General features: G+C 43.1%; 1 protein-coding gene and 1 pseudogene across 3 annotated transcripts; one reads left to right on the forward strand and one right to left on the reverse strand.

Moving 5' to 3' along the window:
* The first annotated feature begins 8788 nt into the window (after positions 1–8788).
* Positions 8789–183377, forward strand: Cdk19 (cyclin dependent kinase 19). 3 transcript variants are annotated; one of them, XR_006638124.1, is made up of 14 exons: positions 8789–9019; positions 50230–50305; positions 97965–98075; positions 100076–100216; positions 126097–126154; positions 139891–140022; positions 148060–148203; positions 149800–149869; positions 164263–164335; positions 164665–164762; positions 170928–171006; positions 171640–171885; positions 179084–180504; positions 181043–183377. XR_006638124.1 is itself a non-coding variant. In XM_004660632.2 (13 exons), the coding sequence occupies exons 1-13, from the start codon at positions 8892–8894 to the stop codon at positions 179213–179215; spliced, it is 1488 nt and encodes a 495-aa protein (XP_004660689.1). In that variant the 5' UTR covers positions 8789–8891; the 3' UTR covers positions 179216–183377. The 3 variants fall into 3 exon arrangements, 2 of the variants coding, with proteins under 2 accessions (XP_004660689.1, XP_045010387.1); XM_004660632.2 differs by having other exon boundaries at positions 179084–183377; XM_045154452.1 differs by lacking the exons at positions 8789–9019; positions 50230–50305; positions 97965–98075; positions 126097–126154 and having other exon boundaries at positions 100085–100216; positions 179084–183377.
* A 6050-nt stretch (positions 183378–189427) lies between these two features.
* LOC123462297 lies at positions 189428–190167 on the reverse strand (annotated as a pseudogene).
* Positions 190168–288358: the final 98191 nt, after the last annotated feature.

Genomic DNA, 288358 nt, shown 5'->3' on the forward strand with positions numbered 1-288358 from the left:
TCGAATCTGGTGTTTAAGCACCTTAACGCTGAGCCTTCTCTTCAGCCCTCCCCTTGCCCCTTTTATTCCATCTGGGACCTTAGCCCATGGATGGTGTACTGTCCACACTCAGGGCAGGTCTTCCTGTCCCCACCCATAATCCTTCAAACACACACATCACAAGGCATGCTTCATTAATGTAGCCCCTGCTGACCCAGAACTCACTCTTTTGCTCAGGCTGGCTTTGCACGCACAGAGATCTTCCTCAGTGTCAGTCTCCAGAATGCTGGGAATAAAGGCATAAACTACTACCTGCTTTAGGTGTTTTTTTTTAGTTTTTTTTTTTTTTTTTATTGAAGGTAGGGTCTCACTCTAACCCAGGCTGATGGAATTAAAGGCCAGTTATAGTTTAGGTGTTTAATTCAATCAAGTTGATAATAAAAATCAATTACCATGAGTCAGGTGTGGTGGTGCACACCTTTAGTCCCAGCACTCAGGAGGCAGAGGTAGGAGGATCGCTGTGAGTTCAAGGCTACCCTGAGACTACGGAGTGAATTCCAGATCAGCCTAAGCTAGAGTGAGACCCTACCTTGAAAAACAAAAATAAAAACAAAATTAATCATCACAACAACCAATCAAAGATATTTTTGGCTCAGTGATTAAAGGCACTTGCTTGTAAAACCTGTTGGCCTGGGTTTGATTCACCAGTACCCACATAAAGTCGGATGCAAAAAGTGATGCATGTGTTTGGTGTTTATTTGCAGCAGCAAGAGATCCTTGCAATCTTCCACTCCTTCTCCCAAAATATAAAAATAAGTAAATGAATAAAAACATTCTTACAGATGGGGATGTAGCTCAATGGTAGAATGTTTGCCTAAAATGTACAAGACCCTGGTTTTAATCCAGTGTGTTGGTGACAAAAAGTACTCTAATCCCAGTACTCGGGAGGCAGAGGTAGGAGGATCACTGAAAGTTCGAGGCCACCTTGAGACTACATAGTGAATTCCAGGTCAACCTGAGCCAGAGTGAGACTCTACCTTGAAAAACCAAAAAAAAACCACAAAACCCCAAAACAAAAAAAAATTATTTGCATGTGTGTATGCACACATGTGTGCGTGCATGTGTATTGGCATGCTAAGTTCTCTTGTCACAGCAAACACCAGACACTTGCATCACTTTTTGCATCTGGCTTATGTAGATGGTTGGGGAAATGAGTCTGGGACAGCAGGTTTTAGAAGAAAGTTCCTTTAACCACTAAGCCATCTTTGTAGCTCCAGGAAAAAATATTCTTTTCTTAAAATTTAAAAATTTTTTTTTCTCAATTGTTATTAACATTTTCCATGATTATAAAAAATATCCCATGGTAATACCCTCCCTTCTCCCCCACTTTCCCCTTTGAAATTCCATTCTCCATCATTTTACCTCCCCATCTCAATCATTGTACTTACATATATACAATACCAAACTATTAAGTACCCTCCTTCCTTCTTTTCTCTTCCCTTCATATCTCCTTTTTAAACTTACTGGCCTCTGCTACTGAGTTTTTTCCTTCTCACACAGAAGCCCAAACATCTGTAGCTAGGATCCACATATGAGAGAACATGTGATGTTTGGCTTTCTGGGCCTGGGTTACCTCACTTAGTATAATCCTTTCCAGATCCATCCATTCTCCTGCAAATTTCATAACTTCATTTTTCTTTACCGCTGAGTAGAACTCCATTGTATAAATGTGCCATATCTTCATTATCCACTCATCAGTTGAGGGACATCTAGGCTGGTTCTATTTCCCAGCTATTATAAATTGAACAGCAATAAACATGGTTGAGCACATACTTCCAAGGAAATGAGATGAATCCTTAGGATATATGCCTAGGAGTTGCTATAGCTGGGTCATATGGTAGATCAATCTTTAGCTGTTTTAGGAACCTCCACACTGATTTCCACAATGGCTGGACCAGATTGCATTCCCACCAATAGTGTAGAAGGGTTCCTTTTTTTCCAAATCCCTGTCAGCATTTATGATCATTTGTTTTCATGATGGTAGCCAATCTGACAGGAGTGAGATGGAATCTCAATGTAGTTTTTTTAAAAATATAATTTTAATTTTTATTTATTTATTTTACAGAGACAGAGAGAGAAAGAGAGAGAGAGAGAGAGAACGGGCACGCCAGGGCCTCCAGCCACTGCAAATGAACTCCAGATGCGTGTGCCCCCTTGTGCATCTGGCTAACGTGGGTCCTGGGGAATTGAGCCTCGAACCGGGGTCCTTAGGCTTCACAGGCAAGCGTTTAGCCACTAAGCCATCTCTCCAGCCCTCAATGTAGTTTTAATCTGCATTTCCCTGATGACTAGTGACGTAGAACATTTTTTTTAGATGCTTATATGCCATTCGTATTTCTTCCTTTGAGAACTCTCTATTTAGCTCCATAGCCCATTTTTTGTTTGGCTTGTTTGATTCCTTATTATTTAACTTTTTGAGTTCTTTGTATATCTTAGATATTAATCCTCTATCAGATATATAGCTAGCGAAGATTTTTTTCCCATTCTGTAGGTTGCCTCTTTGCTTTATTCACAGTGTCCTTTGCAGTTCAAAATCTTTTTAATTTCATGAGGTCCCAGTGATTAATCTGTGGTTTTATTGCCTGAGCAATTGGGGTTGTATTCAGAAAGTCTGGAAAAAATATTCTTAATACTCTATCATTATAAATTACACAATTTCCAAATCTGATTATTTAGGCCAGTCTTCTTACTGAAAAGCAAATACATTTATCTATTTATTTGTCATTTTAGTTCTTTGTTAAATATTTATTTATTTGCATGTGTATGCGCACACCAGGGTCTCTTGCTGTATACAAATGCCAGATGCTTGTACCATTTAAATTTATTTTTTAATTTATTTGCAAGCAGAAAGAGAAGAGAAACAGAGAGAATGAGCATACCACAGCCTCCACTGCAAATAGGCTCTAGATGATTGTGCTGGCTTTACGTGGGTACTGAGGAACTGAACCTGGCTTGTCAGGCTTTGCAAGCAAGTACTTGTAACTGCTGAGTCACCAGGACTCCAGCCCCCAAAGAAGTATTTTTTGTTGTTGTTTGTTTTGTTTTTTTCTTTTTTTGTTTTTCTGAGGTAATGTCTTGCTTTAGTCCAGGCTGACCTGGAATTCACTATAGTCTCAGGGTGGCCTCGAACTCTTGGCAATCCTCCTACCTCTACCTTCCAAGGGCTGGGACTAAAGGCATGCACCACCATGCATACACCTGGCTAGGAGTTTTTGTTTTTAAAATATTTATTTGAGAAAGAGGGAGAGAGTGTGAGTGAGTGAGTGAGTGAGTGACAGAGAGAGAGAGAGAGAAAGAGAGAAATGGGTGGACCATGCCTCAAGCCACTGCAAACAAACTCCAGACGTATGTGCCACCTTGTGCATCTAGCTTATGTGGATCCTGGGGAATCAAACCTGGGTGTCCTTTGGCTTTGAAGGCAAGTGCCTTAACTACTAAGCCATTTCTCCAGCCTCCCCCCCATCAAAGGAGTTTTGAAACACATGACTGATTATATTTCTTCTTAGCTCTAAGTCTTTAAGAATCTGGGTGCAGTGGTGCACACCTGTAATTTCTGCACTTAGGAGGCTGAGGCAGGAAGATTCTGAGTTTGAAATCAGCCTGGGCTACACAGTGCAACCCTGTCACAGACAGGCAGACAAGGCTTTAATGGCTCCCTGTTGTTTACACAATAATGAGTCTAAACTGTTGACTATAGAGCTATTTACAATCTGACTTCTGCTTGTCATCCAGTTTTATTCATTCCCTTTTCTTGGCTTAATCTGTAACAGTCTTAAACAATACACTGGCTTGGATCAGATGTCCTCCGTAAACTCATGTGTTCTGAATCTTGATCCCCAACTGCTGGTAGTTTGGGAGATGGAGACTAACTGGAGGAGGTGTGCTGTTGAGGGTGGGCTTTGGTGTGTTCTAGCCAGTTCCTCTTTGTCAGACTTCAGCTCACTCTCCTGCTGCTGTTTTCTATCTGTTATGGCAGAGATCATGTTCAGCCTCTGCTCATGCCATGCTTTCTCCTGCCATCATGGTGCTTCCCCTTGAGAGTATAAAACAAAATAAATACTTTCATCAGGTGCTTTTAAAAAAGTTATTTGACAGAGACAGAAAGAAAAACACAGATAGTGAATGGGTGTGCCAGGGACCCCAGCCACTGCAAGCAAACTCCAGATACGTGTGCCACCTTGTGCTTCTGGCCTATGTGGGTCCTGGGGAATTGAACCTGGTACTTTGGCTTTACAGGTAAATGTCTTAACTGCTAAGCCATCTCTCCAGTCCCATCAGCTGCTTTTGATTGGATGCTTTGTGCAGCAATGAGGTCACTGAAACAGACTATATGTTTGGTATGAGTACATGCTGTCCTGTCTGAAAGAGCTTCTTGCTCCATTCCTTCCCTTGTCCTTCAAGTAATGTTCTACTCATTCTTTACATTTTGCTCACAACACACCTCCATGGATGCTACCTTATTTTCCAGTGTTTGTTTATTTATTTTGGCTTTTTGAGGTAGGGTTTTGTTCTGGCCCAGACTGACGTGGAATTTACTCTGTAGTCTCAGGGTAGTCTCGAACTCATGGCCATTCTCTAACCTCAAGTGCTGGGATTAAAGGCATGTACCACCATGCCCGGCTTCATTGTTTGTTTATTTGTTTTCTGTTTATTTTTATTTATTTATTTGAGAGTGACTGAGAGAGAAAGAGGCAGATAGAGAATGGGCACACCAGGGCTTCCAGCCACTGCAAATGAAGTCCAGATGCATGCACCCCTTTTTGCATCTGGCTTATGTGAGTCCTGGGGAATCAAGTCTTGAACTGGGGTCCTTAGGCTTCACGGGCAAGCATTTAATCATTAAGCCATCTCTCCAGCCCCTGTTTATTTATTTATTGTTCTTTTGATTTTTTGAGGTAGGGTCTCACTCTAGCCCAGGCTGACCTGGAATTCACTATGGAGTCTCAGGGTGGCCTTGAACTCATGGCAATCCTCCTACCTCTGCCTCCCGAGTGCTGGGATTAAAGGCGTGTGCCACCATGCCCAGCTTGTTTATTTATTTATTTTTATTTGTTTTTTAAATTTTATTTTGGAGGTAGGGTCTTGTTCTAGTCCAGGCTACCTGGAATGCACTCTGTAGTCTCAGGGTGGCCTCGAATTCATGGCGATCCTCCTACCTCTGCCTTGCAGGTGCTGGGACTAAAGGTGTGAGCCACCATGCCCGGCTGTTTATTTGGTTTCAAAGATTTACTTTTACTTATTATTTATTAGAGACAGAAGAGTGGGAGAGAGAGAGAATGGATGCACCAGGGCCTCTAGCCACTGCCAAAAGAACTCCAGATGCATGTGCCACCTTGTGCACCTGGCTTACCTGGGACCTGGAGAATCGAACCTGGGTCCTTATGCTTCACAGGCATGTGCCTTAACTGCTAACCATCTCTCCAGCCCCATTGTTTATTTTTAAATTTTATTAATTTATTTATTTTAAAACATATTTTACTTATTGAGAGAGAGAGAGAGAGAGGGAGAAGAGGGGGAGAGAGAATGGGCATACCGGGGCCTCTAGCCACTGGAAATAAATTTCAGATGCATGCATCACCTTGTGCATCTGGCTTATGTGAGTTTTGGCGAATTGAACCTGGGTCCTTTGGCTTTGTGGGTAAGTGTCTTAATTGCTAAGCCATCTCTCTAGCCCACCATTGTTTATTTTTAATTTGTGTAAATGTTGGTTGATTCAGAAGATTTAGTTCCCTGATGGAAAAAAAAGTCCCATTTTCATTTGTTATCTATAGCACTTATTGTGGTGCCTGGCAATAAAAGAAACCTAATTCTTCGTTTTTTTTTTTTTTAACCCTTCTGTTCTTTATTTCTTTTTCTTTTTGTAGATTTTTCCAGGCAGGGTCTCACTCTAGCCCAGGCTGACCTGGAATTCACTATGTTGTCTCAGGGTGGCCTCGAACTCACAGCGATACTCCTACCTCTGCCTCCTGAGTGCTGGAATTAAAGGTGTGTGCCACTACACCTGGCTGGAACCCCACTTCTTTTTTTTTTCCAAATTTTTATTAGCATTTTCCATGATTATAAAAAAAATCCCATGTTAGTTCCCTCCCCCTCACTTTCTCCTTTGAAATTCCATTCTCCATCATATTACCTCCCCATCACAATCATTGTACTTACATATATACAATATCAACCTATTAAGTACCCTCCTCCCTTCCTTTCTCTTCCCTTTATGTCTCCTTTTTAACTTACTGGCCTCTGCTACTAAGTATTTTCATTCTCACGCAGAAGCCCAGTCATCTGTAGCTAGGTGGAACCCCACTTCTTGACTGAAGATACTTTCAAGATTTGAGCAAGTTTCCCAGGAAGGAATGTTGTAGAAGCAAGGGATTAAGGCTCTTGCTTGCAAAGTCTGAGAAGCTGGATACTATTCCCCAGTACCCACGTAAAGCCAGATGCATAGAGTAGCACATGCATCTGGAGCCTGTTTGCTGCAGCTAGAGGCTAGCCCATTCTGTCAGTCTCTCTTCTATCTCTGTGAGCAAATAAACGAATGGATGAATGGATAAATAAGCAAGAGATTCTCCTCAGGCTGGAGAGCTGGCCAAGCAGTTAAAAGCACTTGCCTAGGGCTGAAGAGATGGTTTAGCAGTTACTAAGTACCCTGGTTCGAGGCTCGATTCCCCAGGACCCATGTTAGCCAGATGTACAATGGGGCACACACGTCTGGAGTTCGTTTATAGTGGCTGGAAGCCCTGGCGCACCTATTCTCTCTCTCTCTCTGTCTCTTTCTCTCTTTGTCGCTCTCAAATAAATAAAAATAAACAAAAAAATTTAAAAAAAGCACTTGCCTGACGGCCTGGGATCTGTTCCCTAGTACCTACATAAATCCAGATGTACAAAGTAGCACATGCACCTCAAATTCATTTGCAGTGGCGAAAGGCCCTGACTGATATATCCATTCTCTCTCTCTCTCGCTGCTTGCAAACACATAAATTTAGTAAGAGATTCTCCTTGCTTTAGTTCTCGCTATACACCCACCAGTAGCCAGCAGCAGGGACTACTAGTGTGTGACTCCTTAACCCCAGTAGTAGCCTAGTCCATAGGTGTGTGCCACTATGTCTACCCTAAGAGAATTTAAAGATGTATGCACCAGTGTGCCACAAAATGAGGCTCAGAGGGCCAGATGCTTAAAGCATCAAATTCATAGCATCCTGAATACAGAAAGGACTTGCCGTTTCAGGGGGCAATGGAGACAAATATAGAGAGGGTAAAATAGTAAATAAAAAGCGAATTAAAAGTGAATAAAAATTGTCTGTAGTGTCACTAATGACAAGGTTGTCTAGGAATAGCCGCCTTCCCGGTACAGACATTACTATTGATAAATTTCTTGATAAATTTAAATTTTTCTTAACAAAAGAGTTGCTTTTTGCTTTTTTTAGGCAGTAGAAGGGAGCTAACGAGTTTTTCTTGTGTTGGATGGTTCTCAATTTCTTTTCGTCTTCGTGTAATCAATATGCCAGAGGGGCATATTTTTAGCGTAGTACACTCCAGGCTCTTAAAATGCGTATTTAGGGATGGTATGTCCTGAGCCTCAACACCATAAAAATCAATGTTCGTCCTGAAATTAAAAGAAATTTCTTAGACATTCTAGGTGAACTTCGCCATTATGCACAGACTGTACATACCCTTTACAATCCAGCAAAGATGATTGCCTTTACAGCGCTGCATGTTCCAGGCACTTTAATTGTCCTCAGACAGATGGTTAAAGCTTGGCTTGTGCAGCCGCATATGCCCGGAGAAAACCGACTTAGAGCGCCAAGAAAAAGATGATTGGCTGAGGCGCCCAGAAGTTACCCGGCGCCCCCTCGACAGAGCTAGGAAACCGCTGAATGTTCACGTTTTTGAAATACGGTTTTTGCATCGTAAAGGAAAAAGATGAACCTATCAGGAAGAACCGAGCACATCCAATTACCAATAAAGAGCGGGAAACTAGCCAAAGCCGGTGTATACCCACGCACCGAAGGGGGACGTCATTCTTCAGTCTGCACCAATCAGCGCTGGCAAGGGGCGGAGCCACAGGCGGATCAGTGGCCGAAGAAAACAAACAACACTGTAGTACAACTGTCTGTGCCACCCTCCTCGACTCCCCATTCGCTGGAGCGAACTCGTGGGCAAGGCTTTTTTTTCTCCCCCTCTCCTTCTCCCCCGGAACTTTATTATTATTAATTTGCCCAGCTTTTATTCCCTTCACTTCCCACAGACTCGCGGAAAGCGCGCTCTAACTTTGCGCTCTCTTTACGAGGAACTGGGAGTCGCGCTCTACCTGAGGTTGTGATGGTGGGAGGGGGAGAAAGAGGGCGGGCCGTCAGTGCGCAGGCGTACACGCCTTGTGGAGGCGGGGACCGAAGCGGCCCAAGGCGTTCTGGGAATTGTATTTCTCTTGACCGAGAAGCATGCCCAGCTTCTGGGGACTGCTGGACTACATTTCCCAGGGGGCCCCGCGGCTTCGAGGCGGGCGGGTTGGTTTGTTAATGAGTTCGAGCAAGCCGCGGTGCGGCCCACCAGGTTCCAAAACAAGGAAATGAAGGGGGGGAGGCGGGACTGTGGGTGCCTGCGGGAGCCGCCGTCGCGGAGGAGGTGGTGGTGGAGCAGGAGGAGGAGGAGGAGGAGGAGGAGGAGGAGGAGGTGGTGACTGCCGCGGCCGCCGAGGAGTCCCTAGCTGAAGGCGGGCGGCGCGCGCGCACGCACCCGAGAGGCGGCTGCTGGAGAAGTGGAGCGGCGGCCGCGGGGGGAGGAGGAGGAGGAGGAGGACGAGGAGGGACTGTGGCGGCGGCCCCCGCGTCCCGGTGCCTCTATGGGGGAAGCAGACAATGGATTATGATTTCAAGGCGAAGCTGGCGGCGGAGCGGGAGCGGGTGGAGGATCTGTTTGAGTACGAAGGGTGCAAAGTGGGACGCGGCACCTACGGGCACGTCTACAAGGCGAGGCGCAAAGATGGGTAAGAGCCGGGGCGGGGGCCGTGGGCCAGTCCGGTCCTCGCCCCGAGGCGGCCCGGCGGGCGGGATGGGTTGGGTGGGAGCGGGCTCGCGCGTGGCGCCGCGCCGTGGAAGGGGGCCCGGGCGTCCTGGGAGGATGCCGTCCGGGGTTCCTCCGGAGTCCCGCCGTGCTGCCCGGGCCGGGGCGTCGGTGCCGCCCGCTTGGGCTGTCACCTTCCCTCTCACCGTCCTGCCCCCACGCGTGCCGAGGAGTCGCACGGACACCTCGCTGGCCCCGGAGTTCGCGAGGGTCTCGTGTCCTTCCCGGGGAGACGCGCGGGGCCGGGAGGGAGGGAGGGCTCCGCCGCCGCCGACTCGCCGCTTTGGCCCGGGGCTAGTGACGGTCGTCGGGGAACTTCCAATCGGCGCGGCGCCTCCCCGGGGGCGGCGCTTTGGAAGCTGCTCGCGGGGAGCTGAGGGCCTCGGGCTCTGCCTCCACGGGGACCACTCTGCGCCCGTCCTGCCCCCCTGCCCGTCGGCGCTTAGCCCGTGCACACGTCCATCCTTTCCCCACCTGCCCCCCCTTCCACTTTTTGGCGTTCTGAGTTCGTCACCTTTTCCTTCGGAGGTGGCACTTCAGCGTAGGTTAGCCGTGTTTTACAAGCGTTAACTTGAGTCTGCTCACTTCTCTAGTGCCTACCTTGGATGTTGTGGGTATTCCTTCATTTAAAAAAAAAAATCTTGGGTGTGTACATGTCCTCCACTCCCCATCCTCTAAATGGCTGCTTGCTAGGGATTATGGAGGACTTTCCTAGAGTATTGAAAGACAGAATATGGAGTGGCACAGAGCTGGAGTTGAGGAGAGCCAGGCTGGACAATGTTTTGAGGACGCCTATCCTTCTGTCTTGGAGGGTTAAGGAGCTTGCACTGCGGGACTGGTGGAGCCAGCTCCCAAGCCAGTCCTCACCTCTACCCCATCCTGGCAGGGATTCTCTTTGCCCAACATTCTGGAACCCAGAGCGACCTGACAGCCCATCTTGGGACTTCAGAGATAGTCAAAACTAGGAAAGGGAGTTTCTAGGATTGTTGTCGAACATTACTGAAAGACGAGTTGTCGGCCACGACATCAGTGCTGCTTGCCTTTTGCACACTCTTGTCATCTGATTTGGATGATGGAAGAACTTTAGGATCAAAGTAGGTAGGTGGTGCATATGCGAACAATGTAAAGGTAACAGTAACATAACTTTACAAGTTTTATGTAAAAATACGCTGAAACCGTACTGCCCATGTTTGAAAGATAATTACTACTATAGCAGGTAATTATTTTTTCTTGTAATAACTGTACAGGGTCAGGGCCCTCAGCTGCCTCAGTTGTTTTCTTCTGGTTAATTACCAGTTGTCCTTGCCCATCCTGGAGTGTGAGGTGCTATAATTGACTAGTACATGTTTTTGAGCATCCACTCTACTTGTTACACTGGCACTCCTGTGGGAATCTTATCAGATCTGTTTGCGGAAAGCACATCCAATGTAACTATTTAGGCAGTTAGAAAATATTTGTGAGCTCTGGTGGGTTTTTGTTTTGAACTCATGCTAACTGTAACTTATTTAATCTAGAATATTTTCTTTTCTTTTTTTTTCTTTTCTTTTCTTCCCCCCCCCTCTTTCTTTCTTTCTCTCTTTCTTTCTTTCTTTCTTTCTTTCTTTCTTTCTTTCTTTCTTTCTTTCTTTCTTTCTTTCTTTCTTTCTTTCTTTCTTTCTTTCTTTCTTTCTTTCTTTCTTTCTTTCTTTTTGCTGCTGCTAAAGTGGCTTTCTTCTGTCAGGCAACTTTCCAGAAGAGTAGAAAATTCTGCATCTGAATTGCATTTGGATAGTCTCGGTTTACCATGTGAAATTCCTGCTTCTATTTGTTCCTTTTGAGATTGTTTCTCTGCAGTAAAGTTCTTAACTTGAATACCTTGAGTGAAATTTGTTAATTAGAATAAAGCTTCCTTAGTAAAATGAAATCAGTTTGTGTATCTTCAAAGTAAAATTAAAAAAAAACTTCGAATATGAAAGTATTCTAATCAATATTATTTGTACAAACACTGTAATAAAGGTTTTCTTTTTTCTTGGTTCAAGTGTGAGACTTGAGGATTTGTGGTAGTAAACCCCCACATCTCTTGTGGCTAGTAGTGGGATTAATTTTATATTCATGACTAATCAACAATTTGGGAAGAAGAAAAGATTTTAGTGATGGTTCTCAAATGTGATAAAAATTTGCACAGGAAAGTATTTTACAACTTGAACATGGCAAATTACAGTTCACCCTTATTCGGATTATATTTTGGTATGCTTAGAGAAATAAATAAGGGTAAAAAAAAAGACTCAGGCTATTTTAGGGAGCATATGAGCACGTTAAAGAGTAATGGGTTCTATTGCATGTAAAGCATATAACCAGATTGTTAGGTCTCCCTAGTAAACATTGGAAGAAATAACTATTAGTAGAAAAGCTTTGCTTATGGTTTAATGCTAGCTTATAAAACTCTGGACTGTTACTTCTCTTGAAATACAATTTGAATTCAGGCTATATCATGTACATAAATTTACAATGGGCTGAAAATTTAAGATATATCTGAGTTTTTCACCTTTTTTTTAATTTTTATTTTTAGTTTTTCAAGGTAGGATCTCCTTGCTGTAGCCCAGGCTGACCTGGAATTCATTATGTAGTTTCAGGCTGATAGCAACTTCACAGCAATCCTCCTACCTATGGCTCCTGAGTGCTGGGATTAAAGGTGTAAGCCACCATGCCCGGCCTTTTTATTTATTATTGTTTGGTTTTCTGAGGTAGGATCTCACTCTAGCTCAGACTGACCTGGAATTCACTATGTAGTCTCAGGGTGGCCTCAAACTCATGGCGATCCTCCTGCCTCTGCCTCCTGAGTGCTGGGATTAAAAGTGTGCGCTGCCACGCTTGGCTTCTTTATATTTAAAATTAAACTTATTTGAGGAGGGCTGGAGAGATGCCTTAAGGGTTAAGGGACTTGCCTTGTGAAGCCTAAGGACCCATGTTCTATTTCCCAGAACATACATAAGCCAGATGCACATAGTGGTGCATCCATCTGGAGTTCCTTTACAGTGGCTAGAGGCCCTGGGATGTCCATTTTCTCCCTCCCTCTTCCCCCCATCTGCCTCTATCTCATGAATAAATAAATAAAAATAAAAAAGAATTTGAAGAAAGAATTATTTGAGGGAAAAGGAAAGGTAAGGTGAGGAAAGGGAGGGAGGGTGAATAGGCAAGCCAGGGCCTCCTGCCACCCCAGATGCATGCACACTTTGTACTCTTGGTTTTATGTGGGTACTGAGGAATTGAACCTGTGTAGGCAAGTTTTGCAAGCAAGTGCCTTTAACTGCTGAACCATCTTCCTAGCCTCTGCCTTCTTTTGGGGGAGGGGGTGTTCCGAGGTATGGTGACCTGGATTTCACTATGTAATCTCAGGCTGGCCTTGAACTCACAGTGATCCTACCTCTGCCTTCCAAGTGCTGGGGTTAAAGGTGTGGGCCACCATGGCCAATGTCTTTGTATTTTTATTTTTTTGTTTTCTTTTTTTTCAAGGGAGGGTCTCGCTCTAGGCCAGGCTAAACTGGAGCTATGTAGTCCCAAGCTAGTCTCTAACTCACAGCAACCTTTCCACCTCTGCATCCAGAGTGCCAGGACTAAAGGCATGTACCACCTTGCAAGAGGAACTTAAAATTTTTAAAAAAATATTCTTATTTTAGAGAGAGAGAGAGAGAGAGGGAATTGGCCTGTTAGGGCCTCAGCCACTGAAATCAAACTCCTGCTTCTTGCACCACCTAGTGGGCATGTGCAACCTTGCACTTGCCTCATTGCGCATCTGGCTAAATGGGATCTGCAGATTAATGTAGGCAAGCCCCTTAATCACTAAGCCATCTCCAGTGCCCCCCCCCCTTTTTGATGTAGGGCTTCAGAGTGTGGGAGCTGGAGATGTACTGCAGTGGTGGATTGGGGAATTGAACCTGTGTCTTTAGGCATTGCAGGCAAGTACCTTAACTGCTAAGCCATCTCTCCAGCCCCTGAAATTATTTTTAAAAATGGTTGTTGTGGGCTGGAGAGATGGCTTAGCGGTTAAGGACTTGCCTGTGAAGCCTAAGGACCCTGGTTCGAGGCTCGGTTCCCCATGTCCCATGTTAGCCAGATGCACAAGGGGGCACATGCGTCTGGAGTTCGTTTGCAGAGGCTGGAAGCCCTGGCGCGCCCATTCTCTCTCTCTCTATCTGTCTTTCTCTCTGTGTCTGTCGCTCTCAAATAAATAAATAAAAATTAAAAAAAAAAGTTAAAAAAAATGGTGGTTGTTTTAAAGATTATTCTAGCCTCCAGAAATGCATCACAGACACACTCAGAGGCATTACTTTCTCTCCCTCTCTCTTTGTGTCAGGGTCTCACTATAGTGCAGGCTAGCCTTGAACTTACAGCAACATCCTGCCTGAGCTTCCCATATTATGAGATTACAGTCTTGTGCCACCACATCCAGCTCCAGAGACCTTTTTTTTTTATGACAGCTTCCATAATTATAGACAATCAACCATGATAATTTCTTCCTCATCCCCACTTTCCTCCTCCCAAATCTACCTTCCATTATATCCCCTCCCCCTCTTAATTATCATTTATTTTGATGTCATCATTATTTTTCTCTTATTATGATGGTTTGTGTAGATAGTGCCAGGAATTGCAGGGTCATGGATATCCAGGCCATTTTGTGTCTGGAAGAGCAGGGTGTAAGGAGTCCTACCCTTCCTTTGTCTTTTTCATACTTTCCACCACTTCTTCCACAATGGACTTGGACCTTTGGAAGGTGTGATAGATGTCTCAGTGCTGAATACTCCACTGTCACTTCTCAGCATGATGGTGACTTTTTTTTTTTTTCCAAGTAGGGTCTTGCTCTATCTAGCCCAGGCTGACTTGGAATTTACTATATAGTTTCAGGGTGGCCTCAAACTCATGGTGATCATCCTACTTCTGCCCCCCAAGTGCTGGGATTACAGGTGTGCACCACCATGCCCAACTCTGGTGACTTTTGAGTCATCCCAGTAGTCACTGCAATTTGAAAAGAGAAGCTTCTTTAACCAAAAGTGAGAGTAGCATTTAGTATGTGGGTATAAACATTAAGAAAATTGCATATAGGGCAGTTTGGTGGGTATAATTTATGCATTTAGCCAGACAGCAGCAGGCATTACACCCCTTGGGCTCATGACTTTCCCTGCCATAGGCTTTTCACTAAGTTTTCAGCATAGGGCATATATTCCCTCCTGTGGAGTGGGCCTCCAGTTAAGTTAGAGAGCCATTGGTTTCTCCTATAACAGATATGTCATTATTGCACCAGTTGGCATATTTGACCTGGGTGGCCTATTTTAAGGCTTGTAATGTCCACTGCTGTTCACCACTGTTGATGACTTTTCTATCCCATAGAGCTGCATGCAGTGTAGCTTTAAGTAGCTTTCTGTCAGGTGGTCCACAGGGAGGAGGTTTTTAACTCAGCGCCAGCTTGATTTCTCAGTGAGCTGCAGCCCAAGCATGTGAAGTCTTCAGCAATAGGGTCTTACCATCTAGTTCTGGTGGGAAACCAAGAGCCTTGGTGTGGTGGTTTGATTCAAGTGTCCCCCATAAACTTAGATATTCCGAATGCTAGTCTCCCCAGCTGATAGCAATTGGAAATTAAAGCCTCCTAGAGGCAGTGTGTTGTTGGGGGTGGACTTAGGGTTGTTATAGCCAATTTCCCCTTGCCAGTGTTTAGCACACTCTCCTGTTGGCTATTGTCTACCAGATATTGGAGAGGAGGTGATGTCCACCCTCTGCTCATGCCATCGTATTTTCCCCCCTTGCCATCATGGAGATTCCTCTCAAGTCCATAAGCCAAAATGAACCCTTTCTCTCTCTCTTTCTCTCTTTCTCTCTTTCTCTTTCTTTCTCTCTCTCTCTCTCTCTCTCTCTCTCTCTCTCTCTCACACACACACACACACACACTCTTTCTCTCTCTCACTCACTCACTCACTCACTCACTCACTCTCTATTTGGGGCTGAGTGTAATGGTACACACCTTTAATCCCAGCACTTGGGTGGAGAGGTAGAAGATCCCTGTAAGTTTGAGGCTGGCCTGACACTACATAGTGAATTCCAGGTCAGGCTGAGCTAGAGCTGGGCCCTACCTCGAAAAACCCAAACAAATAAATAAAATATAAAAAATTAAAAAACAAATTTATTTGGGGCTGGAGAGATGGGATGGCTTAGCTGTTAAAGGCATTTGCTTGCCAGGTTAGATTTCCCAGTGCCCATATAAAGCCAGATGCACAAAGTTAGTTACACATGCATCTGGAGTTTGTTTGCAGTGGCAAGAGACCCTGATGTGCACATTCTCTCTCTCACTCCTTCTCTTTTTCTCTTATCAGATAAAGAAATTAAAAAAGTATTTTATTTATTTGCAAGCGGGTGGGGGGAGAGAGGGAGAGAGAATGAATATGAGAATGAGAATGGTCAGGCCAGGGCCTCCAGCTGTTTCAAGTGAACAGATGAATGTACCACTTTGTGCATCTGGCTCTCCATGGGTACTGGGGAATCCAACTCAGGCAAGTAAGTGTTTTAACTGCTGGGTCATCTCTCCAGCTCCTAAATTTTTTTTTACACTTTTATTTAAAAAATTATTTATTTATTTGAGAGCAACAAAGAGGCAGGGAGAGAGAGAGACAGAATGGGTGCTCCAGGGCCTCTAGCCACTGTAAATGAACTCCAGATGCATGTGTACCACCTTGTGCATCTGGCTTACGTTAGTACTGGGGAATCGAGCCTTGAACTGGGGTCCTTATGCTTTACAGGCAAGCGCTTAACCGCTAAGCTATATCTCCAGCCCTGGTTTTTACCCTTTTAAAAAGTAATGCTTTGCTGGATGTGGTGGCACACACCTTTAATCCCAGCACTTGGGAGGCAGAGATAGGAAGATCACAGTGAGTTCCAGATCAGCCTGAGTTAGAGCTAGAGAGGGACCTGAAAAACAAAAAGAACAACAACAAAAGTAACATTTTCACTAATTGGTTTGAAATCATGAAATAGTGATGTCAGGTGAGCTGGGTGGTTAGAGGTATTGCTGTAGCACTAATTAAGTCTGGTGTATTATTATTATTGTTATTATTATTTTTGGTTTTTCAAGGTAGGGTCTCATTCTAGCCCAGGTTGGCCTTGAATTCACTATGTAGTCTCAGGGTTGCCTTGAACTCATGGAAATCTTGCTGCCTCTGCCTCCTGAGTGCTGGGATTAAAGGTGTGTTTCCATGCCCAACTCCACTTACAACTTCTTTTAATACATAATAAGGAATATAGACTGGTGTGAAATATTAAGCATTTTTTCCCTTAAGGCAGCTCTTTGAGCATTGCTAAACTGTAGAATTCTGTCTTCTGTGCTTGTTGTTAATAACTATTTTATAGAACTGTTTAGAAAATGTCAGCACTCATATATCTTGGGAAATTTTTTGAGAATGGATTTGTATAGTAAAAACAAATGTCTTTAGCACTTAGTAAATTAAATGACATTAGTTTATAGCTCATTAATTTTGCAATATAAGTGTTCCAAAGCTTTATTTAATTTTTTATTGAAAAGTTTCATAATTATGGACAATAAACCATGATAATTCCCTTCCCCTCACCTTCCCCTTCATAACTCCACTCTCCATAATATCCCCTCCTGCTCCCAATCAGTTTGTCTTTTATTTTGATGTCATCATCTTTTCTTCCTATTATGATGGTCCTGTGTAGGTAATGTCAGGCATTGTGAGGTCATAGATATCCAGACCATCTTGTGTCTGGAAGAGTGCATTATAAGAAGTCTTACCCTTCCTTTGGCTCTCACATTCTTTTGTTAAAAATTGCTAGCTTAATATATTTATTGAGGGAAGTACAGAGCCAAGGAAAGGCACCCTCATGGCCAAAGATCCCATGTGGAGGGCCTGGAAAAAGTGGGGGGGGGGGAAGAAAGTTCAAGGAGTTCTTGCCATGTGGGGGAGCTGGAGGGGATCAAGGAACACATGTGGAGAGTAAGGGCTAGGAAGCCCTCCTGGCTGGCCTACGACTGGGCCAAGCCAGCCTAGACTCAGCTGAGAGAAAAACTCACCCACTTCTGGAAGTTCCCAAGTGGTCAGCTGGCTCTTATATTCTTTCTGCCACCTTTTTCATAATGGACCCTGAGCCTTGGAAGGTGTGATAGAGATGTTTTAGTGCTGAGCACTGTGTCACTTCTCAGCACTATGGTGCCTTTTGAATCATCCCAGAGGTCACTGCCCTTTGAAAAAAGAAGCTTCTCTAACCAGAAGTGAGAGTAGCATTAATATATGGGTATGAACATTAAGAGAAGTGATTTTAGGGCAGTTTGCTGAGCATAATATATGCATTTAGCCAGATACCAGCAGAAGTTACACACCTAGGCCTCATGACTTCCCCCATCATAGGTTTTTCAATATCAGGGATGTATTCCCTATTGTGGAGGGCCTCCAGTCCAATTAGAGAGCAGTTGGTTTCCTCTATAACAGGCAAGCTGCTGTTGCACCCATTGGCTCATTTTGCCTGGCTGGGAAAACTTAAGGCTTGCAGTGTCCACTGTTAATTTTCGCTGATGGCTTCTCTCTCTCCAATGGTGCTGAATGCAGTGTCAGTTTTTCCAGCTTTCTGTCAGCTGGTCTACATGGAGGAGGTTTTCATATCAGCTCCAGCAGGATTTCTTAGTGACTTTGCAGCCCAAGCATGTGGAGTCTACAGCAATAGGATGTTACCATCTATCCCTGGTGGGAAACCAAGACCCTCAGCAGTGGCCTGTAATGTTTTGTGGGCATAAGGGAACTCCTGGCCTACACTCACTGGAAGGTTTCCCATCCCTGATACTAAAATTTTTCTTGTAACAATGTGTGGCTCTGGGTGCACCATTGTCCAAAAAAGTAGATTTCCATATGACTTATTCATACCCTCTTAAGATTTTGATTAGCCCTCCCTCCACCTTTCCTTTATTCAATCTCTTCCCCTGACCTCACATTTTTTTTGTCTTTTTTTTCAAGGGAGGGTCTCACTCTAGGCCAGGCTGAACTGGAACTGTGTAGTCTCAGGCTAGTCTCTTACTCACAGCAACCTTTCCACCTCTGCATCCAGAGTGCCGGGACTAAAGGCATGTACCACCTGGCAAGAGGAACTTAAATTTTTTTTATTTTTTATCTCAATTTTTATTAACATTTTCCATGATTATAAAAAATATCCCATGGTAATACTCTTCCCCCTCCCCCTGCTTTCCCCTTTGAAAATATATTTAATTATTTGCAATCAGAGAGAAGCAGAAGAAGGACAGACAGAGACAGTGGGCACACTAGGGCCTCTAGCCACTGCAAAAACTCCAGATGCATGCACTTTGTACATCTGGATTTATATGGGTACAGGGGAATTAATCTCTGGTCCTTAGGTTCTGAAGGCAAGCACTTTAACTGCTGAGCTATCTCAAACCCTTGCTTTTTTTTTTTTTTTAAATTGTTGCATTGTTGCCTTTTTACTTTTTAAATATTTTTATTTTCAAGGGGGAGGAGAGAATATGAATGGGCATACTGAGATCTCTTGCCACTGTCCATGAACTCCAGAGGCATGTCCTGCTCTGTGCATCTGGCTTTATGTGGGTACTTAGGGACCATCAAACTTGGCAAGCAAGCACGTTTAAGTGCTGAGCCCTCTTTCCAGCCAACTAGTTTTACCTTTTAAAAAATATTTTTACATATTTACTTGAGAAAGAAAGGCCAGATGGGGGGGGTGAGTAAGGAGGGAGGGATGAACGAAGGAAAGAGGAGAGAGTGTACGGGTGTGCCAGGGCCTCCTGCCACTGCAAACAAACCCCACATGCATGTGCTTTGTGAGTCTGGCTTTATGTAGGCACTGAAAAATTTTATTTTTTTATTTTGTTTTTTTGAGATAGGGTCTCACTCTAGCTCAGGCTGACCTGGAATTCACTATGTAGTCTCAAAGTGGCCTTGAACTCACAGCAATTCTCCTACCTCTGCCTCCCAAGTACTGGGATTAAAGGCGTGCACCAACATGCCTGGTGTCACTGGGAAATTTAACCCAGGCTGTAAGTCTTTGCAAGGAGGTGCCCTTAACTGCTGAGCCATCTCTCTGGCCAGTATTTTTACTTTTTTTTTAAAATGTATTTTATTTATTTTTGAGAGAGAGAGAGAGAGAGAGAGATAAATAGGCGGGGGTGGGGGGGGGAGAGAAAGAGGCGCACCAGGCCCTCCAGCCTTTGCAAACGAACTCCAGATGCATGTGCTGCCTTGTGCATCTGGCTTACATGGGTCCTGGGGAATCGAACCTGGGTCCTTTGGCATTGTAGGCAAGTGCCTTAACTGCTATGCCATCTCTCCAGCTCAGTATTTCTACTTCTATGTAATATATTTTTAGATTTAATCTGCTGGAACAATTAAGATAATAACTGATAGTAAGGGGTGAATTTGTTTTCAGAAATGTTCAGCATAGTACCTTGAAGGTAGATGTCAGAGAACATTTCAAGGTCTGTTAATATTTGAAATTTTCTTTTTGTTTTGGTTTTTTGAGGTAGGGTCTTACTCTAGCCCAGGCTGACCTGGCATTCACTATGTCGTCTCAGGGTGGCCTTGAACTCACAGTGATCCTCCTACTTCTGCCTCCCAAGTGCTGGGATTAAAGGCATGTGCTGCCATGTTCTGCTCATTTTTGGAAATTTTCTTGGTGATAATCACTTAAGTATTTGGAGTTCACCAAATGGATTTGTTTCAAATGGTCACCTCATTACCTTGAAATGTGGTGCCTATATATTGTGAGTTTTACCTTTTGATTCTAAAACAAAGGGATAAGAAATATATTTTTAGTGCACATTTTAGTATTTTGAGTAACTAACATGACCATTTTTTAAAAATAGATAATGTTTTTGTTCTAAGACCGTACAGAGGGAGCAGACAAGGCTATTTAAAGACTTTTGTCCATTTATAAATAGCTGATAGTCCAGCACTTCCTGTAATAGCTGTTTTGAGCATGCACTGTTCAGGGTAAGAGTCTCCAGAGAGAAGACAGGATGCAATTCAGGATGCGAGTTGCTGCAGGGTTTGTGTTCTTATCAGAAATGAGTGATGCATCAGAGAGGTGGAAACCTTTGAAGCCCGCGGACAATTGATGTCTACATAAAATATCTTCATTTGCTAATATATAAGTCCCTTTTTGTGGTGCTGGGAATAAACCAATATGACAAGTCTTTGTTCAGGAAAAATATACCTTCATTGCAGGGACTTAAACCTGTTCTGTGATTTCCACTTAAAAATAAAACAGAGGGCTGGATAGATGGCTTAGCTGTTAAGTTGCTTGCCTATTAAGTCTAAGGACCTAAGTTTGATTCCCCAGAACCCACGTAAGCCAGATACACCTGGTGGCACATGCATCTGAGTTCGTTTGAGGTGGCTGCAGACCTTGGCATGCTTATTCTCTATCTCTCTCTCTTTCTCTCTCTCTCTCTCATAAATAAATAAAGTAAAAACAAAAGAGGGCTGGAGAGATGGCTCACCGGCCAAGGCTTTTGTCTGCAAAGCCTAATGACCTGGTTTTGATTCCCCAGTACCTATGTAAAGCCAGATGCACAAAATGGCATATGCATCTGGAACTCCTTTGCAGCGGCTGAAGGCCCTGGCATGCCTGTTCTCTGTCTCTCTGCTTGCAAACAAATAAATAAAAAATATTTAGAAAATATGCTCTTTTAGAGCTGGAGAGATGGTACAGTGGTAAAAGACCTTTGTTTGCAAAGCCCTACACCTGGGTTCTCTTCCCCAGTACCCACAGAAAGCCAGGTGCACAAAGTAGAGCATGTGTCTAGAGTCACTTGCACTGGCTAGTAGCCTGGGGACATTCTCTCTCTACTTGCAAATAGATAAAAATAAAAATGCTTTTGGGGCTGGAGAGATGGCTTAGCAGTTAAGGTACCTGTCCACAAAGCCTAAGGACCCAGGTTTGATTTCCCAGGCCCTACATAAGCCAGATGCACAAGGTGCCACATGTGTCTTAAGTTTGTTTGCAGTTGCTAGAGGCCCTCGTGTGCCCATTCATTCTCTCTCTCTCTCTCTCTCTCTCTCGATGCCTGTTTCTTTCTCAAATAAATAAATAGAAATAAAAGTTAAAAAAAAGACAATGCTATTGGGTTGAAAAGATGGCTCAGCAGTTAGAGGTTGCTTACAAAGCCAGATGGCCTGGGTTTGATTCCCCAGTACCCACATAAACCAAATCCACAAAGTGGCACATGTGTCTAGAGTTCATTTGCAATGGCAGGAGGCCCTGGTGTGTCCATTCCTCTCTCTGATTTCCACTCTCTACACCTCTCTCTGCTTGACCTATCCTAGCTGGATTTGTGCAAGTGTACTTTAAGATGTTTGTGTAACCTCAAGATACCTTTGCTGAAAATCCTATTTAAAAGCATTGGTTTTAGTCAGTATTTTGCCACTTTACAAAATAGAGTAGTGTCTACTGGCTGAAAATGGAAGCTTCTCTCATCAAAGGAGAGAGCAGCACTAATCTATGGGCTATATGCCCCCCCCCCCCCACGAGTTAGGGTTTCTCTAGCTCAGGCTGATCTAGAATTTACTGTGTAGTCTTAGGCTGGTCTTGAATTCACAGCAATTCTCCTACTTCTGCCTCTCGAGTGCTTGAATTAAAGGTGTGTGCCACCACACCTGCCTCTCTTAATTTTTTTTGATAAAGTACATTTCTTTTTTTTTTTTAGGCAAGGTTTCACTCTAGCCCAGGCTGACCTGGAATTCACTATGTAGTCTCAGGGTGAACACGAGCTCACAATGATCTTCTTACCCCTGCTTCCCAAGTGCTGGGATTAAAGGCATTCACCACCTTACTCGACTTTTCTTGTTTTTTTTTTTTAATTATTGGTCTTTTTGAGACAGTCTCTCATTGGCCTGGAGCTCACTGATTGGACTACACAGGCTAGCCAGCGAGCTCCAGGCTTCCACATGCAAGCATATAGACTTGCACACACACCATGTCCAGTCTGATAAAATACTAAAAAAAAAAAAAATTTTTATTGGCTGGAGAGATGGCTTAGTGGTTAAGGCGCTTGCCTGCAAAGCCAAAGGACCCAGGTTCAATTCTCCAGAACTCATTTACAGCAGCTTCAAACGGTGACACATACATATATTTGGAGTGGCTAGAGGCCCTGGCATGCTCCTCTTTCTCCCTTCTTCCTCCCCATAAATAATAATAAAACATTTTATTTTTATTTATTTGAGAGAGAGAGAAAGAGGCAGAGAGCAAATGAATTCCAGACACATGTGCCATCATGTGCATCTGGCTTATGTGGGTTCTGGGGAATCAAACCTGGGTCCTTAGGCTTCTTAGGCAAGTGTCTTAACCTCTAAGCCATCTCTCCAGCCCCCAATAAAATACTTTTATTAGATTAATTTATAAGGCTTGTTTCTCATATGAGTGTATATGCACACAGCTCATACGCACATATGCAGAAGCCAGACCTGGAATTAACTCTGTCATCTCAGGGTGGCCTTGAACTCATGGCAATCCTCCTACCTCTGCCTCCCGAGTGCTGGGATTAAAGGCATGCGCCACGCCCGGCTCTCCAGCCCTTTTAAAATTGTTTTAAAAATATTTTATTTATTTATTTATTTGAGAGAGAGAGAGAAGATAGAAAACGGGCATGCTAGGGCTTCTAGCCACTGCAGACTCCAGACACATGTGCCACCTTGAGCATCTAGCTTACATGGGTACTAGGGAATCAAACCTGGGTTCTCAGGCTTTACAGACAAGTCCCTTAACTACTAAGTCTTCTTTCTAGTCCCCACCCCCTTAAAATATATATGAGAGAATATGGGAGTACCAGGGTCTCCAGCCACTGCAAATGAACTCCAGACGCATGCATCTCTTGTGTATCTGGCTTATGTGGGTCCTGGGGAATCCAGCTTCATTCTGGGGTCCTTAGGATTGGTCGGCAAATGCTTAACCACTAAGCCATCTCTCCAGCTCCCCACCTTTTTTGTTTTTTTTTTTTTTTTAAGGTAGGGTCTTGCTCTAGGCCAGGCTGATCTGGAATTCCTGAACTCATGATGATCCTGCTACCTCTGCCTCCCAAGGGCTAGGATTAAAGGCATGTGCTACCATACCAGGCTTATTTTAAAAAATATTTTATTTTTATGTATTTATGAGTGCACGAGAGAGAAAATGGGCACTCCAAGGCCTCTAGGCACTGTAAACAAACTCCAGACACATGAGTTGCCATGTGCATCTGGTTACTTGTGTTCTGGGAAATTGAACCATTTTATTTTAATTTTTGTAAGAGAGAGTGCATGTGCATGAGAGAGAGTAGGCGCATGCCAGGGCTTCTACCCATTGCAATCAAACTGCAGATGCATGTGCCACCTTGTGCGTCTGGCTTACATGGGTTCTGGAGAGTTGAACCTGGCTCCTTAGGCTTCACGGGCAAGTACGTTAACCACTGTCATCTTTCCTGCCCCTGTTTTTGTTTTTTAAAGCAGGATCTCACTCTAGCCCAGGCTAACCTGGAACTTATTCTGTAGCCCCAGGCTGGCCTTGAACTCCTCCTACCTCTGCCTCCCAAATGCTGGGATTAAAGGCGTGTGCCACCATGACCGGGGTTTAACATTAGTTTAAGTCACATGCTCTACCAACTGAGCTAGCTGGGTATGCTTAACATTATTTTAAATAAAGCTGTCCACTTTGAAAATTGTGTTGTGAAGTTGAAGGTCCTTTTTTCATGTTTTTTCCTGTTCTTTCTGCCCCTCCCCAGGGTAGAACCCCTCTACCCACAGTCTCAGGCTGTGCCTGCACCATGCCATGTTACCATTACATAAACATCGGTTTTCTGGATGTTGGGTGTATACCTCTAATTTTAGAGTTTAGGAGTCAGAGGTAGGAGGGTCATTGTGAGTTGGAGGCCAGCCTGAGATTACATAGTAAATTCAAGGTAATCCTGGGATAGAACAAGACTCTACCTTGAGAAACTTAAACACAAAAACAAAACAAAACACACCCCCCACCCACCCCACACTGTTTCAAAGGTAAGAATTTAGTGTGTTGCTATAATAGTGGGATTGTAAACCACTGTTGGAGAAAATCGTGCTGTAAGATGAGACAAAAATTTATTCTTAGATTAATGTTTTGTGGTAGCTGTTAGTGGGTTGTAACTAACCTATTTGAACAGACTCAAGATTCTTACTACAGGTTGCGAGCATGTATAATCCAGTGCTGGGGAGGCAGAGACAGGTGGATCCCTGGAGCTTGTTGGCTAGCCATGCTAGCCTAATTGGTAAGCTCTGGGCCAGTGAGAGACCCTGTCTCAAAGGTGGTGGATGGTCTTCCTGCGGATGACACCTGAGGTTGTCCTCTGGCCTCCATGGAAGAGTATACCCATGCACACACTAACGTGTACGCACAATAAAACAAACATTACATCTTCGTAATATATGCCAAGGAAGTAGAACACACCACTGTGAAGAAAAGAAACACAGCAGGTGGATCACCTGCTAAGTAAGTTCTCAGGGTGGAGGCGGAGGTGGGAGAGAACAGAAGAGCACGCTCATGTGTATGTGGCTGGCTAAAGAACTTGGCCTTTAACCTGGGGGAGAATAGGAGCAGTATATTCAAATGCAGTAGATTCCAATAATTTAGAATGAAATAAGTATTGTTAAAAATGTAAATAGTTTTTTAAATTTTTTGTTTATTTTTATTTATTTGAGAGAGGCAGAGAGACAGAATGGGCGTGCCAGGGCCTCCAGCCACTGCAAAAAAACTCCAGATGGGGCTGGAGAGATGGCTTAGCGGTTAAGCGCTTGCCTGTGAAGCCTAAGGACCCCGGTTCGAGGCTCGGTTCCCCAGGTCCCACGTTAGCCAGATGCATAAGGGGGCGCACGCGTCTGGAGTTCATTTGCAGAGGCTGGAAGCCCTGGCGCGCCCATTCTCTCTCTCCCTCTATCTGTCTTTCTCTCTGTGTCTGTCGCTCTCAAATAAATAAAAATAATAAAAAAAAAACAACTCCAGATGCATTCACCACTTTGTGCATATGGTTTCCGTGGGTACTGGGGAATTGAGCCTTGAACCAGGGTCCTTAGGCTTCACAAGCAAGCACTTAACCGTTAAGCCATCTCTCCAGCCTCTAAAAATGTAAATAGTTTTTTAAAGAAAGGTTGCTTAAAAAATTTTCAAAAAATTAGATAAAGAATGCATGTGACAAGACTTCATGCTATTGCACATAAACTTCAGGCACTTGTGCCACTTTGTTCACCTGGCTTAACATACATTGGGTACTGGGGAATTGAATCCGTGCCATTAGGCTTTGCAAGCAAGTGCCTTTAACGCTGAGCCATTTCTCCAGTTCCCGGTTTCTTTTAAGGTGGTATAAGATCTTATAGTCACATCTAATGGAGAGAGCCACTGCCCAGTAATAAAAAGTTTCCATACAGTATGGCTGGCAAAGGGCAAAAGATCATGTATGAAAGCAGGGGGACTATTAGAGAAGTCAGATGAGAAATAATAATAATGAGGTGTGTACCCACTGGTAGCTGTGGGCGTGGATGGGGCAGGGCAAGCGCAAAGGTTCAAGTTAGGGGGTAGGGTTCAGTGACCAATTGGAGGGTTCAGGTGAAGACAGACAAGTGTTCTGGGTGGTGTTTGACTGGACTCTGTAGAAGCGGGGTCCAAATGTGATATCGTTTAAATGTGAGTAAATAGGGAATTATGGCAGTTTTTACTAATGACATAATCTAGGCTGGAAAACCGGCCTTTTGGTCCTGTTTTCTCCTTGTGTCCAGGCTTATGTGGAAGGGGAGGGTGAAAGTATGGGTTTAATTATGTTTTGACAGATAGGAGCTATTATGGCATGCCCTTTTCTCCTTCTAATTACATTTTCCCCTTGTGCTAGTGAAGGACAGTAGTGTCCTTTGAGAAGTCACTCTGGCTTTGGTATAGTGTGTGTTTTTATACTTCACAAGCTTCTAGCTGGGAACTTCACATATTTATTCTGGGGCATTCCTTTCAGGTGGTCTAAGGGAGTCGTTTGGCTAAGTCCTGAGTTCAGATAGATTAAATAAACAGGAACTTTAATATAGATTGAAATTTCTGGGGTTGAGGATATAGCTAAGGTGCTTACCTGCCAAGCCTTATGACCCAAGTTCAATTCTCCAGTATCTACATAAAGCCAGATACCCAAAATGGGAAATGCCTCTGGAGGTTTTTACAGTTTTATTTTGCTGGGTGTGGTGGTGCACACCTTTAATTCCAGCATTTGGGAGGCAGAGGTAGGAGGATTGCCATGAGTTTGAGGCCAGCCTGAGATTACATAGTGAATTCCAGGTCAGCCTGGGCTAGAGTGAGACCCTACCTCAAAAAGCCAAAAAGCAAAAAATGTTAAAAAGTTTTATTTTTATTTATTTATTTATTTGACAGACACAGAGAGAGGGAGAGAGAGAGAGAATGAGAATGAGAATGGGTGTGCCAGGGCCTCTAACCACTGCAAACGAACTCCAGACATGTGCATCTCTGGCTAACATGGCTCTTGGGGGAATTGAGCCTGGGTCCTTTGGCTTTGCAGGCAAATGCCTTACCTGCTAAGCTGTCCCTCCATACTGCCTCTATAGTTTTTGCGTAGTAGCTAGAGGCCCTGGTGTGACCATTCTCTCTCTCCTCCCCCTTTGCTTGCAAATAAAAAAAATTCTGCCTAGGTGTGGTGGTGCACGTCTTTAATCCTAGCACTTGGGAGGCAGAGGTAGGAGTGCCATGAGTTTGAGGCCAGCCTGAGAGACTACATAGTGAATTCCAGGTAAGCCTGGGCTACAGCTAGACCCGACCTTGAAAAACCAAAACAACAACAAAATTTTGGATTTAACAATAGTTGCATGGCAGGAGGTTTCATGTTCTCTTTTTGGTTGTTCATTTTAATGTTTGTGTATGTGTACATGCATGTGGTGTGAGCAAGTGTGCTCATAAATGCATGCGCCTCATGTGCATGCCTACGAAGTTGGGTGTTCCCTCCCATCACTCTTGTGTCTTATTTCCCTGAGACAGCATCTCTCATTGACTCTAGAGCTCCCTATTTTTCAGGTAGACTGACAGACTTGGGAACCACAGCAATCCTGTCTACACTCCTCTCAGTGCTGGGCAGGCATGTGCAGTCGTGTTTTGCTTTTTACATGGGTGCTGGGGATTGAACTGAAGTCCTCATGCTCACACAGCAAGTGCTCAGTGCGTAGCCACTGAGCCAGCTCCTCAACACCTGGTGGCTTATCTTGCATTGAGCATTTCTCAGCATTGGGGCATTTTAATGGTATCTAGCTGGACATAGTGGCGCATGCCTTTAATCCCAGCACTTGGGAGGTATATGTAGGAGGGATTGCCATGAGTTCAAGGCCACCCTGAGACTACACACAGTGAATTCCAGGTCAGTCTGGAAAACAAAAAACAAAAACAAAAACAAAAAAATAAGGTATCTTAAGGTGTGCCACCATGCCCAGCTACTTATTTATTTGTTTATATTTTTTTATGAAGGAGACAGAGTGATTGAGTGAGAGAGAGAGAGAGAAGAAAGAATTGGTATGCCAGAGTCTCCAGCTATTGCAGTTAACCTCCAGACGTGTATACCACTATTGTACATGTATCACCTTGTGCATCTGGCTTAATGTGGGATCTGTGCATGTGGCTTATGTGGGATGTCGAGCATAAGTCCTTAGGCTTTGCAGGCAAGCACCTTAACTGCCAAGCCATCACTCCAGCCCCTATTTATTTGTTTTTAAAAATATTTATTTATTTATTTTGGTTTTTCAAGGTAGGGTCTCATTCTAGTCCACGCTGACCTGGAGTTCACTGTGTAGTCTCAGGGTGGCCTAGAACTCATGGCGATCCTCCTACCTCTGCCTCCTGAGCGCTGGGATTAAAGGCGTGTACCACTACACCTAGCTCCAGAAAAATGTTTATTTGAGAGGAAGAGAGGGAGGGAGAGAGAGAGAGAGAGAGACAGAGAGAAAGAGAAAGAAAATGGTGCATCTGGACCTCTAGCCACTGCAAATGAACACCAGATGTCATGTACCACCTTGCGCATCTAGTTTATGTGGGTACTGGGGAATCCTACCTGTGTCTTTAGGCTTCACAGGCAAGTGCCTTAACCACTAAGCAATCCTCCAGCCCTATTTATTTATTTATTTGAGAGAGAGAAAGAGGCAGAAAAAGAGAGAGAGAATGGGCGCTACAGGGCCTCTAGCTACTGAAAACAAATTCCAGACGCATACATCACCCTGTGCATCTGGCTTAATGTGGGTCCTGGGGAACTGAACTTTGGTCCTTTTGCTTTGCAGGCAAGTGCCTTAACTGCTAAGCCATCTCTCTAGCCCCCTAGTTATTTTTAATATATTTATTTATTTGCAAGCAGAGAGACTGAGATAGGAGAGAGAGAGAATGGGTGTGCCAGGGCCTGTAGATGCTGCACATGAACTCTAGACACATGTACCACTTTGTGCTCTGGCTTTATGTGGGTACTGGGGAATTCAACCCAGGTCATTAGGCTTTGCAGGCAAGTGCCTTAACTGCTGAGCCATCTCTCCAACCCCTCCCCCTGTTTATTTTAGTATGATGAATTCATATGTTATTGTTCTTTTAGTTTTTCCAGTAGATTAGATCACTTCTTTAGTAAGCCATATGTATTAGTTGAGGCTTAACCTTTGGTCTTCTTGCATAACTAGCTGCATAATATATAATGACCTATAATTATTGGCAATCCATTGTTGATTTTTCTCATTGTTCAAACTAAAATCTGATTTCCTTGGCAGACATGTAGACTTATAGTGTAATTTTAAGTCTACATAAATGCCTCTTCGGTGTTTGTAGATTCTTGTGGACCTCGAGTTGGAGGGAGCCAACTTGTCAGCAGAAGGGAAAAGCAAAGTGTCTCCTTCTAGTGTCACTGTGTGTGAGTTGGGGTGGGCACAAGGCAGGTAATGTTTGTTGCAGGTTTCACCACAAAATAATTTACAGTGGAGCAGTTTATGATTCACTCTCACCAAATTGAAAATCACCAACACTTTTCTTCAGTATTACTAAAATCTACCAGTTAGAAAACTTGAGCTAGAACTGAGGACTGACTTTCATATTCCCTGGTATGAAGGCAGGTAGGAGTGGTTACGGGAAGACAGAATCAGTGTCATGTGTGTAGTCACTCTGTCATTTTCTCAGACTCGGCTGTGTGATATGTTCTTCCTGGGAACTTGTCCAAACTGTTACTCATACACTGTATTCTTCCCTGATGCTCCTTTCACCGAGCCTGCTTCAAAAGAAATAGAGGCGGCTTGATCCATGACTCATGACTGCAGGAAAGACATTCTTACGCTAGGCTCTGTGTGCCAGTAATGCTACTTCCAATATGTGGATTACCTTTCTCTTCTGAACTTGTTAATATGCGTTTCTCTCAAGTTTGTTCTTGTTTCAGCAGAGAAGCAAACATCCCACATGCTTGTAAAATACGTCTCTATGGGGACTTTTTTGTTCTGGCTTCTTCGAGGTAGAGTCTCACTCTAGCTCAGGATGACCTGGCACTTACACTGTAGTCAGTCCCAGGCTGTCCTTGAGCCTATAGCGATTCTCCTCCTACCTCTGCCTTTCAAGTGCTGGGATTAAGGATATGTGCCACTATGCCCAGTCAAAAGATGCCTTTTCAGCTGGACATGGTGGCAATATGCCTTTAATCCCAGCACTCGGGAGGTGGGGTTAGATGGATCGCCGTGAGTTTGAGGCCACCCTGAGACTATGTAATGAATTCCAGGTCAGTCTGGGCTAGAGTGAGACCCTACCTAAAAAACAAACATACAAACTAAATGTGTGTGTGTGTGTGTGTGTGTGTGTGTGTGTGTGTGTATGTATGAAGTGTGGGTTTTGATAATTTGACTTAATTATGTTTCTGGGTATTTGGTTTTCATTGAAATTTCTGATTTGAGATGATTTTGTCAAGACTGAAATAAAACAGTGAATCTAGGGTTTGGCCTGGTATGTATTTCAGTGGCAAGGTATAGGCTTAGCATCCATAAAGCCATGGGTTCAAGCAGGCACCTTGAACAACAATCTCCCAGTCCTGCAAGTCCTGGGTTCAGTCTTCAGTACCTCAGAACAAAATGAGGCAGTTCTGCCTGATCTAATTCTGTTTGGTCTGACAGTGCGAGATTTGAGAATGACAAAATATTTATAATTTTCTTCTTCCCTCCAGAAGGAAGTAGTTGCTTTCTGGTGAATTTTTAGGCATGTGATTACTTTTCCAGTGAAAATATTGATGTAAGATTATCACTCATTTTGATTTATTTTTCAAAATGTGTAATTTTTTTAATTTGAAGTTTTGCAGCATAGTGGATCAAACCCAGGATCTTATGTAGGCTAGCCTGCAAGCACTCTATCACTGAGGTACATCCTCAGCTCTTCTCCCTTTTTTCCTTGATAGGTTGCCAGCCTGGTCTTGAACTCCTGTGTGCAAGTAATCCTCCCTTTTCAGCCTCCCAAGTAGCTATGACTATACATGTTCTTCATCTTGCTCTGCGGCGTAATTTTGCAAGGAACCTCTCTAAGTTTTTTTGTTACTATGGAAACATTTTCTAGGTTGATCAAGACTAATAAAACAGCGACTCATTCTTACTATTCATAGGGTTGCTTGTTAGCTCCTGTAGACTATACGGAAAGGAGAAACATGGGGTGAGGGACATAAATCATTTCAAAGTAATTTTAAGAGAAGACTATGATAAGGTCTTTATAGAGTTCACCCAAGTGCTTGTTGGTGACATTCTTGCAAAGTGCCATCAACTGTCACATTTCCTGAGCTCTTGTCCTTTCTCTCTTTGGTTTCTCAGCTCCTTTGGATGCTTTGCCCATCAGCCCTTGAGTGTCTGTGCCTTGGCAACTGTATGCTAGTGACTTACTTGTTTTCTCTTTAATTCCTTAGTTGTTACTTATTGGTTGCTTCTCTTCTCAATTTTTTTATTAAGCGTTTTATAAAAGCAGAAAATTAATAAATTTTAGACAGTGAATACCCACATATCCTCTGCATAGGTTCCACTACTGTTGTCTTTCTATGTTTGCTTTGTATTCCTCTGAATTGAAATAAATTTTTTTCTTTCTTTCCTTATTATTATTATTATTTTGGTTTTTCGAGGTAAGGTCTCACTCTAGCTCAGGCTGACCTGGATTCCACTATGTAGTCTCAGGATGGTCTCGAACTCATGGTGGTCCTCCTACCTCTGCCTCCCGAGTGCTGAGATTAAAGGCGTGCACCACCACGCCCGGCTTCAATCTTTTGTTTTGTTTTGTTTTATTTTTCTTTATTTTGGTGTGTGTGCAGATACATGGGCACTGTGCACACAGCTGTGTAGGCTAGAGGAGGTCATATGTCCTTCTGTGTTGAATTTCTACTTTCTTTGCTTGAGATGGAGTCTCCCTACACTTTGAGGCTCTGATGTTCTGATGAGTGAGCCCAGCTATTCTCCAGTCTCCTCTGTCCCGCATCTGGGGTTTAGGCATGCATGGGAACTGGGGATTGAACTCCGGTGCTCATGTTTGAGCAACAGGTGCTCTGCCCTGTGAACTGCCTTCCCAGCTCATGGAATAGGTTTTTTTAAAATTGATTTTGTTGTTGTTATTTAACTGTTTGATAGTAAGTTGTAGATGTTTTGCCCAAATATTTGAACCTACATCTCATGAGACAACTATATTTAAGACAGGAAAGAAAAATAAAAACAAAATTAACTGTGGTATAATAATATCTAGTCCATATTTAAATTTTCCTAGATGCCTTACAAGTATAATTTCACAACTTTTTAAAAATTCTTGATGGCTGGAGAGATGGCTCAGTGGTTAAAGACACTTACAAATCCTGAAAGCCTGATGGTCTACTCCTACTCTCTGCCTGTTTCTTTTCTATCTCTTTATCAAATACTAATAGAAATATTTGTATATCTTTATTTTTGAGAGAGAACATGAATTTGAGCCAGGGCCTCTTGCCATTGCAAACTCCAGATGCATGCACCACTTTTGTGTCTGACTTTATGTGGCATGGGGGCATGGGGCCCAGGGTAGCAGGCTCAGTAATCAAGTGCCTTTAGCCTCTGAGCCATCTCTTCTGCCCTTATAACTGTTTTTATTTGAACAAGATTTGGATGCTCTGGGCTGGGGCGTGGTGGCGCACGCCTTTAATCCCAGCACTTGAGAGGCAGGAGGATTGCTGTGCGTTCGGGGCAACCATGAGACTACAGAGTGAATTCCAGGCCAGACCCTACCTCGAAAAACAAAAATAAAATTAAATAAAATAAATATAAAAAATTTGGATACATAGTATTGTGTTTGTATTTATCATCTATCATCTATTTATCTATCTACTTGTCTATCAATTTTTAATGAGAAAGAGAATGGCACACCAGGGCCTCCATCCACTGCACGCGAACTCCAGATGCATGCTCCACCATGTACATCTGACTGGGATTAAAGGCAGGAGCTGCTATGCTAGGCTCTGATTTTAGTTTTTTGAGATAGTCTTGCTATCTAGCCACCAAGCTGGCCATGAACTTGTGGTGATCCTCCTGCCTCAGCCTACCAAGTGCTGCAATTATAGGCCTACACTTCCACACTTGCTTGAGACTTGAAGTAAAAAAAATGAAAATACATAAAAAGTTCAAAAGGGAGATGTCCTCAAGATGAGTATGTACTATATGAGCTGCCAGAGGAGAGTAGCAGTTTGAAAGATTGGAGTCTATGGGTATGAATGTGCTGTATTGGAAGAAGTGTGTAGAAAAGGTAAGTTGGGCTGGAGAGATGCTTAGCAGTTCAGGCGCTTGCCTGTGAAGCCAAAGGACCCAGGTTCAGTTGCCCGGGAAACCCACGTAAGCCAGATGTACAATGTGGCACATGCATCTGGAGTTCATTTGCAGCAGCTGGAGGCCCTGGCCTGCCTGTTCTCTCTCTATCTGCCTCTCTCTCACTCTGTTTCTTTTTGTCTCTCAAATAAATACATAAATAAATAGATAAAAATATTTTAAGAAAAGATGAAGTCTGTATGGCCCAGGAAAGAACTTGAAGTAAGAAAGCAAGAAGGAGAGAGCCAAGAAACAGCAGAGCCACTTCTGTCTCTCACATTCCTTAGAAGATAGACAATTCTGTGAATTTATCTTTAAGATAGATTTACCAAACCTTTAAAAATTTGCATAATGAAAAAATAATTCAATTATCAAAAATAAGCCAGGCATGGTGGCACATACCTTTATTCTCAGCATTCAGGGGACAGAGGTAGGAGGATCACTGTAAGTTCAAGGTCAGCTTGGAACTTGAGTGAGTTCCAGGTCAGCCTGGGTTAGGATGAGGCCCTACCTCCTAAAAAAAAAGAAAAAAAAATTTTTCAAAAATACAGCCTAGATTAAGAAAGCCTCAAAGGTGGGTATGGTGGCTCATGCTTATAATGCCTGACTGAGGTAAGAGGGCCACTGTGAGTTCAAGGCCAGCCTGGAGCTACAGAGTGAGTTACAGGTCAGCTTGGGTTAGAGTGAAGACATTACCTTAAAAAAAAAAAAAAAAAAAAAGGCTGGTGAGATGGTTTAGGACCTAAAATGCTTGCCTGTGAAGCCTACGGACCCAGGTTCATTCCCTACTACATAAGCCAGATGTACAAGGTGGCACATGCATCTGGAGTTTTTTTCACAGTGGCTAGAGGCCCTGGCATACCCATTCTCTCTTTTTGTCTCTTCCCATCTCAAATAAATTAGCCAGGTGTGGTGGCATATGTCTTTAATCCCAGCATTTGGGAGGCAGAAGTAGAAGGATTACCAGGAGTTCGAGGCCACCCTGAGACTTTGGAGTGAATTCCAGATCAGCCTGGGCTAGAGCAAGACCCCAACACAAAACAAAACAAAACAAACAAACAAACAAAAATCAAATAAAGATAAATTTTAAAAAATTTAGCTGGGGGTGGTGACATATGCCTTTAATCCCAGCACTCAGAAGACAAAGGTAGGAGGATTGCGTGAGTTCAATGCCACCCTGAGCTAGAAGTGAGACCCTACCTTGAAAAACCAAAAAAACAAACAAGTTTTAAAAACATTTTTAAAAATTTAATTTAACTTAGTTTTTTTTTTTTTTTTTTTTTTTTTTTTTTTTTTTTTTACTTTAAAGAGACTCAAAACACAATACTGGGCTAGAAAGATGGCTTAGCAGTTAAGGCACTTGCATGTGAAACCCAAAGACCCAGGTTCAGCTCCCCAGGGTAGACCTAGAATTCACTATGTAGTCTCAGGGTGGCCTCAAATTCATGGCAATCCTCTTACCTCTGCCTCCTGAGTGCTGGGATTAAAGGCGTGTGCCACGGCACCCAGCTTCTATTTTGATGCCATCATTTTTTTCCTCCAATTATGTAGATTTTATGTAGGTAGCATCAGCCACTTTGAGGTCATGAATATCAAGATCATTTTGTGTCTGGATGATAGTATTGCAAGCAGTACTATTCTTCCTTTGGCTCTTACATTCTTTCTGACACCTGTTCCACAGTCCTTGAGCCTTGGAGAGTATGATAGAGACGTTTCAGTGCTGAACACTCCCCTGTCAGAATCTCTCGAATTTTGTGTGCTATCTCAGTGGTCACTGCCATTTGAAAAGAGAAGATTCTCCATTAGTTATCTTTATTTTTTATTCATATTTATTAGAGAGGGGGAGAGAGACTGGGTGTACCAGGGCCTCCAGCCTCTGATAATGAACCCCAGATGCATGTGCCACTATGTGCGTCTGGCTTATGTGGTTACTGGGGAGTTGAACCTGGGTCCTTAGGCTTTGCAGTCAAATGCCTTAACCACTAAGCCATCTCTCCAGCCATTGTTTTTTTTTTTTTTTTAAATTTATGAGGTGGGGCGGGGGGAGAGAATGGGTATGCCCAGGGCCTTTAGCCACTGCAAATGAACTCCAAATGCATGTGCCATCTTTTGTATCTGGCTTGTGTGGGTCCTTGGGAATCAAACCTGGGTCCTTTGGCTTTGCAGGTGAGTGCCTTTACTGCTAAGCTATCGCTTTAGCTCTCTCTTCCTTAATTTTTTTTTTTTTAGATTATTCTTCCATATCTATTCCTTTGGTCCCACCAGTCCTTTGTTTGAAAATGCTGTCACAGTGTTCCTTTTTTAATGTTACTGTTAACTCTGTTACAGGAATGCTAGACTTAGAGTGGAAGCATCTGTCTCACATGACCTCTAGTTACTGGCCTTCTTTCTTTTTAAAGTGTGGAGAGTGGAAGATTCTCTGAAGTTCTTCAGAGCTGGCATTCTGGTTTACTAATACGGTTCATTCCACATATTCCCTGAACTAAGCTATATAATTATTGTGCATACCTTTAATTTTAGTCCTTCCTAATAACCTTCCTTTATAACTTCCATTGCCTTTAGAGTGAAATACTAGCTCCATAGCTGCATTAGGTCGTGCCATCACTCTGGTTAATTTGTTACCTTTCACACATTTTCAGTCTTCTCCTTCCCAAGCAGAATCAAACTGTTCACTAATGTGTCAGTTCGGACTCAGATTCTTTGTTCCATTCTCCTCTGCCCTGTTTGCATTTAGTCTTTCAGTGTGCATGTTTAATGCAACTTACTAAATGTTCCTTCTGCCCTCAGTTTCCTCCATGGCTATCACTGTTACCTGAGCAAGATTCTGTGGATGTATCTTCTGTTGTAAAAACCTTTTATTTTTTTAAAATATGTTTTAGATTCAAAAAGTTTTTTTCTTTTTTTTCCCCAGTATCTGTAAGCAGAGAGATAAAGAGAGAGGGATGCCATGCAAATGAACTCCAGATGCATGCAGTGCACCACTGTGCATCTGGATTTACATGGGTACTGGGGAATTGAGCCCAGGTCATTAGGCTTTACAGGCAAGTACCTTAACCACTGAGCCATTTCTCTAGCCTGTTGTAAAACCGTTGATTCTCTTTATTTATCTATTGTTTTTTGTTTTTCGAGGTAGGGACTCGCTCTAGCCCAGGCTGACCTGGAATTCACTATGGAGTTTCAGGGTGGCTTCGAACTCATGGTGATCCTCCTACCTCTGCCTCCCGAGTGCTGGGATTAAAGGCGTGTGCCACCATGCCCATCTTGACTCTCTTTATTTACATAAGCAATATAGACTTCTTTGTAGGACTCACACGGTCTCTTTCCTTCTTTATTTTTCTGACCTCATCTCTTGCTTCTTGTGTATGAAGACATACTTAGCTCATAGCCATACTTCAGTACCAACTGTTTGCTGAATGTGCCATGTGTCTGCCTGCGATTCCCTGCCATCCTCCTCCCTGTCTCTTTTTTTGGGGGGGGGGGCCTGGGGAACTCGTTACAGAAAGGTGTGAATGGTTGTGTCGCAGTCCTTAAAGCTCAAAGCCTCTTTGTTACATTCTGTCTGTGCCTGCATATGCCTTCTCGTCAGGAGTTCCTGAGCCCCCTGATATCTAGGGTGTTCAGTGAAGATTTTGGCAGTGTTGGGGGGACATAATTTGAACTCAGTGGCCTGTTAGTTGCTATAAAATAATAAAGCTCTTCTGTTTTCATTAGAAACAAACAACAATAACAAAAAGGAGCCGGGTGTGGTGATGCACGCCTTTAATCCCAGCACTTGGGAGGCAGAGGTAGGAGGATTGCAGTGAGTTCAAGGCCACCCTGAGAATACAGAGTGAATTCAATGTCAGCCTGGACTAGAGTGAAACCCTACCTTGAAAAACAAACAAACAAAAAAAGGCTGTGCTTTAGTTTGGACTCAGATGTTTTCCTTAGGTTTGCTTAATGTTTAATTACTTCATCTTTGTCAAGTTCAGGATCAAGGGAAACTAGAGATAAATTGTTTCTAGCCCCTAAGAATTTTTATTTAACACCAGGTGAAACTGGCTGGATTCGAAGCCATAAGTTTGGGAACACTGAGGCCGGATGGGAGGAGGGGCGTTCTGGAACTCAGGGTTAAGTAAAGGAAGGGAGAGGAGAGGGAAGCTTCCCTGAGAGAAAGGGCCTTGCATGACATAACTGAGGTAGGGATGGGAGGATGTGGCCTGCCCTCTTCTCAGCCCACATGTGCTTAGTTGCCCAAGCCAAAATCCTATAGCTAGTCTGAGTATGGTCATGTGGGAGGAAGGAGAAATGGAGCAGGGAAGAGGAGACAGCTCTTGGACTCAAAATAACAATAAATCACTAAGATTAACAAAAGTGTTTAGCCTTTTTAGCTTGACATACTTTTATTAATTCTAAGTCTAAAATCCTTTCCTTTCAAAACCATTCATTTATTGCTATGCCATCTAAGTACTGAATATACTATACAGAATTAAGTAGGGGCTGGGAAGATAGCTCAGCAGATGAAGCTACTTGCTGTCAAAGCCTCCTGTCCCAGATTCAATTCCCCAGTGCCCAGGAAAGGCCAGATGCACAAAGTGGCACATGTGTCTGGAGTTTGTTTGCAGTGGCTGGAGGCACTGACATACTCATTCTTTCTGTCTTCTCTCTATCTTTCTTTGCTTTTAAACAAATAAATGAAGAATATTTTAAAAATTAAATAAGTAAAAACTATGAGCCATCTCTGTTAAAGACTCTTAAAGGGCCTTTTAAATCTGAGAACTAAAAACTCCATAATTGGTTAATTTCTTAAATTATTTTATGTTTAAGTAATTTTTAAAAGTATTTCATTTATTTATTTTAGAGTGAGTGAAAGAGGGAGAGATGGGGAGGGGGAGAAGGAGAGAGAGGGAGAGAGAATGAGCACACCAGTTGCTGCAAATGACCTCCACATGCATGCACTACTTTGTGCATATGGCTTATGTGGGTCCTGGGGAATTGAACCTGGGTCCTTAGGCTTCGCAGGCAAGTGCCTTAACTGCTAAGCTATCCCTCCAGCTCTGTTTAAATAATTTTAAACTGTCCAAAATACTTCAAATGTCTAAGTGATGTGTCACATACAAAGTTATGCTAGATACGGAAAAATATCCATGCAAAACCGAGATCATAATGGCTAAGAAAGCAATGTGATCAGAGAATTGCTTTCATAGTAGCTCTGTAAGTTGCAGCTTTCTCCTAAAGAGCTGCCTTCCTGCCTGGCCAGCCTCAGACAGGCAGACCTGGCAGACCCTTAGGAGTAGTCCTCCTAGCAACGTGGGACAATGACAGTCTTTGCCAAGTGCACAGAATGTGACATGATGGTTGGCCAAAAGGGAATCAGAAGCTAAGGCTCACAGAAGAAGCTACACCTGTATTTTTAGAACTTCAATGACTGACTCCAGCAATTGTGGCAAGTTCAGTGTTACACGTCTAGAGCCAAAATGATCTGGGGCTATATTAACCTTTTTAAAAAATAGCCAACTTGTGAGCTTGGTGTGGTGGCACATGCCTTTAATCCCAGAACTCAAGAAGCAGAGGTAGAAGGATCACCTTGAGTTCAAGGCCAGCCTTGGGACTACAGAGTGAGTTCCAGGTCAGCCTGAGCTAAGTGAGACTCTTACACACACACACACACACACACCCCAATTTGGGCTGTAGAGATAGCTCAGTGATTTGCTTACAGAGTTTGTTTGCAGTGACTGGAGGCTCTGGTATCCTCATTCTCTTATTTCTTTCATAAACAAATAATATAAGTAAAATATTTTAAAAAGTGCTTGCTTACAAAGCCTGCTGACCTGGGTTAGGTTCCCCATTAATCACAATGCCAGATGTATCTAGAATTCGTTTGAGGTGGTAACAGGCCTTTTGTACCCATTCTTTCTCTCTCCCTCTCTTTTTCTGTCTCCTTCTTTTTCTCTCAAATACATAAAGTAAAAAGGAAAAATAGCCAACTTTTATTTTTCTCTGACTTGACATCTCTATGACCAGCTGAGATACCCCTTGTTCTGGGTTACAGTTCCAGACATGTAACTTTTTTTTAAAGAGAGAGAGAGAGAGAGAGAGAGAGAGAGAGAGAGAGAGAAAAGAAGAAGAAGAAGGAGGAGGAGGAGGAGGAGGAGGAGGAGGAGGAGGAGGAGGAGGAAGGAAGGGAGGGAGGGAGGAGAGGAGAGGAGGAGGAGAGGAGGAGGAGAGGAGGAGGAGAGGAGAAGGAAAGGAGAAGGAGAAGGAGAAGGAGAAGGAGGAAGAGAAACAAAGAATTGGCATGCTAGTGCCTCTAGCCACTGTAATCAAACTCCAGACCTAGTGTGCTTGCATCATCTTGTGTGACTGGCTAATGTGGGACCTGGAGAGTTGAACATGAGTCCTTAGCTTTGCAGGTGTGGTAGTTTGAATAAATGCTCCCCCCCCCCCCAGTAGATTTAGGAGTTTATTAAAACTTCTTGAATTTCCAGCCATCTGGTTGGAGGAGGTGACACGGGCAGATCTTGGGGTCCAGCCCTAAGTGGATTTGAAATTCCAATCTAAAGATATGCAAAATGCCTGGAGTTCTTGAAGTATGCTTACTTGTGGTGTGGTTTTAGGGATTTGGTTTGTGGCTTTTCTCTCTGTGTTTGGTCCTGTAAAAGCAGGCCAACTTCTTCTGCCTTTATGGAACTTTCCCTGAATCTGTAAGCTTCAATAAATCTCTTCCTCTATAACTGTGCCTGGTCTGGAAGTTCATCTTGGTGAACTGAGGCTGTCTACTACAGCAGGCAATTGCCTTAATCCTGTTAGCCATCTCTCCAACCTTAGACATACAACTTTTTATGCTAGACCCATGCATGAAACCTTACCTTCCTCTGAGGCAGCATCATTCTCTGTTGTGTCAGAGCTCACGGTTACGGAGAGTTTAATACTTTTAAATGTCATGAGTATGGACACTTCTCTGATGGTGTCAGTTCTGTCTTTAATTGTCCCACTCACATAATTCTGTTTTTAGTTTTTTTAAAAAAAATTATGAGAGAGCAAGAGGGAGAGAATTGTCATGCCAGGGCCTCCAGCCACTGCAATCCAACTTCAGATGCATATGTCACCTTGTGTGCACGTGCAACTTTGCACATGTGTCAGCTTGAGCATCTGGCCTATGTGGGATCTGGGGGTTGAACATAGGTCTGTAGGCTTCACAGGCAAGTGCCTTAACTGCTAAGCCATCTCTTTAGCCCACAATTTTTGTTTTCATTTTTTGTTTATTTATCTGATTTTTCAAGGTAGGGTTTCACTGCAGCTCAGGCTGACCTGGACTTCACTATGTAGTCTCAGGGTAGCCTTGAACTCAGCGATCCTCCTACCTCTGCCTCCCAAGTGCTAGGATTAAAGGCGTGCACCACCATGCTCAGCTTCTTCTTTCTTTCTTTATTTATTTAAGGGGGGAAGGAGAGAGAGAGGAACAGGTAGATATAGAATTAATTGGTGCTCCAGGGCCTCCAGCCAGTGCAAATGAATTCCAGATGCCACTTAGTGCATTTGATGGCTTACATAGGTACTGGGTAATCGAACCTATGTCCTTTGGCTTCACAGGTAAGTGCCTTAACTGCTAAGCCTTCTCTCCAGTCCCTCGCCCCCCCATCATTCTTTTCAGATCCAATTCCAAATGGTTTTATTTATTCATTTAAAAATTTATTTATTTATTTATTTGTGAGCAACAGACAGATAAAGAGGCAGATAGATATAGAGAGAATGTGTACACCAGGGCCTTAGCCACTGCAGACAAACTCTAGTCACATGCACCACCTTGTGCATCTGGCTAACATGGGTCCTGGGGAATCGAGCCTTGAACTGGGTTCCTTAGGCTTCACAGGCAAGCGCTTAACCACTAAGCCATCTCTCCAGCCCCCAAATGGTTTTAAAATTATCTGGTGTTACCTTCTCAATGACCACTTTGATTCTTACATGTACAGGCACTGCTCTAGCCAGACTACCTCCCAGCATACTGTGAGGATTTTCTTATCATCATGATGCAAGAGTACAGATATCATCTCTGATTCAGATACCCTGACATGGTGAGGCCTCCTGACTCCATGGTGCCCCAGTTCAGCACAAAGCAGTTGGAGATACCATCATGGTGCTCCGTGACCATAAGGTTTTGCTGCAGTGTCCCCTTTCCTATGGAAGCTGTCTGTCCTAAAACATCTTTATTTATTATGTGTGTGTACACAAGTATACATGTGCTCCCAGGGCTTCTTGCTGCTGCAAAACCAGATGCTTCTCCAGTTTTTGCATCTGGCTTATGTGGGCAGCTTGGGAATTGAATCTGGGTGGGCAGGCTTTGTAAGTAAGTGCCTTTAACCTCTGAACCATCTTCCCAGCCCTTCTCTAGTTACTTATTTATTCATTTATCTTATTTTATGGAAACAAAAAGGCTGTTCAGGATAGCTGATCCCTGTTCTGATTCCCTTCTCTTCCTACTGCCCTGGGAGTTTAGCAGTACCTCCTGTTCCTGTAATTGTGTACACGTGGGCTGAGAAGAGAGCGTGTCACCTTTCTCTCATACCTCAGCACATCATGCAAGGCTTGTTCCTTACAGGGCAGTTTCCCTCCTCCTCTTCCCATGACCCTGAAAACCCTTTTCTCCTTACTGAGGGTTCTAGTGCTCCTCCCTTCTTTGCCTTACTCCCCATCATCTGTGTGACTTATCCATTTATTTATTTATTAAAAATTTTTTTGTGGCATGCCTAACAGACTGGCTTTTTTTTTTTTTTTTTAATGTGAGAAAGAGGGGGAGAGAGAGAGAAAGAGAGATTTGGTGTTCCAGGGCCTACAGACACCTGTGCCACCTTGTGCCCTTGCATCACCTTGTGCATATGGCTTATGTGGGATCTGATTAGTCAAACATGGGTCCTTAGGCTTTGCAGGTAAGTGCCTTAACTGCTGAGCCATCTCTCCAACTCTCTTTTTTCTTCTTCTGTTTTTGTTTTTTTGAGGTAGGTTTTGCTCTAGCCTGGGGTGGCCTTGACAGCATGAGAATTCTCCTACCTTTGCATCTTGAGTGCTGGTATTAAAAGCATGCACCACCAGTGTGGCTTTTTTTTTTTTTTTCAAGGTAGGGTTTCTCTCTAGTTCAGGCTGACCTGGAGTCTCATGGTGGCTCGAACTCACAGCAGTCCTTCTACCTCTGCCTCCCAAGGGCTGGGATTAAAGGCATGTACCACCACACCTGGCTCTGTGGCTTTATTTTTGTATTTTCTTTTTTGTTTTTGTTTTTGTTTTGAGGTAGGGTCTCAATCTGGTCCAGGCTGACCTGGAATTCACTATGTAGTCTCAGGGTGGCTTCGAACTCATGGTGATTCTCCTACCTCTGCCTCCTGAGTGCTGGGATTAAAGGCGTGCACCACCACACCTGGCTTATTTTTATATTTTCTTGTTATATCATGCTCCCATTGAAACATTGTTACTCATTGTGACTACTGGGGGTGAAGTTTGCATGGTGTCAGTCAATATATATGATTCACAAATAGAATATACTTATATTTAAAAAATCTGTAGGGGGTTGGAGAGATGGCTTAGTGGTTGAGGTGTTTGCCTGTGAAGCCTTAAGGACCCAGGTTCAATTCTCCAGGTCCCACGTAAGCCAGATGCACAAGGTGCTACGTGCATCTGGAGTTCGTTTTCAGTGGCTGGAGGCCCTGGCACACCCATTCTCTCTCTCCCTCTCTGTCTCAAATAAAAAAATAAAAATTAAAAAAAAAATCTATAGGGTTTGGAAGATGGCTCATTGGGGGTAAAGTGCTTGCCAAACAAGTGTGAAGACCTACCTTTGGATACCTGAGACCCATGAAAATGTTGGGCGTAAGGCTGTATTCTGGTCATCCCAGCACTGGGGAGAGGGTTGTGGGGCCTGCCTGGGAATCACTGTCCAGGTAGTGTAGCCAGATCAATTAGTTCTAGGGTTAGTGAGAGACCCTGCTTCAAAGGGTAAGGTGGGCAGGAATTGAGGGAGACCTCTGACATTGACCTGGTCTCTATGTGCGTGTGCATACATGTGCACACATACCCTCACATTACATCCACACATAAGAGCACACACACCCTCATGCACACCACACACAGATGCAGAAACCATGTCTATATAGTATATATCTATGTTGTATCATATATTGACCTGGAACTCATTTTGTAGTCTCAGGCTGTCCTCACACTCACAGCAATCCTCCTACCTCACCTACCTCAGCCTTATGAGTGCTGGGATTAAAGGCATGCATTGCCTTTATTTTTTTTTTGGGGGGGGGTTCAAGGTTGAGTTTCACTATAGTTCAGGCTGATCTGGAATTTACTATATACTATCAGGGTGGGCTCAGACTCACAGCAGTCCTCCTGCCTCTGCCTCCCAAGTGTTGGGATTAAAGGTGTGAGCCACCATGCCCAGCCTATTTTTTTTTTCTTAGTAGAGTTACTTTGTAGTCTAGGTTAGCCTTGAACTTGTAATCCTCCTGCCTTAGCCTCTTCTGTGGAGGTGTTACAGGTATGTGCACTACCACACTACCAAACTCAGCTCATGTAAGTGTGTATATGTATATAGTCATACAAAATTATACACACATTATATATATTTCTATAATACATACATAAATATATATAAATATATTTATATAATATATGTATAAGAGAGACAGAGAAGATCTTGCTGTGTAGCCTTGGCTGGCCTGGAACTTGTGTAGCTGTGGCTGGCTTGGAACTTACAGCAATTTTATTCCCCGTGCCTCTCCAGTGCTACAATTATAGGAGTGAGTTCCCACACCTGGCTTAATATATGTATTAACCTCTGTTTTATTCATGCTATGTACCTTAAAATGTAGAAAGTAATTGTTTTGGAACTGGAATTGCTTTGCATCTTAATTTGAAATAAAAATAATTTAGAAATGAACTAGTTTTAAGGAAGATCTAAGTTGCCCCTAAGAACCACATTGTCAGTGTAGGCTAGGTTCTCCTGCTTTTCTACATTGACACATAACAAAGCATATTTTCATGACCCTTGATACTGCGTATACTTCAGGTGTCCAGGCTGTGAGGTAGGAATTGTTAGTACTACTTGGAGGAACTGCTGATAAGGGTCACTCATGGAATGAGAGCCCCAAGCTTCTCTGCTTCATGTGGCTTGTCTCTGAATCCTCTTTGGACCTTGTGATCAAGGGCACATCTTTAGTCTTTGTAGATGTATTGGCATTTGCCCAAAGATTGGCATTGCTAGGGAATCTCATGCCGTATGGCTCCTTGCCCCTTTTGTACGGTGACTCTCAGAGGCGCTTCGTTACCATCACCATTTGATAGCATAGAAAAGAAACTTGTCATGATTTATGTACTTTCTTCTCAATCTAAAAACTGCAAGTCTTAAAGTGCAAATTAAAAAATCTATATTTATTTGAGAGAAAGAGAAAGAGGCAGAGAAACAAAGAAAGTATGGGTACTCCAGGGCCTCCTTTCACTGCAAATGAACACCAGATGTATGCACCACCTTGTGTATCTGGCTCTATGTGGGCACTGGGGAATCGAACCTGGCCCATCAAGCAAGTGCTTTCAACTGCTGAGCCATTTCTCCTGCACATTAAAGTACAGATTTTTAAGTATTTATTAGTTTAACACATGAACACTATGTTTAAACTTTTTAAATTACTTGATTGCTGCTGTTCCTTGTACTATGTGTATAATTTGCAATGAGTAGCCTGGGCTCCAATCTCTTCTGCTCAAGCTTTCAAATTCCTTTGACGGCCTGGATGTGAAATCCAAAAGCCATTAATGTGATGTGTTAATTTTGCACTTTTTGACTTACTGCAAAAATCTTATAGTTTCTATAGCAACGATAACCTATCCAGATTGTATAATATTCTTTACAGTATTAAAAATAAAACTGCAGTTACACGAGCTTCTGGAACACTTCTGTTAGGAGACTTGGGAGATGAAAAATCTCTAGAGAAAAATAAGTTAGGAAGTTAGGATTGTATTTACCATTTTGTCAAAAAGCTTTTGTAACTTTGTTTTTTGTAATTTTTTTGATTTTTTAAAGCTATTTATTGAAAAGTCTTATATATAAGCAATATACCATGATCATAATCCTCTCTCCACCACTCTGTAATATTTTTAAATAATATTTTATTTAGTTACTTGAGAAAGAGACACATAGATAAAGAATGGGCATGCCAGACCCTCTCATGTTAGGCTCCTTAGGCTCACCTTAGGTCCTTAGGCTTTGCAGGCAAGCACCTTAACTGCTTAGCCATCTTTCCAGCCTTGTAACTTTGTTTTAAATGATTAATAGATTTAATTGTCTCGCTGGGCATGGTAGTACTTTAATCCCAGAAATTGCAAGGCAGAGGTAAGAGAGTTGCTGTGAATTCGAGGTTAGCCTGGAACTACAGAGAAGTTCCAGGTCATCAGCCTGGACTAGAATGAGACCATACCTCAAAAAGAAGCAGAAACATAAACAAGGGCTGGAGAGATGGCTTAGCATAAGGCACTTACCTATGAAGCCTAACAACCTGGTTTGATTCCCCAGTGCCCACATAAAGCTCGATACACAAAGTGGCACATGCATCTGGAGTTCCTTTGCAATGGTTAGAGGACCTGATATGCATTTTCTCTCTCTCTTTTTCTCTGTCTTTGCTTGCAAGTAAATAAATAAACTAGTAAGAAAAGGTAAAGATCTTTAATAATTTCCTAAATGCTATATCATGGGTAAAATGAATATAATTTTCAGAATGATTGTGGTAGAAACCAAACAACTCACTTGCTTACCCAAAATAGATGATTGTGAAAAATCTTCTAAAGGCACAAAAGGTTTTATTCATTTTCTTTCTCTTCTCCCTTCCTACCTTTTCTACCCCTTATTTTTTTTTTTTTGGTTTTTTCGAGGTAGGGTCTCACTCTGGTCCAGGCTGACCTGGAATTAACTCTGTCATCTCAGGGTGGCCTTGAACTCATGGCAATCCTTCTACCTCTGCCTCCCGAGTGCTGGGATTAAAGGCGTGCGCCACCACGCCCAGCTCTACCCCTTATTTTTTTTAAAACTATTTTATTTATTTATTTGAGAGAGAGAGAGAGAGACGCAGATAGAGAGAATGGGTGTGCCAGGGCCTTTAGCCACTGCAAACGAATTCCAGACACATGGGTCCCCTTGTGCATCTGGCTCACGTGGGTCCTGGGGAATTGAACTGAGGTCCTTAGGCTTCGCAGATAAACGCCTTAACTGCTAAGTCATTTCACCAGCCCATTTTTATTTATTATTTACTATTTTAGGGACTGACTCGAGGTCATTGGGTATTCTAGGCAAATGCTCTACCACTGAGCTATATCCTCAATACCAAAATATTTTATTTTTAAAAATTTAAAAATTATTAATTACTTTAAAAATATTTTATTTTATTTATTTGCAAACAGGGAGACACAGAGAAAGGCACACACACACACAGAGTGAGAGAGAGAGAGAGAATGTGTGAGTATGAGTAGTGGGTATGCCAGGGCCTCCAGCCACTGCAAATGAACTCTGGTCACATGCTCTGCTCTGTGCATCTGGCTTATGTGGGTACTAGGGAGTTGAATTCTAGTCGTTAGGTTGGTAGACAAGCACTTTAACTGCTGAGCCATCTCTCCAACCCTAATTAATTAGTTTTTAAATGTAAATTGTAATTTGTCCCCTCCTTGGTCCCCATTTCCCTGCAGGCCCTCCATTGGTGTTCGTTCACTGTGGGGGTAATTGAGGCCTCTGTCTGGGGGCAGTTGTGTTTCTACCTGCCTTGTGGCTCTTCTCCAACAGTTCCTGAGCCTTGGCAGGTGTTGACTTCTTGGTAGCCTCTACATTTATGTTACGATGTGTTTCAGTTTACTATAGTGCTTGATGCTACTTTCCTGGATGTGGGCTAGCATTGGGAGCAGTACTCAGGTTGCTGCTTTTTCCTGTACCCCGGTAAATGTGGTAGATGTGGCACATTTCATTGTTGTGTGTGTGTGTGTGTGTGTGTGTGTGTGTGTGTGTGTGTGTGTGTGTGTTGATGTTCATATGTCTCAGATCTTCCCTGTATTCTCTGGCCATCTGTAAGATAAAATAGATTCTCTGACCAAGGGTGAGAGCAAGTTTGATTAAAGGGTATATGCTTAGGATGTGGCTGCCTACTCGATCTATACAGGGAACACTGGGGGCTTCTCTGTGGGCAATGTGATTTTCCTGATCATGGGGTGCTGACTTGGTACCACTTATGAGTTCCCTCCACTGAGTGAGCCTCATGTCCAATTGGAGGACAGTTGGTTACTCACAAGGGCTCTGTGCCACTATTGCACAAGTGTGCATTTCTTGTCTAGCGGGTAGATTTCGTGACTTGCAGGGTCTCCTGCTTATTCCTGCTGTTGGTGACCTTTGTCACCCAGTAGCTCCCATAGCACTTTCTCAGTGCCCTAAGGGTTTGCCAGGTGAGGAATGACTTTCCTCTTTGTTCCCATATTGTCTCGGCATTCTGAGATGGCAGCCTACGGTGTCTTTAGCTATAGGGCCTTACCTTTTATTTTTATTTTTGTTATTATCCATTTATTTTTTCTGAGGCAGGTTCTTATTCCAGCCTACACTGACCTAGAACTCACTCTGTAGCTCTAGGCTGGCCTTGAACTCAATGTTGATCCTCCTACCACTGCCTCCCAAGTGCTGGGATTAAAGGTGAATGCTACCAGGCCTGGCCCAGTCCCTCTACCTCAAGGTACAGTCTCAGTTTAGCTCAGGTTGACTTGTAACTCATTCTGTAGTCCCAGGCTGTCCTCTAACTCATGGTGATCCTCCTACCTCTGCTTCCCAAGTACTAGAATTAAAGGTGTGTACCACCATTAAACCACACATACACACGCACATGCACACACGCACACACATGTATGTTTTTCAAGGTAGGGTCTTGCTGTAGCCCTGGCTGACCTGGGATTTCCCATGTAGTGTTAGCCTAGCCTGAAACTCACAGCAGTTTGAGTGCTGGGATTAAAAGTATACGCCATGGGCTGGAGAGATGGCTTAGCGGTTAAGCGCTTGCCTGTGAAGCCTAAGGACCCCGGTTCGAGGATCGGTTCCCCAGGTCCCACGTTAGCCAGATGCACAAGGGGGCGCACGCGTCTGGAGTTTGTTTGCAGAGGCTGGAAGCCCTGGCGCGCCCATTCTCTCTCTCTCCCCCTCTATCTGTCTTTCTCTCTGTATCTGTCTCTCTCAAATAAATAAATAAATAAATAAATAAATAAAAAATTAAAAAAAAAAAGAAAGCTTTGTTTAAAAGTATACGCCATCACACCCAGCCTAAAGTGCTATTTTATTTTATTTTTTTAAGGTAGGGAGGGTTTCATTCTAGCTCAGAGTCTCATTCTAGCTCAGGCTGACCTGAAATTCACTATGTAGTCTCAGGTGGCCTCGAACTCAAGGCATTCCTCCTACCTCTGCCTCCCAAGTGCTGGGTATAAAGGCATGCACCACTATGCCCAGCCTAAAATGATATTTTAATATTTTATTTATTTATTGGAGAGGAATAAAGAAAGAGGCAGGTAGAGAAATTGGGCATGCCAGGACCTCTAACCACTGCACACTAACTCTGGTCGCATGCGCCACCTTGTGCATCTGGCTTATGTGGGTCCTGGGGAATCAAACCTGGGTCCTTATACTTTGCAGGCAAGTGCCTTAATCTCTAAGCCATATCTCCAGCCCTAAAATGATATTTTAAAAGACTTATTATGAATAACTTCTTCAACTGCTTTACCTGTTAGTAAACAGAATGGTGAAAATGAGGATTATATGGCAGTCTTTCATTTAACACAGCCATCAGTCACAACAGCTGTTGGGCCTTGAGAGGCCTGGACGCGAGGCCTAGTGGAACTTCCTGAGCCTAGCTAAAGTGTGGCAACCTGTCTCTGACCAGCCAGGACTCAGCAAGATACCTAATGGCTTCTTGCCTGCTACTTCCACGCAGGAGTTGGAATTATCATTTCATTAGTCACAGTTTACTATTGGCCCTTACCTCTCCCCCCATCCTAGAATCCCCGTCTTTGTTCCCAACATTATATAGGCAACTGCTTGTAACAATACAGCGAGTTCCTGCTTCGACAAGACTCCCGACTCAGTGTGGTTTTTCTCCAGTGACCAGGAGAGGTTCTGAGTCGTCGGACGCTCATCCTCCTCCTCAACCCCTTGGGAGGAACCAGCGGGCCTGGTCCCTCCTCAGCACTACCTACCCACTGGGGAGGAGCCTGGCAAACAGCATGTACCTTTCTGAGATGCTGATGTAATCAATAGGCAAAAGTTAGAGGACATGGATTATGCCCCTGCTCAGAATACTGTGATATAATTGTGGTCACCACATAAATCCACAGCTGGGCCTTCACAGGGCTTTCCTGCTGCTCTTCTGGTGTATGCTCACTGTTGATAAAACAGAAAAAAAAGCTGATAACTTTTCTCCTCCCTGGTGAAAGAAACACTGTCACTAAAACACTGTCTTTCATAGGTTGAATGCTGCCATAACTGTTAGGCTTCCCTGGATTCCTGTCCTGATTCCTGTTTGTACAATCCACTGTATGGGTTTCTTCTGAGTTTTTTTTTCTTTAATTTAAATTTTAATTTATTTATTTTTGTGTGAGAGAGACAGAAGGACAGATAGACAGACAGAATGGGCATATCAGGGCCTCTAGCCACTGTAAACGAAGTCCAGACACATGCACCATCATGTATATCTAGCTTATGTGGGTTCTGGACAATTGAGCCTGGGTCCTTAGGCTTCTCAGGCAAATGCCTTAACTGCTAAGCCATCTCTCCAGCCCTCTTGTCAGGTTTTTGAGAATGTGCTAGCGGTGGCTGTTTTAATACCTTAAAGGCTTTTGCTTGGGGCTTTGGAACTTGGAGCTAATTGAGTCAAGAACTTAATAATGTCTGTCAGTTGTTTTGTAGTGACTGCTTATAACAGAATGCTTTCATAGACTAGATAATTAAAACAGGAATGATGTTATGTTGCAGTATGATTCAACTTATATTTATGCTTGCTTGCTGTTTGAAACTAGTGCTGTTTAGTACCCTCTTCTGCTCATTTTGAGTTGTATCTTTTAGCTCTGTTTGGTATTTTATTATGACTTGAATTTCTTTTGGTATTTCGTATTTCTGTAGTTGAAATGTTACCAAAAAGAATGAGCTATGCACTGCATAGTGAGCACTTCCATATTGAGAGACTAAGTGTATTCCTGTTGTTTTTATAGCCAGATTTTGAATCTGAACGTAATATGTGGGAAAGTAAACAAGAATTTTGTTCTCATGCAGAAAAGACGAGAAGGAGTATGCGCTGAAGCAAATCGAAGGCACAGGGATATCCATGTCGGCCTGCAGAGAGATCGCAGTAAGTTCACCCCTGTGGCCTGGCAGTGATCAGTTTTAATATAAAGTTTCATGAATGTGTGCAGGGTATGGTCATCTCACATGTTTAATTTAGGGAGATATTGTGAAGACGGGAATAGCTATACAAGCTCTTAAAATTACTTAAAAGTTACCTTTGAACATGTTTTTAAAATTTAGGGTTCTTATAAATACTGTAAAGATGATGACTTAATTAAAGTTATGGGGAATAATTCTTTTTCCTTTTTCTTTTTTGAGGTAGGGTCTCTAGCCCAGACTGACCTGGAATTTACTATGTAGTCTCAGGCTGGCCTTGAACTCACAGTGATCCTTCTACCTCTGACTCCCAAGTCCTGGGATTAAAGGCATGTGTCACATGCCCTGCTATTTCATTATTTTAATTAATTTAATCAATGTGGGAGAGATGGCTCAGTGGTTAAAGGAGCTTGTGTGCAAAACCTGATGCCCACATAGAGCCAGATGCAAAAAGTGGTGTGTGTGTCTGGAGTTCATTCACAGTGGTATAAGGCCTGGCACACCCCTTCTCATCACCTTTCTTCAAATAAATAAATAAAAATATTTAAAAAATATTTAGTTTCTTGTAATTTTAAGACTATTTCTTTACTTTTTATTTTTTTCTCAATTTTTAAAAAAATCTATTTTTTTATTTTTATTTTTTTTTAATTTTTGTTAACATTTTCCATGATTATAAAAAATATCCCATGGTAATACCCTCCCTCCCTGCCACTTTCCCCTTTGAAATTCCATTCTCCATCATATCCCCTCCCCATCTCAATCATTGTACTTACATATATACAATACCAACCTATTAAGTACCCTCCTGCCTTCCTTTCTCTTCCCTTTATATCTCCTTTTTAACTTACTGGCCTCTGCTACTGAGTTTTTTCCTTCTCATGCAGAAGCCCCAATCATCTGTAGCTAGGATCCACATATGAGGGAGAACATGTGGCGCTTGGCTTTCTGGGCCTGGGTTACCTCACTTAGTATAATCCTTTTCAGATCCATCCATTTTCCTGCAAATTTCATAACTTCATTTTTCTTTACTGCTGAGTAGAACTCCATTGTATAAATGTGCCACATCTTCATTATCCACTCATCAGTTGAGGGACATCTAGGCTGGTTCCATTTCCCAGCTATTATAAATTGAGCAGCAATAAACATGGTTCATGGTTGACCATATACTTCTAAGGAAATGAGATGAGTCTTTAGGATATATGCCTAGGAGTGCTATAGCTGGGTCATATGGTAGATCAATCTTTAGCTGTTTTAGGAACCTCCACACTGATTTCCACAATGGCTGGACCAGATTGCATTCCCACCAACAGTGTAGAAGGGTTCCTCTTTTTCCACATCCCCGCCAACATTTATGATCATTTGATGGTAGCTAATCTGACAGGAGTGAGATGGAATCTCAATGTAGTTTTAATCTGCATTTCCCTTATGACTAGTGATGTAGAACTTTTTTTAAGATGCTTATATGCCATTCGTATTTCTTCCTTTGAGAACTCTTTGTTTAGCTCCATAGCCCATTTTTTGATTGGCTTGTTTAATTCCTTATTAGTTAACTGTTTGAGTTCTTTGTATATCCTAGATATTAATCCTCTATCAGATATAGAGCTGGCAAAGATTTTTTCCCATTCTGTAGGTTGCCTCTTTGCTTTATTCACAATGTCCTGTGCAGTGCATTTTTATCTTTTATCTTTATTTATTTATTTGAGAGCAACAGGTAGAGAAAGAGGCAGAGAGAGAGGGAGAGAGAGAGAGAGAGAGAGAGAGAGGGAGAGAGAGAATGGGCACACCAGGGCTTCCAGCCACTGCAAATGAACTCCAGATGCTTGCGCCCCCTTGTGCATCTGGCTAATTGGGGCCTGGGGAATCAAGCCTTGAACTGGGGTCCTCAGGCTTCACAGGCAAGCGCTTAACCGCTAAGCCATCTCTCCAGCCCATGTTTGATCTTTTCATAGTGTCCCAAATATCTTGAAATTCATATTCATACTTTTCTATTAGTTTGTCTTTCACTAGGTTGGACTGTATTAGATCTGCCACCTGGTCTTCTAGCTTAGATATTCTGTCCTCTCCTTCATCCATTCTACTGGTGAGATTTTCTACAGAGTTTTTTTTATTTCATTAGCTGTGTTCTTCATTGCTAGCAATTCTGACTGGTTTTTCTTTATTATTTCTATTTCCTTATTATGTCTTGTATTGCTGCCTTTATTTCATGAAATTTGGTGTCCTGCATCTTCTTTGATTCCTTTGATTGCCTCTTTGATTCCTTTGATTTGTTCTTTGACTTCTTTGAACATATTTACCATCATTCTTTTGAAATGTTTTTCAGGCATTTCTTCCGACTCGTTTTCACTGGAGGTCATCTCTGATGCATTAATATTTTTTGGATTTATATTGTCTTGATTTTTGGTGTTTCTTGTGCTATAATGTATATATTTTTGCATCTTGGATTAAGTTAATGCTTGGATTTTCTAGTTAGCTGGGTATTCTTAGCTGTATCAATTGATCTGATGTTATATATCTTCAGTGTAGGAGATTAAGATGTTTGGTGTGGCTCTTAACATTCTCAGAGTATCTAGAAAAGTGTTCCTTGGGGTTGAGTTTGCCTGCTATAGGAATATTCAAGTAGGCTGAGTGGAACAAAATACAAGTAGATCCTAAAATTTAACTAATCACTGTACACATTCAATCCACAACAGCACTGAGTATTTATGCAAGAGTAGGTGTTATAGCAACCAGATCCTCTAAAAAGAGGTTAAGATTTCTGTTCTCTTGAGGGTTCTAAGTCAGATTGTGACCATGTGAGACCCTTTCCTGGTGCAATCCCAGTTACTTTTTTGGATGATTTTGGTCTCAGTCAAGTAGGCTGGCTGGATCTCTGGACCACTGTTCTGTTTTCTGGAGCTGGGCACTGGCTTTTCCTGTGGGGCAAACCGTGCCTGGCACCTGTGGCCCTCCAGATGGGTACCCCCACTGCTGGAACCGCTTCTGCTGCTGCTTAAGCTGCCACTGCTGGGTCCGCCACTGCTGCTGCTATAGCCACAGCTGCTGGAGCTGCTGTTGCCGTTGCCGGTGCCAGAGCCGCTGCTGTTGCTGCCGGAGCTGGAGCCATGGCTTCCGCTGCCGGAGCCGGGGCGCAGCTGCCGGAACTGCTTTGGACTTCCTGTGTGGACTCTGGATGCTCTGGGACTCTCCTGTTTCTCTGCTGCCGTTTTAATTTCTCACACACCTCACTTTTTAGTAAAAGTACATATTTTGCTGGGTTTTCTTTGGCTTTTTCTCCCCTAGGCTGCTTTGGCATCTGTCCTATGGTACCATCTTAACCGGAAGAAGACTATTTCTTTATAGAAAATGGAGTTATTTACATTTTAAAATTTCCCAAAATATATAGTGATAGATTTTACTAGTTGTCAGACAAATAAGATTATCATGATATGATAGTAGCATAATCTTTTAATCTTCTATTAGTCTTTTATTATCTTACTGTGACATACATGTGCAAGTTAGAAGTAAGTGAATGTCTATAAAAGCACTTAGCTTTCACAGGGGTTAGTTAAGTACAAGGCTTACTAAGTGTTGCCATGTGTTAAGTCATTTAATTTTCACAACAATTTAGTAAATTAGTAGTTTAAAAATGTTTTATTTTTATTTACTTGAGAGAGAAAGAGGGGGAGAAAGATGAGAGAGAGAGAGAAAGAGAATATATGGGTGGGTCAGGGCCTCTAGCAATTGGAAATGATCTGTAGATGCATGTGCCACCTTGTGCATCTGGCTTATATGGGTCCTGGGGAATCAAACTTGGGTCCTTCAGCTTTGCAGGCAAGTGCCTTAACCACTAAGGCATCTCTCCTGCCCTCAAATAAATACTTTAAAAATATTTTTAAATACATTTTATTCCATTTATTTATCTATTTATTTGAGAGAGAGAAAGGATGCTCCAGGGCCTTTGGCCCCTGCAGATGAACTCCAACACATGCACCACCTTGTGCATCTGGCTTATGTGGTAATTGAGCAATTGCACTTGGGTCCTTAGATTTCACAGGCAAACGCCTTAACCACTAAGCCATTTCTGTAGCCCTTCAAAATTTATTTATTTATTTGAGAGAGAGGGAGGGAAGAGAGAGAGAGAGAGAGAGAATGAATGAATGAATGAATGAATATGGGCATGCCAGGGCCTCCAGCCACTGCCAATAAACTCCATATGCATGTGCCACCTTGTGCATCTGGCTTAATGTGAGTCCTGGGGAATTGAGCTCCTATTCTTAGGCTTTGAAGGCAAGTGCCTTAACTGCTAAGCCATCTCTTTAGTCCTCAATCTAAAACTTAAAAAAAATATTTTATTCATTAGAGAGACAGAGAGAGAGAGAGAGAGGGAGGGAGGGAGGGAGGAAGGAGAATATGACTGTGAGGATGCCAGGGCCTCTCGCTACTGCAAACAAATGCCAGATACGTGTGTGTTGCTTTTTGCTTCTGACTGATATGGGTGGCTGGGTAATCAAACCCAGGCCTGAAAGCTTTGTATGTAAGTACCTTTAACCACACAGCCAGCTCCCTAGCCCCCAGAAACTTTTTTTTTTTTTTTTTTTTTTCCGAGGTAGGGTCTCACTCTAGCCCAGGCTGACTTGGAATTCACAGTGGAGTCTCAGGGTGGCCTCGAACTCATGGCAATCCTCCTACCTCTGCCTCCCAAGTGCTGGGATTAAAGGCGTGTGCCACCACGCCCGGCTTACTTTTTGAACAGTAATAGGATGCCACTATAATCCCAGCACTTGGGAGGCAGAAGTAGGTAGATCACAGTGAGTTCAAGGCCAGCCTGAGACTACATGGTGAATTCCAGGTCAGTCTGGGCTAGAGTGAAACCTTACCCCGAACAAACAAACAGAAAATGTACATTATACAAAAATATAAAATTAGAGCTGGAGAATATGGCTTAATGGTTTAGGCGTTTGCCTGCAAAGCCAAAGGACCCTGGTTCAATTCCCTAGGACTCACGTAAGCCAGATGCACAAGGAGGTGCATGCATCTCGAGTTTGTTTGCAGTGGCTGGAGGCCCTGACATGCCCATTTTCTCTCTCTCTCAAATAAAAAAATAAATAAAATATATTTAAAAATATATACAGTTACCTTCAAGTTATAAGTTGTTTATGAAGCACAGATGAATTGAGCTCAGACTTGGGTCCCATCTCAAGGATATGCAAATATTCCAAAACCCCAAAGTATTTGAAGCTGTAATATTTTTTGATCTCATAGATTTCAGATGAGGAACACACAACCTATAATATTAAATCTACAAGGGCTGGAGAGATGGCTTAGCAGTTCAGGTGCTTGCCTGCAAAGCCCAAGGACTCATGTTCCATTCCCATGGTCTCATGTAAGCCAGACACGCAATGTGATGCAAATGTGCAAGGTTGATGTGCTTAAGAATGGTGCATTGTGGCTGGAGTTCAGTTGCAGTGGCAGGAGGCTCTGGTGTGCCAATTCTCTCTCTCCTTCTGTCTGATGAAAAACTGTTAAAAAACATACAAGATAAAAACTAGAGAGCTTGGTGTAATTAAAGAATGAAAGAAATCTGACATGGTTGTCAGGAAGGGTTAAAGGCAGAAAGGATGTTATATTCATGTCATCTTGTCGTAAATATGTATGTATTAATTACAGAGGGTTGTCCTAACAGCATTAGGAAGCATTGAAAGTTTGTGAGCGAATTCCAGGCTAGAGAAGATGGAAAGATAGAAACTGAATTGGATAGCAAGGGGAAGAGGTAGCATTGTTTTCTGGATTGCTCTGTTTTTAGCAGCATCTCAACAGATGGCAGTGCCCGTGTGCACGCATGTGTGTATGTGTATCATGCTTGAGACTGAACCCCAGGGTCTTGCGCATGCTAGGTAAGCACTCTAAGGTCTGTCTTTTGGAATTCTGGAAGAGACCTAAACTGAGGGAGGGGTTTCTGTTTTTTTTTGTTTTTGTTTGTTCATCATTAAGGACTTGTTGAGTAATGACCTTCCTGCTGAAATAAATGTACAAGAGCATTCTATGACATGGTTATTTCTTCTGTGGTCTGGAAGATGTAGCAGGTTTCAGGTATAATCAGCACTGCAAGGCAACCAATCCATACATTTTGAAAGAGCAGTCTAGTGAGCTGAGTGAGGCTGCTTTGGGCATGGTGACATGTCACAGTTGCATAGATAAATAATTTTGTTCTTCAAAGAATAAATCATGTGGGAGGGAAGGAGAAACATTTTAACAGTAAGGTAGAAAGACAGATACTCAGTGGAAGGGGCCTGCTGGGGTCCTGGGTAGTCAGTTACTAGCTGTAGAACAAGCTTGTCTGTGAAACTTAGTCAGACTTTTTTTTTTTTTTAATTTTTATTAGCATTTTCCATGATCTTTTTTCTTTTTTTGAGGTAGGGTCTCACTGTAGCCCAGGCTTACCTGGAACTCAGTATATAGTCTCTGGGTGGCCTCGAATTTGTGGCGATCCTCCTACCTCTGCCTCCCGAGTGCTGGGATTAAAGGTATACACCACCACACCTGGCCAGGCTCTTTTGAACATAAAATACTGAGCGTGGTGGTACAGGCTTGTAATCTTGTCTACTCAGGAGACTGAAGCAGGAAGATTGAAAGCTCAAGGCTTGCTTGGGCTACTGAGTGAATTCAGGGCCAGCCTGGGCAACTTAGTGAGACCTTTCCTCAAAATAAAAAGTAAAAGAAAAAGGTTGCCAGCCTGATTTGGTAGTAGAGTGCTTTCTTCCAGGTGGGAGGTCCTGGGTTCAATAACTAGTACCATTAAAAGCAAATAGTAGACTAAGAGTCTTTTGCACATAAAATGACCTTTATAATGACCTTTATAGTATATTTTGATAGTTCCTACTAGAAAGTATATAATTTTATTTCATGTTTCTTTTTTTTAATTTTAATTTTATTTATTTATCTGACAGAACAAGAGGGAGAGGAAGAGAAAGAGAGAATGAGTGGGCACACCAGGGCCTCCAGCCATTGCAAATGAACTCCAGACATGTGTGCCCCCTTGTGCATCTGGCTAACGTGGGTCCTGGGAATCAAACCTGGGTCCTTTGGCTTTGCAGGCAAACACCTTAACCGCTAAGCCATCCCTCCAGCCCTATTTCATGTTTCTCTCTCTCCTTGTTTGGGTATGTGTGCAGATATGTGCATATACATGCAGAGGTCATAAAAAGAAATCCTGTGTCCTTTTATCACTCTTCCATTGTACTTCTGAGGCAGGTTCACTGAATCTGGAGTTCCCCCCTTTTTCTGTTTGGCTGGCTGACCAGGGTGTCTCAGCAAGATTCTGTCTCTGCCATCTCAGCTCTGTGGTTTCATATGTGGGTGCTGGGGATTGAACTCAGGTCTTCATGCTTGCACTTACTGTACTTTGGCCTGCTGAGCTATCTTCTTGGCCCCACCCTTTATTTAAAGCTAGGGTGGTTGTCTTCAAACTTGTTTTGTAGTTGGGACTGGCCTTGGAATCCTGAGCCTTCTGCCTCTGCTTCCTGAGTGCTTGGATTACATGCTTGCGCTACCTTACTGCTGTAGTTTAGTTACCTTCTTGTTGCTGGAACAAAGTACCGGACCTGGAGCGGATGGGAGGAAAGGGTTTAATCCTAGCACTTGGGAGGCTGAGGTAGTAGGATCGTTATGAGTTTGTTGTCAGCCTGAAACTACAGAATAAGTTCTAGGTCAGCTCTAGGCTAGAGTGTGACCCTACCTTGAATAAAGAATGCTGTTAGCATACTGTCATTTTAGAACTTAATTCAAGGGCTAGAGAGATGGTTTAGCACTTAAGGTGCTTGCCTGGGAAGCCTAAGGACCAAGGTTTGATTGCCCAGTACCCACATCAGCCACATGCACAAGGCGGTGCATGCATCTGGAGTTTGTTTGCAGTGACTAGAGACCCTGACACACTTATTCTCTCTCTATCTTCCCTTCTCTCTCTATCTCAAACCAATCAACCAATAAAAATATTTTAAAAAGGGCTGGAGAGATGGCTTAGCGGTTAAACGCTTGCCTGTGAAGCCTAAGGACCCCGGTTCGAGGCTCGGTTCCCCAGGTCCCACGTTAGCCAGATGCACAAGGGGGCGCACGCATCTGGAGTTCATTTGCAGAAGCTGGAAGCCCTGGCGTGCCCATTCTCTCTCTCTCTATCTGTCTTTCTCTCTGTTTCTGTCGCTCTCAAATAAATAAATAAATAATTTGAAAAAATATTAAAAAAAGAAATTTAATTCAGGTACAGAAACAAACAAAAAAGATCCTATCTGACTGCTATCTTTGTAATCAAGTTAGAAGAAATCTGGTATGTTTGTTTTCTTCTACTTAGTTACTGGGTCCTAATTTTTCATTCAGAATATTTTTCAGCTTTTTACTTTTTCCGTTTTAATTTGTCCTCCTCTTTTTAAAAAATCTTTTTATTTTATTTTATTTTTTGGTTTTTCGAGGAAGGGTTTCTCTCTAGCTCAGGCTGACCTGGATGAAATTCACTATGTAGTCTCAGGGTGGCCTCGAATTCACAGTGATCCTCCTACCTCTGCCTCCCAAGTGCTAGGATTAAAGGTATGCGCCACCACGCCTGGCTCCCCCTCTTTAAAAAAATGTTTATTTATTTTCAAGCAGAGACAGAATGAGAGGGGGATTGGCAGGGCCTCTAGCCACTGCAAATTAACTGCAGATGCATGCATTACTTTGTGCATCTGGCTTTACGTGGGTACTGGGGAATCGAACCTAGGTGGTCAGGCTTTGGCTTTTCCCACAAGAGCCATCTCTCCAGCCCCTCCTTTTTTTTTTTTTATTGAAACAAAATACTACTATGTAGCCCAGGCTTACCTTAAACTCACTATGTAACCCAAAGTAGCTCTGAATTTGCAAACAGCCTCATAGTAAATCTGCCAAGGCATCATGAGCAGGTATGTGCTATTATGCTTGGCTGGTTCATTTTTTCTTTCCTTGCCTTTGTCTAAGCCCTTACTCTTTTTTTTTTTTTTTCCGTTTAGCATTTGTCTCTGACATCGGTCCTTTTTTCTTTTTTAACAATAACGATTTTTTAAAATTTTTATTTATTTATTTATTTATTTATTTATTTATTTATTTATTTGAGAGAGACAGACACAGAGAGAAAGACAGATAGAGGGAGAGAGAGAGAGAGTGGGCACGCCAGGGCCTCCAGCCTCTGCAAACGAACTCCAGACGCTTGCGCCCCCTTGTGCATCTGGCTAACGTGGGACGTGGGGAACCGAGCCTCGAACCGGGGTCCTTAGGCTTCACAGGCAAGCACTTAACTGCTAAGCCATCTCTCCAGCCCATGACATCTGTCCTAAATGAAGCCACTGGGTTGATCTCCTAACTGCAGACATAATTAGGTCTCCCCTTGGTTCCAGAATTCCACCTAGGTAGATTTTGAACCAGTTTTTTTATTTAACTTTTTAAATTCATTTTTATTTATTTATTTGCGAGTGACAGACAGAGAGAAAGAGGCAGAGAGAGAGAGAGAGAGAGAGAGAGAATGGGCGTGCCAGGGCTTCCAGCCACTGCAAACAAATTCCAGATGCATGTGCCCCCTTGTGCATCTGGCTAACTTGGGTCCTGGGTGATCGAGCCTCGAACCGGGGTCCTTAGGCTTTACATGCAAGCGCTTAACCGCTAAGCCATCTCTCCAGCCCCCTGAACTAGTTTTGATTCTGAACCAGTTTTATAGCCAGTTCTCCCTCTAGCCCAGGGTGATTTGGAATTCACTTTGTAGTTTCAGGATGGCCTCAAATTCATGGCCATCCTCCTACTTCTGCCTCCCGAGTGCTGGGTTTAAAAGTGTGCACCACCATGCCCAGCTCTTCTAACTAGTTCTTAATGAGTGCTTGTTGCGTGGCCTTCTAGAGTGACAAGTTGTAGACTTGCCCAGTACTAGATTGACATGTACAGGATATACTGGGTTTTGTTTGACTTTGGGAAGGGAATAGTTTAATACTCTAGAAGAGATAAAATATCCCAATTCATGTAAGCAAGTTAAGGAGCTATCACTTGGGCCAGTATGCATGGCCCTAAGCATATAATTTCTGTGGGACTTATTTGTAATTGTTCACATTTTCCCCCCTTGAAATTTGTGGGATGCATGCATGTTTACATGTTATGTAGGCACATGTATGTGTGTGGGTATATATGCATGTGTGTGCTCATGTGTGTGTAGACCAGAACTTGGCACCAGGCATCTTCTTTTGCTGTCTGAGACAGAGTCTCTCATTGAACCTGAGCTTGCTGATTATCCTAGTTGTGGTGGTTTGACTCAGGCGTCCCCCATAAACTCAGGTGTTCTGGATGCCTGGTTCCCAGCTGATGGAGGTTTGGGAATTAATGCCTCCTGGAGGCAGTGTATTGTTGGGGGTGGGCTTATGGGTATTGTAGCCAGTTTCCCCATGCCAGTGTTTTGCACACTCTTCTGTTGCTATTGTCCACCTTATGTGGGCCAGGGGGTGATGTCCACCCTCTGCTCATGCCATCGGTTCCCCCTGCCATCCTGGAGCTTCCCCTCGAGCCTATAAGCCAAAATAAATCTCTTTTTTCCCCAGAAGCTGCTCTTGGTTGGGTGATTTCTCCTAGCAATGTGAACCCGACTGCAACACTAGTCTAGCTCACTGGCTTGCCCCAAGGATTCCTTGGCTCTGCCTCTTAAGCACTGAGGTTATAGGTGTGGACTGCTGAGCCCACCAATGTCTACATGGGAACTGGCGATCTGCAATCTTGTGGCAAGTGCTTCATCCACTGAGCCATCTCCTCAGCACCTTGCAATGTTTAGAAATCCTTTATTTGTTAGAGAGAGAGAGAGAGAGAGGGAGGGAGGGAGGGAGGGAGAGAGAGGAGGGGGAAAGGGGGAGGGGGAGAAAGAGAATGGGCATGCCAGGGCCTCTAACCATTGCAAATGAACTCCAGAATCATACGCCACCTTGTGCATCTGTCTTACATGGATATTGGGGAATTGAACCTGGCTCTTTAGGCTTTGCAGGCAACCACCTTAAACACTAAGTCATTTCTTCAGCCTGCCTTGAGATTTCTTACATGAAGGTTTTAAAGGAATTGTCATACTAACACTGGAGTCAGTTCCCTTCAGTGTGTTACCAAGTGAAATTCTGACACTTTTAGTGAAGCCAGCTTCTTTCTTGTATTCTTTTAAGAGCATACCAGCACCATCAGAAACTCCTTGTTTTGTGAGCCCATTTATCTATAAAGCATTGAGAAGTGTCTTCCCAGCATACCTGATCCAGGCCCACCCAGCACTGGGGAAGAAGCTCTGCAGGCTGCGGTGAAGCACTGCTTTCACATTGCATCAAAGACAGCAGGGACGTGAGAGATGTCTTGTCTATGGGCTTGAAAGTCACACTGGACACAAGACAAGGATGTCTCTTGAGAAATGCGAGTGGAAGATTTTCTGTTGCAGAGGAGCCTGTTTATTTTCCAAAATAAAAGTCTTAGAGCCCTGGGCATTCTGGTTTCTTGTCTGTCTCCACTTGAGTCAGGGTTTTCAGAGCACTTGTGAGTCCTGTGAGATTGATAAAACCACTGCCTGGAAAGCCAAGTTACTTACTGTTTTCTTCATGCATGAGAAAAACCAGTAACTGAAGTAGGTTTCTGTGAAATTTATTTTCTTTATTTTTAAAAATACTATTTATTTATGAGAAAGAGAAAGAGAGACACAGAGAGAGAATGGGTGCACCAGGGCCTCTAGTCACTGTAAATGAATTCCAGGCATATGTACCACCTTGTACGTCTGGGTTTATGTGGGTACTGGGGAATTGAACCTGGATCCTTTTGCTTTGCTGGCAAGCACCTTAAACACCAAGCCATTCTGTCTAGGCCAGAATCTATTTTCTTTCTTTTATTTAAAAATTTTTTTGTTTATTTTTATTTATTTATTTGAGAGCGATGGACAGAGAGAGAAAGAGGCAGGTACAGTGAATGGGCGCACCAGGGCCTCTAGCCACTGCATACGAACTCCAGATGCATGTGTAACCTTGTGCATATGGCTTTACATGGGTCCTGGGGAATTGAACCTGGATCTTTTGGCTTTGCAGGCAAATGCCTTAATCACTAAGCAATCTTTCCAGCCTAGAATTTATTTTCTTTAAATCTGTTTTAAAAATATTTTTATTTATTTGTTAGAGAGGAGTGGGGGGGGATGGGTCCACCAGGTCCTCTTGTCTCTACAAACAGACTGTAGATATGTGTACTACTTTGTGGGCTTTATGTGAGTACTGAGGAATTGAACCAGGGCAAGTAAGTACCTTTAACTGCTGAGCTATAGCCCCAGCCCTGGAATTTCTTTTCTTTTCTTTTAAATATATTAGCTGATCTAAATATATTTTTCAAGTTGGGAGACTTTAATTTTTTCACACCATTTATTCATGTGTAGATTTATTTCTGTCTTCTTCAGGTGTTTTTCTGTGTCTCACATCTTACTTTCCTCCCCTTTTCTGATTTCTGAAGTATTCCACAAGTCTTTCCTTTTCCCTTCAAGTTTGGTTTAAAAATATCTTTTCCTAGTTTAGTAATTCCTTTTGCATTGTTAATGCTATTTGCCTGTAAATTCATCCTTATTCTGCCAAGTACAAGGACTTAGAACTGTGCGTGTCTGTGTGTGCGCGTGAACGCACATAGGAGTTCATGTGTGGAGGCCAGAGGACACCCTTGAGTGTTGTACAAGGTGCCTTTTCTGAGACTGGGTCTCTCACTGGCTTGGAACTCACCAACTATTCTAGACCTTCTGTAGCAAGTCTCAGGCCTATTCTTTTTCCCTGGTGCTGGGACTGCAAGTGTGTGATTTTTTTCCTCTTTTGCATACATTCTTTGCTTCATAAATATGTATGTATATGTTTTAGTGTCAACAAAGACCTGTAAAGTACAGCTTTCTTTAGTCATTGAATGAATATATCTTTTGTTTTGAGGGCATTTAAAAACAGTGTAATGGTTGGGCAGTCATAACAGGGTTCATGACCTATAATTATTGCTGCTTAGAAGGCTGGGCAGGAGGGCTGTGGATTTGAGGACAGCCTGAGAAGTTCAGCAAGACCCTGTCTCAGAACATTAACAAGACAAACAAGGGGTTGGAAATGTAGCTGAGTGGTAGCATTGCAAGCTAAATGAATACTATGAGCATTTAATCGGGTTGGCTGGATATAAAATTGAAGTGTGCCCGCTCCAGGACCCTGACCCTGAGGCTATTACACATCCACTCACTGCATTCTTTTGGCTCTGATTTGATTTCTCTTTGTTCCTGGCACCTGGTGTCTTAGTCCATTTGGCTGTTCTTAGACTAGATAATTAATAAACAGTACACATGTATTGCTTACAGTTTTGGAAGCTGAGTGGTTCAAGGTCAGAACACCAGCAGACCATGTGCCTGGAGAGGATTTGCTCTCCGTCTCATAAATGGAGGCTTTGCATGGAGCCCTTACATGCTGGAAGGAGCAAAGAAGCCTTGTGGCTCTGCTTTGTCAGGACATTATCACTGTTGCTAAGGCTTTGTGCTCTTAAAGGCACCACCTCTGCTAGGATTGCATTTGGGATTAAATTTCAGCATTGGTTTCAAGGTGGCAAACATTCCCACCGTAGCCGTTTTTCTTTTTCTTTTTTTGAGGTAGGATCTCGCTCTAGCCCAGGCTGATCTGGAATTCACTGTGTAGTCTCAGGATGGCCTTAAACTCATGGCAATCATCCTATCTCTGCCTCCTGAGTGCTGGGATCAGAGGTCTGCATCACCATGCCCGGCTCACATTTTCTTTTCAGACTTACCATCCAGAGCATGTAGTATATAGAGCAAAGAAATACTCTTCAAAAATTTTCCCACTTTTAATTTTTTATTGTTTTAGAGAGAACAAGAGAGAGAGAGAGAGATAGAGAGAGAGAGAGAGAGAGAGAATGAATTGGTGTGCCAGGGTCTTAGTCACTGAAATGGAACTCCAGACGCTTGCATGCCTAGTGGGCATGTGTGATCTTGTCTTGCCTTACCTTTGTGTGTCTGGCTAATGTGGGATCTGGAGAGTCAAACATGGGTCCTTAGACTTGACAGGCAAGTGCCTTAATCACTAAGCCATCCCTCTAGTCCTAAAATATATATGTATTTTTTTTATTTGAGAGATAAAGAGAGAGGGAGAGGAAAGAGAGAAAGAATAAATATGCAGGGCCTCTTGCCACTGGAAATGAACTCCAGATGCATGTGCCACTTCATATCTGGCTTTATGTGGGTACTGGGGAATCAAACCCAGGCCTTCAAACTTTGCAAGTGCCTTTAACTGCTGAGCCATCTCTTCACCTTCTGCCTTTTTTTTTGTTCATTTTTAATTTTATTTATTTTATGAGAGAGGGAATTGGTGCACCAGAGTCTCTGGCCACTGCAGTTGAACTCCAGATGCAAGTGCCACCTTGGTCACATATGTGACCTTGTGCGCATGTGTCACCTTGTGCGTCTAGCTTACATGGGTTCTGCGATTGGGATGTTGAACCTGGTTCCTTAGGCTTTGCAGGCAAGCACCTTAACTGCTAAGCTATCTCTAGCCTACTCCTGCCTTTTTTTTAAAAAAAGTAACAATCTTTTATTTATTTTGATTTTTTGAGGTAGGGTCTCAGTTTAGCTCAGGCTGACCTGGAATTCACTGTGTAGTCTCAGGGTGGCCTTGAACTCTTGGCAGTCCTCCTATCTCTGCCTCCTGAGTGCTGGGATTAAAGGTATGCACCACTATACCCGGCTACAATCTTTTTTAAAAATTATTATATATTGCCTTGTGTTTTTTTCCAAGGCAGAGTCTCACTCTAGCCCAGGTTGACCTGGAATTCACTCTGTAGTCTCAGGGTAGCCTTGAACTCATGGTGATTTACCTACCTCTGCCTCCTGAGTGCTGTGATTAAAAGCGCCTGCCAACATGCCCAGCCTGCTCCCCCCCCAATGAAACAGTTGTACTCTTAGGCACCCTCTTTCCCTCCCCAATTCTACTAAGGGTCTTTGGCAGGGTTATTGGTACTCATTGTGAGGACCAAGAGGCCTGTCAGTCAGTCTCTGCATGGGTGGGGGCAAACATGGTGACTCAGGCTATTCCAACCCATCCTGAGGCTCTTAATATCTTTCTGCCTCCTCTTCTGCAATGTTCCCCGAGCCTTAGCATGCAAGATTGGGGTCTGACTTAGTGTTACTTTCTCTGTAGCCTCTGGATCTGTTTTGGTGGGGTTTGAGTGACTGTGGTGTCTGTTGCAGTTTCCTTCAGACTGGTTTTCATGCTAGCTCTGAGGCAGTATTTGTGTCACCACTTTCTCTGTAATGACTGCTGGGCCTGTGCAGATGAGATGGAGGGGACCCATCTCTTTTTGATGTGTTGATGTACTCTTGTTCTCCCAAGTACTCTCCTTCTTCCCACACTTACCTAGATCTACCTCTTAAAGAATCATAAGAAGACAAATTATTATAGAAACAGAGATCTTTGAAAGAAGAATTTATTGCCATTTTACTTTTTCAGTGTCATGGTAAATACCAGTTGAAGTATGTAATATGCCCCAAGCTCTGTGTTCATACTGACCAATCGATTACTTTAGTGTATAAAGTTCCTTAATATGCTCTTTGGTATATATGTAGCTCTTGTGGAGCAATACACTTGAGCTTCTGTTTCATGTTTAACCTGAAGAGTTGGTTGGTGCCTAAGACCACTCTGGGTATGTTCAGGTAATGTTTGACTGACTAGTCTAGAAAGATTCCTTCCTTCCTTCCTTCCTTCCTTCCTTCCTTCCTTCCTTCCTTCCTTCCTTCCTTCCTTCCTTCCTTCCTTCCTTCCTTCCTTCCTTCCTCCCTCCCTCCCTCCCTCCCTCCCTCTCTCTCTCTCTCTCTCTCTCTCTCTCTCTCTCTTTCTTTCTTTCTTCCTCTCTCTCTCTCCTCCCTCCCCCTCTTTCTTTCTTTTCTTCCAAGGTACAGTCTTGCTCTAGAATTCACTGTGTAGTCTCAGGCTGGCCTTAAACTCATGGCAATCCTTCTACCTATCTCTGCCTTCTAAGTGCTGGGAATGAAGGAGTGTGCCACTACACCTGGTTCTAGGAAGATTTCTTTTTTTTTTTTTTTTTAATTTTTAATTATTTATTTATTTATTTGAGAGCGACAGACACAGAGAGAAAGACAGATAGAGGGAGAGAGATAGAATGGGCACGCCAGGGCTTCCAGCCTCTGCAAACGAACTCCAGACGCGTGCGCCCCCTTGTGCATCTGGCTAACGTGGGACCTGGGGAACTGAGCCTTGAACCAGGGTCCTTAGGCTTCATAGGCAAGCGCTTAACTGCTAAGCCATCTCTTCAGCCCTAGGAAGATTTCTTAAAAGCTCTTTATTCTTTCTGTAGAAAGTTTTTTTTTTCCCTGTTGTTTTAAAGCAAAGCCTCACTCTATCCCAGGCTGGCCTCCAACTCGTAGTGGTCCTCCTTCCTCAGCCTTCTGAGTGCTGGGATTAAAGGCATGTACCACCACACTGTGCTCCAAGGCAGTGGCCTTTTAAGTATGCTCCTGAGTCTTCAGACGAACATCACCTGGGCTCACACAGCACATGCCGTTTCCACATGACTCATCACACATTATTGCTTGTCTTTTTCATTTTGTTTTTGTTTCTTTTTTTTTTTTTAAATTTTTTTTGTTATTTATTTTAGAGCGACAGAGAGAGAGAAAGAGACAGAGATAGAGAGAAAGGGCGCGCCAGGGCCTCCAGCCACTGCAAACGAACTCCAGACGCGTGCGCCCCCTTGTGCATCTGGCTAACATGGGTCCTGGGGAATTGAGCCTCGAACCGGGGTCCTTAGGCTTCACAGGCATGTGCTTAACCAGTAAGCCATCTCTCCAGCACTGTTTTTGTTTCTTTTGACCACTTCAGGGGATCATACTCAGGCCTTTGAGCATGTTTCCTACAACCAAAGTTACTCTGTCCTTCTGAAGGTGTGATCATTTCAGTCTGTGAAGTAAAGTGATGATAGGCAGATGACAGAAAAAGAACACACAAGGCGGGAGCAGCTGAGACTCCATGGGTCAAGAGAGCGAATTCCACAGAGAGCTTAACAGGTGGCCGTCTCCCCAGCTTTATGACAGAAGTTTGTTTTGCTGTTTGTTTGTAGTCCATTGTTTTTATTGTAAGAGATCATCGACATTTTTTTGTGATAAACTTAAAAGATATATACCCATTTGATTAGATTTATTTGCAATTAAATTTGAGGACAATTTTGATTCTCAATCATTAATAATATACCCATTATACTTGAGATTTTTTTTTTTTTTTAGTTTTTCTCATGTAGATAAAGAAATTGGGCATCAGCCTTTATATTATCCATTACTATGCAGTAATTTTACTCATCCTTGGGAAATTTCAGTTAAGTGGATAGAAAGATAACAGGCGGGGCTGGAGAGATGGCTTAGTGGTTAAACGCTTGCCTGTGAAGCCTAAGGACCCCAATTTGAGGCTCGATTCTCCAGGACCCACGTTAGCCAGATGCACAAGGGGGCGCACGCATCTGGAGTTCGTTTGCAGTGGCTGGAGGCCCTGGCGCGCCCATTCTCTCTCTCTCTCGCTCTATCTGCCTCTTTCTCTCCCTATCGCTCTCAAATAAATAAGTAAAAATGAACAAAAAAAATTAAGAAAAAAAGATAACAGGCAAGACTGTCATATGGCCAGTTTTATAGGTCAAGAGATCTTTGACCCACTGCTCAACCCATTTCAACATCTGACTTCTGTGATCCTCTCACCCTTCTGGTGTAGTGCTGGTGCAGTTTCTTAACTCCAGACACATGTGACACTTTGTGCATCTGGCTTATATGGCTACTGGGGAATTGAACCTGGGTCCTTAGGCTTTGCAGGCAAGTACCTTAACAGCTAAGCCGTCTCTCCAGAATCCCCCCTCCCACTTTTTTCTTTAACATATATAATGTTTAGCTAGAGAAGAAGTACTTTTCTATTTTTTTTAATTTTTATTAACATTTTCCATGATTATAAAATATATCCCATGGTAATTCCCTCCCTCCCCACCCCCACACTTTCCCATTTGAAATTCCATTCTCCATCATATTACCTCCCCATTACAATCATTGTAATTATATATATACAATATCAACCTATTAAGTGTCCTCCTCCCTTCCTTTCTCTACCCTTTATGTCTCCTTTTTAACTTACTGGCCTCTGTTACTAAGTATTTTCATTCTTACACAGAAGCCCAATCATCTGGAGCTAGGATCCACATATGAGAGAGAACATGTGGTGCTTGGCTTTCTGGGCCTGGGTTACCTCACTTAGTATAATCCTTTCCAGGTCCATCCATTTTTCTGCAAATTTCATAACTTCATTTTTCTTTACCGCTGAGTAGAACTCCATTGTATAAATGTACCACATCTTCATTATCCACTCATCAGTTGAGGGACATCTAGGCTGGTTCCATTTCCCAACTATTTATTATAAATTGTGCAGCAATAAACATGGTTGAGCATGTACTTCTAAGGAAATGAGATGAATCCTTTGGATATATGCCTAGGAGTGCTATAGCTGGGGAGAAGAAGTACTTTTCCATATGGCTTATTCATAACATTTTTAATTTTTTAAAATTTTTTTTGCTTATTTTTATTTATTTGAGAACGACAGACAGAGAGAGGAGAGGCAGAGAGAGAGAGAGAGACTGGGCATGCCAGCCACTGCAAGCAAACTCCAGACACCTGCGCCCCCTTGTGCATCTGGCTGACGTGGGTCCTGGGGAATCGAGCCTTGAGCTGGGGTCCTTAGGCTTCATAGGCAAGCACTTAACCGCTAAGCCATCTCTCCAGCCCACATTTTTAATTTTGATTAACCTTCTTTCTACCCATCCTCTTCTCCAACTTATTTTAGCCCAATTAACCTATTGCTATAATGTTGTCTTTTTTATTTAATGATTAAACTACCACTAGATATGCTAGACATTGATTGTGAGCTGGTCCTGGAATTACCAGCCTTCAGAACTGAGAAATTAATTTCTTTTGTTTATGGACCACCTTTTTTTGGGGGGTGTTTTGAGGTAAGGTCTCTCACTCTAGCCCAGGCTGACCTGGAATTTACCATGTAGTTTCAGGGTGCCCTCAAACTCACAGCTATCCTCCTGCTTCTGCCTCCTTAGTGCTGGGATTAAGGTGTGTGCTACCACACCTGGCTTCCACTCAGTTTTTGATAATTTGTTACAGCAGCCCAAATGAGACTTGCTCTGGTTTTAGACAGATGCTCCGGGCTATGTCCCGAGTTGCTTCAGTGAGGTTGGCTCTACCAGTAAGAGGACACAATGGGTTTGGAGCTTTGCCTGGGTGCCTTGCTGGCAAGCCAGAACAGAGCTCTTATAAGACAGTCTTGGCACTTAGTAAAGCATGTAGCAAATGCTCATGTAATAAAACTGTTCGGTTGAGTTGGCTTCAAAATTGGTTTTTCTTTTAAATTATCTTTTTTTTTTTTATAGTCTTTTAGTTACTTTCTTGTTACTGTGACCCTGACCAGAAGCAAAGGAAGAAGGGAGGGAGGAGAGGAGAAAGGGTGGCTTTAGTTCTGCTTGCAGTCCGAGGTCACAATGCATCATGGTGGGGAAGGCATAGCGGCAGGAGCTCACAACAACTGGTCATGTTGCGTGCACAGTTAGGAACAGATGGAGATGAATGCTAAACTCAGCTTTCTCCTTTTCCTCCAGCTTGGGTCCCAGCTTATGGGGTGGTGCTACCCACAGATAAGGTGGGTCATCCCACTTCAGCTAAGCTAATCTAGATAACCCTTCACCAGCACCCGAGGCTAGTTTTCTGGGTGAATCTAATAATAAGTTCTGTCAAGAAAATAAATTCTGGGCTGGGGAGATGGCTTAGCAGTTAAGGTGCTTGCCTGCAAAGCCAAAGGAACCCCAATACTCACTTGAAGCCAGATGCACAAGGTAGGCACATGTGTCTGGAGTTCATTTGCAGTGGCTAGAGGGCCCTGGCATGCCTATTCTCTCTATCTATCTGTCCTTTTCTCTCTCCTTTTCAAATAAATAATTTTAAAAAATAACACATATTATCCAAATGTTTCCAGGCCTCATGTGGTCATCAAGTCAACAATGAGCTATCAGATTTTACAAGTGTGTAATAGAAATATGTGGGTACAGTAGCATACTGAGGAAGACTGGTCAGTTGTGTTTTTTTTTTTCATGTTTCCATTTTTTTAATTAATTAATTTATTTATTTGAGAGCGACAGACACAGAGAGAAAGACAGATAGAGGGAGAGAGAGAGAATGGGCGTGCCAGGGCTTCCAGCCTCTGCAAACGAACTCCAGATGCGTGCGCCCCCTTGTGCATCTGGCTAACGTGGGACCTGGGGAACCGAGCCTCGAACCGGGGTCCTTAGGCTTCACAGGCAAGCGCTTAACCACTAAGCCATCTCTCCAGCCCTCATGTTTCCATTTTTATTTGATGTTTCCAAAGGTAAAAAAGTCAAGATTCTTACATCAGTTAGAATGAGACCATCTCAAATGAGACCATGCAAAGCAATTCAGTGTTCACAACAATCATTTTCAGTTGTGTTTTTTGAGAGGGCAGGTGATGGGCTGTAGGTAAAGCCTTCCAGAACACCTGCACAGCCTGGAGGTATTAGCAAGTTGGCATGAAAGCCTTTCTGGCAGGAGATGGCTCTTGTGTGAGGCAGCATGGTGCCGGACAGAGAGCACAGGGCCAGGCAGTGAGCAGGCTGCCACTCAGGTCAAGGAGCTTCAGCGCTGACACTTTCAGAAATATTTTTAGGTTAGGAGAAATCGCTGAAGCAGTATCCTTTTTTTGTTTGATCAAAGTGCTCACATGCAGTAGAGTCTATAGATTTTCAGTTGAGGTATTCTGAGTCAGGAGTGTCTATGTGAGATTGTTCTCTCTCTCTCTCTCTCTCTCTCTCTGTGTGTGTGTGTGTATGTACATGTGCATGCACACACACCTGCCATTGTGTATGTGGAAGCTGAGGTAACCTTTGGTGTCATCCTTAATCGCTCTCTACATTATTTTACTTTTTAAAAAAATATTTTATGGGCTGGAGAGATGGCTTAGCAGTTAAGGTGCTTGCCTGTGAAGCCTAAGGATCCAGCTTTGATTCCCCAGGACCATGTAAGCCAGCTACACATGGTGGTGCATGCATCTGGAGTTCATTTGCAGTGGCTGGAGGCCCTGACACACCCATTCTCTCTCTCTCTTTTCTCTCTCTCAAATAAAATAAAAAATAAAAATTATTAAAAAAATATTTATCTGTTGATTTTGAGAAAGAATGAGAGAGATAGAGGTGGATAGAAATAGAAAACAGTGCATCAGGGCCTCAAGCCACTGCAAACAAGCTCCAGATGAGTGTGCCACCTGGTGCATCTGGCTTAAGTGGGTACTGGGGAGATGCAGCCTGGGTTCTTAGGCTTCTCAGACAAGCACTTTAACCGCTAAGACATCTCTCCAGCCGCACATTATTTTTTGAACAGGCTCTCTCACTGAACTTAAGGCTCATTGATTTGGCTAGACAAGCTAGCCAGCAAGTCCCAGGGATCATCTTGTCTCTAACTTCCTAGCACTAGTGTTAAAACATGTGCCCTCCATTTTGTATGGGTGCTGGGACCCAACTCTGGTCCTCATGCTGTGTGATGTGTGAGTTATGCTGGGATCCAACTCAGGTCCTCATGCTGTGTGATGTGTGAGTTATGCTGGGACCCAACTCAGGTCCTCATGCTGTGTGATGTGTGAGTTATGCTGGGATCCAACTCAGGTCCTCATGCTGTATGAGTGTGTTATGCTGGGATCCACCTCAGGTCCTCATGCTGTGTGATGTGTGAGTTATGCTGGGACCCAACTCAGGTCCTCATGCTGTGTGATGTGTGAGTTATGCTGGGACCCAACTCAGGTCCTCATGCTGTGTGATGTGTGAGTTATGCTGGGACCCAACTCAGGTCCTTATGCTGTGTGATGTGTGAGTTATGCTGGGACCCAACTCAGGTCCTCATGCTGTGTGATGTGTGAGTTATGCTGGGACCCAACTCAGGTCCTTATGCTGTGTGATGTGTGAGTTATGCTGGGATCCACCTCAGGTCCTCATGCTGTGTGATGTGTGAGTTATGCTGGGATCCACCTCAGGTCCTCATATTGTGTGATGTGTGAGTTATGCTGGGATCCATCTCAGGTCCTCATGCTGTGTGATGTGTGAGTTATGCTGGGATCCATCTCAGGTCCTCATGCTGTGTGATGTGTGAGTTATGCTGGGACCAACTCAGGTCCTCATGCTGTGTGATGTGTGAGTTAGGCTGGGATCCAATTCAGTTTTCATGCTCATGTGATGGATGACATATGCTGGGATCCAACTCACCTCCTCATGCTTCTGCAATGTTTGAGTCACTTTTCTTCCTGCTGGGACAAAAGCAACCTAAGTAAGGGAGGGTTTATTTCTGCTTAGTTTGGAAGGATTCAGTCCATTATGAGAGGGAATGTGGCAGGAGCAGTTGGTTATATCATGTCCACAGCCAGGAAATAGAGACACGAATGTGTGTGCTCAGCTAGTGTTCTCTCTCTCTTTTCACCTCCAGAAGCATGTGTCACCTTGTGCATGTGGCTTGACGTGAAAGTACCTTAACTGCTGAGCCATTTCTTCAGCCATAGCTATCTCTCTTTATGTACTGAGGACCTCAGCTCATGGAATTGTTCTTCCCACATTAGGATGGGTCTTCCCTCTTCAGTTAAGGGAATTTGGAAAATCTCTCACAGACATGCCCAGAGATTTTTTTATAGTAATTCATTAAAAAATATTTTTATTTATTTATTTATTTGACAGAGAACGAGGGAGAGAGAGTGAGAGAATAGGTGCCCCAGGGCCTCCAGCCACTGCCAATGAACTCCAGATGCATGTGCCCCTTGTGTATCTGGCTAACATGGGTCCTGGGGAATTGAACCTGGGTCCTTTGGCTTTGCAGGCAAACGCCTTAACTGCTGAGCTCCACCCTGTGATTCTCTCTTTAAATTAAATTTACTTTTATATTGACAATTTTCATACTTATACACAATAATAATCCATGTTAATTCCCTCTCTCCTCCACTTTCCCTTTGAAACTCCACTCTTCATCATACACCTTCACTCTTCTTTTATTTTGATGTCATCATCTTTTTTCCCTATTAAGATGGTCTTATATGTAGGTAACATTAGGATTGAGAGGTCATGGATACCCAGGCCATTTTATGTCAGGAGGAGAACGTTGTAAGGAGTCCTACCCTTCCTTTGGCTCTTACATTCTTTCCACCACCTCTTCCACAATGGACCCTGAGCCTAGGAAGGTGTGATAGAGATACTGCAGTGCTGAGTACTCCTCTGTCATTTCTTCTCAGCACCAACGTGCCTTCTGAGTCATCCTAAGGTCACTGTCATCTGAGAAGAGAAGTTTCTCTAGCCAAAAGTGAGAGTAGCATTAATATATGAGTGGAAACATTAAGAGACGTGCGTAATGGGGCAATTTGGTGAGCATAATATATACATTTAGCTAGACAGCAGCAGACATACACCTGGGTCTCATGACTACCCCTGTTGTAGGTTTTCAGTATCAGGCATGTTTTCCCTCCCATGGAGTGGGCTTCCAGTCCAATTAGAGAGTGGTTGGTTTTCCCCATAACAGCTACGACACTACTGCACCCATTGGCTACTGTTGCATCCGTTGGCTCATTTGGCCTGGGTGGCCAAGTTTAAAGCTTGCAATGTCCACTGTGGAATATCTTTACTGGTGACTTCTTTCCCGTTGATCTGCATGCAATGTAGCTTTTTCCAGCTTTCTGTCAGCTGGTCTATATGAAGGAGGTTTTCAGCTCAGCTCCAGAAGTATTCCTCAGTGACCTTGTAGCCCAAGTATGTGGAGACTTCAGCAATAGGGTCTTACCATCTATTCCTGGTGGGAAACCAAGAGCCTCGGCAATGACCTGTAATGTTTTGGGGCTGTCAGGGATCTATCTCCCTGGCACTGAAAATTTTCTAGTAAGTATCTATGGCTTCTGAATGTTCCATTGTTCAAAAAAGTAGGTTTCTATATGACTTACTCATACCCTGTTAGATTTTGATTAGCCTTTCCCTCCACCTTTCCTTTACTCAGTCAATTCCTTGACCTCACTTAGGCCTTTCCGCCCCCATTAATCTGTTCTTCTACTTATGTATACATTATACAGTGTTATCTTATTAAGTCCTCCCTCCCTCCCTTTCTATTGCCTTTATATCCTCTTTCTAACTTACTAGTTTCTGCTACTGAATTTTATTCCTATTCACAAAGAAGTCCAATCATTTGTAGTTTGGATCCACATATGAGAGAGAACATGTAACGTTGCTTTCTGGGCCTTGGTTACCTCATTAAGTAGAATCCTTTCCAGATCCATCCATGTTCCTGCAAATTTCGTAATTTCAGTTTCCTTTACCACCAAGTAGAACTCCATTGTATAAATGTAACACATCTTCATTATCCACTCATCAGTTGAGGGACATCTAGGCTGGTTCCATTTCCTGGATATTGTGAATAGAGCAGCAATAAATATGGTTGAGTAAGTATCTCTAAGGTAGTGAGATGATTCCTTAGGATCTATGCCTAGGAGTGCTATAACTGGGTCATATGGTAGATCTATTTTTAGCTGTCTAAGGAACCTCCATAATGATTTCCACAATGGCTGGACCAGATTGTATTCCCACCAACAGTGTAGAAGGGTTCCTCTTTTTCCGCATCCTCACCAGCATTTATGGTCATTTGTTTCCATGACAGTAGACAGTCTGACAGGAGTGAGATGGAATCTCAACATAGTTTTTAATCTGCATTTTCCTGATGACTGGGGTTGCAGAACATTTTTTTATATGTTTATATGCCATCTGTATTTCTTCTGTTGAGAACTCTATTTAGTTCCATAACCCCCCCTTTTTTTTTGAGGTAGGGTCTCATTCTAACACAGGCTGACCTGTAATTCACTAAGGAGTCTCAGGGTGGCCTCAAACTCACGGCAGTCCTCCTATCTCTGTCTCCCTAGTGCTGGGATTAAAGGCATGCGCCACCACGCCCAGCTTCCATTGCCCATTTTTAATTGGGTTGTTTTATTTCTTTTTTTTTAATGTTTTTAAATTTTTATTAGCATTTTCCATGATTATAAAAAAAAATCCCATGGTAATTCCCTCCCCCCCGCACACTTTCCCCTTTGAATTGATTTCTTATTATTTAAATTTTTTGAGCTCTTTGTACATCCTGGATATTAAGCCTCTGTCATATGTACAGCTGGCAAAGATTTTCTCCCATTCCATAGGTTGTCTCTTTGCTCTATTCACAGTGTCCTTTGCTGTATAAAAGCTTTGTAATTTCACGAGGTACCAGCAGTTGATCTGTGGTTTTATTTCCTGAGCAATTGGGGTTATATTCAGAAAGTCTTATTCAATACCAATATGTTGAAGGTTTTCCCCTACTTTTTCCTCTAGCAGTTTCAGAGTTTCAGGTCTGATATTAAGGTCTTTGATTCATTTGGACTTAATTCTTATGCATGGAGAGAGATAAGGATCTATTGTCATCCTTCTACAGATACATATCCAGTTTTCCCAGCACTGTTTGCTGAAGAGGCTGTCTTTTCTGCAATGAGAATTTTTGGCATTTTTGTCAAAGATCAGGTGGCTGTTGCTACCTGGACTTACATCTGGGTCCTCTATTTTGTTCCATTGATCTACATGTCTGCTTTTTGTGCCAGCTTTATTTTTGTTGCTTGAAATTGTTTTAGCTATTTGAGGTTTTTTTTGTGCTTCCAAATGAATTTTTGGATTGTTTTTTCTATTTCCGTGAAGAATGCCATTGGAATTTTGATGGGGATTGCATTGAATGTGTAGATTGCTTTTGGTAAAATTGCCATTTTCACAATTTTGATTCTTCTGATCCAAGAAGAAGGGATGTCTTTCCATTTCCTAGTGTTTTCTGCAATTTCTCACTTGAATGCTTTAAAGTTTTCATTGTAGAGATCCTTTACTTCCTTGGTTAGGCTTATTCCAAGGTACTTTATTTATTTATTTATTTAAATTTATTTATTTATTTGAGAGCGACAGACACAGAGAGAAAGACAGATAGAGGGAGAGAGAGAATGGGCGCGCCAGGGCTTCCAGCCTCTGCAAACGAACTCCAGACGTGTGCGCCCCCTTGTGCATCTGGCTAACGTGGGACCTGGGGAACCGAGCCTCGAACCGGGGTCCTTAGGCTTCACAGGCAAGCACTTAACCGCTAAGCCATCTCTCCAGCCCTATTTATTTATTTTTGATGCAGTTGTAAATGGGAGTGATTATCTGATTTCATCCTCTGTATATGTGTTGTTAGCATATAGGAAGGCTTCTGATTTCTTTGTATTTATTTTGTATTCTGCTACATGGCCATAAGTGTTGTCAGCTCTAACAGTTTGCTAGTAGAGTCTTTAGGGTCCTTTATGTATAGAATCATATCATCTGCAAACAACAATAACTTGATCTCTTCCTTTCCAATTTGTATCCCTTTTATGAGTATCTCTCGCCTTTTTGCTATGGCTAAGACTTTTATTGATATGAATATGTTGAACCATCTCTGCACTTCTGGGATAAAGCCTATTTGGTCTGGGTGAATGATCTTTCTGATATATTCTTATATTCTGTTTGCCAATATTTTGTTGAGAATTTTTGCATCTGTGTTCATGAGGGAGATTGGACTGTAATTTTCTTTTCTTTTTTTTTTTTTTTTTGTCTTTGGGTATTAGGGTAAGGCTGGCTTTGTTGAAGGAGTTTGGTAGGATTCCTTCCTTTTCTATTTTATAGAAAAGTTTGAGAAGTACTGGTGTTAGTTCTTCCCTGAAGGTCTGGTAAAATTCACCAGTGAATCCCTCTGGACCTAGACTTTTTTTAGTTGGGAGATTTTTTTTTTTTCTTTCAAGGTACGGTCTCACTCTATCCCAGGCTGACCTAAAATTCACTATCTACTCTCAGGGTGGCCTTGGACTCATGGCAATCCTCCTCCATCTGTCTCCTGAGTTCTGGGATTAAAGGCATGTACCACCACGTCCAGTGCCATCTTACCTTTTTATAGTAATTCTAAATCCTATCAAATTGACAACTTAGATTAATATGGCAAGCACATTACTGATTATGTCATCTGTTTAAGTTCCTGGGGTTTTTAAAAACAATTTTTTAATTTATTTGCAGAAAGAGAGAAAGAGAAGGGATACAGAAAGTATTGGTACACAAGGGCCTGTAGCCACTGCAAATGAACTCCAGATGCATGCACCCCCTTGTGCATCTGGCTTATGTGGGTACTGGGGAATTGAACCTGGGTCCTTTGGCTTCATAGGCAAGTGCCTTAACCATTAAGCCATCTCTCCAGCCCCCCCCTTTTAAGATAATGTAATCTGTATTAGTAACTTTCTGGGACATAATACCTGACTAGAAGCAATTTAGGGAAGGAATGAGCTTATTTCAGTTGGCAGTTCCAGAGAGTAAGATCTATTATTGTGGAGAATGTATGGCAGGAGCAGGTAGCCAGCATTGCATCATCACATCATCAGGGAGGATGAGGGGGGAGGGAGAGATAGGGAAGGGGTGGAGGAAGATAGTTAAAAATGCTGCTCTCCAGCTGTTGCAGTCAGGTTTGCATTGCTGGTAGAAATCACCCAAGAACAGCTTGTGGGAAAAAGAGGCTTATTTTGGCTTACATGCTTGAGGGGGGAGATCCACGATGGCAGGGGGAAATGATGGCATGAGCAGAGAGTGGATATCACCTGCTGGCCCACATAAGGTGGACAATAGGAACAGGTGAGTGTGCCAAACACTGGCAAAGGGAAACTATATAACACCCATAAGCCTGTCCCCAATAATACACTCCCTCCAGGAAGCTTGAATTCCCAAATGTCCATCAGCTGGGAATCTAGCATTCAGAACACCTAAGTTTATGGAGAACACCTGAATCAAACCAGCACACTGGCCATCTCTGTCTTTTTTTAGTTCAAGACCCCAGCCCATGAAATAGTACTGGCCACAGTTAAGGTGAGTCTTCCAAACTTAATTAACATAATCAAGAGAATCTTTCACAGGCGGTTCTAAGTCCTATCTTGTTGTCAGCCACAGAGTAACCATCACATAATCTAACCAGGTCATTATTTGGATGACTGAGGTTGTGTCAGTGGCCCTTGATTTCACAACACCCTCGTGAAGGGTCCTTCAGCTCCACTCCACCACTTAGCACTTGTCCATTTTAGTGTTCCACTGGAGTTTGTGGGTTTATTTTTATTTTAGTGTTTTGGTGTGTATGTGTGTGAGCACAGAGGCACTTATGCTGATGCATGTGGAAGCTGGAGGACAACTTCCAGGTGTCAGTCCTTGCTCCTTGGAGGCAGTTGCTCCCTGTTCACCACTGCGTTCTGTAGGCTATAAGTTTCCAGAAATCCTCCTTTCTCCACCCCCTTCTCGCTGTAGCCATGCTGGGATTCTAGCTTCAGGTTTCTTTTGGTGGGGGGTGATGTAGGGTCTTGCTCTAGCCCAGGCTGACCTGGGATTCACTATGTAGTCTCAGGGTGGCCTGGAACTCGCAGTGATCCTTCTCCCTCTAACTCCCAAGTGCTGGGTTTAAAGGTGTGTGCCACCACTTCTGGCTCAGCTGCTTTTATATAGTGCTAGGGATCTGAACTGAGATAGTTAGCCTTGCATAGCAAGCACTTTATCCACTGAGCCATTTACCCAGTGTGTGTGAGTTTAGAAGTGAAGGTTAGGAGTCAGCAGGGGAGACATTGCATGGCTTAGTACTTGACCACAGTCATAATTCTTTTTTAAAAAATATGTTTGTTTATTTGCAAGGAGAGAGAGAGAGAATGAATATTTTTATTTCTTTGAGAGAAAGAGTATGGATGTACCAGGGCCTCTTGCCATTGCAAACAAACTCCAGATGTGTGTATCAGTGTGTCTGGCTTTCTGTGGGAACTGGGGAATCAAACCTGAGCAGTTAGGTTTTGCAAGCAAGTGCTTTCAACAGTTGAGTTCTCTCTCCAGTCTGCTGTGCCATAATTCTGTGTTGGTTCACTTTTTAAAAATCAACCCTTTAACCAATTAGATAATCATTTGGGCTAAAATAGCAAATAATTCTCAGAGTCATATGTAAATTTGAGTGCATGTTCATTCTCCAGAGTCTTCTGTTTCCATATTTAAAAAGTGGTGCAACAGCTGGGGTATAGCTCAGTGGTACGGCACTGTAGCTTGTCCAGATCTTGAGTTTGATCCTCAGCAATGGGAAAAACGTTGAGGGTTTAACCTCTCATAACAAAGCAAAATAATGCACGACCATTTATTTGAGCCTTTAATACTCTTAGATGCTTAGCTGGTGGTTTTTCCTCACTACTAACAAAAAAAAAAAAAGAAAGTTGGAAAATTGTTTCATTGTGGAAATGTATCCCCCTGTGGGTTTCTTTTTCTTTCTTTTTCTCCTTGAGGTCGTGTCTCACTGTAGCACACGCTGACCTACTCACTGTTTTGTCACAAGTTGGACCTCAAACTCACAGTGATCCTTCTACTTCTGCCTCCCAAGTGCTGGGATTAAAGGAGTAAACCACCATGCCCAGCCTTAGGTTTTTTTTTTTTTAAACTTAAAAAAAATATTTATTTATGAGGGGGAGATGGGGGGAGGGGGGAAATGGGTGCGCCAGGGCTTCTAGCCACTATAGACAAACTCTAGACGCTTGTGCCCCCTTGTGCATCTGGCTAACGTGGGTCCTGGGGAATTGAACCTGGGTCTTTTGGCTTTACAGGCAAATGCCTTAACCGCTAAGCCATCCCTCCATCCCAGCCTTAGGTATTTAACAGTTGAATGGAAGTGGAGATTTTCTTTAATGTAAACAATACAGTAGATGTTTCCTGGATGGTATTTAGTTCAGATCAATTAGTTGTCTTTTAAAATACTATTGTTAAAATTCCTGTGAGGTATTCAGAAATGATAAGTGATTGATTTATTAGAGCATGATTTCACTATGTTTGCTTTCTTTCAAAACATAGTGATCTGAAATATATTGAATCATTGTACTGGTAATTTGGTCATCAGACCCTTAGTTATACTTTGTAAATGGAAGCACAATTTCTCATAGTACTACCAGATGTTCTAACAAGTGGAATATCCAGCATGTATTAGCTAGGCTCCATGAAAAAGCAGAACCTATGTTCTAGGTCAGCCTGTGCTAGCATGAGACCCTCCCTCAAAAGAAAAAGTGCAGACTTATATTTTAGAAGTGTAAGTTATAATGGTATAAATTAAGCATAAGACAAGACTGAATTACAGTGAGCTAAAAATAAAGTGTTCTGTGACCACATAGGATAAAATTACTTTATTTTGCCTAATCAAATCCCAGCTTGGGGATGTGAGGATGATCTGGCTGCGACATCTGTCATCCTGTTCACCACCAGGGTTCATTCGGCTGATCTGGCTGGCTAGGCAGGTGTCCCCTTCCTCTCTCACCATTTCATGTGTGTCCCTCCCGAAGCTGCAGTTGAAGAGGGCGACCTTCGCAGAATAGCGAGGACCAGTCTTCGGTCAAGGATGTATGAGTAACTGTGCTTCCCTGCTAGTCCAAACAAGCGCTCAAGTCCTAGCCTTGTTCTTTTCAGATTTATGATTAATTTCCTGAGAAACTTTAGTTATTTTTGTTCGAAAGTTTCTCATATTACCGGTTTTGAGAAAAACATTTTCTCCATGTAGAATAAATGTCATTTAACCAGTATATTTTCAAAGCAATTTCACATACTTTTCCTTTCATTCACTCACTCAGCAAAACTTACTGGGTATCTAAACTTTGTGCTAAGTCCAATGTTTGGTGGTTTTATATATATTCATGGAGACAAAAGAGATGTATCCTAAAAAGAAAGATCCTGTCACATAGTGATGGATGTCTTCCATAGCAGGCTCAGATAACAGCAGTGGTTCCACTTGATATTTTGTTCCAGAAGGTGAGTAGTGCAGAAGTTCTTAGAATCTCTGATGATAACATGCCGGAACATACCGTTCTGCACATTTGCTGGCTGACATCCTCTGTGACTCCATTCTCTGCTCTCTACAAGGCGCACGTTGTTAGGAGACTTCTCCAGCTTTGTAGGTTGGACACTAGGTGAGGTTTTTCTGTGTGTGCTGCTTCACATTTTTCTCATAATTGTAATTTACAAATTATTTGTTTAAGGGACTGGAAAGAGAGAGCTCAGAGGTTAAAGGAGCTGATTTGCAAAGCCCGATGGCCTGGGTTTGATTCTTAGTACACTCACATAGAGCCAGATGCACAAAGTAGTGTGTGCATCTGGAATTTGTTTGTAGTGGCAGGAGGCCTGACACACCATACTAAATCTCTTTCTGTCTCCCTTCCAAATAAATAAATACAAATATTTAAAAAATTATTTGTTTACTGTGTATCTCCTCTTTATACTCTGTTAGGCAATACCTCTTTGCCTAAAAAATGCCAGGCACCAAAATGTTTGCAAATGAATTTAGACTTCTAGATTGATTTTCACTGCTATCTGCTGTGTATTTTCCATCATGTTTTCTTATCCACGTGTTCCAGGGCAGAATTCCATGTAGTAGAACCTTGGAGCCCATCATCATGATTGCATGGGGACATCCTGATGACCATACCAATGCCAGCCAGTCATGGTCCTTCCCTTAGCAGGGCAGAGCTCCAGTACTCCTTAACTTGGTTACCCACTTATTTTTGGTGGCTTTGTATTTGTTTTTTTTTTTTTTTAATTTTTTTGTTCATTTTTTATTTATTTATTTGAGAGCGACAGACACAGAGAGAAAGACAGGTAGAGGGAGAGAGAGAGAATGGGCGCACCAGGGCCTCCAGCCACTGCAAACGAACTCCAGACGCGTGCGCCCCCTTGTGCATCTGGCTAACGTGGGACCTGGGGAACCGAGCCTCGAACTGGGGTCCTTAGGCTTCACAGGCAAGCGCTTAACCGCTAAGCCATCTCTCCAGCCCTGTATTTGGTTTTTTGAGGTAGGGTCTCACTCTAGCTCAGACTGACCTGGAATTCACTATGTAGTCTCAGGGTGGTCTTGAAATCACGGCAATCCTCCTACCTCTGCCTCCTGAGTACTGGGATTAAAGGTGTGTGCCACCATGCCCGGCTGGTTTTGTATTTTATAGTCCCATGTCAAGAGTTTATAATGAGGTCACAGTATGTCATTGGTACTGTGTATTTGGAACATCCCATATATGTTTCAGTATTTCTTTATTTTTAATTTAATTTATTTGAGAGAGACAGAAGTGTGTGTGCATGTACACACACACACACACACACACACACACACACAGTGAGTATGGGTGTGCCAGGACCTCCTGCCGCTGTAAACAAACTCCAGACACATATGTCATTTTGTGAATCTGGCTTTATGTGGGCACTGGGGAATTGAACCTGGGCCATCAGATTTTGCAAGCAAGTACCTTTAGCCTCTGAGCCATCTCCCTACCCTTGTTTCAGTATTTAAAACAGAGTCTCCTGTATTGATGCCTAAGGTATACCCAGTACTGCCTCATCAGTGAATCCCTTTTTAAAATGCTCTTTCTGATATGCTGTACACATTCTGGGTTGTCAGTTTGGAGTTGCTACTAGGGTTGGGTAGGAGATCTTTGACTCTTCATAGACTTAGCTCAACGACCCTGCTCAAGAGGTCAGGAAAAATCAGGTAACAGACAGAAAAGAGAAATAGGGACAGAATTGCAGCAAATAAGCCAATAGATTTATTTTTCTTTTAAACTGAGATCTAAGTATGGACTCTTAAGGGTCTATTTATTTAAGCTTAGCTTTCTTCCTCACTGTACTTCACATGAAAGAAGAGGAGGAAGAGGAATATGCATCTGTTTACTTGCCAAGACCCCAGGCTCTAGAAGAATGTCTCAACCCAACGACAAATGTAGTTTTGTGGAATTGTGAAGTTTTCAGCAGGGGTACTGCAAGGAAAGGTTTTCCGGTTACTTCTCAATCAGAAAACATGTTAGAATGCCCTGGAGAAGTCTAGGTTATTAAGTTTTACTCTGTAAACTCTTATTTTGGTTTGAGTCTCTTCATTTTTCATATTTTAACTTTGTATATTTAGTGCCATTGATTTTTTAAAAAAGTTTTTATTTATTAGAGACAGATGAGGGGAGAGAGAGAGATGGAGGGGTGGGAATGAATATAGACACAGTAGGGTCTGTAGCCTCTGCAAATGAACTCCAGACTCATGTGTCACCCTGTGCATCTGGCTCACGTAGGACCTGGAGAATTGAACCTGGGTCTTTAGGCTTCACAGGCAAGCTCCTTAACCTCTAAGCCATCTTTACAGCCCACCATTGATTTTTTAACAAGTATTCCGAATTTCTTATATGTTAAGTATTACATTAAAGTGTACTTATACACTTTTAAAAATACAGGCTTTGGGTTGGAGAGATGGCTCAGTGGTTAAAATAACTTGCTTACAAGACCTGACATTCTGGGTTCAGTTCCCCAATACCCACATAAAGCCATATGCACAGAGTTGCACATGCATTTGGAATTCATTTGCAGTGGCAAGAGGCCCTGGCATGCCCATTCTTCCCTCTCTCCCTCCCTCCCTCCCTGTGCTTGCAAATATATAAAAAATATATTTTTTTAAATATAGGCTATTGGCTGGAGAGATGGCTTAGCAGTTAAGCGCTTGCCTGTGAAGCCTAAGGACCCCGGTTCAAGGCCCAATTCCCCAGGACCCACGTTAGCCAGATGCATAAGAGGGTGCATGCGTCTGGAGTTTGTTTGCAGTGGCTGGAAGCCCTGGCATGCCCATTCCCTCTCTATCTGTCTCTTTCTCTCCCTCTCTCTCTGTTACTCTCAAATAAATAAAAATGAACAAAAATATTTTTTAAAAAACATAGGCTATTGCAGTCCAGGGGATGCAATTTATTATAGACCTCACTTATCTGAGATATTCCTCTCAGACCAAGCATGTATAGAATTTGAAGTCTGAAAGAAAAAGAAAGCAGATTGTTTATTAAGTAGAAAGGGAAGTAAATTTCATAAAACCATAATGTCATTATAGAGCCTATCAAAGGAGTGTTTGGGGCACTTCATAAGGAAATACTATGCCATTTTCTTTTTTAAAAAATATTTATTTTTTATTTATTTGAGAGAGCATGAGAGCGTGCGAGAGAGAGTGTGTGAGTGGGTGCACCAGGGCCTCCGGCCACCACCAAAGAACTCCAGATGCATGCACCCCCTTGTGCATCTGGCTTGTGTGGGCCCTAGGGAATCTAACCTGGGTCCTTTGGCTTTGCAGGCAAGCCCCATTTTCCATCATATCCTGTTTCTCTCTGATGTGTCTGACTGCCTTGAGTGGTTAGCTTTTTTCAATAGCTCTTATTTATTAAGAACTTAAATAAATAGACCCTTGTTTTAGACTGAGAAGACAAATATATTTATTCAGTGAAAAAAAAAATTTACTCAGTGTGGTAGCACACATCTTTAGTCTTAGCACTTGAGAGGCTGAGGTAGGAGGATCACTGTGAGTTTGAGGCTAACTTGGGCTAGAGATTGAGTTCCAGGTCAGCCTGGGCTAGATTGAGACTCTGCTTAAAAAAATTACTTTATGTACCTGCTTTAATCCCAACACTTGGGAGGCAAAAGTAGGAGGATCTCTGGGAGGTCGAGGCCAGTTTGGAACTGCTTATTGGATTCTAGGTCAGCCTGGGTTTGAGTGAGACCCTACCTCAAAAAAAACAAAGGCAAAACAAAAAGATGGATTTACCCTATGCCAGGCATTCTATATAGATTATCTCATTTCATTCACTCTTAACATTCTTGCAAATAATGGTAGTTGTAAGCACTGTGATTTGCCAATCCTTAATCTAAGTATTGTGTTTTGTACTTAATCTTCTTATACTTATTTATTCCTTACAGAAACTACATGTGTTTGTGAATAGATAGCTTTGTTCTTCCTTGGGACTCTTATCAGAGTTAGGTAACTTCATTTATATCATACTGCTAGTAAGTCAGGCTGTCTCATCAGTTTTGCATTATGTGCTACTGCAAGATGATTTCTGCTGTGTGTACTCCTTGGAATGCATGACTGATTGGTACCTAATAAAGCAGATACATACGCACCACGTACACACACACCACACACAGGCCTGTTCCCGTGTTTATTAACCCCTGTCAGAGTGTGAGTGCCACCTGCTGGAAGATGATCATACATCTATTAAGCTTGTGCAGACAGCTGAAAGTCCTGTCTTAAATGTGAGAGTCAAGTTTTAAAATATAATCTGAATTTACTAATGTTAGATAACAATAATTTAAAAGGTAGAAAAATAGCTCATATTACAGGAGTTGAAGAAATTGACTATATGATAAACTATGAAAACCACGCATCATGCAACTTCCCTGTTTGAGGTCCCCAGACATGCAGGCAGCTCAGTCAACTCTTGTCAACTTAGATTTCAGCTGAAAGTAATATCTGAACAGAACACATAGAGATAGCTCCCAAGTACTAGTTTTCTGTGGAAAGTTAAGAATCCATTGGTGAAGCAGGGCATGGTGGCACATGTCTGTAATCCAGGACTAGGGAGACAGAGGCATATTTTGAGGCCAGTTTGATCTACATAGTGAGTGTCAGGCCAGCTAGGGCAACATAGTAAGACCATGTCTCAAAAAAAAAAAAAAATTAAAGTCAAAAGAAATAAAAAAGAAAATCACCAGGTGACACTTATTTAGGCAAATATTAGAATTTATAGCAAGTAGTGATTACTACAAAATGCTAATTCTTTTTTTTGCCTTTAATACAGTTTTGTATTTTATTGTTTCAGTTGCCAAAATAATTGAGCACTTGTTTCAAAACACCAAATTTAAAATTGTGCTGAACAACAATATAGGGGCTGGGGGCTGGCACTTGCTTTGCAAGCCTAAGCACCTGAGTTCAGATCCTGGGAACCGATGTAGAAGCTGGTGGCTGTGGCGCTAGCATCTGTAATCCCAGCTAGCCTACAGCCAGAGGGAGGTTGAGACAGGAGAATCTTGAGGACCAACCCTGGCGACAACAGCGTGAGCCCCACAGTACACAGTGAGACACTCGCTTCAAGCTAGGTGGAAAGCGAGGACCCACACGGGAAGTTGTCCTCTGACTGGCCACGCTTGTGCTACCATACGTGAATGCACACAGCCAAATTTACATAAACTGATTTTGTTACCTATGGACACAAAATGCCGATTCTTTGTTTTTGTGTATGTTTTTTGGGGTAGGACCTCACTGTAGTCCAGGTGATCTGGAATTCACTATATAGTCTCAGGGTGGCCTTGAATTAATGGTGATACTCCTACGTCTGCCTCTCCTCTCCAGTGCTGGGATTAAAGGTGTGCGCCACCACACCCAGCTTAAAATGCTAATTCTTAATTCTACAAACACTGGGGCATTTTGGAATTATGCAGATCTCCCAGTTTACTATGAAATATATAATTTCACTTATTCAGTTCTTTGGGAGGGTGAGAGGTTCTTACATATAAAAAATGATATACTCAGTGCTTTCTATAATAAGCCACTGACACTGTTTTTACCCAAGGAAAAGACTGATGGTCTTATGAATCATACTGTTATTTTTAAGATCAGATGTATTTTGAGATGAGTGAGTTATTGAAGTACAAGAGGATTTTAGAGGCCTCCTGAAAAAGGAATTTGGAACCCAAGGGGGTAACATAGACATGGACAACAGAAAATGAGGAATGAAAAGGGAAGAAAGATGTGAGGATAAAAATACGCATGGATTCTGGAATTTTTAGTTTAGCATAAGAATCCTAAATAGTGTTTAAGAGAAAATATTGGGGCTATAAATAGCTTTTTATGTGTTTAGGACAGTGGAAAGTGGATACTTTTTCTAGTCACGTGTCTGGAATGTGGATCGGATCAGATCCTGGCCTGTCCATTTAACCTGGCTCCAGTGGGGTCGTTTCTATACTGGAGTATCTGGCACAGAAGTGAGTTCAGTGTGGGTCAAAGGAAAATTGTAGTCTATTTAACTGACGTTTAAATACAAATAAAGCATATTTGTTGTTTCCTGATGACATGTTGAATAAATATTTGTGGAACAAGAGAGTAAAGTTCACTGCATAGATAAGATTTTGCCAAGAGTTAGGGAGTTACTATCCCTTTCATTGTGTTCCTTCTTGGATAACTGTGCCCACAGGAAGCTGAGGTAGTATTCCACTTTGGCAGGTGCGTTTTTGGAGAGAGTTCTTCAATTTAGGTATGTGTATATTTTTAAAAAAACTTACCAGTAGTGTTCATTATTAGAAAATTTTAAAATTTCTATTTCACATCCAGCAACAAGTACTGTTAATGATTTGGTATATTTTCCATTTTTCAAACAAATAATTTTGTATTGTGTAACCTTTTTGTATTATATAACAATAGCTTGTTCACGTAATTGAAAATTTGTGGAGGGCATGGTGACATGTGCCTTTAATCTCAGCACTAGGGAGGTAGAGGTAGGAAATTGCCATGAGTACAAGGCCAACTTGAGAATACATAGTGAATTCCAGGTCAGCCTGGGCTAGAGTGAGCCCCTACTGCAAAAATAAAACAAAAAAACTTTCAGTCTGTATATCTGAGACTATACTATGTGGGTAGGCCATATTTATCTTTAAGCTGGGTGTGGTGGTACATGCCTTTAATCCCAGCACTCAGGAGGCAGAGGTAGGAGGATCATTGTGAGTTTGAGGCCAGTTTGAGACTACATAGTGAATTCCAGGTCAGCCTGGACTAGAGTGAGACCCTACCTCAAAATATATATATATTTTGATAGTTAACAGTTTTAATTATAAGACTCATTTATTTGCGTGGGATTTAAATCATGAGCTTATAGTGAGTAGATGAAATATCATTAATAGTATATTGATGTTAAGTATATTACAGGTTTATAGTCATCATTGTCTAATAGTAAAATTGATTCTTTAAAGACCTACAGATAACGGTGCCACGCTTCTCTGTCATCCTGAGATAATCATCATTAGCAGTCTAGCATATATGCAGCAGACATATCCCCTTGCATTAATGTTGGTGTTTTAAGTATAAATAAGAAGATATCTATAGAAAATGTGACCTTCCTCATGTAGGGCATATGAATTTGGAACTTGAGTAGTCTGTCTGCAGACCTGAGCTGTGTGCTGTGTACCCCTCTCTTTCATAAAGCAACAGCTCTGTTCCTATGTTGGGGAAAATGAGAAGGACTTCAGTCCTAATCAGAAATGATGCTATAGCTCCTCTGCTGTGCTGGCGGAATAAATAAATTTATTTATTTATTAGAGACAGAGAAAGTGAGAGAGTGTGTGTGTATGGGCATGTCATGGCCTCTTGCCATTGCAAGCGAACCCTAGACACATGCCACTCTTTGTTTCCGGTTTTACATGGGTACTGGGGAATTGAACCCAGGCCGGCAAACTTACCAAGCAGCACATTTAACCACTGAGTCATCTCCCCACCCCCTATTATCAGTTTTTTTTTTTTATTGAACATTTAGTTTGTTCATTTCTTTAGTAAATAATGGTAGAAAAGTTTATTTTTTTGTTTTAGTAAGTCAGGGTAGTGAATACATTCTTTGTGTGATCTTTAGTGCTAACCTTTATTAGTAAGCTAGCATTAAAAGTAACCACTGAAGGGGTGGAGAAATGGCTCAGCAGTTAAAAGCATTTGCTTGCAAAGCATGACAGCCTGGGTTTGATTCTCCAGTACCCAGGTAAAGCCAGATACACAAAGTGGCATGTGTGTCTGGATTTTGTTTGCAGTGGCAAGAGGCCTTGGCATGCCCATCCCTCCCCTACTCTGCTTGCAAATATAATTTAAAAAAAAGGTATTTTTGAAAAGTAATTGCCAAGTCAGGTGTGGTATCACATACTTGTAACTCCAGTATTCCTCAGATTGAGGCAGGATTGCAAGATTGAGGCCAGCCAGGAGTGCATAGTGAAATCCTGTCTCCAAGAACAACTCATCACCTCCCACACATACACAAAACCCCTTGCTGACTTGGGGAACCCCTGCTTTCATTGGTCAGGTCTTGTCCTGTACCTAGGACTTTGTAGCACCGATGTCTCCACAGCCCTTTGTGAAAATCTCCCATAGTACCTCTTTGTGTTGTGGGTTATGTGCCAGGTCAGATCTTTCATCTTGAGATACTGAGAGCTGTTTACAGCTCATTGCCTTAAGGCTGTGCTTTTGTATTTCTAATAGAGTAGGTGTTAATTGAAATACACAAAAACATTCTAAATACCTTTCCATAGGGTATAATTGTGAAAAGGTAAGAACATTTTATAAGACTATTTGTTGATTTATTATTTATTTATTTATTGGTTTGTCTAGGTAGGGTCTCATTCTAGCTTAGGCTGACCTGGAACTCACTATGTAGTCTCAGCATGGCCTCAAACTCATAGCAATCCTCCTACCTCTGCTTCCCGAGTGCTGGGATTAAAGGTGTGTGCCACCACGCCTGTCTGCTGGTTTATTTTGTAAGAACCATGTAGTTTCAGTCAATTTAGTTCTTATGAAAAATGCTTACTAAACACAAGGTGCCATTGGAAGCACTGGGAATATAAAATAAGCAGAACCTTTGTCCTTAAGGAGCTTATATGTTGATAAATAGGCAATACACAACTTATAACCATGTCCATTACGTGACTATTTCTGTACAGTGAATATTAATAATTTCTCAAAGGTTTTAAAAATGATATTTACTTGGGAGGAAGAGGAACACAGAGAAAGAGAGAGTGAATGAGCATGCAAGGGCCTCATGCTTGCAAAGCCTGATGGCCAGGTTCAGTTCCCCAGTACCCATGTAAAACCAGATACACAGGTGGTACATGAGCCTGGAGTTCATTTGTAGCAGCAAGAATCCCTGACCCACCCATCCTCTGTTTTTCCTTTACTCAAATATATGCATACGTCACACACACACACACACACACACACACACACACACACACACACACAAACACACACACACGTTTTTAAGGATTTGTCTTTGTCTCAAGAAGCTCATGTTTAGTAGGGAGCAGATACAGTCAAAGTCATATTACTTCTATTAATTTAACCTTCATAATAGAGATAATTCATGATGCCAAAGTCAAAGTCATCCTAACCTCTGACTGTTCAGCCGTTATCCATGAGCATGTACAGGAAGTGGTCAGAATGTGGTGCTTTTCTTAACCACTGGAATCTCTAGACTAGAATATTCCCAGCTATCCTAGAGCCTTGCACAAATGACATTCCTATATGGCTTATAGGGCTATTCAGGTTTGGTGTTTTCCTTGTCGCTTTCTTTACCCCCTTAGACCTGTTCCTAGTGGGGGACTGAGCAGTTTGTGTTTATAAAGTAACACAGTGGCTATAGAGTGAAAGATGAATTAGAAGAGGAAACAAAACAGAGATAGGTAACTTACATAAGCTTGCTTTTCTTTTTCAAAAATATCTATTTGTATCTGTGTGTGAGAAAGGGGGAGGGAGAGGAAAAATGGGCACACCAGGGCCTCTAATTGCTGCATACAAACTCCAGACTTATGTACCACCTTGTACATCTGGCTTTATATGGGAATAGAACCCAGGCCAGCATATTTTGTGAGTAAGTGCCCTTAACCGCTGAGCTATCCCTCCAGCCTAAACTTGCTTTTCTTTGCTTCAGTTTTTCTTCACATTGATACCCAGTAACTTTTGGAGACTTGTAGCATAGAAAAAGCCTAACAGATTTGCAGAAATGGAAAATGTGTACTTGTTTTATTAAAAAATATAAATTTGGGGATTAGAGACAAATCCTAGCAAGTGCATACTTAGAAACTTTATGCCTTTCTTTCATGTATGTAATATTAAAAGTTCCTCAAAAAATTAAATAGAATGCCAAGCATGGTGGTGCACTGGGACTTTGGACTCCTGGTACTCAGGAGACAGAGACAGAGACAGGAGGATTGCTGTGAGTTTGAGGCCAGCATGGGATTATACAGTAAGGTCCAAATCAGCCTGGGCTAGAGTGAGACCATACCTTAAAAAAAAAAAAAATCATGAAATCTAGCAGCCCACATTTGGGGACATATATGCAAAAAAGAACTGGAAGTGAGAATTCAAGCAGATATTTGTGCATTAGTGTTGAAGGCAGCAAGCATCATTCATAGTAGCCCAGGGGTGGGAGAAGCCTAACTGTCCATCTGGAACACAGAAAGGAAACTATGGTGTGTGTGTGTATACAATGGAGACATGATATATACATATGATACAGATATTATATATACATATGATGGAGTAGGTTTTTTTGCTTTAAAGAAATGAATTTTTAAAACATTTTTCATATATTTTTTTATTTCATTTTTTTCACAATTTTTATTAATATTTTCCATGATTATAAAAAATATCCCATGGTAATACCCTTCCTTCCCCCCCCACACTTTCCCCTTTGAAATTCCATTCTCCATCATATTACCTCCCCATCTCAATCATTGTACTTACATATATACAATACCAACCTATTAAGTACCCTCCTCTCTTCCTTTCTCTTCCCTTTATATCTCCTTTTTAACTTACTGACTTCTGCTACTAAGTATTTTCCTTCTCATGCAGAAGCCCAATCATCTGTAGCTAGGATCTACATATGAGGGAGAACATGTGGCGCTTGGCTTTCTGGGCCTGGGTACCTCACTTAGTATAATCCTTTCCAGATCCATCCATTTTCCTGCAAATTTCATAACTTCATTTTTCTTTACCACTGAGTAGAACTCCATTGTATAAATTTGCCATATCTTCATTATCCACTCATCAGTTGAGGGACATCTAGGCTGGTTCCATTTCCCAGCTAATATAAATTGAGCAGCAATAAACATGGTTGAGCACGTACTTCTAAGGAAATGAGATGAGTCCTTTGGATATATGCCTAGGAGTGCTATAGCTGGGTCATATGGTAGATCAATCTTTAGCTGTTTTAGGAACCTCCACACTGATTTCCACAATGGCTGGACCAGATTGCATTCCCACCAGCAGTGTAGAAGGGTTCCTCTTTTTCCACATCCCCGCCAACATTTATGATCATTTGTTTTCATGATGGTAGCCAATCTGACAGGAGTGAGATGGAATCTCAATGTAGTTTTAATCTGCATTTCCCTGATGACTAGTGATGTAGAACATTTTTTTAGATGCTTATATGCCATTCGTATTTCTTCCTTTGAGAACTCTCTATTTAGCTCCATAGCCCATTTTTTGATTGGCTTGTTTGATTCCTTATTAGTTAACTTTTTAAGTTCTTTGTATATCCTAGATATTAATCCTCTATCAGATATAGAGCTGGCAAAGATTTTTTCCCATTCTGTAGGTTGTCTCTTTGCTTTATTCACAATGTCCTTTGCAGTGCAAAATCTTTGTAATTTCATGAGGTCCCAGTGATTAATCTGTGGTTTTATTGCCTGAGCAACTGGGGTTGTATTCAGAAAGTCTTTGCCAATACCAATATGCTGAAGGGTTTCCCCTATTTTTTCCTCTAGCAGTTTTAGAGTTTCCAATCTGATTAAGGTCTTTAATCCATTTGGATTTAATTCTTGTGCATGGAGAGAGAAGAATCTATTTTCATCCTTCTACAGATACATATCCAGTTTTCCCAACACCATTTGCTGAAGAGGCTCTTTTCTCCAATGAGTATTTTTGGCATGTTTATCGAATATCAGGTGGTTATAGGTACCTGGACTTAACATCTGGGTCCTCTTTTCTGTTCAATTGATCTACATGTCTGTTTTTGTGCCAGTACCACACTGATTTTGTTACTATGGCTCTGTAGTATAGGTTAAAATCAGGTATGGTGATACCACCAGCCTTATTTTTGTTGCTCAGTATTATTTTAGATATTCGAGGTTTTTTGTGATTCCAAATGAATTTTTGGATTGTTTTTTCTCTTTCCACGAAGAATGCCTTTGGAATTTTGATAGGAATTGCTTTAAATGTGTAGATTGCTTTTGGTAAGATTGCCATTTTCACAATATTGATTCTTCCAATCCAGGAGCAAGGGATGTTTCTCCACTTTCTAGTGTCTTCTGTAATTTCTTGCTTGAGTGCTTTAAAGTTCTCATTGTAGAGATTCTTTACTTCCTTGGTTAGGTTTATTCCAAGGTACTTTATTTTTTTTTTTTTTTGATGCAATTGTGAAAGGGCGTGATTCTCTGATTTCATCCTCTGTGTGTTTGTTGTTAGAGAAATGAAATTTTTATATGTGAACCTTGACATTGTGTTAAGTGTAAGAAGGTAGACACAAAAGCAAATGCTGTGATTGTTCTCATACCTAGAATAGCCAGATTCATAGAGATGTAAAGTAGAATGGTGGCTCCTGGGGGCACTGAAAACAGTGAGATGATGTTTAATAGTGCACGCTGGCCTTGAGTTCACTGTATAGCCTGGGTAAGCCTGGAACATGTAGTCCTCCTGCCTCAGCTGCCCAAGTAGCTGGAATTACAGGCCTATTCTAACAGGTCTAATGAGACCTTATCTTAAAACAAAACAAAATAAACAAACAAATAAAAGAGGGCTGGAGAAATGGTTCAGTGGTTAAGGTGCTTGGCTGCAAAGCCTAATGACCTGAGTTCCATTTCCCAGTACTCATGTAAAGCCAGATGCACAAAGCACATGCATCTGGATTTTTGTTTGCAGTGGCTAGAGGCCCTGGCTACTTGGGAAGCAGAGGTAGAAGGACCACTGTGAGTTCAAGGCCACCCTGAGACTACATAGTGAATTCCAGGTCAGTCTCAGCTAGAGGAAGATCCTACCTCAAAAATAAATAAATAAATATGTGTGTGTGTGTGTGTGTGTGTGTGTATATGTGTGTGTATATGTGTATGTATGTATATATATATATATATAAAGCCAGGCATGATGGCCCATGCCTTTAATCCCAGCACTCAGGAATACCTGCTGACCCAACCCAGTTTCAAGTTTCAATTCTCTGGCACCTGCATAAAGCCAGATACACAAAGTGATGCATACATCTGGAGTTCATCTACAGTGACTGGAGACCTGTCTTGCCCATTCTCTCTCTCTCACTCTGTCCCTGCCCTTGCAAATAAATAGATAAATATTAATAACAAGCAACTCTGGCTGGAGGGATGGCTTAGCAATTAAGGCATTTGCCTGCAAAGCCAAAGGACCCAGGTTTGATTCCCAGGATCACATTAACCAGATGCACAAGGGAGCACATGTGCCTGGAGTTCATTTACAGTGGCTGGAGGCCCTGGGGCACCCATTCTCTCTCCTCTCTCTCTCTCTCTCTCTCTCTCTCTCCTCTCCCCTCTTTCTCTGTCAAATAAATAAAAATTAAAAAAAAAGAAACAACTGAAATCAAGAATGCTTTTCTCTGCCTATTAAATCTGAACACTGGTTAAGTGTTGCTGACGGCAGCTGTGTTTATAAAGCTTTTTACCTTCAGCAGCTAATGACATCATTACTAAATATTTAGTCATATGTTGCATGCTAAGTGCTATATTTTTTTTTAATTATTTATTTATTTATTTGAGAGCGACAGACACAGAGAGAAAGACAAATAGAGGGAGAGAGAGAGAATGGGCGCGCCAGGGCTTCCAGCCTCTGCAAACGAACTCCAGACGCGTGCGCCCCCTTGTGCATCTGGCTAACGTGGGACCTGGGGAACTGAGCCTCAAACTGGGGTCCTTAGGCTTCACAGGCGAGCGCTTAACCGCTAAGCCATCTCTCCAGCCCTGAGTGCTATGTTTTTATTTGCTGATCTGGTCTATCTTTACTCCTTATTGTCAAAGTAGAGCTTGAAGCCTGTGTATTAGGAAAGGGTGTTCCTTCTACTTACACAATCTTTTCTATGAGAGTCAACTTTTCAGCAGTGTTGCAAGTCCCTGAGATAATCAAATTGTTAATAGAAAAGGTTTATTGTGGGTTATGGTTTCAGAGCTTTTGTTTTGTTTTGTTTTTTCAAGGTAGGGTCTCACTCTGGTCCAGGCTGACCTGGAATTAACTCTGTCATCTCAGGGTGGCCTTGAACTCATTGCGATCCTCCTACCTCTGCCTCCTGAGTGCTGGGATTAAAGGCGTGCGCCACCACGCCTGGCAGGTTTCAGAGCTTTAAGGCCATGTTTCTTGGTTCTGTTGCTTTGGGCCTATGGTGGCACAGAATATCCTGGCCAAGGCCTGTGGCTCGGGAGGGCTATTGCCTCATTGCTGCCAGGAAGCCAAGAGAGCCAGCGAGAGGAGAATCCAAAGTCCCAGTATAACCTTCAAGGGCACTCCCCCAACAACAGCACTTTGTTCCACTAGGCTGTGTATCTTACTAAAGGTTCTGCCACCTCCCAATGTCAACATAGCAGGGGACTATGGGGACATTCAAGATTCAAACTGTAGCTGGGCGTGGTGGCGCACACCTTTAATCCCAGCAATCAGGAGGCAGAAGGTAGGAGGATCGCTATGATTTCAAGGCCACTCTGAGACTACATAGTGAATTCCAGGTCAGCCTGGGCTAGAGCGAGATCCTACCTCAGGAAGAAACAAAGATCCAAATTGAAGTAACATAACCACTCCGATTTTTATCAGTGTGGGTGAGAGTGAGTGGTTCTCTAATACTGCTTGTCTGAGAAGCCCCATGTGCTTATAGGCACGAATAATTGAGAGACGCTTAACTCTCCCTTTCTTTTGTGGGGTCATTGTTTGAGAAGCCCTGTATGCCATAGGCATGGGTAAGTGTAAGTGTGAGATGGCTCACTTTTCCTTTTGTGGAACCCTTACTGAGCAGTGCTGTGCTGGGTGGAGATAAATAGTTCATTTCATCATTGTTGTTTTCCAGGAAGCTAGTCCTTCAGTAAAAATACACATGTGCCAGGCGTGGTGGCGCACGCCTTTAATCCCAGCACTCGGGAGGCAGAGGTAGGAGAATCACCGTGAGTTCAAGGCCACCCTGAGGCTACAGAGTTAAATTCCAGGTCAGCCTGGACCAGAGTGAGAGCCCACCTCAAAACCCCCCACCCCCCAAAAAAAAACCACATGCTGAAAAATAAGTAATTCATTATTGGTGCATACGTTACTTTAGTTTACCACCTTACCTTTACCATTTAAAATAACCACTTTTCAAAAAATGCATGCGCGCACATACACACACACACAGAGAAAAAGCATCCAAAAGATATGTACTAAAATGCTGACAAAGCTTATCTTTGAGTTTCTTACATGGCTTTTCTGAATTTTCACAAAGTTTATTTATTTATTTTTGTGTTTTAAAAAGTTTTTATAATTAACAACTTCCATGATTATAAACAATATCCCATGGTAACTCCCTCCCTTCCCCCACTTTCCCCTTTAAAACTCTACTCCCCATCATATCCCCTCCCCCTTTCAATCAGTCTCTCTTTTATTTTGATGCCATCATCTTTTCCACCTATTATGAGGGTCTTGTGTAGGCATAAGTATCAGGCACTGTGAGGTCATGGGTATCCAGGCCATTTTCTGTCTGGAGGAGCACGTTGTAAGGAGTTCTTTCCTTCCTTTGGCTCTTACATTCTTTTTTTTTTTTTTTTTTTTTTTTTGGTTTTGCGAGGTAGGGTCTCACTCTGGTCCAGGCTGACCTGGAATTAACTCTGTAGTCTCAGGGTGGCCTCGAACTCTTGGTGATCCTCCTACCTCTGCCTCCCGAGTGCTGGGATTAAAGGCGTGCGCCACCACGCCCGGCTGCTCTTACATTCTTTCCACCACCGCTTCTGCAATGGACCCTGAGCCTTGAAAGGTGTGATAGAGATATTTCAGTACTGAGCACTCCTCTTTCACTTCTTCTCAGCACCATGCTGCTGTCTGAGTCATCCCAAGGTCACTGCCATCTGAAAAGAGAAAGTTCTCTAATGAAAAAGTGAAAGTAGCATTAATATAAGGGTATGAACATTAAGAGAAATGCTTACTGGGAAGTTTGATGAGCATAGTATATATATGTAGCCAGACAGCAGCAGACGTTATACCCCTAGGGCTCATGACTACCCCTGTTGTAAGTTTTTCGTATCAGGGATGTATTCCCTCCCATGGAGCGGGCCTCCAGTCAAATTAGAGGGCAGTTGATTTCCCTCATAACAGATGTGCCACTATTGCACCTGTTGGCTCATTGGCCTGGTTGGCCAAATATAAGGCTTGCAGTGTCTACTGTGGCATATCTTCACTAGTGCTTTCTCTCTCGCCCATTGAGCTGCATGCAGCATGGCTTTTCCCAGCCTTCTGTCAGCTGGTCTACATGGAAGAGGTTTTCAGCTCAGTTCCAGAGTGATTTCTCAGTAACCTTGAAGCCCAAGTCTTCAGCAGTAGGGTCTTACCATCTATTCCTGGTGGGAAACCAAGGGCCTCGTCAATGGCCTGTAATGTTTTGGGGGCATCAGGGACCTCCCTGGCCAACAACTCACTGGACACAAAGTTTATTTTGAAGCCAGGCATGGTGGTACACGCTTGTAAGTCCACCACTGGAGTGACTGAAACAAGATGGCAAGTTCGAGGCTGGCCTGGACGCTGTAGCGAGACCCTGTTTCAAACAACTGAGCAATCATTTTGAAATCATCAGAAGTACATGGCTCTTGCTCACAGTAACAGGCACTCTCCGCTTTCTCTCTCTTACCTTCAGCTTTTGCGAGAATTGAAGCACCCTAATGTGATCGCATTGCAGAAGGTGTTCCTTTCTCACAGTGACAGGAAGGTGTGGTTGCTGTTTGACTATGCGGAACATGACCTGTGGGTAAGTCGAAACTTATTGTATAACAAGAATGATTTTATATAAACCTGGAGCATAAGTGTAAGTGATATGTACTGCTTATATACAGAAAAGAAAGCTTGCTGTCATCTACAGTTCAAAATAAATACAGTAAATAAACATAGTAAACATAAATGTTGACTTTAAAGAAATTGAGCAATAACCAGTTTTTTGAGATTTAGGGCCAGGGCCAACCAAAACTAAGAAAATATGAAAAAGCTGTAAGGAAACTTGCTACGTTTTGTAAGCCAATTAAAAAGTAAAAGAATGCCGGGTGTCGTGCACACGCCTTTAATCCCAGCACTCTGGAGGCAGAGGTAGGAGGACCACAAGTTTGAGACTACCTGTAGACTACATAGTGAATTCTAGGCCAGCCTGAGCTAGAGTGAAATCCTACCTTGAAACACCAAAAAAAGAAAAACAAAATAAGGTAAAAGAAGGGGGAAATGGCTGAGCAGTTAAGGTGTTTGCCTGCAAAGCCTTAAGAACCCCAGTTCGATTCCCCAGGACCCATGTAAGCCAGATGCATAAGGAGGTACATGTATCTGGAGTTTGTTTGCAGTGGTTAGAGTTCCTGGTATGCCTGTTCTCTCTTTCTCTCTATCTGCCTCTCTCTCAGATAAATAAAATAAAGTAAAAGAAGGGCTGGAGAGATTACTCAGCAGTTAAGGTGCTTGTTTGCAAAGCCTAAAGACCCAGGTTCAATTCCTAAGTACCCATGCAAAGCCAGATGCACAAAGTAGCATATGAATCTGATGTTTGTTTACAGCAGCTAGAGGCCCTAGAGTGACATTTTTATCCTTCCCCGCTCCCCACTTATTACAATAAAGAAATGTAAAAATAGCCATGCATGGTGGTGTCCACCTTTAATCCCAGCATTTGGGATGGAGAAGTAGGAGGATCACTGTGAGTTCAAGGCCAGTGTGAGACTACAGAGTGATTTTCAGGTCAGCCTGGGCTAGAGGAAGACCCTACCTTGAAAAACCAAAATGACAACAACAAAAACATGTATTTTCTTGGTCATGGTGACCCACACCCATAATCCCAGTGCATGGGATGTGGAGGCAGAATGATCAGATATGGAAGGTCATCTTGACTACATAATGAGTTTGAGGCCAGCTTGGTTTAGAGTGATACCCTATCTCAAAAAAAGTATCTTCCACATTTATCGTTATTCTCCTGTACTCCTACCACAGCTCATATGCTAATGTGTATAGTTCACTTTGAAACATCAGGGATATGAAAGATAGATGGCATAGTGGTTAAAAGTTCTTACTTGCAAAGCCTGATGACACAGGTTCAATTCCCCAGTACCCATGTAAAGCCAAATACACAAAATGATGCATGTGTCCAGAGTGTATAGTTATAAGTCCTGGCTCTTTCATTCTTCTCTCTCTCTTTCATAAATAAATAAATAAATATTTACTGATACAAAATTGAAAAAATAAGTTGAAAGCATATTTATTTTCCTTTATTTTTGTTGAAAGCCATTACTTTAGTATAAACCCATTTTTAGTTTGTAAAATCAAGTGACTGTTTTGAGTATTTTATAAAAAGTGAGAAAGCAACACAAACAACAATGAGGTTTGCATACCATCTGTCCATTTTCAAGTCAGGGGACATTTGACAACGTTATCAGCATGACCATAGTCACCCCCCACAGAGATTCATTTTGGCTCAGTATTTTCTTTTTGTCATTGTTAGTTTTGAAAAGTAATTTCAAGCCATGTATGGTGGTGCATGCCTTAAATCTCAGCACTTGGGAGACAGGTAAGAGGATCAGTATGAGTTTGAGGCCCCTCTGAGACTACATAGTGAATTCCAGGTCAGCCTGGGCAGAGTGAAACCATACCTTGAAAAATATGCCCTCCCCCCCCCAAAAAAAAATAATTTCAAATGTAGAACATTTATTAGTCTTGAGTATTTTATTGGCATAGATGTGAACAATGACCATATTATTGGCATGTTTATTTTTTACTTTTTAGCATATCATTAAGTTTCACCGTGCATCAAAAGCAAATAAAAAGCCCATGCAGCTGCCAAGGTCTATGGTGAAATCACTTCTTTACCAGATTCTTGATGGCATCCATTACCTCCACGCCAACTGGGTGCTGCACAGAGACCTGGTAAGTTGTGTTTCATTAAAATTCATTAATTCGTCTTCTTTGCCTAGAACGTGTTTTCTTCTTGGTACATTTATAATGAAACATAGAGAAAATTTTGTAAAAACACATAAAAGAAGGAATAAAGACTATCCCATAAAGACTATCATTAGCTGGGTGAAGTAACACAAACTATAATCCTTCCACTCAGGGTGAGGTTTGTGAGTTTGAGACCAGTCTGGGCTACCTGGCAAGACTTTGTTTCAGAAACAAAAACGAAACAAGAAACAACTCTCTACCTTTATTAACATTTGGTACTTTTTTCTTTTGAGGTGGTGTGTCACTCTAGCCCAGGCTTGACCTGGAATTCACTATGTAGTCTCAGGCTGGCCTCAAACTAATGGTGATCCTGCTACCGCTGTCTCCCAACCGCTGGGATTAAAGGAATGTGCCACCATACCCAGCTAACATTTGGTATTTTATTCCATTGCATTTATGCATAGCTGTAAAATGTCAATGTCATTTGTCACATAAGATTAGTATTTCATTTTAATGGTGTAGTTAACATGTAAAGCAAGATGTTTCTGTCTCTCTGCTTCTCCTTTCTTTGTTCCTTTTTTTTTTTGCAGTAGGGGTTTGCTTTAGCATCACCACGCCAGCTTGTTGGTTCTTTATATCATGCTTACCATCAGTGAAAATATTAATAATTAATTAAAGGACTAAGTTCTCATTTTTCCCTTTAACACCTAAGCTGTGAAATGATATTTTATCTGGTTAAAAGAATGTTGTGGTATGGGAAGATGGCTCAGCGGTTAAAGATGTTTGCTTGCAAAACCTGCCAACCTGGGTTCTATTCCCCAGTACCGAAGTAAAGTCAGATGCACAAAGTGGCACATGTGTGTGGAGTTTGTTTGCAGCAACTAGAGACTCTGTTGTGCCCACTCTCTTTCTCTCAAATAAGAAGTGCTGGGATTACAGGCACATGACCATCACCCAGCTGTTATGTGGGTCTTCATACTTATGTGGTAAACACTTTGCTGACTGAGCTATCTTTCTAGCATAGGAAAATCATTTGTTTCAGCAAAAGAAATAATATGAAAAATAATAATATAAACATAAAGAATGAGGCTGAAGACATAGTTTAGTGGTTAAGGTGCTTGCCTATGAAGCCTAAGGGCCCAGATTTGATTCTCCAGTATCCACTTAAGCCAGATGTGCAAGGTGATGCACGTGTCTAGAGTTAGTTTGCAGTGACTGGAAGCCCTGGCCTGCCCATTGTCTCTCTCTCCTCTGCCTTTTCCCAACCTTTCCCTCCCCCTGTCTCAAACAAACAAACAAAAAGAGTCTAGTGAGCATTGCTTGGTTTCTTGTCAGGCTAGACTCTGCCTTGGCAACCTCCTACTTGGCATTGAGTTAAATTGGAGCCAAATGAGTGACTCCAATGTTGGATTTCCCAACTTAGCACTATATTGTAATGTTCTTAGTCTTAATTATCTACTTTAGTATTTACTATGATCACCATGTCTTAAAATAATTCTTAGATACATGTGGTTGTTCTAGAGCAATCTAATCTGTGGCATTTAGATTTCATATTTTCAAGGTTATAGTCAACTTTTCATTACTAGTGAGTGTCTTTTATTCAGGATTATGTGATTTTGGTTTCACAAAATTATTTTGTTCTAACAGCGTAGTTTAATAGTTTATTTGTGATACCAGAATGTCCACAGATAAAATTTAGGGTGATATAGACCCAGTTTTTTCCATTCAAACCTGCTGTACTGTCGCACCGCCCTCCTCCTCCTGCCGCGCTGCCCTCCTCCTCCTGCCGCACCGCCCTCCTCCTCCTGCCCCGCCGCCCTCCTCCTCCTGCCGCGCCGCCCTCCTCCTCCTGCCCCGCCCTCCTCCTCCCGCGCCGCCCTCCTCCTCCTGCCGCGCCGCCCTCCTCCTCCTGCCGCGCCGCCCTCCTCCTCCTGCCGCGCCGCCCTCCTCCTCCCGCGCCACCCTCCTCCAGACTGGAAACTTCTTTTTCCTCTGTGCTGACCCTTTGCATCCCACCTCTAGAACTTCCAAGTTCTTAGTGTCATCCCTAACATACTTCTTCCATGCACGGTTTTCTCCCCAAGGACTCTTCTTTGTTCACCTCTTTATTGGCTCTTCTCTTTTATTATAGTTCTGGTCTCATTTGCATCCTTCTTAATCTCTTTCATCTCCAGCCCATTGGAGAGCTACTGTCCATTTCTCAGACCCTGCTCAAGAAAGTTGAACTAAGTTCTTATTGACAGACTAACGTTCTGTTTTTTTTGGTTTTTTTTTTTTTTTTTTTTTTTTGGTTTTTCAAGGTAGGGTCTTGCTCTAGCCCAGGCTGGCCTCAAACTCACAGTGGTCCTCCTTTCTCCATTTCCTGAGTACCAATAGTAAAGGTGTATGCCACTATGCCTGGCCTTAAAGTTCTGGTTTCTTATTTGACTTTCAGGGTCTTGCCATATATTACTCCAAATGTCTGTAATTTTTTTCTCTGTCCTTGTTACTGTGCACATACTTGGATTGGGTGGTTCTTGGATCCCCTGGAGGTTTCCTGCTTCCATGGCCTATACATCCCCGTCTTCCTGTTCTTTGTCTCTTATTTCCTCAAACACTACCTGTCCTTTAGGGTTCAGCACAGATGTCCACACTTACCCTCATGTCTGTCTCTAAGATAGGTTTCCATTTGTTAGGAGTTCATATAGTTTACCTTTGTTCTCTGATGGCATTTAATTATTGCATTATCCCAATTTGTGTAGATACCCTGGATAATCTACATTGCAAACATCTTGAGGGGCAGTATGTCCACTCATACAAGAAGTATTGAGGAATATTTCCTCAGAGGATGAGGAATGGCGAGAATATTGATTATTGTTTCTTTTTTTAGATCAGGCATTTGAAAATTCTGTCCTTACTGAATATTTACTATTTTCATTTGAGAGCACAGTAGAGAGAGAGAGAGGACTGATACAAATATGACTGCATCAAAGACCTTCTCAATGAAGTTCTAGTCCAAGAGCAGGAATACAACATAAACACAACCAATCATGTTATGGGACCAGCGAGAAAGGAGGAGATCGTGGTCACTTGTCAGGTGCAGGCTAAACGCGCTCAGGTCAGGTCAGAAGAGGTCCTGAGCAGGGAGGGTAAGAGGGCGAGAGGAGGCAGTTTGAATTGGACTTCGAAGAGTGCAGGGAATGGGCAGACTTAATCTAAAGCTGTGTTAAATATCACAGAAGTTCTGAGGTAAGAAAGAACCTAGATTATCTCAGACAAAGGGTGTTATTCTGCCTGGTTCAATAATCGGTGTAGTGTGAATGAAGACAAAAAGATAGCATTGGAGCTTGCTTGAAGCAGGCCCTGCATACTGGGCCCTGTTGTTTGGAGGCTCTGTCTCTTCATTTGTTTTGAGATTTTGAAAGTTTGTGAGCAACAGGATGGCTAAAAAGCTATCACTGAAGACGATATTAATTGTTGCCTTTTGTCCATGGTTTGAACAGTGTTGTAACATGTTCTGAATATAATTCTGACCTCAATGAACACTTATTGAATGCCTCTACTCATCAAGTAATTCTAATTAATACTTGAAACCTTTTAAGGCATCTTGTTTGGGAAGTCCCCTTTTTCTTTTCCCTGATCAGGAAGACTAATATCTGTATCATATTGTCATGTTTTGGTAAGACTATCTTTAAGAATAGAAGAGTTGACCTGTATGCTTACATTGTAGTAGAGAAATATAAACTACATACATTAGGCATATGGTGTTAAAAGGAGATGATGATGGCTGGAGAGATGGATCAGCAGTTAAGGCACTTGCTTGCAAAAGGTTTGATTTCCCAGTATCCATGTCAAGCCAGATGCACAAAGTGGCACAATTGGAGTTCATTTGCATGGCAGGAGGCCCTCACATACTCATTCTCTCTCCCCCTCTCTCTGTGTCTCTGTCTCAAAGAAATAAATAAAATGTTTTCTTCCTTTCTTTTTAAGATATCAGGTGTGGTGGCGCATGCCTTTAATCTCAGCACTCAGGAGGTAGAGGTAGTAGGATCTTTGCGGGTTTGAAGCCAACCTAAGACCAATAGCGAATTCCAGATCAGCCTGGTCTAGAGGGAGACCTTATCTTGAATAAAACAACAAAAAAAGGAGATAACAATGGAGACATTTGACAAAGCATTTTTAGTGATCTTGAGTAGAGTTATTAGGCCAGGTATAGTGGTTTACACCTTTAATCCCAGCACTTGGAGGCAGGAGGATTGCTGTGGGTTTGAGGCCAACCTAGAACTACAGAATGAATTCCAGGTCAGCCTGGGCTAGAGTAGACCCTACCTTGAAGGAAAGAACAAAAAACAATGAAGTAGAGTTACTGGCCTGAGGTGATTGTTCAGTGGATAAAGGTACTTTTGCAAAGCCTCCAGGTCCATGTTTGATTCCTCAGTACCCACGAAAAGCCAGATGTACAAACTGGTGCATACATCTGGAGCTGGTGTGCAGCATTAGGAGGCCCTGGTGTGCTCACACACACACTTTTTGTTCACAAATAAAAACAAAGTAAAAAGAGTAGAGTAGGGTCCAGCATTTGGGAGGCAGAGGTAGGAGGATCGCCATGAGTTCAAAACCAACCTGGGATTACAGAGTTGAGTTCCAGGTCAGTCTGGTCTGGAGTGAGAGCCTACCTTGGAAAAACAATAACAAAAGAAGTTGAGTTGTTTTTTTAATCGGTGGATAGCTTTTTTCTTTTTATTTATTTGAGAGAGAAAAAGAGGCAGAAAATGAGGGGGGTGATGGCAGAGAATGGGCACGCCAGGGTCTACAGCCATTTCAAACAAACTCTGGGTACATGTGCTACCTTGTATATCTGGGTTATGTGGGTGCTGGGGAACTAAGTCTGGGTCCTTAGGCTTTGCATACAAGTGCCTTAACCACTAAGCCATCTCTCCAACCCTAGAGAGGCTTCGTTTCCTATTGCTGTAATGTTTCTGGCTTCATACTGTCAGCCACAACCATTTCCCTATGCTCATCATCTTTGCCTTTTCATTTCATATGAAAAACCCGGAGAATCCATGAAAGAAACAATACAAATTTGCAGCTTAATAATATCACTAAGACAATTTTGAAACTAAGTAAAAGCTGAGGTTTTGGGCTTTATACACATGACATCATCAAAAAGGCTAGTATTTCTTACTGTGTTGATTTTATATATCTGGAACAGGGCAGTAGTTTAATTATGTAATTTGGGTTCTAGAAGTTAATTAATACAAAAGTAAGAAATTTAAAGTCACCAAATTTATTACTTAAATTAGAGAAATTTCTTTAAAAGAAAAGGAGACAAAAAGCTGAATATATTCATCTTGGCTGAGAGACAGTGAAGAAGAAACACAAGTCTATAAATACTTGGAACTTGTAAACACTAAGGGAGAAAAGCTGTATTTTAATTTTCCAGCAGGCTGTAGCTCAGAGTAAGATGAAATATAGGTTGACTCATTTTTTATGGGATGACTATTCTGGTAGTTGGAGGAAAGCCAAGATACAGTTTATCTCCCTTTTAGAATTATGAGCTGCTTGGGCGCAGGTTCCTGTCTGCTGACTTTGGTAGTTCTCGTGCTGGCACATTGTGTGTGCTCGGAAGTTCTTTGAGTAGACTTTCAGCAAAGCATCTGACAGTTTCACATTATTCTTCAGTAAAGAGTCAGAACTTGCAGCTAAAGGATGGTGTAATTAACGAGATTTATGGTTCCTTTGTTTCAGAGCATTGCTACTGAATCAGAGGCTTAATATGAGCCCCAGTTAAAACATGTCTCTTTCACTGTCATATCCCAGAATCTAACACATGATAAACAGTAGATTTTTATTGAATGAAGAATCCGAATGGGTTGGAGAGATGGCTCAACGGTTAAGAAATTTGCCTGCAAAGCATAATGACCTGAGTTTGATTCCCTAGTACCCACATTGAGCCAGATGACCTGAATGGTGTATGCATCTGGAGGTCATTTGAAATGGCTGAAGACCCTGGCGTTGCCAATCCCCCCCCCACCCCGTGTGTGTGTGTGTGTGTGTGTGTGTGTGTGTGTGTGTGTGTATTTGTCTGTCTTCTCTTTGTCTTTCTCTGCTTTCAAGTAAATACAAATTTTTTTTTGTTTTTGCTTTTTTGAGGTAGGGTCTCACTTTAGCCCAGGCTGACCTGGAATTCACTATGGAGTCTCAGGCTGGCTTTGAATTCATGGAGATCCTCCCACCTCTGCCTCTGGAGAGTTGGGATTAAAGGCATGCACAATCATGCCTAGCTTAAATATTTTATTTTATTATTATTAATTTTGATTTTTCAAGGTAGGGGTCTTGCTCTAGCCCAGGATGACCTGGAATTCACTCTATAGTTTCAGGTTGGCCCCGAACTCATAGTGATTCTCCTACCTCTGCCTTCTAAGTGCTGGGATTAAAGATAAGAGCCATCATGCTAGGCTGAATAAAAATATTTTAAACTAGAAAAAAAAAGATATAAATGATTGCTCTGGTACCCTGTCCTCCCTCCCTCCCCCTACCACTCTTTTCTTTTTAGAGGTTATGTTGCACTCTTGTGGAATTTACTTATGTAATCTTAGGCTGGCCTTCTTCTGCCTCCTGAGTGCTGGCTTTAAAGGCATGTGCCACCATGCCTGGCCTTGTCTTAAAAAAAAATGTATAAGTCCTATCCAAAACATTAGCTTGGGTTTTGAATAATTGTTTCTCAGATTAGTGGGTGAATTTTCAGTCTTTCAAAAGTGTCTAGGCATAAATAACTACATAAGCAAGAAAGAAAAATAAGTAGAAATTTTATACAATTCATATGAGAAAGAAACAATTGCATATCCAGGAATTTTTTGGGTTTTGTTGTTAATTAACATCTGCTAAACATTTTGTATTGTCGAAGTGTATCTCTGTCTTAGGCTACACATTTATTTCATTAGAGGTCTATTCTGGTAACAACAAAGTGTACCAGTACTTTGAGGTACAATCAGTTGATTAAATAAATTGATGCAGTGAGCCCTGGGGAGGTGGCTCAGCAGGCAAGAAAGAAAGATCTGAGCTGGACCCCCAGAACCCATACAAAAGATTGAGCATGGGCACATAGGCCTATAACAGGGTGCTGAGGAGGCAGGAGCATTGCTGAAGCTTGCCACGGCTCTCTGGTTAGCCAGTCTAACAAAAAAAGTGGGGAGCTCCAGGTTCAGTGAGATGCTGTCACCTGGAAATAAGGCAAAAGAGTGAGAGAGGGAATTACCATGGGGAATTACCTCCCCCAATTTCCCCATTTGAAACTCCACTCTTCATCATATCCCCTCCCCCTCTCAATCAGTCTCTTTTATTTTGATGTCAGCATCTTTTCCTCCTACTATGATGGTCTTGTGTAGGTAGTGTCAGGCACTGTGAGGTCATGGATGTCCAGACCATTTTGTGGAGCATGGAGGAACACGTTGTAAGGAGTCCTATCCTTCCTTTGGCTCTTACATTCTTTCAGCCACCTCTTCCTCAATGGACCCTGAGCCTTGGAAGATATGATAGAGATATTTCAGTGCTGAGCACTCCTCTGTCACTTCTTCTCATCACCATGGTGCTTTCTGAGTCACCCCAAGGTCAACACATTAATATAAGGGTATGAACATTAAGAGAAGTGCTTACTGGGCAGTTTGGTGAGCATAGTATATACATTTAGCCAGACACCAGGAGACGTTACAACCTTAGGGTTCATGACTACCCCTGTTGGAGGTTTTCAGTATCAGTATGTATTCCCTCCTATAGAGTGGACCTCCAATTCAATTAAAGTGGTTGGCTTCGCCCATAACAGATGTGCCACTATTGCACCCATTGGCTCATTTGGCCTGGCTGGCCAAATTTAAGGCTTGTAGTGTCCACTGTTGAGTATCTTCACTAGTGATTTCTTTCCCTCCCATTGAACTGTATGCAGTGTAGCTTTGTAGCTTTCTGTCAGCTGGTCTACACAGAGGAGGTTTTCAGCTCAGCTCCAGCAGGATTTCTCAGTGACCTTGCAGCCCAAGTATGTGGAATCTTGAGCATCTATTCCTGGTGGGAAACGAAGAACCACAGCATTGGCCTGTAATATTTTGGAGATATCAGTGACCTCCCTGGACAAGAACTCATTGGAAGGCATCCTATCACTGGCACTGAAAATCTTCTAGTAACAATCTATGGTTTCTGAGTGTTCCATTGTCCAAAAAAGTAGGTTTCTCTTTTTTTTTTTTTAACGTTTTTTATTTATTTGAAAGTGACAGAGAAAGAGGCAGAGAGAGAGACAGAATGGGCATGCCAGAGCCTCCAGCCACTGCAAATGAACTCCTGACGAGTGTGCTCCCTTGTGCGTCTGGATAACGTGGGTCCTGGGGAATGGAGCCTCGAACCAGGGTCCTTAGGCTTCACAGGCAAGAACTTAACCGCTAAGCCATCTCTCCAGCCCAAAAGTAGGTTTCCCTATGACTTACTTATATCTTCTTAGATTTTGATTAGCCCTCCCTCTACCTTTTTTACTTAATTTCTTTCCTTGACCTCACTTAGGCCTTTTCACCCCCATTTATCTTGTTTTTCTACTTACATATATACGGTATATCCTATTAAGGCCTCCCTCCCTTTCTATTCCATTTATAGCCCTTTTCTAGATTACTGCCCTCTGCTACTGAGTTTTATTTCCACTCACATACAGTCCAATTATTTGTAGCTAGGATCAACATATGAGAGAGAACGTGTGACATTTGGCTCATTTTTGTAGGGGTTAATCTTGATATTTATTTTGGGCATGCTCACGTGTGTGTGTGTGTGTGTGTGTGTGTGTGTGTGTGTGTGCACGCGCGCGCGTGCGTGTGCGCTTGCGCATGTGCATGCGTGCGTGCATGTGCAGGTGTACATGGTTACATTTGGAAGCCAGAGAACAACATCAGCGATCATACCTTGGGAACTCTCCACTTTTCACATTTGTGTATGCATGTATATATTTTGGGGTTTTTTTGTTGTTGGTCTTTTTAAAATTTACTTTTATTGTTTTTTTTTTAAATTATTTATTTATTTATTTGAGAGCGACAGACACAGAGAGAAAGACAGATAGAGGGAGAGAGAGAATGGGCGCGCCAGGGCTTCCAGCCTCTGCAAACGAACTCCAGACGCGTGCGCCCCCTTGTACATCTGGCTAACGTGGGACCTGGGGAACCGAGCCTCGAACCGGGGTCCTTAGGCTTCACAGGCAAGCGCTTAACCTCTAAGCCATCTCTCCAGCCCATATTGTTTTTTTTTTTTTTTTTTTTTTCTTCAAGGTAGTTTCACTTTAGCCCAGGCTGAGCTGGAATTCACTATGTAGTCTCAGGGTGGCCTCAAACTCACAGCGATCCTCCTACCTCTGCCTCACAAGTGCTGGGATTAAAGGTGTGCACCATCACACCCAACTTATTTTATTTTTAGTATTATTATTTTTTTATTGTTGGTCTTTTTGAGACAGTCTCTCATTGGCCTGGAGCTTACTGATTGGATTACACCGGCTAGCCAGCGAGCTCCAGGCTTCCACATGCAAGCATACATACTTGCATACACACAGAAACACATGCATATTCCAAATCGAAAAGAGAGAAAAATTTCCAAAACAAAAGCATTGTTTGCCAGGGTTGGCAGTTCTCACGGCTGTCATGGCTGCTGGCATGCATGAAATTCAGTCCTTTCATGGACAGAGCGCCTGGACAGCACTGTGACGGGCTGGCAGGTGACAAGCCAACATTGTTCTTGATCCTCACCCGGCTGGGAAACTCATACTGTACTGTTTAACCCCTGGGAAAATGTGGCTGACTGAAAGGCCAGGTTGATGTCTTCATACCTGGTGTGGCAAGGTGATACCTTAATTCTTTTATCTCTGCTAAAAAGGTTCTGATAGACAAATATACTGTAATCCTTAGAACTTTAATGTAACTAACATGCTAGCCATATAGAGGCATTTTCTTATTACTCTGTTAGCATTTTACCTTTACTGAGTTCTTTTGATACTGAAGTTTTGAGATACTGCACTTATAAATGATTCTAATCTAGCTAATCTTGATCCTTCCACTTGAGTTACAACTCACTAAACTGCGACTGTTGGCTTCTGGTCTTGATGTGGGAGTTTCTGACCTCCTCCCAGTTATCCCTTCTGTAGCTGCTTCTGTGCAGTCTTTATTGAGCTTGTTGACATTCCCAGAACACCCCTCTTTAATTCCTTGAACTTAATAAACTACCTTGTACAGAACAGAGACCAAGCATAACCATGTGAAACACCCTTAGTATTACAAACAATTAAAAAGTAGCTTATGTTACATTAAACTTATATTTGAATATTACAAATATTTCTGCCAGGCCTTCATATTTAAAATATGGAAGTTGGGGTTGGAGAGATGGGTCAACAGTTAAAGGCACTTACTTGTAAACCCTGACAGCACAGGTTCGGGTACCCAGAGAAAGCTAGATTCATAAAGTGGCACATGTATCTATCGGCAGGAGGCCCTGGCATACCCACTTTCTCCCTCCCTGCCCTCTCTCTCTCCTTGAAAGTAAATAAGTAAGTCTTTAAATATGGAAGTTAGAGCCAGGCATGGTGGTGCACGCCTTTAATCCCACCACTTGGGAGACAGAAGAAGGAAGATTGCTGTGAGCTCAAGGCCAGCCTGAGACCACATGGTGAATTCTAGGTCAGCTTGGGCTAGAGTGAGACCCTACCTTGAAAAAAACAAACAAAAAACGGAAGTTAAAAACACTTGGTTAAACTGGCATGGAAATTAGTAAATGTTTCAGATAACTTACTTTCCATTTTTCCTCCTTAAATGGGATACTAGGAGAGACTCTGAAGGTAAAAATTTCATGCTGCTCATTCTTTTTCATTTGACTTACTAACAGTCTGCTTGAAGAAGGCTCTTACAGGAAGTAGAATTTATATACGACCCAGTCATGCTTTTGACAGAGTCCTGTACATCTGTCAGTGTGAATTAGAGCGGCACTGCTCTGCCATCTGTTCATGGGAAGCTGGAGAGAACTCCTAAGTACCTGGGAGCTGAGGGGGGGAGGATCTCTTTAGCCCCAAAATTGAAGACCAGCCTGGAAAACAAATGAGACTTTCCTCCCATCTCAAAAAATAATATTAAAAAATATGATAAAATAAAAAGACTGTTTACCAAACTATCTTGGAGGTCATTTTTTTAAAATCTATTTTCTGCTGCTAGTGCAGAGTATCACAAACAGGGTGATTTATAAACAATGGAGTTTTCCTGGTTCATGGTGCTGGTGTCTGGTAAAAGACTTGTTGTGTCACCCATGGTACAAAGAAAGGAGAGAGACAGTTGAGTTCCAAACCACTCCCACACCTTGTGATCACACGTGTGGATTCACTGATGAGGGCAGAACCTTCATGGTCTCAGCCCTCTCAAGAGTTCCATCTGGTAATTTTCTTGGGTTGGGTCTGTGTTTCTAATACATGTCTTTTCAGGGGCATAGTTAAACTATACCAAGCACTGCGAGGACATAAGTGAGATGTAGTTAAGCTGGGGAGATGGCTCAGCAGTTATAGGCACTTGCTTGCAAAGTCTGCTGACATGGGCTGAATTCCCAAGCCACCCACACAAGTCGGATGCAAAAAGTGGCACAATTTACTGTCTACAACTATGGAAGTTCTCAATAAAAAAACTTAAAAAAGTGATACAAGTGTCTGGTGCTTGTCTACAGTGGCAGGGCGTTGTGGCATGTATGTACACACACATGCACACAAACACACATGCAAATAAATAAGTTAAACTTAAAACATGTATATGTATAGACACACACACATTCAGCAGTGCCACTAATAGCAGGAAGTGGCTAAGAACCAAAGGCCACAGACAGGCACCTCAGTACCTTGAGGGCTGTGGTTAAAAGTGAAGAATTCATTTCAGGCATGTTATTTTATTAAATTAATTAATTAAAGGTAAAATTGTAAATAACACAATGTTCCCATTTTATTTAAAAAATATTTTACTATTTATTTATTTATTTATTTGATAGAGAGAGAGGGAGAGAGAATGGGTACGCCAAGGCCTCTAGCTACTGCAAACGAACTCCAGACGTGTGCACACCCTTGTACATCTGGCTAATGTGGGTCCTGGGAAAACGAACCTGGGTCCTTTGGTTTAGCAGGCAAACGCTTTAACCAATAAACCATCCCTTCAGCCCCCCCACAATATTAATTATTAATTATTATTATTATTTATTTTGGTTTTTTTGAGGTAGGGTCTCGCTCTAGCTCAGAACTGACCTGGAATTCACTCTGTAGTTTCAGGGTGGCCTACCTCAGCTTCCTGAGTGCTGAGATTAAAGGTGTGTGCCACCATACCCAGTTCCTATTTTAATTACACATTAAAGTTGTGATAAATGGTTACCCAGGTAGTCACCACCCCCATTATTAAGCAAGATCTCTTACTGAGAATGAGGGATCCTAAAAATATTTATTTATTTGTAAGCAGAGAGATAGAGATAGAGGGAGAATGTGTATGGGTGTGCCAGTGTTTCTAGCCACTTTGTGCATCTGGCTTACATAGGTACTGGGGAAAGAAACTCAGGTTCTTAGGCTTTGCAGTTAAGTGCCTTAACTGCTGAGCCATCTCTCCAGCCCAGAATAAGGGATTTTTGCGTGTAATGCTTAATGCTCCATTTTTACAGATTGCATGCAGCGGTTGCTTGGTGGGAACACGGTCACCTAGGTACGCAGTTGGGCAGACCCTTCCAAGGTGAGGCCATGAGCCTGGGAGACTTGTGCTCCTGTTCAGGCCTGTAGCTCTGTGGAGAACTTGGTTGAGGTTGTGGGTCTTCCCCCCCCCCCCCCCGCCCTGGCCTAAAATTCTCCATCAGTAAGATATGGGAACTGAGTTTGGTCATTTCTTTTGATAAGAAGATTAGGCTGTATCATTGGCACATGAGTGTCACAGATGTAAATAGAAAACTGTTCCTTATCACTGTTGCTTCTCTGAGGGTGGGCTGTACTCACTCAGGATGAACTTAAATGCCTACACCGCCATAGTCCTTCCTGCCATCAATATCAGTGGGGAGTGTATTTTGATTATCTTCTCTTCTCAACCTGTTACTTAGGTAGATATGTTTCCAGAAACATGTACTTGTCTTGGGCTGAGCTTTTCTTTTATAATGCTTGCTTTTGGGGGGGGGGGGTCTCTTGTTGGAGAAAAGCTTATCTCTGTGCCCAGGCCTGCAGCACTTGGGAAAGGCGGACAAGAGGAACATTGTTGACTGCTGGCAGCGCTCAGTGGCAGGCTTTGTTTACAGTACCACTTTGCTGAGCCTAAGTGGTGTATTATAGACACTGTCAGCCTGATGTAAGGGAAAGTGAAATCAGTCACACATTTAATATCATTGGCTGCTTCTGATGTACAGCTAGTTCATATCTAGCTCTAAATATGAAACTTCCAACTCAGAAGACAGTCTCTTAAACCCTCAACCTACCTTAGGTATGAGACTAATGGCAATACTGAATGTAGCTGTCATTTAAAACTAGAGCATTTATAGTTGGATTTCTATGGGGGGGGTTACTAGTTTAGACTTAAAATTCTTGCTTTGCAAACTTACTTTGTCTTCCTAATGTATGCCAGACTCAAGGATGAGCTAAGCACAAGACACTGAGAACAGAAGTAAAACTAACTCATTGGGATAGGGGCTTTCTTGGAGCTCTGTGGATGAGTAGAAGTTAATGAGGTGAAATTTATGGGTCTGAGACATTCCAGGCTAAGGAGACCATGTGAATAGGGGCACAGGGTAACTGTGGGACCTCTGGAACAAAATAAGAGATAGTAAAAAGAAAGGTAGGAGAGTGAGGTACAGACTGAAAGAGGGGTTAGATGATGGTGGGTCTGAATCATCCTCTTTGAAAGTGTGAGTTTTTCTGAGTTGGCCACAGAGAGACTCCTCAGGCAGAGTCATGGTTGGTTTAAAGAGTCAAGGTCAGGGCTGGAGAGATAGCTTAGCAGTTAAGACGCTTGCCTGCAAAGCCAAAGAATCTAGGTTCAATTCCCCAGGACCTACATAAAGCTAGTTGCACAAGGTGGGACATGTGTCTGGAGTTTGTGTACAGTGGTTGGAGGCCCTGGCATACCCATTTTCTCTCTATCTGCCTCTCTCTGCTTCTTTCTCTCCCTCTCAACTTGATAAATAATAATTTTTTTTAAAAAAGACTCAAAGACAACGAACTGCTTTACCTGGTTGGTGTAGTCAGCTGGGTTAGAGACCACAACAATGTGGGGCAGAGGTGATCAAAATAAAGAGGAGGGAGGATAGTAGGTAAATATTTGGGACATAAGCTGGTCTAGCCTGAAGATTAATGATTAGATTGAAGGTCTGAAGGACAGGGCAGAGTTCAGACTTCTTTTGTTGACTGAGAAGGAACTACAAGGAAAAGTCAAGCTTCAGCGTGGATGGGTTGAGTTTTGTAATAACTGCAGAACTGATTTACAAATCAATTGATGTATCTGTAAGATACATGCAAGTTAGATACCTAGTAGTCTGGATTTGGAAGGCATTAGCCTATAGGTAATTTTGAGATCCTGTAATAAGATCAGAATTTTAAAACTTTATATTCAGGATTGAGTTTGTATATTTTAGGGTCATTTCCTGATTCCTCATTTAAGATGTGGAAGCCAGCAAAGGACACACATGCCTTACCCTCATCTGGATGGACTGTGAGTGCTCACTGTTGGCAGTTTAGTTCATTTACTCAATCAACATTAAATATTAGTATGTGGCAAGATTCTAGTAGATGTGTAGGTGACAGACCTCTCCTGCCTTCTAGGAAGTTGCAGTCATGCAGGCTAACATTCCTTTCTCTCTGCCTCTGTCTTGTTTTTAGATATGGTTATCCCTGTTTCTACTTGCCTAGGAACTTAGGTAGTAGGGATGACCTGGAATCCCTAATACTCTTGCTCATCTTCCAAAGTGCTAAGATTCCAGGCATGTGCCACGTGCCACCATTCCAAGCTGTATTTTTTTTTTAATTTTTATTTTTTTATTTATTTGAGAGCAACAGACACAGAGAGAAAGACAGATAGAGGGAGAGAGAATGGGCGCGCCAGGGCTTCCAGCCTCTGCAAACGAACTCCAGACGCGTGTGCCCCCTTGTGCATCTGGCTAACATGGGACCTGGGGAACCGAGCCTCGAACTGGAGTCCTTAGGCTTCACAGGCGAGTGCTTAACCACTAAGCCATCTCTCCAGCCCCAAGCTGTATTTTATAATGACCTATTCTCCAGTTAATGAGCTGGTTTTAAGGGGTTAATAGATGAGGCAGACTAATGCGTCCACAGGTGTTTGCCGTGTTTCTGAACCTGGGGAACAAGGAAGAACATGGTGCAGAAAGAGCGTGAACTGAGGGGTTTCCCCTGAATGTGCCTCTGTGTCATGCGTGGGAATTGTACCACCTCTATATTTAAATAACAGCATGGTTGTGGCCATCAATATCGACCCACACATACCTGATCCCCACCTCACTGCCCCTAAGCACTTTGCTATGTTTGTGTTCATATATTATTGTCACTCTTACTTTTGGTTAGAGGAGCTTTTCTTTTCAGATGGCAGTGGCAACTGGGGTGATTGAAAAGTCACCATAGTGAGGAGGAGTGACAGTGGAGTGTTCAATACTAAGTGAGACATCTCTATCACACCCTCCAAGGCTCTTAGGGTCCATTGTGGAAAAAGTGACAATGCAAGAGCCAAAGGAAGGGAAGGACTGTTTACAGAGCTGCCTTCCAGACACAAAGTGGCCTTGATATCCATGACCTCACAGTGCCTGACACTACCTACACAAGACCTTCATAATAGGAGAAAATAATGATGACATCAAAATAGAAGAAAAAATGACTGGAAAGAAGAAGGGATTCATTGGAGGGTGGATTTGGGAGTGGAAGTGAGGGTGGCAGTTTATTCTCTATACTTGTGGAAGCTGTCAATAAAAAGTTTAAAAACATACTCAGCCTGCACTGTTGAATGTCCCAGAGACTAGTCCAGTGGATGTTATGACTGTCTGTACCTGTTCCTCAGGACTGTACTCTTGTGTTGATGTTTTTCTGTCTTCTTCCATGCTGATAAGAGTCATATTGTGAGTTCTGTATTTTTTGTCCCAAGTGTCTTGAGATGGGGAATGCAGCGCAAATGTAGTAGAATAATTGCGTATCTCTGAGGCTGCTCTACTTATGATGTGCCAATTAACTGAAATAAATATAACCCTGTGGATAAGTGTGATCCTATAAAAGGAAGCAAATCTGGAGGACAGCAAAAGGATCATGAATATACAATCAAGAATTAACTAAATTCTACAGAAATACAGATATTTCAAGAATAGCCTCTGTAATCACATTATTTAGTACACTGTTTCCCAGACCTTTGCCTTTACAGTGCAATTTAATGGAAACAAACCCTGTAGCATTGATTTGTCTGTTTGATTTTATTGCTGGTAGCTTACATGTGAGGCATCCAGCTCCCGCCATATCTCCTGTTTCCATGGCAACCAAAGTGTGCAAACCCAGCAGTATCACTTGCTCTCACAGCTGGCACTTTGTGTTAACAGTAAGAGCAGGAGTTTTGGTGAAGTGTGGCCCGTGTGAATTGGGACGTAACTGGGTCAACAAGTCTAGCATCTTCTTTATCCTTTTAAATTTGTGTGGCTATGTGTGCACGAGCTGTACTGTCCTTTGTTTTCCTTTGTGACACATGTACTTTCACTGATGGTAATCACTAGTGAAGGTAGTTGTAGCAGACAGATTCAGGTTCGCTGAGATAAACTTCCAGACCAGGCACAGTTATGGAGGAAGGGATTTATTGAAGCTTACAGATCCAGGGGAAGTTCCATAATGGCAGAAGAAGCTGGCCTGCCTTCACAGGCCCAAACAGAGTGAAGCACAAGCCTAAAGGTCAAAAGCCACAGCACACTTCAGGAACTCCAGCTAGGCATACTTTGCATATCTTTAGATTGAAATCAGAAACCCACCACCACACCTTAAGATCACCCAGTGACATTACCTCCAGCCAGGTAGCCAGCAGATGCAAACTACAAACAATAAAGAACTGAATATATTGGGGGCCATCTATTCAAACCACCACATTCTGCCCCTGGCCCACAATACATTTATAACCATTACACATTGTAAATTGTACTCAGTTCAATTTCAAAGGTCTCCACAATCTTCACCAATTTAAGATATTAAGACCTGTAAAATCAAACAAGTTAAACACTTGTAACATATAAAGTCACAGACAGAGTAAACATTTTCAATTGGTATTGTTGTGCCATGACCCCTGACCAGGAGCCAAGACCCCCGGTCACCCAGGAGTCACCTAGAGGACCGCCACAGAAGCCGAGACACTCGAATGTAAAAGCAACAGGTTTCTTTTAATGTCAAGCTTAAGCAGGGACTCAATCCACACAGACCGACGCAGCGGGAGTGGGAGAGAGCCTTGACCTTCTAAAAGTAGGGGTTTATAAAGGAAAAGAGTGGGAAGGGGGCAAAAGGGTTACATCACATAGCATCTTTTAAAATGATTGGTTCCAAGAAGGCGCGCGCGGGAACATTTCTAGTTGCGCATCTCTGGTCAGCAGACTGCTTGCAGATCCTATCTTTTGCAAGGGGCCGGAGGCCCCCAGAGCTAAGTATTTCTGGAATGTCCTGTTGAGCAAGCGAGCATGAGTTTCAGAAGCAAAGGTCGGCACTTTAATCAGTTAGTTCCTTATCTGAGCCGAGCCCGGGATCCTCCTTTGTTCACAATGGTTTGTCCTACAATGGCAGTGTCATTGTTTAATTAGTTACGTGTTATTTCTTTCTGGTCTCTCAGTATAAGGCATAGCAAGGAGAGACTAAAACAATGCAAACTCAGCCACCATCAAACAAACATCAAACTTCTGCAGTTCAAGTTCAAGACTGACAGTCTCCAGATTTTCCAATTCTGCCCCTCCAGCTGGGCAGAGTAGCCAGGGAACATTTCCATCCCAGGTCAACAATACACTCTATGGTAGCCCTTGCACAGTCCTGGTATATCCAAAACATCTTCAGGTCTTCATGCAAACCACAGTCCATCTTCCAAAGGCTCTTTCAGCCTATCAGGGCATCATGGCCTGCCTCATACTGCGTCTCAGCAGCAGCTCCTGGAACCGTGTGCAATTCATGATCACTCCTCACATTTTCCAAAGTCTCTTTTAGCCTATCAGGCTCTACCTCATGCCGCATCTCAGCGGCAGCTCCTAGAAGCATGTGCAATTCACAACCACTCCTTGTATTTTTCATGCTTCTGAAACCAATACCAGGTGTGCAGGACACAGCCATATTCTTAATTCACAGACAAAATAAATCATAACCTTGCAAAGCAGGTTCCTTCTCTAGTCAACTCTTTCCAAAAGTGTTTGCATTTCTATGATAGTCTTTCCTCAGGCATCCTTTCCATGGTAAAGCAATTGGACCATCTTCCTTTAAGATTGCTAAAGTGTTTGACAATAGCAGATTCAGTAACCTAAAACCAGTCTCAGCGCCTATAATTTTAACTTATTTGAGGTTTTCCAGCTTAAAATCTTAAATCTCTTAGTCCAATATCTTTAGCCAAGCACATCATTACAAATTTAACCTTGATTAAACTCTCTGGGCCTGGGCAGCAGGATGCAGCCAGCCCTTATGCCAATAGCCCAGTTCCAACAAAGTTCTCTGCAGTCTTTCCTTCTACTTAGAAAGCTCATAAACCAAGCCTCGAAGTTCAATGCTGTCTGCACTTAGCATTCTCAGACTCTCAGCAGAATAGGCTGTAAAACTTGGCTTACCACTCCAGAAGACATCTTCAGTTGCAAGCACCAAGTCTGTGCCTATTCCTCCAAAACAAAGGTTCCAAAAGATCAACATCCACATGGTCAGGTTCATCTCACCCCACTCCTGGTACCAAATTCTGTAGCAGACAGATTCAGGTTCACTGAGATAAACTTCCAGACCAGGCACAGTTATGGAGGAAGGGATTTATTGAAGCTTACAGATCCAGGGGGAGTTCCATAATGGCAGAAGAAGCTGGCCTGCATTCACAGGCCCAAGCAGACAAAGAGAAAAGCACAAGCCAAAAGCCAAAAGCCACACACTTTGCATATCTTTAGATTGAAATCGGAATCCTACCACCACACCTTAAGATCACTCAGTGACATTGCCTCCAGCCAGGTAGCCAATAGATGCAAACTACATAAAGAACTGAATATATTGGGGGCCGTCTATTCAAACCACCACAGTAGTCTTTTGAAAAAAATCTACATAACGTCTATGATACAATTCCATATTGACTCTTGAGAATTATGGTTATTCTCAGACTAGCTTCTTGGTCCGGTAGACCCTTGACTATGCCTATCAAAAGAATGAAATGATTGGTGAGAAAATACTTTGAAAATGGAAGCACATTTTATTATTTTTATTTATTTATTTATTTTGGGTTTTCAAGGTAGGGTCTCACTCTAGGTCAGGCTGACCTGGAATTCACTCTGTAGTCTCAGGGTGGCCTTCAACTCATGGTGATTCTCTTACCTCTGCCTCCCTCCACCTTCCCCACCCCCAAGTGCTGGGATTAAAGGTGTGTGCCACCACGCCTGGCAGAAGCACATTTTAATGATGGCTATATAATTTGTTGTTACTTTTAAGGAAGGGCACAGGTAATAACATTTAAAGGACACACATTTGAAAATGACACCTGGGATGAAGAGATGGCTTAGCGGTTAAGGCACTTGTTTGGAAAGCCTAAGGACCTAGGTTCAATTCTCCAGAACCCATATAAGTCAGAGACACAAGGCAGTACATGCGTCTGGCGTTTGTTTGTAGTGGCTAGAGACCTTGGTGTGCCCATTTTCTTTCTCTCTGTCTGTCTTCCTTTCCTCCCTAGAAATAAATCAACAAACAAACAAAAATTTAAAAAGCCATGCCTTTAATTCCAGCATTTGCGAGGCAGAGGTAAGAAGATCACTGTGAGTTCCAGGCCAGCCTGGGACTACAGAGTGAATTCCAGGTCAGCCTGGGCTATAGTGACACCCTACCTTGAAAAAAAAAAAACAAAAATAAATACATAAATAAAAATCATGACACTAAAGATTCCATTCTTACTAAGGCCTTCGAAGTTACACTGTAAACCCATCTTTGCCTTCTCCCCACTTAAGCTTTACTGTGTCTGGCTTCTGTGAAGGCATAAAAATTGTGTGTGTGTGTGTATGTGTGTGTGTGTGTATGTGTGTGTGTATGCGTGTGTGCATGCGCGTGTGCTCATGTGTCTGCATGTGCACATGCGATAAGATCTCTTGCGCCTGCAATTGAATACCTGTCTGGCTTTATATGGGTGGCTGGGGAATTGAACCGAGGCCTGCAAAGCTTTGCAAGAATGAGCCTTAAACCACAGAACCATCTCCCCAGATCCACAAAACTATTTTTAATATGTATATTTTTTTATTTGAGAGAAAAAGATGGGGGTGGGGAGTGAGAGAGAGCGTGCATGCCAGGGCCTCCAGCCACTGCAAATGAACCCCAGACACATGCGCCCCCTTGTGCATCTGGCTTACATGGGTCCTGGGGAATCGAACCAGGATCCTTTGGCTTTGCAAGCAAATGCCTTAACTGCTAAGCCATTTCTCCAGCCCACAAAAACTATTTTTATTTAGTCACGAGTAACCCAATAACCTTCTCGTTCATTTCAGTTGCATGTCCTCAGCTTCCATTCAGTTGCACCTGACAACCTCTTTCTTTTTAAACTCCTAGCTTCTAGAGCCTGTGCTATCCTTTCCTCCCCTCTCTTTCATCCTTCCTTTCCTCCTCACCCTCTCCTAAACACCTTCATATCTACAATTCTTGTGGCACTTCTCACCAGCTCTCAGAATATGGGTGCAGAGCTTAGTGGACTCTGGTTACTAAGATGGCTTATCTTCAAAGTGGAACTGCTTGGAAAGGAAGCAGGCCTCCCTTGGCTTCCTCTCTGATTGTCACTGTTGCATTATTCCTGCTTCCCAGAGTCCCAGGGGCCCCCCAGCCTGGGTCTTCTCGGCCGTGTTTCTGCCTTGGGTTCTGCAGCCTGTTCTCTCTCTGTCTTGGCTGCTGTTCCCTATACCCCCTCCTCACTGCTGCTCTTCCTTCACATCTTATCCCAAATGCTCGCTTCTCCACGAGCTTTTCTCTGAAGAATTTAAACAGTGCTTCAGTACTAGAAGATAACCCATTCCAGGCCCCTTGTCATAGTACCTGTCTAAATTCCTTCCCTTATTTTTGGTCTCTGTTGTTATCCTAACATATACATGTAGAAATGTGTGTGTGTGTGTATGTATGTATGTATGTTGTCAAGTATAAATGTAAAAATGTAGTATGCTGCCAAGTATAAAAATGCAGAAAATGGGTTGGAGAGATGGCTCAGTGGTTAAAGGCACTTGCTTGCAATGCCTGATGTCCCAGGTTCAATTCTCCAGTATCGACATAAGGCCAGATCCATGAAGGGGCACATATGTCTTGATGTTTGCTTGCAGTAGCAGGAAGCCCTGGCATACCCATACTTACCTTTTCTCTGCCTGCCTGTCTCTCTTAAGTAAATAAATAAGATTTTTTTAAATGCATGGACTGGGCATGGCTTCATGTGGGTCCTGGGAAATCAAACCCAGGTCATTAGACTTTGCAAGCAAGCTTCTTGTCTTGTGAGCCTTCTTTCCAGCCCCTAAATGAATTGTATTAGTTCTCAGGTCAACAATGGGGAATTTTTCTAGGATCACATCCCTTGAGGGTCTTGGTTACCTTGCCTAATGTTCGTGTCCCCACTGGATTACATCTGCTCTCGGGCTCATTCTACCTTTCCTAACTCTTCAGCAACCAGGGTGCATTATTTCAAGCCAAGCAAAGTTGTTGTAGCTGTTTCTCAGCTCTTGTAAGGTGTGCAAGGTGGTTTGAGAATTGATTCTTTTTAAAAAAAAATTTATTTTTTATTTATTTGACAGAGAGAAGGGTGGGGAGAGACAGAGGTAGAATGGGTGTGCCAGGGCCTCCAGCCACTGCAAATGAACTCTAGATGCATGCGCTACCTTGTGCATCTGGCTAACATGGGTCCTGGGGAATCAAACCTGGGTCCTTTGGCTTTGCAGGCAAATGCCTTAACTGCTAAGCCATCCCTCCAGCCAGAGAATTGGTTCTTTTGCAGCACATAGTTGTTCTATAAACTGTAGCACCAGACATAGGAATCTTTCTCTCTCTTTTTTACACAATACTGATCTATATCTATTTATATCTATATCTAATCTATATCTATCTATATATTAATTTACTGTTTTTATCTTTTTAACAAAATGTAAGCTCTACAAGAGTGAGACAATTTCCTATCATTTTCTCTTTCCTTCTCTTCATCATAACCTTTGACTTAGTGTGATGAATAAGGGTGGAGATGTTGTTTTAATTTCTTTTTGAAGCCAAGTCTTGAACCTTTACGTTGAAATGCATTTCTATTGGTCTGTGACTAGTGCCATAAGATAGACCACACTTACAAACATGGAGGCGAACTGAAACACATAACGGAACTACAGAGAACTCCATACTAAAAATAATCTGCCAACACACTCAAGGCTCAGGGATTCTTCTTGCATGAAAGGGGGTGGGAAGATTGTAAGAGCTATAGTGTGGGTAGAAACATCCTGAGGTTTAGCCCCCCCCCCACCAAGAAACTTAACACAAGCCCTAATTATCACATAGTCAACAGCAAGGGCTCTACTGTGGAGGGCCTCCAGGGAATTGGGGACTGGGTTTGGGGGGTATAAGACTATAGCCTATGTAAAAAAAATTATATTTATAAATTTCAAAAAAAAAAAAAAAAGACTGCGCTTTTCCTAGACTATTGTCGTGTACTGCCAACTGGTTTCCAGCACTCGTCTCTGTGGTCTCTCCGTTCCAGGCTATCCTTCAAATTGCTACTGAATGCTGCTTAAAGATACATCTGATTATCTCATTATTCTGCCTTGGCTCTGTCTGCAGAATAAATTCCAGTTTCTGTAACATGGCATCTGTTTGCAGCACGGTTTCCCACTGGTCACATGGTGCTCATAGACTGTCAGTATGCCATGTCTGTGTTTTTATATGATCCTGCCGTTACATAGGCTTCCATGGACCTAAAAAGTTGCTCTTACTGTTTGTGCTTGTCAGAATCTCAGTCTTCAAGCCATCTTCCTAATGCCCATCCTGGTGTTCACTGAAAGTCATTACTGACCGGGCATGGTGGGGTACACCTTTAATACCAGCATTCGGGAGGCTGAGGTAGGAGGATTGCTGTGAGTTCGAGGTCAGCTGAGACTACATAGTGAATTCTAGGTCAGCCTGGGCTAGTGTGAAACTCTGCCCTGAAAAAAGAAAGAACCCCACAAAGTCATTGATTTGTAATGATTCTCCCTCTCCCTTTCTCTCTCTGTCTACCTCTCTGCACTTTGATAATGGTCCTGATACTCTGTCCATCTTTCCTTATTACACTTAAGCCCCTTGAAGAGTCAGGGCCTTCAGGTGTTCATTGTTTCCTGAAAGTCTGCAGTATAACATTTTTAATGGCTCTTTAATAGATATTTGCCAAACTTGAATTTTGAAGGCTTTTTAAAATTAATTAACTAATCATTTTGTCTGTTGCTGTTTGCCACACTCTGCTCTGAGACCTTATCCTGTCTCTAGTTGTCACATTCAACTGCAGTTAACGTTCAGATCTGCAAATTTCTATTTCTATTCTCTCTAGCATGGCTTAGACCTCTCATGGTACTCAAACTTGGCGTTATCTCCTGTTCTTTGTTCCCCATCCCAAGCCAGTACCTCTCCTAACTTTCAAATTTCTATAAAAGGCTCCATAATTCTTACAGTCACACAAAGTCAGGGTCTTGATGGCATTCTCTTAATTGTTTGTTACCAACACAAAGGATTATAAATGGCCTCTAAAATGTTTCTCAGCTCCATACCTGCAACTTTGTTCCCTTATCACTTCATACCCAGTTTCTGGTATCTTTCCCTCTCCACTGTTCTCATTGCCTATAGTCCTAGGGTCAGATTATTCCACCCAATGTTTAAAAGTATACAGTGTTGGCTGAGTGTGGTAGTGCATGTCTTTAATCCCAGCACTCGGGAGGCAGAGGTAGGAAGATCACCATGAGTTCAAGGCCACTCTGAGACTACATAGTAAACTCCAGATCAGCCTGGACTGGAGTGAGACCCTACCTTGAAAAACCAAAAAGCCAAGAATCCTTCCCGCTTTTTGTGTCCTGGGCATGCTTGTCCTAGGCCTTTCCCCTTCTCAGTGCCTTTGCTGTGCTGGCCACTCTGCTATTTCTGCTCTGTTCAGAATCTGTCTGTCCTCGGTGAGTATTTCCTTCAATAGTGAAATCACTAGCTACTTCTTGGAGTTACTTGTGTGTGTATGCATGTGCTTATTGTTTTCATTGAAATGATTTTTTAAAAAAATTTTAATTTTTATTAACATTTTCCATGGTTATAAAAAAATATCCCATGGTAATTCCCTCCCTCCCCCCGACACTTTCCCCTTTGAAATTCCATTCTCCATCATTTTATGAAATGATTTTTTTTTTAAACCAGCAAGTTGAAAGAGATTGTAAAAGTAAACCAGTTTAATCACTAATTGAAGACTCTTAGGCCTCTCTATAACTTATACATAGCAGTAGCTTCTAATATTATACAAAGCTTCCAGTTTTTTAATCTACTTGGTCAGTATCTGAGGTTAGGAACTTGATTTAGTATGTTTTTATTTTCTGTCTTCTTAATGCTTGGTTTGGATTTTTGTCCTGGAGACATTAAAAATATATTCATGGCTATTCATGGCTGTGGCAGGAGAGGATCCTAGTAAGTTCAAGACCAGCCCAAGCTACATAATGAGTTTGAAGCCAACCTAGACTATAGAGAGAAAAGAAAGAGCTGGGCGTAGTGGCACATGCCTTTAATCCTAACACTTGGGAGGCAGAGGTAGGAGGATCATCATGAGTTCAAGGCCACTCTGAGACTACATAGTGAATTCCAGGTCAGTCTGGACTAGAGTGAGACCCTACCTGAGGAGGGGGGGCAGAAAATAAATGAATCCAATAATTAAAAATACACACACTTTACCCCCAAAGAGTACATAAAGAAGACTCACCTGCTACCCCCAGCCCTAAGCCATTGCAGCAGCTTCTGTGTCTCCGCTGCCACTGAGGGTGACTGAGGAGGCCAGTCAGTACTTGGATATTTCTGTAGCTTGCCCTTTTTCTTTTCATAGTTCTCTATTAATTTTGGTTTGTAGTTTTCAACATCTTAAAATTATATCTGGAATTTCTTATTTTTGCATGTCCCATAGTTGACATGAATTTGAATAGTGTCTATTTCAATGTTGATGCTTTCCTGTGGTAGTTTAGAGATCTTTATCAGGGACTGTTTGACTTGACTTACTTTAGTGAAGGTAAATTGTGGTCTGAAATTTTTATGCAAAAAAATTTCCACCATATAGTTCTATTGTGGGCAATAAGTACTGTATATATATATATATATATATATATATATATATATATATATATATATAATTTGTGCAAGTTTTAAAATTATGGGATGAATGGAAATTATAGCTTTAATTACTTTGTAATTATTTAAGTAATTTTGGAGATAAATTATGCTTCCCTAGCAAGGATATTTATATAAAATTAGTGGTAACTTCAGTATAGCAAATGCTTTAACTATAAAAGGCACTTAATATTTGATTAGTTTAGATTGGATGGAAATACATAAAAATACAGAAATGATATTTTCATATTATAAGAATTTTTCCATTTTAGAGCATGTCAAAAGAATAAATGTAGTAATTTGAATGCTCTATTTTTATTTCTAGAAACCAGCAAATATCCTAGTAATGGGAGAAGGTCCTGAGAGGGGGAGAGTCAAAATAGGTAGGTAATTATTCCTAAAATAATTTATTAAACTGAAGCGACTACCCTTTTTAATACTCTTATTTAAGTTGTTAATTTTTAAATTATTTCCTCATCGGGTTTTTAGAAAATCTGTTGGAAAATGTAGGTAGTCTATTAGGCTGCCAGGACTTTTTCCCCAAAATACAATCCTGTCATTCTAAGGTGAGGCATCACTTGGAATCAACAAGCCCACAAGGCCATTCGCTCTCATATGACACCCTGTGTGTGTGTGCATGTGAGTGCGTGTACACGTGTGCATATGCAGCTACCACTGCTATCAAGTATAACTCCGAATTTGCATGGGTTTGTCTTTAGTTTCCCCAGTGTTCTTTCCTTGAATATACTCCTCCAACCCTGGCCTCATACTTAAAGACCCTCACAGGTCTCCCCCAGGTGTCTCCCTGACCTATATGTCATGTGCCAGGAGCGGACACATCTGTTCAAGTGGAAAATATACATTTACAGCCTCTACACTTGCCTGTCTTGGATAAGCAGGCAGGGTTTGGAAAGAAATTTGGTATCCTCTGCCTTTCTTTGCCATTAGAATATAGATGCTAGAGGCAATGCAAAACGGTGCAAAGGGTGCACTGCAGACATACTGCTTTCCTTCCTGTGAGGCTGTCCTGCTGCTGGTTTCTACCCAGTTCTGAGCACACTGTTCTGAATGGGTTCCTTTGCACAATAACTCTTCTTTGAGTTTGATGAGATTCACCTTCAGTCCAAGTGTGCAGATGTTAAGTAAGTTCCTGAGAGCTGCTTGTCTTTTGTTCCCTCCTCCCTCCCTTTCTTTATGTTCTGTTTTGGATTTTTTTTCAAGGTAGGGTCTCACTGTAGCCTAGGCTGACCTGGAACTCACTTAGTACCACCAGGCTGGCCTTAAACCTCCTACCTCTTGTTTCTGGACTGCTGGGAATAAAGGTGTATGCTACCATACCTGGCCCCTTTCTTTTTAAAGACATGAAAAACATTTTTGGTTTTTTTTTTTGAGCCCAGTATGGTGGTGCACACCTTTAATCCCAGCACTCAGGAGGCAAAAGTAGAAGGATCGCTGTAAGTTCAAGGCCAGCCTAAAACTACATAGTAAATACCAGGTCAGCGTAGGCCTAAGCAAGACCCTACCTTGAAAAACCAAAATAAAATAAATAAACAAATAAAGAAATTTATTAGAGAGGGAGTGAGTGAGTAAGCATGGGTGTACCAGGCCTCATGCCACTGCAAATGAACTCCAGATACATGTGTCCCCTTTATACTTCCGGCTTTACATGGTCACTGAGGAATCAAACCTAGCCCTGCAGGTTTTGAAAGCAGGTGCCTTAACAGCTGAGTCATCTCCCCTAGTCCTCTCCTCTTTCCATTGCTCTCATTTGTTTCTAGTTTATTTATTTTTAAAACATTTTAAAAAGATTTTATTTATTTATTTATTATAGTCGGGGGGGGGGAAGGAACGGGCATGCCAGGGCTTCTAGCGACTGCAAACGAACTCCAGACACATGTGCCACTATGTGCATCTGGCTTACATGGGACCTGGAAAATTGAACCTGGGTCCTTAGGCTTTGCAGGCATGCGCCTTAACTGCTAAGCCATCTCTCCAGCCCTAAAATATTTTTATTTATTTACTTAATAGGGAGAGAGAATGGGAATGGTTGTGCCTCCAGCCACTGCAAACAGCTTCCAGATGCATGTGCCACCTTGTGCATCTGGCGTATATGGGTCCTGGGGAAGCAAACCAGGATCCTTTGGTTTTGCAGGCAAGCACCTTAATTGCTAAGCCATCTCTTCAGCCCTCTATTTTTACTTTATGCCACCCTTTCCCTTGGTATTTATTGTCCACCGTTTGCTAGAAACAGATGAAAGGGAGATAAAAGCTACACCCTCCCCAGGAGAGATGGCAACATGAAATGTGGTATGGGCAGAGCTTGTGTACGTTGTCTCACTTAGCTAACTCTGAAGGTAGATATCCCAGAAAGGGAAAGCTGGGCAGAGCTTGTATCCTACTTACTCTTTCAAGCTTCTGCTTGGGTTCCCTGCAAACAGGGCTGCCTGCTGATACCAGAGCTGTGGGCTATGACTTCCCTGATCTCTGTTGACATAGTCTCAGGGAAAGAACAACTCTTGATTTTTTGAATCCTGCCTGCAAGTGCCCATTCTTGCTTTTAAATGTCGTTCCTCTACCTGAACTCTGTCACTGACCTTCTTGAGTTTCTCCTTTTGTCTTCCTCTCCCTCATTTTAAAGTGCATCTTATCTGTGTTGATGTGAAACACAGCTAACTCTTACTTCAAAGTGAGTCTTCTCTGACTTCTTCTGAGCCAGATATGAGTGACTGTGGCTCAGGAATATGGATTTAGGCTGCCCTAAACAATATGCTCCAAGGTGGAAGTGGTTGCATGAGCTTTTATAGTCAGGACAAGGGAAAGTCCTAAAATAAATCAAGGCATTTTCCAAATATATTGGCGGAAAACATCGGGTAGGTCTATTACAGCAGGGGCCGGGGATGAACACAGAGATGGAGACCTCCCTGAGGTGGGGGTGGGGGGAGGACGAGAACTCAGAGAGAGACCTCTGCTATGGGTTTGAGATGTTACCTGATGACGTTCTTAGCTTTTAGGTTAGTGGACTCTGGTGGTCTGTTAATACATTCTGAAGGTTTTACCTGATAGCTGGAAAGATGTTAGGTCAGACACTATTAAGGAGCCTAAAGATAATTGGCTGTGGATCTGCAACTCTCCATAGTCATACGGTATTAATCAGTCAGCCATGGAGTATTTAACACAGGTGTGGCTTTTTTCAAAGAATTTTACTTTACAATTCCCAGGTGGCCAAACATCCCATTTTGTACATTGTGGTTGAGTATTGTTCTATTATCCCACAGCCCCACAGAACCAGGAAGGCTGATCCCGAGGATCTGATGAAGATGAGGCTAAGGGAGCTGTTTCTAGAGAAGGAATCAGCTAGCTCTTGGAGCTCCTCAGGAGGAAGCTCTGGCATCACACTAACCCTAATCAATCCCCTCCTGTGTCCAACATGCTAGAAAGTTCTCCCTAAGGTTAAAATAATCAAGAAAAGCCTAAGGAAGCACAGGTAGTATGTGAGGGAAATAGGCATTTAAATTCTTTTTTTTTTTTCCAGGTAATGTCTCAGGCTAGCCTGGACCTTACTCTGTAACCCAGGCTGACAGTGACCATTGTCATCATCCTATATCAGCTTCTCACTCAAATAGGTATCTTAGTCAATTAAGGAAAAAAAAAAAAAAAAGAGTGGGCGTGGTGGTGCACGCCTTTAATCCCAGCACTCAGGAGGCAGAGGTAGGAGGATCACCACGAGTTCAAGGCCACCCTGAGAGTACAGAGTTAATTCCAGGTCAGCCTGGACCAGAGTGAGACCCTACCTCAAAAAACCAAAAAAGAAAAAAAAAAAAAGGCTGGGGAGATGGTTTGACAGTTAAGGCACTCACCCACAAAGCCCAAGGACCCAAGTCTGAGTTGAGTGTCCGTTACCCACATAAAGCCAGACACACAAAGCGGTATGCTCATCTGGCGCTCGTTTGCAGTGGCTGGTGGCCCTGGTCACCCATTCTCTCTCTGTCTCCCTCTGCTTGCAAGTAAATAAATCAAAAATTTTAAAAAAAGTCTTCTTTAAACTAGACTTTTTTCCTTGTGTTTACAGTTATTTATATTTTATAAAGATTTGATGTTTGCAGTATTTGAAGTAAGTTTTCAGTTTTATGTTCGTTTTGCATTTAGCCAGTTTGATTTTATAGTCATAAGTTCATATGGTGTGGCTAGTTCTAAGGAAAGATTGATCATTAATGTCTAACTTAGTATAATCATTACATATGACTTACCTTTTATTTTTGATTATTTTGGTATTGAACCAAGTGTCAATTTGAGGAAGTCAGTAAACAGTCACTTTATAGAAAAGATTAGACAATAATACAGTGTTCCTTCTCAACAAAACTGTGCCAGGTAGAAATAAGAGAACAGAATTGTGAGAAATCAGGATATGATGAAATCAGGATATGATTGGGCATATTAAAATTTATTTTACAACCAGAAATGCAAATAGGACTCTAATCAGAGTCATCTTTTAATATTTGTATTTACTGTTCATTGTCAAAATATGAATATTGTTAATTTTTTTGAGGCAAGCCCAAAAGAATGACCTTTTTTTTTTTTTATGAGAGAGAGACAGCAAGGGAGAGTTGGTGTGCCAGGGCGTCCAGCCACTACAACCGAACTCCAGATATGTGTACCCCTTGTGCACATGTGCAGTATTGCGCCCTTGTGTCACTGTGTGTCTGGCTTATGTGTGACCTAGAGAGTCAAACATGAGTCCTTAGGCTTCGCAGGCAAGTGCCTTAATCTCTAAACCATCTCTTCAGCCTTGTTTCGTTTTTTTTTTTTTTTTTTTTTTTTTGGCTGACCTGGAATTCACTCTGTCCTCTCAGAGTGGCCTTGAACTCACAGTGACCCTCCTACCTCTGCCTTCCGCGTGCTGGAGTGCTGGGATTAAAGGCGTGCGCCACCACGCCCGGCTTGTTTTGTTTTTTAAATTTATGTGAGAGAAAGAGAGCGAGGGAGAAAGTATGAGTGCACCAGGACCTGTTGTCACTGATAATGAACTCCAGATGCATGTGCCCCTTTGTGCATCTGGCTTCACGTGGGTCCTGGGGAATTGAACTCAGACTAGCAGGCCTTGCAAGCAAGCGTGTTTAGCTGCCAGCTCATTTTTCCAGCCCTTTAAAAATATGTTTATTTTATTTTAAGTTATTTATTTTTATTTGAGACAGAATGAGAGAGAGAGAGAGAGAATGGGTTTGCCAGGGCCTCCAGCCACTGCAACAAACTCTAGATGCATGTGCCACCTTGTGCAGCTGGCTTTATGTGGCTACTGAGGAACTGAACCAGGGTCCTTAGGCTTTGCAGACAAGTACCTTAGCCACTAAGCCATCTCTCCAACCCTTTAAAAATATTCTTTTCTTTATTTGCAAGCAGAGGGCGGGGGCGGATGGAGGAAAGAGGGAAAGTATGGGTGTGCCAGGGCCTTTAGCTACCACAAATGAACTCCAGATGCATGGGCCACTTTGTACATCTGGTTTTACATGGACAATGGGGAATTGATCCCAGGCCTTCAGGTTTTACAAGCAAGCACCTTTAACTGCTGAGCCTCTTCTCCAACCTTGTATAGTATTTTAAATCCTGTCCAACTGGGGCTGGAGAGATGTCTCAGAGGTTAAAGGCACTTGCTTGCAAAATTCTGGCTAACTGTGCTATGGCATACTTTGAAGATTCACTTTACCAGTTGATGTGGGCCCACAGGTGTAATATCTTAGGTTACATGTTTCTTCTCTTTTGAAATAATAATTTTGTGTCCATTTATATATATTATATATATGAATATACATATTTATTTATTTGAGAGAGAAAGAGGCAGATAGAGAATGGTTGTGCCAGGGCCTCTAGCCACTGCAAACAAACTCCAGATGCATATGCCACCATGTGCATCAGGTTTACATCCAGCCTCGATCTGGGGTCCTTAGGCTTCACAGGCAAGCGCTTAACCGCTAAGCTATCTCTCCAGCCCACCTGTTTGTTTGTTTGTTTGTTTATGTTATACTGAAAACAAAGTGTTATTTTCAGGTAGAGTCTCACTCTAGTCCAGGCTGACCTGGAATTCACTCTGTAGTCCTAGGCTGGCTTTGAATTCATAGCGATCCTCCTACCTCTGCCTCCCCAGGGCTGAGATTAAAGGTGTGCACCTCCATGTCTGGTCTAGACATTTTTAGCTGGGGTTGGTGGAGCAAGCCTTTTTCTTTTTTCTTTTTTTGGTTTTTCGAGGTAGGGTCTCACTCTAGCCCAGGCAAACCTGGAGTTCACTATGTAGTCTCAAGGTGGCCTCAAACTTTCAGTGATCCTCCTACTTCTGCTTCCTAAGTACTGGGATTAAAGATGGGTGCCACCATGCCCAGCTTAAACATTTTTAAATAGCAACATAGTAATCCAAGTGGTTGGGCCCTGTTAATATATAGTTTTTCTTTTCCTTGGTAGGAGGAAATTTTATTGTTTTGGCTCTAGTTTTTTGGATTTAAAATAGATGTACCCCCCCAAATGGAGTTCTTAGATAATTATTAAGTATCCAAATGTAAAAGATTTAAGAAATTTGTTATGGGGCTGGGGAGATGGACTGGGATGATGGCTCAGCAGGGGAAGGGCTTGTTGTAGCAGTGTGAACAAGAACCGGAGTGTAGACCTGCTGCACACACAAGGTGCCAGGTGTGGGGGTGTGTGCTGGGAGGTGGCATCAGGAGGAACCCCAGGCTTAGTGGTAGCTAGTCAAGCTCAGACTGTGAGCTTTAAATTCCATGAGACAGCCTGTCTCAAAAGTGTAAGATGGCACTGGGCGTGGTGGCACATGCCTTTAATCCCAGCACTTGGGAGGCAGAGGTAGGAGGATCCCCATGAGTTTGAGGCCACCGTGATGACTACATAGTGAATTCCAGGTCAAAAAAACAACAACAAAAAACCCCCAAATTGTAAGATGGGGTCTGACTGAGGAGGACACATGGTGTAAACCTCTGGCCTCCACATGCATATATGTGTACAAGTACCTGCATACATACACATGTGTACCCACATGTGAGCATGTGAGTTTATACATGCCACATACATATCCATATCCCCCCCCCAAGAAACATAAGAGAGGGCTGGAGGATGGCTTAGTGATTAAGGCACTTGCCTTCAAAGCCAAAGGACCCAGGTTTGATTCCCCAGGATCCATGTAAGCCAGACCCACGAGGTGGAGCATGCATCGATAGTTTGTTTTTAGTGGCTGACCCTGACCTGCCTATTATCTTCTCTCTCTCTTTCTCTTGCTCTCCCCTCCCTCCCTCCCTCTCTTTATCTCTGCCCCCCTAAAATGAATAAATAAAACTAAAAAAAGAGAAATACAAGCCAGGAGTGGTAGCACATGCCTTTAATCTCAGCACTTGGGAGACAGAGGTAGGAGGATCCCCATGAGTTCAAGGCCACCCTGAGATTACAGAATGAATTCCAGGTCAGCCTGGGCTAGAAGTAAGACCCTATCTCAAACACATACACACACACACACACACACACACACACACACACACACACACACACACACACACACAAAAGAGAGAGAGAGAAAGAGAGAGAGGAAAAGAAAATATGAGAGAGTGAAAGGTAACAAATGTCCAAGGGCTTTGAGTTTAGTTACTTTGGCACAGTTGATGCCGAGGACCACCAAGCTTTTCAGAAACCTACTTGAATGTGCCCTCAGAAAAAGTGAGCACAACTTTGAGGTGAGGAATACAAACCTTAGAGTTTATCTCCTAGTTCTGTAAAACAAGATGTAGTGGGAAGTACCCAATAGGATACTTTCCATCCAGGCCAAAGAGAGTCTTTGATGTCATGTTTTTTTTTTTTTTTTTTCCAGTTGAGAGTTACCTGGTTTTGGCTATAAGTTGTTTCGTTTTTCTCATGGGGGCTCACAGTAGAAGCCTATGTGACCAATTTTGAATTTGTAGTTCTTTAGGAAAGTCTCTCTAACAGTGCATTACGTCTCTCTTCAGCAGAGATGTTCATACAGTCCTCTGTCCTTTTTTTGTTTTTCAAGGTAGGGTCTCGCTCTAGTCCAGGCTGATGTGGAATTCACTCTGTAGTCTTAGGGTGGCCTTGAACTCAATGCACTCCTCCTACCTCTGCCTCCCATGTGCTGGGTTTAAAGGCTTATACCACCACAACTGTCCCTCTGTCCACTTTGTAGAATTCCCAGTAATTTTTTATAAGGGATAATTGGTATTTCCTAAAAGAGGTGGATCTGAGATGTCTAACTAGTGGGAGGGGTTGGGAAGACAGTTCAGTCAGTAAAGTACATTCATAAGGACCTGAAGTTGATCCCCAAAACCCACATAAAATGCCAGTCATGGTGGCACATACCTGCCATCCCAGTGTTGGGGAGGCAGAGACAAGTGGGTCCCTGGGGTTTGCTAAGCAGCCAGTCTAGCCTAACTGGTGAGCTCCAGGCCAGTGAAAGACCCTGTCTCAAAAAGAGATGGGCAAGACCTAAGGATAACAGCTGATATCCTCTGGCCCCAATATGCACACAGACATGCACATACATGTGTGTTTACAGTACACAGATGTGCACCCCTCACATATACCAAAAGAGAAAGAAAAGAAAGATAAAAGAAGAAAGAAAAGAACTAGAGTATTTGGTCAGTTTTGACAGTATTTTTGGTATTAATTGTTTATTTTATTCATTATTGCCTCCCTGTATTAACCTAGTGTTTTAAGACATATGCAATGCTGGTTTGGGACAGGCCCTCCCTTCACAATTATACTTTAAGGGTTTGGTAATCTGTTTCCTCAAAGTCTTGGATATGAAAATGATTCTGTGATGTGGATTCCTAGTCTTAATCTCTCTGTTTCTCCCTCCTTCCTTTCTTCTCTCTTCCTCCCTCCCTACCCCTCTCTCTGAATCTTTTTCTAGGTGTCCTTATGATAACCTGAACTGAGTTGTCCCAAGCCAAATTCATCTTTTTAGATTCTCTCTTGTTTCTACCAATTCTCTGCATTTATCCCAGTCAACAAAATTTACTGTTTCCATGTAAAGTTCTATATTCTGGTCAGGCCAGTTAGTTGTCTGATTATTTAAGAGCTTGAGAATTGTAGTTCTGTCAAAGATTAGGGATAAAAGTAATAAAATAACAAAGGTCTAGTGAACAGTCAGTCTAATTGATAACTTGGTTTTAACAGCACATTATTTTTGTTTAGTTTTTTTGTGGTGCTAAGGATTGAACCTCAGGCCTCATGCATGCCCTACAAGTGTTCTACCTCTGAGCTCTAGCCCTAGCATTACTGAATTTAAGCATTATACAGTAGGGACTGAGGACATAGCTCAATGGTGGGGTGCTCTCCTATGTACACTATGCCCTGGATTCAACTCTCAGTAGTAAAACTTATGTGGATGCCTCTGCTTCAGGCTTTAATACAGACTGCTTAGGCTCAGTTGAATGGAAGTGTTGAATGGGAATGTGTATGCTATCTTCTCCTGTGCCTGAGATCCCAGTACCTGGGAAGTTGAGGCAGGAGGATTACTTTGAGTTCTAGGGCTGCCTGGGCTACATCATTTATTTGTTCCAGGCCAGCAACGGGTTACAACATGAGACCCTGTCTCTGGAGACTAAAAGCAACAAGAAGACTTCCGACCTCATCCAGAATGCGGAGAGCTTGGTTATCTTTCCTGTCTCACAACTTCTTCAGGGGCCAGCACAAGTTCAGCTTTCAGAGCAGTCTCCTTCCAGATGTGTGTATCAAACGTTGTTCCAGACAACACCTGGAAGGCGACATGAGCTGCCTTCTCTGTGGGACTCAGCACCTTTGGAAATCAGTAGCAGCTTCCCATGTTCTCAGTGCTTTATTATATATGTGCACTCCATGCACTTTGGCTGTGTAAACTCCCCGATGGTAGACCTTGTGGTTGCTGCTTCTGGTTAACACCCACCCTCAGAACTCCCCATCTGCTCCATTGAATAGTCCACCCATATCTGATTTTAGAAAACCAACTGTTATTGGGATGTGTAAGTTACTTTGTTTAATAATTATTCTCAAAGTGATTTGTTGAAGCTCCTGTGACGTTTATTCAATACTCAGGATTGGCTCGGGAGATGACTCAGCGGTTAAAGGCACTTGCTTGAAAAGCCTGCTGGCCTGGGGTCAGTTCCCCAGTACCCATGTAAACCCAGATGCATCAAGCGGTATAAACATCTGGAGTTTGTTTGCAGTAGAGTACACCCATTCTGATTCTCTCTTCCCCCTCTTCCCTCACAAATTAATTAATAAAAATATTTTCAAAATAGACTAGATTGTTTTTAAGAATACTTGTTTCCTTCTGGTCTTGATTCCATCTGATAGCTGTGCTTAGAAAAAAATTAGAAGGTGAAGAATACAAAGAGAAATACTAGCTTTTGCCTTTCCTATAAATGAAATGCTTCTCCTGCATGGAGCAGCCCCACCATACTTTCCCATCAGCTCACTTTGGCATCTAATTATTGAATCTGATTAATCGTAATCCTGTGTACAACCAGTTCCCTCTGTCTGGTGGCATGTTTTCCCATCAGCAGTAATCAACATCTATAAGTAAGTGAAACTGCTTTCAATGATGTGTAATGTTGTATAATGATAGGTATAATATGGTCAGTGATTGAATATTTTTGTTTGCTCAAGGGAATTTTATTTAAAGTTTAAAAGCTGCAGGCATAAGCACAAGCTTCCTTGAAAGCTTTGGTTTCTAAGAAGTGGACATTGCAGAGCACTGTCAGGAAGGGCTGCAAAATATTCAAATGCCCAAAACCCAAATCACAGTCGGTTAAAATTTGAATGCATGTTGCATTATAGCTTATCAATTTTAGGTTAAATAACACATTGTAGTTGGAACCTTAATGTGCATTTGTGCTAATTATGGTGCATTTGGGCCCTTTATAAGTTCAAAAGTGACTATATATTATATATTTGCAATTATAAAGATTTATCATTCTTTCCACTTTGCCTTTGTGACTGGTAATTATCATGTAAACTTAACTGGCTGTCAGGTTGTCCCTAGCCACACAGCAGTTCCATGATGTGTTTTACTGGTGTGCTGGCCTCTTCATCTGCTGTTGGGCACAAACATGTCGTTTCATTGCTTTTGCTTTAGCGTCTTTACTCAAAAGTGCAAAGTAAAATCCTTACTAAACGAGTGTCTTATGAGGATCAATGAGGTTATATGTGATGTGTATGAAAGTCATTTGTAAATTGTAAAGTGCCTACTAGATGAAAGTTACTTGTTATTGAGAGAAAATTGGTGTCTCAGACATTATCATGGTTATATTCACTTTACCAGATCTGTATATTCCTAGTATTAAAATCCATTGGCTTTGGTGCACATCTTTATTAAATACTGAATTGTAACAATTATTTCTTACATGTTCTCTGCATGTTCTTGGGAACACATGTGGTATGCTGTTAATGTTCAACAGTTGACTTTGCAGGAGAGTCTCAGTTTGTGGCATTTTCTGCTTTCCAAGCTCTAACCACTGCCACCATAGCTAATTCCAAGTCACCAATATGCTGTCACTGAATGATGAGTTGGAAAAAGATACGTCTAGATCAACTGACCTGAGCCCTCAGAAGCCTGCTCCAGTGCATGCTAGACTAAGAGAGACAGTCGGGTCTTAGAAGTGGAGTTACACAGGACCATATACAGACTTCTAGATTTAGATTCAAAACCTTTAAGAGGGGCTGAAGAGATGGCTCAGTGGTTAAGACGCTTGCCTGCAAAAGTCTAACAACCCTGGTTTGACTCCCCAGTACACACATAGAGCCAGATGCACGAAATGGTACATGCATCAGAGTTCATTTGCAGTGGCTGGAGACACACCCATTCTCTCTCCCTCTCTCTTTCTTCCTCCCTCCCGCCTTGCAAGTAAATAAATAAATATATTAAAAAACCAAACTTCTAAGAATATAGAACTGTCTCTGATGGTTAGAAATCAGAGTCAGGCTTGGATTCTTCTGATTCTGAACTTACTAACTTATGACTTTTGGGCAAGTCAAAGTATTTTTTTTTTAATTTATTTATTTATTTATTTGAGAGCGACAGACACAGAGAGAAAGACAGATAGAGGGAGAGAGAGAGAATGGGCGCGCCAGGGCTTCCAGCCTCTGCAAACGAACTCCAGACGCCTGCGCCCCCTTGTGCATCTGGCTAACGTGGGACCTGGGGAACCAAGCCTCGAACCGGGGTCCTTAGGCTTCACAGGCAAGTGCTTAACCGCTAAGCCATCTCTCCAGCCCAAGTATTTTTAAATTAATTATTTTTGACATTTTATACATAGAGTATTTTGATCATTCACTCCTCTATGACCCTCTCTTGTCCCCTCTCTTTCCTGCTGAACCCTTTCCTCTTTCCCACTTGCCCCCGCCTACTTTCATGTCTTTTCTTCTGGTGATCCACTGAGTTTAATTAGGGCTGCTTACATGAGCACGGGTGGGTGGTGGTTTGCTGGAGCATGGGCTTGCCAGAGCTAGACCACTGAAGAACATGTCTCCCCCTCCAGCAACCATTAGATGCCAGTAACTCCTGGGGGAGAGGTGGTTCTCATGAGCCCTCTAATGATGGGATGTGGACAGACCCACTATTGTGCAGGTGACCACAGCTGCTGTGACTTTCTGCAGTGGCCATGTCATGTCCTGAAGACAGAGTTTGTTGTTGTTGTTTTTAAATGGTTCTTTAAAAATTCTTTTTGTTTTGTTTTATTTTTATTTATTTATTTGATAGTGACAGAGAGAAGGAGGCAGAGAGAGAGAGAGAGAGAGAATGTGTGCTTCAGGACCTCCAGCCACTGCAAACGAACTCCAGATGCATGCGCCCCCTTGTGCATCTGGCTAACGTGAGTCTTGGGGAATCGAGCCTCGAATTGGGGTCCTTAGGCTTCACAGGCAAGCTCTTAACCACTAAGCCATCTCTCCAGCCCTGAAGACAGTGTTTTACAACACTTCAGCCCCATTTTCTGGCTTTTACATTCTTTCTTCCTCCTCTTTTCATGATGTTCTCTGAGCCTTGGAGGAGGTGATAGTCACTTATTCTCTGCACTTTTGACCAGATATGAGTCTCTGAAGTAACTTTCACCACTGGGAAAAGAAGCTGCTCTGACCAAAGTTGAGAGCAGCACTGATTTATGGTATAAACAGAAATAATTTAGAAGAGTGGCTGGGGAGGTAGATGGCTCAGTAGTAAAAAGTGCTTGCAAGGGGCTGGAGAGATGGCTTGGCAGTTAAGGTCTGTGAAGCCCAAGGACCCAGGTTCAATTCCCAGTACCCACATAAGCCAAACACACAAGGTAACACGTATCTGGAGTTTGTTTGCAGTAACTAGAAGCCCTGGTGTGCCCATTCTCTCTCTCTCTTAATCTCTTTCTCTATCTATCTGTGAATGATCTGCCTCTCAAATAAATAAAATGCCTTTAAAAAAACTTTTTAAAAAGTGTGCGGCTCCAGGGTTCAGTTCCTCAGTGCCCACATAAAGCCAGATGCACAGAGTGGCACATGCATCTGGAGTTTGTTTGCAGCAGCAAGAGGTCCTGGCACACCCATTCTCATTCTCTCTGCTTCCCTCCCTTTCTCCCTTCCCCTCTGTCTGCTTTTACACACACACACACACACACACACACACACACACACACACACGGCATTTAAGTCAAATATTCTTGAGCCTCATTTTAATCAGTAAAACAGGCAATTTCTGCTCTCAGAAATGAAATTTCTAAACACTATGTACCTCTTTTTTTTTTTTCCAGAGGAAGACTATATATCCTTTTATATATTTTATTCATTTTGTTTATTTATTTAAGAGTGACAGACAGAGAGATAAAGAGGCAGATATATGTAGAGAGAGAAAGTGGGCTCTCCAGGGCCTCCAGCTACTGCAAACAAAATCCAGGTGCATGCTCCCCCTTGTGCATCTGGCTAATGTGGGTCTAGGAATTGAGCCTTGAACCAGGGTCCTTAGGCTTCACAGGCAAGCGCTTAACCACTAAGCCATCTCTCCAGCCCAAGACTATATATCTTTATAAAGGTCAGCAGTGGTTGTTGTCTACCCTTGCATGGTTCTGATAATATGTCATACTGAGTTTTATATATTTATTTTGTATTTTAGCTGACATGGGTTTCGCCAGATTATTCAACTCTCCTCTGAAGCCACTAGCAGATTTGGATCCAGTCGTTGTGACATTTTGGTATCGGGCTCCAGAACTCTTACTTGGTGCAAGGCATTATACAAAAGCCATTGGTAAGTTGTTCTAAATGATCCAGCAGCTTGGGCATTTAGCTCTTATTATTATATGTCAGACAGTATAGTAATACAGCAACTTGGGAGAAATGGTTTCATACCTCATTGCAAAAGTTCTATTGTCTTCTGTGTTCCTAGATTTTTTTTTTTTATTCCGGTAGGTTGAGTTGTTTAACTGTATAGGGGAATGTGCTTCTCTTAAAAGAAGAAAGCATTATTTTTCTCAGAGGATAGAGACATCTGATCCTGGTGAGTTCTTATAGAAACAAAAACATGCAAATTTTACTTTATACTTACTTAGCTGTGAAGCCCAAGGACCCAGGTTCAATTCCCAGTACCCACATAAGTCAAACACACAAAGTGACACATGTGTCTGGAGTTTGTTTGCATTAGCTAGAGGCCCTGGTGTGCCCATTCTCTCTCTCTCAAAAGAATTGATCAAAAGAATTGGAGAGAAGTTTAGAATTATTTTCTTCACAAAAAGAAAAATAGAAGAACAGGTGAAGCATTGGAAAGGATTCTTATCTGGAAAAAAGTTAGCTTCCAAGTTTCCAAAGCAAGAAGTAAAACAACATTCAGCATTTCTCTCGCTATTAGTGTTAGAATATAGTTTCTCCAGTGGCGTGGGAGATTTGGTGTAAGTAGACGAGCTATGCTCAGCAACTTGCCAGAATACCAAGAATGAGATGGATTGTGGGGGAGACAAACTTACAAAACTGAGTAAGAAGGACTTATAAACATATTCATACTCAGTAGGTCTTATGGAGATTTAAAATCTGCCTGGCCTCTTAGAGGGTGGACTCAACTATGGAGTAAGAATCAACAGATTAAGAATTTTCCTCAAGCCTGGAGATTTTTCTTTTTGGTTTTTCAAGATAGGGTCTCACATCTCATGTCTCACTCTAGCCCAGCTGACCTGGAATTTGCTATGTAGTCTCAGGGTTGCCTCAAACACATGGAAATCCTCTTGCCCCTGCCTCCCGAGTGCTGGGATTAAAGGCATGTGCCACCATGCCTGTCTCAATTTGTATTTTTTTATGAGCAAGAGAGGGATATAAAATTGGTGTGCCAAGGCCTCTAGCCACTGCATTCGAACTCCAGATGCATGCGCCACCTTGTATGTCTGGCTTACATGGGTTCTAGGGAGTCAAACCTGGGTCCTTAGGCTTTGTAGGCAAACACCTTAACCACTAAGCCATCTCAAACCGGAACATTTCTCCCAAGAGAAGGCAAGGAGAGGGTAAATAGTAGCACTTGGGGGTTTGGTTCTGTAAAGTGCCTGCATTTCCCAAGCATATTCCTGTGTTCCTTTCCTTTAAAATTCTGTTTATTGGTTTTAGGCTGATTCTAGTTTTGGCTACCATTAACTGTTTTTGTTGAGTTTTATAATGCTGTTAAAAATACAGTAAAGCAACAGGGCTGAGCCTGCCAAGGCCCTGCTGTCTGTCGAGGAGGACTGCGGTAGCTGTCTAAGAGAAGCAGAAGAACTGCACAAGCCATTGGTGATGGTGTATGCCTTTAATCCTAACACTTAGCAGGCTGAGGTGGGAGGAATGCCATAAGTTCAAGGCCAGTCTAGAGCTACAGGATGAGTTACAGGCCAGTCTGGGCGGAAGTGAGACCTGCCTGAAAAACAAAACCAAAAGAGAACTGCAGAGCAAAATGGAAGGGATGGAGGGGCCCCAAGAGTGAGAGCCACCAGTCCACCAGTCAGCATGGCTGCGCTTATATGCCAGCAGGTGACTTCTACAATGCTTTTTTTTTTAATTTTAGTTCACCTAAAAAAAAAAAAAAAAAAAAACCTTTGTATTTTCGTTTTTAAAGAAAGAGGAAGAGAGGCTGGCATGGTGGCGTACGCCTTTAATTCCAGCACTTGGAGGCAGAGGTGGGAGGATCGTGAGAGTTTGAGGTCACCCTGAGGCTACATAGGGAATTCTAGGTCAGCCTGAGCTAGAGTGAAATCCTACCTCTAAAAACCAAAAGAAGAAGAAGGGGGAGGAGGAGAGAGGGAGAGAGAGACAGAGAAAAAGGGGTTGGGAGAGAATGGGCACACCATGGCCTTCAGCTACTGCAAATAAACTCCAGAAGCATGTGACACCTTGTGTTTCTGGCTTACATGGGTCCTGGGGAATCAAACCTAGGTCCTTAGGCTTTGCAGGCAAGCACCTTAACTGCTAAGCCATCTCTCCAGCACTAATTTTACTTCTTATACATTTTATTTATATTTATTTACTTATTTGAGAGAGAAAGAGATGGAGAGATAGAAGGGGCATGCCAGGACCTTCAGCTGCTGCAAACAAACTCCAGATGCATGAGCTACCTTATGTATCTGGCTTACGTGGGTCCTGGGGAATCCAAGATGGGCCATTTGGCTATGCAGGCAAGTGCCTTAATTACTAAGCCATCTCTCCAGCCCACAGTCTGTGTTTTTGAGACTTAGTTGTCTGTCATTATTCAGATCTCCTACAACTATTGGAAATAGTCCATTAGAAAGCCTTAAAAAAGATGAAAAGATAAGTAGGGAATGTGGTTGTTTGGGGGGGTGGTTCAGGGAAAGGAGGAGTGTTAATTACAAATAATAGGTGGTGGGCAGGAAAGATGGTAGCTAACCCAGGGCACAGTTAGTGAATAGAGGGTATAGAATCAGTTGAGTGCCATATGACTCTTGCCCTCACCTAAAACAGTGCAGTCTTTATCGAGAAGGGAGATTGCCCATTAAGAACAAGAATGTTTAGCCAAAATCTTCTATTAGACTAAATGATTTTGCACCAAAGTTGGTCTCTCTCTTAGAGCTTAATCTATAGTAAGTGTAGGGTGGCTCACTCTAGAGCTTCTTCTGTAGTAAGTCCAGGGAGGGCTCACCCTAGAGCTTCTTCTGTAGTAAGTCCAGGGAAGGCTCACTTTAGAGCTTCTTCTGTAGTAAGTCCAGGGAGGGCTTACCCTAGAGCTTCTTCTGAAGTAAGTCCAGGGAGGGCTCACTCTAGAGCTTCTTCTGTAGTAAGTCCAGGGAAGGCTCACTTTAGAGCTTCTTCTGTAGTAAGTCCAGGGAGGGCTTACCCTAGAGCTTCTTCTGAAGTAAGTCCAGGGAGGGCTCACTCTAGAGCTTCTGTGGTAAGTCCAGGGGAGGGCTCACTCTGGAGCTTCTTCTGTAGTAAGTCCAGGGGAGGGTTCACCCTAGAGCTTCTTCTGTAGTAAGTCCAGGGAAGGCTCACTTTAGAGCTTCTTCTGTAGTAAGTCCAGGGAGGGCTCACCCTAGAGCTTCTTCTGTAGTAAGTCCAGGGAAGACTCACTTTAGAGCTTCTTCTGTAGTAAGTCCAGGGAGGGCTTACCCTAGAGCTTCTTCTGAAGTAAGTCCAGGGAGGGCTCACTCTAGAGCTTCTGTGGTAAGTCCAGGGGAGGGCTCACCCTAGAGCTTCTTCTGTAGTAAGTGCAGGGGAGGGTTCACCCTAGAGCTTCTTCGGTAGTAAGTCCAGGGAAGGCTCACTTTAGAGCTTCTTCTGTGGTAAGTCCAGGGGAGGGCTCACTCTGGAGCTTCTTCTGTAGTAAGTCCAGGGGAGGGTTCACCCTAGAGCTTCTTCTGTACTAAGTCCAGGGAGGGCTCACTCTAGAGCTTCTTCTGTACTAAGTCCAGGGGAAGGCTCATTCTAGAGCTTCTTCTGTAGTAAGTCCAGGGATGGCTCACTCTAGAGCTTCTTCTGTAGTAAGTCCAGGGGAGGGCTCACTCTACAACTTCTTCTGAAGTAAGTCCAGGGGAGGGCTTACCCTAGAGCTTCTTCTGTAGTAAGTCCAGGGAGGGCTCACTGTAGAGCTTCTTCTGTACTAAGTTCAGGGAGGGCTCACTCCAGAACTTCTTCTGTAGTAAGTCCGGAAGGGCTCACTCTAGAGCTTCTTCTGTAGTAATTCCAGGGAGGGCTCACTCTAGAGCTTCTTCTGTAGTAAGTCCAGGGGAGGGTTCACCCTAGAGCTTCTTCTGTAGTAAGTGCAGGGAGGGCTCACCCTAGAGCTTCTTCTATAGTAAGTCCAGGGGAGGGTTCACCCTGGAGCCTCTTCTGTAGTAAGTCCAGGGGAGGGTTCACCCTAGAGCTTCTTCTATAGTAAGTGCAGGGAGGGCTCACTCTAGAGCTTCTTCTGTAGTAAGTCCAGGGGAGGGTTCACCCTAGAGCTTCTTCTGTAGTAAGTGCAGGGAGGGCTCACTCTAGAGCTTCTTCTGTAGTAATTCCAGGGGAGGGCTCACCCTAGAGCTTCTTCTGTAGTAAGTCCAGAGGAGGGCTCACTCTGGAGCCTCTTCTGTATTAAGTCCAGGGAGGGCTCACCCTGGAGCTTCTTCTGTAGTAAGTCCAGGGGAGGACTCACTTTAGAGCTTCTTCTGTGGTAAGTCCAGGGAGGGCTCACCCTGGAAGTTGCTAATAGTAAGTCCTGGGGAGACCTTTTTTTTTTTTTAAACATACTTTTTAGACATTTCTATTGTATTTGGAGAGCCTCGTTTTGTTAGAAGCATGATTTTAGGATTTTTATCATTTTTACCACATTCTTTTTACTGTTGAGATGAAGATAGTTGTGATTTTGGGGCTGGAGATATTGATTAGCAGTTAACATCACTTGCTTGCAAAACCTGATGGCCTGGTTTCAGTTGCCCAGTACTCATGTAAAGCCATGGCACATGTGTCTGGCATTCATTCATAGTGACAGGATGCCCTTGTGTGCCCATATTCACTCTTAATCTGTTTTAGTGTCTCTCTCAATAAATAAAAATATCTTTAAATATTTTATTTATTTGTTTGTGATAGGGAGGCTGATAGAGAGAATGGGCACACCAGGGCCTCCAGCCACTGCAAATGAACTCCAGACGCACCTTGTATCACCTTGTGCATGTGGCTTTACATGGGTACTGGGGAATCAAACCTGGGTCCTTTGGTTTTGTAGGCAAGTGCATTTACCACTAAGCCATCTCTCAAGCCCTAAAAGATATTTTTAGAAAATGAGAAAATAAAGGCAACTGGATAGAAGTTGAAAACCAATTGCATTTCTTTTTCCTCAAAGAAAGGAGAACTGAAAATCAATTATAATCAGCTTTCAATTTACTTGCACCATAAAGGATACTTATCTCTTAAAGCTAAAAATGACTAGGGCTGGAGAGATGGCTTAGTGGTTAAGGTGTTTGCTTGCAAAGCCAAAGGATCCCAGTTCAATTCTCCAGGACCCATGTAAGCCAGACATATAAGGGGCACATGCATCTGGAGTTCATTTGCAGTGGCTGGAGGCCCTGGCATGCCCATTCTCTCTCTGCCTCTTTATCTCTCTCAAATAAATAAATAAATAAATAAAATACATTTTTAAGAAAATGGCATCACTAGCCAGGTATAGTGGTGTCCACCTGTAATCCAAGTGTTGGGAGTCTAGAGCAAGCAGGAAGATTGTGATTGAGTTCAAGGCTAATCTGGGTTATATTGTGGGACCCTGTTTACAAACAAACAAACACAAACTGCCCAAAACAAACTAATTTTTAATTTTAGTGGCATCCTAATTATCCATTCTCAGTTGAATTTAGTAAAAAGTTAAGACAGAGAAGATGGGTGATCCCCCCAAATCAGTTATTTGGGCTTGGAATATGTTCATAATAGACATATTTAAGTACAAACATATTCACTCCTTCTCATTTTTCTCCCTATCTGGCCCATGTCAGAAATGAGTCAGAGGATAAGAAAAAGAATTTTATGATATGATATCAATAGAGGTTTATGGAGTGACATTTACTGGGGAGAGTGGCATGGGTGTGTGTGTGTGTGTGTGTGTGTGTGTGTGTGTGTGTGTGTACATGCACGTACGCGTGTGCAGAGCAAATCACTGGTCGAGGAAAGAGACATGACAAGTGGGTATAGATGGGCCAGGAGCCAGATTTAAAATCATAAGCTGAGTCAGGAGATAGTTGAATTTAACACTGCTTGCTTTTCTGGGGTTCCTTGTCTTAATAGAGAAGCCAGGAATAGGCATGACTGACAACTTGCGTAGTTGTCCTAGCTGACTGTACAGTGTAGTTGAAGCAGCCTGGAGGAAGAGGGATGGAAGTGCTAGGGCAAGCGTGACAGAAAACGTGATGGGGACAGAAAGGAGTTAAAGAGCGGATGCTGAGTGATGCTGCTGCTGCTGCTGGCCTGGGCTGTGTCATTAAGGAGGTTAAATTATGTTTTATAGCCTTTCATGATGGCAGGCAATGGTGTGATAAAAATGGTTATTGAAAGGATATACTCCCATTATCCAGAAGGCTGACTTGCGTGAAGAGACATATAACTCTTAAATGGGGTCAGAAAAAAGGCATTACTATATGGATTTTTCTATCTGACAATTTGCTTTGCAACAGAATGTGACATTTATTCTAGTTTGCAAACACAGGTAAACTCGTTTGGTTTATCTGGAGTAACATTGTGTAACTATACTTTCCTATATTATAACATAACTCCTAGCATTGTTATCTTTTTTCTTTGTTTATTTTTATTTATTTATTTGAGAATGACAGGGAAAGGAAGAGAGAGAGAGAGAGAGAGAGAGAGAGAGAGAGAGAGAGAGAGAGAGAGAGAGAGAATGGCGCTCCAGGGCCTCTAGCCACTGCAAACAAACTCTAGATGCATGTGCCGCCTTATGCATCTGGCTTACATGGGTCCTGGAGAATCAAGCCTTGAACCAGGGTCCTTGGGCTTCATAAACAAGTGCTTAACTGCTAAGCCATCTCTCCAGCCCCAGCATTATTATCTTTTAAAAACACTAAATAGTGCTTATTTAAATGGATAAAAGTTAATTAACTTATACCATTGTAAATATAATCTGATAGTCTCAAAATACAAACTTTTTAGTCTTTCAAGATATAAAGCCCAATGGAATAATTAATTTACAATTAGTGATTTTAAATAGTTAATGAATTTTTTTTTTCTTTTTGTGGTGATGAGAATTAAGCCTGGGGTTTTGTGCATGTAGGTAAGCACCCTGCTACCCAGCTTTATTTATTTTTTTTTTTTAAAGCTGAGTCTGGTGGTTTCTCAGACAAAAGGTAGGTTCTCCAAACCCATTGATTATCTGTGTACACTCAAACTTTATGTGTTGCTTTGCCATTCTGCACTTAGTTGCTTCAAAGGAATTCATCCACGCTGATGGTGATAATACTGTTTCATCCTCTCACATCTGAGTATTACAGCTCATGTTAGATGAACACTTCGCTGCTTCTGTGATGAAGTGGTGGCTAGATATGATTTTGCCTAAGTCTAAAGAATTTGTTGTGGAGTATGGGAGATGGCACAGTGGCTTAAGTATTTGATTGCAGAGCCTCCTAGCCCAGATTTGATTGCCTAGCACTCACGTAAAGCCAGGCAGAATGCTGGGGCATGCATCTGCAGTGTGTTTGCAGCAGCAAGAGGCCCTAGAGTACGCATATGTACACACACACACTCAAACATACATGCATATGTACAAGTAAATTAAATATTTAAAAATAAAGGATGGTAGCACAAGCCTGTCATATCAGCATGTAGGAGCTAAGGCAGGAAGACTGTGAGATTGAGACCAACCTTGGCTACTTAAGGAGAGGGTGTCTTAAACTTCCACCAAAAAACAAAAAAGTGTTGCTTGCCAAGTTTTTTTTCTAAGTCAAACCTTCAATCTGAATTTTTTTGTTTGTTTTGTTTGTCGAGGTAGGGTTTCACTCTGGCCCAGGCTGATGTGGAATTAACTGTGTAGTCTCAGGGTGGCCTTGAACTCATGGTGATCCTCCTACTTCTGCCTCCCAAATACTGGCATTAAAGGCATGTACCACCATGCCCAGCCTTCAATCTGAAAATTTATGCTTGTTTTATTTAACTTCCAATTTGTTACATGACCATATAGTTGTTTCATGTCACATATTTACTGTTTTCTTAGTATATTTATTGTACTTTGTAGATTGCTAATTGAGAAGTGTTTTGCTTTGTATGTTGGAATTATACCCAAGAATTATAACTAAGGAAATGTAGTGTATTTGCATGCAAACTTGATTTTTTTTTTCCTTCGTAGATATATGGGCAATAGGTTGCATATTTGCCGAGTTGTTGACCTCAGAGCCTATCTTTCACTGTCGTCAGGAAGATATAAAAACAAGCAATCCCTTTCATCATGACCAACTAGATCGGATATTTAGTGTCATGGGGTTCCCTGCAGGTAATTGATTTTCCTTTTCAAGATCATATTTTGAGTTATATTTCTAAGTGATCTCTTTTTAAAAACTGTAAATTATGTTTTATGTATAGTTTTAAACAAAACAACTTGGAGAGCTTGTGACCATGTGAGAGCCTTCCCTGGTATAATCCCAGTTACCTTTTGGGATGATTTTGGTCTCAATTGTGCTGTTCCTGCTTGGGACCCTCTTTGTTGCATTGTGGGTTCAGGTAGGCTGGCTGGGTTGCTGGATCGCTGCTCTGATGGCCTGCGGGTGCTGTGTAGGCTGTAGATGAGGAGATTCAGCATTGGAGTGACCGCGCTGTATTGCACAGAGAAGATCCACTCCATGGAGTTGCTGAGGTTGGCATGGGATAACAGAGAACACTGGAGCTGTAGAATAACATCACTATGAGGTTCTCCAGCATCTTGGGCAAAGTAACTGAAGAAAAACAAAGGTCCAAGAAAGAGAGGTGACTCAGAAAGAAGTACATGGGAGTGTGGAGCTAAAGTGAAGCAGCCACAGGACTGGTGTTTGATTGCAGACACCATCACCCGGGAGCTTCTTCTTTTGTTCCTCTGTTCTCCTAAATAGATAGAATCCTCTAGCATAACTAAACCTCAGAGAAGCTATGTTTAGCAGGTTGGGGATTTCTCCCAGCCACCAAAAGCCCAGAGGGTGGCAGAAGCAAAGCCAGTTACTCTCTGTAATAAGAACTTTCAGTCAGAATTTATTGTCAAAAGTTAAGCAGTGTTAGAAATACTAATGTGGTTTCCTTAAGTGTGACCTTTGGGAGCTTTTAGGTTGAAGCAATAAAGAGGACAATCAAACATAAAAAGAATATTTTTCTCAATTTATATTGCAAGGCAACCTTACCCAAGTAAATTTGCTTGTATATATGTGAATTGTCAAATGAATCTGAAAAATTATGTTCAAGAAAAAGTACAATAGCCCATCATTTGCCCAAACCACTTAAGTCACCTTTTGCTGATTGATAAATTCATGTATACTCAAGGCACACAGTGGCTGTATAATAATTTTCATGCTTAATTATTAAGATCTCAGTCAAAGAGCCACTCAGTTATTCAATGTGTTATGTATTGATACATAATAATTACTATTATAATAAACCAGTAAGTATACTTATTTACCTAAGATGTGTTATTATTCAAGTTAGAGTGCTTATAGTGAGTTTTGTTATTCCTTTGTCAAATCCTTAAATAAACATAAATTGAATTGTGAGGGAATTAAAGTGCACCGGTCCATATTAAAACATTGTTTTTTTCAATAAACTTTTATGTATATTAAAATTAAAAAAAACAACTTGGAGAGTTATAATAGAATGGTATTTTGGGGGCTGGAGCAAGGCCCAGCCATTAAGGTACTTGTTTGCAAAGCCAGGTCCAAGTTGGATTCCCCAGTACCCATGTAAAGCCTGATGCACAAAATTGGCCCATGCTGCATCTATAGTTTGTTTGTGGTGTCAAAAGGCCCTGGCATGCCCATTCTGTCTCAGTCTGCCTCTCTCTCTCTCTGCTTGTAAATAAATAAAATTTTAAATGTTATTTTCTGTAACACTATCTCATATTTGTTGTCAGATAAAGACTGGGAAGATATTAGGAAGATGCCAGAATACCCAACACTTCAGAAGGACTTCAGGAGAACAACGTGAGTATTTTCATGATGTCCTGGTCCTTGCGTAACACAGCAGAGAAAATGCTCAAACTTGGTTGAGTCATGAGCCACCAAAATTTGTTTTCTCACAGCTATGGAGGCTTGGAGGCTTGGTGTCTGATGAGAGTAGCTCTCTATTTCCAACAGTCTGCCCAGATGTGGTGGCCTCATGTGCTGGGAGGGCAAAGCATGTGAACTCTGCATGGAGTCTCTTTCTTAAGACAGTGTAGAGCCCTTCATGACCAGTCACTGAGGGCATCACTTTTTAATACTTGTGCATTGGGGATTTATTTTCAGTATGAATTTTCCAGGAAACATAAACATTCAAACCATAATGTAGTTATTATAGATAGCAACTTCAGTGGGCAAATGAAATGTTTTGAAAACCCAAGTGTAGAATTAAACCAAAATCTAGGTTTCCATTTGTGCCTGTGATTGAAAAATTATATTCCAAATGATGTTAATATACATACCCAATTTAGTCCATAATATTGAAAAACTCAAAAAATTTAGGGTCAGTTCAACTTTATGCTGTTTTTTTTTTTTATTGTTATAATGATAGTGTAAGTGTCTTTATTTAAAGAGTAAAAATGTCTGCAAAAATCCTCTTCCCTTTTACAAAAGAATTTTTTTTTCTGGGAATAAGTGAAATACTGAAGTATCAATATTTTTAAGTCCGATAGATCTGAAGACATTGAGTTAGTCAAAGCTTTATGCTGTGTTATAATATCAGAAAAGTGTCAGGTCAAGAGCATAGCTGTGGTTTTAGCCTTGTCCTGAGTAATGACTAGTACTGAGATTCTGGAGTAGGAAACCAGAAAGGGGGACAGGGAGAAGAGCATGGGGCCCAGGGTAGAATAAAATACGATGGAGGGGGGGCGTGTGAGTAGAGGTGAGAGGAGAGCAGATGTGAGGCATCAGAAGGTTTGTTTCTGATCAACATACTTAAAAGACATGGGAGGAGAGGAGATGGTTTTAGATAAATAAACTTAGAGGGGTGGAGGAAGAGGAGGTGGTTCTGGATAAGAATGACTAGAGGAGGCAGAGGGAGAGGAGGTGGTTCTGGGTGAGTGTACATAGAGGAGGCGGAGGGAGAGGAGGTGGTTCTGGGTGAGTGTACGTAGAGGAGGCGTAGGGAGAGGAGGTGGTTCTGGGTGAGTGTACGTAGAGGAGGCGGAGGGAGAGGAAGTGGTTCTGGGTGAGTGTACGTAGAGGAGGCGGAGGGAGAGGAGGTGGTTCTGGGTGAGTGTACGTAGAGGAGGAGGTGGTTCTGGGTGAGTGTACGTAGAGGAGGCGGAGGGAGAGGAGGTGGTTCTGGGTGAGTGTACGCAGAGGAGGCGGAGGGAGAGGCGGTGGTTCTGGATGAGTGTACGTAGAGGAGGCGGAGGGAGAGGCGGTGGTTCTGGGTGAGTGTACGCAGAGGAGGCGGAGGGAGAGGAGGTGGTTCTGGGTGAGTGTTCGTAGAGGAGGCGGAGGGAGAGGAGGTGGTTCTGGGTGAGTGTACTCAGAGGAGGCGGAGGGAGAGGCGGTGGTTCTGGGTGAGTGTACGTAGAGGAGGCGGAGGGAGAGGAGGTGGTTCTGGGTGAGTGTACGTAGAGGAGGAGGTGGTTCTGGGTGAGTGTACGTAGAGGAGGCGGAGGGAGAGGAGGTGGTTCTGGGTGAGTGTACGCAGAGGAGGCGGAGGGAGAGGCGGTGGTTCTGGGTGAGTGTACGCAAAGGAGGCGGAGGGAGAGGAGGTGGTTCTGGGTGAGTGTACGCAGAGGAGGCGGAGGGAGAGGCGGTGGTTCTGGGTGAGTGTACGCAGAGGAGGCGGAGGGAGAGGCGGTGGTTCTGGGTGAGTGTACGCAGAGGAGGCGGAGGGAGAGGCGGTGGTTCTGGGTGAGTGTACGCAGAGGAGGCGGAGGGAGAGGCGGTGGTTCTGGGTGACTGTACGCAGAGGAGGCGGAGGGAGAGGCGGTGGTTCTGGGTGAGTGTACGCAGAGGAGGCGGAGGGAGAGGCGGTGGTTCTGGGTGAGTGTACGCAGAGGAGGCGGAGGGAGAGGAGGTGGTTCTGGGTGAGTGTACGCAGAGGAGGCGGAGGGAGAGGAGGTGGTTCTGGGTGAGTGTACGCAGAGGAGGCGGAGGGAGAGGAGGTGGTTCTGGGTGAGTGTACGCAGAGGAGGCGGAGGGAGAGGAGGTGGTTCTGGGTGAGTGTACGTAGAGGAGGCGGAGGGAGAGGCGGTGGTTCTGGGTGAGTGTACGCAGAGGAGGCGGAGGGAGAGGCGGTGGTTCTGGGTGAGTGTACGCAGAGGAGGCGGAGGGAGAGGCGGTGGTTCTGGGTGAGTGTACGCAGAGGAGGCGGAGGGAGAGGAGGTGGTTCTGGGTGAGTGTACGCAGAGGAGGCGGAGGGAGAGGAGGTGGTTCTGGGTGAGTGTACGCAGAGGAGGCGGAGGGAGAGGCGGTGGTTCTGGGTGAGTGTACGCAGAGGAGGCGGAGGGAGAGGCGGTGGTTCTGGGTGAGTGTACGCAGAGGAGGCGGAGGGAGAGGCGGTGGTTCTGGGTGAGTGTACGCAGAGGAGGCGGAGGGAGAGGAGCTGGTTCTGGGTGAGTGTACCTACACTCTAACTCTATGATTCACCAAACCAAAGACCTGTGAGTTGCCTAATCCTTTTTATCTCATTTTTATTTTATAATACCCCATCTCATCAGATCCCGATGGTTAGCAGATCTAAGCAGTTTTTTTAAAATTTTTATTAGCATTTTCCATGATTATAAAAAAGTAACCCATGTTAATTCCCCCCACACACACACTTTCTCTTTTGAAGCAGTTTTACTTCTAGAGATGCTTGGGATTTTGTTTCTCTCCATGGAACCCTTCACCATTATAATCTGGACCCCCTCAGAAACTTGAAGAAGGGGATTGGAGACTATAGGTGGCTCAGTGTTAAAGACACTTGCTTTCAAAGCCTGACAGTCCAGGTTCAGTTTCTCAGTACCTATATATAACCAGATGCACAAGGTAGATCATGTTGGTTTCTTGTAGTGAGAGGTTCTGGTGTTTCTTTCTCTCCCCCCCTCGTTCTTCCTTTCCATACAAATAAATAAATACACATATTTTTAAAAGTAAAGATAAAAAGGCTTCCCGCCTGGTGTGATGGCACATACTATAATCAAACACCCAGAATGAGGAAGAAGAATGGAGAATGTGACGGCAGTGTGGGATATGTAGTGAGACTGTCTTCAAAAACAAACAAATAAATAAACACCAATCCACAATTACAGCAGAAAACCTTAAACACGTATTTGACCTGATAATTCTAGGACTTTATCATGTGAAAAGTAACCCGTTTCCACAAGTACTTACTATGTCCCAGAATGGTATCAGGCCTTTACTTCTCCTATGGCCTTTACAGGAAACAAATCAACAGAATAGGTACAATTACAATTTTTTAGATATGGCAAATATGTCCTCCAGCCTCTGCAAATGAACTCCAGATGCATGTGCCACCTTGTACATCTGGCTTTACGTGGGTACTGGGGATTCAAACCTTGGTCCCTTGGCTTTGTAGGCAAATGCCATAACTGCTAAGCCACCACTGCAGCCCCATAACAATTTTTATACTGTGATTCCAGTTTTATGAAATCAGAGGAAGAACCCCTCTGTTGTTGTATCATATGTGTATGTGTAGAAATAACTCAAAGGGGTAACTGTCCTTTGAGAAGCCATGTGCACGCTGCTACTAACCCCATGCTTAAATATATGTTATGCCTTCTTCTTAGTAAACAACTATGCTTCAAGGAAATAAGGGGAAGAAGGAAATTATCAAAACTCAGACAGTTCTTTTGTTGTTGTTTTTGTTCTTTTTTCGAGGCAGGGTCTCACTCTAGTTCAGGCTGACCTGGAATTCATTATGTAGTTTCAGGGTGGCCTGGAACTCACGGTGATCCTTCTACGTCTGCCTCCTGAGTGCTGGGATTAAAGGCATGTGCCACCATGCCTGGCTCCTGAGAGTTATTCTTTAACACAATGTGTGGCTTGATTGTGAGGGTTTTCAATGTTTAAACTTTTCTCGGCTCTCTTTTTTTGTTTGTTGTTTGAGGTAGGGTCTCTTCATAGCCCAGGCTGACCTGGAATGCACTATGTAGTCTCAGGGTGACCTCAGACTCCTGAGTGCTGGGATTAAAGACGAGTGCCACCAGTACTGTAATCTGGCTGTATTCTAAATTTTTTTTTTTAATTTTTATTAACATTTTCCATGATTATAAAATATATCCCATGGTAATTCCCTCCCTCCCCACCCCCACACTTTCCCATTTGAAATTCCATTCTCCATCATATTACCTCCCCATTACAATCATTGTAATTACATATATACAATATCAACCTATTAAGTATCCTCCTCCCTTCCTTTCTCTACCCTTTATGTCTCCGTTTTAACTTACTGGCCTCTGCTACTAAGTATTTTCATTCTCACGCAGAAGCCCAGTCATCTGTAGCTAGGATCCACATATGAGAGAGAACATGTGGTGCTTGGCTTTCTGGGCCTGGGTTACCTGACTTAGTATAATACTTTCCAGGTCCATCCATTTTTCTGCAAATTTCATAACTTCATTTTTCTTTACCACTGAGTAGAACTCCATTGTATAAATGTGCCACATCTTCATTATCCACTCATCTGTTGAGGGACATCTAGGCTGGTTCCATTTCCCAGCTATTATAAATTGAGCAGCAATAAACATGGTTGAGCATGTACTTCTAAGGAAGTGAGATGAGTCCTTCGGATATATGCCTAGGGGTGCTATAGCTGGGTCATATGGTAGATCAATCTCTAGCTGTTTTAGGAACCTCCACACTGTTTTCCACAATGGCTGGACCAGATTGCATTCCCACCAGCAGTGCAGAAGGGTTCCTTTTTTTCCACATCCCTGCCAACATTTATGATCATTTGTTTTCATGATGGTGGCCAATCTGACAGGAGTGAGATGGGATCTCAATGTAGTTTTAATCTGCATTTCCCTGATGACTAGTGACGTACAACATTTTTTTAGATGCTTATATGCCATTCGTATTTCTTCCTTTGAGAACTCTCTATTTAGCTCCATAGCCCATTTTTTGATTGGCTTGTTTGCTTCCTTATTATTTAACTTTTTGAGTTCTTCGTATATCCAAGATATTAATCCTCTATCAGATATATAGCTGGCGAAGATTTTTTCCCATTCTGTAGGTTGCCTCTTTGCTTTTTTCACTGTGTCCTTTGCAGTGCAAAATCTTTGTAATTTCATTAGGTCCCAGTGGTTAATCTGTGGTTTTATTGCCTGAGCAATTGGGGTTGTATTCAGAAAGTCTTTGCCAAGACCAATATGTTGAAGGGTTTCCCCTACTTTTTCCTCTAGCAGTTTCAAAGCTTCCGGTCTGATGTTAAGGTCTTTAATCCATTTGGACTTAATTCTTGTGCATGGCGAGAGAGAAGAATCTATTTTCATCCTTCTGCAGATATTTATCCAGTTTTCAAAACACCATTTGCTGAAGAGGCTGTCTCTTCTCCAATGAGTATTTTTGGCATTTTTATCGAATATCAGGTGGCTATAGCTACTTGGGCTTACATCTGGGTCCTCTATTCTGTTCCACTGATCTACATGTCCGTTTTTGTGCCAGTACCATGCTGTTTTTGTTACTATGGCTCTGTAGTATAGGGTAAAATCAGGTATGGTGATACCACCAGCCTCTTTTTTGTTGCTCAGTATTATTTTAGATATTCGAGGTTTTTTGTGATTCCAAATGAATTTTTGGATTGTTTTTTCTATTTCCATGAAGAAAGCCTTTGGAATTTTGATAGGGATTGCATTAAATGTGTAGATTGCTTTTGGTAAGATTGCCATTTTCACGATATTGATTCTTCCAAGCCAGGAACAAGGGATGTTTCTCCACTTTCTAGTGTCTTCTGCAATTTCTCGCTTGAGTGTTTTAAAGTTCTCATTGTATAGATTCTTTACTTCCTTGGTTAGGTTTATTCCAAGGTATATTATTTTTTTGATGCAATTGTGAATGGGAGTGATTCTCTGATTTCATCCTCTGTGTGTTTGTTGTTAGCATATATGAAGGCTACTGATTTCTGTGTATTTATTTTGTATCCTGCTACATTGCTGTAGGTTTTGATCAGCTCTAACAGCTTGCTAGTAGAGTCTTTAGGGTCCTTTATGTATAGAATCATGTCATCTGCAAATAATGATAACTTGATTTCTTCCTTTCCAATTTTTATCCCTTTTATGTGTGTCTCTTGCCTTATTGCTATGGCTAAGACTTCCAAAACTATATTAAATAAAAGTGGGGACAGTGGACACCCTTGTCTTGTTCCTGATTTTAGTGGAAAAGCTTCCAGTTTTTCCCCATTTAGTAATATGTTTGCTGTAGGCTTGTCATAAATAGCCTTTATTATATTGAGATATGTTCCTTCTATTCCCAGTCTCTGTAGGACTTTTATCATGAAGGGATGTTGGATTTTGTCAAATGCTTTCTCTGCGTCTAATGAGATGATCATGTGATTTTTGTCCTTCAACCCGTTTATGTAATGTATTACATTTATAGATTTGCGTATGTTGAACCATCCCTGCATCTCTGGGATAAAGCCTACTTGGTCAGGGTGAATGATCTTTTTGATATACTCTTGTATTCTGTTTGCCAATATTTTGTTGAGAATTTTTGCATCTATGTTCATGAGGGAGATTGGTCTGTAATTTTCTTTTTTTGTTCTATCTTTGCCTGGTTTTGGTATCAGGGTGATGCTGGCCTCATAGAAGGAGTTTGGTAGAATTCCTTCTTTTTCTATTTCCTGGAAAAGCTTAAGAAGCAATGGTGTTAGCTCTTCCTTAAAAGTCTGGTAAAATTCAGCAGTGAATCCGTCCGGGCCTGGGCTTTTTTTAGTTGGGAGATTATGGATAACTGTTCGGATCTCCATGTTTGTTATAGGTCTATTTAAGTGATTAATCTCATTTTGATTTAATTTAGGTAGGTCATATAGATCAAGGAAATCATCCATTTCTTACAGATTTTCATACTTTGTGGAGTATATGCTTTCATAGTATGTCCCTATGATTTTTTGAATTTCTCTGGAATCTGTTGTGATGTTACCTTGTTCATCTCTGATTTTATTAATTTGTGTCTCTTCTCTCTTTCTTTTGGTCAGATTTGCTAAGGGTTTATCAATCTTGTTTATCCTTTCAAAGAACCAACTCTTTGTTTCATTAATTCTTTGGATTGTTCTTTTTGTTTCTATTTGATTAATTTCTGCCCTAATCTTTATTATTTCTTCCCGTCTACTGATTTTTGGTTTGCCTTGTTCTTCTTTTTCCAAGGCTTTAAGGCGAAGCATTAGGTCGTTTACTTGCAACCTTTCTAATTTCTTAATATAGGCACTTAAGGCTATAAATTTACCTCTTAGAACTGCCTTCATTGTGTCCCAGAGATTTTGGTATGTTGTGTTCTCATTATCATTTGACTCTATAAATTTTTTGATTTCCTTTTTGATTTCTTCATTGACCCACTCATCATTTAGTAGTATATTGTTTAGTTTCCATGATTTTGTGTATGCTCTATAGCCTTTCTTGCTACTGATTTGTAGTTTAATTCCATTGTGGTCAGATAGAATGCAAGGAATTATTTCAATTTTCCTGAATTTGTTAAGATTTGCTTTGTGTCCTAATATATGGTCTATTTTAGAGATTGTTCCATGTGCTGCTGAAAAGAATGTATATTCTGCAGCCTTTGGATGAAATGTCCTATATATATCTGTTAGGTCCATTCCTTCTATGACCTCATTTAGTCCAGATGCCTCTCTGTTTATTCTTTCCCTGGATGACCTGTCAATTGATGAGAGTGGGGTGTTAAAGTCACCCACCACCACTGTGTTTGGTGTTATCTGTGACCTTAGTTCTAATAGTGTTTGTTTGACGAATTTGGGAGCCCCCATGTTAGGTGCATATATGTTTAGGATTGTAATGTCCTCCTGTTGGAGTGTGCCCTTAATCAATGTAAAGTGACCTTCCTTATCTTTCTTGACTAATGTCGGACTAAAGTCTACCCTGTCTGATATTAGGATAGCAACCCCTGCTTGTTTTCTAGGCCCATTTGCTGGAAACACCGTCTTCCAACCTTTCACCCTAAGATAATGTCTATCCTTTGTAGAAAGGTGAGTTTCTTGGAGACAACAAATTGTAGGATCCTGCTTTTTAACCCAGTCTGCAAATCTATGTCTTTTCGTTGGGGCATTGAGACCGTTGATATTAAGAGATATTATTGAAAGGTGTGTATTTATGTTTGCTATTTTTTTTTGTGTGTGTGTGTTTCTGGTTCTACCTGTGCTCTCTTCTGTTAACTGGTATTTGAGTATAGCTTGTTTTTTCTAGGTTCCTTATATGTGTGCTTTTCCTTTTGTTCAGCATGGAGGATTCTATCAAGTATTTTCTGTAGAGCTGGTTTTGTCTTCAAATACTCCTTTAACCTGCTTTTGTCATGGAATGTCTTTATTTCTCCATCTATTTGAATGGATAACTTTGCAGGATAAAGTAACCTTGGTTGACAGTTGTTATCTTTCAGAACTTGGAATATATCACTCCAAGCCCTTCTGGCTTTAAAAGTTTGTGTTGAATAATCTGCTGTAATCCTGATGGGCTTGCTTTTGTAGGTAACTTGATTTTTCTCTCTAACTGCTTTCAATATTTTTTCTTTGGTGTGTGTGTTTGGAAGTTTGATTATAATATGGCGAGGAGAGGTTCTTTCTGGGTTTTGTCTGGCTGGGGTTCTAAAGGCTTCCTGTATCTGTATTGGCACCTCTTCCCCAATTTAGGGGAAATTTTCCTCTATGATTTTGTTGAAGACGCCTACTATGCCTCTGGAGTGGAGTTCTTCTCCTTCTACTATGCCCTGAATTCTTATATTGGATCTTTTCATAGTGTCCCGAATATCTTGAAATTCCCACTCATACTTTTCTATAAGTTTGTCTTTTTCTTTGTTGGACTGCATTAGGTCTGCCACCTGGTCTTCTACCTTAGATATTCTGTCCTCTCCCTCATCCATCCTACTGGTGAGATTTTCTACAGAGTTTTTTATTTCATTAACTGTGTTCTTCATTGCTAGTGATTCTGACTGGTTTTTCTTTATTATTTCTATTTCCCTATTTATGTCTTGTATTGCCTTCTTTATTTCATTAAATTGGTGTCCTGCCTCTTCTTTGATTCCTTTGATTTTTTCTTTGATTGTTTTCATGTGTTCTTTGACCTCTTTGAACATATTTATAATTATTCTTTTGAACTCTTTCTCAGGCATTTCCTCTAACTCTTTCTCACTGGAGGACATTTCTGATGCATTAATACTTATAGGTGGATTTATATCATCTTGCTTTTTAGTGTTTCTTGTGTTATAATGTATATATTTTTGCATCTTGGATTAAGTTAATGCTTGGATTTTCTAGCTAGCTGTGTATTCTTAGCTGTATCAATTGATTTGATGTAATATATTTTCAGGGTAGGACCTTAAGGTGTTAGGTGTGGCTCTTAAGACTCTCAGAGTATCTACAAAGATGTTCTTAGGGGTTGAGTTTCCCTGCTATAGGAGTATTCAAGCAGGCTGAGTGGAATAAAATACAGGTAGATTCTAAAATTTAACTAAACACTGTACACATTCAATCAAAAACAGCCCCGAGTATGTATGCAAGAGTAGTTATTGTAATGACCAGATCCTCTATCAACAAAGGGGTTATGATTTCTGGTCTGTTGAGGTATCCAAGTCAGCTTGTGACCAAGTGAGACCCTTCCCTGGTGCAATCCCGGTTACTTTGGATGATTTTGGTCTCAGTCAAGTTGCTGCCTGGGTTGTCGGGCTGCTGTTCTGATTTCTGGAGCTGGGCACTTGCTTTTCCTGCGGGGCAAACTGAGCCGCTGCTGCTGCCTCTGCTGCTGCTGTAGCTGCCACTGCTGGAGCCACCACTGCTGCTGAAGCTGCTGCTGCTGTGTCCACTGCCGCTGCTCCCCCTGAAGCTGCTGCCACTCCTGGGTCTGCTGCTGCTGGGGCCGCTGTTACCGGTGCTGGAGCCGCTGATGTTGCTGCCGAACTCTGCTCCTGCTTGGGTCCCGCTGTCAGCCCAAGTTGGTGTTGCCGGGTCCCGGGCCGCTGCTCTGTTCGCCGGAGCTGGGCTCAGGCGGTGGGGGAGGGGAGGGAGCCGCGGCTGCTCTGGTTGTCTCGCTGTTCTACGTGTTCTTCTATCTTGCGGTCTGCTCCTCCGCTGCTCACTGCCGCTCTCCCCTCAGTTTCCCGAGTTGCAGAGAGTGCAGTGTGAGGGAAAGCTCCCACACCTGGCTTTTCCTGCGGCTCGAGCTGAGTCTGGCGGCTTTCTGGTGCGCCGCAGCCACGGCGGTTGGCCGAGCTGCTGAGCCGCTTTTCCCGCCTGTGCGAGCTCTGGATGCTCTGGAACTCTTCTACTTCTCTGCTGCCGCTTCAATTTCCTATACACCTCACTTTTTAGTAAAAGTGTGTATTTTGCTGAGTTTTTTTGGTCTTTTTCCCCCCTAGGCTGCTTTGGCGTGGTACCTACGCCGCCATCTTAACCGGAAGTCTGTCTGTATTCTAAAATTTTAAAAGCATATATGGCTATTTTGAAACCTTTTAATTTTTATTTATTAGAGAGAGAGAATGGGTGCACCAGGGCCTCTAGCCACTGTAAATGAACTCCAGATGCCTGCACCACCTTCCGTATCTGGCTCATGTGGTTACTAGAGACTTGAAAGTGGGTCCTTAGACTTTGCAGGCAGACACCTTGACCACTAAGCCATCTCTTCAGCTCTGAAACCTTTTTTAAAATTTTAAATATTTTTTTTTATTGATTAGAGACGAGAAAGAGAATGAGAATGGCCATGTCAGGGCCTCTAGCTGCTGTAAATGAATTCCAAATGCCTATGCCACCTTGTGCAACTGGTTTATATGGGTATTGGGGAATGAAACCTGTGTCCTTAGGCTTCACAGGCAAGCACCTTAACCACTAAGCTATCTCTCCAGCCCTGAAACCTTTTATGTTTTTGGTTTTTTGAGGTAGGGTTTCACTGTAGTCCAGGCTGGCCTGGAATTCACTATGTCGTCTCAACTCTTAACTCAAGACGATCCTCCTACCTCTCTATCCTGAGTGCTGGGATTAAAGGCATGCGACACCATGCCTGGCTCTGAAACCTTTTTAATTTGAAATATTTTGTGTGTAGGAAAGAATAGATAAGATAAAAATGATATTCTGGGCTGGAGAGATGGCTTAGCGGTTAAGCGCTTGCCTGTGAAGCTTAAGGACCCCGGTTCGAGGCTCGGTTCCCCAGGTCCCACGTTAGTCAGATGCACAGGGGGGCGCATGTGTCTGGAGTTCGTTTGCAGAGGCTGGAAGCCCTGGCGCGCCCATTCTCTCTCTCTCCCTCTATCTGTCTTTCTCTCTGTGTCTGTCTCTCTCAAATAAATAAATTTTAAAAAATTTTTTTAAAAATGATATTCTTAGAATAGTTGAATCTCTCTCCACTCATCTCCCCACCTAAGAAATGGAACATGATTAAGATTCTGGTATGTCCAGGTTCTCTCCTTACCTGATGGCATCCCTCCAAGGGGCAAGACTGGGTATTCTGAATGTGTGCTTGCCACGCTACATTTTCAATATAGCTTTACTCCATATGTATCTATTTCTAAAATGTATTATTCAATTTGATATGTCTTTGAAATTATATATGTTGTATTACTTTCCCTCACCTAGTCTTAGATATTCAGAACTTTTCATTCTGTGAATATACAATAAATTTATTTTGCCTATGTTTTCAGCTTTTTGCCATTACAAAAATGCTGATAGAACATTAAAAACCGTATTGGGAGCTATAGTATATGAGCATAGTATAGTTTGGTCATGCTCCCATCATGTTACTCCTATTTTCCCCCTCAAAACTCCCCTGCCCTCACTCTACTGAGGACCTTCTTTCAAGGTAGTCCTTCCTCTGTTTTGTTGTCACACTCCTTTTGTCCTCCATCTTCCATGTCAAAATGTTTATGTGGAGGGAATTAGCATGGTTTATTGTCTATAATTATGGAAACTGTCAATAAAAAGTTTTAAAGATATTTATGGGCTCAGAATAGTGCATGTCTTGTGGGGTGTCACTTATCACTGTGGGGTCATGAATGTACCAGTTGGCTGCAGTATGCCTTCCCACCTTGTGGCTCTTACATTCTTTCTGCTTCTCTTCTGCTGTGTTCCCTGAGCCTTGGAGGGCAAGTTAGAAATCTCCTTTAGTGTTGAGCTGTCAGCATCCTCTTGTTTTCTGCTTTCATGAGTTTTGAGGCTCTCCAATGTCTACCACCATCTTTATAGAAAAGCTTCTCTGTCCAGCAATGAAAGCAGCACTCATGTTCATCCTGCTACTTTCTCTGCAATGTTCTCTAACTCTTGTGGATGTGATAGAGAGGACTGGGCCTCCTTCTCTCTTTTTCTCTTTCCCTTACTAATCACCTTGATGAGTTTTGGGTCTCCCCAGTACATACCACCATCTGAAAAAAGTAAGCTTCTCAAACCAAACGGGAAAACAGCATTAATCAGTGGACACAAACATGAACATTTAGAAGGCAGTTTGATGATCTCAAAGTATCCATTTAGCCAAAGAACAGTGATAGCTTCCTTTTAGGGCCTATCTCCTTAAGAACATTCTTACACCCATGTGTCCTGATAAGCATGTGCAAAAGCGTCTATTATGCTGGACCTGGCGGTGCAGCCCTGTGAGGCAGGACAATGACAAGTTCAAGGCCTGCCTGGGCTACAGTATGAATTCCAGGCCATTCTGAGTAATTTAGTGAGACCCTATCTTAAAATAAAAAATGAACAAGGTGGACATGATGTGTAACTCAGTGACAGAACACTTGCCTAATATGGGTTAGCCAAAGAACAGTGATAGCTTCCTTTTAGGGCCAATCTCCTTAAGAACATTCTTACACCTGATAAGCATGTGCAAAAGCATCTATTATATGATGACAGAGCACTTACCTAATATGGGTTCGTCCCCAGTACTACACACACATGGCATCTCTTAGACTGAACTATGTAGCTAGAATGGAATGTTGGGTTGTAAAATATATTCATTTTCACCTCTAATGGTTAACACATAATACTTTTTCAAAAGGGATTGTAACAAATGTAAACTGACATAGTGTGCAACCATTCCTGTTTTCTCATTGTCTGCTAACTTTGATGTGGTGGTTTGGATCAGGGGATCTCCCATAAACTCATATGTTTTGAATGCTTTATCCCCAGATTATGGTAATTTGAGAGGAGGAGCCATGCTAGAAGAAGTGTATTGTTAGGGATGGGCTTTCAGGTACTACAGCCCGCTCCTCCTTTCTAGAACTCGGGTCACTTTCCTGCCGCTGTTTCTGCCTGCTGTGGCCAATGACATTGTGGATCTACTAGGACTATTGGATGGCTGCCAAAGAGAGCTGCCGGCTAAGGATGGAGTTTTCCCCAGGCTGTGAGCAGCCAGCTAGAGGCACAGTTGGAACTCCAGAGACTGTCACTGGCTAGAGACGTTGGACTTGGAACTTGATGTTTTCCCTGTTTGTTTTAGGCCTTGGATTGGTTCAGTCTTTCCTTGCAATGCCATCTTTTGCGGTGTGAAGGATTCTTCTGTGCCATTATGTTTCTTTGGTTTTATAGCTCACCGTTAAAGATACCTTGGACTATAGGGATGTTTGAACAGTACTGGGATTGGTAAAAACTGTAAGGGCTTTTAAAGTTGGATTAAATACATTTCATTTTATTTCATAGACGGTCATGAGTTTGTGGGTTCCAGGGATAGAATGTGATAGTTTGGATCAGGTGTCTCCTATACATTTCCATGTTCTGAATGCTTGATCCCCAGCTGATGGATCCTTGCTGGAGGAGGTGTGTTCTTTGGGACGGGTTTATAGGTTTTATAACCAGCTTCCCCTTGCAATGTTGGGTGCACTCTCTTGCTGATAGACCATTGCTGGGGTGCGGTGTTGGGGGTGGGTTTATGGGTGTTATAGTCCACTTCCCCTTGCAGTGTTTGGCACACTCGCCTGCTGCTGTTTCCATTTTTCTGTGGCAGGGATGATGCCTAGACTCTGTTCTACCATCTTTTCCCTGCCAGCATGGGAAACTGAGCTTTCCCTCAAGTCTGAAAGCCAAAATAAACAACTTTCCTCCCATCATCTACTTTTGGTCAGGTGCTTTACTCCAGCAATGAGAAGGTCACAAACAATTGAGCAATGTGCTTCTTTAATCAGAAAAAAAGAAAAGCAGTGATTCTCACATATTCCTTATAATATTGGAGCTGTTTTGAAATACAAACTGTGCCTATTGCCATTGACATGGGCTTGTGTCCTTGCAGGTATGCCAACAGTAGCCTCATCAAGTACATGGAGAAACATAAGGTCAAGCCTGACAGCAAAGTGTTCCTCCTGGTAGGTGTTTCTCTCCCCAGCTGACATCTGTCCTCATCAGCCCTAGCCTCATCCTGAGGAATTATCTCAGCTGTTCCTCAATTGCCGTATGCAAGGGCAAAATTCAATTATTTTTCTGTTGAGGTATCATCCTTGACATCTAGCCTTAATTTTTTAAACAACTTATCTTTCAGGAAAAAAAGAATATTAAAGAGTTTTTGTGTTGATTTCATAAATATGTTTGTAATAATTGTGCAGTAAGCTATAAAAGATATATTTGATGCTTATTGTGTCAGATATTAATACAGAGTAGGACGTTGACTTGTCAGCAGCCTTTCCATGTGCTCTAGCTTCAGAAACTCCTGACTATGGATCCAACCAAGAGAATCACCTCGGAGCAGGCTCTCCAGGACCCGTATTTTCAGGAGGACCCGTTGCCAACATTAGAGTATGTAGCTTCCCTCCTTTTTCTTTGGTCTTTTCTGACTGGGGGCTGTGTGATGTTAGATGGTGCTGAAAGCAGGGGAAGCGGCTGTTACTAAAGTATTTACTTCCTTCATTAATACTGCTTTGAAAGGGTTAGGAATGTAGTGTAGTAGGTAGAGTACTTGCCTGCCATGCACGAAGCCATGGGCTCAAGTCCCAGCACTGCACACTGCTGAGTATAGTAGCTGAGCCTGTAACCCCAGCACTCGGGAGGTAGAAGAAGAAGGATCAGAAGCTCAAGGTCATTTTGAAATACATGGTGACACATGAAAGCCTGTGTCAAAGAGATTGTCTCCAAGAACAACTGATAGAACTGTGAATGTTTCGCGGTGACCACTAACCAGTCTTACAGACAGAAGTTGAGAATGAAAACAGACGAGACCCTTATGGACTGTCTGCCAGATCACAGATGAAACTAAACCAGCAGAGTGGTAAACTGAAAATCCTCTCTTGTAGACATGTCTACAGCACTGCAGACCCTCCACTCCTTCATCCCTGTCTCATCTCCACAGCACTGCAGACACTCCTCTCCTTCATTCCTGTCTCATCTCCACAGCACTGCAGACCTTCCACTCCTTCATTTCTGTCTTTTATCCACAGCACTGCAGACACTCCTCTTCTTCATTCCTGTCTCTCATCCACAGCACTGCAGACCCTCCACTCCTTCATTCCTGTCTCTATCCACAGCACTGCAGACACTCCACTCCTTCATTCCTGTCTCATCTCCACAGCACTGCAGACACTCCACTCCTTCATTCCTGTCTCATCTCCACAGCACTGCAGACCCTCCACGCCTTCATTCCTGTCTCATCTCCACAGCACTGCAGACCCTCCACTCCTTCATTCCTGTCTCATCCACAGCACTGCAGACCCTCCACTCCTTCATCCCTGTCTCATCTCCACAGCACTGCAGACACTCCTCTCCTTCATTCCTGTCTCATCTCCACAACACTGCAGACCCTCCACTCCTTCATTCCTGTCTCTCATCCACAGCACTGCAGACCCTCCACTCCTTCATTCCTGTCTCATCCACAGCACTGCAGACACTCCACTCCTTCATTCCTGTCTCATCTCCACAACACTGCAGACCCTCCACTCCTTCATTCCTGTCTCTCATCCACAGCACTGCAGACCCTCCTCTCCTTCATTCCTGTCTCATCTCCACAGCACTGCAGACACTCCACTCCTTCATTCCTGTCTCATCCACAGCACTGCAGACCCTCCACTCCTTCATTCCTGTCTCATCTCCACAGCACTGCAGACCCTCCACTCCTTCATTCCTGTCTCTCATCCACAGCACTGCAGACACTCCTCTCCTTCATTCCTGTCTCATCTCCACAACACTGCAGACCCTCCACTCCTTCATTCCTGTCTCTCATCCACAGCACTGCAGACCCTCCACTCCTTCATTCCTGTCTCTTATCCACAGCACTGCAGACACTCCACTCCTTCATTCCTGTGTCATCTCCACAGCACTGCAGACCCTCCACTCCTTCATTCCTGTCTCATCTCCACAACACTGCAGACCCTCCACTCCTTCATTCCTGTCTCTCATCCACAGCACTGCAGACCCTCCTCTCCTTCATTCCTGTCTCATCTCCACAGCACTGCAGACACTCCACTCCTTCATTCCTGTCTCATCCACAGCACTGCAGACCCTCCACTCCTTCATTCCTGTCTCATCTCCACAGCACTGCAGACCCTCCACTCCTTCATTCCTGTCTCTCATCCACAGCACTGCAGACACTCCTCTCCTTCATTCCTGTATCTCATCCACAGCACTGCAGACCCTCCACTCCTTCATTCCTGTCTCTCATCCACAGCACTGCAGACCCTCCACTCCTTCATTCCTGTCTCATCTCCACAGCACTGCAGACCCTCCACTCCTTCATTCCTGTCTCATCTCCACAGCACTGCAGACCCTCCTCTCCTTCATTCCTGTCTCTCATCCACAGCACTGCAGACACTCCTCTCCTTCATTCCTGTATCTCATCCACAGCACTGCAGACCCTCCACTCCTTCATTCCTGTCTCATGTCCACAGCACTGCAGACCCTCCACTCCTTCATTCCTGTCTCTCATCCACAGCACTGCAGACCCTCCTCTCCTTCATTCCTGTCTCATCTCCACAGCACTGCAGACCCTCCTCTCCTTCATTCCTGTCTCATCTCCACAGCACTGCAGACCCTCCACTCCTTCATTCCTGTCTCATCTCCACAGCACTGCAGACACTCCTCTTCTTCATTCCTGTCTCATCTCCACAGCACTGCAGACCCTCCACTCCTTCATTCCTGTCTCTCATCCACAGCACTGCAGACACTCCACTCCTTCATTCCTGTCTCATCTCCACAGCACTGCAGACCCTCCTCTCCTTCATTCCTGTCTCATCTCCACAGCACTGCAGACACTCCTCTCCTTCATTCCTGTCTCATCTCCACAGCACTGCAGACCCTCCACTCCTTCATTCCTGTCTCTCATCCACAGCACTGCAGACACTCCACTCCTTCATTCCTGTCTCTCATCCACAGCACTGCAGACACTCCTCTCCTTCATTCCTGTCTCTCATCCACAGCACTGCAGACCCTCCTCTCCTTCATTCCTGTCTCTCATCCACAGCACTGCAGACACTCCTCTCCTTCATTCCTGTCTCATCCACAGCACTGCAGACCCTCCACTCCTTCATTCCTGTCTCATCTCCACAGCACTGCAGACCCTCCACTCCTTCATTCCTGTCTCTCATCCACAGCACTGCAGACACTCCTCTCCTTCATTCCTGTATCTCATCCACAGCACTGCAGACCCTCCACTCCTTCATTCCTGTCTCTCATCCACAGCACTGCAGACCCTCCACTCCTTCATTCCTGTCTCATCTCCACAGCACTGCAGACCCTCCACTCCTTCATTCCTGTCTCATCTCCACAGCACTGCAGACCCTCCTCTCCTTCATTCCTGTCTCTCATCCACAGCACTGCAGACACTCCTCTCCTTCATTCCTGTATCTCATCCACAGCACTGCAGACCCTCCACTCCTTCATTCCTGTCTCATGTCCACAGCACTGCAGACCCTCCACTCCTTCATTCCTGTCTCTCATCCACAGCACTGCAGACCCTCCTCTCCTTCATTCCTGTCTCATCTCCACAGCACTGCAGACCCTCCTCTCCTTCATTCCTGTCTCATCTCCACAGCACTGCAGACCCTCCACTCCTTCATTCCTGTCTCATCTCCACAGCACTGCAGACACTCCTCTTCTTCATTCCTGTCTCATCTCCACAGCACTGCAGACCCTCCACTCCTTCATTCCTGTCTCTCATCCACAGCACTGCAGACACTCCACTCCTTCATTCCTGTCTCATCTCCACAGCACTGCAGACCCTCCTCTCCTTCATTCCTGTCTCATCTCCACAGCACTGCAGACACTCCTCTCCTTCATTCCTGTCTCATCTCCACAGCACTGCAGACCCTCCACTCCTTCATTCCTGTCTCTCATCCACAGCACTGCAGACACTCCACTCCTTCATTCCTGTCTCTCATCCACAGCACTGCAGACACTCCTCTCCTTCATTCCTGTCTCTCATCCACAGCACTGCAGACCCTCCTCTCCTTCATTCCTGTCTCTCATCCACAGCACTGCAGACACTCCTCTCCTTCATTCCTGTCTCTCATCCACAGCACTGCAGACCCTCCACTCCTTCATTCCTGTCTCATCTCCACAGCACTGCAGACACTCCTCTCCTTCATTCCTGTCTCTCATCCACAGCACTGCAGACCCTCCACTCCTTCATTCCTGTCTCATCTCCACAGCACTGCAGACCCTCCACTCCTTCATTCCTGTCTCGCATCCACAGCACTGCAGACCCTCCACTCCTTCATTCCTGTCTTGCATCCACAGCACCACAAACCCTCTACTTCAATACTATTTTACTTAAATGTGTACTGTGAGCTTTACTTATTAGAAACACATTTTTTATAAGGGGATTTTTTTTCATGTTGAAAGAAACACAATTTAAGTTAATTTGGATTTTGGCAGCAGTCATATCTTTTTTAAAAAAAATAGTTTTCTATTCTACAAATATAGGCTGTTTGGTACCATTATTAGGCTCGGCCATGACCTACCCCCTCCCCGTTGGCCCCTCCTTGTTGAGATATATGGATTGTGCATTGTGGAGTTAGCCCACAGTTATTGGTATGATAAATGTCTCTGCATATCATGACCCAACATGTGGCTCTGACATTCTTTCCGTCCCCTCTTCCGCAAAGTTTTCCCTGAGCCATGTTGGGTTCATTTTTGGTCTGCTTCAGTGATGAGGTGTTAGGGGCCTCTGAGGCTCTGGCTCTCTGATTTGGTAGGAATTGATTTTTCTGTGTTGGTCTCCTTCCTCTTTGTGCTGGTATCCGGTTCATCAGGAAAACAATACCCTTGCTTGTTTTACCAATTTTCCTTAGTTTCAGCCTGGGCCCTTTTGAGGTATGATGTGGTGGCTCTCTCCTTAGGATTTGCATCTATCTGAAAAAGAGAAGCAAATGCTCCAACGGAGAGTATGTTAGCACCAGGACAAATGAGATAACCCTTACTTTTTTTTATAGAGTTTAATAGGTGTAGGCTCTCTTGTAGCACATCATTGATGGTAGCTTGATATTGGAGAGTGGGCTTATGTTTGGATATGGTTCTGACTTGTTTCCCAGCTCCAGCTATGGGTCCCATACCACTGAGGGGATCAGTTAGCCAAATCCAAGTCAGTATAAAAGTTCAGATGACAAATTGTTATTCTTTTGTCTTATTAAAATATTTTTGTTTATTTGTTTGAGAGAGAGAGAATGAGCACACCATGTCCTCCTAATACTACAAATAAGCTGCATCCACATGTGCCCCTTTGATAGTCTGCCTTATCCACATAAATCAAATCCAAGTGATCAAGCTTTGCAAGCAGGCGCCCTTTAACTGCTGAGCCATATTTCTAGCCCAAAATAGTTTTCTTTTTTTAATGCTTTGTTTTTATTTGAGAGAGAGACAGAGAATGGGCATGCCAGGACCTCCAACCACTGCAAATGAACTCCAGATGCCTGTGCCACCTTGTGCATCTGACGTATGTGGGTTTTGGGGAATCAGACCTGGGTCCTTAGGCTTTGTAGGCAAATGCCTTAACTGCTAAGCCATCTCTCCATCCCCCAAAGTAGTTCTTCCTTACAGCATCAGTTGTTTGGGAAGGCCTCTTGCTCAGATGAAGAGTAGGACATAAGTTAAGGAAGAAAGCATTGGGGCTGGGGTGATGCTGCTCAGTCCTTAGAAGCACTTGCTTGTAAAGCTTGACAGCCCAGGTTCTATTCCATAGTACCCACATAAAGCCAGGAACACAAATTGGTGCATGCATCTGGAGTTTGTTTGCAATGGCAAGAGATCTTGGCTTGCCAGTACTTACTTTCTCTCTCTCTCTCTCTTAAATAAATTAAATTTTTTTTAAAAAAAAGAGAGGAGCCGGGTGTGGTGGCGCACACCTTTAATCCCAGCACTTGGGAGGCAGAGGTAGGAGGATCACCGTGAGTTCAAGGCCACCCTGAGACTACAGAGTTAATTCCAGGTCAGCCAGGACCAGAGTGAGACCCTACCTCAAAAAAACAAAAAAATAAAATAAAATAAAAATAAATTTTAAAAAGAGAAAGGAAAGGTCAAATTTTAAAGTAAGAAAATGGTATTGTTAGATTTTTTGGTTTGTTTTGTTTTTTGGTTTTTCGAGGTGGGGGTCTCACTCTAGCCCAGGCTGACTTGGAATTCACTGTGGAGTCTCAGGGTGGCCTCAAACTCACAGCAATCCTCCTACCTCTACCTTGCAGTGCTGGGATTAAAGCCGTGCACTACCAAGTTTCAGTATTGTTAGATTTTAAGTCATGACATATTTTTAAAAATATTTTACTTATTCATTTGAGAGAAAGAAAGAGGCAGATAGAGAGAATGGGCACACCAGGGCCTCCAGCCACTGCATACGAACTCCAGATGTGTGTGCCACCTTGTACATCTAGCTTTATGTGGTTACTGGGGAATGGAACCTAGGTCCTTTGGAATACCAGCAAGCACTTAACCACTAAGTCATCTCTCCAGCCCATGACATGTATTTCTTTTAAATAATTTTAGTGTGTTTGCTGGCTGCCAGATTCCGTACCCCAAAAGGGAATTCCTCAACGAGGACGAGCCTGAAGAGAAGGGAGACAAGGTAGGCTTCACGGCACACTTTGACTCAGTGAGGACACGAGGTAACTTTGGCACATGAGTTGATCATCTGCATAGATTCATCCACTTTTATTTAAACTTACTTGTTTTGTTTTCTATGTACCTTTAGGGATTGACTTTAGAAATATAAGCCTTACGGATAATTGAACTTCCTGGTTTGTCTAATTGCCCACACTCTTCTCTGATTTCTGCTCCAGCTTGTTTTGTTTGTTCCTTGTCATTTTCATCCTGTTAAGCTCTTGGAGTTCTCTGATGTGTTCTTTATGTTAACTGGATATATTCGCCTCCTCCCCACCCTGTACCTCTCTTCCAAACATGACTGAAAAGGCGCCTCATTGTCATATTGAGTGCAACACTTTCCTGTGTGCCACAGGCTTTCAGGGAAATGCCTGCGTAACTTGAAGGGACTTCAGAGAGCATGTACTGTTCAGGGCTTAGTATGTTAACCTTTGAGGTTGCTGTAGCCTCGGGTGGCCTGATTTCCACCAAGGCTAGTTTTCAATGACTCATACAGGGTACACCTTGGTGGCTCACCAGTCATATAAGCATGTCAAGTAGTAAAAGAAACATCCCATGATCCCTTCTCACCACAAGCTTGTGGGTTTTTTCCTGCAAGAATCAGCCGCAGCCACAGAACCAGCACCAGCAGGCCACAGCCCCTCCACAGCAGGCTGCAGCAGCGCCGCAGGCTCCAGCTCCGCAGCAGGGCACCACCCAGACCAACGGGACCACGGGCACCGCAGGCCCTGGGCTGCAGCATGGCCAGGACTCGGGCCTCGGCCAGGTGCCTCCCAGCAAGAAGCCACGCCTTGGGCCTTCAGGTGCCAGCTCAGGTGGGCCAGTTATGCCCCAGGACTATCAGGTAACCCAGAATATTCTCCTTTTTCATAAGTGACTCTTTTATGAAATGGGAAATTGGCTTTTGATAAATCCTTTTAAATGGTGTTAATGCTAACATTTGATATACAAACTAAACAAATACATTTCTAGAGCATTATATGAAAAGTAAGATGTTTATCATCCTTCATGTCACTATGAGACTTTGTATTGTGACTGGATTATTGTAACACCCTGGAGAGAAAAAGCAGGGAGGTGTCTCTCTTAAAGAAGATTGCATTCTTGTGTATATATTTGCCTGCACTTTGGGGTCAGAAAAAGATACCTGAATAAGCGATTGAAATGTCAGAGTAGTGGCTGCTTACTTCGGACAAAATTAATTGTATTCTTCCCAAAGATTTGCTTTACTGGGAGGAAATAGTATGTAGCCTCACAGATACAGAAAAGGATAAAAGCTAAGGTTCCTGAGAAATAGTTGTAAATCTTAGAAGAAATAATTTTGAGATTAGATAACACTTTTGCTATTGAAGATAAAAATAAAAGGAAAAAGCTCATGGACTACTGTTGAGCATGAAGAAAAGGCCTCCATTCTGGTGGCGTTGAGAATCTTGAAGGCAAAAGCTAAGAAATGATTGTGGGAAGAAAAACTTCAGTGAGAGATTTTATTTTTTCCTAAAGAAAAAAAGGGAGGTGGGGTAGGACCCCAGTCCCTCAGGGAGTTCCCAGAAGTTGCGCACTTAGGAGAGGTTAATAGAAAACAGTCTCTGGTGAGGGCGCCATCAACTCACTGATGAAGACCAGCATGAAGAGAGACGCTAGCGAGAAAGACAGTGAGCAGCAGCCTGGACTCTTTCACGTTTTGACTGGCTCAACAAACTAATGTGTTTTGGCACAACTGCTTCCTTGGAAACTTCCCTTCAGTGATTCTCTGTCAGAGAAGAGTTACTAACACTCCCCTCCAGATCTAGTCATGAGGTTGAAGAGATGGCTTAGAAGTTAAGAGTGCTTGCTACTTAATGGGGAGGGCCTCAGACCACCACGTTCAGCTCCCCAGAAGCCATGTAAAAAGCTGGGCTTGGCCAGGCACATCTATAACCCCAGTGTGTGGGGTGGAGGTACAAGGGGCAGAGATCCAGGCATCTCTGGGGTTTGCTGACTGAAAATGATATTTCAGGGTTGGGGGAGGGACCCCATCTCAAAGAAGTACGTGGATGAGCAATAGAGAAGGACACCTGAAGTTCTACAGCTTCTACATGCCCACACATGGCGCACACACATGTGCACATACCACACAGTTCACCACATCACACATACCTGACACATACATGCCAAGAATAAAAGAGTCATGGCTTCAGTTTAATATACTAAACCCATGTTTCCATATGGACACTAGTCATAAACATATTTGAATTTTGTTGTAAATTCAGTTTTCTGTCAAACTTTAAATCATCTCTATTATATTTTCAGGGAATATTTACTATATATTATTTCCCCTTTGTATCTGAGATTCTATTATATTAACCTGTGTTACAGAAAAATAGTTACTTGAACATTTGTTAAAGATAATAGTAAGGCAAGGTGGGTGTGGTGGCACACAGACTTAGGGAAGTAGAGGCAGGAGGACCAGAAATTCATCACCACTGGCTACATAGCAAGTGTGAGGCTAGCGTGGGCTACACAAGACCCTCTCTCATTAAAAAAATAATAAGAAAGGGAATGGGGAGATTTCTCAGTGGTTAAAGGCACTTCCTTACACAGTCTGGCAGCCCAAGTTAAATTCCCCAGTATTCACTTAAAGCCAGATGCACAAAGTTGTGCATGCATCTGGAGTTGGTTTGCAGCAGCAGGAGGATCAGATACACCCATTCTCTCTCAAATAAGGAAATAAATAAATATTTTTTTTCATTTTATTTTATTTGTAAGTGGGAGGGGGGAGAATGGGCATGCCAGGACCACCAGCCATTGCAAACAAACTTGAGAAGCATGCGCCACTTTGTGTGTCTCGTTTTATGTAGGTACTGGGGAGTTGAACTGAGGTTGTTAGTGTTTGCAGGCAAGCACCTTAACCACTGAGAAATCTCTCCAGCCCTAAATAAAATATTTTTTAAAAAATAAAAATAAAAACGATGGTAAGGCAGACTTTATTCAAGGGGGCTATGGTGATAGATATCTGTCAGGATCTTAGAGTGGGGCAGAGAGAGTAGATTCAGCTCTTATCCTAACCAAGGAGCAGGGTTGGAGAATTACTGATGGGAAACATGAAAACTAAGGACTTTTAATTTGATAGGATTATTTTTATTTATTTATTTATTTTTATTTATTTATTTGAGAGTGACAGACACAGAGAGAAAGACAGATAGAGGGAGAGAGAGAGAATGGGTGCACCAGGGCTTCCAGCCTCTGCAAACAAACTCCAGACGCATGCGCCCCCTTATGCATCTGGCTAACGTGGGACCTGGGGAACCGAGCCTCGAACCGGGGTCCTTAGGCTTCACAGGCAAGCACTTAACCGCTAAGCCATCTCTCCAGCCCTTGATAGGATTATTAATGGAGGCAGGTTAGGGAGAAAAGTTGTGTAGTGGTCTTGCTCCCCTTGGATTCAGTCAGGACACGGAGTCCAGGGCTAACGAGCAGGGTGTGGGTTTTTGCCCTCCTGGGATTCAGTCAGGACCCAGGGAATCCCAGGGTCGAGCTGAGCCAGGCCAAAGGACTCCCAGCAGCACAGCTAAAGCTTTGGTCCCAGAAGCATCTCTGTTACCTCCTATGGACAGTTACAGGCAGATTACATCTTTCTTTCATTTCACATTCAAAATTTCCTCAAAATGTTTGTCTTTGTCCCTATTGTTCGATCTCTTTAAAAGTAAACCATATGTCATAGCCATGAAATGGATGGATATATCAGCAATTTAGTTGAGGAAAATACCAAAGGGCATAGCAGTTCGCAAGTCATATGTAATCAACATATTTGTTCTGTAAGTAAGGAAGAGCTACTGTGCTGAGTATAATTGGCTACTTGAAAAGTAATCATAGCTTGTTGATATGGTGCCACAGCCTTTAATTCCAACACTTGGGAAGCACAGGTAGGAGAATCAAGGTGAGTTTGAGGCCAACCTGGGATTATAGAGTGAGTTCCATGCATCTTGTCCTACAGTGAGACCCTGCCTCTAACCCCCCCCCCACAAAAAATGAATAAAAACAAAACAATAAATTAATCACAGATCATCAAATAATTCTAGGGCATTAGTTTTTTTTTTCTTTTTCCCTTACATTTTCTGATTCTAAGATTTATCAGAAATAAAGCATTATGGGCTAGAAGGATGGTTTAGCGGTTAAGACACTTGCCTGCAAAGCCAAAGGACCCAGGTTCAATTCCCCAGGACCCACGTTAGCCAGATACACAAGGAGGCATACGCATCTGGAGTTTGTTTGTAGTGGCTGGAGGCCCTGGCACACCCATTCTCTCCCTCTCCCTCTTACTATGTCAAATAAATAAATAAAATTTTTTTTTAAAAAAAATAAAGCATCATTAGCTGGACGTGGTGGCACATGCCTTTAATTCCAGCACTTGGAAAGCAGAGGTAGGAGGATTGCCATGAGTTCAAGGTCCCCCTGAGACTACACGGTAAATTCCAGGTCAGCCTGAGCTAGAATGAAACCCTGTCTCAGATAACCAAAAAGAAGGAAAAAAGAGAGGGAGAGAAGGAACAAACACATGTATCATTATATTTTTTCATTTGAACACCATTCAAAATGAGAAAAAGAAAAGGCATTTTCCACAGTATCTAAGAAAGGATAATGTCATAGTTTATTTTCTTGTATGTGATTCTCCCAAGTTACTTCTTACTTCATTCAGGACTGGATTTAACTTTCCTGTTGGGCTTTGGCCTTGTTCTTCAGCAGGTTTCTATGGTTCAGGCTGCTTCATTGGTGGAAGAGAAAAGAGGAGCTGAGTATGGTGACTCAACCTTAAATTGCACTACTAGAGAGGCTGAGGCAGGTGGATTGCCTAGAGTTTGAAGTTTGAAGACAGCCTGGCCTACAAAGTGGGACCCTGTTTCAAAAGCAAATTACACACAGAAAGAAAAAGAAAGGAAGGAAGGAAGGAAGGGGAAGGAAGGAGAGGGAAGGAAGGAAAGGAAAGAAGGAAGAACGGGTAAGGAAGGAAGGAGAGGGAGAGAAGGAAGGAAGAAAGGAAGGGAGGGAGGGAGGGAGGGAGGGAGGGAGGGAGGGAAAGTAATTAAGGACAGGGAAGGAAACAAGGAAAGAGGGGGAAGGAAGGAAAGGAAAGGAAAGAAGGAAGGACGGGAGAGGAAGGAAGGAAATGAAAGAAGGAAGGACAGGGAAGGAAGAAAGGAAGGAGGGAAGGACGGGGAAGGAAGGAAGGTAGGTAGGATGGACGTACAGGGAAGGGTGGAAGGAAGGAAGGACAGGGAAGGAAAGAAAGGAAAGAGAGAGAAAGAAAAGAGGCTGAAGAGATGGCTTAGCAGTTAAGACACTTGCCTGCAAAGCCAAAGGTCTCAGGTTCAATTCCCTGGGACCCATGTAAGCCAGATGCATGTGTTTGGAGTTTGTTGGCAGTGGCTGGAGGCCCTGGCACATCCATTCTGTCTCTGTCTGCCTCTCTCTCTTTCTCTCAAATAAATGAAATTTTTAAAACATTAAAAAAAAATGTAAAAGAAGGACAGTGGGATATTTTTCCTATTGAAAAAAGAAGTCATCATTAAAACAGTTACAGCACATTGAATTGTTTTAAGTTATTTTGAGACTGGGTGTTGGTATATAGTCCAGGCTAGCCTCTCAGATTCACAATCCACATACCTCAGCCTATTGAATATGTTGCCATGATTAGCCCGTTACAATAAATCGATGGATTTTTTTATATGTAATATATGCATTATATTTCAGCAACACAATTGTCCCTGATAAATTAGGAGTAGGAAGAACTTTTTTCCCCATAAAGCTTCAAAGTAAAACATGTAGACATCTTTTACTATAGAACAGCCCATCATTTGTTTTGCTTAGAAAGCTGATGGTTTTTTTCTTTCTACTGGCAGCTTTAATATATGAACATACTACAACATGGTCATATTCCCTTTGGGTTGTACTCTTTTTAAGTTCCCTCTCCCCCACCCCCATGCCGCCGAGGGCTCTCCTCAGGGGTTATTAGTATTCACTGTGGGTACACGCATGTGCTAGTCAGTCTCTGTGAGGGAGACAATGACTCAAAGTACACCTTCCCACCTTGTGGCTCTTAACATTCTTTCCACCCCCTCTGAATTGTTCCCTGGGCCTTGAAGGGCATGTTAGAAGTCTTCTGTAGTGTTGAGCTCTCAGCAATCTCTGATTTTCTGCTTAGATGAGTTTTGATTCTCCTCAGTGTCTGGTGCTATGTCCCTCCCTGGAGAAGGTTGTCAGGCTAGCAGTAAGAGCAGCACTCATATCTGATCCACCCCTTCCTCGGTAATTTTCCCTGGGCCCTGGCAGATGTGATAAAGATGACTGGTCTCCTGCTAGGCACTAGGCTTTCTTGTTATTCTGATGGTCTTGGGTCTCCCCTTTATTCATTTCCACTTGGGACCTGAGCTGAGTAGTTTAGTCTGCCTTACTCTGGGTGGAGCAGACAGGAGGTACACATGCATGTTAGCCAGAGTTGTTCCTAGCAGAGTTTTAAAATACGTATTTATTTATTTATTTATTTATTTATTTATTTATTTATTTATTTGAGAGAGAGAGGCAGTGAATATGGACCTTCAAGTAAGTGCTTCCTGCCACTACAAACAAAACTCTAGACACATGTGCCATTTTGTGTCTCTGACTTTATGGGATTACTGGGGAATTGGACTTGAGTTGTCAGGCTTTGCAAGTAAGTGCCTTTAAATCGCTGAGTCATCTCTCCAGCCCTTTCCCTTCCTTCCTTCCTCATCATTCCTTCCCCTTCCTTCCTTCCCCTCCCTCCATCCCTCCCTTCCTTCCTTCCTTCCTTCCTTTCTTCCCTCCCTCCTTCCCCTTCCTTCCTTACCTGTTCTTCCTTCTTTCCTTTCCTTCCTTCCCTCTCTTTCCTTCCCCTTCCTTCCTTCTTTTTCTTTCTGTGTGTAATTTGCTTTTGAAACAGGGTCCCACTTTGTAGGCCAGGCTTCAAACTTTCCTTACTTGCTTGCAGTGGGGCAGGCAGGAAGTGCACACACAGATCTGCTGGAGTTGTTTCTAACACAGAGTTTCTTTCTGGCCTGTGGTCTCAGGCAAGATGTTACAAGTCAAGTTTGGGTCTCCCTCTGTCCGACAGAGGGAGAGAGCCTTGCTGATTTTGTGGTTTCTTCTTGTTTATTTTTGGTGCTGGGAATGGAATGTACAGCTTGGTGCACAAGCCCACCAGAGTGTCCCCACATGTAGTTCTAGCATTTGAGAGTTGAGACGAGAGATTGATGGAGTCAAGAGTTTAAGATCAGGCAACATAGTGGGACCTGTGTTGAGTGAAAGGGAGGAGGAGGACGAGAGAAGAAGAGGGGCAGGAGGGAAAGAGAAATTTGTGTCCTGATTTGTTTGTCCCCTGAGCCATCTCTTCAGCCCCTCTTGTGTCCTTATTTGTTGAGAATAGTCAAATAAGAACATTAATTTATTTAATTTTTAGATAGGAGATAGGGTTTACTAGTGGACAGATTTTGTTCTACATATTACCTGAAGTTGATAGACCCAGTGACTGCCTTGACTTAGAGGTAGCTCTGCCGATGCCCTTTTTTGCCTCTGGAGACCCTACTCTAAGATAGCAATTTCTGAGTGTGTACTTTGCTGTTCACAGTGCGAGAGTTAGCAGATGATTATCCATTATAAGTGCCATTGAGTTCCATATGCCAAGTTGATCCTTTTTGTTCACAAATCTCAGCTTATCAAAGGTAAATTGTACCCCAGAATTAGCCAATTTAAATAGCAGCAAATGAGCATGGCAATTTCTCCTCTGCCCTTTTAAATTAAATTTATTTTGTTTTATTTTTTGTCAGTGTAGGCTCATTTCCCAAAAACTTCCAGCCAAACTTCATGCTAGCCAATGTAGTTACAGAAGAGGCAGGCTGTGATTTCAGATAAGCAGAACACATTAGCCAACCAAGTTGACCATCAACAAGTGTGCATCTGAACCAGGAGTCGCGTAGTAGGTGGGGTTTGTGTCTTGATTGGCATCTTGAGCCATACTCTTCTCTAGTAACGCCCCTTTTCCTGTTCCCTTGTAGCACTCCAGTTCTCGCCTGGGTTACCAAAGCAGTGTTCAGGGATCCTCTCAGTCCCAGAGCACCCTGGGCAGCTACTCCTCATCTCAGCAGAGCGCACAGTACCACCCATCTCACCAGTCCCACCGGTACTGATGCCGTGGCTTGCACTCGGCCCACCCAGCCAAGGGCACAGATGCCAGCAATATGATGTCTGCATGGCAAAGAACCCAAGATACAAACTGTGATGCCTATAAAACTCCCACAGCTGAGAGGGGAACTGCACAGTGTCCTGCAGGACTGGTACCCTCTGCCGTCTGAAGAAGACATGTGAAGTTGCCCAGCCCCTCTCCCGCATGAGTCCCAGTGTGGCTGCTGTGGTGCAGCGGCCGATTGGATCCCAGCACTTCCATCGCCTTCAGCATTTTGTGAAGGATTTCCTGGTGCACCTTTCTCATGCTGTAGCAATCTCTATGATTTATCTTTTCAAAGCTCTTTGAATAGAATTTTAAATGTTTTAGAAACAGGATTCTTGTGGTGTATAATTTTATACTTCTTGGACTGCTTGAGCAACACAGGTAAACATGCACCTTTGAACGCACTACACAGTTGTCACAGACTAAAACTGTTCTGCTCTTGGAAGTCTTAACCAGAAACTGTTACTGTCCCAAAGTACGCTACTATTGTGTGTATATTTATCTTGTTTCAGGGAAGGTCTAGTAAAAAGACTAGTGGCAGAACAGAGGGAGGGTACCTACAACCAAAAACAGCATTTCCATGCGGGGTGCTATGAAGGACTGAAGTGGGTGGTGGTTTTTATAGTCATTCATGTGGAACTTAGTTCCCAGAATCATCATGTTCAGAATAATATTGAATAATTAATAATTATAATTTTAACCTTTGTGTAGCTAAGTCTACCTTTAAAAGGTTTCAAGAGCTGTGATGGAATATAGTTCTCTGGTGACCCACCTCAGAAATAGGAAGGGAATATTAGCTGCACTAGGATTTCTAAAAGAGTGATGTTGATCAAAGGATGTGTTACTTGCCCTTGAAGGAAAAGCTTTCAGTGTGTATTGTATGACAAATTGGCTTCTGTAAAGGAACTATCAGTTTCTTCACATCTGGGTTGGCCTGAGTAACTTTCTTACATAATCAAGGTTATGCAAGTAGAAGCCTGCAAATCCATCTGCTTTTAAACTGAAGAAGCAGTGTTCTCCAACTGTATTTACATTAGGCATAGAGTAACTATTTTTAAAGCATGTTAAAAATTTAGGTTTTATTTCATGTTCAAAGTATGTATTATGTATGCATAATTTTGCAGTTGTTACTGAAACGTAATTCTGTCAAGAATATTTCCATTGCACTGAATGCTTTCTTTTGCCCCTAGGAGAATACAATTGTGCCTAAAATCTATGGGCAGATCATAGAAGAAGATTCTAGTTAAGGTGAATATTCATATTTCCATGACCTATGAATTGAGGCTGAGTTCCTTCTCAGCCACTTGAAGGAGCCCCTTACTCCTAGAGTCAAAGGGATGTAAAAAGACATAGAGCTCCTTTTGTAGTATAAAGGGAGGGGGGGAGAAAAAGAAAAAAAAAAATCTGTGTTCTTCTGAATGCTACCAGCAGCACCAGCCTTGTTTTAAATGTTTTCTTGAGCTAGAAGAAATAGCTGATTGTTGTATATGCAAAGTATATGCATTTTTTAAAACTATTGTTTGTGAACTTATCTACCTGGTTATAATACTCTGGGTCCATATACAAGTAAGATAAGATTTTAGAAGCCAGTATACATTTTGCACTATTGATGTGATACTGTAGCCAGCCAGGCCCTTACTGATCTCAGCATCATAATGCTTTGAAGTAGTAATACAAACAAGCTGTGTCATGATGCTCATCCACACTGAACGTGAAGCAGGTGACATCTCCACTGAGAGGAACTTTGACGGTTTCCATGGTATCTTTCGCCTTCCATTTTTTTTAGAATAAGAAACTGAAGCCTCTGCATAATGTAGCTCCTGCACGCAGTTCTGTCCTGTGCCCTGAAGCCTCCCTGTCCAGAGCTGCTGCTCATCCGACTCTCAGTGTGCCCCATTATGGGCCAGGTGCTCTGTTGGGCAGGACATACTTCCTGTCAGCAACAGTAAGCTCTTGAAGGGTGTCGTTGCCATGTGATTGACATCAATGAAACTGTCCTATAACATGAAGGTCTTTTTGTTTACTTTTAAACCCACTTGGATAACCATTCTTCTGAATTTTATAGAAAACAGTATTATGGGAGGGTTTCTATGTCTGACTCCCTTGGGAGAAAGCCAGTGGTTGCCACCCAAGGCACTCATGCATATTTGCAATGTCCACAGCAGCCTTCAGCAGTCATTAGGTGGCTCTTGTGGACAGAGCACTCTCAGTAGCTGTAGAACCACAATGAAATAGCAGCTCTGTTCTTACCCTTGAGTGAGCTGACACAGAGTAGAAGAAGACCCCCAAACATGTACATAAACCCAAACCCCAGGCCCCTTAATACTTTATAAGCAACTTTGATATACAATTCTGATGATGCGTGCTTATATGCTTCAGAACTACCCTGCTTTCCTTGTACATGATGAATTTTACTGGCAAAGCTGACATTCACAGGGGATTTTTGTCAGTCGCACAGTGTTTTCCAGGACATAGCCAGAAATCCCCATCACATGAAACTGGGTTCTCGTATCGCTGCACTGGTTCTGGCTTGTTTTCTTCTCCTCTGTTTACCTCAGGGTTGGTGATGCATACTGGTATCCATTACCCTTTGAAATAATTTTGGTTCATAATTTCCTTTCTCTATAAAGGGAGAAAAGCCTTTCATACACATTAGGGCCCTAGACTGGGATGGGACCTCGAACGAGACCTGTGAAGGTTTTTGGAGGTAAAGTTTACCTTTGTGATCCCCACATGATTGCATTCTCCTTTGAATGCTCATTATGATACTGCTGTGTCCTCTAGGGAGGTTGGGAGGAAGGAAACATCCTTCAGCTTATGGGAACCAAGGGAGCTAGTGAAGTGATGAATTGGAAGTTTACTGTGCTTCGTATTACAGATCAGTTTAAGAGCTATCTTTCTGGTAAGGTGTTTAGTGGGGCGAAAAAAGAGTCAAGAATTGGAGGACAGATTAGCTTAGAAAGGTAGCTTGGCAGGGCTGGTCCTAAGGCTGAAGCAATCCTTGTGGTCAGATCATTCCGCGAGATGCAAAAATCAAGGAAGTGTATATTTTTATATCTGTGGTTTTGAAACTTTAGTACTTGGGCTTTGGGCATTCTGCACTACTCTTTTGCTCTTACAGCTGTAAGCATACTCTTAAGCACGGAAGGGGATGGCATTTCCCCGTGTGTTCACTGCCTCGTTCCTGGTGGAACAGCTGCTCGCTGTCTATGCCTCTAACACGATGCTGTTTTCTCTGCTAGCAGTAAAAAAGGGAAAGTAGTTGGAGAATAAGACTCGCAGCTTCCTTTGCTTTTGAGGAAATGTATGTAGCAGAAACTGTACGATGAAGGAAGAATTCTGTGAAAGCTGCAAGTCTTAGACTCAGTGGTGGTCCCTTCCTAGAAGACAGGGAAAGGCAAGGAAGTGATCGCTGGACTTAACTGAAGCTGGGAAGAAGAGGTCAAGTGTAAGATTTCATGTAAAACATAGAAGTTAGGTCCCCATTGTCATCAAGAATAGTCACAAATATCATAAAACAAAGTTATTGTTTTAGGATTTTTTAAAAAATGTGTACCTAAGGCCATATTTACTCTTCTACTCTATCACTGCAAAGGAGTGATATGTATGTATTATATGGAAAATCTTTAATGCACTGTTATCTCCTAAATGTTTAGTAAATTAATACTATTTAATTTTTTTTTAAAGATTTGTCTGTGTAGACACTAAAAGTATTACACAAGATCTGGACTTACAATGTCCTTTTTAACAACAATTGAAAAGTACTTTTTATATATGTTAAGTAGTCTACCCTTTCTAAACTGCCCAGTTTGTATTTCTGATAATACCTATTTGTGAATTGTACCCGTCCTTGTCTCTTTTTCAGGCATTTTCTGCACGCACCTCTCTTTGATTATAGATAGGACTGTGGCTTGCCACACTCCATGCCCCGCTGCAGCCGTGTGCCCGGAGCCCAGTGCACCAGCAGTGCCCGCTCTGCCTGCAGGACGCACTGCCTCCTCAGAGCCGACGTTCTGCTTTTGACTTGTCCCGCCATCCTTCCTGAAATGACTGTTAAAATGGATATAATTCCACTGCATTTATTTTATATTCTTGGTTGAAATAAAATTTAACTGACTTTGTTTCTGTGTGGATTTTTACATGATATTTTATTTTTATTTACTTATTTGAGAGAGAATGAGAGAGGCAGAGGAGAGAGCATGTGTATGTGTGTGTAGAGGCATGCCAGGGCCTTTGCCATTGCAAATGAACTCTGAAATATGTGCTGCTTTGTGCATCTCGTTCTCTGTGGGTACTGGAGAGGACCCTGACCTGCAGACTTTGCAAGCAAGTGCCTTTAGCTGCTGAGCCTTCCCTCCAGCGCCTGTGTAGATTTTTGAAGTATAGAAAAGCTCTTGTAGCAAGTTGTTTTATTTTGTTTTGCTTTGGTGTAGTTTTTTTTTAAATTTTTATTTATTTATTTGAGAGCGACAGACACAGAGAGAAAGACAGATAGAGGGAGAGAGAGAGAATGGGCGCGCCAGGGCTTCCAGCCTCTGCAAACGAACTCCAGACACGTACGCCCCCTTGTGCATCTGGCTAACGTCGGACCTGGGGAACCGAGCCTCGAACCGGGTTCCTTAGGCTTCACAGGCAAGCGCTTAACCGCTAAGCCATCTCTCCAGCCCTGGTGTAGTTTTTTGAGGTAGGGTTTCGCTCTAGCCCAGGCTGACCTGGAATTTACTCTGTAGTCTCAGGGTGGCCTTGAATTCACAGCATTCCTCCTACCTCAGTTTCCTAACTGTTGGGATTGTAGGTGGAAGTCACCACACCCAGCTAATATTGCATTTTTATCTTCATGCCTAGATGCTTCTGTGGTTACATTTTCCCTGCAGTGTTATGTCTTCCTGTTAGATTTATGTCATTTTGTTGAGGACAGTTGTGATGTCATTAAACCACAGAAGCAAACAAGATTTGCAGGTAGCTTGAAAGTGAAATTGTACTTTTCTAAAGACAGGTAAATTTATTTCAAGGTAGGGTCTCACTTTAGCCCAGGCCGACCAGGAATTCACTCTGTAGCCCCGGGCTGACCTAGAACTCACGGTGACCCTCCTACCTGGGCCTTCGGAATGCTAGAACTAAAGGTGTGTGCCACCATACCTTGCTTAGAGACAGCTTTTTGTTTTACTGGAAATTGGAATGCTGTTTTAGAGAAGATGCGCAGCCTTCTGTGGATGAGGGGCACTGGGGGCTCTTCTAAGGCCCTCCATTGGACCTGCTGCCCTCTCTGTAGGCAGTGCCCACGTGAGTAAGCAAAGGCATCACAGAATGAAGAATGTTAAGTGACATAAGTACAAAACTTTTCTTTCTATTTAAAACATATGCTGTTCATCTCCAGCTTGACCGCTGCCCTGTGAGTGTGGATTGTGTGCTTGTTTCTTGCATTCCGTCTCTCAGGTTGTGTGGCAGCCCTGATCTTTGGAAGCAGAGAAAGATAGAAGAGAGACAGAGAGAATGGGTGCACCAGGGCCTCCAGCCACTGCAGATGGACTCCAGAAGCACACACCACTTTGTGCATCGGCTTTTACATGGGTGCTGGGAAATCAAACTTGGTTCATTAGGCTTTGCAGGCAAGCACTTTGACAGCCGAGCCATCTCTGCAGCCTGGAACTGGCATTTCTGACAGGCTCCCAGGTGACACTGATGCAGCTGTTGGAAAAGTGGTCATGATGCTTATCAGCTGTGCAGCTAACACAGGTGACTTACAGCCGCTCTGCCCCACTTACTTTTTGCATTTGTTACAACCAGGACTTTAGGGATGCGGTGAGAGTGAGAAGCATAGTTCAGATCCCCAAATCCCACTTAAAGCTGGATGGGCACAATGTTCATGGAAGATCACTGGCCAGCTAGCTTGGTACACGAAGCAGATCAGAGTCCCTGTTGCAAAAAAAAAAAAAAAAAAAAAGTGGAAGGGGGCTGGAGAGATAACTTAGCGGTTAAGACACTTGCCTGCAAAACCAAAGGACCGAGGTTCAATTCCCCAGGACCCACATAGGCCAGATGCACAAGGTGGTATTATGTGTCTAGAGTTGATTTGCAGTGGCTAGAGACCCTGGCATTCCCCCCCCCTCCACCGCCCCTGCCATCTCTATCTGTCCCTCTCTCAAATAACTAATTTTTTAAAATATTTTAAAAAATTTAAGTGGAAGGTACCAGGCTTGGTGACACATACCTCCTTTAATACCAGCACTTGGGAGGCAGAGGTAGGAAGGTTGCTGTGAGTTCAAGACCACCCTGATACTCCATAGTGAATGCCAGGTCAGCCTGGGCTAGAGCAAGACCCTACCTCAAAAACCAAAAAACAAGAAAAAAAACAGAAAGGCTGGGCATTATAGCTCACACCTATAATACTTGCATTAGAAGGCCTGGGCAAGAGGATTGCTATGAATTCTAGGCCATCCTGGGCTACAGGTTGAGACCCTGTCAAAACAATTAAACAAGGATGGTAGGTTTGATTTTGCTCATTTTGATCTCTCTAGGACCTTGTACATACACTCAATGTTCAGTTACTAAGTTATAGGAGACTTAGGTTGGACTGATGGAAAGCCTTCCCAAGCTGAAAATTGTCTAAGGATAACTGACCTAAATAAGACCATGTGACCTTATTGTTGAGAACCATGTGCTGTAAACATTAGCTTTGAGATTCTGTAATATGTACCTGCTGGCTTTGGACAGTTGCATGACTATTTTTGTCCCTGTGTTCTATGGAAAAACAAAACCATAGAAATTTGAGCATCTTACCTGGAACTCACCCTCACCAGCAGAATTCGTTTTCATTTCTCCAAAAGCCATGGAATAAAAACTAGCTCTAGGACCTGTTTAACCCTCTTTGACAGGTCCGGTTTCAGCAAACAAGTTAGTCATTCTCCCAGGGCCACTCTGCCTTTCTAATTTGGAGAAACCAAGTAATTCTGCAACATCTTTCTTTTCTTTTTTTCTTTTTACATGTGCAGTAAATTCAATTAGCAAAACATTGCAAATTAAGATTGCCTAAAGTGGGCTGGAAAGATGGCTTAGTGGTTAAGCGCTTGCCTGTGAAGACTAAGGACCCCGGTTCAAGGCTCGATTCTCCAGGACCCATGTTAGCCAGATGCACAAGGCGCCACACATGTCTGGAGTTTGTTTGCAGTGGCTGGAAGCCCTGGCACACCCATTCTCTCTCTATCTATCTGCCTCTTTCTGTCTTTGTCACTCTCAAATAAATAAAAATGAACAAAAAAATATAAATCTGTTTATACATAGAACTTGTTACCACTTAAATCCAACTTGAAATGTTGTTAGGAATGCCAAACAAATGTCTGCTATCCAACACAGCCTCTACTAGATTATTTATATATTTCCAACAGTGAAAGTTTATATGATCATATACATCTAGAAGTTTCTGGATTAAACAAAATTAAAATGTAGAACTTTAAAAAAATACATATTTATTTGAGATAAAGAAAAAGCATGAGCATGGGAATGCCAGGGCCTCCTGCCACTGTAAACAAACTCCAGATGCATGCACCACTTAGTGCATCTGGCTTTATGTGGGTACTGGGTAATCAAACCCACGCCATCACACTCAGCAGGCAAGTGGCTTTAACCACTGGGCCATCTTTTCAGCCCAAGTGTAGAGCTTTTCAGAGCCTTTAACAATATACTGATGACATTGTGAATCTTCAGGAAGGTGGTGAAGCACATGCTTTTTTAGTTTATTTGACTGAATTAGTCCTTTTTCCTCCACTTCCAAAGAAGGACCACGTGGGCTGTGACAGACGCCATGGAAGTAGCCCAGAGTAGCCATGCGCTTCCATGAAGCCAGGGCAGGCCCCTTTCAGCTCCACATACTGGCAAACATTGGTTTTGTTTTCTTTACAAAGTTACTAGTTTTAAGTATGGGTATAGAATGAAACTCCAGCCAATTTGAGGCAAAATCTTGTTGGGTGCTGTGCTGGAAAGATGGCTCAGTGGTTAAAGGTGTTTACTTACAAAGCCTTCTGGCCCAGGTTTGATTCCCCAGTACCCATGTAAAGCCAGTTGCAAAAGTGGCTCAACTCTCTGGTGTTTGTTTGTAAGAGTGCGCACATGTGCTAACACACACACAAATACAAATAAAATCTGGGATGCACTTTCTTGGGGCTGGACTTATGACCTACACCCAGTGACACACCCTCGAACAGGCTGCTGGAGACTTAAATTGCAAGCTCAACTCAAAATCGCTCAGGCTGTGGGGACATGCATTAACATTCCCTACCACATATGTAAAGCGTGTTATCTCATCAGTAAAGTTACACCCACAGAATTTCAAAGTGTTTTTGTAGTCAAGTTGGGTTTTAAATGAATGATTCACCAGGGAAAAGCTGAGGTGAACCCCCCTTTTTTTTTGACCAGTCAGGAGGTTTTATTGCTGCCTTTTCATTTTAGGCAAAACCAGTGGCATTGAACTTCAAAGTCAAGAAATATTTGATAAATTCTACAGAAATTTATGCATTAGAAAGACTTTTTGTTTTGCTTTTGGTTTTTCCTTTTTTTTATTTTTCTTTTTTTAATTTTTTAATTTTTATTAACATTTTCCATGACTATAAAAAAAATCCCATGGTAATTCCCTCCCTCCCCCACCCGACACTTTCCCCTTTGAAATTCCATTCTCCATCATATTACCTCCCCATCTCAATCATTGTCTACTGACTTTCTTGCAGAGGATAGCCCATCAGAAGTGTGCTCTCAGCATGATCCATCAAAAGTTAAGCTATTAATTTTGAAAAAAAACATGAAGGTAAAACACGTCCACTGAACATCAAGTAGGTAACTATTTATTCTTGGTCGATCCTGGGGGAACAACTTGTGAGCATCTAAAATGTAGAGCACAGTTTTGGGAGTTTGCAAACACCTTGTGTGTGGTGTCTCTGGAGTAAAATCTTCCTCCTTTGATTCTGTGCCTGTCCCCCAAATTATAATCAACTTCTCTCCTCTTTTCTTCTAAATTTCTAGACCAGCTGCTTAAAGTTCTTGCCATTTTTGGAAGGCAGCAAGGTTCCCTATCGACTGGACCAGGCTGGCTGGCTTTTCTTCTGGATTTGCTTCTCTCTCCCCAGGTTTAACTTTTCATTAATCATCTGTGGCTTTCTCTTCATTTTCCCTTTGTGCAGTTTCATCCCACATTCTGTTGGAAGTGCTTTGCTGATTTTCTGTGCAGCAGTGAGGCAATCCCAGACCACTGGTTTTACCCGTACTTCATTATATTGCTGCTTTCAGAAGTTCATCCTCGGTGTTCCTCCACACGCCCCCCTTGATCATGATCCAAGGCATCTTGGTGGTGGGGTGTTCCCAGCAAAGGCCGCTTCGGTCTTGGAGCCTCAGCCACGCTTCCTCCAACAGCTGCTGTCAGCTTTTCATAATTTTTTTAACTTTTTTTTTAAGAGCTAAGCATGTGTATCCACTGATAGCAATGCAATACCTAGTTTATCATGATGTGAAACAAACAAAACAGAAACTGCCGTAAGAAAATAAAAAAGGTCTCATTTTCTCTAAATTTACTTTCAGCCAATGTCCAGTAACATTTTCTTCTCAATACAATATTCCCTGTCTCTATAAGGCTGTTCCTGGGAGCCAGACAGTTTAGGAGACAAGGGAGTGAAGTTAGGCAAGTAACTGCTTAAAGTTTTAGATAGCCAGGCGTGGTGGCACACATCTTTAATCCTAGCACTTGGGAGGCAGAGGTAGTTGGATCTCCATAGTTCAAGCCCAGCCTGAGACTACATAGTTAATTCCAGGTCAGCCTGGACCAGAGAGAGACCCTACCTCAAAAAAAAAAAAAAATGCTTTAAATAGATAATAACTTTTCATTTCCCTCTTAATGTGCTAATAACTGTCTAAAAAATATGCAGTTCTTAAAAAGGTACTGTTTCTGATTTCTTTATTATCTGTAATTTTTGTAAACTAATCACATGAAACCACGAAATTAGCAAATGTCTTGAAATGTGTATATAAAACATAATTTCAAACTCTCATTTATTAGTGTACCACTCAGTCTTTAAAAGATAAAGAAAAAAAGGTGGCTCCAAAGATAGTCTTATACCATTCTTTTTAAAAAGGAAACTGTTCCTTTTAACTTTACACCCACCCCACACCCAGTTTCAAAAAACATCACTCACTTGTCTTGGTCATGGACATTTCCAAGATGAGATTTTGAATTTCATCCCACAGCTTCTGGTCATGGGAAAATCCACGTTTCCCCTTACTGAAGGGCTTTGGTCCTTCTACTGTTCTTCATCCTCATCTTTGCTTCTGGAGGCGTTTCCTCCAGTTCACTACCTTCATCTTCATTAAAAGCTGTTGCTCCTAAGCCGGGCCTGGTGGCACACTCCTTTAATCCCAGCACTCGGGGGGTAGTGGTAGGAGGATCACTGTGAGTTCGAGGCCACCCCGAGAATACATAGTGAATTCCAGGTCAGCCTGAGCTAGAGTGAGACCCTACCTCAAAAAAACAAACAAACAAAAAAAAAAAACCTGCTGCTACTGAAAGGGTTTTGGAGCAAGACTTGGAACAGTTCCCTTAGGCTTGATCCAAGATTCATGGATATGGCTGAGGCTTTCTTTGTCGTCTGACTACCTATGGCAAATCCAAACTTGGAGATCTTCGTAGGTGTTGCAGGGAGATCTGCAGCTTCTTCTGACTGGAGCTTTCCCCTCCATTCCCTCCATTACTCCCGTGGCTCCGGTTGGGTGCGTTATGGCTTTTGGGTTTCTCCTCTCCCGCCTTCCCATCTGCCATTCTCCTCACCACTGCCTCCCCTCCAATTTCTATATTTTTTGAGGCAATCCCAACAGACTGACCTCTCCAGACTCTTGCAGCCCCTCATGTGCATCTGCGACATTGTGGACTTCCATCACTGCGTCCTGGAGAGTCAAACATGAGTCCTTAGGCTTTGCAGGCAAGTGTGTTAGCCACTAAGCCATCTCTCCAGCCCCAATTTCTGTATTTAAATGAATGACTCTAAGATTGTTTTTAGTGTCTTTAAATTAGACGATTAGTCATTTATTCCTTAGCTGCACTGACAAGCTATGATGATAACCCTAGAAGCTCTGTACACTAAGCTCCACAACTAACTGTTGGATCCTCAGTGCCTCTTGGGAAGCAGCACATGCTAAGGGGTCTGTTTGTCCCCAGGTTTTCTGTGCAGATATCCATCAATTCTGGCTCAAAGCTGTTCTCGTCACATTGAGTAAACGTGCACCAAGTCCTTCCCTTCTGCAGGTACTGGAAGAGGTTCTGACTGTCCGTACTCCAAGCCTTGAGATCCAAAAGTCCTGTTTTGGCTACATCTCTGTGAAACCTCCCCCTCTGGCCTTCACTGAGCAGCTTTTGTCGTAAGTTCCTGGTCTGAGCCATATGGTTTACATTTAATTGTGTATACTCAGGGTTTTATTAGTTTAAAGTTTACGCAAGCTCTTCTGAGTGAACAAAAGTAGTAAAGAGAAGATAGACATCTTAAGAATATTGTCTTAAGTCAGTGGTTCTCAAGTCTCTCTAACACAACTCCCTTGTTTAAAAAATTTATTTTATTTATTTATTTTTTTACTTATTTGTTTGAGATCAACAGACAGAGAGAGAAAGAGGCAGACAGAGAGAGAATGGGCACACCAGGGTCTCCAGCCCCTGCAATCGAACTCCAGACGTGTGTGCCCCCTTGTGCATCTGACTAATGTGGGTCCTGGGGAATCGAGCCTTGAACCAGGGTTCTCAGGCTTCACAGGCAAGTGCTTAACCGCTAAGCCATCTCTCCAGCCCACAACTCCCTTTTTTTTTGAAAAAAATATTTTTATTTATTTGAGAGAGAGATTGAAAGAATGAAGCAGATAGAATGGGTGCGCCAGAGCCTCTAAGCACTGCAAACGAACTCCAGACACTTGTGCCCCCATGTGCATCCATCTTACATGGGTCCTGGGGAATCAACCCAGAGCCCTTGGGCTTCTCAGGCTAGTGCTTTAACCATTAAGCCATTTCCCCAGCCCCACAACTCCCTTTTTATACAAAACATTTTAAGTGTGTGTGTGTGTGTGTGTGTATGGGTGTGCCAAGGTCTCTTGCCATTGCAAATGAACATCAGACGCTTGTCCCACTTTTGCATCCAGCTTTATGTGGATGGCTGGGGAATTGGACCTAGGCCAGCAGGCTTTGCAACCAAGTGCCTTTAACCATTGGGCCATCTCCATATTTAATTTTTTTTTTTTTATAACAAGCTCTTAGAAGCTACTTTTGCTATAAAGTACTGACTCCTCACTTGGGCCCACAAGGTAACTAAAAACATATGATGGAAGCCTGGTGCCTCTGCCTACATTTGTGTCTACCTAACCTATTTCATCCCCCTTGGGGCTATAGGCCCAGAGTAAGTCACTGTCTTAATCTTCCCTCTTGAGTCAGGAATTCCAGGTACAAGATTGACTCAGGAACGTCTCTGTGACAAAGGACTGAAAACCCTGCTAGTGGTGAGGCTACAAGAGAGATCACCCCCAGACAAGAGGCTGCACATTGGTCCCTTTGGACAAGGATAGTGATTAACAGATAAACAATGTATCGAACCACCTTGCAAGATCGAATAGACATGGTGTTGAGCAGGACCACACCTTGATTATGGTATACCTCTTGCACCCTGCCCCAATTTTTCCTCTATTTGAACCTAAAGTACATGTCAGTACCCCAAAGATGGGCTTGGGGGTCACTTAGCCCTTTTTTCTGTTTCCAAATGTGGCCATATAGATTAAATCTCCTTTCTGGGAAGATGGCTTAGCTATTAAAGGTACTTGCTTGCAAAGCCTGATGGCCCAGGTTTGATTGCTCAGGACCCACATAAAGCCAGATGCACAAAGTGGCCCATGCGTCTGGAGTTTGTTTACGGTGACTAGAGGCCCTGGTGTGCTCTCTGTCTCCCTCTCTTGGTCTGTCTCTGCTTGCAAATAAAAATTTTATACATACATACATACATACATACATATATATATATATGTATATATGTATATATACACATATATATGTACATGTATATGTATATATATACACACACACACACACACACATACACACACATACACATACATACGTACATACATATATATATATACATACATGCATACATACATTAATCTCCTTTCTTTTTTTCACTATTACTTACCTCTTGAGTTGAGATGAGTAACCGAATCTATTAGCCTGTTAGTCTGTTGGGGCTGCTCAGCCCAGGCTTAGTTCTGTACATTTTCACATGCCCAGGAGCACTAACCCTAACCCACTGTAGGTTAGCAGTAACTTCCAGTTGTCAATTACCCAAAATGTACCCACAAATTAAAAAAAAAAAAAAAAAGCTCCTGGGAGGCACTGGAACTATAACAGACACTTAGAAATGTTTTGGTAAACACACACACCCGCACTGCACACACAAAGACAGGGCTAGAGATATGGCTTAGCGGTTAAGGCATTTGCCTGCAAAGCCAAAGGACCTCGGTTTGATTCCCCAGTATCCACATAAAGCCAGATGCACAAGGTGGCATATGCATATGAAGTTTGTTTGCAGTGGCTAGAGTTCCTCTTGTGCCCTCTCTCTCTCTATCTCTCTCCCAAATAATTGAATAAATAAAATATTTTTAAAAACCAGGCCTGGCGTGGTGGTACATGCCTTTAATCCCACACTAAAGAGGCTGAGGTAGAAGGATCACTATGAGTTTGAGGCCTGCCTGGGCTAGAATGAGACTGTACCTTGAAAAAATAAAAAAAAACAAAGAAAAAGGAGGAGGGGGAAAAAGAAACAGAGTCATCTTAATGCCCTCCTCTTCAATGTCCTGTTCCAAAAGATGTCTGAAGGTCTACAATTTTATGCGGGAGATTCCTGAGTGGACTACCGTGACAATAGACGCTAGGCAGAGAAACAGGTTCAGAACACGGTGCATTGTGCTGGAACATTGGCCTGTAATCTCTCTGCACCAGGATGTCTAAAATTACCTTGAAGGAAAAAAAAATCTAGGATGTTTACTGAACACAGTGACCTGGTCAAACAATTTGCTGCCCTGGTGGAGTTTACTACTCTGGTTAATCTGTACCTTCTCTGGCCTTGGAAGAGACCTTAGACCCCTTTCTCTTTGACTCCTGTTCTTTTTTTTTTTTTTTTAATTTAATTTATTAGTTTTCTTTTCAGCAAATACAGGCATTTTGGTACCATTGTTTAGGCTCATCCATGATCTACTCCCTCCCATTGGACCCTCCTTGTTGATGTAAATGGGTCGTGCATTGTGGAGCACCCGGAAAATTGAGATAACACTTACTTTTTTGATAGAGAGTTTGATAGGTGTAGGCTCTCTTGTACCCCATGATTGATGGTAGCTTGATATTGGAGAGTGGGCTTATGTTTGGGTATGGCTCTGACTTGTTTCCCAGCTCCAGCTATGGGTCTTGTACCACTGAGGTGATCAGTTAGCCAAATCAAGAGCAGTTGGTTCCCCACCATGGCTCTGTGCCACTATTGCACTTGTGTGGGCATCACATCAGGTTATTTGTTGCTAATTAGGTTAGACCATGAGTTGCTTGGACAGATATTGGTCATTTCCCCCAGTCGCCCATGTAGCACCTTCTGGCACTAGACACGCTGACTGTCTGGGGACTGACTGTCTCCTGGCTTCCAGCCATGCCATTCCATTTTATGTGTCAGCTGTGTATGGTGACTCCTGTTCTTTGTGTGTTGCCGATAAAACCCCCGTGTATACTTCCGCATGGGGCCACGGTCATTTCTTCTGCTCTTCAAGGGCCATGGCCTCACCGGGTCTCTTGGTTCACTATGCATATGTATTTTTTAAACAATTTTATGTATTTATTTATTTGAGACAGAGAGATATATATAGAAATGGGCAGGTAAAGAGAGTGGGGAGGGGAAGAGAAGGCACGCCAGGGCCTCCAGCCTCTGCAAACCAACTCCAGATGCATGTGCCATCTTGTGCATCTGGCTTACCTGGGTCCTTTGGCTTTGCAGGGAAGTACCTTAATTGCTAAGCCAACTCTTCAGCCCCTATTTTTTTTTTTTTTTTTTTTGAGGTGGAGTCTCACTCTAGCCCAGCCTGACCTGGCATTCACTATGTAGTCTCAGGCTTGCCTCGAACTCACAGTGATTCTCCTACCTAGGCCTTCAAAGTGCTGGGATTAAAGGTGTGCACCACTACGTCCATCTGCACATGCATTTTGAGAGATGAAAACATTTCACTTCTAGTGCCACATGGACTACAAATGATATAATCGTACACCTACAGTTACCTTGGATTCCAGGAATAGCAGAACCTTACACAGACACCACTCCCATGATGCATCACCCCCAAGGAGGAACAGTCATCTTTTGGGAATCAAGTTGTCTCCTCAAACAGTGAGGATTTCTTACTTACAGAAGCAGAACAAGATAGCCATCAACAGATCACACCTTGACCAAAACCACATACTTGTTCCCTGTCCTAATTCTTCTACTTAAACCTAAAGCTTGGTGTTACTGAGCTCCTTCATCTGCCCATTCCCTGTGTGTCTACAAACACATCTCCTTTCTCTGCCTGCCATCATTGGGATAGGTCATTGAACCTAGTCTTTTGGCACTCTGGAAGCTGTGGGTTTTGCCTTAAAACTTAGTTACCCAGGAGGCTGGAGAGATGGCTCAGTGGTTGAAGGCCTAGGTTTGATTCCCCAGTACCATATAAAGCCAGATGCACAAAGTGGCACATGCATCTGGGATTCATTTGAAGTGGCAGGAAGCCCTGGTGTGCCCATTCTTCCTCCCTCCCTCTTTCTCTGTTTGTATATAAATAGGTGGAACTATTTTTTAAAAAACTCAGGGGCTCTAGAGATGACTTAGCGGTTAAGGAGCTTGCCCAGACAGCCCGACAACCCAAGTTCAATTCCCCAGTACCCATGTAAAGCCACATGCATAAAGTGGTGCATATGTCTGGAAGCCCTGGTGTACACATTCTTTCTCTCTCTCTACCAGGCATAGTTATGTACTCTTTTAATCCCAACTAAGGCTGAGGTAGGAGGATTTCTGTGAGTTCGAGGCCACCCAGAAACTACAGAGTGAGTTCCAGGTTAGCCTGACCTAGAGTGAGACCCTACTCAGAAAAAAGAAAAAAAGGAGGTAGCAGTTCTCAGGAGATCCACTGGGCCAGACCAAGGCCTGCTATTAATAGAATTACTTGTTGCCGGGCAGTCTAGAACTTGACCTTCAGTTCAGTGCGCTGAAGCACAAGGTACATGTCAAAGTACAAGTTTACTGCTTCACTGCCATGGTTCTCAAGGGCAAGCTTCAGACCAGCCAAAGGAAGCAGTAAGTAAACCTGAGGGTAGGAGGGCCTGCCTTACCCACCAGGGTTGAGGTGGAATCTCAAGGCAGTTTTAACCTACATGTTGTTGATGGGTAAGGGTAATGAATGCCTTTTCTTTTCTTTTCTTTTCTTTTCTTTTCTTTTCTTTTCTTTTCTTTTCTTTTCTTTTCTTTTCTTTTCTTTTCTTTTCTTTTCTTTTCTTTTCTTTTCTTTTCGTTTCTCAAGGTAGGGTTTCACTCTAGCCCAGGCTGACCTGGAATTCACTATGTAGTCTCGGGGTGGCCTCGAACTTAAGGCGATCCTCCTACCTCTGCCTCCCAAGTGCTGGGATTAAAGGCGTGCGCCACCACACCCAGCTAAGTGAATGCCTTTTCATGTATTGGACATTTTATTTCTTTGTGTATGTGTGTGTGGGTGGTGTATGTGCAGATGTGCACACCCATCTGGCATCTTCCTCTATCATTCTTCCACTTTAGTTCCTTGGGGTGAAGTGTCTCACTGAACCAGGAATATATATTTTTTGGTCCAATTGGCTAACCAGTAAGCAATTATCCTATCTCGACTGCCCTTAGTTAGCACTGGGGTTATAGACATGTGTGGCCATGCCTGACTTTAAAATAAGAAGAGAGAGACAGAGAAAGAGAAAGAGAATGGTCACACATCAGGGCCTCTAGACACTGCAAAGAAGCTCCAGATGCATGTGCCACTTTGTGCATCTGGCTTTATGTCGGTACTGGGGAATCGAACCTAGGTCGTTAGGCTTTGCAGGCAAGCACCTTAACCCCTGAGCCCCAAGCCTGGCTTTCTATGTGGGTGCACATGATTGAGAACTGTCTATTAATTGACTAGACCATTTATTGACTGAATAATTTGATGGGCATTTAAATTTTGGAGTTCTTTATAGATTCTAGATATTAGTGCCCTGTCAGAAGAATAATTAGCAAAGATTTTTCTCCCATTCTATAAGCTGTTGACATTCTGCTATTTTGTTAGCAAACACTTAAGCAAAGTGGCAGGACATAAACTCAACATACAAAAAATAGTAACAAATTGGACAAGAAAGATATCAGGGGGAAAACATGCCATTCACAATAGCTTCAAAAACAAAAAATACCTAGGGGAACTTCTGGTTAAGATGATGGCATATTAGCCATGCCAAAGCAGCCTAGAGTGGGGGAAAAAGGCAGAAAACCCACACAATACACTCTTCTATTGGAAAGCGAATGTGTGTAAGGAATTCTTAACCTCAATAGAGAAGCAGGAGAGACTCAGAGCTTCTAACACCCACACAAGCAGCCAGAATCAGCTTCATCCATGGCTCCAGCAGGTAGTTTGCTGGCTGGGAAAAGCTACGTGCATGCTGGCCCTGCTTGAGCCAGCAGGAGCAGAACCATGGTGAAGGGACTCTCCACTCACACCAGTCTCCTCACATAGTCAAAAATCCTGAAGGAGGGCTGGGGAGATGGCTTAGCAGTTAAGGCGCTTGTCTGGAAAGCCAAAGGACCCAGGTTCAGTTCCCTAGGACCCAAGTAAGCCAGATACACAAGGTGACATGTGTGTCTGGAGTTTGTTTGCAGTGGCTGGAGGCCCTGGTGTGCCCATTCTCTATTTCTCTCTCTCTCTCATTCTCAAATAAATAAATAAAAATTAAAAAAAAAAATCTGAAGGAGAAGACAGCAGAGGCCATCTGAGCAGCTCCAGAACGACTGCAGGCCCTCCACAGCTTCCTTTCCCCCAACTGCCAGCACCAGTAAGCACTGGAGAGCGCAGGACTCCTAGGGATCTTGGCCACCCCGCAGACACACAGCATCCAGCACAGCTGATCAGAACAACAGATCCATTGACCCAACCAGCATACCAAGCCCACAGTGCAACAGAGAGGGAACCAGGTAGACACTCACTATAGGTGAGACCAGAAGTCATCCCAAAAGATAACAAGGCCTACTTACACCGGGTCGATACCTGCCCCAAAGCCAGGCATATAGGCCTACACTGGAAGTGGTAATCGCATCTTCCATGTCAGGGCAAGTTATGTATTCGTTTTGATTGATATACTTTTAGATGGCTTTGCCATCCTTCAATAGGCAGTGTTTGGGGTTGAACTTTGTTGATTTTGATATTTTCTGACTTACATTGCCTTCTTGTCCTTGGGGTCAGGGACTCGCTCTGGCCCAGGCTGACCTAGAACCCATTACAGAATAGGAATCTCAGCTTCCCAGTCCACAGGATTAAGGGTATGGATCAAAACACACTCTTAGAGCCTTTGGCCTTGTTAGATTATCTGTATATGTATTCCCCACTCTTGTGTAAATGCAACATTCTGGTTTTGATTGAGTGTGTACATTGTTCAATTGAGTTTTAGAATTTGCTTTTATTTTGCTCCACCCAGCCTAAAGAATGCTTGCATAGCAGGCAAACTCAACACCTAGGGTTACTTCTGCTGTTACTCTGGGAGTGATATAACAGACACACCTAGCACCTTAGGTGCCCAGTCTGAAGATATATGAAGTTGGATTTACACATCTAGGAATACAGCAGATAATTAGAAAACCCAAGCATCAAATTAATTCAAGAAGCAAAAATCTCTACATTATAATACAAGAAACAGAAAAAATAATTGAGGCAATATATTTCTACCAAGAATTATAAATCCATCACAAATGACCTCCTGATTTAGATGAAATGCCAGGTAAAGAATTCAAAAGAATGATTAAAATAATGTTCAAAGAAATCAAAGAAGAAAATAAACTCCTCAAAGAATCCCAAGAAAACACAGGCAACCAACTTAATGAAATAAGGAGGTCAATACAAGACATGAGTAAGGAAATAGAAATACTGAAGAAATACCAATCAGAAATACTAGAAATGCAAAGCAGAGTAATCCAAATAGAAAACTCTAGAAATCTCACCAAGAGAATGGATAAGGAGAAGACAGAATATCTAAGGTAGAAGAGATCTATAACAGTCCAACAAAGAGAAAGACAAATTAATAGGAAAGTATGAATGGAGATTTCAAGATATTCAGGGCACCATGAAGAGATCAAACATAATAATTCAGGGTATAGAAGAAGGAGAAGAATTTCACTCCAAAGACATAGTAGGTATTTTCAACAAAATTCTAGAAGAAAATTTCTACCAAATAGGGAAAGTGATGCCAGTACAGACACAGGAAGCCTTTAGAACACCAAATAAGCAAAACCAGGTAAGAACTACTCCTCACCATATTAAAATTAAAGTACTAAACACACAAACCAAAGAAAATATATTGAAAGCAGTTAGAGAGAAACATCAAGTCACATATATAGGCAAGCCCATCAGGATAATAGCAGACAACTCAATATAAACTTTAAAAGCAGAAGGGCTTGGAGAGATATATTCCAAGTTCTTAAAGATAACAACTGTTACCAAGATTACTATATCTAGCAAAGCTGTCTATCTAAATTGATGGAGAAATAAGGATCTTACATAACAATATCAGGTTAAAGGAACATAGGATTACTAAACCAGTTCTATAGAAAATACATGAAGAGGTCCTTTACACTGAAGAGAAAGAAAAAAACACACATGAGAAAACAGAAAAAAACAAAACAATGTTCAGATAGTAGTTAATACAAGAGAGTAAAAGAAAAACAAGAAGCACTTCAAAACAAGAATGAGAATAAATACACACTTTTCAATAATAACTCTTAATATCCATGGACTCAATGCCCCAACCAAAAACACAGGCTTGCAGATTGAAATAAAGGGAAGAATCCTTCAGTTTGTTGCTTCTAAGAAACTCATCTCTCCATAAAAGGCAGATGGTATCTTAGGGTAAAAGGATGGAAAAAGGTATATCAAGCAATTGGGCCTAAGAAAGAAGCAATTGTTGCTATATCCTAATATTTGACAGGATAGACTTCAAACCAGCATTAGTGAGGAAAGATAAAGAAGGTCACTATATATTTATCAAAGGAACACTCCAACAGGATGACATTATTTCTAAACATGTATGTACCTAACATGGGTGCTGCCAGTTTCAACAAAGAAACAGTACTAGACTTATGGTTACAGATAACACCAAGCACAATTGTATTAGGTGTCTTCAATATACCACTCTTATCAATTAACAGGTTATCCCAGCAAAAAATAAGCAGAGGAACATCTGGAGTAAATGATATTAAAGAACAAATGGACATAACATATATATATAGAACATCCCATCCAAATGCTGCAGAATACACAATGTTCAGCAGCACATGGAATGTTCTCTAAAATAGACCATAAGCACACAAAGAAAATCCAAACAAATATAGGAACATTGAAATAATTCCTTGTGTTTTATCTGACCACAATGGGATCAAACTACAAATCAACAGCAAGAAAAACTATAGAACACACACAAAATCATGGGAACTAAACAATACACTATTGAATGATGAATGCATCATTGAAGAATCAATAATGAAAAAAATTCATAAATTCAAATGATAATGAGAACACAACATTCCAAAACCTTTGGAACAAAATGAAGGCAGTCCTAAGAGGGAAATCTATAGCTTGAGGTGCCTATATTAAGAAATTAGAAAGGTTGCAAGTGAACAACTTAATGCTTCACCTTAAGACCCTGGAAAAAGAAGAATAAGGCAAATCAAAAATCAGTAAATGGGAATAAATGATAATGATTAGGGCAGAAATTAATGAAATAGAAACAAAAAAAATAAATACAATGAAATGAAGAGTTGGTTATTTGAAAGCATAACCAAGATTGATAAACCCTTAGCAAAGACCAAAAAGGAGAAGAGACACCAATCAATAAAATTAGAGATGAAAAATTACAACAGATGCCAACAAAATTCAGAAAATCATAAGGACATACTTTAAGAACATGTACTCTGCTAATTTTGAAAATCTTAAAGAAATGGATCATCTCCTAGATTTATATGACCTACCAAAATTAAATCAAGATGAGATATACCATTTAAACAGACCTATAACAAGCAAAGAGAACAAAGCAGTTATAAAAAATTTCCCAACTGAAAAAGTCCAGGCCCAGATGGATTCACTGGTGAATTTTACCAGAGCTTCACAGAAGAACTAGCACCAATGTTTCTCAAACTTTTCCATAAAATACAAAAGGAAAGAATCCTACCAAACTCCTTCTATGAAGCCAGCATCACCCTGATAGCCAAACCACACAAGGGAAGAAAGAAAGGAAAGAAAGAAAGAAAGAAAGAAAGAAAGAAAGAAAGAAAGAAAGAAAGAAAGAAAGAAAGAAAGAAAGAAAGAAGGAAGGAAGGAAAGAAAATAAATTACAGACCAATCTCTCTCTTGAACATAGATTCAAAGATTCTCAATAAAATAATGGCAAACAGAATACAAGAGTATATCAAAAAGATCATTCACTCCCACCAAGTAGGCTTATCCAAGAGATACAAGGATGGTTCAACATATGCAAATCAATAAATGTTAATATACTACATAAATGGGCTGAAGGACAAAAATCACATGATCAGCTCAATCAATGCAGAAAGGCACTTCACAAAATCCAACATCCCTTCATGATAAAAATCCTACAGAAATTGGGAACAGAAAGAACATGTCTCAACATAATAAAGGCTACTTACAACAAACTACAACCAACATAATTCTAAATGGAGAAAAACTTAAAGCTTTTCCACTAAATTCAAGAATAAGACAAGGGTATCCACTATTCCCACTTTTATTTAATATAGTACTAGAAGTTTTAGCCTTAGCAATAAGGCAAGAGACACTCATAAAAGAGATACAAATTAGAAAGGAAGAGATCAAGTTATCATTATTTGCAGATGATATGATCTTATACATAAAGGACCCTAAAGACACTACCAGCCAGCTGTTAAAGGTGATAAGCTCTTTTAGCAATGTACCAAAAGCAACCTACACACTTAATGCAATCCTCATCAAAATTGCAATGACATTCTTTACCGAAATAGAATAAACAATCCTGAAATTTATTTGGGAGCACAAAAATCCCTCCAATAGCCAAAACAATTCTGAGCAACAAAAATAAGGCTGGTGATATCATCATACCTGATTTTAAGATATAGTAGAGAGCCATAGTAACAAAGCAGCATGGTACTGACACAAAGACATGTGGATCAATGGAACAGAATAGAGGGCCCAGGGACTGGAGAGATAGCTTAGCAGTTAAGGCGCTTGCCTGTGAAGCCTAAGGACCCATGTGCAACTCACTAGATCCCAGGTAAGCCAGACGCACAAGGTCACACATGCATCTGGAGTTCGATTACAGTGGCTGGAGGTCCTGGTGCACCAATTCCTTCTCTCTCTGTCTCTCTCACTCTCATGTTAAAAAGGAGACCAATCTGTAGGGCTTATCTCAAAAAAAAAAAAAAAAAATTGAGAACCTAGATATATAAATCCAGGCAAGTATAGCTAAATGGTACTGGGGAAACTAGAGAAAGATGTAAATAGATCTTTATTTGTCTCCGTGCACAAGAATTAAGTCAAAGTGGATCAAAGACCTTCATGTCAGACCTGAAACTCTGAAATTGCTAGAGGAAAAAGTAAAGGAAAATCTTCAATATATTGTTGTAGGTAATGACTTTCTGAATATAACCCCAGTTGCTTAGGAAATAAAACCATGAATCAACTAGTGGACCTCATGAAATCACAAAGCTTTTGTACAGCAAAGGACACTGTGAATACAGCAAAGAGACAACCTACAGAATGGGAAAAAATCTTTGTAGTTATATATCTGACAGAGGCTTAATATCCAGAATATACAAAGAACTCAAAAAACTAAATAACAATTCAATTCAATAATTTAACAACTCAGTCATAAAATGGGCTATGGAACTAAATAGAGAGTTCTCAAAAGAAGAAATACAGATGACCTATAAACATCTGAAAAAAAAAAAAAGTTCTATATCAGCCATGAGGGCAATGTAAACTAAAACTACTTTGAGATTCCATGTCATTCCTGTCACAATAGCTAACATCAAGAAAAAAAAAATGACAATAAATGCTGACTAGGAGATGGAAAAAGAAGAACCCTTCTACACTGTTGGTGGTAATGTAAACTGGTATAGCCATTGTGAATATCAGTGTGGAGGTTCCTGAAACAGCTAAAAGTAGATCTACCATATGACCCAGCTCTATCACTCCTAGGCATATATCCTAAGGACTCTTCTGACTACCTTAGTTGCACATCCATGTTCATTGCTGCTCTATTCACAATAGCTAGGAAATGGAACCAGCCTAGTTTTCCCTCAAGATGTGGTGCATTTATGCAATAGAGTTCTATTCAGCAATAAAGAAAAATGAAATTATGAAATGTGCAGGGAAATGGATGGATCTGGAAAAGATTATACTTAGTGAGGTAACCCTGGCCCAGAAAGCCAAATGCTATATGTTCTGTCTCATATGTGGATCCTAGCTACAAATGCCTGTATCTGTGTGTGAGTTGGAGTAAAAATCTCTAGCAGAGGCCAGTAAACTAGAAAGGGGTTATAAGGGAGGGAGGAAAGGAGAGGACTTAGGGAGAGGGTATTTGTAGTAGATAGCCACAGATCGCTGGGATGAACTTCCAAAAAATACACAGTTAATGGAGGAAGGGATTTATTGAATCTTACAGATCTAGGGGAAGTTCCATAAGGGGAGAAGAAGCTGGCCTGCTTTCACAGGTCCATGCTGAGAGAGAAAAGCCACCACCAACACCATAAACAAACATACACCTTGAACTCCAGGCAAAGCTCGGGCACTTTGCATTTCTTTGGGCTGGAATTCCAAATCTACCCCCAACACCTTAGGCCTGGACCCTAGGGTCCACCCACAGTGACACCTCCACCAGCCAGGTGGCTGCAGACCTAAATTATATACTTTAATAAAATCCTGAATATATTGGGGCCCATCCATTCAAATTGCCAGATATGTATATATGTAAGTAGCTGAATAGATTACTGGGGGTGCAATGGCTTAAATGAGGTCAGGGATTGATTAAAGGAAGTGTGGCAGGAGGGTTAATGAAAATTTAAGCCAGATGTGGTGGTGCACACCTTTAATCCCAGCACTCAGGAGGCAGAGTTAGAAGGATTGCCGTGAGTTCGAGGCCACCCTGAGACTCCATAGTGAATTCCAGGTCAGCCTGGGCTAGAGTGAGACCCTACCTTGAAAAAACAAAAAACAAAAAAAAAAGAAAGAAAATTTAAGGCATTATGAATATGCCATATGGAAACCTACTTCTTTGGCTAATGGTGCACCCAGAAGCTATAGATTGTTACTAGAAAAATTTCAGTGCCAGGGATGGGCTACCTTCTGATGAGTTGTTGGTCAGGGAGGTCCGTGATGCTCCCAGAACATTATAGACCATTGCTAGTGTTCTTGGTTTACCATCAGAACTAGACGGTAAGACCCTATTGCTGAAGGCTCCACATGCTTGGGCGGCAAGATCACTGAGAAATCAAGCTTGAGCTGAGCTGGGAACTTCCTTGTGGACCAGCTGACAGAAATCTGAAACAAGAAATGTTGCATGCAGCCCTATGGGAGAGAGAAGTCATCAACAATGATAAACAGCAGTGGACACTGCAAACCTCAAGAACAGCCAACCAAACCAAATGTGCCACCTGGTACAATAGTGGCACGTCTATTATGGGGGAAACCAACTTCTCTTTAATTGGACTGGAGGCCCACTCCATGGAGGGAATATATGGCTGGTACTGAACCCTAGTTAAAAGTCTATGGTGGGAGAGGTCATGATGAGCCCTAGCAGAGCAACGTCTTCAGTTGTCTTGCTGAATGCATATATTATGCTCACCAAACTGCCCTGTAAGTACTTTTCTTAATGTTTGTACTCATATATTAATGCTACTCTCACTTTAGGTTAGAGAAACTTTTATTTTCAGATGGCAGTGATTCAAAAGGCACCATAGTGCTGAGAAGTGACAGAGGAGTGCTTAGCACTGAAACATCTCTGTCACACCTTCCAAGGCTCAGGGTCCATTGCGGAAGAGGTGGAAGAAATATTTTAAGAGCCAAAGGAAGGGTAGGACTCCTTACAATGTAATCTTCCAGTCACAAAATGGCCTGGATATTCATGACCTTGCAGTGCCTGGCACTATCTACATAAGACCCTCATAATAGAAGGAAAAGATGATGATATCCAAATTAAAGAGAGATTAATTGAGAGAGGGAGGGGATATGGTGGAGGGTGGATTTGTGAGGGGGGAAGTGGGAGAGAGGAGGAATTATCATGGCTTATTGTCTATAATTATGGAAGCTGTTAACAAAAAAAAAATCTAGGGGCTGGGCATGATGGTGCAGACTTTTCATTCCTGCACTCAGAGGTAGGAGGATCACTTTCCAGTTCCAGGCCAGGAGAGACTACAGAGTGAATTCCAGGTTACCCTGGGCTAGAGTGAGACCCCACCTTGAAAAAAACAAAAACAAAAACAAAACAAAACAAAACAAAAAACTTACAAATAAGCCTAACCAAGGAGATGAACGACCTCTAAAATGACTTTAGTACTCTGAAGAAGGATATTGGAGAAAACCTCCCCTACTCATGGACTGGCAAAATTCATATTGTGAAAATGACTATATTACTAAAAGCAATCTACAGATTCAACACAATTGCCAAAAAGTCTCCAATGCAAAACCTCACAGAATTGTAAATATTCTAAAATGTACATGAAAGCACCAAAGATCACAAAAAATCAAAGCAGTCCTGAGCCGAAAGAGCGAAAGAGCGATGCTTAAAGTAGCACAATACATGAGCTCAAGGCACACCACAGAGCCACGGTAACACAAACAGCATGGTACTGGCACCGCAACAGACACTTTGTCTGATAGAAAAGAGGAGAGGACCCAGAAATAAGCCCACACAGCTATAGACACTTAATCTTTGACCAACGTGTCAAAAGCATACCTTGAAAAAGAGGCAGCTTCTTCAACAAACAGTGCTGCACAAACCAGATATCTACATATAGAAGAATGAAACTAGGTTCAACTCTCTCACCATGCACAGTAACCAATTCAAAAATGCCCTTAATTGGGTTTAGAGAGATGGCTTAGTGGTTAAGGTTCTTGCCTGTGAAGCCTAAGGACCCATGTTTGACTCTTCAGGCCCCACATAAGCCATACTCACAGTGACACAAGTGTGTAAGATCACACATTGACACAAGGGGGTTGCACACATCTGCATTTCGACTGCAATTGCTGGAGGCCTTGGTGTGCCGATTATCTTCCTTTCTCTCTCTCCCTCTCTCACTCACTCATTTAAAAAAAAAAAAAAAAGGCAATCTGTTAGGCTTGCCTCAAAAAAAAAAAAAAAATGCCTTTAATCCCAGGATTTGGGAGACAAAGAGGTAGGAGGAACACTGATTTCAAGGCCACCCTGGGATTACACCATGAGTTCCAGGTCAGCCTGGGCTAGAGTAAAACCCTACCTTGAGGGAAAATAAAGGAGAACTGGAGGATGGATCAGTGGTTAAGGAGCTTGCCTGCAAAGCCTAATGATCTGGGTTTGATTCCCCAGTACCCACATAGAGCCAGATACAAAATGGTACAAGTGTCTGGGGTTCATTTGTAGTGACTAGAAACCCAGCTGTGCCCATTCTCTCTTTCTCTCTTCTTGCAAATAGATGATAGATAGATAGATAGATAGATAGATAGATAGATAGATAGATAGATAGATAGATAGATAGAATTGCAGATTTTAATGTTAAAACCTGAAACTGCTAGAGGAAAACAGGACCTAACACTCCATTATATAGGCATAGGCAAGGACTCTGGAAAGATCATTCAAGAGCTCAGAAAAATGATCCCAAGAATTAGCCAATGAGATTGCATGAAATTAAAAAGGAAAAGAAACCAGAGAATGGGAGAAAAAAATTCCCATCTTCCACAGGATTCTCTCTTAGCTCTACCTAGCCTCAGTTCCTTCTCAGCATATTTGCTCCCCTTTTCTGGCCTTGGTTACAACACTGATTTGGAGCTATCTGAGGGAAAGAGCCAGGCATGATGGCAAATGCCTTTAATCCTAGTAGTACTTGAGAGACAGAGAGGTAGGATTGCTGTGAGTTCAAGGCCACCTTGAAACAACATAGTGAATTCCAGGTCAGCCTGGGCTAGAGTGAGAGCCTACCTTGGAAAACAAAAGAAAAACAAACAAACAAAAAATTAGGGGTCTGGGGCTGGAGAAATGGCTTAGTTATTAAGGTACTTGCCTGCAAAACCAGAGGACCCAGGTTCAATTCCCCACAACCCACGTAAGCCAGATGCACAAGGGGACACATGCATCTGGAGTTCATTTGCAGCAACTGGAAGCCCTGGCATGTCCATTCTCTCATTTTTTTCTCTCTCTCTCAAATAAATAAAGAAAAATGAAATATTTTTAAAAATCAGGGGGCTAAAGAGATATTCCGTGGTTAAAGGTGCTTGCTTATAAAGCCTGTCATCCCAGTCTCAATTCCCCAGCTACCCACATAAAGCCAGACAAAAAAGTGGCACCCGTGTCTGGATTTCATTTGCAGCTGTCTCAAGACCCTGCCATGCACAGATGTTCACATGCACAAATAAGCAATTTAAAAATCATCAACTTAAGGGAGGAGGGTACTTAATAGGTTGATATTGTATATAGGTAAGTACAATGATTGTGATGGAGGTAATATGATGGAGAATGGAATTTCAAAGGAGGAAGTGGGGGGGGAGGGAATTAACATGCGATGTATTTTTTTGTTTTGTTTTGTTTTTAATTTTTATTAGCATTTTCCATGATTATAAAAAAATCCCATGTTAATTCCCTCCCTCCCCCCCACACTTTCTCCTTTGAAATTCCATTCTCCATCACATTACCTCCCCATCACAATCATTGTACTTACATATATTCAATATCAACCTATTAAGTACCCTCCTCCCTTCCTTTCTCTTCCCTTTATGTCTCCTTTTTAACTTACTGGCCTCTGCTACTAAGTATTTTCATTCTCACGCATAAGCCCAGTCATGTGATTTTTTTTATAATCATGGAAAATGCTAATAAAAATTTTAAAAAAATCATCAACTTTATTTTTCATTTTTGATAGTAGCTGGGGATGGTGGCATACACTTGTAATTCCAGTGTTTTGGAGATATAGGCAGGGGGACCAGCTGTTCAAGATCATGTTCAGTAACATAGATAATTAGAGGCCAGCCTGGGCTACATGACTGCCACAAACAAACTCAGTTCCTTTGTCACATTGGCCATATTTCAGTTACTCAATAGCCACATGTTGCTAGTGACTGCTGTCATTGCAGAAAGTTCTATCAGACATCACTGGCGCACAGTCTGTACTGTTTAAAATCATGGGGCTGACTTGGTAGGGGCCGTATCCTGTGCTACATTATGACTACCGGCTGGAGTATAGGTGGAAATGCCCACATCCGAACGTTTGGGTTCTGCCCTCCAACTGCTTCGTGGCCAACCTGCCCGACTTCACGTTCTCTCCATTGTACCAGGGAGGTTCATGCCAAATCAGAGGTTTTCATCTCGTTTATCTCTAAGGATTCCTTTCATTGTTGCTTTGTTCTCTGGGACCCACACCCATGTTTGAAATGAAATGCTTTATTAGGTAACAATTGGCTTATCCTTCCACTTTTGTTAACCAAGGCTATTTATAATGACCCACAAAAAAATCTCTAATCAGCACAAGATAATCAAAATGTTCATATTATGCTGAAGTAATTCCAGTCCAAACTTAGAAATGTGCCGTTATGTTAACCTTACCAGCCCAATCTCTTGTAATTATATAATTTCCACATAGTATCTTTGAAATACTGAAAATAAGTTGTAATTTCTCTTCTCTGTCCCTGTTTCTACCTTCCTCTGCCCTTGGGACTCAAGGGAACTAAGTTAGGAGGCTTCTGACTAAGAAGATAGTTTAAGATTTCTTTAGAGGGTTTTGTGTGTGTGTTTCAAGGCAGGGTCTCACTCTGTGGCCCAGGCTGGTCTCAAACTCATAGAGATTCTCCAAAGTGCTGGGATTAAAGGAGTGTACCACCATGTTAAGCTTTAGAGGGTTTTTGTTTTGTTTTTCTTTGAGGCAGGTATCACTTCAGCCCAGGCTGATCTGAAACTCACTCTGTAGGCCCAAGCTGGCCTCAAACTCACAGTAATCCTCCTACCTCAGCCTCCTAAGTGCCGGGATTAAAGGCATGCACCACCTTGCCCAGTGAGGGTTTTTAATTTTTACTTTTAGAAACTCAGGGGGCTAGAGAGATGGCTCATCAGTTAAAGGATCTTTCTTGAAAAGACTCAGATTCAATTCCCCAGTACCCACATAAGGCCATAAAGTGGAGCGTGTGTCTGGAGCTCATTTGCAGTGGCAGGAGGCCCTGGTGTGCCCATTCTCTCTCTCTCTCTCTCTCTCTCTCTGTCTGTCTTTTTCTCTGTTTCTCTTTCTAAAATAAAATGAAATGAAATGAAACTCAGGGATGGGGAGATAGCTTTGCTTGCAAAGACTTCCAACCCTGGTTGGGTTCCCCAGCACCTACATAAAGCTAGATGCAAAGGGGTACATGCACCTGGTGTTGATTTACTGTGGCAAGAGACCCTGACACACACACATACACACACACACACACACACACACACACACACACACACACACACAGAAATAAAAAATAAATAATTTTGCTGGGTGTGGTGGTGCACCCCTTTAATCCCAGCACTTGGGAGGCAGAGGTAGGATTGCCATGAGTTCAAAGCCACCCTGAGACTACATAGTTAATTCCAGGTCAGTCTGGACCAAAGTGAGAACCTACCTCAAAAAAACCAAAACAATAAAAATATAAATAATTTTGAGGAAAAAAAAAACTCAAGTTTGTTTTGTATGCTACAAAGAAATGAGTCTACCAGAAGAAATGCCTACTTTTTTCTCTTTTTATTATTATTTTTTGGTGGTACTGGGGATCGAACCCACAAACTTATATGTGTGAGGCAAATGCTCTGCCACTGAGTCACACCCTCAGCTCTGTGGAGGTTTCTAAGTTAAAAGAGTGAAGAACTTTAGACAAAATAAGTTGGACAGTTGAATGAACCAGGAAACCTTCAGAACCAGAAAAGTTCCACTCCACAGTGGGCAGTGTGTATTTATAGACAAGAACAGGCTGAAGAAAGCAGGAATACACACACACACACACACACACACACACACACACACACGAACAGAGTTTTCAGTTCGAAAACAGACTCATTACAAATGTTCAAGCAGTGAAGACTTACCACGCAGGTGAAAACTGACCTACTTGTAAATTTGACTATTAACTATTTTCTCCTGATTTCTTGGCAGGTCGGATGACTAGATTTCGGTTTGGTGATGTGGAACTGTAGAGAAGGTGACCACACTGTGGTGTGCTGTGTGGGGGCCTCTGTACCAGTTCAGTCCAAACCAGTGGTATCTCATACACTGTATGGGAACAATTCCTTCTGGAATGCATAATGTATTTTGTCATAATTCCCTCCCATTACCTTCTCTTGTACCCCATTCCTAACCACCTCCTACTGAACCTCCTTTTTCCCAACTAATCCCTCTCGTACTTTGACAGCTTACAAGTAAAATCTTAAAATCAATAAACAGGGTGCACATTAAGTTTTTCTTTTGAAACAAATTTTCTCTCTATAGTCCCCCCCCCTTTCTTCAGCAAAGACAAACACAAGGTCAGCAAAACAGGTCTGATTTCATTGAATGCCATCTGATCACTATATAAATACATTGATGGACCACACAGAGCAGGGTGATGTCATTTGTTTGCTAGTACATTTTTTGTTTTCCAAGGTAGGGTCCCACTGTAGCTCAGGCTGACCTGGAATTCACTATGGAGTCTCAGGCTGGCCTCGTACTCACAGTGATCCTCCTACCTCTGCCTCCCCAGTGCTGAGATTAAAGGCATGAGCCACCACGCCCAGCACGACTACATTTTTTTTTTTTGGTATTTTTTTTTAATTTTATTTATTTATTTATTTGAGAGCGACAGACACAGAGAGAAAGACAGATAGAGGGAGAGAGAGAGAATGGGCGCGCCAGGGCTTCCAGCCTCTGCAAACGAACTCCAGACGCGTGCGCCCCCTTGTGCATCTGGCTAACGTGGGACCTGGGGAACCGAGCCTCGAACCGGGGTCCTTAGGCTTCACAGGCAAGTGCTTAACCGCTAAGCCATCTCTCCAGCCCCACGACTACATTTTTGAGAAAGGATCTCACCTTAGTGAAGAAATGGCTTAGCAGTTAAAGGGGCTTGCTTCTGATGCATGGGTTCAATCCCTGATATCCATATAAAGCCAGATGCACTAAGTGGCACATGCATCTGGAATTCGTTTGCAGTCGCAGGAGGTCCTGGTGCACATACACTTTATTTCTACTTCTTTCTGCCTCTCTCTTAAATAAATAAACAATTATAATGCTGTAAGAAAAGCATCACAGATTAGACTTAGTAGCCATTCCCAGCTAGGAAAGCAAACCCAGGACTCACCAACCCACCATTAGACTGCCCGAGATTTAGATTTGGTGAATTTTTTTCTTTTTGAGAACCTAAAATCTCTTGGTTCCGGGAGTTTTTTCTTTTCATTGCTAAGGATTGAACTCAGAGCCTTGAGCATGCTAGATCCATGTTCTACCAGTGAGCTACATCCTCAACCCAGCCGTATAAGTGGCTGGAATGAAAAAAAAAAAAAAAATCCCTAACGGTGGAAAACAAAGCATATACTAAGTGAGGTAACCCAGGCCCAGAAAGCCAAACGTCTCATGTTCTCTCTGATATGTGGATCCTAGCTACAAATGACTGGACTTCTGTGTGAGTAGGAAGAAAACTTAGTAGCAGAGGCCAGTAAGCTAGAAAGGGGATATAAAGGGAATAGAATGGGAGGGAGGGGGTACTTAATAGGATGGTATTGTATTAATGGGGGTGAAACAGCCTAAGTGAGGTCAGGGGAAGAGATTGAGTAAAGGGAAGGTGGAGGGAGGGCTAATCAAAATCTAAGAGGATATAAATAACTCATATGGAAACCTACATTTTTGGACATTGGAACACAGAGGAGCCATAGATTGTTACTAGAAAAATTTCAGGGCCAGGGATGGGATATCTTCCAGTGAGTTGCTGGCCAGGGAGGTCCCTGATGCCCCTCAAACATTACAGGCCATTGCTGAGTCCCTTGGTTTCCCACCAGGAATAGATGGTAAGACCCTATTGCTGAAGACTGCACGTACTTGGGCTGCAAAAACCCTGCTGGACCTGAGCTGATAACCTCCTCCATGTAGACCAGCTGACAGAAAGCTGGAAAATGCCATGCTGCGCAGTTCAATGGGAGAGAGAGAAATCACCAGTGAAGATACTCAACAGTGGACACTGCAAGCCTTACATTTGGCCAGCCAGGCCAAATGAGCAATAGTGGCACGTCTGTTATGGGGGAATCCAGCCACCTTCTAATTTGACTAGAGGCCAGCTCCATGGGAGAAAATACATCCCTGATACTGAAAACCTACAACAGGGGTAGTCATGAGCCCTAGGGGTATAACATCTGCTGCTGTCTGGCTAAATGTATGTACTATGCTCACCAAACTTCCCAGTAAGCACTTCTCTTAATGTTCATACTCATATATTAATGCTACTCTCACTTTTGGTTAGAGAACCTTCTCTTTTCAGATGGCAGTGACCTTGGGAGGACTCAGAAGGCACCATGGTGTTGAGAAGAAGTGACAGAGGAGTGCTCAACACCAACTATCTCTCTCTCTCTCTCTCTCTCTCTCTCTTTTTTTTTTTTTTTTGATTTTTCGAGGTAGGGTCTCACTCTAGCCCAGGCTGACCTGGAATTCACTATGGAGTCTCAGGGTGGCCTAGAATTCATGGCAATCCCCCTACCTCTGCCTCCCAAGTGCTGGGATCAAAGGCATGCGCCACCATGCCTGGCTTAACACTAAATATCTCAATCACACCTTCCATGGCTCAGGGTCCATTGTGGAAGAGGTGGCAGAAAGAATGTAAGAGCCAAAGGAAGGGTAGGACTCCTTACAACATGCTCCTTCAGACACAAAATGGTCTGGATATCCATGACCTCATAGTGCCTGACACTACCTACACAAGACCGTCATAATAGGAGGAAAAGATCATCACATCAGAATAAAAGAGAGACTGATTGAGACGGGGAGGGGATATGATGGAGAGTGGAGTTTCAAAGGGGAAAGTGGGGGGGGGGTAGGAAGGGCATTACCGTGGGATATTATTTATAATTATGGAAGTTGTCAATAAAAATAAATAAATAAGAAAGGAACAAAGCATTAAAGATAAAACAAAATACTGTTTTTCATCAATTCATGGTCCCAAGTAATTAAGTCTTGTGCTGGATATTGGGTTATGAGTTCATAAACAGATCAGTTTCTTCCTTAGAGATTTAGAAGCTGGTGGCCAGTCCAAAGGAAAGTTCTAATTATCAGAAAACAACCTTTAAAAAAACGCTTTAGGATTATGGGTATTGGAAAGCTTGGAGTAAAACTATTGCTTATCTGTGGGTGATGAGACTTAAATAGACCTGGTAAAAGATCTAATAAAAGTTAATTACAGCAATGATGTAATTGATGTGGAGATGATTTTGTTATTCCTGTGACATAAGCATTTCAACATAATAATCAGTATTATGCAGTATTATGACTGATAACATTATATCAAGGCATATCAAATTCCTAGGGATTTCTTACAGTTTCTGGAACACTTAACTACTTTAACATCATTGTTATTTGACAATGCTTCCATGGAAATTTGGCATCAAATAAGCCTAATTAACATATCATTTCTTTTATAAGAAAGAGAGCAGATTCTTGTGAGATTTTTCAGGTGCCAAACTTATATTGTATCTTGCATATCATTTAGAACATCTGTTATCTACTAAAAAGTCACTTCAATTTCAGCAAACATACCTACACACAAAACAAAACAAACAAACATGGGTAGGGAGATGACTCAGAGGTTAAAGGTATTTGTTTGCAAAGCCTGCTGGTCTGGGTTCAATTCCCAAGCTATCCACATGAGCCAGACACATAAGGTGATGTTGGTTTGCAGCCCCAGATGCACACATGCAGAGGCCAGAGGAAGATATCCGGAGACTTCCTCTATTACTCCCATGACTTGTCTCCTTGAGACAATGTTTTTCACTGAACTTAGAACTTACCTTTTTTTCCTTTTGGTTAGCCTGGCTGATCCTCAGTGATCCTCCTGTCTCCATCCCCTTTAGCCCTGGGTGGTAACAGGTATGCCCAGGTCCACCTTGGTGCTGGGGATTGAACTCAGATCCTCGTGCTTCAGCGGCAAGTACTCTTCCCCACTGAGCCATCTTCTCAGCCCCTATCATGACTATTTCTATAGCATTTGCATTATTTTAGTTCTAATAACTAAGCCGGAGATGTTTTGTTGTATAGAGGAGTAGGTGTGTATATGCAAATGCTATGCCATTTTATACAAGGGACTGGAATACGTGCAGATTTTTGGTACATATTGGGGCAGGTGTCCTGGAACCAAAGTCGCCTGTATACCCAAGGATAAGTGCATACAAAAATTACACAGTTAGAGCTGGAGAGATGGCTCAGCAGTTAAGGCACTTGCTTGCAAAGCCTAAGGACTTGAGTTTGGTTCCCCAGTACCCATGTAAAGCCAGATAGACAAGGTAGCACATGGGTCTGGAGTTTGTTTGCAGTGGCTGGAGGCCCTGGTGCACCCATTCTCTCTCTCTCCCATTCTGCCTCTTTCTCTCTCTTATATAAATAAATAAGTAAGTAAATAAAGTAGACTTAAAACATACTCATCAAGGCTCAGGGAATTTTTCAGAAGAGGGGGTGGAACGATCTTAATAACCCCATGGAGGGCATACCCAGAGGCATTGCCCCACACCACCAATGACTGATTGCTGCTCTCATAACTCATAACCCACACCTCCATGGCGAATACCAGAAATCCTACGGAGGAGGGCCCTCAGTGGAATAGGGGAGCAGGAAAATGATGGCGCCAATGCATGATGTGTCCATATGAAATTCCTACTTAATAAAAAACAAGCTGGGCGTGGTGGCACATGCCTTTAATCCCAGCACTGGGGGAGCAGGAGTAGGAGGATCGCCATGAGTTCGAGGCCACCCTGAGACTCCATAGTGAATTACAGGTCAGCCTGGGCTAGAGTGAGACCATACTTCAAAAAACCAAAAAGGGCTGGAGAGATGGCTTAGCGGTTAAGTGCTTGCCTGTGAAGCCTAAGGACCCCGGTTCGAGGCTCGGTTCCCCAGGTCCCATGTTAGCCAGATGCACAAGGGGGCGCACGCGTCTGGAGTTCGTTGGCAGAGGCTGGAAGCCCTGGCGCACCCATTCTCTCTCTCTCCCTCTATCTGTCTTTCTCTCTGTGTCTGTCGCTCTCAAATAAATAAATAATTTAAAAAAACCCAAAAAACCAAAACAAAACAAAACAAAATTTTAAAAATTACACAGTTGGAGCAGAGCGTGGTGGCACTCAGGAAGCAGAGGTAGGAGTATTGTAGTTTGAGGCCAGCCTGAGACTACAGAGTGAGTTCCAGGTCAGTCAGGGTTAGAGTGAGACCCTACCTCCAAAAACATGAACAATGACAAGAAATTGCACAGTTGGGAAAAATCATGGCTCTTTTAATATTGAGAAGACTCAATATTCTTTTTTTTATGACAACTTCTATACTTACAGACAATAAACCATGATATTTCCCTCCCTTCCCTCACTTTTCCCTTCACAACTCCTCTCTCCATCATATCCCCTCCCTCTTTCTCTGTTAGTCTCTCTTTTATTTTGTTGTCATTGTCTTTTTCTCCTGTTATGAGGGTCTTGTGAAGGTATTGCTAGGCATTGTGAGGTCTTGGATATCAAGGCCAATTTCTATCTGGACAGTTGCATTCTAAGGACTGGTACCCTTCCTTTGGCTCTTACATTCTTTCCACCACCTCTTCCACAATGGACCTTGAGCCCTGGAGGGTGTGATAGAAACATTTCAGTGCTGGACACCCTCTATCCCTTCTTTTTTTTTTTAATTTTTTTTTTTTGGTTTATTTTTGTTTATTTATTTGAGAGCGAGAGTGAGAGCAAGAGCGAGAGCGAGAGAGAGAGAATGGGCGCGCCAGGGCTTCCAGCCACTGCAAACGAACTCCAGACCCTTGCGCCCCCTTGTGCATCTGGCTAATGTGGGTCCTGGGGAATCGAGCCTCGAACCGGGGTCCTCAGGCTTCACAGGAAAGCTCCCCCCTCTGTTCCTTCTTTTTAGTACTATGTTGACTTTTGGCTTATCCCAGTGGTCACTACCATCTGAAAAGAGAAGCTTCTCTAACCAAAAGTGAGAGTAGCATTAATATATGAATATGAACATTAAGTGTAGTGCTTTCAGTACAGTTTGGTGAGAATAATATATGCATTTGTCCAGACAAGAGCAGGCTTTATGCCCCTAAGGCTCATGACCTCCCCTGCTTTTGATTAGGTTTTCAGTACCAGGCATGTATTCCCTCCCATAGCATGGGCCTCCAGTCCAATTAAAGAGCAGTTGGTTTTCCCCAGAGCAGGCATGCCACTATTGCACTTGTTCAGTCATTTGGCCTGTCTGGCCTAACTTGAGGCTTCCAGTGTCCACTGTTTTCACCACTGATAACTTCCGTCTCCCATAGGGCTGCATGCAGTGCAGCTTTTCCCAGCTTTCAGTCGCTGGTCTATAGGGAGGTTTTCTGTTCAGCACCACCTTGATTTCTCAGTGAGCTCATACATGTGAAGTATTCAGCAATAGGGTCTTGCCATCTGTTTCTGAAGGGAAACCAAGGGCCTTGGCAATAGCCTATAATGTTTTGGAGGCAACAGGGACCCCCCCCCCTCCTTCATCTGCCCCGGCCAACAACTCTCTGGAAGGTATCTCTGGCTCTGAAAATTTTCTAGTAACAACATATGGCTTCCAGATGGGACATTATTCAAAAAGAGTAGGTTTTCATATGTCTTATTCAGAATATCTTGAATTTTGATTGACCCTCCCCCTGCCCTTCTTTTACACAATCTTTTCCCCTGGCCTCCCTTAGGCCTTTCCACTCCCTGTAATCTGTTCTTCTACTTATATATACAATACCATCCCTTTAAGTCCTTCCCTCTCCTCCCTCCCTTATAGCCTTTTTCTACTTTACTGGCCTCTGCTACTGATTTTTGGTTCCAGCTCACACACAAGTCTATACATTTGTAGCTAGGATCCACATATGAGAGAATATGTGATGCTTGGCTTTCTGAGCCTGAGTTACCTCACTTAGTATAACCCTTTCCAGATCCATCCATTTCCCTGCAAATTTCATTTTTCTTTACCTCTGAATAGAACTCCATTGTGTAAATGTACCACATCTTTATTATCCATTCATCTGGGGAGAGAGATCTAGGCTCGTTCCATTTCCTAGCTATTGTGAATAGAGGAGCAATAAACATGGTTGTGCAAATATCTCTAAGGTAGTGGGAAGAGTCATTAGGATATATGCCTAGGAGTGCTATAGCTGGATCATATGGCAAATCTATTTTTAGCTGTCTCAAGAACTTCCACACTTACTTCCACAATGACTGTACCAGACTACATTCCCACCAATGGGGTAGAAGAGTTCCCCTTTTTCTGCATCCTCACCAATATTTATTGTTATTTGTTTTCTTGATGGTAGCCATTCTGACAGGAGAGAGTTGGAATCTCAAAGTAGTTTTACTTTACATTTCCCTGATGGCTAAGAATGTACAACACTTTTTTTTTTTTAGATGTTTATGTGCCATCTGTATTTCTTCTGATGAGAACTCTCTATTTAGTTCCATAGCCCTTTTGTTTTGTTTTTGAGGTAGGGTCTTACTCTAGCCCAGGCTGACCTGGAATTCACTATGTAGTCTCAGAGTGGCCTTGAATTCTTGGTGATCCTCCTACCTCTGCCTCCCTGAGTGCTGGGATTAAAGGCGTGCAGCGCCACCATGCCTGGCTCCTCCACAGCCCATTTTTTAATTGGGTTGTTTGATTTCTTGTTTCTTTTGAGTTCTTTGTATAGTCTGCATATTAATCCTCTGTCATATGTGTAGCTAGCAAAGATTTTTCTTCAATTTTGTAGGTTATTTCTTTTCTCTATTCACAGTGTCCTTTGCTGTACAAAAAGCGTTGTAATTTCATTAGATACCAGTGGTTGATTAACGGTTTTTTTTCCTGAGCAATTGGAATTATATTCAGAAAGTCATTATCTATGCCAATATGTTGAAGGGTTTCCCCTACCTTTTTCTCTAGCACTTTCAGAGTTTCAGGTCTGATATTAAGGTCCCTGATCCACTTGGACTTGATTCTTGTGCATGGAGAAAGGCAAGGATCAATTTTAATCCTTCTACATATAGATATCCAGTTTTCCCAGAACCACTTGTTGAAGTGGCTGTCTTTTCTCCAAAAAATATTTTTGGCATTTTTGTCAAATACCAGATGGCTGTAGCTGCTTGGATTAACATCTGGGCCCTCTATTTTGTTCCATTGATCAACATGTCTGTTTTGTGCCAGTACCATGCTGTTTTTGTTACTATGGCTTTGTAATGTAGCTTAAAATTAGGTATGGTGACATCACCAGACTTATTTTTTTTTTTTTTTGCTCAAAATAGTTTTGGCTATTTAAGGTTTTTTATGCTTCCAAATGAATTTTAGGATTGTTTTTCTATTTCTGTGAAGAATGCCATTGGAATTTTAATGGAGATTGTATTAAATGTGTAGATTGCTTTTGGTAAGATTGACATTTTCACAATATTGATTCTTCCAATCCAAGAACATGGGATATCTTCCCATTTCCTTGTGTCTTCTGCAATTTCTCACTTGAGTATTTTAAAGTTCTCATTGTAGAGATCCTTTACTTCCTTGGTTAAGTTTATTCTAATGTACTTTATTTTTTTTTGTGGCAGTTGTGAATGGGAGTGATTCCCTAATTTCATCCTCTGCATGTTTGTTGTTAGTATATAGGAAAGCTATTGATTTCTGTGTATTTATTTTGTATCCTGCTGCATTGCTAAAAGTATTTATCAGCTCTAAAAGTTTGCTGGTAAAGTCTTTAGGGTCCTTTATGTATAGAATCACATCATCTGCAAATAATGATAACTTGATCTCTTTCTTTCCAATCTGTATCCCTTTTATGAGTGTCTCTTGCCTTATTGCTATAGCTAAGACCTCCAGTACATATTAAATAAAAGTGGGGACAGTGGATACCCTTGTCTTGTTCCTGAATTTAGTGGAAAAGCTTCAAGTTTTTCCCTATTTGGTATTATGTTGCCTGTAGGTTTGTCATAAATAGCTTTTATTATGTTGAGATATGTTCCTTCTATTTCCAGTTTCTGTAATACTTTTACCATGAAGCCATGTTGGATTTTGTTGAATGCCTTTTCTGCATCTATTGAGATAATCATGTGATTTTTTTTGTCTTTCAGTCCATTTATATAGTGTATTACACTTATCAATTTGCATATGTTGAACCATCCCTGTATCTGTGGGATAAAACCTACTTGGTCAGGGTAAATAATCTTTCTAATATATTCTTGTATTCTGTTTGCCAATATTTTGTTCAGAACTTTTTTTTCTTTTCACAATTCTTATTAACATTTTCCATGATTATAAAAAATACCCCATGGCAATACCCTCACTCCCCCCCATCTGCACTTTCCCCTTTGAAATTCCATTCTCCATCATATCTCCTTCCCATCTCAATCATTGTACTTACATATATATAATACCAACCTATTAAGTACCCTCCTCTCTTCCTTTCTCTTCCCTTTACGTCTCCTTGTTAACTTACTGGCCTCTGCTACTAAGTATTTTCATTCTCACGCAGAAGCCCAGTCATCTGTAGCTAGGATCCACATATGAGAAAGAACATGTGGCGCTTGGCTTTCTGGGCCTGGGTTACCTCACTTAGCATAATCCTTTTCAGATCCATCCATTTTCCTGCAAATTTCATAACTTCATTTTTCTTTACCGCTGAGTAGAACTCCATTGTATAAATGTGCCACATCTTCATTGTCCACTCATCAGTTGAGGGACAACTAGGCTGGTTCCATTTCCCAGCTATTATAAATTGAGCAGCAATAAACATGGTTGAGCACATACTTCTAAGGAAATGAGATGAGTCCTTAGGATATATGCCTAGGAGTGCTATAGCTGGGTCATATGGTAGGTCAATCTTTAGCTGTTTTAGGAACCTCCACACTGATTTCTACAATGGCTGGACCAGATTGCATTCCCACCAGCAGTGTAGAAGGGTTCCTCTTTTTCCACATCCCCGCCAACATTTATGATCATTTGTTTTCATGATGGTGGCCAATCTGACAGGAGTGAGATGGAATCTCAATGTAGTTTTAATCTGCATTTCCCTGATGACTAGTGACATAGAAAGTTTTTTTAGATGCTTATGTGCCATTCATATTTCTTCCTTTGAGAATGCTCTATTTAGCCCCATAGCCCATTTTTTGATTGGCTTGTTTGCTTCCTTATTATTTAACTTTTTGAGTTCTTTGTATATCCTAGATATTAATCCTCTATCAGATATATAGCTGGCAAATATTTTTTTCCCATTCTGTAGGTTGCCTCTTTGCTTTTTTTCACTGTTTCCCTTGCAGTGCAAAATCTTTGTAATTTCATGAGGCCCCAGTGATTAATTTGTGGTTTTATTGCCTGAGCAATTGGGGTTGGTTTCATTATGAGGGTCATGCTGGCTTCATGGAAGGATTATGGTAAAATTCCTTCCTTTTGTATTTTATGGAAAAGTTTGAGAAGCAGTGGTGTTAGTTCTCCCATGAAGATCTGGTAAGATTCATCAGTGAATCCATCTGGGCCTGTACTTTTTTTTAGTTGGGAGACTTTATAACTTCTTGGATCTCCGTACTTGTTATAGGTCTATTTAAATGGTTTATCTCATCTTGATTTAATTTTGGTAGGTCATATAAATCAAGAAAATCAGCCATTTCTTTCAGGTTTTCCAAGTTAGAAGCATATATATTCTTAAAGCATCCTTATGAATTAATCATAAATCCTTATGATTTTCTGAATTTCTTTGGCATCTGTTGTAATGGTAACTTTTTCAACTCTAATTTTAGTTTCTTCTCTCTTTCTTCTGGTCAGATTTGCTAGGGATTTATCAATCTTGTTTATACTTTCAAAGAGCCAATTCTTTGTTTCATTGATTCTTTGGATTTTTTTTTGTTTCTATTTTATTAATTTCTTCCCTTCCCATTTATTGATTTTTGATTTGCCTTGTTCTTCTCTTTCCAAGGCCTTAATATGAAGCATCAAATTGTTGACTTGTGAACTCTCTAATTTAATATAGGTACTTACAGATATAAATTTCCCCCTTAGGACGACCTTCATTGTGTCCCAAAGGTTTTGTTATGTTGTATTCTCATCATCATTGATTCTATGAATTCTTTGATTTCCTTTTGATTTTTTTAAAAGACCCACTCATCATTCAATAGTGTACTGTTTAGTCTCCATGAATTTCTGTATGCTTTGTAGTTTTTGTTGTTGCTGATTTGTAGTTTAATTCCATTGAGGTCAGATATAGTATGGGATTATTTCAATGATCCTGTATGTGCTAAGATTTGCTTTGTGTCCTAATATATGATGTTTTTAGAGACTGTTCCATGTGCTCCTGAGAAAAATATATATCATGCAGCATTTGGATGGAATGTTCTGCATATATCTGTTAGATCCATTTATTCCATGATGGCATTTAATCCAGATGTCTATGTTTATGTTTTGCTGAGATGACCTCAATTGATGATTATCAGTTGATGAGAATGAGGTATTGAAGTCACCCACTACAATTGTGTTTGGTGTTATCTGTGACCTTAAGTCTAATAGTGCTTGTTTGATGAAATTGTGAGCCTCCATGTTAAGTGCATATACATTTAGGATTGTAATGTCCTCCAGTTGGAGTGTTCCTTTAATCAGTATAAAGTGACCTTCTTTATCTTTCCTCACTAATGTTGGTTTGAAGTCCATCCTGTCTGATATTAAGATAGCAACCCCTGCTTGTTTTCTAGGCCCATTTGCTTGAAATACCATTTTCCATACTTTCACCCTAGGACAGTGTCTATCTCTTATTGAGAGATGAGTTTCCTGGAGGCAACGAATGGCAGGATCCTGTTTTTTAATCCAGTCTGGAAGCCTGTGTCTTTTTGTTGGAACATTGAGGCCATTGATATTAAGAATTATTATTGGAAGGTATGCATTTTTTCTTGCCAGTCTTCTTGTTTTGTCGTGCTTCCTGTTTTCCCCTTACTTGCTTGTTTTAACTATTATTTTAGTATGGTTTATTTTTTCCTATTTTATCCTGTGTGTGTTTTGCTTTCTCTTCAGCATGAAGGATTCCTTCAAGTATTTTCTGTAGAGCTGATTTAGTTGTCATAAATTCCTTTAGCATGTTTTTGTTGTGGAATGTTCTTATTTCTCCATCAATTTGGATGGATAGCTTTGTAGGATAAAATAATCTTGGTTGACAGTGGTTATCTTCCAGAACTTGGAATACATCATTCCAAGCCCTTCTGCCTTCTTAAAAAAAAAATTTGTTTATTTTACTTATTTCTTTGAGAGTGACAGACAGAGAAAGAAAGAGGCAGAGAGAGAGAAAATGGGTGCATCAGGGCTTCCAGCGACTGCAAACTTCAGAGGCATGTGCCACCTTGTGCATCTGGCTTACGTGGGTACTGGGGAATCAAGCTTCGAACTGGGGTCCTTAGGCTTCACAGGAAAGTGCTTAACTGCTAAGCCATTGCTCCAGTCCCCCTTCTGGCTTTTAAAGTTTGTGTTGAGTATTCTGCTGTTATTCTGATAGGGTTGCCTTTGTAGGTGACTTGCTTTTTCTCTCAACTACTTTCAATATATTTTCTTTGGTTTGCATGTTTAATTATAATATAAATTATATATTATAATTAATATACATATATAATTAGAATTAGTTTAATTATAACATGGAGAGGAGAGGTTCTTTCTAGGTTTTGTCTGTTTGGTGTTCTAAAAGCTTCCTATTTGCATGGGCATTTCTTTTCCAATTTGAGGACATTTTTCTTCTATGATTTTGTTGAAAACGCCTACTAAACTTCTGGATTGAAATTCTTCTCCTTCTACTATACCCTGAATTCTTATGTTTGCTCTTTTCATAGTGTCTCAGATATCTTAAAATTCCCATGCATACCTTCCATTAGCTTGTCTTTCTCTTTGTTGGACTATATTACGTCTGCCACCTGGTCTTCTAGTTTAGATATTCTGTTCTCTCCTTCCTCCATTCTACTGGTGAGACTTTCCACAGAGTTTTTTATTTGACTGAATGTGTCATTCAGAACTAGAATTTCAGCCTGCTTTTTTTTTTTTCCCCCAGTATTTCTATTTTCTTACTCATGTCTTATAATGACCTCCTTATTTCATTAAGCTTGTTTCCTGTGTTTCTTGGAATTCCTTCAGGACTTTATTTTCTCCCTTAATTCCTTTGTTTTCTTCCTTAATTCCTTTGTTCTCTTCTTGATTCCTTTGATTTCCTCTTTGATTTCTTTGAGTACAGATAAAATCATTTTTTTTGAAATTTTTGTCAGGCATTTCTTCTAAACAGTCTCATTGGTGATTATTTCTGGGGGATTTATAATTTTTGGTGGGATTGTATTGTTTTGATTCTTTGTGTTTCTTGTATTATAATGTAGTGACTTTTGCATCCTGAATTGGTTTGATGTTTGCGTTTTCTACTTATCTGCAGTGTTCTTAAATGTAGCAATCCAACTTTATATACTTTCAGGATACGAGTTTAAGGTGCCAAGTGTAGCTACTGTACCCCAATCCATCTCTCCAGTCCTCTTTTGTGTTTTTGAAGTAGAGTCTCACTCTAACCCAGGCTGACCAGGAACTCACTCTGTAGTCCAGGCTGGCCTTGAACTCACAGCAATCCTCCTGTCTTAGCCTCTTGAGTGTTATGGTTAAAGGTGTGCACCAGCATACCTGAAAGATCCCTATATTCTCTTAATAACTGCTTAAGAATATATATTTTTCACTTTGTATGAGTAAACAAGGTTTTGGTTTTCGTTTGTTTTGAGATAGGCTTTCGAACTCACTATAAAGATTTCCTTGAATTACTGATCCTCCTGTTTCCATCTTCTAAATATCAAGATTATGAGTGTGTACCACTGCACCTGGATGGATAAACCATCATTTAAATTTCAAAGGTTATGTGCTGGAGAGATTGCTCAGTGGTTAAGGTACTTCCTGAAAAACCTAACAACCAGGGGTGGATTCCCCAGTCCCATTAGAGCCAGACACACAAAGTAGTGCATGCATCTAGAGTTCATTTTCAGAGCTAGAGGACCTGGTGTACCCATACTCATTCTCTATCTGCCTCTTTCTCCCCCCATAAATATATATTTAACAGATTAAATACCAGAAAAGAGCAAGTTCGTTTTTAGGTTCAGAATTTTGAATCTGAAGCTTGAGGGATATGGACCAGACGCTTTGTCTTCTAGCCAACTTACAGCAGCCAGATTATCAACTATACCAACCAGACAGACTTTGCAGTGTAGAAAATAGGGTGTACAATGTAAGCATCTTTCTTTTCTTTCTTTTTTTTTTTTTTTTTTTGATTTTTGAGGTAGAGTCTCACTTTAGTTCAGGCTGACCTGGAATTCACTATGTAGCTTTAGGGTGGCCTCAAACTCACAGCAGTCCTCCTACCTCTGCCTCCTGAGGGCTGAGATTAAAAGCGTGCCCTACCACACCCTGCTTTGTTTTGTTTTTTCAAGGTAAGGTCTCACTCTAGTCCAGGAAATCACTATATAATCTCAGGGTGACCCCAGACTCATGGTAATCCTCCTACCTCTGCTTTATGAGTGCTGGGATTAGAGATGTGCACCACCACACCTGGCAGATGTAAGTAATTTTTTTAAAACATATATTTTTATTTTGATTTATTTGACAGAGAAAGAGAGAGAGAGAGAGAGAGAGAATTGGGGCGCCAGGGCCTCCATCCACTGCAAACGAACTCCAGATGCGTGCGCCCCCTTGTGCATCTGGCTAATGTGGGTCCTGGGGAATCGAACCTGGGTCCTTTGGCCTTGCAGGCAAACGCCTTAACCACTAAGCCATCCCTCCAGCCCAGATGTAAGTAGTTTTAACACACACATAGAACAAGGCTTTTGGTTTGGGCAGAATCAAAAGGCTGGCCAAAATTATAAAAAGGGCTGGAGTGACAGCTCAGCAGTAAGGTGGTACTTGCATCTGGAGTTATTTGCAGTGACTAGAGACTCTGCTGTGCCCATTCTCTTTCTTAAATAAATAAAATTAATTATAAACAAACCAAAGACAATTGCAGGGCTTTGGCTATTTCAAAGAGAAACAACACGTTGGAAAGTATTTAGTCATGAAAGCTGCTGACATCTTATGTAAATAATGATGACAATCTGTGGGGATTTATTTATTTATTTGTTTATTTTGAGACAGGGCCTCATGTAGCTCCAAACAGGGCAGGATAACCTTGAATCTTCTAATCTTCCTGCCTCTACCTCCCAAGTCCTGGGATCTCAGGTGTGAGCCAACATGCTGGGGAGGGGACTGCAGGCTTCTGGCCTGCTAGGCAAGCACTGTGTCCATGGAGATTCTTCCTCGGTGAGAGTCTGCAAGACTAATGCTGGAGCTGCCCCTGAGCTGGGATCGTTCCTTTCAGGGGGCCATTGGCAGTGAACGCCAGAAGCCTCAGTGGCGAGGCCAGGGCACTGGGTGGGAAGCAGAAGGTGAATTCATACCTAGCAGTGCTGTCAGAAGTAACTTAGGATTCCTGATCACTTCCCGGAAAGGAAAACCCACAGCAGTGCTGGTCTGCCAGTGCAGCTCTTGCTGGCGTGAGCAGATGTCCAGCAGAAATTCTAGAAATTAGAGCACCCTTAAAAAAAAGCTCTGTGGGGAGGTAATATGATGGAGAATGGAATTTCAAATGGGAAAGTGTGGGGGTGGGGAGGGATGGAATTACCATGGGATATATTTTATAATCATGGAAAATGTTAATAAAAATTTAAAAATTTAAAAATTTTAAAAAAAAAGCTCTGTAAGGGACTGGAGAGATGGCTTAGTGGTTAAGGTGCTTGCCTGTGAGGCCTAAGGACCCATGTTCTACTCTCCAGATCCCACATAAGCCAGACGCACAAGGCAACACAAGGGCACAAGGTCACACATGCGCACAAGGCGGTGCACGCTTCTGGAGTTTGACTGCAGTGCTGGAGGCCCTGGCCCTGGCATGCCAATTCTCCCTCTCTCTTCTCTCACACACACATTAAAAAAAAAGCTCGGGCTGGAGAGATGGCTGAGCGGTTAAGTGCTTGCCTGTGAAGCCTAAGGACCCCGGTTCGAGGCTCGGTTCCCCAGGTCCCACGTTAGCCAGATGCACAAGGGGGCGCACGCGTCTGGAGTTCATTTGCAGAGGCTGGAAGCCCTGGCGCGCCCATTCTCTCTCTCTCTCTCTCTCTATCTGTCTTTCTCTCTGTGTCTGTCACTCTCAAATAAATAAATAAAAATTTTAAAAAAAAAGCTCTATGAGCTCTTCACACATCCCTGATAAACCAGAAAATCATGCCTATGCATAGAGGAGAGAGAGAATAGAGGAAAGTAAAAGACAGGATGTGAGAATGGAGTGGACTTTGAACGTGTGCATCTTCCCATGCAGAGACGCACTAACAAGTATCTTACAAGCTTCGTGGTTGAGGCCCGTGCTGGCCCAGTCATTGGTTGAACACTGAGCTATGTGGGCACAGAGGCAATGGTTAGGAAGCCAGGCTAATAATTAAACGCAATAATTAAAAACAAAAACTGAGCAGTGACATTAATGGCCACACACAGCTGCAGACAAAGATCCAGCTTATTAAGTCCAGACAAGTTACAAAGACAATAATCGCTTCCAGAAAATGTTAGAGATCAGAGTCGCTGTAGAATATAAACTTTCAGTTTTCAACGAAAATTACAAGGCATGAGCAAACAGAATATCTGATCCACAGCCAAAATAAAAGAAAACATTAGAATTGACTCTGGGTGGGACCAGGGATGGGAATTAGCGATTTCCAAGCAGCTGTTACAAGTATGTTCACAGAACTAAAGGAAACCATGCGGAAGAACTGAAAAATCAGAGAAAAAGACAATAAGATGAGAAGAGGAGCTCAGTCAAGAACTGAAAGCTATTTTTTTTTAAGAACCTAGTGGGAATTCTTTTTTTTTTTTAAATATTTTATTTATTTATTTGAGAGCGACAGACACAGAAAGACAGATAGAGGAAAGAGAGAATGGGCACACCAGGGCTTCCAGCCTCTGCAAACAAACTCCAGACGCGTGCACCCCCTTGTGCATCTGGCTAACGTGGGACCTGGGGAACCGAGCCTCGAACCGGGGTCCTTAGGCTTCACAGGCAAGCGCTTAACCGCTAAGCCATCTCTCCAGCCCCCTAGTGGGAATTCTTAATTAAAGAGCATGCCAACAAAATTTTAAAAAATCATTAGAAAGCTGGGCGTGGTGGCACACGCCTTTAATCCCAGCACTCGGGAGGCAGAGGTAGGAGGATTACCTTGAGTTTGGTTTGAGGCCACCCTGAGACTCCATAGTGAATTCCAGGTCAGGCTAGGCTAGAGTGAGATCCTATCTCAGAAAAAAAAAAAAAATCATTAGAAGAGGTCACAGAAGAACCAGGGCCTTGAATCTGGATCACTAGAAATTTTTAGAGCCTCAGATGCAGGTGGGGTAACACTGGAGCATTAGCATGCGTGGTATCAGAGTTCCATTAGGTCAAAAGGGAAAACAAAAGAAAGCAATTTAATGACACAATGAATGAAAACTCCCCAGATTTGATGAAAAGTAATCAATAAAACACCCCAGAGGTGCAACAAACCTCAACTAATAAATTCAGAGACTGATAAAAAGTAGAGCTTCTCAGGCTGGATAGCGTGGACAGACTTGGCTAGAAATTGGAAGAGAGTCATTCCCTAGACAGTTAGCCCATCTAGTGCTGGAAGACAGTACATGAGCTACCAGGGGAAAGTGGCCAACATGTTACCGAGCAACTTGAGGTCTAAGCTACTCAGCAGCAAACAACCCGGCGTGATGCTCATCCAAGTGCAATAGTGGCGCACAGCCAAGGTGGGTAACCAACTGCTCTTAGATTGACCAAAAGATTCTCTCAGTGGAAAGGAAACCATATCTGGAACTGGGAAACAAGTCAGAATCATATCCAGATAATGATTTTGCTTTCTAATATCAAGCTCCCACTAATCGTGGGCTATAACAGGGTCTACATCCTTTAAATTCTCTCTGAATTAATAATGGTTATCCCGTTTAACCTGTCCTGACTTCACTCGCCATTGGAGAATCTGCTTCCCTTTTTCAGATGGGAACAGGACCTGAGGAGACAAATGACCCAGCACACTTCACCCTGGGCCCAGCTGAAACCACAGAGGAATTAGGGAAATGAGCAAGAGTGCTGCTTTCTCAGTTAACCTGATATCAGCACAAGGGTGAAGGAGACAGACACTGAGGACACTCAACACCTACCAAACCAGAGATCCAGAGGCTCCTAAGAGCCCATCACTGAAGTAAACTTAAAACACACCCAGCATGGCTTAGGGAATTTTGTGGAAGATGGGGGTGGAAAGATCGTTAGAGCTACAAGTTGGGACATTATGCACAGAGACATTTCCTCTCCCCCATAACTGACTGCTGCCCCCAAACGAATGACCTACAATCACCACGGGATAACCTGCATCCCCAGTGAGGAGGATCCCTTTGGAAAAGGGGCAGGGATGAGGGAAAGGATGGTACCAACATGTGTTGTTTATATACTAAGCACGTCTAGAACTAATATAAATAAATTTTTTAAAAAGATTACAAAACTAATTCACAGTGTCAGCTTTGTCATAATCCCTTAAGATAGATGTGAGAATTCCAGATACAATGGGAAAACTCCACTGCATCTTCATGAGCACTTAGTATTTTCCATATTTTAAGTACCCCAATAATTAAAATAAAGGGAATTATTATTATTTTAAAAAAAGAAAACAAGATCCAATAACATGCTATTTACAAGAGACAAACTTTAGATCCAAAGACAAAGATGGACTGACAGGTAGGCAACATAACTCAGCAGTAGAGATTTTCTTGTTGTGTTTTTTTCAAGGTAGGGTTTCGCTCTAGTCCAGGCTGACATGAAATTCACTATGCAATTTCAGGGTAGCCTCTAACTCACTGCAATCCTCCTACCTCTGCCTTCTGAGTGCTGAGATTAAAGGCGTGCACTGCCATGCCTGGCTCCAGAATTTTTCTTTTTTTTTCTTTTTTTTAAAAATTTTATTTATTTATTTATTTGAGAGTGACAGACACAGAGAGAAAGACAGATAGAGAGAGAGAGAGAGAGAATGGGCGCGCCAGGGCTTCCAGCCTCTGCAAATGAACTCCAGACGCGTGCGCCCCCTTGTGCATCTGGCTAACGTGGGACCTGGGGAACCGAGCCTCGAACCGGGGTCCTTAGGCTTCACAGGCAAGCGCTTAACCGCTAAGCCATCTCTCCAGCCCCCTAGTGGGAATTCTTAATTAAAGAGCATGCCAACAAAATTTTAAAAAATCATTAGAAAGCTGGGCGTGGTGGCACACGCCTTTAATCCCAGCACTCGGGAGGCAGAGGTAGGAGGATTACCTTGAGTTTGGTTTGAGGCCACCCTGAGACTCCATAGTGAATTCCAGGTCAGGCTAGGCTAGAGTGAGATCCTATCTCAGAAAAAAAAAAAAATCATTAGAAGAGGTCACAGAAGAACCAGGGCCTTGAATCTGGATCACTAGAAATTTTTAGAGCCTCAGATGCAGGTGGGGTAACACTGGAGCATTAGCATGCGTGGTATCAGAGTTCCATTAGGTCAAAAGGGAAAACAAAAGAAAGCAATTTAATGACACAATGAATGAAAACTCCCCAGATTTGATGAAAAGTAATCAATAAAACACCCCAGAGGTGCAACAAACCTCAACTAATAAATTCAGAGACTGATAAAAAGTAGAGCTTCTCAGGCTGGATAGCGTGGACAGACTTGGCTAGAAATTGGAAGAGAGTCATTCCCTAGACAGTTAGCCCATCTAGTGCTGGAAGACAGTACATGAGCTACCAGGGGAAAGTGGCCAACATGTTACCGAGCAACTTGAGGTCTAAGCTACTCAGCAGCAAACAACCCGGCGTGATGCTCATCCAAGTGCAATAGTGGCGCACAGCCAAGGTGGGTAACCAACTGCTCTTAGATTGACCAAAAGATTCTCTCAGTGGAAAGGAAACCATATCTGGAACTGGGAAACAAGTCAGAATCATATCCAGATAATGATTTTGCTTTCTAATATCAAGCTCCCACTAATCGTGGGTTATAACAGGGTCTACATCCTTTAAATTCTCTCTGAATTAATAATGGTTATCCCGTTTAACCTGTCCTGACTTCACTCGCCATTGGAGAATCTGCTTCCCTTTTTCAGATGGGAACAGGACCTGAGGAGACAAATGACCCAGCACACTTCACCCTGGGCCCAGCTGAAACCACAGAGGAATTAGGGAAATGAGCAAGAGTGCTGCTTTCTCAGTTAACCTGATATCAGCACAAGGGTGAAGGAGACAGACACTGAGGACACTCAACACCTACCAAACCAGAGATCCAGAGGCTCCTAAGAGCCCATCACTGAAGTAAACTTAAAACACACCCAGCATGGCTTAGGGAATTTTGTGGAAGATGGGGGTGGAAAGATCGTTAGAGCTACAAGTTGGGACATTATGCACAGAGACATTTCCTCTCCCCCATAACTGACTGCTGCCCCCAAACGAATGACCTACAATCACCACGGGATAACCTGCATCCCCAGTGAGGAGGATCCCTTTGGAAAAGGGGCAGGGATGAGGGAAAGGATGGTACCAACATGTGTTGTTTATATACTAAGCACGTCTAGAACTAATATAAATAAATTTTTTAAAAAGATTACAAAACTAATTCACAGTGTCAGCTTTGTCATAATCCCTTAAGATAGATGTGAGAATTCCAGATACAATGGGAAAACTCCACTGCATCTTCATGAGCACTTAGTATTTTCCATATTTTAAGTACCCCAATAATTAAAATAAAGGGAATTATTATTATTTTAAAAAAAGAAAACAAGATCCAATAACATGCTATTTACAAGAGACAAACTTTAGATCCAAAGACAAAGATGGACTGACAGGTAGGCAACATAACTCAGCAGTAGAGATTTTCTTGTTGTGTTTTTTTCAAGGTAGGGTTTCGCTCTAGTCCAGGCTGACATGAAATTCACTATGCAATTTCAGGGTAGCCTCTAACTCACTGCAATCCTCCTACCTCTGCCTTCTGAGTGCTGAGATTAAAGGCGTGCACTGCCATGCCTGGCTCCAGAATTTTTCTTTTTTTTTCTTTTTTTTAAAAAATTTTATTTATTTATTTATTTGAGAATGACAGACACAGAGAGAAAGACAGATAGAGGGAGAGAGAGAGAGAATGGGCGCACCAGGGCTTCCAGCCTCTGCAAACGAACTCCAGACGCGTGCGCCCCTTGTGCATCTGGCTAACATGGGACCTGGGGAACCGAGCCTCGAACCGGGGTCCTTAGGCTTCACAGGCATGTGCTTAACCGCTAAGCCATCTCTCCAGCCCCAGAATTTTTCTAGTGTGCACAAGGCCCTGGATTTAACTGCTAGCAACACACACACACACACACACACACACACACACACACACACAGAGTAAAAGAATTACAATGTAAACAGTAACCATAAGAGAGCTAGAGTGGCTATAATAATATCAGATAAATAGATTTTAGGGTAAGACATATACAAAGATAAGGACTATTTCATAATGACAAGAAAGTTGATACAGTATTGAGAATTGGTGTTTGTTGAATACTCAATGCTAAATGAGACACCTCTCCCATGTCCTCCAAGGCTCAGGGAACATGTGGAAGAGGGGGTGGTAAGAGCCAGAGGATGGAAAAGAGTAGTCTACACTCTTCCTCATCCACTGGAAGGGATGAACAGACGTGAATTAAGTGGCTGTTGCAGTCACAACCTCACAGCAACTGTTGGTACCCACACAGGAAGACCCATATCATATTGAACCCAGCAACATTCATTATGGCTGGTGGAGAAGAGCCAAGAATAACAGGGACTGGTTGGAAAGAAGAAGAAGGTCACTGGGAGGGACTGAAGGAGGTGAGATAAGAGAAGGTAATGGAACAGTTTGTGATCAAAATATACTATGTATATGTATGAAAATTATCAATACAATGTTTAAATAAATAAATAAAATGTAAAGTGGAAATAGCAACTTTAGAAATAGGACTTTACACATGCTAAACAGCATAGGGTTAAGACATACAAAGCAAATTTGACAGGGCCGAGAGAAGAAATTGACGATCTCACAATTTTTGTTAGAGATTTCAATGCCCAACTTTTGATAACTGACAAAACAACTGGATAGGAAATGATTAAATTTAGAAAAGACAACAGTAGGAATGGAGTTAGAGACCACCCAGAAAAAGAAATGTGGGGGATCCCCAAATATTTGGAAGTTAAATAATGTATTTCTAAACCCAACAATCAAAGAAGACATCAAAAAGAAAATTGAAAATAATATGAATGAAAAGCAGACAAAGCAGATGTAACAAAAAGTCTGGGATGCCCCCTCATGGGGCAGTGCTCAGTGGGAAACGTGTAACACTAAATGCCTATATTATTTATTATTTTGGTTTTAAAAATATTTTATTTTTACTTATTTATCTGAGAGAGAGATATACAGAAATAGGTAAATAGAGAGAGAGAGAAAAAGAATGGATGCACCAGGGCCTCCAGCCACTGCAAAGGCACTCCAGATATGTGGTGCCCCTTTGTGCAGGTAGCTTACATGGGTCCTGGAGAGTCAAACCTGGCTTTGCAGGCAAATGCCTTAACCACTAAGCCATCTCTCCAGCCCCTTAGTTTGGTTTTGTGAAGTAAGGTCTCACTCTACCTCAGGATGACCTGGAATTCACTATGTAATCTCAGGGTGGCTTCAAACTCATGGTGATCCTCCTACCTCTGCCTCCCAAGTGCTGGAATTAAAGGTGTTCACCACCACTATTTATAATTATTACTATTATTTTGGATGTTTGAGGCCACAGTGTGGGTCCCAGGTCTTCCTGTGAGTTTGGTCTACCCCTCTCTGCTTCTTCAGCCTCAGGAAGGGTGATGTGTCCCTCTGCAGTCTCTCCCCTGAAGTAAATATATCATTCCTGCTGCAGTTACCTTTGTTTGTATTGCTGGGATAAAACGCCCAGCCAAAAAACAGTATCTTGAGAAGCAGCTTTTTTTTAAATTTATTTTTATATAATGACCTAGAGAGAGCAAGAATTGGCAGGCCAGGGCCTCAGCCACTGTAATTGAACTCCAGATGCTTGCGCCACCTGGTGGACATGTGCAACCTTGCACTCGCCTCACCTGTCTGGAGAGTTGAACATAGGTCCTTAGGCTTCATAGGCAAGTGCCTTAACCGCTAAGCCATCTCTCCAGCATTTTATTTATTATTTATTTATTTTTATTTTTTGGTTTTTCAAGGTAGGGTTTCACTCTAGCCCAGGCTGACCTGGAAGTCACTCTGTAATCTCGGGGTGGCCTCAAACTCATGGCAATCCTCCTATCTCTGCCTTCCGAGTGCTGGGATTAAAGGTGTGTGCTACCATGCCCAGCTCCAGGTTTTTATTTTAAATGTGTATTTGTATGTATGTGTGCATGTTCATGTGTGTGCATACTGGTGCAGGCCAGAGGACAACCTTGTCTGTCATTCTTCAGGAATGCTGTCCATCTTTTTATTTATATATTTATTCATTATTTTTCTTTCTAAAAATATTTTTGCCAGGCGTGGTGGTGCACGCCTTTAATCCCAGCACTCGGGAGGCAGAAGTAGGAGGATCGCCATGAGTTCGAGGCCATCCTGAGACAACAGAGTGAATTCCAGGTCAGCCTGGACTAGTGTGAGACCCTACCTCGAAAAACCAAAAAAAAAATTTTTTTTTTAAAAATTTGTTTATATACTTATTTGAGAGAGGAGCAGATAGATATAGAGAGAAAGAACAGGTCGGCCAGGGCCTCTAATCATTGCAAGCAAACTCCAGATGCATGCACCATCTTGTGCATCTGGCCTGTCACAGGTATGGGGGAGTTGAACCTGGGTACTTTGGCTTTGCTGACAAGCTTCTTAACCACTAAGACATCTCTCCAGCCCCAACTTATTTATTTTTTGACTCTAGTCTCACTCTAGCCCAAGCTGATCTGGAACAAACTCTGCAGTCCCAGGCTGACCTCGAACTCACAGCACTCCTCCTACCTTGGCTTCCAAGTGCTGGGTGGGATTAAAGGCATGTGCCACCATGCCGGGCTCCACCATTTTTTAAAAATAATTTTTTAAAAATTTATTTGCTTATTTATTTGAGAGAGTGAGAGAGAGAAAGAGGCAGACAAAGAGAGAATGGGCATGCCAGGGCCTCCAGCCACTGTAAATAAATTCCAGACGCATGCACCACTTTATGCATCTGGCTTACATGGGTCCTGGGAAGCCAAAGCAATGTCCTCTGGCTTTGCAGGCAAACGCCTTAGCAGCTAAGCCATCTCTCCAGCCCTCCATCTTTAATTAAATTATGAATTCATGAGGTTTATTTGGGGGAAATTGGTGTCTAGAAGACAGTTCCACACACATGTGGGAGATAGAACATAGAAGCCCCTTCAAATATCACACCAGAGAGGATTAAGAAATGGTGAATAGCCGGGCATGGTGGCACATGCCTTTAATCCCAGCCCTCGGGAGGCAGAGGTAGGAGGACCACCGTGAGCTTGAGGCCACCCTGAGAATACAGAGTGAATTCCAGGTCAGTTTGTGCTAGAGTAAAACCCTACCTCAAACCCCCCTCTCCCAAAAAAAAGAAAGAAAGAAAGAAAAGAAAAAAGAAACAGTGAAGGACTCAGAGATCAAAGATAAATCTTAAGTAGGATCAAAGTGAGAGGGTACCCCCAAAGCATGACACAGATAGGAGGCAAGAAGAAAAAATACCCAAACCAAGGTAAGTATTTCCCCGGCTCCCCAGCCCTGTTGGTCCCAGACAGGCTGGGAAGGAGGGACATTCATCACAGGGATGTTCAAGCCAGGTCACAGGGCTAGAAGGAAGAGAAGAGCAAGAACAATTCAGGGAGAAGAGCGCTCCATCTCCAGACGCGTGCACCCCCTTGTGCATCTGGCTAACGTGGGACCTGGGGAACTGAGCCTCGAACCGGTGTCCTTAGGCTACACAGGCAAGCGCTTAACCGCTAAGCCATCTCTCCAGCCCTCCATCTCTATTTTTGAAACAGGGCCTCTCACTGTCCTGGAGTTCACCAAATTGCCTAGATTGTCTGCCCAGCAAGTCCCAGGGATCTGTCTGCCTTCATTTCCCCAGGGCTTGGATTACAATTGCATAGCACTGTACCCAACATTTGTTATTAATAATAATTTAGTTATTTGCATAAGTGTGTGTGCATGCACGTGTGCATGCATGAGTGACAAGGTCTGTTGCCAATAAAAATGAACTCTAGACACATGCACCACTTTTCTTTCTTTTTTTTCAATATATTTTATTTATTAATTTGAGAGGGAGGGAGAGAGAGAGAGAGAGAGAGAATGGGTGCTCCAGGGCCTCCAGCCGCGGCAAATGAACTCCAGATGCGTGTGCTCCCTTGTGCATCTGGCTTACATGGGTCCTGGAAAGTCGAACCAGGATCCTTTGGCTTTGCAGGCAAACGCCTTAATAGCTAAGCCATCTCTCCGGCTCCCATGCACCACTTTTCTATGCCTGGCTTATATGGGTGGCTTGGTAATTGAATCCCGGCCAGCAGGATTTGTAAACAAGCATCTTTTACCACTGAGCCATCTTCCCAGACCCTACACCCAACATTTTTACAAGGGTTCTGGGGTTTGAACTCAGGTCCTCTCAGGCTTGCAAGGCAAGGACTTCACTGACGGAGATATCTCCATAGCCCCAAATGTCTTGCTCCATGGACTTACATATTCTTTTATTTTAAATAAAAATCACTTCTTGTTATTTTATTTATTCATTTGAGAAAGAAGCAGAGGCAGAGAGAGAGAGAGAGAGAGAGGGAGAGGGAGAGGGAGAGGGAGAGGGAGAGGGAGAGGGAGAGGGAGAGGGAGAGGGAGAGGGAGAGGGAGAGGGAGAGGGAGAGGGAGAGGGAGAGGGAGAGGGAGAGGGAGAGGGAGAGGGAGAGGGAGAGAGAGAACAGGTGTGCTAGGGCTCCTAACCACTGCAAATGGAACTCCAGACACATGCGCCACCTGTGAATTGCCTCACATGGATACTGGGGAATTGAACCTGGGTCCTCAGGCTTTTGCAGGTAAGCACCTTAATGGCTAAGCCATCTCTCCAGCCCCAAAGTGCATATTATTCAGAGTGCCCCCAGAGCCACCCTGACTCCAGACATCAGGGTGCAGGGTAGGGGGTCCCCTTTCTGTCTAGTGACTCATCAAGAAGTGGATCAGCCAAAGCAAAGACAGACACAGAAGCCTAGATTTGCAATTAACACGGTCAATTCAACAGCCACTAAGCTCATCCTCGTAATAAACCTAATTACACGTTATACATGAGAAAGAAAAACAATTTCCAGACTGCAGCATGAGCTCATGGCAGTAGAGTTGTTTGTTTTTCAACCCTGAGGCTATAGAAACAATCTCTCAAAAATAACACATATGTATCTAAGAGTCTCATATTTTCAGCCACTCTAGAAAAAAAAGAATGTGACAGTAACAGTATGTTCAGGCAAAACTGCCTTCATCAGAACTCTCCCCTTTACATTTTACCTCCCGCGTGGTCTGTCTTGAAGAGTGTTAGAATTGTGTTAGTGCACACACACACACACACACACACACACTCACTTTGAAACGTTACAACCTGCTCTTTCTTCTCTGTTCTCAAAGAACCGTAAGCTATAAACATCCTTCCCACATACAGTTCTTAATCATGTTTTCCTTGCTAACCAGGGAGCAGAGATTAGCATGCACTTCTTTTCTGCCTGGCAGAGCAGGCATGTCTATCCCATCTGCGCAGCGCACTACCATTAATAGTACTTAAGTGTTGCTAGGGGAGCCAGATCGAGCAGACAGATCAAGCGGCATGGCGCCTCGCTGATGTTTTGCTGTCAACAGCCCCTCCTCTCTCTTCATCTGGAGCAGTATTTGGTTTTCTTTCTCTAGGTCTCTAGTGTCTTGGTCCCACCTAGTTGAGAATTCTTTTTTTAATTTTTAAAAAGTTATTTATTAATTTGAGAAAGAAAGTGAGAGAGAGAGAGAAAGAGAGAGAGAGAATGAATGAATGAATGAATGAATGAATGAATATGGGCACATCAGGGCCTCCAGCCATGGCAAATGAACCCCACACAAATGCACCACCATGAGCCTCTGGCTTATATGGGTGCTGGAAATCGAACCTGGGTCATTAGGCTTTGCAGGCAAGTGCCCTAACAGCTAGGCCATCTCTCCATCCCTAAAAAAATTATTTTTATTTATATTTATTTATTTCTTAGAGAGAGAGAATGGGCACGCCAAAACCTTTTGCCACTGAACACCAGATACATGAGCCATCATGGGGATCTGGCTTTATATGGGTTCTGGGGAGTTGAACCTGGGTCCTTAGGCTTTGCAGGCAAGCGTGCCTTAGCTGCTGAGGCACCTCTAGTTGAGAATTCTTCATCCTGGCTTTGGGGAGTATGAGTGGTGCCCCATATCTTCCTTATAATCTTTTCCTCTTACTTCTCCCTCTGTCGGCCTCCTGCCTCTGGGTCCTTGCATACCAATACTTGCTGGTGGGTGAGCCCTGGTCTGTGGCCTCACAACCTGTGTGTTTGAATCCTTAAGTTGTGTGATCGTGTGATCTTGGGTCTGTTTTTTAACCTCTCTGATCCTGTCCTCTCCTTATGAAATTGTTACTGACAGTAAATGAGATATTTCATGGGAAGGGCCTGATATAAATATGTGTATATTTATCATTTATCATAAGTATCATTTTTGCCTGACCCCCAAACGCTGCTGAACACAGGACTCAGAGACAGTGTGGAAGCACATCAGGCCCTTCCAGCGTTTTGGGGTTGTTGTCTTAAGCAGAGCCTGCCTATTATTTTACTGTCCACATGAAGAGAAGAGTAATTAACAGACCGACAGCCACCCTAGCTCGCTGTGCTCTCACCCTAGTGAAACGTTTCCCTTACAGCAGCATAACAAGACACCGAAGGTGTCTCCTCGTGCCGTAGGGGCCATGAGGGTTACCTCAGATAAGTGTCTCAGACACTCCATTCCTTTTTTATTTGATACATAGTGTGTTTTGTCACAAGACACTCCCTCATGACCCAATTTCATGTCTTCACTCCTGCAGATTTTGCCTGACTGAATTCTCTTTGCATATGCACACGTTCATAGAAGTTAAAACAATTGCCCGCCCCCCCCCCCCGCAGGTTTAGAGGGGTCAGCCCTGTAAATGATTCTATATGCATCCTGCATGTTTCCCCAGGTGGACTTTCTCAGTTCCAGGCCACCCAGCCCCCTGGAACCACCAGGGACCGCAGAGAGACGGGAGCAGGACAGCTCCTAAGCTGCCCCAAGGCCGAACAGAGGAGCCACGGAGCAGCCCCAGACACTGCTCACAGCACAAAGAGAGGTTCCGCTCCTTTGTGCTGTCCTGGAACGTTTGCCAGGCCAGGTCACGTTGCCGGGATCGCGTGGCCCTGCAGTCAAAGGTCCTATTGTGCAGACTGGTCAACAAGGTAGAGCAAAGGCTGTCCGCGCAGCAAAACCTCCTGACTCTTAGGCTCTTACGTGCTAAGGAACTCGTGCTTCTGCATTGTGTCCAATTAAACAGGCGGGGGCAGTTCCTTTTAAACTACCCAGAGCAAAGACAGACAGATATTTATCTGCTCATTGTGTCCAGTTACAGGCTTTTAAAGTGACCTTACTACTTTCATTGTTTCTTTCATTCGTCTTCCTCTTTCTTTGTTTCTTTTTCTTTGCTCTTTTTGGTTTTTCGAGGCAGGGTCTCACTCTAGCCCAGGCTGACCTGGAATTCACTACGGAGTCTCAGGCTGGCCTTGAACTCACAGCGATCCTCCTACCGCTGCCTCCTGAGTACCGGGAACGCCTGGCTTCTCCCTCTTTCTTGATGACATTTGTCTGCTTCTCACAGTGATTCCAGGCCTCTGTTGGGAATTCTCACTCCATTGTGCAGACAAATGACTAAAGCAGGTTGTGAAAAGTATTCTGTTCACAGGACAGAGACCCCAGAGAGGCTTCGGGCTCAGAGCTCACAGTCAGCTGGGTTGGAATGGTTTTTGGGAGCAAAGCTACAAATCAGCCGGACAGACATGAAAAATACAAACCACTGTAGGTGTGGCAGGGTTGCATGCCTGGAATCTGAGCACTCAAAAAAAGAAAAAAAAAAAATCACTGAGAGCTGACTGCTTAATGCTTGCACATATTATCTTCCACAAGTGGAATCTGGGTGCAAATTCAGTACCAGCTCTGCCTGGCTACAGCTGCTCACTTGAACGGGTCGGAGCTTGCTCGTCTATAAATGACACACAGGCTGTGATCAGCTCTAGGCTTCCTTGGGACATCCTCGAGGCTCCCATCCAACTGCAGCTTTGTCATCGGCCTCATTCTGGTGCCATGATTACAAAATACCCTTCAATTATCCCGGAGTTTGTTTGTTAGACGTCTAGGGGGACCAGAAGCCTCTACGCTGCTAATGCAGAAATTGTAATGAGATACTCTGAGGGCACCGAACATGACAAATAGAATGGGGAAGTGGACTGGACAGCACAACTGAACCTGCGTAGTCCAGGAGCCTTGATTCAAGTTCCCCAAACAACTTTGACGTGGGTCCTTGTCTGGTTCAGGTTCTGCCACAAACTCAGGCAAATTCCCGTAATCTGCATCAGTTTCCCCACTGACAAATGGGACTTAACGTGACTTCTAAAGCTGGCTGTTAAGGCATTTCAGTCTTTTGCCTGAAGACCATGAAAACTCAGGTGCGCAGGGCTGGAAAGATTGCTCAGCAGTTAAAGGCGCTTGCTTGCAAAGCCTGACAGCCCAGGTTTGATTTCCCTAGTTCCCACATAGAGCCAGATGCACAAAGTGACACAGGGCTCTGGAGTAAGCTTCCAGTGGCTAGAGGCCCTGGTGTGCTAGAATTTCGGATTGATCAGAGTGGCGTGAGGAATCTAAGAAAGAGAGAAGATCCACCCTCAGCAGCATAGAGTTCAATGGAGTACACCAAGAGGCAGCCTTCTCGGCCGGAAATGAGAATGGCGGCCCCTTGAGTGGGCTGATGCTGAGGTGAGCAGGACTCAAAGCCCATCCAGAACTATCCTTGAGGAGAGACTGGGACCCCACGGTCAATGGACCCAGAATTTACAGGCCAGAGTACCCAGAAGAGGGAGCTCCACAGGTCCCCAGTGTGTCCCTGGAGTCTGTGGCTGGGCACAGACCAGCATATGCATGTGAGAACCACACCCCAGGCCAGGCTAGGGAAGGAAGAAACCACCCAAAGGATCCCAGGGGACTAGAACTCACCCTGGATAGGGAATTGTCTTTGTTCCATCATTCTCAAGGTGCTGAGTAGAAGATTCAGTAATGAGGCCTAACTGGCTTTGACACAGAGCATTTTTTGGGCTTTGGAGATGGCCCGGTGGCTTAAGTGCTTGCCTTGCAAGCCTGACAACCTGAGTTCTAGCCCTGTTGCCATAAGATGTTAGGGTTTTTTTTTTTCTCTGCTGGGTAAGGACTGAAAGGGCAGGAAAGAACAAATTTGATATTACTTTTAAAATTTTTTTCTTAAGCTGGGTGTGGTGGCGCATGCCTTTAATTCCAGCACTTGGGAGGCAGAGGTAGGAGGATTGCCGTGAGTTTGAGGCCACCCTGAGAATACAGAGTTAATTCCAGATCAGCCAGAGCTAGAGTGAGACCCTACCTTGAAAAACCAAAACAAAACAAAACAAAACAAAAAAAAACCTCAAAATTTATTTATTTGATAGAGAAAGAGAAAAAATGGGCCTGCCAGGACCTCCAGCCACTGCAAACTCTAGACTCATGTGCATGGCTTACGTGGGTACTGTGAATGGAACCCCAGTACTTAGGCTTTGCAGGCAAGTGCCTTAATCACTATCCCGTCTCTCCAGTCCAGCAAAGCTTATTTTATTTATTTAGGTTTTTCAAGGTAGGGTCTCCCTCTCTAGTCCAGGCTGACCTGGCACTCACTATATATGTTCAGGATGGCCTTGAAGTCATAGCGATTCTCATACTTCTGCCTTCCAAGTGCTGGGATTAAAGGCGGGTGCCACCACATCCGGCCAAGAATATTTTTAAAATTAAAGAGTATCTAGCACTCAAGGTAAAATTCACACAAGAGGAACTTGAAGAAAATTACACCGAGGCACTTCACAATCAAGTTGCTCAAAAATGGTGATGAAGAGAGGTTCGAAGTAAGCCAACGACAGAAAGCTTTGTTATGAAGAGAGGCACACAGATGGCGCTTAAAGATGGCAAAGCTGTGAAAAGACAAAAAAAAAAAAAGGCTTTGAAAGAAAAAAGTATCAAGGTAGGATTATATAGCAGCAAAAGTGTCTTTCAAAACCAAGTAACAACAACAAAAAATGACTTTCATACATTCTATTCTTTTTGTTGCTTTTTTTAGAGAGAGCAAGACTGTGGGGGGGGGGGGAGGGAGAAAGAATTGACCCACCAAGACCTCAGCCACTGCAATGGGATGCCAGACACTTGCGCCACCTAGTGGGCGTGTGTGACTCTGCGCTTGTGTCACCTTTGTGCATCAGGCTAATGTGGGACCTGGAAAGAAGTTGAACATGGGTCCTTTGGCTTCACAGGCAAGCACCTTAACTGATAAGCCAGCTCTCCAGCCCTGTTGTTGCTATTTTTTTTTTTTTTTTGAGGTAGGGTCTCGCTCTAGCCCAGGCTGACCTGGAGTTCACTATGTAGTCTCAGGCTGGTCTTGAACTTACAGCGATCCTTCTACCTCTGTCTCCTGAGTGCTGGGATTAAAGGCATGTGCCACCACGCCTGGCTTGTTGTTGCTTTTTTAGGAGGTGGGGTCTCACTCTAGCCCGTGCTGACCTGGAACTCATTCTGCGGCCCAGGCTGGCCTTGAATTCATCATAACTCTCCTACCTCAGCCTCTTGAACGGTGGATGGCAGGCGTGAGCCACCATGGCCAACTACTTTGAGAAAACACCATTTGCCCTATAGTCCTAAAAACACCGAGTCCCCCTAGTCACAAGAAATGTTAAACAAAGCCCTTCAGGCAGAGGGGAAATGATAACAGATACAAACATAGAAGCGCAAAAAGGATCGAGGTGATCTGCAAATGGTTCACGTTAGCTGCTTTCAACAGCCCCAGCTCGGTTGTGGGCCTGTTTCTGTTGCCCTTGGCTACTTGGACTCAAGAGTGGGGTTGGCAAAATACTTCGCACCTGAGCCAACATGCTCAGGGCCCAGAGAACCAGGGATTCCTAAGAGATGACATGTGCTGTCCCGGCCACCCACGCCACCTTTACCTAGAAAGGCTGGGAGGGAGAGAAAAGTAAAGCTGAGTCATGAGATGCTGCGCTGCGAGAGAGCTATCCCACGCCTGAGGTGATGGAAAATGGAGATGGCTGCATTTTTTTTCTCATTGAGGGGCGTGTGTGTGTGTGTGTGTGTGTGTGTGTGTGTGTGTGTGTTGCTGGACGCTGAATTTAGCTCATGCTGGACGAGTGCTCTGTCACCAAGCTACGTCCCTAAACTCTGCGGAGGGGTTCTAAGAATATCATTCATCCACAGATGCTGGGATATGAATCTAATCCCCACTTGGACATTTGATGAGGAAACCATTTGTGGGTTTACTAGGACATAATTAAGAGCAAAGAGGGTCTTGGAGGAAGAAGCAAGAACAGAGGGACAGGTTGTAGGGAGCAGCAGTCTGAACCCACCCACGTTGTCGGGACCAGCGTTCCTGTGTTCAAGAGGAGTCTACTTAGGAAGTAGCCAAAGACTAAGATAGTTCTTTGTTTCTTCCTTTTTTTTTTTAATTTTTATTTTGCCATGCAGACTCACTGAGAACTCACTCTGTGGCCCAGGCTGGCCTCGAACTCACAGCAATCCTCCTATCTCTACCTCTAGAGTACTGGGTCTAAAGGTGTGCATCCCCACACATGGCTCTGAGATGGTTCTTCCAGCAGATATATGTGGCAAAACAAAACAAAGCAAAACAAAAACCCTTACAACCACTACCACCACCACCACAACAAAATAAAAAATAAAGTGGTCTTATCACCAAAACGGGCTATTCAACTCAACATTGTCCGCAGGGCAGCCCGAAGGGTGCCCTCCAGAGCATGGGGCAGGGCGCTGTCCTCTGATATAGGCAGGACTTTTGATGTCTACCACAGGACAGACTTTTAAGACAAGGCAGAGCGACACAAGGCTAATGAGTTTACTGATGAAGCAGAATGACAAGACTCACTTGAAGAGGGTCAAGTGCATTAGGAGAGGAGTACCATAATTACCTTAGTAGTAGCTGAAAAATGTAAGTTGGGGGCTTTGAAAGTACTTAATCTGTAACTAAGTTTAGACATTAGGGAAAACATATGCTGATATCCCTATTTTTATTATACACAGAGTTCTGTCCTTAAGTTGGAGATTGCGTATGTGTGTGTGTGTATGTGTATGTGTATTGTACTGGCTTGAAGCTGGAGAAGAGAGAGTCTGGGTCAGGAAGTTTGAATACAGAGATTCTGGGACCGATATGTGGGTTATCATAGATTATCTACATTATTATTATTATTATTGTTATTAGCTGTTCAGAGTGAGCTGTTTGGAGAGGGGAGGAAGACAGGAGAGAGGAACATGTAACTGCTGGCGTACTGATCTGCTGCTGAGGTGTTTGGGGGTGACACAGATCATTGGTTTGGGTGTTTTATGAAGGGAAAAGACAAGGAACCAGGAGAAACACCAGACCAAGTCAAGTTTTGGTGCAGGCAGGGACAGGGACATCTATAAAGATATATTTTTGAAAAAGTATTTTATTATTTATTTGAGAGAGAGAGAGAGAGAGAGAGGGAGAGTGAGAGAGAGAGAATGGGTGCACTGGGGCCTCCAGCCACTGCAAATGAACTCCAGACATGTGCGCCCCCTTGAGCATCTGGATAACATGGGTCCTGGGGAATCAAGCCTTGAACCAGGGTTCTTAGGCTTCACAGGCAAGTGCTTAACCACTAAGCCATCTCTCCAGCCCTCTTTTAATGTTTTTATTCATTTATTTGAGAGAGAGAGAAAGAGAAAGAAGCAGATAGAGGGAATGCAAATGGGTGAGTCAGGGCCTCCAGCCACTGTAGACAAACTCCAGACTCATGCGTCACTGTGCATCTGGCTTGACATGGACCCTGGGGAACTGAACTCAGGCTGGCAGGCTTTGCAATCAAGCGCCTTAATGACTGAGTCATCTCTCCAACCTCCTCTTCTTTCCTTAGTCTTCGATTTCATACCCCATGCCTCTCAACTTTGGATTTTTTTCTTTCCCCTTCTGTGCTCAAAACTTCTGTTTTAGAGCTCTGAACCTTCCCTCCATGGCTTAGCCTGTCTGAGCCAGCTTCCTGGTTAGGTGGGGTGTGGTGACACACCCCATCCCAGCAGCTCAGGGCCGAACCATCTCACGCAGCATTCTTCAGAAGAGTGTCTTCTTCTCCAGTGGCTTCCACAGTTCCACGGGGCCTCCCTGATTGGCTTGGTGTAAGCCACATGCCAATGTCAGAACCAGTGATTATGCCCAGAGAATAGATTTTCTACTTGGCCTCCTCCAACGCTGGAGCCCTAGAGTTAGGGAGGGAGTAGGCTTACCTGGCCCAAGGAACAGAGTGGGATGGGGAGAGATGGGCGCCTTGGTTAAAGTGGAGCGCTGATCTGCATGCACATCGTGGGACTGCTCCCAGCCCGTCACCTCAGATGAGCACTGAAATACTTCTTGCATATACCAGGGACAGCCGTGTCTTCTGCAAAGAATTTGCTTTTATTTTCTTTATTTGCAGTGCTAGCTTTGTGCATGCTAGGAAAGGGCTCTACCACTGAGCTCTATCCCCAGCCAAGATTTTGCTGTAAATACAACAGATATCAGACAATCAGAGATACACCTAAAGGAATGACTGAAAATAAAGTAAAATTCACAAGACTAGTAAAGTAGGCCAATTCCAAATGTGTATTCCTTGGACAACTCTAGCTTACCTAACACTTCATATACATATATAAAATATCTCTTTTAAAAGAACCTCCTTCCCCCCCCCCTTTTTTTTGGCTTTTCAAGGTAGCATCTTCACTCTACCTCAGACTGACCTGGAATTCACTACGTAGTCTCAGGCCAGCCTCAAACCCACATTGATCCTCCTACTTCCGTCTCTCAAGTGCTGGGATTAAAGGCATGCACCACCACGCCCAGCTAAAGGACAATCTAGCCTCCCATTTCTACTCAAAATTACAATGTTAAAAATAATTTGGGGGCTGGAGAGATGGCTTAGCAGTTAAGGCATTTGCCTGCAAAGCCAAAGAACCCAGGTTCGATTCCCCAGGACCCTCGTAACCAGATGCACAATGGGCACATACATCTAGAGTTTGTTTGCAGTGGATGGAGGCCCTGGTGTGCCTGTTCTCTCTCTGTCTGTCTCTCTTCTCTCTCTGTTCACAAATAAATAAATAACATTTAGAAAAAATAATAATAATTTGGGAGCTGGGCGTGGTGGCGCATGCCTTTAATTCCAGCACTCGGGAGGCAGAGGTAGGAGGATCACCGTGAATTTGAGGCTAGCCTGAGACTACATGGTGAATCCCAGGTCAGCCTGGGCCAGAGTAAGACCCTACCTCTCAAAAAAATAAAAAAATAAAAAGCAAAAAAATTGTGGCTGGAGAGATAGCTTAGCAATTAGGGCACTTGCCTGTGAAGCTTAAGGACTTGAGTTCCCAGGACCCACCATAAGCCCAAGGCACAAGGTGGCACATGCATCTGGAGTTCATTTGCAGCTGCTGGAGGCCCTGGTGTACCCATTCTCCCTGTCTCCCTATCTGAGCCCCTCTCTCCCTTCCTTTCTCTCTTTAAAATAAATAAAATCCTAAAAAGTAATTTTATAATTGAGAATTTTTTTTCGAGGCTGTGTCCTGGGCTAGGCTTTTGAGGTGTCATTATTATTTTTAATATTTTTATTTATTTAGTTATTTGAGAGAGAGAGAGAGGGAGGGAGAGAGAATGGGTGAGCCAGTGTCTCCAGCTGCTGCAAACAAACTCCAGATGCATGCGCCACCTTGTGCATCTGGCTAATGTGGGCCCTGCAGAATCCAATCTGGGTCCTTAGGCTTCACAGGCAAGTGCCTTAACAGTTAAGCCATGTCTCCAGCCCAGGTATTATTATTATTTTTGATTCTTTCAACTGCAACATAACCTTAATATTCTTACTTTGCGGTTGAAGGAGCAGGCTGCCTAGCAGCTCCCACTAAGGGAAAGAGTCTGGGCTGTGTGGGCCACAATGCCTTTCTCTGCAGAGAAAACCCGGATGCTCTCAAACACGTGTCTGACAGTCTAAAGGCTCTTGGCACTCACAGACTCCCCCACCCCTGCCGCAGCTTCCCCAGCCACATTTTCACCTTAGGATATCTCAGTGATTCAGGAGACTGCAAGGAACAGGACAGGGAACCACAGGAAGTCTGGAATTTCAGGTATTGTGCAAACAGAAACATCAACCATTTGATCTTCCCTGAGAGATGAAAGGATGCCATGCCTGCCTGAGTTTTTCAAAAGAATTTTCTTTCTGGTATGTGTGCCCTGGCAAGGGGCAAGGGGTGAGGGGCTCTCTCACAAGCATTCGGATGCCATCTCCTGGCCCATGACCTGGAAAACGAAATCTACAAGAGACAAGCACCCCAGAAGCTCCCATCACCTGTCTTGTCATGACTGCAGGGGCCGAGGTTTCCTATTAATTGGTACGCCATGCTCTCAGCACTCTGTCTGTCCCCCGAGTCTCATTCATCTTACAAGGTTGCAAGGTGGAAGCGACAGGGTTCGCTGTGGTCTGGTCTGCAAACAGACCCCTTCTCTGTTGCAGAAATGGGGACAATTCATGCTTCCCCACACAGGCGAGTCACTATGTTAATGTTTGAATCTCCAAGAGGAGGCAGTTCCATTCCAAGCTGGTGGATTTTGTGAGCAACAAAGCTCTGTTTGTAGCCCTGTGTGGCCAGAACAATCTGGAGTGTGTCTTCTGTTTGGTACAGGAAATGAGAGGTACGTGAGTCCCCTTTGTGGAACTTGGCAGTCTGTCTGCATCTCTTATTTTGTTACACATTTTGTGTGTGTGTGTGTGTGTGTGTGTGTGTGTGGTGTTTTTGAGATAGGGTCTTGTTTTAGCCCAGGCTGACCTGGAATTCACTATGTAGTCTCAGGGTGGCCTTAAACTCAAGGCGCTCCTCCTACCTCTGTCTCCAGAGTGCTTGCAGATTGGTAGTGCAAAATTTTTTTCAGGTCTTAAAAATAATTTTTTTTTTGGAGATAGGGTCTCATGTAGTGATGGCTGGCCTCAAGTTGGCTATGTAGCCAAAGATGACCTTGAACTCTTAATCCTCCTGCCTCCACTTCCCAAGCACTAAGATTACAGGTGTTCATAAACAGGCCTGACTAGTTACAAAGCATTTATTTGCTTATCTAACAGTACTGGGCATTGGAACTAGGATCTCAAGCATGCAGTGCCATCAAGTCTTGACTCAAGTCTTCCTTTTGCTTTTTTATTTTTTAATCTTTTTTTTTGTTCATTTTTATTTGCTTATTTGAGAGTGACAGAGAGAGAGAGGGAGAGACAGAGAGAGAATGGGCGCACCAGGGCCTCCAGCCACTGCAAACGAACTCCAGACATGTGCGCCCCCTGTGCATCTGGCTAACGTGGGTCCTGGGGAATCGAGCCTCGAACTGGGGTCCTTAGGCTTCACAGACAAGCACTTAACCACTGAGCCATCTCTCCAGCCCCTTCCCTTTGCTTTTTATTTCAAGACAGTCTCATTAAGCTTGTCCAACTTGGCTTTGAACTTGTTGTCCTGCTGCCCCAACCTCCCTATGCAGCTGGGATTATAGGCCTGTGCCACCTTACCCAGCTAGCAAATTAAAAAGAACAGCTGAGGGGCTGGAGAGATAGCTTAGTGGTTAAGGCACTTGCCTACGAAGCCTAAGAACTCATGTTCGAATCTCCAGGTCCCAAATAAGCCAGATGCACAGTGATGCAAGCACACAATATCACTCATGCACACAAGGGGCACATGTGTCTGGAATTCATTTGCAGAGGCTGATGGCCCTGGTGCACCCATTCTCTCTCTTTCTCTCTCTCTCTCAAATAAAACAAAATAAAAATAAAAGTAAATAGGAGGACAGTGTAAAAATTTAAAAACCATTTTGTTCTCTGCACTGTTCTCCTTGCTGGGAACATTATTTTAGCAAAATGCTTTAAAAAATAAGAAATGAAAATAATTGTACTGACCAGGAATGTTGATGGCTCAGAGAAGGATGGGGCACAGCCTGGTAGGAGGCAGGAGAGGGGTCACTTGCCTTTGATGAGAACTTGAACATGGTTCTCAGCTGAGTGTGAAGACCCACACGGAAGGAGAGAATGAAGACAGTGGTGGAGGAACAGGTGGAGTGATGTCCCCAGGAAGATGTAGCCACATCCTGGCTCCAGGACCCGTGAGTGTGGTCTTATCTGAAGGAGTAATTCAGGATTTTACACTCCCCTACATTCTGTAGGTAGGCTCTGAATCCAGTGACAAGGGTCCTTCTAAGAAATGGGAGAGGTCAGAACAGGACAGGACACAGAGGGATCTGGGGAAGGCCTCGTGGAGGTGTGTGTGACTGCAGTCATGGGCCAAGGAATGCCTGGCATCACCGAAAGCTGGAGGGGGTAAGGAGGGCTCTCCCCAAGGATCCTTGGTGGGTAGGGAAACCTGAGAGCACCGTCATGATTTCAAACTTCCATCCTCCAGAATTGGCAAAACGATTTTTGTTATCTTCAGCTGCCCTGTTTGTTGCTGTGGTTTTAATTTAATTTAATTTAATTTATTTTGGGGGGCGTGGGAATGGGGGCGCCATGGCCTCTAACCCCTGCAAACAAACGCCAGAGCCATGCACCACCTTGTGCATCTGGCTTTACATGGGTACTGGGCAATCGAACCTACGTCCTTTGCAAGCAAGTGCCTTAACCGCTAAGCCATTCCCCAGCCCCTGCTGTGGTTATTAGGAAACTAATATGGGGCCAGGGCTACCCTGAAGTGCGAGGTGGTTTCTTGGACATCTCTACCCCTTCCTCCACATAACTGGGTGCTGGGTGCTAGAGTTTGTGAGTTTAGATGCTTTGGGCTCTGACAGTCCAGACAGGAGGTTAATTAAAAAAAGAGTTCTAGCTTCATTTTCCCCATCCATGTTCTCACCTGATTTCAGCAAGTCAAGAGAGATTTCAATGTCTGTCTGTCTGTCTGTCTCCTCATCTTTCCAGCTGTGACCGTGGGGCTGATGTGGTCCCTGAGGGAAGATCTTTCTCAGAGTTTCACCTCCTACTGTGTGTGGCACATGGGCCAGATGACAGTGGGCTTGTGATCAACCTGGGAAACCTGTGGCCAAGGGGGGAGACCTGGGAGGCCTCAGCCCAGTGTCCCCCTCACAACATGCTGTGAATGTGAGTTATTGGTTGCATTGACACAGGACGTGCTGTCCTCTGAGAGCCCAAAGGTGTCAGGGCCAGCAACCAGGGAGACAGGCTGAACAGGGGATCCTAGGGCGAGGCTCCTTGGTCACCCAGGAGTCCCCTCTTTTCTTCCTCAGCCTGTTGTGGACTGTTTGCAGTGCACTGGCTGGGACACTTTAGGTCTCTTTGAAGTTGGGGCTGGGCGGGGGTGGAGTGTCTTGATTTGGGGCAGGCTGGTATGTTACCCTCCCACCTGTCTCGGGGACAGCTTTCACTTGGGATTTCAGGGACCACCAGGAGCTGCCCCATTCTCCTGGGGTGCCAGTGTCTAGTGGCCGGTTGGCCTTCCAGGCCACACTCAGCAGGGCCTGTGACTTTCCAACTTCACACTAAACCTATCTCACAGTGACAATGGCCTCTGTGGTGGTTTGTATAGAATAGATGGCCCCCAATATATTCAGTTGTTTGTTTGTAGTTTGCATTTGCAGCCACCTGGCTGGAGGCAGTGTCACTGGGTGGATCTTAAGGTGTGGTGGTAGGTTTCAGGTTTCAATCTAAAGATATTCAAAGTGTGCCTAGCTGGAGTTCCTGAAGTGTGCTGTGGCTTTTGACTTTTAGGCTTGTGCTTCTCTCTCTGTGTTTGGTCCTGTGAAAGCAGGCCAGCTTCTTCGGCCATTATGGAACTTCCCCTGAAGATGTAAGCTTCAATAAATATCCCTTCCTTCGTAACTGTGCCTGGTCTGGAAGTTCATCTCAGCGAACCTGAATCTGTCTGCTACAGCCTCCTTCCTCCTGTCTTGCCCACGAAGCACTGAGCCCTCAGCTTCTTCTTCATGTCACGTATCTCCACCCCCTTCTTCCTTTTTTTTTTTTAAAAAAAATAATTTTATTTATTTATTTATGAGAGAGAGAGAGAGAATAAGTGTGCCAGAGCCTCCAGCCACTGCAAACAAACTCTAAATGCATGTGCCCCTTTGTGCATCTGACTAATGTGGGCCTTGGGGAATCGTACCTGGGTCATTTGGCCTTGCAGGCAAATGCCTTAACTGCTAAGCTATCCCCCCAGCCCATCTATTCTTTTTGCGCCTGTTAGTCCAGACCATCCTTGCCTGGGGCCTCTGGTATTTGGTTCTCATTTGACTCTATAAATTTTTTGATTTCCTTCTTTATTTCTTCATTGACCCATTCATCATTTATTAGTGTGTTGTTTAATTTCCATGATTTTGTGTGTGCTCTATAGCCTTTCTTGCTATTGATTTGTAGTTTGATTCCATTGTGGTCAGATAGAATGCAAGGAATTATTTCAATTTTCCTGTATTTGTTAAGATTTGCTTTGTGTCCTAACATATGATCTATTTTAGAGAATGTTCCATTGTTCTTTGGTTCTTTCAGACTGTTCCCTTGCCCAGTGACAACGCTGTGGCCATCACCCAATGTGGATCATTCCACCTCTATGTAGGCAAACCTCCCAATGGGCTGATATTCCCTCCACACAGGATGCTTATCTGGGCTCTTTCCTCCTCCTAGAATCCTGGAGTCTCCACTGACCTGACCTTGAGCTTTCCTGCTCTCTGCACAGAGCCTGCTCCTCTGAGGGTTCCCGCCCAGCAACTGCCTCCCTCGTGCTCAGACACCTTTCAGCTGCTACCGGGGACATTTCTAGGTGTGTATAAACAAATCTGTTCTCTTACATGCATACAGAAAAAATACAGCGTGTGTGTGTGTGTGTGTGTGTGTGTGTGTGTGTGTCTTGACTATGAAGATGAGTAAGACTTTCTCCCCAACTGGTAGAAAATTCAAGGTATGGCTTGTGGGCAGGGTGGCTCCCACTGGCTCTTCTGGGTCTGTCCTCTGTCCCGCTGCCTCAGGAAGCTGATGCGTATAGTGCCAGCCACGGGCCCCATCACCCTCTGGCTTCTGTGGACTTCCTTTCTGGGGACTCTTGATGGGAGAGTAGAGGTCGGGGGCTGTAGGGCATGGGTTCTCCAGCACCCTGGGGTGTGTGTGCTGGTCAGGTTAGGAAACCCTTTCCGTGTGCTCTCAGGATGGAAGAGCTGCCCCTGCCCACCACCCTCAGGCTGTCACTGTGCCCTACTCCCACTGATGCCACACCACTGAACCGTTGTAGGGCATCCCTGTACCCTGGCCACACCTTTGCCAAGTCTCTCTCTTTTTTTTTAAATTTTTTATTTATTTATTTGAGAGCGACAGACACAGAGAGAAAGACAGATAGAGGGAGAGAGAGAGAATGGGTGCGCCAGGGCTTCCAGCCTCTGCAAACGAACTCCAGACACGTGCGCCCCCTTGTGCATCTGGCAACGTGGGACCTGGGGAACCGAGCCTCGAACCAGGGTCCTTAGGCTTCACAGGCAAGCGCTTAACCTCTAAGCCGTCTCTCCAGCCCGCCAAGTGTCTCTTTACTAAGCTCTGCCATGTTTCCATGTGGCTTTTACTTCCTGCTCAGCACCCTGACTGAAGAAGCCTCCTTTCATTCACAGCACACAGCAACAGTGGCAGGAAGAGATGCAACCAAACCAGACCCGACATAGCTTATTCCAGCCAGAGCCCCGCTCTAGCCCTGAGGGAGCCTCGGGAAAAAGATGTTCATCGGACAAGGGGTCCCTTAAAGAGTAATTTTCTTTTTTGAGGCAGGGTCTCACTGTAGCCCAGGTTGACCTAGAATTCACTCTGTAGTCCCAAGCTGGTCTGGCACTCATAGCAATCCTCTTACCTCTGCCTCCTGAGTGCTGGGACTAATGGTGTGCACCACTATGCCCGGCCTTAAAGAGGAATTTTGATGAATCCAATCTAATGTGTTCTGAAATTTCAGCAGCCCTGAAACTCCCCCTATGCTACTGGCTACAAAGCTAAATCAGTGTTCAGAGGGGCTGTCTTGGACTCCCCCTAGGAAGCAAGTGTTTAATGTTATGTGTCTAACATTATTGTCATACTCCCCCCCCCCCAATTATTCTCTCCAGTTCCCCTCCCACTGTTACCCTTCCTCTTCTGAGACTAGTTTTTTAAAGTCTAGAAGGTTCCCAGCATACTCTTGGGTGAGTGTGGATGTCAGATCCCAAAGGATCATGCTATCCGGGGATGCTCTGGTATCCTGTTTTACTGGAATTTAACAGAAAGGAAAGATAGCTCTGCTGGAACAGACAGATCAAAGATGTGAATCTTTCTTCAAACCTCATTAATGTGCAGCTTCAGTCCACAACTGGATTCCTGTTTCTGTGCCTGGCCACAAGCGGGTTCGGCCGTGACAAAGAGCAGCCTGTGTGCTGGCCAGGGTTGTTTTTCTCCTGACCACTGGTACTGTGTACTGCCAGGACCCAGGCTGCCTGGATCAGCTCCGTGGGGGACAGTGCTTGTTCTGGCTTTCTGCCTGCCTTGTTATCCGGATTGATGATAAAAGGGGGGGAGCTGGGTGTCCTGCGTGACTGGTGGCACCGATGTGCCACACAGTGAGATTCTGTGGTCACGCTGTGCCCAAGGTCCTTTGAGGAATGATGCTTGTGGGAAAGGCCAGAATTCTACAAAGGAGCATGGGAGAGGCTGCAGGGGACTCCAGTGGATCTGGAAGCCCAGGGGATTTGGGTACTACTGCTTTCAAATTTAATAATAATTATCAGACGTATGAAATACTATGTGCTAACTCATATTAACTCATTTAATTCTCTCAACATTCCTCTCTAGGTATTATTATCTCCCCCACTTGACAAATGGGAAAACTGAAGTATAAAAGGCAGTATTAGTAAGTAATTCAGAACTTGAGCTCTAGGTATTACATTATCAGAGTAGGTGACAAAGTTTAGATCCATGATATTGGCATTTGTTTCGCTGCTAAAACATTTTGGCAGAATCTCTCTCTCTTTCCCTGTCTCTCCCTCACCATGGGTGCTTTTTATTTCATTTATCTGCAAGGAGGTGGGGAGGGAGGGAGAGAGAGAGAATGGGCACGTCAGGGCCTCCAGCAGCTGCAAATGGACCCCAGATGCATGTACCACTTTGTGCATCTGGCTTTACGTGGGTACTGGGGAATCAAACCCCAGTTATTAGAGTTTACAGGCAAGTGCCTTAACTGCTGGACCGTCTCTGCAGCCCCCCCCTCCACCAGCCTTGGTGCTTTTTTGTTTGTTTGTTTCTTTTTTTTTTTTAAATTTTATTTGAGAGCGACAGACACAGAGAGAAAGACAGATAGAGGGAGAGAGAGAGAGAGAATGGGCGCGCCAGGACTTCCAGCCTCTGCAAACGAACTCCAGACGCATGCGCCCCCTTGTGCATCTGGCTAACGTGGGACCTGGGGAACCGAGCCTCGAACCGGGGTCCTTAGGCATCACAGGCGAGCGCTTAACCGCTAATCCATCTCTCCAGCCCTGTTTATTTGTTTCTTTTTGATCTTGGTGGTAGGGATTGAATCCAGGCTCTTACACCATCACACACTTGACCACTGAGCCACGTTCCCAGCCCTGATTCTTATTTCTTGGGTCACTGGTTCTCCGGAGAAGGTTGGAATACGGGTCAGTGGGAGAGTGTTTGCCCAACACGTGCAAAACCCTGGGTTTGATCTTTAGTTCAAAACAACAGTGGGCTGGCAGGATTGCTTAGTGGTTAAGGCATTTGCCTGCAAAGCCAAAGGACCCAGGTTTGATTCCCCGGGGCCCACGTCAGCCAGATGGGATGCACACGTCTGGAGTTTGTTTGCAGTGGCTGGAGGCCCTGGTGCACCCATTTTCTCTCTCTCTCCCTCCCTCTTTCTCTGTCTAATAAATAAATATATTTTTAAAACCCAACAACAGGTCAAATCTTCCACTTCAAATCCCTCCTCCCTCTGGCGATAACACTGATCACATGTGCTATTTGAAATGTTCACATGGCAACTAAGTAGGCATGGGGGCTTCAAAGGGAAATTAAAGTCCTGGCCCACAGCAGACAGTCTGCTTTTGTGACTCATCAGGGGAGCCTTGAACCCTCGGGTCTGGTGCTTCAGTACTCAGGAAATGTCACACTTTCCAAGCTCCTTGCACCTCAGCCCCTGCTAGGATCTGTATTCTGGTTACTTTATCAAACCAGCCAGGCTTAAGATTTTCATATGTCCCACATTGTTGCTTTTCTGGAGCCTCTGTCTTTCCTGTTTCGCATGCTTATCTTTCAAAAGGATAATGCTGACCTTAAAAAAAAAAGTACTTTTATGTATTTGAAAGAGAGGAAGAAACAGAAGGAGGTGGGGAGAAAGGGAGGGAAAGCATGGGTGCTCCAGAGCTTTCTGCCACTGCAAGTGAATTGCAGACACACTCGCCATTTTGTGCATCTGGCGTTTCGTGAGTACTGGGAAATTGAACCCAGGCCATCAGGCTCTGCAAGTAAGCACCTTCAACCATTTCCCCAGCCCTAATTTTGCCTTTTTTTTTTTTTTTTTTTTTTTTGAGGTAGGGTCTCATTCTAGCCCAGGCTGATGTGGAATTCATTCTGTAGTCCCAGGTTGGCCTTGAACTCACAGTGAACCTCCTACCTCTGCCTCGCAAATGCTAGGATTAGATGCGCACCACCATTCATGGTCCTGATATATATATATTCATATTCATATTTTATCTATTTATTTGAGATAAGGGGAGAGAGAGAATGGTGTGCAAGGGTCTCCAGCCACTGCAAATGAACACCAGACACATGCACCCCCCTGTGCATCTGGCTTACGTGGGTCCTGGATTATTGAACCTGGATCCTTTGGCTTTGCAGGCAAACACCTTAACCACTAAGCAATCTCTCCAGTCCCTGGTCCTGATATTTTTGACATCAGCTGAAATGCCACTTCAGCTGGAAGTCTTCTGGACTTCAGGCCAGGGTAGGACCCCTGCAATGTGCTCTGGAAGCTCCTAACTCACTCTCATCTTGCAGTTTCCTTGTCTCATAGACATTTCCATTCCCCTAGGTTACCCACTGGGTGTGGGCACTATTTTAGGTACAGTGGGCAATGTCTATCCACATAAACTTACCTTCCAGCCCCAAAAGAAGTAAGCCAGGGCTGGGAGATGGCTCAGCGGTTAAGGCGTTTGCCTGCAAAGCCTAGGGACCCAGGTTTGATTCCCTAGTACTCATGTAAAGTCAGATGCACAGTGGCGTATGCATCTGGAGTTTGTTTGCAATGGCTAGAGGCCCTGGGGCACCCATTCTCTCTCTCTCTCTGCTTGCAAGTGAATAAAAGATTATATATCTGTATATATAATCAATCTATCTGAAGTAAACCAGATAAAGTGGAGAGGAAAACACGCCTGACACTGGCCTAACTTGCAAAGAAGGGAAGGATGGAGCTAGTGAAATGTTAAGGAGGTGCAGAGACCGAGAAAGAGAAAGATTGGTTTGTTCAAACAGGAGGTCAGCCTGGAAGAAATGAGATGTGGTTAGAAAGTAGCTGAATTTTTAATTCATGATTTTTCCTGAACATACTTGAAAGACTTATCTGTCTTTGGCTCAGCCTGGGGGCAGACAAAAAGTTTGTATTCTCTACAGCTTGGCATATGATAGTAATGGAAACTCATAGTAACAGTAGGCAATAGAACTAATGTAGAAAACAAGTGAGCTTTCCCAAAAGACCTTGTACATAAGGGGACTGGGGGGTAGGTCGGGGATCTAGTGGTTGCCTAACATGCATAAGGCCCAGCCGGTCTCAGCTCAGGGCATGGGGTGGGGAGATGTTTGAGTGTCTGAGTACAGGAAGTAAGGAACCAGCTCACTAGGCTGTTTGAGCATTAGCTCAACTTCCTGCATGGGCTTGGTTCATGGGTGGGAAAATGCAGGGCTCCCAGGCCGAGATGAAAAGAATGTGTCTGACCCAGGTGCCATTCATCACATGTGAAAGTCGTGACTTTGTTGCCACTCAGCTCCAAAGCCACCCTTCCGGACCTGCTCTGTGATGGAGAACCCGGATGCCCTAAGCAGTTCTCAAATTGGGTCTCCTGACCCAATTTGGGTCAGCCTTTGTCAGAGGAGGCACCATGGGGGAGGAGAACACTTTTCTGGCTAGTCCAGGGGGGCCTGCAAGGCTCCTGCAGCAAGCAAATAAATAAATAAATAAATAAATAAAAACCCTTTTCTGCAGGGCCAGAAGCCTGTGGTGCTTTCCGGTGGGCAGCTCTCCTGGAACCTCCCAGAGACTGAGCTACGTGGAACATGCCGCAGGCTTTGCGGTAGGGTGCCAGGATCAGGCGCCTCCCCTTGGATGGCTTTCCTGGCACCCACCTTGTGCAGCTTTGCAGCGGATGGTTCCTTAAACACCCGCAGAGAGCAGGCTTCTGGAAAGGTCAACCCTCATGACCTTCTCCACCCCGCTGAAGGCCCTGGCCACGCCCTCCTCCACCAGGTGTGGGACGGGATAGACTCCTGTACCAGTGCTCTCTCTGGGCCCTGGAGGTGAGACTACTGCGTTCTCTCCCCTTCTCTTCCTTTCCCCTTCTCCCCTTTTCCCTCTCTCATGATCCCAGCCCTCTGGCAATGACCTTTAGAGTATTATTGTTATTACTTGTAGAACTTACTGCGTAGTTTCTTTGTCCTCTTTGGACTATGATATAATATGAATATATCCACGTCTTGGTTTATTGTTTTATAGCAGAATGTACTACGTAGAACATGATTGCAAAAGAAAAAAAAAAGACCAACTCAATATTTAAATATTAAATAAATATTTAAACACAGGCTAGGTACCTATAATACCTACTGTTTGCCAACATACACCAGGCTGTGGGTACCTAGAGTCCCAGCTACTTGGGAGGCCGAGACAGGCAGTTGAGGCCAGTTTTAGCAACATAGTAAGGCCCTAAGTCAAAACAACAGGAAAAAAATACCTTCCAAAACCCCATCCTAAAATAAAAAGCAACTTTCTACACAATCAAGGTCCTCCACGTGTAAGGACTCAGGGTCTGTGTAGCATAGTCAGGATTCCTTCCCAGTAATCACACAGAGGTGAACATGGTTATATTAATCCCCTTTCTACTGCATTCCTTGGACCTCCCCAGACACAGTTTGGCCAGGAGAAAGATGCTTGGAAGTTTTCAAAGCTAAATGGTCTCTGTGTAGTTAAGTATTTTACATGAGACTCTTGTTCCCATTATCCCATTTTTCTTAGATTGCCATTTCAAATAAAATTTGGGCCATTTTGTATGGGACAGCACACACATGTAGCATGTGTGGTGTACAGGTTTGCATGTGTGTGCGCAGATGCTGTGCCCCATGTGCATGGCGTGCAGAGGCCAGAGGAGGCCGTTGGTGTCCTTGTACGTTACTCTTCTGCTGTGTGGCCTTGAGACAAAGTCTCTCACTGAAGGTTAACTGCTGCCTTTGGTCCGACTGGCTGACCAGTGAGCCCAGTTGCCGGAGTGGGGTTATAGGCGTGCGTGGGCCCAGGTTTGTACGTGGGTTCTGGGGCTTGAACTCATGCAGTCTCAGGCCCTCATCCTTGGGTGGCAAGTGCTCTTACTTGGCAAGCCCTTCCCCCCAGCCTATGGCCCACACTTTCCTGTGGGTAGAAAGCACAGCTTTTTTTCTTCTTTTTTTGTCTTTTGAGGTAGGGTCTCACTCTGGCTCAGGCTGACCTGGAATTCACTATGGAGTCTCAGGGTGGCCTCGAACTCACAGCACTCCTCCTACCTCTGCCTCCCCAGTGCTGGGATTGAAGGTGTGCGCCACCACGCCCGGCTGAAAGCACAGCTTTAAAGTAGCTTTGTTCACGTTGCATCAACTCTGCCCACTGTTTCCTCTGTTGCCCCCTATTTTCAGTTCTCTTGGCCACTGGGCTCCCCTATTTTCCTGACAGGAGGCATGAGATTCTAAGAAAAGGGGTGAGCCATCCAAGGCGAATGCCTGCCTGGGAAGGAGGAGGAAGAGTTTTTTTTTAACTGAAGCAAAGGCTTCCAGAAGCAGCAAGTTCCTGCTCAATAAATACCTCGTGCCAGGCATAGAACCAGCCTCAGAGATGGGCCAGGGGATAACTGGCGGAGGGGAGGAAGTGAGAGCGGGAAGGGGAGTAGGATTAAGACTGTCTTTTCTAGAGTCTCTGTGTTGTAACCTGTGACTAATGCATTAGTCATGCTGAGCACGTGGAAACTACACAATGCATCCTAGGAAAACACGCTGGTTCTCAGGAATAGCCTCAGAGTCAGACAATGCTTGAAGTAATTGAGAGTGGGAGGCACATTGTTATTATTTGCTCTCTGACATTTTAACCGGCCAATAACTCAATTGTTTCCTGAATTCCCAGAGTCAGGGAATATGAAAACCTTTCTCACTCAACTCAGGGAATGTTAACCGCCTGTGAAATTCATCTATTCTGGTGTGTGCTCAGAAAGAAGGTTTTAGCATGGCGGCCCACTATTGCTCATTTTCTTAGCCATGAATAATGTTTATTTAAAAAATTCTTTTTGGTTTCACTCTCTTTCTTTTTAAAAATATTTTTATTTATTTATACTTGCAAATGGAGAGATAGAGCGATAAGAGAGGCAGATCGAGAGGATAGGGTACCTAGGCCTCCAGCTGCTGCAAACGAATTCCCAGATGCATGCACCACATTGTGCATCTGGCTTTACATGGTCACTGGAAACGAACCCGGGTTGTTAGGCTTTGCAGGCAAGTGCCTTAACCACTGAGCCACCTCTCCAGCCCTACACTTGTTCTTAAAAGCAATTTTTCATCACGTGCTTTTCTCAGTTGTTTTTCCTCTTTTACGTTGAAGATCTCATGAGCACAACATACTGGGTCTTCTGCTTTATAAAGGTGTCAGTTGACAAGGTAATTTTTTTTTTTTTTTTGTAGGTGACCTAACTGTTTATTTTTTCCCCTCTCTTGTTTCTTTTTATATCAACTTTTTCAGTTTAGCATTTTGTAGTTTTACAAAAAAACATTTTATGGTATATTTGGTCGTGTCTGGGTGGAGCTTTATAAAACTTTATCTTACATGGTGTAGGTTGTGTGCACTGCATTATGGGAATTCTCACTCTCGCCCAGGCTGGCTTAGAACTCACAACGATTCTCCTACCTTGCTTCCTGAGTGCTAGGATTAAAGGCGTGCACCACGTCCAGTTGAGTTTTTAATTTAAACAATTATGTATGTTATTTTTTCAGCACCTATCTAGTTATCTAGCTATTTATCTGTTTATGAGAGAGAGAGAGAGAGATAGAATGGGCATGCCAGGGCCTCCAGCCACTGCAAATGAACTCTGGATGCAGCTGGCTTTACCTGGGTTCTGAGGAATCAAACCTGGGACCCTAGACTTTGCAGGCAAAGGCCTTAACTGCTAAGCCATTTTTTTTTTTAAGCAAGAAATGGAGCCAAGCATGGTGGTGCACACCTTTAATCCCAGCACTCGGGAGGCAGAGGCAGGAGGATCGCATGAGTTCAAAGTCACCCTGGACCGGAGTGAGACCCTACCTCAAAAAAAAAAAAAAAAAAGGGGGGGGGAAGCCCTAACTAGAAATGTACTAGGTATCATGGCTGTGAGAATGAGTCACTTCCCAGTCACTGAGTCTTCAGATGAAACCAAGCATGGTGATTCGTGGCTCTACTACCAACCCTTGAGAGGCTGGGGCAGGAGGATCTCTATGAGTATGAGACCTGGATGGGCTACCTAGTAAGTGCCACAGTTATATATTTTATTTATAAATGTTTTATTGGATTCCTTTTCAAATCTGCCTGGTTCTATTTCATAGTCTCCCGTATACTCTGCACTGGTATACTTTATTCCAGTGCAAGAGTCTGGAAAGTATAAATGTACTGTTTTTGACTTCTCATGCCTATGGGGACTTAAACTCTTACTCTTTGGTGCTCTTTGATTCTGAACCTACTTTGCTTGGTCTGTGGGAGACTAAGGGCTTTAAACTGAAGCTATTTCCTCTAAAACTGTTTTCACTTATTTCTTCCAGAACCTAGGAAGATGATTTCACCCTCCTCAGGAATCGGGTTTGATGTGCAGATCTTGACTTCACCTCTAGTAGCTCAGTAGACTGCATCCCACTCTCACAGTCTGCCTCCTGCATTTCTTCTCACTATTCTTGTTTCTTTTTTTTTTAAATTATTTATTTATTTATTTATTTGAGAGCAACAGACACAGAGAGAAAGACAGATAGAGGGAGAGAGAGAGAATGGGCGCTCCAGGGCTTCCAGCCTCTGCAAACGAACTCCAGACGCGTGCGCCCCCTGTGCATCTGGCTAATGTGGGACCTGGGGAACCGAGCCTCGAACTGGGGTCCTTAGGCTTCACAGGCAAGCGCTTAACCGCTAAGCCATCTCTCCAGCCCTATTCTTGTTTCTTTGCTTGGACTTGAGGCGTGTCTTTGCTATCTGGAAGCCCAGCAGTGCACAAAAACTCATAGAGTATCTAGAGTCTTACAGCACTGTAGCAAGACAGCCTTCACAAGAATGGTTTTGTAATAATCGTGATTTGGAGGCCATATGTTTATCATGCTCAACACACACACACAGATATGGCTGCAAGATGTACACTGGCCAGTGACCTGGATCTCACTTCAAAATCAAAGAAGGATACAGCAATGATATAACAGATAACTAGAAAATAATTTAAAGCTGTCTCCTTCCCTGTCTTTCTATGTAACTATTTCTAAAATATAATTAAAAAGCTAGAGAGCTGCAGGCTCCATTGCGGAAGAGGTGGCAGAAAGAATGTAAGCGCCAAAGGAAGGGTAGGACTCCTTACAATGTGCTTTTCCAGACACAAAATGACCTGGATATCCATGACCTCACAGTGCCTGACACTACCTACACAAGACCATCATAATAGGAAGTGAAGATCATGACATCAAAATAAAAGAGGGACTGATTGAGATGGGGAGGGGATATGACGGAGAGTGAAGTTTCAAAGGGGAAAGTGGGGGGAGGGAGGACATTACCATGGGATATTGTTTATAATCATGGAAGTTGTTAATAACAAAATAAACTAATTTAAAAAAAGGCTAAAGAGCTGGGCGTGGTGGCACATGCTTTAAATCCCAGCACTCGGGAGCCAGAGGTAGGAGGACAACTGTGTGTTTAAGGCCAGCCTGGGACTACAGAGTGAATTCCAGGTCAATGTGGGCTGGAGTGAGTCTCTATCTACCTCGAGAAAACAAAAAAGCCAGAGAGACATAAATTGCTGATACCTAAAGTGAGTGTAAGATTTCAACATCTGGTCTGGGGGGGGATTAAGGGGTGCAGAACATACATGGAGCAAACACAAGAGAAGTAAGGCTTCCCTTAAGTCTGTTTATAAATGGGGCCTCACCTCACTGTCAATTTATCCCCCTGGCTACATGATTATAGGGCTTAGCTTGTACCCTGTAATTTCCTTATTTAAAAAACAGAGTAATCACTGGAGTTCTTTGTCCAACCACGAGTTTCTGTCCATGGACACTGGACTGTGACTGCTTTTGAAGGTACTGCATGTGAGAGGCTGAAGGCTGAAGTTAAGTCACACATCTCAAAGAGATGTGCCGTTTTCTACTTTTGCATGTTCGTGTCGTATCTATACCCGCTGTCTACTCACTGCTGGTCTGAGATGTGAGAGCACCAGGGTCTGTCTTCTGCACAGTCTCTACAGACCATCACGCCCTTCCCCCTCGGTGCAGCGGATTCTGCCTGAGGCCTCCATCTGGACCAGCATGGTCTCCTCAAGCCTCTTGTTTCAAATCTTCAAAATAAAACTGTCTGAACCAGGGCCCAATTCTGGGTTGGAAATTCATTGTAGAAAATCTCGGCTCTGAATAAAAACCACATTTGAAAGAGATGTCTCTTTTTCTTTTATTGCCTTTTGCTTTAAAAGCAAAAGCCGAAAACCAGCTGTTGGCTGTTTATACAGTATTTTTTTTTTTTTTATCTAAGTGTTTTAAACAATGGCTGTTTTCTTCTCCACTTAGAATGGAACAGTTTTTCTTGAGCTGTTTAAGTCCTGTGCCCATGTGGCCATGAAGATTGGCTTGCTTCCTTTCTCTGTCCAGGAGGAAACAAAAGCCCTCTCTCCTCTTCCTTCTCTTCCCTCCTTTTCTCCCTTCTATCATCCCATTTTCTTTTCTCTTTTTCCCTCCCCTCCATTTCCCTTCCTCCATTCCTCTCCACTCTCCTTCATTCCGCTCTTTCTTCACCTCTCTCTCCTCTCCTCCTCTTTCTTCCCTTTTCATTCCCTTCCCTGTTTTTCTTCTAGAGTTTTGGTCTTTCGTGTGTGTGTGTGTGTGTGTGTGTGAGAGAGAGAGAGATGGGTGTCACAATGTACCCCAGACTAGAATTTGCAGTAATCCTCCTGTCTCCGCCTCCAGAGTCCTGGGATTACAGGTGTGAGCCACTACACTCAGCTGTTAAATTCCATTACCAACCTGATCAGATTAAGAATTAAGTAAGAGGGCTGTTATTGGACTGCCCAGCCCATATCTATCCTATACATAAAGCCATCCAATAAACACCCTTTATAATATACACTCTATTGGCTCTGTTCCTCCAGACAACCCAGCTTTTGGTTTTAAAGTCAAACTTCAGTCTTAGAATATATAGATGAGTTTTGGTTCTGAGTCAAAACCCTCCTGATCATCTTTTGGGCCAACTCACCAACGGTGTTCACACAAGACAGTGTGTGAGAAGTTTCTACAGGTACAAAGTGTTGACAATCCTTATCAGATCCCATGAGCAGAACTCACTAGGGACTTACGGGCTGGGGAGATGGCTCAGCTGTTGAAGGTGCTTGCTTGCAAAGCCTGCTAGCCTAGGTTCAGTTTCCCCCACCCACATATAGCTGGGCAGGCATTCATTGGCAGTGGCAAGAGACCTTGGTGCCACACAAATAAAAAATTTAAAAAACACGTGGATTTAGTTGTTGCCCTCTCTTCTGGAGCCTTGAACTTTGTTGGCATGGTTTCCTCTAATTTGGAGTCAGAAGATAATTCTTGCATGGATCTGCTCTGAGGGTTGACCACTATCTCAGTGGTCCTGAGCAAGGACTATCTTTTCATCAGTTTGCCAGAGCATACCTGTGGCTGATGCGTTAATCATAGTTGGTATGTGGAAACTGTGCAGCAGACATGAGGTTAAACGTGGTAGCCTGGAGCAAGACTTGCGGGCATAGTGAGGTCTTGTAGCTGAGTGAAAACTCTTTTTAGCCTGCAAATGGAACCAGTCCAAGCGTCTTCCATCACCCCGTCCCATCAGGTACCATGTCAGCATAGCAGCACTGACTACAACACCAAGACACAGAGTATTACAAATTTTCCTAAGCTTTTATTTGCCCACAACTTGCATCCCTTTGACTAATTTATCTGTTTACTTATTTACTTATTTGGTGGTACTGGGGTCTAAATCCAAGGAAAGAACTCTACCACTGAGCTGCATTCTCAGCCATCGGGTCATCAACATGCATGGATTTATTCATGTGGGAGATAGGCCATGGCTTTTGGGAAGAGTAGCTCCTTAAAATGTCAGTCATTCAGGGCTGGGGAGATGACTCAGTGGTTAAAGGCGCTTGCTTGCAAAGCCTGCCTACCTGGGTTTGATTCCCCAGCACCCTGACCCCAAAAGTGGTACATCTGTGTGGCAATTGCTTGTCTTATGAAAGGCTCCAAGAAGTCCTGGAGGAAATAAATTTGGTGGGACTGTCACAGGATGGCTGCTAACCTCTGTCATCCACTGGGGAGACTGTCTTGATACCTGTCTGGAAGTCTGGTTGCCAACATTCTTCCTGACAGTCCAGGCCTGGTACCACTGGGTATCCTGGCCATGGCCACACTCCTCCACACTTCACTGGTGCCCACAAGACCTCACTGACTCCATGTGGTTATAGGGAGGCTCACACCAGGGGCCACTCTTTAGGAATGGAGACAGTCACGTTCCTTCCCACTTCCTCAGAGCCTTGAACCTGGAGGGGAGAAGTGCTGATGACAGAGAAAAAAAATCGACTTCTTTTCAGTGGCTCTCCCTCCTGCCCCTTGCCTACAGGAGGTGCTTTCTTTATGATGTTTGCTCCCATTCTTTTTTTAAAAAAATCATTTAATTAATTTATTTATTAGACACAGTAGGACAAAATTAAATAAAGAAATAAATTAAGAAATAAAGAAGGACAGAGGGCGTGAGGGAGAGAGAATGGGCACACCAGGGCCTGTAGCCACTGCAAACGAACTCCAGACGCATGCGCCACGCTGTACATCTGGCTAACCGTGGGACATGGAGAATTGAACCTGCGTCCTTAGGCTTCGCAGGCAAGTGCCTTAACCGTTAAGCCATCTCTCCAGCCCCTTGTTCCCATTCTTAATCAGCATGTGATTGCTTTGCCACACTGCACTGGTGGCGGACCAGTGGTCCAGACACCCTTGTCCACATCACCAGTGCGCCAGCTTTCTGACCGCGAAGCACCCAGCTCAGTGCAGAGAGCAGAAACCTTAGCCAAGCTTTCCTCCATCTCCCCGTGGGTGCCTGGGATACTGAGGGAAAAAAAGATGGGGAGGCGGCAGCCGTTACCTGGAGCATGAGCGTGCATTATTCCCAGTAAGACTTCGCAGAGGAGTGCAACAAGGTGGCTTATGAACAAAGACATTTATCTCTCACGGTTCTGGAGGCTGGGAAGTCCAAGGGCAAGGTAGCGGCCGATTGAGGGTTAGGGTCCAGGTTAGCGTGGGTGGCCGTGAACAGCTTCGCACTGGAACCTCACGTGGTAGAAGGGGCGAGGAGTCTCTCTGGAAACTCTTTTATAAGGAAAGTGCTATGACTTAGTCCTCCTAATCGAGTCACCTCCCAAAGGCCTCACCTCCTACCAGGACTTCCACATAGGAATTGCACGGCGCGGGCACACCGTTCAGACCACAGCAGGGGTGGCCTCCGCGGGGCGCTGGAGGCGGGCTGCGGGTGCAGCTCTCTCACCCTGCGCGCCCCGGGGTTGCACAAGGTGTTGAGCAACAGGTTGATCGGTCCGCATGGAGCCAGGATCCTCTTCATAGGACAGGAACAAAAGCCAACGCTGGCATAACAGTCATCAGCTTTATTAGCTGAGTGAGTTATGAATAATCGTGCGTTCAGCATTTCATTACCAATCTGCCCCCAGGAGCAAGATGAAGCTGATAAAATGTTTATGGGCTAGTAAACTTTTTTTTCTACTAATTTGCAAGGCTATAATAAAACCCATGAACTTGATGGCCTGCAGCAAACATAACAAGCACTAGGAATGCACAGTAATTTGGAGCTCGAAGGCCTCTTTAGTCCTAGCAGGAAATGACTCCAGAAAACAGATGAATCATAGTATTCTAAACAGAAAATAATGATGCTATGTTAACTAGCTAGAGCCTGGGAAAAAAAAATTTCCAGAAGTAAATTTGGCTTTCTGTTATTTTTTTTGTACTTAAAGAATATAATTGATTCAAGTATATAGGAAATACAAGTCAAATTGAAACAATGTTGAGAACACAATATATCTCATAATGTAATAACTTTTAAGATTAAAACAACAAAAAAAAAATAGTATACACAGTTATATTCTGTCCTCTTGTGGCAGAAATTATTACTACAAGCAGAAGACACACCCTGGTGTATTCTATTTAGTAACTGGCTATCGTTCTGAGGAATTGTATTCGGAAGGTGGTTGGCAAAGGGGTGCATCCCAAGGGTACTCCTTTGGGTACCTTACACAGGGCAGCAGCTGTCAAAGGGATCCTGAAGTTTCAATACATGTAAACAAACAGCCACCACAGGAAGTGAGATGTATGTACGTAGGTACGTATGTTTATGTGCATGTATGTATACACACACTCCAACACAGGCTGACAATAACCCACTTTAGCTCCTGGTTGGCCTTGAGCTCAAGGTCAGCCTCTTACCTCAGTCTACTGCTTCCCTAGTGTTGGGATTAAAGGAGTACGCCTCCACGTCCAACCTCATTAACATTGTATTCTTAGTAATTTCGATCATTTACTCAATCAGGTGATCACTAATATGTAGATCAATAATCCACATATTAATTAGTTCATTTTTTGTTTATGTTTTAAATTTATTTGAAAGCGATAGACACAGAGAGAAAGGCAGTTAGAGAGAAAGAGAGAGAGAGAGAGAGAGACAGAGAGAGAGAGAGAGAGAGAGAGAGGGAGGGAGAATGAGCATGCCTGGGCCTCCAGCCACTGCAAACGAACTCCAGACACATGTGCCCCCTTGTGCATCTTGCTAACGTGGGTCCTGGGGAATCGAGCCATGAACCAAGGTCCTTAGGCTTCACAGGCAAGTGCTTAACCACTAAGCCATCTCTCCAACCCAAGTTCAGTTTTTGCATGTATATGTGTATGTGCATGTGGGCACATGCAGGTGGAGGCCAGAGGACAACCTCAGGCATCGTCCTTACACATGCTGTCCACTCATTGGCCTGGAGCTTGTGAATTTGGCTAAACTGGTTAGCCAGTGGGATCCCTGAGTCCACAGAGAATTCTGACTCTCCAGTGATAGAATTACAAGTGTGGGTGACCATATCCTACTTAAAAAAAAAAAATGTGCTCTGTGTGTGGTGTGTGTGTGTAGGTGCTAATGAATGCTCAGGTGTGTGGAGGCCAGAGAAGAATGCCCAGTATAATTTTGTTATCTCTCATCTGGGTGCATCCTTGAGATTGAATTTCTTTCTCTGTGCAGAGCTGCGGTTTCTCAGAGCCCTGGGGATTCTTCAGTCTCTGCTTTCCACAGGACTAGGGTCATAGGCACGTGTGCATAGCCATTCCAAGCTATTCACGTGGTTCCTGGGGGACCAAACTCAGGCCCTCTTAGGCTCTCATGCTTATAAGTAGGGCTCCTACCCACTGCGCAATCTCCAGCTTGCCAGTTGGGTAAATAGCAGTGGTTACTTTATTTTTTAAAAAATATTTTATTTTTATTTATTTATTTGACAGAGAAAGAAGGGGAGAGATAGGGAGACACAGAATGGGCGTGTCAGGGCCTCCAGCCACTGCAGCCGAACTCCAGACGCATGCGCCCTCTTGTGCATCTGGCTAACGTGGGTCCTGGGGAATTGAACCTGGGTTCTTTGGCTTTCTAGGCAAACGCTATAACTGCTAAGCCATCCCTCCAGCCCCAACTATCTTGAGATTAAATGTATTTTGAGATTAAATGAGCTAATGTAGGGGTTGGGGGGAATAGCTTAATCAGTGAAGAGCTTGTCTCATAAGTGTGACTGAGTTCAATTCCCGGTACTGGCATAACAATGCCTCAACATATACTCCGCTCCCCACAGGACTGGGGATGTGTGTGGCCACACCCAGTTACTAACATGGGTTTTGGGCAATCAGACTCAGTGGTCTCAGGCCCCCTTAGGACTTCATGCTTGCGCCAAAGTGCTATTAACCTCTGGTTCTTTCTCTAGCCTTCAAGTTAATTTTTTTTTTTTTTTTGGTTTTTCGATGTAGGGTCTCACTCTGACTCAGACTGACCTGGAATTCACTATTTGGTCTCAAGGTGGCCTCAAACTCATAGCGATCCTCCTACCTCTGCCTCCCTAGTGCTGGGATTAAAAGCATGTGCCACCACGCCAAGCTTCAAGTTAATGTTTATAGATGGTGTGACGTAAGGATAAACAGCTCCCTCCCCCTTCTTCTTTTCTGTTTTAAAACATATTTTTATTTATTATTGATGGAAAGAGAGAGAGAGAGAGAGAGGGAGAGAGAATGCATGGGCATGGTAGGAGGGCCTCTTGCCGCTACAAATGAACTCCAGACAGAAGCACCACTTTGTGCATCTAGCTTTACATGGGTACTGAGGAATTGAACCCAGGCCGGTAGATCTTGCAAGCAAGCTCCTTTAACCACTGAGCCATCTCCGCAGCACTCTTTTTTCTTTTCTTTAAGAGCATGGTTATCCCAGGACTGGGGTGATGGCTCAGTTGGTAAAATGCTTGCAGTATAAACATAAGTGCCCATTGGGCTCTTCAGAGAGGTGTCAAGAAACTGGAGCTCCAGGCTGGCGCTCTTGCTGGAGATACAGTGTGGGAGTCACTGGTGTAAGGATGGCACCTAGGCTATGAGATCATGAGAGGGAACAGAAAGGAGAGCTGCGTGTAGCTCTCGCCTTTAGTCCCAGCACTCCTGAGGTGCAGGTAGGAGGATCACTGTGAGTTTGGGGCCAGCCTGGGCTACAGAGTGAGCTCCAGGTCAGCCTGGGCTACAGTGAGACCCAGATTCTAAAACACCAAAGAGAGGGGTGGGGAGGTCTGTTCTGAGTACTCTTAGAGCACCAAGACCCTTCCAGATCAAGGATATCAATAAGGAACAGCCAGTGGGACAGGAGGAATCCAGAGGCCTGTGGAGTCTGGGAGTGATCTAGTCTGTGAATAAGGCTCATAGGCCAGATAGGAGAAAGACTTCCACTTGCTGGTGGGAACTGGCAAGGTGGAGCTCATTGACGCGGGCCAAAGCTTGACTCAATTGAGTGTAAGAGACTGGGAAGACATGAGCTGAAGGCAGGGCCCTGGTGCACCCAGTCTCTCTCCCTCCCCCTCCCTCTTTCTCTCAAATAAATAAATAAAAATAAAATATTTTAAAAAACAAGATTTTTTTCTAAGGCTGGAAAGATGGCTTAGCAGTTAAGGCACTTGCTTGTGAAGTCTAAGGACTCATGTTAGACTTTCCAGGTCCCACATAAGCCAGGCGCACAAGGTGACAGAAGTAAGCAAGGTCACACATGTGCACAAGGTGGTGCAGTGTCCAGAGTTTGATTACAGTGGCTGGAGGCTCGAGCATGCCAGTTCTCTCTCTGTGTCTTGCTCCAGCTCTCTCAAATTAAAAAAAAAAGAAAAGAAAATAGGCCAGTCTGTTGGGCTTGCCTAAAACAACAACAACAATAACAACAAAAAGATATTATAGCCAAGTGTAGTGGCTCAGACCTTTAATCCCAGCACTCAGGAGGCAGAGGAAGGAGGATTGCCCTTAGTTCAAGGCCAGCCTGAGACTATATAGTGAATTCTAGGTCAGCCTGGTCTAAAGTGAGACCCTACCTTGAAACTCCCCCACAAAAGTTTTTAAAATTGTTTTATTTATTTATTTGAGAGAAAGAGAGAACAGAATATAGGCACTCCAGAGCTCCTAGCCACTACAAAGGAATTCCAGATGCATGTGCCACCATGTGCATCTGGCTTACCTGGATACTAGGTCCTTAGGTTTCACAAGCAAGCACCTTAACCACTAAGCCATCTCTCCATCCCCCAAACACAATGTTTTTTTGTTTTGTTTTGTTTCTTTTGAGGTAGGGTCTCACTCTAGCCCAGGCTGACCTGGAATTCACTGTGGAGTCTCAGGGTGGCCTTGAACTCATGGTGATCCTCCTACCTCTGCCTCCCGAGTGCTGGGATTAAAGGCGTGCGCCACCACTCCCTTTTTTTGGTTTTTCGATGTAGGGTCTCACTCTAGCTCAAGCTGACCTGAAACTCACTATGTAGTCTCAGGGTGTCAGGGTGGCCTTGAACTCAATGGCGATCCTCCTACCTCTGCCTCCCAAGTGCTGGGATTAAAGGCATGGGATTGCAGGAGTGTGCTACTGCACCCAACTAAAATCCAGCTTTATATATATATATATAATTTATTTATTTTTTAAATTTTTATTTATTTGAGAGCAACAGACACAGAGAGAAAGACAGATAGAGGGAGAGAGAGAGAATGGGCGCGCCAGGGCTTCCAGCCTCTGCCAACGAACTCCAGACGCGTGCGCCCCCTTGTGCATCTGGCTAACGTGGGACCTGGGGAACCGAGCCTCGAACCGGGGTCCTTAGGCTTCACAGGCAAGCGCTTAACCGCTAAGCCATCTCTCCAGCCCATATATATATATTTGAGAGAGAAAGAGGGAGAGAGAGAAAGAGAGAGAGAATGGCCATGCTAGGGCCTCTAGCTACTGCAAAGGAACTCCAGATGCACGTGCCCCTGTGCAGCTGGCTTATGTGGGTCCTGGAGAATCCAACTGGGATCTTTTGGCTTTGCAGGCAAACACCTTAACCTCTAAGTCATCTCTCTAGCCCATGCTTTTTTTTTTTTTTTAAATGAAGTGAACCTCTTCCCCTCTCTCTCTCTCAGATAAATAAAATAATTAAAAAAAAAAAAAAAGGAGAATAAGCCTGGTGTGGTGGCGCACGCCTTTAATCCCAGCACTCGGGAGGCAGAGTTAGAAGGATCTCTGTGAATTTGAGGTCACTCTGAGACTACATAGTGAATTCCAGGTCAACCTGGGCAAGATCCTATCTTGAAAAACCAGGAGAAAAAAAAAAATGAAGTGAGGATCAACAACATAGCCCAAGACTGATTGGAGGAACCTTGTAAGGGTTGAAACTGAGAAGAGCAGCCAGTGAGGGATGGTCAAAGTTTTGCCTTAAGAAAACTGAAGTCAGGCTGCCAAGCTAACCAGGCAAGCTGCAGATACTAAGCCAACTGGGTCGCAGGAGCTTTCCTGAGCAGCTCACTAGCTCTCTCTGGCTGCGTGTCCGTTCCACAAACACCGGCCGAGAGCCACACTAGGTTGAGAGGGTGAGACGTGATTTGGGGCTGGACAACTGGGCTCACTTCATCCCAGACTGAAACGCGAGAGGGAGCCCAGATCTGCTGCTGGGAGCTGCTTAGGAGCGAGTCCTTGTGCTACAAAGCATTATCATTCTGCGCTGCAGGGCATCCACGAGGCCAGTAGAGGAATGCAGAAAAGGTTTTATCAAACAGGATTGGGACACACCAGACAAGCAAGAAAGCATCAATTGACATGGATAGGAAGCCCAGAAAGTGTGAAACTCAAATGAGGGCTGGATTCAGGGGGCCGGGTTTAAGTATGCTGGAGCTGCCTCTGTCTATATTTGAAGGGGTCCTAAACTGCTTGTCTATTGAAAGTTCACTAGTAGCTGGGGGAGTTGTTTGAGTTGGATGTTGAACTGGGGAAGAAGAAGGCGAGCTGGCAAGCTGACTCAGGGTAGCGAAGAAGCAGTCATCCCCGACGGAGCCTCCCTGGCGACAGCGTTTCTGGCTGAGCTCCCAGAGTCCTGGACACCGGGAGCCCACCCCAGGCAGCCCCCTCGCTCCTGTCTCCAAGGCAACCATAAGGCTTCTGAGCTTCTTAACTGTGTACTTCCCAAGGAGACTGTATTTTTCTCAGTTTTACAATGGAAGTAATTGTGGGGAAAGGGATATTCTTAGGTATTTGATGAGGGGAGAGGAGGAAAGTTGAGATAACTGAAAAATTAATTAGCAGGTTAGGAAGGCATTGCTTTATAATTTGTAGCAAACAAATATTCTTTCTTTCTTTCTGTTTTGCTTTTTTATTTTTTATTTATTTATTTGAGAGTGACACAGAGAGAAAGAGGCAGAGAGAGAAAGAATGGGTGCACCAGGGCCTCCAGCCACTGCGAACGAACTCCAGATGCATGCGCCCCCTTGTGCATCTGGCTAACTTGGGTCCTGGGGAATCGAGCCTTAAACTGGGGTCCTTAGGCTTCATAGGCAAGAGCTTAACTGCTAAGCCATTTCTCCAGCCCTAATTTCTTTTTTTGTTTTTTAATTTTTATTTATTTGTCTTTCTTTCTTTCTTTCTTTCTTTCTTTCTTTCTTTCTTTCTTTCTTTCTTTCTTTCTTTCCTCTCTCTCTCTCTCTCTCTCTCTCCCCCCTCTCTCTCTCTCTTTCTTTCTTTCTTTCTTCTTTTTTTAATATTTTTCAAGTTAGGGTCTCACTCTAGCCCATGCTGACCTGGGACTCGCTCTATAGTCCCAGGCAGGCCTCAAACTCATGGTGATCCTTCTGAGTGCTGGGATTAAAGGTGTGTGCCACCATACCTGTTTTTAAGCTCAATTTATTTTTGCCTCAGTGATGCAGAGTAAAGTGTAGCCAAGTGACTCTGTGGGCTTTGATGAATACCTTGAAGTATAAAGTGTGGTGGTTTGATTCAGGTGTCCCACATAAACTTAGGTGTTCTGAATGCCATGTCCCCAGTTGATGGCAATTTGGGAATTAAAACCTCCTGGAGGCTGAGTATTATTGGGGACTGATTTATGGGTGTGCTAGCTAGCTTCCTCTTGCTGGTCTCTTGGAACACTCTCCTGTTCTTGTTGTCCACCTGATATTGGCCAGGAGGTGATGTCCACCTGCTATTTTTTCCCTGCCATCATGGAGCTTCCCCTTGAGTCTGTAAGCCCTAATAAACCCTTTTTTCCCACAAGCTGCTCTTGGTCAGGTATTTTCTGCCAGCAATGTAAGCCTGACTACAACAGGATCTTCCATGAGATTATGAGATGCCCACCCCCACCAGACCATGATTTCACCATAAGACTTAGTTTTCTTTATGAGCAAAACCTTGAAATTTTGGCTTTCCAAATTACAGTAAAGATAATCCCTCCCACCATCTGTTCTCTTACTGGATTTGAGCCCTACTCCACAGGAGGGAATTCTTGCTTGGTACTTAGTCAAAAATCCATGGCTGGGAGGTTATAGAACCTAGAGGGGAGGTATTGCTGCTGTTTGCATAGATAGGTAGATTATGCCCACCAAACTGCACTCTAAGTGCTTATGTTTATGCCTATAGATTAGTGTTACTCTCACTTTTGTTTAGAGAAACTTCTCTTTTTCAGATGATGGTGACCATTAGGGTGACTCAAAGCTCATCAAAGTTCTGAGAAGACGTGACAGTTGAGTGTTCAGCACTAAATGAGATAAAGAGGTGGCAGAAAGAATGTAAGAGCCAAAGGATGGGGCGGAGTGCTGTGAGACACTGTCTCCCCATCAGGAAGTAATTGTTGCATTCATAACCTAAGAACAGCTATTTTTTAAAATTTATTTATTTGAGAGCGACAGACACACAGAGAAAGACAGATAGAGGGAGAGAGAGAGAATGGGCGTGCCAGGGCTTCCAGCCTCTGCTAACGAACTCCAGACACGTGCTCCCCCTTGTGCATCTGGCTAATGTGGGACCTGGGGAACCAAGCCTCAAACCGGGGTCCTTAGGCTTCATAGGCAAGTGCTTAACCGCTAAGCCATCTCTCCAGCCCGAGAACAGCTATTTTTACTTACACAAGACTGGGTCTATCAATGTGTTGTCATAGGTGATGGAAGGGGTAGAAAAAAAAAGAAAATTCAAAATAGGATAAAGATTAATTGAAAGAAGAAAATAAGAGATTTAATGGAAGGGAGTTAGAGGGACCAAAGAAAGTAATGGGAGGGGTTGATGACTAGAATACATTATGTACCTGCGTGCAAATTATCAATCAAAAGTTAAGAATAGAGTTCAGCCTCCTGCTGGGATTGTCCACCTGATGTTGGTAAGGAGGTGATGTCTACCCTCTGCTATAGCATCTTTTCCCTGCCATCATGAAGCTTCCCCTTGAGATTGTAAGCTGAAAAAAATATTTACCTTCCATAAGCTGCTTTTGGGCAGTGCTTTGAATCAGCAACAAGAAGGTAACTACAACAGAAAATTGATACCAATAGAGTGGGATCATTACTGATAGAAACCTAACAGTGTGGCTTTTGGCCTTTTGGCACTGATTTATGGAAGGAATGTGGAAGGATTTTGAAACTTTGGTCCAAGAGATGCCTTGCAGGGCTGTGAGCAGAGTTGGATGGATCATTCTGGTCAGAGTTGAAAGATCTAAATGCAGAAAGAACTATGGACTGTGAGGATTATCTTATGAGAGGAAGAAAGGCTTTGTTAGGACTGGGCTAGAGTCAGTTTATGTGAGATGCTTACTACATGCTTCCTGTGCCCAGAAATGGACTGGTATAAGCAGAAGGATATGACATAGGTAGAAATGAGTGTTTCAGCCTGGAGACAGCATGTGTTCAGCTGAAATTATTTGACAGATCACCATCATTGACATCATGCCAGCTGTCATGCATTGGGACAGCAGGAAGCATGCTGACTCTTCTGAAAGTAGGGGGTCGAAATGCTGAAGAAGTTTGCCTGCTTTTCAAAGTTGGTTTTGTTCCCCCTGGATTAACAAATTTGGTAGCCTTCCTGGTACTATGCAGTTTAACAAATGCAGGTAAGAGAGTGTTATTGGATTTGCAATGTGGTTTTTTTTTTTTTTTTGAAATGGCCACTGGGCAATATGAGGCAGGGTTGCTGGAGTCCCTGCGTGGAGGCCTGATGGAGCCATGAGCATGGAACTGTGGGTTGCAGTGGAGACCCAGGGACTTTTGGACCATGTCAGGACTGTGAGACAGCTGCCAGCATGGGACAAAGTTTTTCCCAGGCTATGGTCAGCTCAGTTAGAGGAATAGAATTGGAACCTCAGAGACTTAGTCACTGATGATAGATCTTTGGCTTGGAAATACAGGATTTGATGTTTGCCCTGTTTGTTTTAGATTGTCTGTTGGTTCTCCTTGTAACACCATCTTTTACAGTGTGAGTGCTTACTCTGTGCCATTATGTGTTTTTGTTTTCACACCTCAAAGTTAAGGGACCTTGGACTATGGGGATACTTTAACAGTGTTAGCTTTGATTAAAAACTATGGGGGCTTTTAGGCGGGGTGTGGTGGTACATGCTTTTAATCCTAACAGAGGTAGGAGGATTGCTGTGAGTTTGAGGATATCCTGAGAATCTACAGTGAATTCCAGGTCTGCCTGGGCTAGCATGAGACCCTACCTTGAAAAACCAAAACCAAAGCGAAATAAAGAAGACCTTTCTTTCATTTTTTTTGTAATTTTTTATTTTTGGTGGGGGGAGAATTGGCTCACCAGGGCCTCTCCACTGTAATCAACTCCAGACACGTGGGCTACCTTGTAAGTATTCATGACCTTGTGTACTTGCATCACCTGTGGATCTGGCTTATATGGGACCTGGAGAGTCAAACATGGGTCTTTAGGTTTCACAGGAAAGCACCTTAACCACTAAGCCATTTCTCCAGGTCCAAAATACCTTTTTTAAATGTCAAAAAATAAAAAAGTTTAAGCTCCTTTGGGCTTTTTGAGTTCATAAAATGATATATGGTAAACTTATAAGTTCTAGTAATAGACTCAAGGTCATGAAAAAAAGAAATTTAGTGTTTATTCCAGTTTTCAAAAGTCAAAATGTTTATGTGATCACACAGCTTAAATGCTATAGAAAATATCAGCTGATGCAATAGAAAAATGCAGACCGAGATGCCCTCAGGTAAGTTCGAGCCAGCCAACAGTGCCATGTAGGATAAAAATGTCATTGAAGGTACCAGAGTATTAATTAAGATGAAATACAAGGTTGAATTTTGAGAGTTTTTTATTTATTTAAACCTTTATCTAAAAATGTAAAAAGTGTAAATGTCTATTAAAAAAAAGTGTTGCTCTGAACTTCCGATACTTTTTTTCTTTTCTTTTTTCTTTTCTTTGACGCAGCACTGGGAATCGAACCTAGAGTCTCATGCATGACACATGCTAGTTAAGAGCTCCCTCTGCTAATGTGGGTCCTGGAGAATTGAGCCTCGAACCGGGGTCCTTAGGCTTCACAGGCAAGCGCTCAACCGCTAAGTCATCTCTCCAGCCCCATGTACACATCTTAATTGATTTGCAGGTTTGTGTCCTTTCTAAACAGCATCACATATGATTTATATATAGCAATTGTATTTATTTATATGTTGTAAACATTATGTTTCTACATTTATTAATAGACAACAAGGATGTATGCCAGTTTGTGAAAACGATGGCAAAAGGCCCAATACAGAAACTTCCTGTGATGATTTGAATTAGGTATTCCTCACAAACTCATGCCGTTTTTTGTGGTGTGTGTGCGTGTGTGTTTGTTCGAGGTAGGGTCTCATGCACTCTAACCCAGGCTGACCTAGAACTCACTCTGTAGTGCCAGGCTGGCCTCAAACTCACAAAACTCCTCCTATCTCTGCCTCCTGAGTGCTGGAACTAAAGGTGTTTTCTGCCAGGCCCAGAAAACTCATGCATTTTGAAATTTGGGGGGTGGGGCCTTGCTGGAGAAGGAGGTGTGTTGAGAGCAGGCTTGGGGGTGTTACAGCCAGCTCCTTCTTGCTAGAGTTGAGCTCACTCTCCTGCTGTTGTCCACCTGCTGTGGCAGAGGTGATGTCCAGCCTCTGCTCATGCCATCCTTTGCCATCATGAAGCTTCCTCTCGAGACTGTAAGCTAAAATAAAAACTGCCTCTAATTAGTTGCTTTTGGTCAGGGGCTTTTTCCTAGTAATAAGAAGGCTCCACCTCCCACATCTAATTCAAACCACCACATTTTCTTTGGTTTGAATTCTGATACAAGTTTCTTATTGGCAATGACACTCTTATTTATTTATTTGAGAGAGAAAGAAAAAAAAAAAGACAGAGAAAGAGAGAGAAAAAATGGGTATACCAGGGCCTCTAGAACTCCAATGCAAATGAACTCCATATACATGTGACACCTTGTGCATCAGGCTTACATCAGAATCAAACCTGGGCTCTTAGGCTTCATAGGCAAGTGTCTTAACCACTGAGCTATTTCTCCAGCCCCAGCAATGACACTCTTTAAAGGCAGATACAATGTGATAAGTGTCTCTGGTTATGTTTTGAGTGCTTAGCAAAGTAACTCCCATAGGAAAACATACTAATTTACTTCTTTCTAGTATTGAGAGTTTAAAATAATTATCTTTTATTTTTACTTGAATAAAGGTGAAATTTCAGGGAGGAATCCATATTTTTTTAAGAAAAATTATTTTTATTCATTCATCCACTTGACAGAGAAAGAGGGGGAGAGAGAGAGAGAATGGGTGTGCCAGGGCCTCCAGCCACTGCAGGCGAACTCCAAACTTGTTTGCACCCTTGTGTATCTGGCTAACGTGGGTCCTGGGGAACCAAACCAGGGTCCCCTGGCTCAGCAGGTAAATGTTCTAACTGCCAAGCCATCCCTCCAGCCCAGAGGAGTCCATGTTTAAAAATGTTTTTATTTATTTATTTGCAAGGAGGGAGGGCAGGAAGGAGGGAAATAGAGAAGGAAGGGGAGAGAAAGAGGGGGGAGGGGGGTTCACCAGAGTCTCTTGCCACTGCAAACTCCACACACATACACCACTTTGTGCATTTGGCGTTACATGGGTGCTGTGGAATTGAACCTAGGCTGACAGACTTTGCAAGCAAGTGCTTTTAACCATTGAGCCATCTCCCCAGTCCAAGGAAGTGTCTAAATTTGATAGAGGAGTTACATCATAGGCTCCAAAGGTCCTATGTACAACAACATCAAACCATGTTTATACATCAGAACACTGGACTAAGCTTTGGCTTCTTTCAAATAAATATGTACTGGTTATGTCCCTACTGTTGAACTGGAAGCAAGTTCAGTAAGAACTCTTACCTGATGGGAGATTGTTACTAGTTAGGAATTATTGAATGTGACAATGTCTTCTAGTGTCTTTGGATGAATATCCATTTTAAAGGCCAGTCTAGAAAGTGCATTTTAGGAAAGGGCTGATGTGAAATTACTTGAGGAGGAAATACTAAATTAAACTGCATATTCTGGTTTTTCCATGAAGGTTTTGGTTTTTCATTAGCTTTGTGAACTGAAATTCTTAGTGGGGAAGCTTGTGAGAACGAGCTTGTCCAGGTTTGTTTAGAGACTGTTATTTTTGGCCTGAGAGGCGAAAGTCTTACTCATGTGGGATCTGGACTTCTTCCAGAAGGTCTTCACGGGGCTGTTCCAGGTGACACATTACAAAACCATTGTGTGGTCTCTTGGAGTCTACAGAACAAACCCAAACGCAACAAAGGGGTGTCTGCTGCCTCTCAGCAGTTTTTTCTTTATTTCCACAGGGTCTCCTGATAAAATCAAGGAGTTGTTCTGGAGTGAACCCCAAGGTCCAGGCAGCTAGGGCATTTGTCATGCTGGGATCTTCTTCCAGGAGCATGGCCTCTCTTGACGTGGAAATTGTACCCTGAGAGGATCTTCTTTGGTTCATTGTGAATGTGCTGACCTCATCTTGTTGTGCATATTTTCTGGGAAGAAGTAGTGCTTTCCAAGAGTTCTTAGAAGGGAAAGAATTTTCTTCTCCCATAACAGCCAGAGTACTTTGCCTCAGATGCTTGTCTTGGGATATTTGCAGAAGTGATCACTGTGTCTCAGAATCACCTGGGGACTTATGCCACATATGGCTTGGTTCTCTTCCAGAACTTCTAGGGTAGGACCTGACAATGAGTTCCCAAGTGATGCTGGTTGGACCACATTGAGAGAAGGCTAAATTGACGTGTTTACCCATTTCGTGGATCCTTCCTTTAAAGGGAAGGGGACCTTGAGGGTTTGTGGCCATTACATACACTTAATGAGACTGGGATAATTTGGGTAGCTTTCTGGAAATAAAAGCAGTTGGATCCCTGCTTCACATCTTGTAGCACAATAAACGTAGGAAGTATAGAGAAGTAGAAGAATATATTCACCTTAGAATGGAGAAGGAAATCCAGAAGGCTTAAATCAAACCTTTGATAAATTGAACTATATAAAAACAAATTTTAAAAAAGCCTTAAGGGCTGGAGATATGGCTTAGTGGTTGAGGCGTTTGCCTCCAAAGTCTAAATACCCATGTTCAACTCTCCAGATCCTACCTAAGCCAGTTGCACAAAGGTGAGGCAAGCTCAAGGTCACACATGCCCACTAGGTGGCGCAAGCATTTGGAGTTCCATTGCAATGGCTGTGGCCCTAGTGCGTCAATTCTCTATCTCTCCCTCTGTCTCTCTCTCGCCCCTTTTCTTGCTCTCTCTTAGAAAAAAGAAACATGAGCCCTCAAAACTCACCATAGTGCTGAGAAGGAGAATGGAGTGCTTAGTACTAAATGAGACATCTCTATCACACCCTCCAAGGGTCAGGGACCATTAACAAATAAATAATGTAAGAGCCAAAGGATTGGGAGGAGTGCTTTGCAATACTGTCTTCCAGACACAAAGTAGTAGTGTATTCATGATCTCAAAGTGGCTAATGCTACATCCCTTAGACTTGTATAATAGGAGGGGAAAATGATGACACCAAACTAGAACAGGAACTGGTTGAAAAGAAGGGGTTCAGTGAAGGGGGTAGGGGAGAGGGATAAAGCAGGGTGGTGAGATGAGAGGGGATTAGGATCATGGTATATTGTATATATGTATAGAGGTTGTCAATAAAATGCTAGAAAAAAGTAAAATAAAAATAAAAAAGTTAAGCTGGGCGTGGTGGCGCACGCCTTTAATCCCAGCACTCGGGAGGCAGAGGTAGGAGGATTGCCGAGAGTTCAAGGCCACCCTGAGACTACAGAGTTAATTCCAGGTCAGCCTGGACCAGAGTGAGACCCTACCTCGAAAAACCAAAAAAAATAAAAAAATAAAAAAATAAAAATAAAAAAAAAAGTTATGGAGTATGATGGTCCACACCTTTGATTCCAGTACTTAGGAGGCAGAAATAGGAGGATTGTTGTGAGTTCAAGGCTAACCTGGGACTATAAAGTCAATTCCAGGCCAACCTGGGCTAGAGTGAGATCCTATCTAAAACAAAAACAAAACAATAACAAATTAGGGTTGGAGAGATGCCTCAGTGGTTAAGGCACTTGCCTAAAAGCCTAACAACCCGGGTTCAGTTCCCCAGTACCCACATAAAGCCAGATGTACAAGGTGGCCCATGTATCTGGAGTTTGTTTGCAGTGATTAGAGGCCCTGACATGCCCATTCTCTCTCTCTCTCTCTCTCTCTCTCAAATGAATGAATAAAATATTTTTTAAAAAATAAATTAATTAACAAGGTTTTATCAGAAAGAAGGAAATGTACATAAATAAATATCAAAAAAGTTTATTTAGACATCAACATAAGGGAAACTGAAATTTAAATAACCAAATGAAAGGAAGTATGTAATTCTTGTTCATGAAGGTTTTAGTCTCCTCTTACACAAACAATAAAGAACGAGGGGGGGGTGTGACTCAGGGGCAGAATGCTTACCTAGTGTTTGTGAGGAATTAGGTTTGATTTCTCACACTGAAAAAAAAATGAGGAAAATGCCAACCAAAAGAGAAAAGATAAAATGATGTGAAGTATAGACAGAAAACACAAAGGGATTATAGCAACATCAAAAGATGTTCAGTTTCATACATTAAAAATGAAGAAAAACCTGTGAAGAAGTAATACTTTATATGTCATCTTGGCAAATCTCACAAGTTTGCTGACATAATGTAGGTAAAAGCTTGAGAAATTGAACCCTGTCACACATTCTGCATGGGGTGTAAGCTGGCTCACCAACTATAAATGGTAATTTGCCAGTGTGTCTTAATATTATAAATGTGAATATACTTTCACCCAGCAATTTGTTTCTAGGAATTTATCCAACAAATAGATGTCATGTATGCAAATGGCATATACTTTTACGGCCAAATCATTCATCATAGCGTTATTTATAATCATGAAAATTTGGAAGCAGTCTAAATGGTTAGCAGTAGAAGTTTGGCTAACAAATTGTGGTGCCTTCATATAATGGAAAAATACCAAGCAACTATTTATTTTAAAGCAACGTTGGAGTGTGGGCTGTTTTCCTAGCATGGGGAAAGTTGCAGAATCATCTACATGAAAATAAAGGAAGTTAAGGTATTTATATTTGCTTGTTTAGGCCTAAAATATATGTGAATTATGATACCCAAGCACCTCAGCTTGGGCTGCCATAAAAGGCTCCCCAGACTGGGTGTCTTAGATAACGGAAAATTATTTTCTCACAATTTCAGAGGCTGCAAGACAGATTAGTGGTGAGCTGGGGTGAGGGTTCTGTTTGGGAGACAGCTGTCTTTTCAATATGTCCTCATATAGCAGGGAGAGCGGGACAAGAAGCAGAAGGCAGAGAGCAAAACTCTCTGATGTCTCTCTCTTTCTCTCTCTCCCTTTCTCTTGTTTTTCTGAGGTAGGGTCTCGCTCTCTAGCCAAGGCTGACCTGGAATTCACTATGCAGTCTCAGGGTGGCATTGAACTCATGGAGATCCTCCTACCTCTGCCTCCCGGATTGAAGGCGCGCACTGCCACGCTGGACTCTGGTATCTCTTTTACAATAGCACTTAGCCTATTGTGAGGGCCCTATGGTCATTCACTCAGCTAAACCCAATTACCATCTGAAGGTCCTCACCTCCAAATACCATTGCATTATGAGTTAGTACTTCAGTATATGAAGTTCTAAAAATATTTTACTTTTATTGATTCATTTGAAAGAGGGAGGGAGGAGGAGAGAGAGAAAGAGAGGGAGTGAGAATGGGCACATCAGGGCCTCCAGCCATGGCAAATGAGCTCCAAATGCATGTACCACCTTGTGCATCTGACTTACATGAGTAGTGGGGAATTAAACCTGGCTCCTTAGGCTTTGTAGGCAAGTGCCTTACGTGCTAACTCATTTCTCCATCCCCAGAGTCCTGTTTTTTCTTTTTTATTATTATTTATTTATTTATTTGAGAGCAACAGACACAGAGAGAAAGACAGATAGAGGGAGAGAGAGAGAGAATGGGCGCTCCAGGGCTTCCAGCCTCTGCAAACGAACTCCAGACGCGTGCGCCCCCTTGTGCATCTGGCTAACGTGGGACCTGGGGAACCGAGCCTCGAACCGGGGTCCTTAGGCTTCACAGGCAAGCACTTAACTGCTAAGCCATCTCTCCAGCCCAAGAACGAGTCTTTCTTTGAAGGAAACTCTTGCCCAAGAAAATGCAAGATCATTTCAAGCATTTCCCAACCTTGTTTCAACCAACATGTAATGGTTCAACTTTTCAACGGACAGTATAAGATGACAGCTTATATCCCAGGAACCTTCCTACCCCTTCCCTGGACATCCTCACTTTGCTGTGCCCGCCAATCCTAAACTCTTGTATCAGGATCCTCAATGAAACGCCACTGGAGTTCTTCACTGAAAGACCTGCCTGGAATCAGACGTCAGTATCTCACCCATCTACCCTCTCCTCTCTGACCCAGGTAAAGCTTGGCTTTAACCAAGTAGTTTTTGGTGACATTTTCTGGGATCCAGCTCTGGAACAGGAATGTTTTTTTCAATTAAGAAAGGATATAAACCAGGTGTGGTGGTGCACGCCTTTAATCCCAGCACTTGGGAGGCAGGGTTAGGAGATGGCTGTGAGTTTGAGGCCAGCCTGGGAATACAAAGTGAGTGCCAGGTCAGCCTGGGCTAGAGTGAGACCCTAACTTGAAAAAAAAAGGGAAAGGTTGGGGAGAGGACTTAGGGACAGAAGAGAAGGTGGCCAGCAGTAAGAAAAGTTGGGGTGTCACCATTCAAGTATACTTGAGTCTGCGGCTGGAGAGATGGCTTAGTTATTAAAGGCGATTGCTTGCAAAGCCTGACAGCCCAGGTTTGATTCCTCACTACCCACGTAAAGCCAGATATATAAAATGGCACATGCATCTAGAGCTTGTTTACAGTGGCCAGAGGCCCTGGTGGGTCCATTCTCTCTCTATATATATCTTTCTGTCTCTTTCCCCCCTCTCTTTCTCTCTACTTGATAATAAATTAAAATTTCTTTCTTTTTTTTTTTTGAGGTAGGGTTTCATTCTAGCTCAGGCTGACCTGGAATTCACTATGTACTCTCAGGATAACCTCAAACTCATGGCAATTCTCCTACCTCTGCCTCCCGAGTGCTGGAATTAAAGGCGTGCGCCACCACACCCAGCACATTTTTTTTGTTTTGTTTTGTTTTTTGAGGTAGGGTCTCATTCTAGCTCAGGCTGACCTGGAATGCACCATGTAGCCTCAGGGTGGCATTGAACTCATGGCAATCCACCTACTTCTGCCTCCCAGATTAAAGTGCTGGGATTAAAGATGTGTGCCACCACACCTGGCTTAAAAAAAAAAAAAATGTAAGTAGTGGAGACACCATGGCATTTTCCTACTGAGCATCCAACATTAGTATAAATTCCACCCAGAATCACCAGTCCTGGGACGGTGCTCTCTGAGAGAGGAAGGACTTTGGAGCTGGGAGCCTTTAAGTGGGAGACAGTGCCAGGCGGGGGAACCAAGTAGAGGGCAGCCCAGCATGCAGCAGGCGGGAGAGGTGGTGATGCCCTGGAGTTGGAAAAGGGTCAGAAGGGAAGTGGGGTGGCTCTGAGGGGGTTCATGGAAGCAGGTCGGTTTGGCAACTGCAACAGATGACCTGGGCCTTGGAGTATGGCTCAGCCTGGAGAATCAGTGGCAGGGCCTTGAGCTGGCATCTCTGCCTTCACTCCAAACCCCCTCTGGCGTCCCTGGGGATTTCTTAGCCATGGCTGTGTAGTCAGTTCCGAAGGGAACTAACCTAAACATCTTGTGCTTGCTTACAGTTTCATGAGCGTGGCTCCAGGCCACATTTTGTCTGTCAATCACTGTGCTCTGTATTTTCTTTTTACTTTTTGGTCCCTTATAGGGAATTAGATGTGATTCCAAGGTCAGGCTAAAAGAAAAGTTTTGGGCTGGAGAGATGGCTCAGCTGTTAAGGTGCTTGCCTGCAAAGCCTAACTGTCTGGGTTCAGTTTACCAGTACCCACGTAAAGCCAGATGCACAAAGTGGTGCATGCATCTGGAGTTTGTTTGCAGCAGCTGGAGGTCCTGGTGTGTTCAGTCTCTCTCTGTCTTTCTTCTCTCCAACTCTGTACTTGCAAATACATACATACATACATATATTTTAAAGAGAAGGGGTTGGGCCTGGAACTACTAGGCCACAGGACATCAGAATAGTTACCCCCCTGCCAAGGATTCAAATTACTCTTTTTTTTCCCCCAAGGTAGGGTTTCACTCTAGCTCAGGCTGTTGGAACTCACTATGCAGTCTCAGGGTGGCCTCGAACTCATGGCAATCCTCCTACCTCTACCTCCTAAGTGCTGGGATTAAAGGCGTGCCCCACCACATCCCAGCTGAAGTTACCCAATTTAATGGCTTTCTAGATGTGTAAACATTGTTTTCTCTTAGTCCCCTGATTTCTCCATCTCACATCTCTTCCATCCCTGAACGACTCATACTGAAGTGCTCTGTGTCTGTGTTAGAACGACTTTATTGTGTTTCTCAAGGATACGCACTTTGCTAGCAGTTTCCTCTTAGGGCAATCCTGAGACTGGCTCTGCTGGTGAGTACAGTTTGAGCAAAGCTCTTGTCTTTTTCCATTCAGGGGTGGAGACGCTGGCGCTCATAGGAACTTGGTTAATTTCGTATTATTATTCGTTATGCTCAGATTATGCACGTCCGTTCATTCAACACCCACTTGCTGAGCGCCAACTAAATGTCAAAGTGCCTTCCATCGTGGAGCCTGTATGCTATAGAAGTGATGTCAGACTCAGGTTGAAGAACATTACAATGGGAGAGCATGGTAAGAGGCTACAGAGCGGAGAAGACAGATGTTTCGGGAGGGTTAATCTGGGACGAGACATTTGCACACTGCTGACTGGAGCGAAGCACCCTGTGGCTCTCTGGGGCAGAAGTTTCAGGCAGTGCCAGTGTGGCAGTCAGGAGACTGGTATGTATGAGTGTGTGTGTGTGTGTGTGTGTGTGTGTGTGTGTGTGTCTGAGGCTGGGTGAGGAGACCCATGCTGGAGTGTAGTAGGAATAGAGAAGGTGTGTTAGAGAAGAAACCAGAGCTGCGGAAGGACTTTGCATTTTCGTCTAAGCATGACCCGAAGCTTGTGAGCAAGGGGGGACTTGGCCTGGGTCTTCCTTCTCAGGGACGCTGGCTTGCTGTGGGGGGCAGGGAGGGAGCTGCATAAGGGTGTGAGAGGCAACTGGCCTCTGGACAGGAGGGGCAGGGAAGCACATGGGGTCAGTTCCATTATAAAGGTGGAGCAGACCGAATGTTCCGAGGGATCACCTGTTGGAGGCCAGTCTGAGTTACAGATAGACCCTGACCCCCCAGATAGCACCAGCCAGGTGCCAGATCGCCAGTAACTGGTGTGGACAATTAAATGTGCATTTAAACCCAAGGGCTACAGTAGACTCTTAAAAGCATGAAAGTGGGCTGGAGAGATGGCTTAGCAGTTAAGCGCTTGCCTGTGAAGCCTAAGGACCCCGGTTCGAGGCTCGGTTCCCCAGGTCCCACGTTAGCCAGATGCACAAGGGGGCGCACGTGTCTGGAGTTCGTTTGCAGAGGCTGGAAGCCCTGGCGCGCCCCTTCTCTCTCTCCCTCTATCTGTCTTTCTCTCTGTGTCTGACGCTCTCAAATAAATAAATAAATAAAATTTTTTTTAAAAAAAAAAAGCATGAAAGTTTGAGAATCCAGGCTTTGACTTGTATCCTTCTGAAGGGGGCCAGGTATTCTTGCCCTGGGCCTTAGGGTGACAGCCTTTCCATGTTTGGACCCCTCAACATGTTGGGTATGGGAAGTCATGGGACTGTGTTTGAAAGCATGTGATGGAGAGGGCCTGGGTCCACCTAGCACTTGGTCAGGAGCAGCCAGAGGGAGGAACTGGGCCCCATAGGCATGAGCATGCTGTGACCCCTCGTGTGTTCCAAGGTCTTGGTCATGTGGGCAGCAGGGAAGGAAGGTCTGCTGGCCTGCCCCAAGGCCTCGGGCCCTTTGTGTCAGTGACAGGGAGCTGGGCAATGTGGAGCTGATCTTTCACCACATGGGACACTTTGGCAGGTAGAGAGGACCGAGCTGGGGCCTGAGGGAAATCCAAGATTGCGTGGTGAGTTTATGAGGGTTCCAAGGTGATGCAGAGTATCACATGACAAACAGAACATTCTAGCACAGGTTTTCCCCTCTCTTCTCACGAATTCCACTAAATCAAGGCTCCATCCATATGGCCTCATTTACTCCCAAAGGTCCAACTCCAAGTTCTACAGTTAACTTTCCACTTTAGTATATCCACATTTAGGTTTTTTTTTTTTTTTTTTTTGATAGAGTGAAAGGGGGACAGAGAGAGAGAGAGAGAGAGAGAGAGACATAGAGAGAGAGAGAATATTGTTGCACCAGGGCCTTAGCCATGGCAATTGAACTCCAGATGCTTGCGCCACCTAGTGGGCATATGTGTGCCCTTGCACTTGCCTTACCTTTTTTTGTGTGCCTGGCTTTAGTGGGATCTGGATAGTTGAACATGAGTTCTTAGGCTTCACCGTGCAAGTGCTTTAACAACTAAGCCTTCTCTCCAGCCCCATGTTTTTTTTTAATTTTTGGGTTTATTTTTATTTATTTATTTGAACTATAAAGAGGGAGGGAGAGAATGTGAGACTGGGCATACCAGGGCCTCCAGCCACTGCAAATGAACTCCAGACGCATGTGCCCCCATGTGCATCTGGCTTACATGGGACCTGGAGAATTGAACCTGGGTCTTTAGGCTTTGCAGGCAAGTGCCTTAACCACTAAGCCAGCTCTCCAGCCCCCACCTTTTAACATGTGTTTTGGTAGGGACATTCAAATTGTAGCAGTGACTATAAACCAGGCCTGAATTGTCTATCAGCTGACCACTGGGAATTCTCCCTGAGGCTGTAGGTGCAAGAAGGGAGAGAAAAGGCAGTGTAGCAGGAATGGAGGGACCTTGCATATTTGGATCAGTTATTCATGTAACTTTCTGGTGTCTTCAGAGCCTGTCTGGATGCAAACATGACTGACGATGGAGTATCACTGTGCATACACAGCTATGCTTGGTGAATCAGTTAGTGGTGGGGCAGCTCAGGCGATATTGTGGCCCATACTCAAATATCTACCGAGGCCCAGAAACAGGCCAAGCACTGGTCATCTGAAGATGTTAGCAGGGACTTGCTCCAGACTTCTAAAAGTCTGTTACAATTTGCCTGTCGGGGCCAAAGGCTCCAAACAGAACTCCTGTCTACCACTGTCACTTCAAGCACCACCGGATCTTTTGGACCTTGTGGCTCAAGTAGGGAAACAGCATAGCAGCTGGAGGATCCTCATGTACTGGGATCACTTAGAACCAGCGGGACGGCAGGAAAGATGGTTCAGCGGTCAACGTGCTTGCCTGCACCTTAGGGTTCAATTCCCTAGTACCCACGTAAAGCCATAGGCACGATGTGGCATTTGCAGAGGCAGGAGGTCCTGATACATCACCCATATATTCTCTCTCTCTTTTCCCTCCTCTCTCTATCTCCTTGCAAATAAATAAATCAAAATACTTAAAAAAAAAAAAACCTAGTGGGAATCAGGTTACTCAGTACATGGAATAACACAGCCAGATGAAGATGTTGTGTACAACATCCAAAAGGACTCGTAAGATATTATAATTCAGTCAAGCACAGGGTGAGGTTCTGGATTGAATTTTCAGCCATTGCAGATAGGTGGCGATAGGAGCTAAGGTGACAGGGCCGCCTGGAGGCCTGGAGGTCCTTCATACAGCTCTTACCCTGTCCCTGAGCTCGTCCTGCTTTTTTTATCCTTTCATTTAGGGACAAAGCAGAAGCGGCCCACCAATACTCTCTGGCTCTGGTTTTCTAAAAATGCTCAAAAGCATTGTATACAGAGCTTCTCTACAGTAGTTGACGAGAAGTCTACTTAGTGCATGCATTTTGCATACCTGTAGGCACAGTTTACACCATGGGTTATCAGGATTCTCTTTATTGCTGGACATGGAGCCACTGGCGCCTTTAAATCTCGTTACATGAGAGCCAATTCCAAAGACTCATAGCCAACTGAGAAAATCTGTTATTCAAATTTTGTTCCTCTTTTTAAATTACTTGATTAGTTTTATTGTGCGTTTATTTATTTGCAAGAAGAGAGAGAGCGAGAGACAGAGAGAGAGAGAAAATGGGCACTCCAGGGCCTCTAGCTGCTGCACGTGAACTGCAGACACATGCGCCACTTTGTGCATCTGGCTTTATGTGGGTATGGGGGAATTGAACCTGGGTCGTTAGGCTTTGTGGGCAAGAAGCTTAACCTCTGAGCTATCTCTTCAGCCCCTAGAATTATTATTGAGAAGAAAATTTGCATTTGTTAGGGTTCTGCACAGAACTAGAACCAAGGGTGATATGTGTATGTATATGTATGTGTGTGTATATATGTATATATATACACACACACACACATATACACATATATA

The sequence above is a fragment of the Jaculus jaculus genome, chromosome 7, assembly GCF_020740685.1.
Source record: "Jaculus jaculus isolate mJacJac1 chromosome 7, mJacJac1.mat.Y.cur, whole genome shotgun sequence".
Classification (NCBI taxonomy): Eukaryota; Metazoa; Chordata; class Mammalia; order Rodentia; family Dipodidae; genus Jaculus; species Jaculus jaculus.

What these genes read in the sequence shown, in the direction of transcription:
- Cdk19 (XM_004660632.2), top strand. Translation starts at nt 8,892, where the DNA reads ATGGATTATGATTTCAAGGCGAAGCTGGCGGCGGAGCGGGAGCGGGTG. An exon ending in GGGTGCTGCACAGAGACCTG is followed by an intron (nt 100,217 to 126,096) that starts GTAAGTTGTGTT and finishes TTTTATTTCTAG; the next exon opens with AAACCAGCAAATATCCTAGT. An exon ending in TTATGCCCCAGGACTATCAG is followed by an intron (nt 171,886 to 179,083) that starts GTAACCCAGAAT and finishes GTTCCCTTGTAG; the next exon opens with CACTCCAGTTCTCGCCTGGG.